This window comes from Cyrtonyx montezumae, unplaced genomic scaffold, assembly GCF_038088225.1.
Source record: "Cyrtonyx montezumae isolate F1298 unplaced genomic scaffold, pur_monq_1.0 scaffold_16, whole genome shotgun sequence".
Taxonomy (NCBI): Eukaryota; Metazoa; Chordata; class Aves; order Galliformes; family Odontophoridae; genus Cyrtonyx; species Cyrtonyx montezumae.
In genome coordinates this window covers 4,853,610-5,103,137 of record NW_027071892.1, presented here as the reverse complement: position 1 = coordinate 5,103,137, position 249,528 = coordinate 4,853,610, and the positions used below count along the sequence as shown (strand labels likewise).

General features: G+C 50.8%; 17 protein-coding genes across 30 annotated transcripts; 11 read left to right on the top strand and 6 right to left on the bottom strand.

The window, feature by feature from the left end:
* Positions 1-2,959: 2,959 nt before the first annotated feature.
* On the top strand, positions 2,960-19,210 carry TRAP1 (TNF receptor associated protein 1). The gene is made up of 18 exons (XM_065732467.1): positions 2,960-3,032; positions 4,485-4,652; positions 5,032-5,114; positions 5,509-5,649; positions 10,588-10,659; positions 11,241-11,401; positions 12,486-12,595; positions 12,786-12,859; positions 14,852-15,007; positions 15,335-15,455; positions 15,585-15,654; positions 15,999-16,146; positions 16,669-16,854; positions 17,070-17,208; positions 17,562-17,647; positions 18,182-18,327; positions 18,699-18,771; positions 19,033-19,210. Exons 1-18 carry the CDS (start codon positions 2,960-2,962, stop codon positions 19,132-19,134), a joined length of 2,109 nt encoding a protein of 702 aa, XP_065588539.1. The 3' UTR covers positions 19,135-19,210.
* A 10,021-nt stretch (positions 19,211-29,231) lies between these two features.
* On the top strand, positions 29,232-52,971 carry SLX4 (SLX4 structure-specific endonuclease subunit). The gene is made up of 15 exons (XM_065732429.1): positions 29,232-29,299; positions 30,906-31,647; positions 32,818-32,979; positions 33,656-33,830; positions 35,489-35,704; positions 36,609-36,823; positions 37,920-38,233; positions 39,662-39,947; positions 40,908-40,996; positions 43,985-44,131; positions 45,860-46,029; positions 46,835-49,260; positions 50,657-50,759; positions 50,963-51,442; positions 52,067-52,971. Exons 2-15 carry the CDS (start codon positions 31,278-31,280, stop codon positions 52,401-52,403), a joined length of 5,490 nt encoding a protein of 1,829 aa, XP_065588501.1. The 5' UTR covers positions 29,232-29,299; positions 30,906-31,277; the 3' UTR covers positions 52,404-52,971.
* Positions 52,972-57,586: 4,615 nt separating this feature from the next.
* LOC136046427 (zinc finger protein 436-like) lies at positions 57,587-61,294 on the top strand. Its single transcript, XM_065733011.1, has 2 exons — positions 57,587-57,646; positions 60,078-61,294. Exon 2 carries the CDS (start codon positions 60,263-60,265, stop codon positions 61,292-61,294), a length of 1,032 nt encoding a protein of 343 aa, XP_065589083.1. The 5' UTR covers positions 57,587-57,646; positions 60,078-60,262.
* Positions 61,295-62,761: 1,467 nt separating this feature from the next.
* HMOX2 (heme oxygenase 2) lies at positions 62,762-69,302 on the top strand. 3 transcript variants are annotated; one of them, XM_065732428.1, is made up of 6 exons: positions 62,762-62,865; positions 64,786-64,896; positions 66,204-66,321; positions 67,097-67,588; positions 68,289-68,409; positions 68,490-69,302. In XM_065732428.1, the coding sequence occupies exons 2-6, from the start codon at positions 64,826-64,828 to the stop codon at positions 68,615-68,617; spliced, it is 930 nt and encodes a 309-aa protein (XP_065588500.1). In that variant the 5' UTR covers positions 62,762-62,865; positions 64,786-64,825; the 3' UTR covers positions 68,618-69,302. The 3 variants fall into 3 exon arrangements, with proteins under 3 accessions (XP_065588500.1, XP_065588498.1, XP_065588497.1); XM_065732426.1 differs by lacking the exons at positions 62,762-62,865; positions 64,786-64,896 and adding an exon at positions 65,098-65,891 and having other exon boundaries at positions 68,493-69,302; XM_065732425.1 differs by lacking the exons at positions 62,762-62,865; positions 64,786-64,896 and adding an exon at positions 65,098-65,891.
* Positions 69,303-70,781: 1,479 nt separating this feature from the next.
* On the bottom strand, positions 70,782-72,526 carry CDIP1 (cell death inducing p53 target 1). 2 transcript variants are annotated; one of them, XM_065732423.1, is made up of 4 exons: positions 72,433-72,526; positions 72,029-72,172; positions 71,576-71,843; positions 70,782-71,165 (listed from the first exon to the last, which is right to left on the bottom strand). In XM_065732423.1, the coding sequence occupies exons 1-4, from the start codon at positions 72,515-72,517 to the stop codon at positions 71,054-71,056; spliced, it is 609 nt and encodes a 202-aa protein (XP_065588495.1). In that variant the 5' UTR covers positions 72,518-72,526; the 3' UTR covers positions 70,782-71,053. The 2 variants fall into 2 exon arrangements, with proteins under 2 accessions (XP_065588495.1, XP_065588496.1); XM_065732424.1 differs by having other exon boundaries at positions 71,576-71,840.
* Positions 72,527-83,203: 10,677 nt separating this feature from the next.
* Positions 83,204-88,494, bottom strand: UBALD1 (UBA like domain containing 1). Its single transcript, XM_065732498.1, has 3 exons — positions 88,259-88,494; positions 85,013-85,072; positions 83,204-84,033 (listed from the first exon to the last, which is right to left on the bottom strand). The coding sequence occupies exons 1-3, from the start codon at positions 88,364-88,366 to the stop codon at positions 83,713-83,715; spliced, it is 489 nt and encodes a 162-aa protein (XP_065588570.1). The 5' UTR covers positions 88,367-88,494; the 3' UTR covers positions 83,204-83,712.
* Positions 88,495-90,394: 1,900 nt separating this feature from the next.
* MGRN1 (mahogunin ring finger 1) lies at positions 90,395-137,950 on the top strand. Of its 4 annotated transcripts, XM_065732410.1 has the most exons (18): positions 90,395-90,551; positions 94,657-94,775; positions 96,644-96,732; positions 102,175-102,321; positions 112,192-112,309; positions 116,181-116,247; positions 119,181-119,233; positions 122,021-122,068; positions 128,072-128,140; positions 129,906-130,065; positions 131,147-131,256; positions 132,058-132,123; positions 134,138-134,361; positions 135,598-135,721; positions 136,200-136,245; positions 136,671-136,778; positions 137,430-137,474; positions 137,791-137,879. In XM_065732410.1, exons 1-17 carry the CDS (start codon positions 90,464-90,466, stop codon positions 137,468-137,470), a joined length of 1,677 nt encoding a protein of 558 aa, XP_065588482.1. In that variant the 5' UTR covers positions 90,395-90,463; the 3' UTR covers positions 137,471-137,474; positions 137,791-137,879. The 4 variants fall into 4 exon arrangements, with proteins under 4 accessions (XP_065588482.1, XP_065588479.1, XP_065588483.1 ...); XM_065732407.1 differs by lacking the exon at positions 137,430-137,474 and having other exon boundaries at positions 137,791-137,950; XM_065732411.1 differs by lacking the exon at positions 132,058-132,123.
* Positions 137,951-138,558: 608 nt separating this feature from the next.
* NUDT16L1 (nudix hydrolase 16 like 1) lies at positions 138,559-140,603 on the top strand. 2 transcript variants are annotated; one of them, XM_065732404.1, is made up of 3 exons: positions 138,559-138,831; positions 138,979-139,239; positions 139,958-140,603. In XM_065732404.1, exons 1-3 carry the CDS (start codon positions 138,595-138,597, stop codon positions 140,420-140,422), a joined length of 963 nt encoding a protein of 320 aa, XP_065588476.1. In that variant the 5' UTR covers positions 138,559-138,594; the 3' UTR covers positions 140,423-140,603. The 2 variants fall into 2 exon arrangements, with proteins under 2 accessions (XP_065588476.1, XP_065588477.1); XM_065732405.1 differs by lacking the exon at positions 138,979-139,239 and having other exon boundaries at positions 138,560-138,831.
* Positions 140,604-143,610: 3,007 nt separating this feature from the next.
* On the bottom strand, positions 143,611-157,480 carry NAA60 (N-alpha-acetyltransferase 60, NatF catalytic subunit). Of its 2 annotated transcripts, none has more exons than XM_065732402.1 (7): positions 157,328-157,480; positions 149,268-149,380; positions 148,414-148,543; positions 147,150-147,246; positions 144,946-145,180; positions 144,081-144,263; positions 143,611-143,685 (listed from the first exon to the last, which is right to left on the bottom strand). In XM_065732402.1, the coding sequence occupies exons 2-6, from the start codon at positions 149,372-149,374 to the stop codon at positions 144,107-144,109; spliced, it is 726 nt and encodes a 241-aa protein (XP_065588474.1). In that variant the 5' UTR covers positions 149,375-149,380; positions 157,328-157,480; the 3' UTR covers positions 143,611-143,685; positions 144,081-144,106. The 2 variants fall into 2 exon arrangements, with proteins under 2 accessions (XP_065588474.1, XP_065588475.1); XM_065732403.1 differs by lacking the exon at positions 157,328-157,480 and adding an exon at positions 153,804-154,045.
* A 538-nt stretch (positions 157,481-158,018) lies between these two features.
* Positions 158,019-163,761, bottom strand: INTS15 (integrator complex subunit 15). The gene is made up of 6 exons (XM_065733022.1): positions 163,569-163,761; positions 163,196-163,417; positions 162,549-162,714; positions 160,792-161,319; positions 159,068-159,107; positions 158,019-158,397 (listed from the first exon to the last, which is right to left on the bottom strand). The coding sequence occupies exons 1-6, from the start codon at positions 163,758-163,760 to the stop codon at positions 158,199-158,201; spliced, it is 1,347 nt and encodes a 448-aa protein (XP_065589094.1). The 5' UTR covers position 163,761; the 3' UTR covers positions 158,019-158,198.
* A 1,803-nt stretch (positions 163,762-165,564) lies between these two features.
* Positions 165,565-174,213, top strand: LOC136046086 (deoxyribonuclease-1). Of its 3 annotated transcripts, none has more exons than XM_065732417.1 (8): positions 165,565-165,711; positions 166,216-166,304; positions 166,435-166,518; positions 166,610-166,725; positions 167,072-167,184; positions 167,585-167,739; positions 167,823-167,919; positions 168,182-168,251. In XM_065732417.1, the coding sequence occupies exons 1-8, from the start codon at positions 165,565-165,567 to the stop codon at positions 168,233-168,235; spliced, it is 855 nt and encodes a 284-aa protein (XP_065588489.1). In that variant the 3' UTR covers positions 168,236-168,251. The 3 variants fall into 3 exon arrangements, with proteins under 3 accessions (XP_065588489.1, XP_065588491.1, XP_065588492.1); XM_065732419.1 differs by lacking the exons at positions 165,565-165,711; positions 166,216-166,304; positions 166,435-166,518; ... (3 more) ...; positions 167,823-167,919; positions 168,182-168,251 and adding exons at positions 170,871-171,050; positions 171,378-171,466; positions 172,404-172,487; ... (3 more) ...; positions 173,359-173,455; positions 173,894-174,213; XM_065732420.1 differs by lacking the exons at positions 165,565-165,711; positions 166,216-166,304; positions 166,435-166,518; ... (3 more) ...; positions 167,823-167,919; positions 168,182-168,251 and adding exons at positions 170,871-171,050; positions 171,378-171,466; positions 172,404-172,487; ... (3 more) ...; positions 173,359-173,455; positions 173,894-174,213.
* A 210-nt stretch (positions 174,214-174,423) lies between these two features.
* On the bottom strand, positions 174,424-178,471 carry ECI1 (enoyl-CoA delta isomerase 1). The gene is made up of 7 exons (XM_065732422.1): positions 178,368-178,471; positions 177,880-178,008; positions 177,458-177,585; positions 177,234-177,380; positions 176,282-176,403; positions 175,760-175,938; positions 174,424-174,698 (listed from the first exon to the last, which is right to left on the bottom strand). Exons 1-7 carry the CDS (start codon positions 178,417-178,419, stop codon positions 174,532-174,534), a joined length of 924 nt encoding a protein of 307 aa, XP_065588494.1. The 5' UTR covers positions 178,420-178,471; the 3' UTR covers positions 174,424-174,531.
* Positions 178,472-181,650: 3,179 nt separating this feature from the next.
* On the top strand, positions 181,651-190,661 carry PTX4 (pentraxin 4). The gene is given in 5 exon segments (XM_065733009.1): positions 181,651-181,779; positions 181,859-182,050; positions 189,805-189,838; positions 190,044-190,321; positions 190,323-190,661. Coding segments are annotated over 5 exon segments (972 nt in total).
* A 619-nt stretch (positions 190,662-191,280) lies between these two features.
* On the top strand, positions 191,281-208,323 carry LOC136046082 (H(+)/Cl(-) exchange transporter 7). Its single transcript, XM_065732406.1, has 25 exons — positions 191,281-191,440; positions 195,793-195,864; positions 196,728-196,799; positions 196,964-197,029; positions 197,545-197,677; positions 197,967-198,076; positions 198,790-198,870; positions 199,059-199,121; positions 199,696-199,779; positions 200,074-200,167; positions 200,720-200,784; positions 201,255-201,371; positions 201,649-201,703; positions 202,109-202,169; positions 202,770-202,908; positions 203,284-203,377; positions 204,511-204,680; positions 205,013-205,064; positions 205,545-205,672; positions 205,890-205,975; positions 206,176-206,308; positions 206,432-206,491; positions 206,670-206,846; positions 206,956-207,036; positions 207,119-208,323. The coding sequence occupies exons 1-25, from the start codon at positions 191,312-191,314 to the stop codon at positions 207,203-207,205; spliced, it is 2,409 nt and encodes an 802-aa protein (XP_065588478.1). The 5' UTR covers positions 191,281-191,311; the 3' UTR covers positions 207,206-208,323.
* A 713-nt stretch (positions 208,324-209,036) lies between these two features.
* On the bottom strand, positions 209,037-210,714 carry PERCC1 (proline and glutamate rich with coiled coil 1). Its single transcript, XM_065733021.1, has 2 exons — positions 210,676-210,714; positions 209,037-209,906 (listed from the first exon to the last, which is right to left on the bottom strand). The coding sequence occupies exons 1-2, from the start codon at positions 210,699-210,701 to the stop codon at positions 209,129-209,131; spliced, it is 804 nt and encodes a 267-aa protein (XP_065589093.1). The 5' UTR covers positions 210,702-210,714; the 3' UTR covers positions 209,037-209,128.
* A 2,199-nt stretch (positions 210,715-212,913) lies between these two features.
* On the top strand, positions 212,914-229,222 carry LUC7L (LUC7 like). Of its 3 annotated transcripts, none has more exons than XM_065732415.1 (11): positions 212,914-213,062; positions 214,679-214,773; positions 219,015-219,113; positions 219,790-219,900; positions 220,554-220,697; positions 221,119-221,295; positions 222,085-222,173; positions 225,346-225,375; positions 226,259-226,423; positions 227,418-227,479; positions 228,860-228,946. In XM_065732415.1, the coding sequence occupies exons 1-10, from the start codon at positions 213,002-213,004 to the stop codon at positions 227,443-227,445; spliced, it is 999 nt and encodes a 332-aa protein (XP_065588487.1). In that variant the 5' UTR covers positions 212,914-213,001; the 3' UTR covers positions 227,446-227,479; positions 228,860-228,946. The 3 variants fall into 3 exon arrangements, with proteins under 3 accessions (XP_065588487.1, XP_065588486.1, XP_065588488.1); XM_065732416.1 differs by lacking the exon at positions 227,418-227,479 and adding an exon at positions 213,444-213,514 and having other exon boundaries at positions 212,917-213,062; positions 228,860-229,222; XM_065732414.1 differs by lacking the exon at positions 227,418-227,479 and having other exon boundaries at positions 212,915-213,062; positions 228,860-229,222.
* A 3,534-nt stretch (positions 229,223-232,756) lies between these two features.
* Positions 232,757-247,294, top strand: FAM234A (family with sequence similarity 234 member A). 2 transcript variants are annotated; one of them, XM_065732401.1, is made up of 12 exons: positions 232,757-232,868; positions 235,267-235,575; positions 236,647-236,763; positions 237,083-237,265; positions 240,907-241,037; positions 243,177-243,306; positions 243,766-243,904; positions 244,310-244,450; positions 244,674-244,752; positions 245,183-245,335; positions 246,184-246,286; positions 246,423-247,294. In XM_065732401.1, the coding sequence occupies exons 2-12, from the start codon at positions 235,311-235,313 to the stop codon at positions 246,632-246,634; spliced, it is 1,653 nt and encodes a 550-aa protein (XP_065588473.1). In that variant the 5' UTR covers positions 232,757-232,868; positions 235,267-235,310; the 3' UTR covers positions 246,635-247,294. The 2 variants fall into 2 exon arrangements, with proteins under 2 accessions (XP_065588473.1, XP_065588471.1); XM_065732399.1 differs by lacking the exon at positions 232,757-232,868 and adding an exon at positions 234,035-234,140.
* The last annotated feature ends 2,234 nt before the right edge of the window (positions 247,295-249,528 follow it).

The window sequence follows — 249,528 nt, the reverse complement described above, 5'->3', positions numbered from 1 at the left end:
CGGCTCACGCCTTTTTTTTAAACAGAGGGACTGGGGGAGGGGGGGGAGGGGATGGAAAGATGGGGGCGGGGGGGGGGGGGACGGGGGAAAAGCCGAGTTCATTATATTCATATTTTTTATTTGTATTTCCAAGACGTCGCGTCTCAAAGAAGAGAAAAAAAACCTAATAATAATATTGAGAAACTGTTCGGCGAGGTGACGGCCCGGCCCCGCGCTGCACGGGGTTCCCGCCGGGACTGGGAGCGGACTCCTGCGCACACAGCACAGCCGGGCGGCGCGGCAGCCCCGCTCCTGCCGGTGTGGGAACGGCTGCTTTGTTTCTCGGACAGAACTGGTGCTGAGGGGGGGATGACCGCTCTGAGCCCGCGCCCGTGGGAATAGAGGAGAAGCATTCTTTTCTTTCTTTCTTCTACGTGAAACTTGAAATGAGGAAAAGCAATTCTAGTGTAAATCACACCGAGCGCTATAATTACTATAAATAAGAAGATCTGAGGAGATTCAGTCACTGTATAGAATGGTAAAAAAAAAAATACAAAAAAATACAAAAAAACCCCACAAAAAATACAAAAAAAACCAACTCATTTCTTACTTATAATATCATATTGTTAAATAAACTGTGTGCAACAGCAAAACAAAAAGGGTGGTCCTTCTTGAATCCATGTACATGGTATTAACACTTAGTGTTTGGGTTTTTTTGTTATGAAAATGCTGTTTTCAACATTGTATTTGGACTATGCATGTCTTTTTTTTCCATTGTATATAAAGTATTGCTTAAAATTGATATAAATTACTGAAGTTTTTAACATGTATTCTGTTCTTTAAAAAAAAAAAAAGAAAAAAAAAAAAAAAGAAAGATCCATGTAATGAATGTTGGAAGGGTTTGGTTTTATTTATTTATCTATTTTTGGATCGTGCCCTCCGTGGCCGTGGAGCTGCCCCCAGAGGGCCCCGGCCGGGGGGGGTGCTGCCCTTCCTCCCCGTTCCCGTTGGCGGTGTCCGTCCGCGAGGGTCAACTGGAATAAGTTATTTCTCTTCACAGCCATTGCTTTGTAGGAGCTGCGCTGAAGGAGGGCGAGGAGGATCACCGGCAAAAGGAGAGAAGAGAGAGTGTGGAGTTCATTGTAGGCTCGTTTCTTCAGCCTGCGGTAAAAGATGAACCTATTGACTTTAACACTATTTTTCTGCTGTTAACTCTGAGTCTAGATTTGAGGGTTTTCTGTGGAATAAAGAATAACAAATCACGTACCTATGTTCCCTTTACTATCCTGTCACCTGGGCCGCTGTCCCTTCTCCTCCCGATGAACGACGTCCCCGCGCTGCCCCCCTCCCGGGGCTGTAGGTGTGAGCAGAGCCCACCGCCGCACCCGGCTCGCACCGCAGCAGTGCCGGGCGAGGACGGGGGGAGCGGAGCTGCTTTCTCTCCTGGAAGTTTCCTTGTCCTCGTACCTCTCTGCAGAAGTCTTCCTCGCAAACCTTGAGCTGTCGCACCTCCTCCGCCGCCCTCGGATCCGTCTGCCCACAGCCGCCGTCGGCGATTCGCGGCGTCGGAATTTGAGGTTGAGCTCAGTGAAGCCGAAGCTCGACCAGAAAATAAAGACGGTGAGCTCCGACGCTGGGAGCTTGAAAAAAGAGGAGAAAACGCACTATTTGTGATCAAAAAGAGGAACCTTGCGGCGTGCTGGTGTGTGTAATAAAAGCTGGTAAAGCTGCTTGGGCTGAAGGCTGCTTCCCCGCGGCAGAGCCTCACCCAACCCGGCGTCCCCGAGCAGCGGTTTCGGATCGGAGTTTATTTTAGCAGTGGGAAGAGAGGCACAAAGCTGAAGCGAAACGCTGCAGATGCAGAGCTGGGAGCGCAGCCCGGAGGGACGCTTCGCTGTGTCCTTTGAGGTTTGCTTTGCTCGGGTCCTCGCTGGGGTAGCGGTGCTGATAAGGAACGGCGCTGCGGGAACGCGAGCATCTGCGGTGCGAGGGTGCGCTGCGTTTGGTGCGGGATCTCCGTCGCTGGAGGCGGGGGCTGAGGCCTCCTGCCTTACCAACCGAGTGCTGAGCTCTGCGGGGAAAACGAGCCGCTTGAATCCGAGCGCTGAGCCGCAGCTCCTCGTTTCCACGTCTCCCACGTGCTCCGCTTTCCGCTGCCGGCCAGCCCAGCCTGCCGCTGCGACAGCAAGGGCGGCGAGCGTGTTTCTCGGGGCAGATAACGGCAGCTGAGGTTCGTCTCCGTGCTCTTCGCTGCCTCTTCCCCTGCATCCTTCAGAGCAGAGGGTTGAGGTCCTGCAGGCGGCAGCGGGCTGAGGAAGAAGAGCCGGGGCACGCAGCGCGTAGCAGAACGGTTGGGGATAGGAGCCCCATCTGCCGCCTCGCTGCAGCCACAAAGTGGCACAGGTCTGCAGCAGCTTAACCGCCCTTAAATCAGCGCACCGGGAACAGAAACGAGCCCGAGCGGAGCGGATCCCCACCGGATCCCCCGCGGCCCGCGGGCTTCCTGCAGGAGGGCAGCTCCGAGGCAGGAGGGCAGGCTGCAGCTGTTTCATCTGATACGAGAGCTCTGGGGCGGCACAGCGATGCTCAGGAGCGCGCTGAAATCAGACGGAGGCGGCCATGAGCACTGCTCTGTGCGGGCTCAGAAATCATTTGGGTTTCGGCAGCAGCGCAGGGAATGGAGGAGGGGCGCGGGTTTGCGGCGCCTGGAAGCGCAGCGCAGCACGAGGAGCCGGCAGCGCTGCGGGGCGCGCTGGGGTGGGTGCAGCAGATCCGTAACACCGCAGCGCGGTGCGGGATCGTGGAGGCCGGGGGGGAAACGAAGCAGCGCAGCGGGGCCGAGCAGCACCGCAACCCCGCGGGGCGCGGGGACGCGCCGTCCCGGAGCGGCGGCGGCAGCGGGCGGGGACGTACACGCGCGCCACGTGCTGCCCCGTGACGTCATCACTACGCGCCGGGGGAAGCGGCGCCGGAGCGCGGCATGGCGGCGGTGCGGGCGGGGCGGTGCCTGGCGGCTCTGCTGCGCGCCGGGACCGGGCCGGGAGCGGCCGGAGGTGAGCGGGGCCGAGCACCGTCCCGCTCTGAACTTCGCGGCGCCGCCGTTGGGCGCTCCCCGCGGTGCCTCTCCCGGGAGGGGCTGGCTCCCGGGGGTGCGGCTGAGCTCGGGGCCCGCTGGCCGAGGGTGGGCCCGTCACGGTGCACGTGGGGGGGTTTGGGAGCGCGGTGACGCTCAGCGTTGGGTGAGCGGTGTGTCGAGGTCGGAGCTGCCCCGGTACGCCGGTGCTCGGCCGCGGTGAGAGCCGCTCCTTCCGCCCCTCGGGCCTCGCTCCGCGTGTTGCCGTGCCTTGTCGGTTCAGGACGCTTTCTCGTGAGGTTTCGTCAGCTGTTAATGGTGAATTTGTCTCCGGAAGCGCCTGGGGCCTTTTCCCCGCTGCCCGGCGGCGGAGAGACGGCTGGAAAGCGTTGCAGCTCGCGCTTAGTGAGCCTCGGCTGCCTGGTACGGGACGGGCTGTTCGCCAAGGGTGATGACCAAAACGCTGCCCGGATCCCACAGTAACTCCTAAACGGATTAGCGGTGGTTTGTTTATTGTGCTTTGTAGGTAGGGAGGAAGGAAAAAAAGCCGTAAATACCCCAGAAGTTATAGGCAGCTGTTGTTCCTGGAGACAGCCGGTGACTGCGGGCTGGGGGTGCACTGCTCGGCCGTGGGGCTTTGCTGCCCTGGGTCTGAAGGGGCAGTGCCCTGAGGTTGGTGTGCGGCTGCTCGTGCTTTGCTGCTCCTCCCGGTGCCAGAGGGAGTGATGTTCCCTTCCCTGCGTTATCTTCTCCCCAAGGAGCTTGTCTCACACGTGTGTGTGTGTGCAACTGCTGTGTTTGCTGAGCATTCTACAGCATCTGGCGTGGGCATCAAATCTGTGAGCACTGGGCTGCCCTTCCCCCTGCAGCACAGCCACAGCTCTGTGTGTCCCGTGGCTTTGGCTGCACTCTGTGCTCTGCATGGGCCCAGTGAAGGCAGCTGGGGATGGGTGAGGAGTGAATCCTGCAGCACCATGACAGATCTGCGTGTGCAGGAGCTGCTCGGATGCATTAAGAACTACTGCAGAGCTCTTTTCTTGTGCTCCTGGCAAAGCCCAGCTCCTCTGTGCTCTTGGTTCAGCTGGGGAAGGCCCACACCCACTCCTGCCCTGGGTCCAGTGCAGCTGAACACTCTAGCTGTCACCTGGGCACGGGCTGTTCTTGTTCTGTAGCAACAACACCAGGTACTTGGCTTTGGGCAGCTCTGTAGTGCTGTGAATGGTTTTGTGTCCCCATCTGGCTCTGGCTCCATCTCCCAGCACAACAGCTGGGCACCATAGAGTGAGGGCTGGAATTAGGAGGAAAGGGAATCCCGCTTCTTAGTGAGACCTGTGCTGTTTCCTGACTTCCTTGTCTTCTGTGTGCTGCTTATCCCAGAGCTGGCTCAGCTGGAAGATACAATCTCTGTGTTCAACCTTTGATTGTGTTCTAGTGAGAGGGCCAGCGTGCCTCCGGAGAGAAGTACTGTGTTCTTGGAGGCTCCCACACAACGTTCCTGCTGCCTGCATTTCTGCTTGCCGGACGTACAGCACACAGACAGCAGAGAGCAAGGAGGAAGAGCCCCTGCACACCATCATCAGCAGCACGGAGAATGTGAAAGGTGAGCACGAATGCTGGCGTCTTGTGGGAGCTGCAGGCAGACCTGGGAGTTGCAAGGAGAACACCCTAAGGGCAAGGGGAATCCAGGTCATCTTTCACTTCAACTGTACTGACTGCAGTCTGGAGTTGTCGACCAGTATGCAGAGAGTGTTGAGATCTGCCTGGAAGGAGCTGAGGTGCGGAGGCCAAGTGTGTGCTTGGCAAAGCGTGCTGCCTCGTGAGGGGTGTGTAAACAGCAGCTTTGGTGTCACCCCTTTGGGGGCCACAGCTGCCTGCGTTCAGTTGGGAAGCTGAAGCACATGGTGAGAGGGCAATTTTGCCTTTCTTCCACAAGGACCGTGGTGAGGTACCTGATGTGTGTGCTTGTGATTTTATTCTAGGTGCAGCCTCCAGGCATGAGTTTCAGGCTGAAACAAAGAAGCTGCTGGATATTGTTGCCCGTTCCTTGTACTCGGAGAAGGAGGTAGGACACCTGCTACCTGCCCCAGAGAAGACCTGTCTCTTTTAGGGGTTATATCCCCCAGACTTGAGCTGGGAGAGTACCCGCTCCGTTTCCCAGCAAATCCTGTGCTATTCACATCCCGCGCTTTCTTGAATGTAGTTTTTTTGAGACACCTTCAAAATGTGTTTTGAAAACGAGCTCTCAAGTATGGCCATGGTGCCTCTGTGGTCCTCAGAACCTCAGCGCTTCACTCGTGGGCTCGGATGAGCCGTTCTCCTGGCAGATAATGGGGAAAGGCCGTTACTTTTCATCAGGCTGGGAATTAATCTGTGGGAGGGCGTTGGGTCCCTCAGCTGCTGGGAGCCCCCTGCAGTGAACAGGAGCACGCTGTGGCATCAGGGTGTGTCCTCCTCAGGTGTTTGTCCGGGAGCTGATCTCCAACGGCAGCGATGCGCTGGAGAAGCTGCGACATCGGCTGACGGCAGAAGGGAAGGCCTTGCCAGAGATGGAGATTCACCTGCAGACAGACAGTGGGAAGGGAACCATCACTATCCAGGTACCTCCTTTGGTAACAGGAGGGTGCTGCTCTTATCTCTAGCTTTGGTGGGGGGCTGGTGGAAGTTGAGTGGCAGTGCAGTCCCTTGGATTCTCAGCTCTGCCTGGAGAAGAGTTGTGTCCTCAGTTGGACTCTGCTTTGTGAGGCTGTAATCTCTGGGGCTGATGAGAAACTGCCAATATATCTGTTCTTCCCTTGTCCCCATAGAAAAATGTTTCCCCTTCCTTCCTTTCCGTTTATGAACTCTCAGTAGTGTTTCTCCCTGTATCTTTTCTGTTGTATTTCCTGGGTTGTATTTGCACTTCTTACCAGTAGAGAAGATGGGAGCCTGGTTTCATCGTGAACTTTGGATAGGAATTCTCTCCTCAGGGCTGAGATGTTGCATGGCAGCTCACAGACCTTCCCTCCCACCTGGGTCACTGGGAGGTGCTGGGATGGGAGTCAGAACTTCCACTGCTCGTCACCTCTGCATGTTCCTGCTTCAGGTGGTTTTGTGTCTGGTCTTTCTGTGGCAAAGATGTTAATGCAAAGAAGGCGAGCTGTTTACTTTCCTCGTGGACAGTGCCAGCTGTGAGACTGCAGCTTTGTTCTATTCTCAGGAGAGCAGAGAATGAGGCAGACAGCAGTGAGGGCTTACTGGAGCAGTCCAGAAGAGATGTGGCACAGACAAAGCACACCATGGTGTGACAAAAGCAGTAGCTGTTAGAGGCTGCTCACTTATTTTATACTTCTGTTCCCCTGCTGAACAGGCAGCTGTGGTTGCCATGGGGAAGTTGGTGATTGTTAGTGGGCAACATGGTTGTCAACCCAAAGATTCTCAAATTGCGATGCAGGAGCTGTGCTTTCCCTCACACCTGGCTCTTGCATTCCTCTGGCTGCTGTGTAAGGCTGATTTGTTCCTGAGCTGTCACTTAGGGATGATTCCCTGCTTGGGGCTGTCTTGCTCTTGCCTTTATCTTCTGTGTTTGTAGTGCACACGTAGCTTCTGACCCCATCCAGATGTGCTTAGAGCTCCTGGCTGTGGAAGCTGTCCTCTATGTTAGCTGAGACCTGTTTGCCCACCTTGCAGACTGGATGTGTTTGACATCATTCCCAATTAGAGCTGCTAGGGATTTGTCTTTTTATAACTCCCTCTCTGGCTGCCTGCGCATCTCTAATGCGACTAAATGAGTCTTAACTAGCAAGCTTTTGACTGCAGAAATACTGTGCTGAGAGAACAGCACTGCTCCAATCTCGTTTAATAGATTTGCCTTCTCAGTGGTGCCTAAAGCTCCTTATCTCCAGCAAGGGGTCTATTTATAACCTCTTGAAGAAATGTACAGAATATAAAGATTGCTTTGACCAAGCCTTGCTCAGAACGGTTCCCTACTTTCCAGGGATGTGAAGGTGCAAAAGAATTTGCCTGCAGTGATTGAGGCTGAGAGTTTAGTTTGCTGTACACATTTGGACTCACTAGAGCAAAAGCAGAAGGTCCATTGCATGTCACCTCTGGCAGTGTCACCCTGTTTTTCTCTGGGAAGGCTCCTGTTGTCTCACACCAACCTCTCAGTCCTTGTTCTCAGATCTTTATGCTGCTCTGTGCCCTTGGATTTGGTAAATCTTTCCTCCTCTCCCCTTCCAAGCCACGTGGCATGTCTGTGTCACTCCATGAGGTGGCCTCTGTGACAGAGCCATCCCTGGGGGGTGACAGTCTGGCTCCAGTGATGGACAGCGTTGATCTCTGCAGTTCTGCTTGCTTCTCCACCAGCACCTCAGTAATAAGCATTGCAGGACTCAGAGATTTAAATTCATGTCCTCAATGAGGGATATCCTACTTAAGAATTGTGTCCCCTAAGAGGGAAAGAGGGTGTGTGTGTCTTCAGCAGTTCAGTGCAGGGGGGTACCCATGCATTCACACAGCACGGTGTGGGTGGAAGCTGGGTCATGCCGTGCTGCCAGGCTGCAGCAGGGAGCCCTGCATCCTCAGCTGTGTGCAGCATCCATCTGCCACTGGGCGTGGGGGAGCAGGGTGGGCAAAACTGCAGTAGGGATGGAGGGCTGAAGCTCTCTGCTTAGCTGAGCCTCAGCTGGGATGAAGCTCAGAGATGCATGCCTCCGATTGCAGGGCTGGGTTAGAGCTTCCAGGTGTTGTGCCATCTTCAGCCAAAAAAACAGGGATCCACACACACACGTGTCTCAGATAACTCATGGCTAAAGAAGTGCAGAACCTTTAGTTTTCTTCCTCTTTGTGCCAGAATAAGAGCACGTCACGTTTAAATATGGGAAATACAGAGTGGATGAAGGGAAGTGCTTTACTGAGCAGCAGGCATTCAGATGTGGATGGGTGGAAGCTGAGCGTGCAGCAGTGCTCAGCATTGCTGTGGATGATGTTGCAGTGTTAATGCGTGGCAATGGAAAAGAAGCAAAACCTCAGGCTCTTGGTTTAGGCAGCTGTAATGGGGCTCAGAGATACCTTAGGTTGGTCTTAGGTAATGAGCAAAGATAATGATACCTAACCCAAGTTTATCTAGCAGCTACACTGAGCAGTTTGTTAATTTAAACTCAGTTTGTCGCTGTGATTGTGTACGGTTTGTTTCTAATTCACCAAAAATCATGATACAAAAGCAAGAGCTGTGAAGTGATTTGATGAGACAGGTACAGGGGCCAAGGATGTTCTTCGGAGGAAGATGGGAGTCCTCGAGGCTGGGGAGCAAACAGCACTCAGTGCTGAGTGAACACAGCCAGAGCCACGCAGAATGGTCTCTGCAAACTTCCAGCGCCCACAGCAGGAAGGTTGGAACGAAGCACAGGGAGAGCACAAAGGTGCAGTGCAGGGACAGTGCTGTAGGGTGGCTCTGGGGCTGGCTGTGTGCTCGGTGACCTGAGAAGTCCCAGGATGGCAGTTCAACCAGGTGGGTAGGTCGCAGAGCAGCAGGCGGGCTTTTGTAATTAGCCTCCAGCTAATGAAGTGTCCGTGCCTTGAATCCTGTGCTGTGCTTGTTCTCTGCTGCAAAGCTGTGTGCTAGCACTGCACGCTTTGAACTCTGAACATACCCCTCACGTCTTGTGATTGCAGAGGCCCACAGCCACTTGGCTCTGTGGCTGTATGACCAGCTCTGCTGCTGTTCTTAGGAAGGTGAAACTTTCTTAGAGGCTGAAGGGAGGGCTTGAAGCCATCTGTGGGGGAGTGCAGCTGTGTAATGGTGGTGGCAGAGCAGCAGCCGCACAGTTCTGCTGCCTGATCACAGCTTGAAGGTATTTACAGAGCTCCATACAGCCGGGAGCAGCTCCATCTGCTGAAGGCAGGAAGCACAAATGCTGCAGGAGCAGTTTGAATCTCGAAGGGGTTCCCCTCTGGATCCACTCAGGTGTTCTCCTGCACTAGGAACTGCCAGCATCCCTGCTTGGCACTGCAGTGCACGTTTCCTTCTTCCCCTGTGAGCAGCCCTGCTGCTGGAGGAGCAGTCTTTGTTCATTGCATTCACCCATCAGACCTGGGAGTCGTCCTTAAGCATTTTGCAATAAGTTTGGCTGGGAATTAAATAACCCAAATATATTCGTGGGGTAGGGATGTATTTTTTTTAACGTACTGGAATTTGGGAATGACATGCTGTGCTATAAATAGGAGTGGATCAGAGGAGCTGAGTGTTCTGCTCAGGGTCTGGCACAAACCAAACCTGAACCAGATGCTGAAAACATTTTTTTTTTCTGCACTTTTTTTTTTTTTTCCCCTGGGGAAGGGGACAGTGTCAGATTCCTGAGGTTTTGCCATGCTGTCTTTGTTTTTCCTGGCTTTTCATTGAGATGTTACCTGGCATCATTCATCTCAGCCAGGACAAGTGGGACTGCCCTCAGTGTATGTAACCCTGCAGGAGGCACTGCTATGCTGCAGTCTGGAAGGATGCAGAGCAATGTGTGCTCACACAGCACCTCACTTGGTAACCTCCCAAGTTGAAAACCAGATTACAAATATATATATATTAGTATTAATGATGCCATCTTACTTGTAAATAGGCCCACTGCATGTCACACGGGGATGGTAGAGGGTTGGTGTGCATGAGGTCAACCTGGTATCCCACCCCAAGCCATCTCACAGCAGCTGGTTCCACACAGACTCGCTTTGGTGACTCCAGCACGCTGAATTGCCACCCCTGCATCAGTGAGATGTGAGTGTGTGAGCACGCTTTGGGACGTGCAGGGTGCTGCCAGCTTTTACAACTGCACACGGGTATGTGAGGGGAGCTGAGCTATTCACCTGGCAAAAATGACCTCTTGCTCAGCCAGTTGTGCTGCTGCCATCTTCCTGTGCTCAGAGTATGAGGCATGGAGCACCCTGAGGTGTGGTGCTTCCAGCTGGGATGCAGCACTCGGGCTTGGGGACCTGAATGCTGACAGGTTCATTCTTGTGTTTTTTGGAGCACAGGGAGAAGGGGAGTGGGGGCAGGAAAAGGCAGGCAGTGTATGAAGATGAATGAATATTGCCCTTGTAGCCAGGAGCCTACGTTACCTGAGATCTGAGGGGTTTGCTGCCCTGCTGCTGCTGGTGAGAAATAAGCTGCATCTCGTTGCTCCTCACATCTCCTGTGTATTGGTGCAGGAATGGGACTGAGTGCATCACAGCTCCTTGTGCAGGGAGGCTGAGACCTGGGCTGGCATCACTTTCCAGCAGTGGCACACCGTGTTGTTAGTGGTGCAGAAACTGAAACCAGCCTTGTCTCCATATAATACTTGAGTTTCTAAAGGTCTTGGTGGTTTATAGATGCAAAACAGCTGTGGCCCCTTGGAGCTCTGAGCCTTTTGAGTCTGCTGTCCTGGTGCAGTCACAGTTGTAAGCTGCTGTTGCATTTACTGTTTGACTGGCTGGAAGAGGCTGTTGGTCAGAAGGAGAAGCTGCTTGGGTTCTGTCTGTTACAGCAATTCTTTACTGATATTTCAGATGCTATTGCTGTTTCTTTTCAGGACACAGGCATTGGGATGACCCAGGAAGAGCTTGTTTCCAACCTTGGTACCATTGCTCGATCAGGCTCAAAGGTAACTTGGGATGAGGTGCCCCTTTTCCCCCTTAGAAAAGCTTTCTCCAGTTACAGCCACGTTTGTTCTCCCAGTAATTTCTCATTCTGTCTCTTCCCTTGGCCCCCAGCCCAGCTGGGAAACTACAACCCTTCGGGAAGGTGAAACCTTCCCATGGAGTCTTCTAGCCCATAATGGTCTCTGTGTTGTGCTGGAGGGTCCTGTGGTGCCAAAGCTGCACTAATGGGCCCTGAGTGTGATGCTGCTGCACCTGGCTGCCCTTGCTCCCAGTGGTAATGGAGTTACCAGGCAGTATTTGTGCAGGGAGACAGGCTTATTTGGCATCCTATTGCATCCACGAGGGCACCAGCTGTGTCCTTGTGCTGGCAAATTGTCATATATATTTACTTGATTCTTTTTTTTTTCCCATCTCTGGAGTCACCCACTCTGAGGTTTCTTACTCCTAATTGACCAAGCCCTTGCTCGTTTTCCTTTCTTGCTAGCTGTAGCGCACATTGTCCTAGGCAGTGCTCCCCCTTTCCAGAGATGCAGTCCCTGAAGTCATTGCATGGTGGTTTAAGTCTCCTCCTTTGTTCCTTCAGGCGTTTCTGGATGCTCTGCAGAGCCAAGCTGAAGCCAGCAGTAAAATCATTGGCCAGTTTGGAGTAGGATTCTACTCAGCCTTCATGGTGGCTGATAAAGTGGAGGTGTTCTCACAGTCTGCGGAGCCAGGGAGCTTGGGCTACCACTGGTCTTCAGATGGGTAAGGCTGTGGGATGGGATGGAAGCATGCAAGGGCTGTGTCTGGATCAGGCATGAGCTGCAAGTTGTGCAAAGCAAGATGAGGCTTGTGTGCTCTTCCACTGCTGGGTTTGCTGCCTTAGATCCTGCTCAGGTTATACATAGCAAGAAAGTGTGACCAAATGTGCCAGGGTGAGCAACCACAGGGACAAACTTGCTTTGTTACAGGAGGTGTGTTGTGGACAAAGTACCTGCCTCTCCTGTTCCTTCCCTTCTGGCAGGCAGGTGGCTTTGCAGTGCTCCAGACCGGAGAACATCATACTGTCTTTGGTCTGGCTGGTCCCTGCTTTCTTGCCTGAGGGCACCCACAGCAGGCAGGGCTCATGCAGTGCAGTGACTGCAGGCACGTGTCTGCTGCAGGTTGGGTTCATGTGCTCAGCCTTTGCTTCTTGCTCACAAGTTGCAAATGTTTGTGACAGCAAAGCTGTGGTGTGCTGGACCAAGTTGAATTTGGGGCTCCTAGGAATGAGGAGCTCTGTATCCCTTAACCATCTCCTGGAAATATTACTTAGTTGTTTAAGTTATTGAAAAAATCTTTTGTAACTGATACATCAGACAGCTGTGGGGTGAGAGCTAGCTGATATACGCTGCAGTCTGTATTTCTGTACAGTTTGAAGGCTTGTCTCTAGTTACTGCTGCACGGCATTCACTTGGCACTGTGGTAGGAGCAGTCACCCAGAAGAAGCTGCCTTTACCAGAGCACAGCTGCTTTTCATTGCAACAAGCTATGGTTGAAGGTTAGGCCTGTGCAAGCTGAAGTTTGCTTGAAGTTTGTTTCCTTTCCAGTAGAGGTTACTGGTGTCTGCAGAGAGCTGTGTCCTGGGACCCAGAGTATCCATAGAGATAGATACAGCCACACACTCTGGGGGGTTTTCTGATGGGCACAGAGAACATTCAGACATCCAGGTTTTTGGTTTTTTTTTTTTAATTTTCTTTGCCTTTTCCTCCTGGTGCTGAAGTATTGTGCGAGCTGTCAACTTAATTACACATCCCATAGTAGATGTGGCTGAGGCACAAGCTGACATCGGTTCTGTTTCTAATTCTAGTTCAGGAATGTTTGAGATTGCAGAAGCATCTGGTGTCAGAACTGGGACTAAGATTATTCTACATCTCAAAGAAGACTGCAAGGAATTTGCAAATGAAGACCGAGTCAAGGGTGAGCAGAGGAGGGAAGTGCTGCTGTGTGCTGTGGGGTTGTGTGGAATCTGTTGGTTCTCCATGAGTGGGAGGTGAATTTACAGTGTTCTTCCTCTCCTGCAGCACCATTCGTGTGCTGTTAACTGAAGAAATCCTTACTCTGTTGTTTTCACAAACGTGACTCTTGGATGTATTTTCTTCCATTCCAGAGGTGGTGACAAAATACAGCAACTTCATCAGCTTCCCACTGTATCTCAACGGGAGGCGAATAAACACGTTGCAGGTGAGAGGGATGGTCACCTGGAGGGAGGGTTGCTCATGGAGTCCATTGCAATCCATTGCCATCCTCCACTGGAGACAGGGAACACAATACCACTACTGCTGTTGTCCCTGGCAGTCAGGGGAGGACTGTCCAGGCATCACAGACCCCGCAGTGACAAGTTAGTTAAAACAAGAGGAGACAATCTGATGCAAGTCGTGTCTGATACTGCGATTTTATATTTGTTTGAGAGGACACTTGCAGATTGGCAAAGCAGTTTTTATTTACAGGTGTCTTCCAGATTCTTTCCCAATCCGAATGATTATCTCAGTGCTTTATAAAACTTCTTTTAACTGTTTAAGCCAGGCAATTAGTGTGTGCTGACACCTCTTGCTGCTGCTCTTTCTGCCCTTCTTGGGTTAGCCAGCTCCAGTGAGTGGTTGTTTTTTAGCTCACCACCTGATTTTCTGCTTAGATTATTAGCTGACCACAGAGTGATACAGCCAGGCTCACGTTAGTCTGGAGTTCTTGGCCAAATTGCAGCAATCTGCTAGTTGTGAAACTAGTTATCTTTAAAGTGAAAAAACAAAACACCATTTATGAATTATTTTCTTCCAGCATCTTTTTCTGGTTGGTTAAATCTTCCTCACATAAGAGAGTGGGTGGAGAGCACATATTTGTTTGCCTCTTTTTAAGACGTGACACTGACAAGTTTCTAAGATGTACTGACACATTTTATGGTGTTAATTTATTTAATGTTCTGTAATTGGTGTTATTAGCGTCTGGTATTTATTTGGGTTCCTGCAATTATGATGTTTCTGTTTTGAAGGCTCTCTAGCTGTTTCCCTTAAATTGCAGAAGTAGAAATAGATGTAGACAGGTGCTTGGTCTTCCTGCCTGGCAGTCAGTAGAACACACTCCCTAGAGAAGAGTAGTACTGGAGCAAGGGGTGAAATTGCTTAATGGAGTACTTGTATGTTCTTATCAGAAAGTGTGTTTTCCATTGGGATAAAGCAGCAGCTTTATTCTCATCACGCTCCTATTTCAGACCTCTTTTTCCAGGATCTTTTTTTTTCTTTTTTTTTTTTTCCTGTTTTTCCACACATCAACATCAGTTCACTGTAAACAGAGCAATAGATCCCTGGTGTGGGTTTTCCTATATAAGATTTTGAATGCCTGCCATGTAGCTGACAGTGTAGAGTTATAGGCTTTTATGGTCTTAACTGTGATAACTGTAGCTACAAGACTCTGGGAAAGCAGGACTTAACAGCTGCCATGAAGCACCTTAGTATCTGCTTGAGTCTGTAGTCCTACCTGTGACCCTGCAAGCCCTCCAGGGCATTTGGATGCTGGAAGTATTAGGAAGGTACTTGTGTAAGGAGGCAAAATCAGCTTTAAGGAATATGGAAGCGTGGTAGGATTGCCATGAGTTGAATCCTTCGAACTGTCCTGCTGGGTGTTTGTACTGTCACCTGTGATTACTCCTGCCTCATTAGGGCTCCAGTGGTGAAGAGTTGCACTAAGTGTGGTGGGCTCATCTGTCGGGAAACAAAGAGTTTCTTAATTGGTGCCCATGTTTGTTAAATAGACAGAACCTCCCCCCGCTGAACTTTAACTTTTCTTTTCCTTGTTGTTCTGAGCCTAAGATGCTTGACCAGCAGTGCTAGTCAGCTGAGCTGTGCTAACTGTTCAAGATGCTTTTGGCTAGTGTGAGGTGATGGAAGATAGCCAGTTAGCCAAATCCCTTTTGTTTTGGGCTAGACAAATCTGCCATACGTGTGCTGCAGGGCTGGAGTACCTGCTTGGAAGGTGATCAGAGATCAGCACTAATTTGTCAGTGCATGAACCGTGCTACATCCCACTGCCTTCACGCTGTGACTGATTGAAAGATGACATTTCTTCACTCTATTGCCCTGAGTGAAAACATAACTCCTCTTCTTCTGAAAGAGGAGCCCTGTGCTGAGAAGCCACGTGGGATGAGAGCTGATGGGAACTCATCTTCCTGCTCCTCCACAGGCACTCTGGATGCTGGACCCCAAGGATGTCGGCGAGTGGCAGCATGAGGAGTTCTACCGCTTCATAGCACAGGCTTACGACAAGCCCCGCTATGTCCTGCACTACAGGGCCGACGCACCCCTCAACATCCGCAGCATCTTCTATGTGCCTGAGCAGGTAGGTGTCCAGGGAACTGTGGGGTATCTGTCCAGCTCCTCAGGAGAGGAGGTAGCCGAGGCTGGAGAATTGCAAGGAGGAATATCCAGCTTGGCATCTTTGTGGTGTGCTGGAAAATAGTACTGAGCCGTGGCAGGAGCTGAAGGTGACTCAGATCCATAGAGAAGACAGCTAAGGTTCTGTTGGATTCAGTACTTGGGGGGGGAAGACCACGTTATGTCCTGGTCAGCTGGTGCAGCTGCACAGATTGCTGCAGCGTGGTGTGCAGTTAATGGCTGGGCACTCTGCACAGTGCTGGTGTTACTTTTCTGTCTCTTTTTCTTTCAGAAACCATCCATGTTTGACATCAGCAGGGAGCTGGGTTCCAGCGTTGCCCTCTACAGCCGCAAAGTTCTCATTCAGACCAAAGCTGCAGACATCCTGCCTAAATGGCTGCGCTTCCTTAGAGGTGTGTGCTGGGAGCAGGAATAGCAGCCTGGGGAGCAGGGCTTCCACTGGGGGTCAGGTGGGGGCTGCTTCCTTCCTGAGCCTGGTGCTCATGTGTGCCTCACTGCTCAACGGTTGCTCTGTGTTCCAGGTGTTGTGGACAGTGAGGATATACCCCTGAACCTCAGCAGGGAGCTGCTGCAGGAAAGTGCTCTCATCAGGTAAGCAAGTAGATCCTGTGGACTGGTGAGGCTATTCTGGGTCTCTTGCTGGATAGCTGTGAGAGTGTGTCCTGTGTGTGCCTGGTTATGTACGTATTGAAAATGTGAACTTCAGCAGTGTGTTTGTGCCACAGCCCTAGCTATCTCCAGCTCAAGAGCTACTCTTGACTGAAATACAAAACAGATCTAGAACCACGAGGGAAAGAGACAGTGGCCCTAGAGTTCCTTCTTTGTCCTCGTGTTTCCAAATGCATCCCTGAAACACAGCGGAGAGATAGAGATGTTCACTGAAAGTCTCACCCTGGTCTAGCAGCCATCTTCAGAAAGGCTTGTTCCCACTGCAGGAAGCTCCGAGATGTTTTGCAGAAGAGGGTGATAAAATTCTTCGTTGACCAGAGCAAGAAAGACCCTGAGAAATATGCAAAATTCTTTGAGGACTATGGAGTATTCATGAGAGAGGGAATTGTCACAGTAGCGGAGCAGGATGTCAAGGTACCAGCTGCCCTTATGCACTGAAGCTGATGGGAAAGAGCATTTGCTGCTGCTACAATGAGGGGGATGGCTATTTCTCTGTGAATCTTACGTGCCTCTGTTGTTCTTGGGTCTGGTATGACCTAAGGGTTCCCTGCTGCACCTCGCTTTAACTGACTTTTTCTGACTGGCTGCTGCTTCCCACTTGTGTTGAGACATTGTGGAATCTCTGTACCCTCACATTGTCAGCCCTCGTTGATGTAATTTGAACTACAGCCTGCCATAAAGTAGAGCTTCCCCCTATTGCTGTCTTCAGCCTGGATTCCCATTTCCAGGAGAGCTCAGCTTACATCATGTCTAGGTCACTTTCCTGCCTCCATAATATCTGGACCAGGAAGGGGGAAACTATGAATCCCCTGAGCCTTTTTGCAGCAGTACTTGCTGCAAACAGACCTGCCCACTGCAAAGAGATGCCCTGGGACTGGGAATGGTCAGCAGAGCTTTGTGACCTGCTGTCAGCTCACAAGAGCACGTTTCTTCCAGGAGGACATAGCAAAGCTGCTGCGTTACGAATCGTCGGCCCTGCCTGCAGGCCAGCTGACCAGCCTGACCGAGTATGGCTCCCGCATGAAGGCGGGGAGCAGAAACATCTATTACCTGTGTGCACCCAACCGACACCTGGCCGAGCACTCACCCTACTTTGAGGCCATGAAGAAAAAGGACATGGAGGTAGGTGAGAAGTTTGCTGTGGCCGGGGAGGATTGACTCAGCTGCTACATGGTAACAGAGCCTCTCAAGGGTTTGCTTTTGTTTGAAGCCCTGAGTGGAAGTTGAACCTGCTGGTTTCCTTTGTGATGTTCTTGCTGTTTAGTGCAGAGTTGCCTCTGGAAGAGGGAAGTGCCGTTAGGTCTCAAACTAAACGCTACTGTCTTTTTTTGGCACAGGTCCTGTTCTGCTATGAGCAGTTTGATGAGCTGACGCTCTTGCACCTTAGGGAATTTGATAAGAAGAAGCTCATCTCGGTGGAGACAGACATTGTTGTTGATCACTATAAGGAAGAGAAGTTTGAGGACAGCCACCCAGGTATCGTGGGGTTCCCCTGTCCCATCCCACTGCATGCAGTCCTGCTGTCTGGTGTCAGGCAGTGAGGGTGCACCTCTCCTCACGCTTGCAATTCCTGACTTACATGAGCATGCACACTCCTCATACCTTGACAAAGGGAGGAAAAGAGGCATAGGTAGGAAAAGAGCTTGCCTTTTATGGCACAGTTAGGGACAAGGAGATGAGGCAGGTGTGTGCTGAGTGGTGCTCCATTTCCATTTCTACAAGAGAGCATGTAAACAGGAGTGTGAAATTGGCTGAGATCAGGAGTAAATCTTGGTGCCTGATGTTGCACAGAAGGTGCATGTGCAAGTGTGCCCTCTTTCCTCTGCCAGCTGCAGAACGTCTGACGGATTTAGAGGCTGAGGACCTGATGGCCTGGATGAGAAATGCCTTAGGCTCTCGAGTCACTGGTGTTAAGGTACGTATTCTTCACCTGGGTAGTGAGTACAGAAGATCTACAGAGAGCACATTCTGGGAAGAAGAGGCAGAGGTTGACTGGGGATCTGCTGCTACAGATTTATTATTTATTTATTCGGACCCTGAGAGAAATAATTCTTTTCTATGCCTGCTTTCTATAAGTGACATGGGATTTGTCATTTGGGTGGCCCTTGTGGCAATGGGAAGCATGACTTTGTCACGTGTAATGTGCAGAGGCCATTTTAGTCACTCATACCTAAGTTAGCAGAACATGCTGTTGACTGATCCTGTGGACTAGAAAGGCTCCTTAGCAAGGAATGTTTTGGATCCAGCTGTGAGCTACTGCTTGTGGACTAGTGGAGCTACTTGGGATGCCAGCTGCCCTGCCTGTTTAGATTGCTCCTGTGGGATGGGGACAAACTGTGTGAGGTCTCGGTGTGGGTCTGTGCTGAGAAGACCCTCAGTCTCTCAACTTGTCGTACTTCCAACTCACATAAGTTTTCCTTCTCAACTCGGACTGCTGTTTTTGCCACAGGTGACCACACGGCTGGATACCCACCCTGCCATGATCACTGTGCTCGAGATGGGAGCTGCCCGCCACTTTCTTCGTATGCAGCAGCTTGCCAAGACCCAAGAGGAGCGTGCTCAGCTCCTTCAGCCCACTCTGGAGATTAACACAGGGTAAGGGGTTGAAATAGCAGTGTTAAGGACTGTCTTTCTGCTGGATTGGAGGTAGAGAAGAGGGCAACGTAAAGCCCCCGGGTAGCAGAACTCTCCCCATTAAGCGCAGGGTGTGTAACAGCTCCTTAGTGTGTGAGGCTGCATGCCTCACCCACCCTTACTGCATTCAGCCTCCAAGGACTGTCAGGGTTATAGTGCCAGGAGAGAAGAGAGAAAGCCCTGGAACAGGAGCAAGGGAGGTGGAGCTGTTTTTCCTTTTGGTAGAATGTTTTCTGTCCCACTTTGGCTTAGGTGCTCACTCTGAAAAGAAGTTTCTCACATGTCCAAAAAATGCTGAGCCTTAATGTTGATTGTCTCTCTTATTCTTACAGACACACTCTGATTAAGAAGCTTAATGAGCTCAAGGACAGTCAGCCTGATCTGGCCCAGATGTTACTTGATCAGGTGAGAGCCAGACCTTCTCAGAGCCACCTTGCAGTCTGTGGCAGGGAGCAGGGTGGAGCCCTTGTAGCAAGCAGGATTCTCACTCTCCGTGGTCCCCACTCTGGGTTTTTCTGCTGCTTGTGCTCCATGTGTTTTCCTAACAGGCTGCCTAGAAAACATTCTTGGTCTCAACGTGCAAGGCCTGGAGTGTGACATTGACTTCTTCCTCAGCAGTCACTCACCTTGTTCTTCCTGCTTATTTAATACTTTTCTCCCTCTCAGATTTACGAGAACGCCATGATAGCAGCAGGACTGAATGAAGATCCCAGACCAATGGTGAGCCGGCTGAATGAGCTCCTCACCAAAATCCTGGAGAAAAACTGAGCTCTGGAAGACTTAAGGATGAACTCTGTGCTGATACCTCTTTCCTCAAGTACAGTCACTGTGTCAGCTATTGCAGCATCTGCTTGCATGCACTGTACAGTGAGGTGTTCACCTGGCAGGTAGCCATGGAGAGTGCAGGGGACCTCCAACCACCGCTGCACAGGTAGGAGCCCGTTCTAATTACTGGGCAGTGTCATCAGCCTGCTCAAAGTGCACTGTTCTTAGTGAGAGCAAAATCCAGAGATGACAGCTAAAACAATATGCATAAAATTCTGACACAACCCTTGAGAGCCTCCTTTCATACTGTTTCTAGAAATGGCCTTTCCCAAAACAAGTGTTGGTAGCAAGAGTCCCAGTTAAGTCCATGATATATACCCTCTGTCCACTGAAGGAATGAATTTCTGTGCACCACTGTGTTCTGCACTAGCACTGACAGAATCCATTAATTTGTCAAGAAGCTTCCACCTCTAACCAGGCACAGTGATCGTTCACTGCCTTTAGCAGACAGATACTGCTGGTGGAACATGTTGGTACAGTCCCATGGCAGAAAAGATGAGCAGGCTGCTGGATAGTTGAGTTCATCCTTGTCTTGCTGCAGAGAAAGGGAAGTAACTGGGGAACAGCTTTCCAGTGTACATCTTTCTGGAGACTCTCCAGGGCTTTTAATCTCTTCTGTGGGATAAATTACATGTCTGGCTGACCTGTATGATAAATAAATGCTTCTTTTCCAAAGCTCCGCACTCTTCTGGTTTTCCCCTTACTCTGTTGGTCTTTGTGTCTTCCAGCTGGTGATTTCACAGTTCTCTCTTCTGATGCTACTTGGTCCTGCAGAGCACTGGGTGCTACAGTGGTGGGAAGAAAGTGCTATGAAAATAGCTCAGCAGAAGAGGTGTTTGTAAATATTACACGAGATTTCCCTCTATGCATCTGGTTTATACTGCACAAATTGATTTACAAGAATTCTTTCTCCCTTTTCACCAGGGCCTGGGAGGCAGCTGTGATATTTGTTTAGCTTATCCTTAAATTGCCAGATTATGGTTCTGAAACTGAATTTGGCTAAGTGTTGAGACTCTGTAGTGAAAGCCAGCAGCTAAGCTGGCACAGGTAAACACGTGTAGGGTTTTGCTCCTGAAAGCAGACAACGTATGTAGAGTACAGGTATAAACTTCAGAGATGGGGCAGCATTCTTTCTTCTCAAGTAGATGTAAGATCCTTTGCTGTGAAAATTGATGTCAATACACAGAAAAAAATACTGGTTGTAGATTCACATCAGAGCTCTGTATGGCACGTGAAAGAAGCTATTTGGTGTTGCTACACGGCTAGACCTTTGTACTGCAGTGTGTCTCTTGAACACAGACTGAAGAAATGAAAACCCTTGGCTAAAAATGCCACAGGTGAGTGCCTCAGCCTGCAGGCTGCTCACCTGCTGCTTACTGATAGAGCAGCTAAAAATAACATCCGCTGGTATAGTGCTTGAGCTGAAGCTGGGTGCTTGTTCATAAAATACAATGCAGACAGCAGCAGAGCATGCTTACTCCAAAGACAGTTATGAACCATTTGACTTGTGTTTAACCTCTCAAGTCCTGGAAGTACTCAGGGAATCCCAGCAGCTCTTGAGGTGCTAATACTTTTCCCTCAGAGATTTGAGACTAAAATATTGAAGAACGTCTGTTACTGCAGTGTAAACCAACCCTTTGTGACAGTCCCTATCAGAGTGAGAGGCAGTGATAGTCCTGGGACTCAGTATGCAGCAAGGAGTGGTAGCAGCAGGGTCAGGACAGTTCTTTGACCCAAATCTCACATACTTGGTCATGTAGCTGTTTCTAATGCTTTGTCTAAGCTTTACAGTTCAGTGCACCAGCAGTCTCTCAGAAGCTGCCAGCATGGGCTGGTTGTGTCCTTTGCTTCTGTGTTTGCTCTACCAGGTTTCCCCATGGGAAGAATCTCGTGGAGCTTGTTTGGGTTTCTGGCTGTAAACATTGCTGAGCCTTGCTGCATCCAGAATATTAATCTTTTAGCTTTGATTTTTACTGGGCCTTTGTTAAACTGCTGCCTGTTGGTTGTTTGTTTCGTTTTCCAGAAGTGTGGGTTGGGTTCTTTTTGCAGAAATACTTTTTTATGAGTTTTGTGTGCTGACAAACCTCCAGTGATAAACAGCGTGGCCTTTTCTTCTGCTCTACCCTGGCTCATCAGCCATGTCAAACCTATATTCTCCAGGGCAGAAGATGGAAAATATTTATAGGCAGTGAAATCCAGTTTGAAAGGACATTCCTGAGACCTTGTGTTTTCAAACTTGGATAGGATCCCTCTCACGTCTGGCTCAGGACCTTGAAACTGGACCAGCCCATAAAGTAGTACACACAGGGCCAGATTGAGAACAGAGTTTTCTCTCGTCCAGACTTCCTGCTGAGACTATCGAGAGAGTCTTGGGCAGGCTCCAAATCCGTGATTTATGGACAGACCACAAGCCAGGAATCTGCAATCTAAGCTCCTGGAGCAGCAACTGTTTAAAACATTGTGAGAAGAAATGGCCACTGTTTCCAAAAGAAGGAAACGTGGGAGCCATTAATAATGTTTAGCACTACTGTAGTGCTTTACAGTTGTGAATTAATCTTCTCGCTGTCCTCGTGAAATAATTCAGAAATATTGTGCAGATAAGATCTGCATAGAGTTCAAATAAATTTCCCTAAGACCATAGTCAGCCTGAGATAGGGACTTAAGAATCTCAGCCCGAAGTGAAACAAACCTCCAGAATCCAAAGACTTAAAGACAAGTACCTGCTGGGTTTGGATGAGACGGTCAATACAGATGAATGAGAGCTTTGAGAGCGTTCCTAACCAATGCACTGTTCAATTGAAAATTCTTCCCAGTGCAGTCGTGAGTCTGCCCAAACCTTAGTAGTGAGATCATACTCTTTCTCAGTAACCCCTGGGTTCAGAATTCCTGGGATTTCAGAGAAGACCTGGAAGCCTGGCTGCTACTGGAATTGCCCTGTACAAAGTCATTGCCAGCTGGTTGTCACTTCTGTTTCTCAGGAAGAAGAGATGGCATGCAGACTTTGCTGTTCTGTCTTGCTTTTTTCCCCCAAAACATCTTGCCTCCTTAGCTGTCTTGGGGCAGGCTGAGCACAGGTTTTGTTTTTCTTTCATCTACAGGAAAGTCTCCAGACAGTCATTAGTTCTCCTTTTGCTGTCAGAATGATTTTGTTTCTCCTTTACCTCCTGTTTTACGCTTCTACTCCATCTTCGCTAGAGCACTTAGTTTGCAACACAGTCCAAGCCAGGAGGGCAGTTTTTCTGCCACATGGGCTATGTCACTTCTCCATCCTCATCCATGACTGAAGTATGTTCCTTGGTGCTGTCTCCCACGGTCAGAACTGGAGCCCCTTCTAGCAGGAAATTTATCTCAAATCACATGTTCATTTGCGTTTGCTGCTCCTGGAAACAGTCTGGATTGTGAACAGGTGGGAATGGGTAAGAAAAAAAAAAATGATTCCATCAGTCCTGGTCCAAATTGAATGGTTGGCAGCAGTGCAAGGACCACAGGCTTCTGGAAGTACTTAAGCTTGTAAGGACTCCTGATTGTCTCTTTGCCATTAATGTATTTACATGCAGCACAAGGATGACAAATTGGTAAAAGAAGCACTTTCCTTCTCTTTTTGAATCCATCCTGCAAAAGGTATCATAATGAATTGCTTGCTAAACATATCCATACAATATTACTGCAAATGTTAGGACATTATCTGCAAGGGATTTGGGTAATAGCAGTTAACAAAGAAGCAGTCTACGAAGCCAAGCAAAACTTGGTTCTCTTTTTGCAGCCCAAGTAAATGAGGGGTAATTGGGGTTAAAAGCCTGCTCTGGAAATAAATCAGGAAGTAAAGCTGTAGTGGAACCATCCCACATTAAACTCTTAGAAACTTGGGAAGTCACAGCTGTGACTGGAGGCTGAGGGAGGTTCAGCTCAAGTTTTGTTTCACTCATGTATCTCCATCACTGGACTTGTTCTTTCTAAAGTGGTTTAGCAGATTTGTTAAGGAAACGAGCATTCTGCGTTGTCATGCAACATGTGTGAAGGAATCAAAACATAAGGGATTTTTTTTTCTTGTTTCTTTTTTAGTTTGACGTTGTGTTTTCATGTTTTTAGGGATCCTTAGCATACGCTTAGTGCTCAGTCCCCTTACCAGATGAGAAATTCTTCTTGGAAGTTGTATTTGATTTTACCTCTCAGGAGAGCAAGACCCATTTTGGTTAATAACAAATCAGTTTGAAATACACGCTCTTACCTTGTGCTGTATGACTTACTGAATGGAAACATGCATATTTTTTGGCAGGCTTGAAAGTGGAGATGGGGATGGAGCATGCCATCATATCCAAACTCGCCTTTAATAATTAAAAAATATAATTCATCTGGAGGTAAATGCTGCTGTGCTGACTGCTTTGCCCTTTCAGGACACTCAGTGCACTGCATACATGCTGAGCTCCATCAGCCAGCATGACCAAAGTCCATCAGATTCCATGAAGGGCAGATTAATGTAATAAATTAATGCAAAAACTAAATTGCACTCAGTCCTCCCTCTTCTGCTGTGGGAATCGGCCCTCTTGGCTGCTTCTCTGATCACTGTTGACCTAGGTTGAATCAATTTGTATTGAAAGCTTTAAAAAGTTAATTTGCAGCTGCTAAAGAGCTACCAGGGATACAGCTGTTACGTGGATCAGTGTGTTTGCACTAAGACTCTGCAGAGATAACAATGAGACACGTTTCTGAGAAATGCTGAATGCAGCATACTGGGGGATAAGTGTGTGTATTCATTCAAATGTGTGTATGCACAGATATCATAGATACAGATGCACGTATTTACTGTAATCAGTATTGCATGGTGACTTCAAGGACCGTTGTTTTTTAGAGTATTTTATAGTACAGTGCCCTCAAATTTCATAGTAGTAGTTTTCTACAAAGAAAACTCCACGCTGGAGTGCAATAGTAACCACAACATGTATCATAAGTCTTGTTACTTCAGGAATCTGTCTGCATGGTTGCAATTCATAGAGTACCACCACCTCCTTATTCAATGAATCTAAGGTTTTCATACTGGAGTTTAAAGCACTGAGGCCCTATGCTCATACTTCAGATCAGACGTGTCTGTCAAAGCAGTTTTACTTCTGCCAGCCCATGCTCTCCATCATGCTCTTGATGTCTCTTAGATCTTTTTTGAGTGATGTTTGGTACAAGTAGCAGACAGGGTTTGTGGCAGAAACCGTGTCCCTGTTGCCCTGAGGAATGGTGAGGGGCTTGGAAATGTCTTATAAATAGATACCAGTTTAGTAGCTGGCGCATACTGGTAAATGTTTTCGCTCCTTGTCAAGCCTGTATTAGAAATAAGCTTGGAAGGTTTCAGATATTGGAAAAACAGATGCTTGCATGTGTTACATGTTTCATGCTTCTGGGAAGCCCTATTCGTCAGTGTCTCATCACTTCTGGAATAGAAAACTGCATTTTTCTGAAACGTAGCAGAAAAGAGGAGGCTGCAGCACTGCAGCAAGGTCTGCTGTGGCTGAAGCTGTGTGTTCCCCCATCCGTGTGACAGGGAATGCAGCCCACACAGCTTCTCCCACCAGTCTTCCTACCTCCCTGCTACCTTCCAGGCAGCACGTGGCCACTTAGTTCCCGTGCCAGCAGTGCTGTGCTGTAGCTGCGGGGACAGGAACGTGTACCGAGGGTTACAGGACGCTGAAGCTTACAAGGGCTGCTCAGCAAGTTCATCCAACCCACCTGGTCCCTGCTTTGCATCACATCTGTGGAAACACCATGCAAAGCTTGGGTTGCTTGGAATAACTGAGCTCTCTTGCCTAAATTAAGTTTTCTGCTTCTCTGATGTTATTATTTTTAATAGTTGGTGTTTTTACACTTATGGCATTGTGCAATGAATGTCACCACGGCTCAGCTTGGTGGTTCTTGTGCCTCAGTGCAGTACTCTTCAGTGTTAGTGTGATGTTTTGCTTGCAGGCTCTCGCAGGATTCTCTTAAGCGTGCTTCTAATTTCCACACGGCACAGTAACTTGAGAAAGGACCTGAAGAAACCAGAAGTGTCGAAAGACGCAAAACAAAGGATTTCTAAATATCATTTCTGAGTTCTCCTCCTGTCGCGGGCACACGGCAGCTCCTGAGGAGAGGCACTGATGGCTATTTCCACTGATCCCACACACGGGAGGAAATTGCCTACGCAATAAGAAACCAGTGGCGGGAAGGCAGCGCGCATGCTCACAAGGAGCGCGGGCGGCACCGCTCGCGCATGCGCGGCACCGCAGCGTCATCCTGACATGCGCCGCGTTCATGCGCACCGCGCCCGGCGCGAAGGGCGACGGTTGGCGCCCTGCGCATGCGCTGCGGCTGGGCGGCAGTGCTGCCCGCCGTGGCGGTGAGGCGCGAGGAGCGGCGGGAGCTCGCTGTGCCGCGCCGAGGAGGTCAGCGACGGGCCGGGCCGGGCCGGGGCGGCGGGCCGTGAGGGCAGGGCCGAGCGAACCGCTCCCCAGCGGTGGCGGCGGGCGGACGGCGCGGCGTCATGACGTCATTGCGGCGCCACCGTCGGCGCAGCTCCACCTGGCGGCGGGGAGGGGGCGGCCGCGGCCTTTGGGGCGGCTTCCGTGCGGGCCGTGCGCAGCGGGGTGTATGCGCTCCTTGAGCTATATAGGTGCACTTGCACTTGGAAACTCATTAGGAAACTCATTAGCAGTCTTTGTTAATCTGCTCCCGTAGAAGCTCTCTTTCGTATCTCCGTTGGAAAGCAGGGTGTTTACCTCCCGAGCTGTAAGTCCCAGTTAGCAGTGTGGAGCACTGCGACTTCTGCTTGCAAAGGGTCCTGTCCTGCCAACACAGATACCCTTTTTTATTTTCTTCCCTTTAATAGGCAACAGAGATTCATTTTGAAAGCCCTTTTATGAACAGAATGTTAGTTTCACGTAATTTTTATCTCTAATTTTAACGCAATTCCTTGTTTACATTCAGTGTTACCCAGTTCTCCTAATGTTATTTTTCCTGTTGCTCTGGTTACTTCTCTCACTCTCTAAAAAGCAAATTCTGCTAAATAAGTATTGCTTTCTTTACCTGAACCTCCAGTCACATACTGATATTGAGTCCTTCGTTCTTGTTTCTTTTTACATTAATCATTTCCCTGTTGTTTTCAGTCATACTGAGTAACCATTTTTGGAGCCCCAGCTGCTCATGCTTCTGTGTTTGCATACAAGTGATGGGCATTTGCACCTGAGCAACCGTTACCCTTTGTTTTTACATTACTTCCCCTTTATCCTTCCTTACAAGTTGTAAAAATAAAAACCTGCTCTTTTGGCGAAGTGCTTTATAAAATCAGGTCGGTTTCTGCGGCGTCACAAAATGTAGAGAGGCATTCTGTCATGTAAGTAGTGACTTAAAATTAATGTCGAGCACGTGATAAAGTTTTTACTGGGTATAGAATACTTTACCATATGAACCAGGTAGTAGCTGGGGGCTAGTGACCTGAGAAGTGTGATCACGGTACTCTGATGGGGTATAAAGTAATGTAAGGGATAACATCAGGCAGATGTGGACACTGGCCAGTGCTGAGATTGCTTGCTACGATCTGTTGATGATGCTCCTAGCTATGTTTTTCTTGCGTATATAGGCTTGCAATGATTTGTCATTTCCCATGTTTCCACATCTGTTTTTCTTACCCTTTTCTGGCTCAAGAAAGCTGACGGGCCAGGGCCAGGGCTGGGGCTTGGTACCTGACTTTGAATGCCTGTTCTGCACTCACTTGTTTTTTCCTCCCTGCTGTCCTCAGTTATAATGGAGTTACGCTTCCACAGACAAATAGAACCTGCCCCGTGCAGCTTTGGCATTGTGTCTTTGTGCAGCAACGTGTGTGTTGAAGGTGCAGGCTACCAGAGTCCAGTGAAGAGTCTTTAAAGAAATTTATGGAGATTTCAGAAGTCGTGCTGTGGAAATGCATGACTTCTCTCCATCAGGAACGGGAGGCATTGGGAACCTGCAGGAAGACTTTTTGTTAGAGGATTTGGTCTGGAAAAATCCCTCGGGGCCATCTTGTGGTGTGGTTTCCAGAGCAAACACTACAGAAATTCTTTCCCTTTGCAGTGTTTGGACTGGCACAACCCAGAGGTTTTCTACCAACCTCCACATCTTCAGCTTTCAAAAAAAAGGAGACAGGGAAGGGGGCAGTGAAACTTTTAGTGCCAACTCAGCAGCGCACATCCCAGCATCTTGCCAGCACTGGAATTAGCAGCCTAGATCCACACACACCACAGCAATTAACTTGCTTCTGAAGAGTGAGGAGATAGGTACCAATCGCACCGGTCCTGTTCTTTGGCTTCCCCTTAAATCAAGGCCTGCCTTACAGGACCAGGACCACTCCTATGTTGATCTTGCTGCTGGAGGAAGTGGGAGCAGGTGCTCCTGCTGAGACAGGTGCCGCCCATCCTGCAGCAGCCTGTGCTACCTGGTATGCACCCTTTTCCTGCCAAGGGGGTCCCATGCTGCAGACAAGAATATTGAGCCTGGCAGGCTGCTTTCCTCATGGTGGCAGGGGAGAGGAACTGCTGCAGAATACTGCGATTTGTGCTGTCACAAAAAATGAAAATCATTTGGATTGGTTTTTGCCTTACTTCCTAGAGTTCAGTCATCCCAGTTGCCCTAGTATTTGTTAGGAAGCACAAGAAATTGCTCCCAATGCAGCATGGCACTTTCCTTTTAGTGTATTGTGGGGCGTTCTGTTAGAAAATTCTGTTAATTTTAAGGTCGGCCCTTGGGGAGGATGTATAGCACTGTGGGTTTAGGAATGGAGAAGGGACAACCTGGTGTTGCTCCACTCCTAGCCATAACAATGACATATTCTTGGGAGACCAAAAAGGCAGGAGAACTGTTCCTGGAACGAGTGGGCAGTGGAAAAGAAAGAAGTCAACACACCCAAGTGTTGTAGATCAGAGTCAGGAGAGGTGGTGTCAGGTGCTTGAGTTGCTGATAGAATTGCTTTCAGTTGTTGAAAGAGAAGCTGCTCTGGAAGGTGGGAGAGAACAGATATTTTGCCTTTATTCTTTATTTTTTTCCTAGAAGGATTCTGAGACTGAACTGAGTAATTTCAATCATGTAAGTGTTTAATGTCTCCTTCCTGAAGTGGTTGAAATGATCATAGAGTTCTTTATAGGTGTCCATTGTTGTATATTTTTAACTCGGTGTGGTGGTTTGAATTTGTCAGCAAACCTGTGTAAAGGTTCAGGGAATAATGATGGAGGTGAGGATGGACCAGGAGGAATTCTTCTGGGTAAAGAGACAACAGAAGGACTCTTATTTTAGAGATAGACACTGGAAGATGTGATACATATTATTTAATAAAGTATTAAGTGTTCTAAAGAGAACAGATTTGGATCTTCTGTTCTCCTTGTCTCATTGAAAGACAGCCAGTGCAGTAGGAAGGGAATGAGACCTGATGTAAGAGTGTTACTTTTTTCAGGAGCTCAGTTCAGTAGATAGATGCCTGTGGCCATAACAACTGCAGGGTCAGGAAGGTTGAGCATGCAGTGTGAATGGAGGATGATGATAGTAAACATCAGTGGATTTTTGTTAAGAATGAAATGTTGCAGTTCTCGTTTCAAGAGAGTTGCTAGGAAACAAAATGAGTCCCAAATGGGAAAGGCAATGACTGTCTGTTTGAAGGATCATAGGCTAACTCGGGCTGAAGGTCATTGTAAGAGGGCTTTGGTCCAAGCTTCTTGAGCATGGTTGGCTGTGGGGTCAGAGCAGTTGCTCAGGGCTCTCTCCATCCTGTCTGACCCATTCTGCCTCCTGTGTTCTTCCTGCTGCAACGTGCAGTGCTGAGGCTGCTGTGGCAAGATGAGCAGACGCTGAACAATGTGTGCAGGTCACCTCCTTACTTACACAGATCAGTGCAAGTGGCAAAACTTAGCGCCGTTGGAATGTGTGTCATTTCCCTCTCCTTCCCTCCACACCCTGAAGCTGTGATCAAGAAGAGCGATCTGTGCAACATACACTAAGTCTCACCTTTTCGTTTTCCAGGTTCCACCTTTCATTCTTACTGATCTTGCTTTGTGCTGTTTTCATGATCCTCATTTACGTGATAGGCACAGTTGGGCTATAGATTTAGCATCTAAGTGGATAGGTAAGTGCCAGCATTTATTTTATTTAACCAGCTTCTGTGATTTGTAGAGTCCTAAATCCTTCCAAAATGAATTGAACACTATGATGAAAGCAATTATTTTCAAAGCCATTACTTTTCCAGCTCTACAAACTGGTGCCAAAACTGGCTGTTAGGTACACCAACAGCAGCAGCATTGGAAACACTGAGATGCTGAACAGAGCAGGAGCCTGTGCATACAAAGTCTGGAAAGGGGAGAGTGAGACATAAATTCTTCATGAGTTTTGCATTGTTTGTATGTCTGGCTTGGTCTCTGTGGGGCACTGAACACTGATTGCAAATGCAAAAGTGCAGATCCGTTTCAAAATTTAATATCAGGAACTGACCATAAATAAGCTGACAGTACAAGTGTGTCTGTGAGAAGTATTTAAGACCGTGGAGGATGTGAGATTCTATTTTTCTGCACACACTGTCTCCTACTTAGAAGAAAATTGTAAATTTACAGCGATAACTACACCAAGATTCTGTCCAGGAAAATGAAATTTATGAACTGGCTACATAAAACTTCAGTTTCTCTCTGACAGGAAATGACTCCAAGATTCACAGCAAAATCCTCTGCTCGTTTGGGAGGCTATGTTTAAAATAAATAAATCCATTAACATCTGTAATTGCTTATAGGAAAGGCTGACCCATGAAAGCATGTAACCAGCATTCCTCAGCCTAGCCTGTCTGCAGCCAAACCATTTGAGAAAACAATCTCGCATGTGTTTTTCCTGATCTTGAATCTTTCAGTGCCCAGAGCTTTGCTGGAGAAACTGAACCTCAGTTGCTGCTATTCCAAGTGAAACACTCTGTTTGAAAGAATTAGGTTTAGGGAGCAGTATAAAGCCTCTGGTAAAATAGCCAGAACTGTAGGACTAGGAAGAAGAGGAAGAATCAAAATGTCTAAGAATAGCGATCTAGTTTTAATGTTGCCTGGGAATTGATGACATTTCCATCTGGATACTGTAGCTAGTGCTCTTCCAAGTAATTCATAGCTAGTATAGCTGTTTTACTGGAGCTGAAAAATGGTGGAGAAACCCTGAAATATCATTTGTTTGGCCTGTTTACCTTGTGTATTGATAGCAGTTTGTGTAACATGGTTAGTGTCATGGTTTACTGAGTACTCATAGGAGGAGTTCAGTGTTTGCAGGAGAGCTAATGCTGAACGTGAGCAGGTCATGGAGGCCAGAAAAGATGAACACGCTTGATGGAGTTTTTCTAAAACTATCCCAGAAACCCTCTTGAAACACAAGAGCTTCATTTTCTTTACTTCTCAAAATGAAGTCAGGCTCTCCTTGTTAAAGGGGCTTTGTCACAAGTGTAAGTATGAATTTATTTTAAAAAAAGAACAGTCTCAATCCTGAGGCCCTGGGCAAAAGCCTACCCTGTATCAGGTATCTGCAAAACTTTTCTCTCCTAGTGTGGCTTGTGCTTGACTGTAGTACAATTGTGGTTGTGGTTTGAGTCGGTAGATGCTTTTTCTGTTATTTATACAAATTTTATTCTCCTTCAGGGCTATACTCCAGCTCTTTCCCCTCCTACATGTGCATATATCACCCTACATAATCACCTTTTTTATTTGTTTCAGGACTTTGATAGGTGTCTTTTCGAAACCCTGTAGCATATCAAGAAGATTCTGTGCATGCTCTGCACAAACTGCAGTGTTTACCTTGTGGTCTAGAGACATCTGAAGAGCCAGCTTGTCAGTGCACTGTATGTGAAGACGAGTAAGGTTCTTGATGAGACAGTATGGCTGCGAATTAGGTGTGGAAGAAGGAGCCATTGGAACAGTGAAGAAGTGCCCACTCTTTTGACCTCAGTGAACTCTGGATACAGGGGCTCCCTGAGGTGATGGAGAAGATCATGTAGGGTGCACACCTGAACTGATTCTGTTATCTTCCACTATCGTCCAGTCCTCACAGTGTCGTCAGGCAGCTGTGTTACTGGAACCTGCAGGCCAATGGATGAACAGGACAGTGATTTTAAAGAGTTGTGGGCAAATCTTTTGGGTGGAGCAAAGAAAAAATCTGGGGATGCTGAGGCAGCAAAGAGAGCTCAGAAAAGATCAAAGAATACTGCAGCAAAAAGCAAGTTAAGAAGAGGCAAAACTGCTGCTAAGAGCCAAAACCATCACCTCTTTCCAGCAGCAAAGCAAAAAAGCTTGCTTCAGGATTTGAGCCTTAAGGTACAAACATTGGGGCACAAAGAAGACAGTGACACTGCAGCCTGCAGCAGTGGTGAGACTTCAGAAGGGGATGGAAGCAGAAGCCCTTTCCCTGCCAGCCAGCTGAGTAACACGGCCAGTGACTGTAGCCAGGGGACTCTGACAGGTGAGTGAACCAAAACAGAAAACACACTAATTCTGAAAAGTATGCAGTTCATTTGAGCTCTTCACTTGGAGAAGACACATAGCAGCACTGCTTGAAGGAGTTTACATCTTGTGTTTCTATCTACACTTAGCTACTTCAGCTTAGCTAGGCATTTATCCTAGCAGTGTGCTCTGTACAGATGATATGAAGTGCTTCATCTTCACTTAAGATGAAATGTTTGCACAAAGGAATCTATTAGGAAGTCATTATTCAGTGATTTTTACAATATCAGAACTTAGAAAAACACCTTCAAATCATCCAGAAGCAAACTTACATGTATCAAGGTGACTTTTCACCCCGTGCGTTGCTACACTGAGAAATGAATTGCTGCTGGATGTTGTCAAGGTCAAAAATATAAATGAGTTAAGAAAGGTGTTGAATTAGTTCATAGAAGGTTAGTCCTTCAGCAGTTATTAAACATGATGGCCAGAACGTGGTCACCAGTGCAGGAAGTTCTTAAATTGATAAATAAGGCCAACAAAGAAGAATTGCTTTGTGCCTGTCCTGTTCTGAATGTCTGTTGCTGACTGCACTGAGAGAGAAGGTAACAGGGTCACAAGGGTATCTGCATCAATCTTACACACTGCCTATACCCACATGGCACCTCAGAGCAGAGCAGGGGCATGTGGAGGTGGTAGTGTGGCATTACCTCAGCCTGTTGGTTGTTTACCTTGGGTAACTTCAGAGCAGCAGGAACCCCAGGACATCGTGTATTGGGAAGAGCAGGGCTTTAGGGCTGTGTTACTTGTTCCCCTCATTAACAACCTTCAGGCAAGGTCTTCCTTAGTATTCCTCTCTGAAGGGGGTGGAGAGGTATTTAAACTGCACTGTAGCACAGAAGTTTGATACTGTTACTCTGAGCATCACTCACAAAAGTCACATATTAACTAAACACTGTGCAGCTCTCTGTATAAGCCTTCCAAATCTGAGCCTGGCTTGGGCTGCTGTTGGGCAAGGCTTCTCAGCAGCAACCTAGGCAGCTCAGTGTTGTGTTTAAGACTGGTAAAACTCTGGTGTCTTCTTCTCTTCTAGTAAATACTCGGAGTGGTTGTTCCCAGACAACGTTCTCTCTCCATCCTGCTACACAGCCAGGGACCTGTTCTTCACCCACCTCAAAGATATCTCTCACAGGCCCGAAGGTGCGGGTGGCAGAGCTGGTAGTGGAGAGAATGCAGCAGTTCAAGAGAGTGGCACCTGATCAGCTAAAACACAGCACAAATTATAACTTGCCAAAGTCCTTAGCCAGCGAAGATCTTGCTGGTGAAAGCCAGGAGCAGAACTCACTGGAGAATGGTAAGTTTGTCCTCTTTGCAGAAAGAGTGCTGTGAGTTGGTTAAAATGGTTGCTTGAGAAGGAGCCCAGATTCCTGGGCTTTGTTCCCAGCTAGCCCAGTGGCTCGTAGCACATGCAGCACTCCAGATCACTTAGAAAACTCACTTTCTCAGTTGTTAAAGGACTATCCATTCCTTTCTCCCAGCTCTCTCCTGGGGCTGGGAGTGAATGGGACTCACAGAATGACCCCATCATTGGTAAACCACCAAGAACTCTACAAAGGTAGTATGTTCTGTGCAGGTGAACTGAATTCGCAGAAATTTTACTCTGCTTTCACTTTTTTATTTTTATGTTTTTAAGACAAGGCATCAACACAAAATCTTCTGCATAGTTATGTATAAGATTCCACATTCATCTTAGCAGCTTTAGCTGAGGCTTACCTGCCTTGACTCTGAGATGTGGTGTGCTAAGAATGAATCGCCACCTATTGCTCCCGGGGTAGTACAGTTCTGTGTTTTTTAAAAAGCACATTTTGCACATTACCTTGTGAGAGAAAAGATGTGAAGCTACAAGAGAAAGATTGTACAACTGACTTTTGTGCGTCTAATTTAGTAATTGCAAGTGTAAGAGCTCCATGCCTTCCACACAGGATTCTTAGTTCTCTGTCTTAGCTTTTTATCTTTCCTTTCTTTGCCAGATCTCCGTGATCTTCCATCCGTGCAGCATGATGGTGCTCTGGCTTTGGCCCTTCAGCAGGAAACACAAAAGGAATCCCTGGAAAGCCTGGAGGATGCAGGCTTGTTCTTCTGTCAGATCTGCCAGAAGGATCTCTCAGCTATGAACTCAATGCGACGGCAGCAGCATGTTAACAGGTGAGGGACCAGCAGGATGAGTCCTTTCTGCATCTTTTCCCATTCAGCCGTTATAGAGTGTGGTAATAGTAGTCTGTGAGGTGACCTTTATGGCTTGGATTAAAAAGTTTATTTGATCTCAAAGCAGAGACAGATTGACTTGCACTGCAGGGCTTCTGCAGAAACACATTAAGGCAAATGCTGCTTTTATCAGTAGTACCTTAAAGGGGCTGTGATTGTAAAGTGGCTAGCAGGATTAATGAGGAGCTGTTATTGCAGGTCTGTCAATTCCAACCATGAAGTGATATTTTGTTCTGTTTTGCTAAAAATTGCTTTTGTAAGGTCATTTAACATGTTAATGCATACCTGAGTTGTTTGCTGAGGGAAAACTGTTCAGAAAGATGACAAAGTTACGGTACAGCGTTTGACAGTGAGAGTGGAGAGAAGGCCTTATCAGAATGGTGAGCAATTAAGCTGAAGTTAGTGCCCTTAATTAAACAGTTTCCTTACTTGTAAATGTCGAATACTGTCAATACATTATGTACAGATGGCTTTTTACAGATTTACAGTCTGTGAGGAGGTATCAGAAACAGCACCTTTGAACAACGGTGTTTTCTTAGTGTCAGCACTTTAAGAGGCTGAAGAGTGATTTGATGTGCCCAGTACTACAACTTGTTATCAAGCAGCTCACATTCACTTGCACTGTCTACAGCTGCGTTTTTGGAGGTGCTGCTGTTGTTTCTGTCTTCAGATACTTACTACTCATGGAGAGTACAGACACTGTAAAACAGTGACAGTGTCAGAAACAGTTTGGAAATTGTCTGCTTTCAGAGCTGTTAAACGTGTCATCGTGTGATGAGATTGTGAGGTTATTGGCAGCGGATTTTTTTATAGCAGTCTTCATCATAAGCTGTAAAGCTGCAGGTGGATAGATGTGCTGGCACACTGGTAATCACCAATCCTAGTACATCAGATGAATGGTCTCTTATCCAGCCCTTTGTCTGCAGGTTCTGTGAACTATTTCCTAATCGGGGAGCAAGTTTTATAACATGCTTTGTAACGAAAACAGGTACTGCATATCTCTTTGGAGAGGATGGAAAAAGAACCTGTAACATTTTTTACATGATCTGGGCATACCAGAAATTATTAGCAGTTAGTTTTCCAGTACTATAGAGTGCAGTACTCATTTCAAATGCTCTGTGATTAAAAAATGCTGTTGTTGTCAAGTGAGATTTCTGCTTTGAAGATGGCTCGCTTTCTCAGCACTGTACTAGGTCATACCTGCAGAAGTGGGCAGTGACAAGAAATAACCACACTTTTGGTGAGGAAGACTTACTGCTCCTCTGGTAGGGTGATTCCATTTTTAATGGAGGATTATAAATTAGTTGGAATGTTAGAATGGATGCAGAAAGAAGGATTAGGTGATGGACACACAGTACAGTTAAAGAAGTTTATGGCTTGCACCTGCTTTTGAGCAGCATATTGTTAATATGTCTCTGAGGCTGTATTGTTCAGCTGCCTGTTCTGTCACAGCTATCACAGCAGTGGGCACATAACTCGTATTTCGTTAGGGGCTGTTTCCTTGGCTGTTAAAGATGTGAGATGATTGTATTTCCTTTTCTTCAATAGGGCTTAAATCTTAGCATGGATAGTTCTAAAGCTTTGCCATTGTCTCACAGGTGCCTCGATGAGATGGAGGAAGCACAGATGTCATCCTCCAGCAAACCAGCAGTCCCTGAATGTCCCATCTGCGGGAAGCAATTCCAAACCCCCCAAAGCCGAGTCAGCCACCTGAAACGCTGTGCTGTCGAGATGGATGTTCCTCCTAAGATGCTTCTTCAGGCAGTGCAGCTGCAGGTGTCTGCACTTGGTGAGGCACCTCTTCAGCTTCCCAGGTAGGTGGTGAAAATAGAGATGCCAGTGAGTTCCTTTGTCTTGAGAGACTGACCTTGCAGTCTTTGGAAAGAACTGTAGAAGAAAGGCAGGCTCAGGTGGACCCATGTCCAAAGAAGGTCAGGCAGAGCCACGATCCGGTACCACAAGAGGAGGATGTGGTGGTTATCTGGAGAAGTCATGTTTTCCTTCAGAAATGATCAGGTGGTGGATGACTTTAAAAGTGAGCAGTCAGGAGCAAAATGGGAGTATATTATCTTACACTGTTTTATCAGAAATATTTTCACTCTGTGAGGCAGTCATACAATAAAGCTGAATGGTGTGTTTGAGCTTATTAAGCACAACACGTGTTAGTGTACAGTCTGTCCTTAGCATCTGTCTTGCCAATGCCTCAGCTATTCAGCTGGTGGCTCTACTGGATGTAAGCACTTCACACCTCAAGCCAGGGAGGAAGCAGATGTGATGTTTTGAAATGTGCTTGGTGTAGAGCAACATCTGCTGTCTTGGATTTGAGCTGAATCTTCTCAGTACAGGAAGTGGTGCTGCACAGCAGACTGGGAGAGCTCTTTTTTGTGTGTGTGTGTTTGTTTTCATTCAGTTTCAGTTTTGTTTAATTTTTGCTCTTTCTTACACAATAAAAAACACACAAAACTTAAGTCACTGTTGTGGTCCTGTGGTCTTGGTCTTTTCAAAATAAGTTTTTCTCAAAATTGCTCTGAAATTCCATAGGTAATAAGAAATCATTCAGTCTCTGATGGGAAAGAAGGCACTGTAAATAGCTTCTTGCTATCCCAGATATGGGAATATCTCAGATGAAGGAGAGCAGCTTATCAGAAGTGCTTAGCATTTCTTGTTTCTGATTCAGTCACATTAAATTGGGCTTCCTGCTGCATTCTTACATTTCAGCAATCAGCCAAGCAGGTCAAAGCGAAAAGTTTCCTCCAAAGAGGACTCAAAGAGCAAGCAGAAGAGGGCAAAAATGGAGACTAAGGATGAAGATTTGCTGGTTGCTATGGCAATGTCACGCTCTCTGTTGGAGCAAGAAAAGCAGCAACAAGCAAAATCAGTTACAAATGTGAAACCAGTGGCTGCTTTGCCAATCAAATGGAAGCCTGGATCAGGTATGTGTTAAAGTGAGTTAATGTCAAAGACTGTGTTATTGGAGAAGTGACGTAACCCAGCCTGTTTCTCACTTAAACTTCCCTGTTGGGTACAGGAGGGATGACAGCCCTGTTTATGTGTTATTTAAGCTGTCAGAGCTTCAGCAGTGTGTAGAATCTACATACAGTCAAGAGAGACTGCATCATATCCATGGATATTAGTGAAATCCCTTATAAATCTCATACTGTTTTTTTCACTGAGTGTTTTGAGCCTGTAAAATATTCTTAAGATGAACTGTTGTTTTTTTTAAGCTGTGAAAGTAAAAAAGAAATAATGCAAAAATAGTATTATTTCTTTTGCAGTAGATATTTTTCTTATTTATTCTACTGCAGCCTGGATTGATGCCGCTTCTCTCTCTGTTTTCTTCCTAGAGCAGACATTATGTATCTTACATGCTGTTGAGCATGTGCTTTGCTCTTTCAGTGTACAACAAGGGTTTAGAAAGGAAGACAGCTCACCAGTGGAGAGTCCTGAGTGCTGTGTAGAGGAAGATCTTCACTCTTAGTGACCTTCTCAGATCTCCTGCCAATACGTACTGGCAGTTTGATTAGGGGCTGGGCATCTGTAAGACAAAGGTAGTAAAACACAGGACTGACAAATAATGGCTGTGGTTTGGTTGTGTGGGCTGTGATTTGATGCTGTCAGTGGCACACATACATGTACAAAAAGAGTCCTTCATAGATTTGTTTGGTTGTTTTCTTTCCCTCCCTTTTTAGTGCAGCTCTGGAATCTAGTTGAAATCTCTATATAGGCACCGTTCTGTGGGTCGTGGAGGTGCACTGCATGGATATCAACTGTTTCTATAACGGTCTGATTTTGTAGAGATGTGACATCTTTCAGCATGCAGCAGAGCTGTGCAAGCATGAATCCATCTTTTCTCCAGTAGGGGTGATGTGAAGCTTCAGAATCCTGCAGACATTCTAAAGACTGTGTTCAACTTGCAGCCACATTTTGATTGTCACTGACTACAACACTTGAAGAAGCTAGTGTGTTGAGTTCCTCTGCCGTGTGTGTTCAGCTGTTTGCTTATTTGGGCTCTTCTTCCTTTTCTTAAAGAAAAAAAGCGGCGTAAAAGAGGCCCAGCTGCCCCTCCACCTTTACTACTTCAGGATCCAGAGAAGGTGCGCAGAAGGATAGAAGAGCGGGTGGCGATGCTGCTTACAGAAGAGGTGGAATTCCCTCCCACTCCTCAGCTTCCTACCAGCAGGATTTTGGAGGCTGAATGTGGGAGAGCAGCTTGGCTCTTACCATTGCCCACAAACAAAGACTGCTTTTTGTGGAATTTCAGTGCTCTGACAGGACCCTGTGACCCTGAATCGTTCTATGCTGCTGGGTTAACCCCTCCAATTGTACCTTGGAAGCCTGTGCAGGTGGGATGCTCTTTTGTCCTTACTGTGATATGTATGTGTCCTAAATCCCTTGCTCAGCAAATTCTTTCTGTTGCATCACTTGATATTTAAATGTGACCCCCTGCCTTTGCATACTCACTTCTCCTTTACCGTTATCACCTGGTCATACAGTTAGATTTTGTGATTTTGAACTTTCATTTCTTTTGGAGAGAAGACCAAGGCTTGTATTACCCCACTTTTTGACCTAAACTGCTGAAGCTCAGGGAGCATTCGAACACCTCTCCCAGACCTAGGATTTGGATTTGGGCGGTCCTGTGTAGAGCCAGGGGTTGGACTTGGTGATCCTTGTGGGTCCCCTCCAACTTGGGATATGATTCCGCATTGTGCTCAGGCAGCAAAGACTTAGGTGAAAAGTTTAAACTGATATTTCTGCCTTTCACAGAGGAGAAGGTGAGAGTGCCCAGAATTGTAAAGTGTAGCATTGCAGCTTCAGGCCTTCCCTATGCACCCCGCTGACTCTTGGCACACAAGCTTTGATCCTGTTTTTCATTCACATCTCCTGCCTCTTTCAATGCTCTGTGGTTTTTGTAAAAAGTGCCTACAGAAGGGACAGAAGTCTTTTAATCTCTTATCTTACTACATACGTACTCACCAAGAAGAAATGTATTACTTCTCTTCCTTCCCTCGTGCCTTCCTTAAAGGACTGATAAACTGTTGTGTGTATATGGGTGCTTTATTTAATAACTTTCTTCCCTGTCAAATTCCAGTGTTTTTCATTGCCTTATCCCTGCCTACGGCTGTAATAGAGGGACTCTGTTCTGTGAGGATTTTTGACCTCTCACTCAAACAGAAGCACCAAAGAGGTTTAAAAAGTAGGGAGACCTTTAAAATCGGGACCACGTTTGCCCATCTCATTCCTTCCAATCTCAGAAGTGGCTAAGTTGTTTCTATTTAGAAATAAACAAAAATATTTTCAGTGGGAAACAGAATTCAAATCTGGAAAATATCAGTGCAGAGGTGAAAGTTTGCCTTGGTTACATGCGACTGCAAAAATATTTTAGATCTCAGAACAGAAGCACCTGGGCAGCTTCAGCTACAGCTTTTGCCAAACGCTTCAGCAGTAGTGAGATATTTAGATATTGAATTGGGAACATTTCCACTATCCTTTCTCCCTACTTGCCAGTTGCCTGCACAGACATGCACCTTGTGAAACCACTTTTTCTGTATTTTCTGTTGTAGTTCTTTTTTTCCTTTTTCTCTTTACAGCTATATATTTTTTCTCTCAAGCGTTCTTCATAAAATTAGAGTTTTTGCCTTGGAAGCCCAAGGTATGCTCTGTAATTCTTTACTAGATGTTCTGAAACTATGAACAGGAGACTGCACTCTGGGCATTGAAAATACACACAAGACCTAACTTATTGGTGTCTTTTCCACCCCTCTTTTGAACAGAATCATAAACTAGAGGATGTTCTGCCATCAGCAGGATCTGATCATCAACCAAAAGTATCCCAGCAAATTCAGCCTGAGCTTGGTTCTCATGAGTCCACTTGTGGAGAGGTTAGAGACCAAACTTCTGATCAGTTCAAGTCAGGCCCTGAAGGAGATGGGCAGATTTTATCTCACAGCCAAAAGGATATTCAGAACCTGCAGAATCTAGTTGAATTGGCCAAGGAAGGACTTACCCTTACTCAGTGGAACCTTGACGTTGGCCATACTCACGCAGCAGAGCAGTCAGGTAAGTTCTGGCAGTTTTGTGAGCCCTGTACCTAATCCTTCACCTACACAGAGTTGAAAAGTTTATCTGAAGTTTATCTGTACCTACACAGACTTGAAAAAATGCAACATCTACTCTAACTCCCCCCAGTCCTAGCTGCATGTGATGCACAACTGCATGTTTTAATGTCAACGCTACCTCTTAAAATGGCCTGGGCATTTAGCAGAATGTACTGGATGTCTGCTGGTCACTTGTGAAACAGAACATGGTTGATGAGATCACCTGTCTGTGTTTTCACCTGGGTATAATATTCCTCACTTCTTCAACTGTGCTGCAACAAGTAATTGCTGGACCTGTAAAACTGCTGCTGGGTTTCAATGAAGATACAGGTTCCTGGCAAGGGAAATCATTTCTGCACATAAATGTAAATTGTGTATAAGTGGAGTGCAGACAGTAATGCAACTGAACTCATTTCTGAAGACATTAATTCCTTCTGTTGCTCCTCATCCTATTCTGTGCACTGTACAGCCTACCACAGGGATCAGGCTGTGCAAAACTCTGGTTTCACTGGCTGCCTCTGAGCAACGGGGCCCGCTTTTGTCTAGGTTGAAATGCAGATCCAAGATGCATTCTGCCTGTCTGCCAGGGTGTGTCCCATCCTACTCTGTGCCCTAGTTTTTTTCCCACTGGATGGAAACAGAGGTGTGAAATGGAAAAGCGTGCTGTGCTCAGCAGTTCCTCCATCTGGGTGAAAGCATCACATGCAGATCTGAAGCAGATTGGTGCTGCTTGTGGCTGAATGGTACTCACAAACCCACAGCCTATCACAGCCCAGAGCCATACCCCTCTGAAAAAGGCCTAATGGGCTGTCAACCCAGGTTCATTGGAGCTGCTGTGGCAGGGATTCTCTTAGGAATTCTTACATCACTGTGTCTCATTAGGAAGTTGTACATGATTTATGATCTACTTTTATTCTTTGAGGAAAAGAACCAACTTCCAGTGATCCTCCATATACTGGTTTTGTCCCTTCACTCAAAGAGAAGAGATTCCTGACTCACAGCTGTAAGAAAGTAAGGAAAAACCTTTTCCCACTCTTATTCTGTTTGCTGACTACTGTAAAAAGGAAGCTGTAGAATTTGTGCCATTTGTAGAAATATGGAATGTTTCCCATTCCTTCCTATAGAAACAAAGGTACTTTAAGGTTCAGTTGCTCAGGAATGATCATGGCACAGGTGAGATCAACACATATGGTATTTCTTTGATGCTTGCAGTCATGGCTGTGAATTTTTCTTGTCCCACCTAACAAGAAAGATGCTTTTAAAATGACAGGTAGCATAAAGTTAATCTGTGCGTTGTTTATATGAAGAGCAGCAGATTAAACCATTATGTTATAGCAAGAGAAGAGTTTGGGCTAGGAACCAGGGCTGTAGCTACAGTGCTATAGGTGGTACACTGCTTTAATTCCCAAGCTTTCTCAGAGCATGTTAGCTGGAGCCTGAGAGAGAGAGGGTTGCCTGGTGCTTCATCCAGGCTCACATACCCAGTGACTTTGTGGGGTTCTGAATGAAGTGGTTCCTCTTCTGTTGCCTTCTTTCTCCACATTACACTTAGCAACAGAAGAGAGAATCATTGCAAGGGCTGACTGACTTAAAGTATTAGACATAAAAGCCTGATGGATGAGATTCTCTGCTGTCCATGGACGGTGAGCACTTCTTAGATGCTCACGTTAGCAGCAAAAGAGAATCCTCAGTTGTGAGAACGTATGTCAAAGAAACTAGGTTAGCAATCACAGTGCTCTTTGTAGTGCCTAGGTAAAGGCCACGGGCTAGAAAGTCACCATTTTTTATGAAGACAGTAGCATTCTGTAGATCACATCTTACCCTGGATGTACCTCTTCTTTCTCCTGTAGATGTACAATCAGTTTTCTTCAATTAATGCCCTAACTCATCTCCAGGGTCATCTCATGAAACTTACCATCTTTGGTTTAATAATAACTAATTGTGCCATGAACGGGAATAGAAATTGATGCCAGGTAAATTTTGGTGCCTTGAGAAGACATTTTTGTGTTGTGCTTATAGAATTAAGAAATTTCTAAAAGAAGACAAATCTTTGAAATGGGAATAAGTACTAAACGTGAACTTCCCAGCTACTTGTTACAGAAAGTCTGGATGTTTTCTGAAGGTATTAAAAATCCATAGCAAATAAAACATGTTGTTGCATAAGCCTTTGTGTGCATTAAAACAAATGCCTTTAGCAGTACTGCAGTGTTCTGATACTGTCACTGAAATCCAGTTACCAGCACTAATGCTATGATTCATTGTTCAGATTTAGTTTAATTCCATGATTCCTGAGCAAGTGAAGAACTCATTTGACAGTGGGAGAGATTTGTGCTTTATATGAACACAACAGTGGTAACTGTGTAGATCACATAGATCCACTGAATTAGTAACTCATCTCCCCAACCCGTGCCTAAAGCCCTTCTGACATCTGTAGAGTCCATGCTAGTTGGTCTCAGTAGGAGAGAGTGTTTTGGTGTGAGCACATACCTGCTGGAGTACACCAAGCTGTCTACTTTGCATAGAGAATGGTGCAGCCAGGAGGCTTTTCGTCTTAATTAATTAAAATTTCTCCATTCCTGATTTGTGATTTTAATATCAGCAGGAAAGCTGTCCTGGGCTGGTTGCCTGGAGCACCAGCATCAGGATCTGTGTTTGCTGGCTTCTTGTGGGACTGTTTTGCAGGTATCTACCTGCCAAGAATAAGAAAGTGAGAAACATGAGATTAATTTCCAGACTGAGCTTCCAATCTTCCTCTTGGAGATCAGTCCACACCACTCCCATAACGTGCAGACTTCTCTAGCCCACCTACGAAGCCCTGGAAGAAGTGTTCTGCTGTGTGCCACTGTTTTGCTGCTGGGTATTACTGGCTGCCTGCAAACACATGCTGGAGCAAGTAGAAAGGTTGGGTTTCCACAGTCCACTAAGGTAATGTGGAAACCTGCTAATGAAATAAAGAGCTGTGCTGTTCCAAGTGCAACTGCATCTCATGCAGATGTTCTCTAGAGTAAAACTTGCATTTCTTGACTCTACAATGGGCTTAGAAAGCTCGAGGTCGATGACTCGTGTGTTGTGTATGAATTGGTTTTCTCTTGCTTGTTCTCTTAACTGTGAGCTGAGAGTATTTCCCACTTTCTCTGAAGCACTGGCCACCTCCAGAAGCACAGCATTTACCTAGAGGGATCTGAGTTTTCAGAGTTGTCTGGGATGAGTTTGCTCTGGGAGCAGCTCCAGAGCAGACACGGTGTATATCAACCAAGTATATTGTTTCTGCCTTTGGCAGCATGCCCCAGGCCATCTCCATTCACAGTCACAGGTAGCTCAGGCAACAAGCCCTCCTCAAACTTCCAGCAAGGTGTTCTGGAGCTGTAATAAAAACTGGGTGTTTTGTTGTTATTATCTGGGGACTTTTTTGAGTTGAATTTTCAACAGGAGTTTCTGTAACAAGCATGTAAATTCCTTTGAGCAAGATAACTACATTAGTTTTATTGTATGTGAAGCCCTTGCTTCAGAGCTGCTCTTCTTAGCTGTCACTGCAAGCCAATGAGAAAGATTCATCCCCCCACCACTGAGTCATCCTTGAGTCCATCAAAGTGAAAACTACAATTTCCTAAAATGTGGTGGAAGGCAGCAGATCAAGGGGCCAACAGGAGGCAGTGGCTAGACCGCATCAGGAAATGGTTTGGCAAAAATCTGATGGTGATCATGTGCTGTAATGCAAGGCAGAACCGGTAGAATACAGCACAACTGCCTTTTCTTCACGATCACCAGAATGTGAAGTAGAAAATAGGAGGAGGAAAACAAATCCAAGAATGTCTTACAGAGTTATCTGCTTGTTTTACTTAAGTTGATAGTGCTGCTGATTATCTGCAGAGGGCAATGACAGCCTGTCCAGAGTGGAGCCTGCAGTACAGCAATACTGACAGATGGGGTATTTCATTTGTCAGGGAAGTGTGTGCCAGCTATGATATGACTTGTCTTTGTGTTCATTCTGTGTTCTAGTCCCCCCTGAGGTCACTGGCTGAAGATTTCAGTGCAATGGTCAACAACCCCCACTTAAGTGATGTCCAGTTCCAGGTGGACTCTGGGGAAATCCTTTATGCCCACATGTTTGTGTTGTATGCGCGGTGTCCACAGGCCATTCAGGCTGTAAGTACTGCTGATACACTTTCCTCTTCTGCTTCAGTAAAGCCCAGACTGCTCACACCTACCATCAGAGCTGCAGGTTTTAATGGCAGGTGCCTGAGGACACGCAGGCAGATTCACTCAGGAAGGCAGAATCCTGACAAAGTGATGGAAAATGTAGTACATTATCTAGAGGAATTACAGGGAGGCAAGGATCCTTACATTCTGCCCAGGAGCAATGCAGAAAACTTCCTAGGTGCTCTGTGCCCTTGGATGTTATATTAATACCAGTGTAGAATGTCTTCTCCATCTCAGTATCTCCTGCCTTTCACCCAGGCTGGGAAGGTTGAGTGTGGGTTGGAGACATTCTGGGCAGTTCTTGAAAATAACCTACACAGAGGTTCTGTCATTTTCCCAGTTGCTTTGAAAGTAGCTGCACCGCACTGTGCTTTTTACAAGGGTAGTGCATAGCTCCTGTGTCCTCAGAAACATTTTGGGTTGATTAGTTCCCTGCCTGCTCCTATGCAGCCTCCCATAGGGATGGTGAAAGACAGTGAACCTAAGATCTGGACTCTGCTCTTGCACAGGGCTGCCATCGGTCTGTGCAGTTGGCTACCCAATAAAAATCACTTTTGTAAAAGCTGCCCTTCTGGAAACAGTGGGATTAGTTCTTTCACCGTGTATGCTGGCAGTAGCTCCCACACAGGCTGCCTGAGGCCATGTCTAAAGGGTCTGTGAGAGCTAGGGAAAAAAGTATGCAGGTTCAAGTATGCCATATCTCAGTCTTAATGTGAAATTTATCAGGGGATCTTCACAGCACTGTCAAAAATGCCTGTGTCCAAAAATCAAAAGACTGACCAAAAGACAAAAACCTGGTGCATTAGCCAGACTTCCTTATTATTTCTCTGCAGCTCTGCTTGGCTTCACCGGCTTCATCAGTTGTTTTCATGGGCAGGAATCATTTGCATGAGTACAGTGGTGAGGCTGACCCACGCTGTGTATATTTTATTCCTGCAGAGGGTTGTTTTCCAGCAGGTCCCCATCTGCAGAGCAGCGTTTCACATTTATTTTCTGTTTAGATGGCTCTTATTTGTTGAAGCTTTTGGGTAACAATGAGGAAGTAATCAGAGTTGACTTTGGAGCTCACGTTTTCTGTTGCATGGTGCCCTCGACTTTGAAGAGAGTTTCAGGTACAACATTACATGGTTGGACTACAAAGGAAGTGAAACCTTAATAAACTGGAGAAACATTCTCAGCAAAACCTGAAATCAAATAGGGTCCACACAGAGAGTGGTCTAGTTCAGTGACACGGGATTTATTTGGTGTCTCTTTTCCTGTGAGGCACCAGGAGAGCTAGAATTTTGGCAGTGTATCAGGAGTAGGTAAGTTCAAAACAGTTAAAACAGATCAGGGGAAGCTTTAAGGGAGGTGTAGATAATCCTGGAAGTCATACTCTGGGCAGAAACTGGATTCCAAGGCAGACTGGAAGGCTCAAGACCATAATTTGCATGTTTGGCTACAACAGTGAGTAGTCAAACTTTATCCAGTCTAGAGTCAGGAAGGAAACAGCTTGTTCCACATGAAGCTCTTCATAACTGGTCATTTCAGGATCAGGTCCTGGTCCTAGGCCAAGCCTTCGGTCAATGAAGGGAATGAGCTGATACAAATAAAAATATTCCTTTACCAGCAAGTGGGCTTTTCTTGTTTTCCTCTTACCTTAGCAGGGCTTTTCTTGTTTTTCTCTTACCTCAGGTTCACAGTGAGGGGTTCTTAGTGGAGGAGGATGGGAACATGCAGATACACCGTGTGCTGCTGAGTGATGTGACAGGAGAGGCAGCCCGTGCATTCCTGCGGTACCTTTATGCTGCTGATGCTGACATCCCTGCTGAGGTGGTGCCCCAGGTGGGGGCTCTGGCTGCCAGGTTTGTGTCATGAGTTTGTTTTGGATCCCTTCTTGCTTTCAGCAATGCAGACCCCACAACCTGGAGCATTCTGTTGTAGATTAAGTGCCGCAGTTCTCTGCTTTATAACATCACTGCTCTCATCTTTTCCATGAGTCTCCAGATTGTATCTTTGTGAGACTTCCTTTTTTTCAGTATATATCTAGCACACCTTTGCCAGGAGTTTTGTCTCAGGATCTGTATTGACAGCTGATGTCAGTGATGATAGCATGTGTGACTCTTAAAACATTGTACTCTATACGTGTGTAAACTGAACAGCATTTCAGAGTGTATTGGGTGCATAGAACACTAATGGGTTTTGTCAGCTATGATCTCAGTTATGAACCTAGATGTGCATTAAGTAAAGGGTCTGAAATAGGAACAGCCGAGGCCGTGATGGGTGAGTCTTGCCAGTGTGCACACACAGGGGTGCCTTGTCACTCCAAAAAGCCATGGAGCTTGCACATGACAGATATTGTCCAGTCCCTGCCATGCCATAGGGATTTCACCAGTGCAATTGTCAGAGGGGTTTTAGTGTAGTGGTGTAGCTGTTCAGTGTCATACTTTGAAAAGTAATTTAAAAAAAAAAAAAAAGCAAGAGTGAACTCGATGCCTTAATGTGAGTGACAGCTGGAAAAAGGAATTCTGAATGTCAGGAGTATGCTGAAGCTTATGTATGTTAGGAGACCAGCATCCTCACACAGATCCATCACAAGGCTCACAATTGTGACCGGGTAGAGAAATACTGAAGGAGGAAAGTATTAACATTACTGTTATATCCTTGCAGGTTTGGTGTGAGGGAGCTGATGGCAAAGTGTGAAAATAACACTGGAGAGAGTCAGGAGTCTTCTGGAATGGATTCAGAATGTGATCTGATCTCTGTGACAGATGACAAGGATTGCGAGGACAGAGCAGAGAACTTGCAAGACCTCTTGAATTCTGTGTGGGTGGGTGAAGATGAGGAAGAAGTAGCTGACCTCAACCAGGAATGCCAGAAGGAAGATGACAATGTGATGGGTGAGCGGGATCTGGAAGAAATCTATGAGTTTGCTGCAACTCAGAGAAGGATGGTTCAGGGTAAAACAACACTGAGTGAAGGAACTGACTGCAGCATGTGCAGTGATACTGAGGCAGCTCAAGATGTGAATCAGCAAACTGAGGAGGAAGAGGTAAAGAGATCTGTATCTTCTTCAGTAAGCAGTAACTTCAAAGATTTGGGGGATAACGATGTGGAAATATCTGAATGTGACTTACCTGCAGAAAAAGAGGGAATGCAGAATATAAATAGATGCAGAAGCACGAATGCTACGCAGATCACTTTTATGCCTGGTCACAGAGAACCTCAAAAGAGGGATTTAGCATCTCATGGTGCCACCACTGATGAAGGAGAGACTACAAGGAGATATGAAGGTGGAAAGGACTCCAGGTTATCTCAGGTCTCACATGATGTAAGAGGGGAAGATCACTGTAAGAAAGAGTTTCCTAGCTTCCCCAACAATGCTAATATAAATGACAGTTATGAACACTTATTTTCTGCAACTCAGGGAGATTACTGTGAGCCTTCCCCAACCAGAGAAGTTAGTAAAGTGTCAGAAAAGGCTCTTGGTGAAAAACATGTTGGTGTTAATGATTTTCATCTGTGCAGTGAAATACAGAAAGAATTTTCTCCATGTAAAAAAGGTTCTTATGGGAGCCCTCCTTCCAAAGCTTTTGGACCTCTTTTTCCTGCTGTTGGATCTTCCCCAGTGTCTCCAAGATCAGACAAAAAGGTTGTGAGAGAGCATGTGTCAACACCAAAACAAAAGAAAAAGTCATTTCCACCTGATGAAATTCTTTTTCAGAAGGCCAGTGAGCTGGATGCTGCATCTCCACCAGAGCTTCCCAACACTGATTTAAACAAGCATGTCCCAGTCCCGTCATCGCCGGGTGTCAGAACTCAAGATCCTGCAGTTCAGGGGAGCGAGAGGGGTGATGTTATTGTTTTATCTTCTGATGATGAAATGGAGTTAGAAGACAAAAAGTCACTTGAGTCAGGCTCTGTTCTGAAGGAAGTGGAAATCCATGGGCAACTGAAATGTACAAATACAGAATATAGTCCTGAGATACCAAAACCTGAACATAACACATCAGTTGCTAAAACAGAGCAGAGATCACTGCAGGTCTCATGTGCTGTTTCAGATAAGGTGTATGTAAGTAATCATGTAAAGATATCCACTGAATTACCTCACAGTAGCCAAGTAGATACTTGTACAGAGGGTGAGCAGAGCCCAAACATGAGCCCTGAAAAAATGTTCAGTCATGAAGTGTCTTCAAGTACAGACAGGTCCTGGCTAGTGCCAGACACACCAGTTCTGACCAAAAGCAGAAGTTCCTCAACACAGACACATGTCACAAGTATTGACTCTTTCAAGAAGAGTCCAGAATCTAAAGTCAGCACAAAAAGCCTAGCAGCTGGTAGTAGTCACCTTGAAACAGATGGAAATGTTGTAGAAGTTCATAAAGCAGCACTGTCAGATGAACATTTGCCTGTGGAGAACTTTATCAGTGAAAGAAATCCTTCCATCAGCCCAGAAGCAGGATCATATTCCAAGAAATCCACACTGGTTTCTTCAGTGGATCCAGTTCTCCTCCTTGACCACACCAACTTGAAAAGCAAATGTGCTAATACCTCATTTTTATCCAAACCTGTGCCTCTTTGCCCCGGGAAGTCATTGGAAGATAAATCAAACATCAGTGTGGTTGAGATACAGGACAGCGAGGGAGAGAAGGAAATAAGTACAGCGTCTTTGAGTAGTAGTGTCTTGCTTGCTGACGAGCCTGCAATTCCTGCTGATGACAGCTGGCACGTTAAGTATCTGTCACCAGTCAGAGGTAACAGCCAGGACTCCAGACAGGTTGGCCATGCATACACCAGAGCTGCCAGCAGCCCCAAAACTGACGTTGTGCATGACCATTGGGAGAGCCCAGACAAAGTGTGGGAAATTAAGGGCAGTACCCCTCTTCAAGGAACTCCTGCTGGCAGAAGAACAGCTTTGCTCTGTCTTGAAAAGAGTCCCATTGAGGCATGTACATCCATGGGTAGCAGACCAAGTTACCTGAACTCCAAACTCTGGGATGACTGGAATGGAGAAGAGGATGATGAATTTCCAGAGGTGCTTCCTCTGTCACAGAGGGTATCAGCTGCAGTAGGTGCAGATCCTGTAAAGACTCCTGGTGAGAGCTTGCATTGATACTAGTTCACTGCAGTACCTTAAATTGTTCTCATTTTAAGTCATTCCACCTGTTCTTCACTTGATATGCTGGAAGGGATTTTGGCTGTGTGATAACAGTTGCCAGGGCCAAACACAGAGAACGTACAGTCATATTCTGATGTAGGGGAGCACATATCTAAATGTGAGCTTACTGGAGCACACCCACTCGTGTTTCATTCTTGTTGGTTCTTTGATAATGTCAGTAGTCATTGCAGAAACTATGGGTACCTGGAGGAAAAAAGAAAGGAGAACAACCAACCATAACCAAAACAAACAAGCCTTCAGGTTGCATGCTGATGGATGTTTATTCCCTGTAGTAGGTGTTCTGTATGGTCTTCTGCTTTTCGTGCATTCAAGTGATGCTTGTGCTTACATGAGGACATCTGGTAAGCAGCAAGGTGCAGCTCACTAGCACAGGTGCAGAGGCTTTCCTTGTACTGAGTCTAGCTGGGCTGAGTGCTGATCCCTGCCCACGGATTAGCTTCCTGCATGCTTTTCTGCAAAACTCAGCTGATGCATGATTGTCTTGACATTGGTTGCCTTCTGCTTGCTGTTTCTGGGGCCTTGCAATAGATTTCTGAGTGCTGACATACAATTCTGAGTGCATGGCACAGCAAGAGGCCAGCATGGCATGCATAAGATTGAGGGCCACAATACTATTTCCATCTTTGCAACCACTTTGCCCTGGGATCCACAGGAATTTGGCCTTCTTGAAAGCTTGACAGTGCACAGAATGCTAATATAACCTTTCTGTCTCAAGAACTTAAAAATATTAATATTTTACACGTGTTGCAATTGCATGGTTCCTTCCATCTGAGGCTCATAGTATCTAATTAAAATATTGTGCTGTACTGAGTGAGTAATTTAACCAGTGCTGAGAGCATGACCTGTGAAAATGGCTTCTTCACAATGTCAGCGAATCTACTGATTCATCAAATCAGTATCTAACTCAGGACCCAGAAGCTTGACTTGCTCAGTTTCTTCTTCATCAGGTCTCCCATGGGTCTTCATGGGAAAAGAACCACTTGGTGCAATTCAGTAAATGTATTTTTTCAATACCTTGCAAGAGCTGCCTGTTCTAACAAAGCCCTGAATGGCCTTTGTAGTCAGACCTGACTTACCTCTTGATGTAAACCATCTTCCATTTTAAATTCAACAAAAAGCAAGTGTCCCAGTGTAGAAAGAAAAAGACGTGTCAGCTGTTCCATCCAGTATGAAGGTGAGTAGTAAGTAAAAGAGCCTGTAGAGCTGCTTAATTATTATACATTAGAATTTTCTGCCACTAAGAATTGAAAATATTGGCTACTGTAAGTGCCTTCTGTGCTAAGTCTGATCATGGTGATTTCATTGTGCTGCAGAGACTTCCTCTCAGGTGAACAACAATTCTCCCAGGACTCCAGTGACACCAATGCCAGCTTACTCCATGATGGAGACACCGCATCTGAAGGAGGAGCTGAGAAGGTTAGCATTACCTGCACGAGTACATCTCTTTGAGCATAAACTTCTGAGCAAGTAGTGTGAAAGAAAGCACCTGGGATGAAAGGGAAACCTTGGAGAAGCTCTTCCAGCCCACTGCTGGAGTACCTGGCGTGAGCACCTTCCTGGGCTATGCCAGTGGGAGGTTCAGCATTATCTTAGCCTAAGCTCTCACCTTTTTCTTTCAGATTTGGAGTTCGTGCTCTCCCAAAACGCCAGATGGTGTTGAAACTGAAAGAGATATTCCAGTATACTCACCGGGACATGGACTCTGACTTTGAGGATGAAGTCCCATCCTCCCAGCCTCCACAGAAGTCCCCTGCCAAACGGTGTAGGCAGTCAAAGGCAGCCCGGACTACAGGTGGAAAGTGTCCCAAAGCCTCAAAGGCTGTGAGCAAAAGGAAGAAGGCTGCGACAGCTTCTTCAGAACTCCCTGCAGGGAGGAGCGAGGATGACCTTGTTGGACCCTCTAAAAAAGGCTGTGTAGCACCCAAGAAGAGAAACAAAATGACACGTCATCCAGAAGGAGACAAAGAGCAGAAAAGGTCAGCTGTGCCTCCAGAGGGATGGTCTCTGGCAGCTGATGGTGAGGAACCAATGCTCTCCACATCTCAGGAGTCTGCAGCTACTTCAGGGGATGGAAGTGACATCTCTTTTGGTTCACAGAGGTAAGGGAATAAAATACTGATCAAAAAAAAGGTGCAAGACAGTGATGAGCTAGGAATGTGGCTAAGAGGTGAATGTCTGCATGGCCTACAGAATCCTTGCTGCCTCCTTGGTTTTTTTATCTGAAGGTCAACAGCATCCTATAAAAGAAACGAACTCGGGCTGTTTGATCTAAATCCCAGTGAGTTATTCTTAGAGCACAAAAGCTTGTGGCTGAGGCTGCAGGTAGGCAAGGCTCACATTTGGCATGCCCAGTCTCTACTCATCAGAACAACCAGGAGCACTCACAGCATTGACTGAGAGCTGCATCTGTCATAGAGAAAGGAGAGCACAGCAGTATTTGACAGAGAATGCCATGGTGTCGCAGCAGTAGGTGCTGTGGGTCAGAAGCAAGGAATGCCATCCAGTGCCAGGCCTGAATGAGCAGGACTGGAGCTGTCAAGGCTGGAATGGGAAAGTTTGTAGAACGTGTGCCTTGTTCTTCTTCACTCAGCATGTGTGCTGGCATCTGTGATCCTACTAAAGGTAGTCACAAGGGCTGGCCACCAGGTACTTCAGGAGCTCTGGTTCTGTCCCTCATGGCTTGTTCTTTCTTTGATTTCGGGTCTACTTGGCCCTCTTTTTAGTTCTTTTGTGAAAGAATTGGAGTCCTGTGCATTTGCATCTGAAGAGGAGGAAGAAGAACTTCCAGCATCCCAGGCAGCAGCTCGGGAAGAAGAAAAACTGGAGGCAGTGAGGTGCTACATCCGCTCAAACCCAGCCTTGTACGACAGGATTCTTTTCTATGAGCCTATTGAGCTGGCTGACCTGCATGCAGAGTTGAAACTGAATGGCATTAAGATTTCCAAGGCAAAGCTGCTTGACTTCTTAGATGCTCAGTGCATCACCTTTACCACAGCTGGAGCCCGGAAAGATAAGGAACAGAAGAGAAAGGGGAGCAAAAAGAAGAGGAAACGATACTGAATGGATCCCACTCCTCTATCCTGAAAATCTCCTTCATGGAGGCCTTCCTCCTAAGGTGGAAACCGTATTCCAGGCTGGTGCTGGCAGAGGTGGTGTGTTCGGTGGGTGCACTGCTCCTCCTTGTGGCCTGCTGTCCATATGACGTGCTGGAGAACGGATCTGAACTGAGCTCATGTTCCAGCCCTCCTCTGCGTTGCACAGACTCCTCTTTCAGGAGCCTTTTTTATGTTTCCTGTTTTTCCTCTCATGCGTTCTCTTGTCTTTCCATTTTCCTAGTAGGTTTTAGATCCCCAGCTTCTCTTCTTGCTGTTTCTGAGATGGGTGCTTCCTCCAGTGGCACTTGCTGAGGTCTTTGCCCTGGCCTTGGGCTGTGACTTACTTCACCCTTCATGTTCCAGTGCTGAGTGGAATAACCCATGTGTGGTTCTTAAGTGGCTGCAGAACAGTGCAGGTGTTTTTCTGGTCTGTTTGTGGTGGTCCACAACGTGCTCTGTGACATTGGATGTCATGTAGCAGCCATTAAGGTTTGGACATTCAGTCGTGTATGTTCACTTGCATGCTGAGATTGGTGCTAAAGATATTATCAGCTCTTTTCTGAGTGCTGTTTTACCTTGTCACTGTAGCTTGACTATGTCCCCAGCAGTGATGTGTTTAAAATGACAGTGTTATAGTGACCAATGGATCTCTCAAGCAGTTCTCATAACCTGATCTAAACCCACTTTGTGGATTTGTCTCATTTCCAGACTGGACTGATCTTTGCTAGGAAACTGTCTGAGACTTTTGGGGAAGTCTTGGACGCTGAACAGCCATCTTATTTATTAACTTTTACAACACCTGGATTTTTCTTTGTTCTGGCAGTTCTGAGACTGCAGAGTCTCACTCAGCTAAATAGATGCAATAATTTAAAAAAAAGAAAGAGCTTGATTTCTGAATGTATTTGGAACATACCTTTTTATTCTATTATTTGATACGGCACTGACTTGGTTTTATTTGATTTATATACAATAAACAATTTGGAAGGAAATAATGCTAAGCTCTGAGTAATGTCTCCTGAGGGACTTTTAGGGATGGCTCCAAGCAGAAGTGTTGGGTCTGGTTGAGAGCAGGAGGAGCTCTGCAGTCTGTGCCTGCACTGATCAAAACCTGAGCAAAAAACTGGAGGAGGTGCCCTGCAGCACAGAGAGCAGGACTGGGAGAGAACACCCTGCACTGGCTGATGAATGGTGGATGATGACCTGGAGAGAGACAAGCTGCTCAGTACATCAGGAACGTGCAGCCCAAAGGTAAGAGAGACTGCAGGGAGGGCAGGGGGAAGTGTGGGAATCTGCTAAGAGGGGATGTGGGAATGGGTTGGGACTTGGAGGAAGGGCTGAAGGGGAAGGGGACATGGGTAACCACAAGAGGGGCTGTGGCCTTCCTCCTCTGTGAGGTGTTGCTGCAGCGTGTGTAATGGCATGGGAACTTTCAAGCAATACTTTCTGCCTTGTCTTGTGAATTTTCAGGAATTTGGGGTAGTTTTCTTCCTTGGCAATCACATCACCTTTCCTCCAACATCTTCTTGTGCAAGAGCTGCTATGAGGTGACTTTATTAGATAGAAATACGAAGGCTTGCCTTTTAGAGGCAATCTAGGAAATGTTCCCCTCAGTGTACCATGGGTTTCTCCCAGGCAGGTGCTTCGTACTCAGAAAAAGCTTCAGTGATACTTGTTGGTGTTAATGCAGGAAAATAAATATGATTCCTTCCCAGCTTTGTTTTTTTTTTTTTTTTTGCTCTGTTTTTAAGTAGGACTTAGATTTATGATTGGAGATCCTGCCATCAGTTTTTGTTACCTCTTGTCATATAGTGAATGCAGTGTCACATTTCAGTACACATAATTTATGTGTTCTAATGTAAGAAGGGGCACTGCGTCATAAATTATTGAGCATGCTATGAAAAAAAAAGTCTGAATTTTGCTCACTGGCAGTGTCTCCAGCCTCCTGTCTTCGGCATCTGTAAACTTTGCAGCTGGACAGTTCTGTCTAATGTAAAAAGATGATTTTAAATATTGCATCTGTATTGCTGGGGTTTGGAGTCAAGCATTCCGGAGGAGCTTGCACGATGCTTTCTTGTTTCTGATGCTGATAAAACGTTTGTTACAGCTCTAGAATTTTTCCCAGATGACAGATAAAGGATTTGAAGTCTTTTACAGCCTTCAAGATTACAAGGACATATCTGACATGCACTGCAAATTCTCTGAAAGCCGTTATTCATTCGCCTGCTCCGTTAATCTGTGTCCCTCCCCGAGTTAACACCAGTGTTACCACTGCCAGTGTTACTTATGTTAAAAGCCAAGCAGACATTACTGGCATTACTCAAACCTGTCTTAGCGAGATGTACTGCCTGAGAATTGAATGAGCTTTGGAAAACACTGCTTCTAAATTCCCTGTGGCACCCAAATGGTGTGTGTGATTGATTTCTGGATGGTCTTTTGCAGCTACCATGTTGTTTTCTGTATTGCCACATTTCCTGACAGAAATTAAAAAAAAAAAAAGGTTTTCTTCTGCAAAGCTGTGCTGCAGATGTTTATGTAATAATCTTGTGTATGACAAGAGCACTGTTTCCTTATAGAGACACAGCTGTTACTCCTAAGTCACCTTGTTTCCTAATGGCATTTCTTCTACAGCTCTAATCCATCACTGTGGCCAAGAGGCTAACTTAAATAAAAAACATGGGAATAAAATAAAGCAGAGAGGGGGACTGCTGTGCTTTCCCTTTGTACCAGGCCAGCAGACTTCAAATATTATGTTTGCAGTGCCAATGTTTAGATTTCACAGGGATCATTATGAGAGCAATCCTTTCTGCAGTTCTTTAAGGGGACTAGAGCCGTTCTGGAAATATATTGCCAGTGTACTTGTTTGCATTTTGGTGATAGTTTAAATTATTCCTGCACAACATATTGTTGAGAAGCATTGCTGTTTAATAAAACAACAGTGTCTGGGAGAGATGACGCAGCCTTCAGCAAAGCTGTCCCTGTGATTCAGCTGCTCTCCATCTAGAGCAGGGTTTCAGAGGTACCTGCAGTTATTCCTTTGCCCAGGTGCCTTGCATCTTGCTGCCGAGCTGCTCTTGTGCCCAGGCACTCATCTTGTAAAGCTTAAACACATTCGTCTCATAATGGGACGTTCACACAGTCTTTGCCTGAGTTCAGCACAAGCCCACACAAGTTCTTTCTGTACTATACAGTGCTGAAGGCCATGTCTCTGCTCTGGGGTCCAGCAATCTGATGCAGCATACCCAGTTGGTCCTTATCTGTCAGCAGGACACTGAGCCCAGGTACAGATTTCTAAAGCTCTGCTTTGGTGCCTTTGGATGCTTTCTTCTTGGAAGGAGTTGACTGTTATCGTGCCTTCGAGTTTGTTCTGTTCATTGAACTTCTGCAATGAAGTGTCTGTTGTGCCACCTGGGGTGGGTGTTTGCTGTTCACCTAAGAGAAACCTTCCTTAGAAATGTTCTTCCTTTGTGCTATTTCACCTTAAATTTTTGGACCATCTTCAATAATTTGCACAGTTATTAGCATGAGTTTGTGTTAAAAGATTTCTTAACCACAGAATGGTTTAGAGGTGTCACTTAGATTTGGGCACATGAAAAATAAACCCAATCCCCTTTGCTGTAATGCCTTTGTAATGGGGCTAGCACTGTTTGCCACAAATGTTTTTCCCCCTGTGCTCACACAAACACCCAGATCCCTTCAGTTTTTTCTTCTTACCAGATCTCTAGGAAGTTGATCTCCCTTTTATTTCAGGCAAGAAGAGCCCTAAGCATTAAAATGCTAATATGAAACACAGCAGACCCGAAAGAAACCTCTGTTCCTTCTGCACCAGCACAACTGATGCATCTGTATTTTCCTCCCCAGTAGCTGTGTCACATCAGGGACCTCCAAAGCCAGCTGCCTGCTGCACCCAGGGTGAGGCACAAACAGAATCTGAATCCTTTGTTTGTACCCAACTACAGCATACAGGAACCCTTCACCTCCTTGGGGTTGCCCTCTTCTCACCCCATGTGGCCCATAAGACCAGTAAGCACAAGATCCAGGGAGGTGGCAGAGGCATATGAACAACATTACCTCAAACAGCTTTTGCTGTAGCTAACATCACCTGCTGGGAGTGATTTTTCCCTGCATACGCACCACTGCAGTGATGCTGGAGCCAGGAGGAGGTGAGCTATAAATCCAAAGGGGCTGACTGAGCATGGGGGGGAGCTTTGAAACAGAGGCCATCTGTGAGGCTGTGGATCCTGTGCCGGCAGCTTGACTTACACACCTTCTGCCATTGAAAGAGATTGTCCCTGGCTGGAGAAATACAGAACAGCTTTGTTCTGGGAGGATGCGTGAGCTGGCTGTCCTGGGAGAGCCTCACTGGGCTCTGGCTCTCTTCATACTGGTAGGTGAGGAAAGCTGGAAACCAGATGCATCTCAGCTGTGCTGGAGTGATCGCTATTGGATGTGTGAAGAATTGCCATCACACCCAGCAGGCGTTTTGGTGTTAGCTACCTGTGCAGGGGTAAGCTCCTCGATCGCCAGAGCCCAGCACTGTGCTGTGCTGTAGTGCCTGCGCCCATTTTCTAGCAAACTCTCAACTACAGGAGTCGGGGGGCTGACCGAAGCCAAGCTGCTGCCCTGTGCCTGGTGCATCCCCCACGGCGTGTCATTTCCTACAGACAGTTCCCAACAGACGGGTGACTTCCCAGGCAGGGATTGCCCTTGCAAACGCATGGCTGTGCTTAGTGTTATGGGGATGATTTTAGAGCATATTGCTACTGACTTATTTCTCCTCTCCTGTTTCAGGATGCCTACTCCCAAGCCAGGTATCGTTTCCTGCTTGGAACAAGAGGAGGAGCAGCTGGCGGCCACTCTGGTAATGCTTCACAGCGCTGAACTCGGTCAGACTTTGAGGAACAGAGCTCTCGTGTTTGTGGCAGGAGCTGTCCCGGCTGTGGGGAGTGTCTGCCCAGAGACTGCGGACACCGGGCAGCGCCCGCCGCCATTTCCCGCCGCCCTCGGAGGCGAAGGCTCCGCCCGCCATTGGTCGCCGCCGTCACGTGACACCCGCGCACCGGCTCTGAGGGGTCGGAGCGGGCCGCGCGCGGTGCGGGTGCGTGGGCTCGGACCGGGACATGATCTCCCACGCGGAGCCGAAGGCGGAGCGGTGGTTCTCCCACGTGCGCGCCTGCAAAGGGCGGACGCGTCTGCGCAGCACCTGCCCAGGTAAGGCAGGAGGAATAACCGCGTGCAGCGGTGCGGGATGGGGGATGGGCTGCTGGAGAGGAACATGGGTGTCCTGGTGGATGACAGGTTAGCCGAGAGCAGTGTGGCCTGGCGGCCAAGAAGAACGATGGCATCCTGGGGTGCATTAAGAAGAGCGTAGCCAGCAGGTCGAGGGAGGTGATCCTTCCCATCTACTCTGCACAGGTGAGGCCTCGCTTGAAGTAGTGTGTCCAGTTCTGGGCTCCCTGATACGAAACAGACAGGGATCTCCTGGGATGAGTCCAGCAGAGGGCTACAAAGATGATAGAGGGAGTGAAACACCTCCCTTGTGAGCGAGGGCTGAGAGAGCTGGATCTGCTCAGCCTTGAGAAAAGAAGACTCAGAGGGGATCTGATCCACATCTGTAGATATCTGAGGAGCGGGAGGCAAAAGGACAAGGCCAGACTCTTCTCAGCAGTGTGTGGTGAGAGGACAAGGGGAAATGGCCACGAACTGAAGCATAGGAATTTCTGCACAATGTGCATGGGAACTTCTTCACCATTAGTTAGTGGTCATCTGCCACTAACTCTCATTCCAGTTGTTCATTTGCTTGGAATGTCTGCTGGGCTTCCCAGCCCCTGGATCTTGCCTCAGGCCCTTTTTCTGGCATCACAATGACAATGGGGTACAACAGTCAAGATTCTGGCTGTGCTGTGAAGTTGTATGTGCAGCCCTGCTTAGAGGGCTGTTTTAGAGATTCCAGGTCTGCCCAGTAATGGATGCTGCCAGAGAAGGAAGTAAATAAACAGTGACACCTCCTCAGTGTGCTTTACCATTCTTCCACATAAAATCCTTTCAGGGAGTTCCACTCATCAGATGTCGATTAAATAGAATCAACTTGTGGGTGGGGTGCTAGTGAAGATGCTGGATAGGTCAGGCATTGAACAAAAATGCCTGTAGAAGTTTCATGGTTGAGAGCTGGAGCCATACCAGTAGCTTAAAACTTCTGATCTTCCCCCAAATAAATCTGACTGTAGAGGTCAATAGCTTCAAGTTGCCAAAAATGTCATCCTTTTAACCTGTCTTTGGATTTCAGTGTTTGCTTTTCTTCCAGGCCTGGATGGGTGTAACTGTGATCAAATGGAAGCAGCATTCCGATTTCTGTTTCTCTCAGGGGATTTCACTAATGAAAACTATGAAGGAACCGCACCAAATTGCTATGAAAAAACACAGAGGAGTTCTGTGTGAAATCATATTGTGATGTTTTCTTATGTTGACTAGAAAGTGAAAGATTAAATATGTACATATATTCGTTTGGTTAAAAATTGTCCGCTCTCCTTCCTTTATTGCCTGCTTACAACTCAATACTGACTGTCCTCTTCCAAGGCACACAGTTCCTTATTGCAACTCTGCCAGACCAGAGGAAGCATCTGTGGTTTGTGCATCAATCCTACAGGACCAATATGTTACCAGTTTATTTCACAAGAGTTTTCAGAGTACCAGGAAATAGCGCTCAGATCTGTTCCACTTTAGAAAAAAATAAATAAAAAATCTGGTGGTCTCTGTTTCTATGGCTTTAGTTCTCAGCCCGTTCTGTGTTTTGGGTTTAGGTATAGCCAACAGCAAGTTGGCCCTGAAAGTCCATGTGAAGAGATTGCATGGAAATCTATTGGCCTGATTGACCTATGTGATGATAACATCCATCCCTGGAGGCATTCAAGGCCGGGATGGGTGGGATCCTGGGCAGCTTGATCTAGTGGTTGGCACCCAGCCCACAGCAGGGGCTGGAAGTGGATGATCTTTAAGTCCCCTCCAGACTGAGCCATTTTATGGCTCTGTGATAGTCCACGTTGCCATTTCTGCCTAAGGGTTCACACCTCCCATCTTGCCAATTTAATCTATAAGGCTGCAAGGCCCACAGCATCGTTAGCTTTTGAACCTTTTAGGATGCTCATCAAACCATGCTTTGGCAGTGGGCTGGAAAGAGTCACTGCTCTGCATAAATACCCTATAAATCCATGCAAGAGCCTTGCCCTGGGGGGGCTTTCAAGTGACCTTGAGTCTGTGTGACTTAGATTTCTATCAGTGGTGTTTCTCCAAGACTTTGTGAGTAAGAGGGCAGGTATCCTGTGCCTGCTGCACGAGGTAGTTCCTTATGGCCTGTTCAATTTCTAATGTTTTTTGATATAATATCCCAGAATAGCAGCTATCTTTTCCATCTGAGCTAAGCTTTTACCTGTGATGTGCTATTAAGCCCTGGATAATTTCCAGAGCTTGTTCCTGATGCTGTGAACACTGCAGAATCCCCTGAGTAGGCAGGAGGGAGTTATCAGAACGTTTTAACCTTAAATTCAAGCTGCTGAATTCTTAGAATTTGGCCGTTTTTGACTTCCTTTGCCCAAGGCTTTCCTTCTTGCACGTGACATCTCTCTGGATTCTCATTTTGTTACAGCTGAGGATGGGGCTGAGAGCAAGAAAGAGAATCCCCACTGGGGCATTCCTGGACCAGCAAAGCCCGAGGGTTTACTGTCAGCACTACCCAAGAAGAGCTCCCAGAGTCCCGAACAGCACCAGGTTCACCTACGCAGGTCAGAAAGGGTTCCGAGCCCTCCCCTGGGGAAGAGGCAAAGCCGAGTGATGTTACACGGAAAGAGCTTCAGGAGACTGCCAGATATCATCCAGCAGAGAAATGCTGCTGTGGCGAGACTGACAATATGCGGGGACTGCGGGAAGAGCTTCCGAGTGAGCTCCAACCTCATCCAGCATCGCAGAATCCACACCGGAGAGAAACCCTTCACCTGCACCGACTGCGGGGAGAGCTTCCGGCAGCGGTCACACCTCCTGCAGCACCAGAGAGCCCACACCGGGGAGCGGCCCTACACGTGTGCCGAGTGTGGGAAGAGCTTCAGCACGAGCTCCAAGCTGATCCGCCACCAGATCACCCACACCGGGGAGAAGCCCTACAAGTGTGTGGAGTGTGGGAAGAGCTTCTCCGGGAACTCCCAGCTCGTCCAGCACCAACGAGTGCACACCGGGGAGAAACCCTACGAGTGTGGTGACTGCGGGAAGAGCTTCAGCGTGAGCTCCGCGCTCACGCGGCACCAGCGGGTCCACACCGGGGAGAAACCCTACGAGTGCGTGGAGTGCGGGAAGAGCTTCAGCCAGAGCTCCGAGCTCATGAAGCACCGGCGGGTCCACACCGGGGAGAGACCCTACAAGTGCTCCGAGTGCGGGAAGAGCTTCGCGGTGAGTTCCGCCCTTATCCAGCACCGGCGGTTCCACCTGGGCGAGCGCCCGTACGGCTGCACCGAGTGCGGGAAGAGCTTCACGGTGAGCTCTCACCTCATCCAGCACCGCCGCTTCCACACCGGGGAGCGGCCCTTCGGGTGTGCTGAGTGCGGGAAGAGCTTCCTGTGGAGGTCAGCACTGCTCCGGCACCGCAGGGTCCACACCGGGGAGCGGCCCTACGCCTGCGCCGACTGCGGGGACAGCTTTCGGCAGAGCGCCCACCTCACCCAGCACCGCCGCACCCACACCGGGGAGCGGCCCTACGCCTGCGCCGACTGCGGGAAGGGCTTCACCGCGAGCTCCGCGCTGCTCCGGCATCAGCACATCCACCGGGGAGGGGAGCCCTCCGAGGGCCCATCGGTCCGGTGTGACGCTCGGTGACGGTCCCGGGAGCAAAGCCTTCTCCCTTCACTATCGAGTGCGCTGCTTGAGGGGTTAGAGCAGTTTCTTTTTGTGAGAACCGAGTCCTGAAAGGTAGAGGAGGAGGAAGGTTGCGAAGAGCTGAACTGCGGGTTGGGGGAAGGAGGGGGGATAGCTCTTGGGAGAGAAGGAAGTCACCTGAGGAGGGCAGAATATCCTCAGCAGTGATTTTAGAGAAAGTGCCTCTCCTCTGCGCGGAGGGTTTGGAGAACGGACAGCGGGAGATATCAGAGCCTGCACTGCTCTGACTGGGGTAAGCCAAAGCTTGCTTCGGTGCCTCTCATTTACCCCCTGCAGGCTGAGGGCTGCGCCCATAGCACAAAGCCCCGTGCTGCTGCCACCCGTGGCTGTGTCCGTCCGTCCGTGGGTGCGTGGGGCTCTGCGTGGGGCTGTCCCCCCCCAGAGCAGCCTCACAGCATTCTGAGCATGTCCCGGACTTACAGCTTTGAAGATGCCAGAATGGAACGCCCTTCCTGAACGTGAATAAGCATTAAATGGTACGCTAACGAGGCTTAATTATTTCTACAACTTGCAAATAAACCCTTCATTAAAAAGGGCTTCCCCCCCCCGCGCTGCCCGGCCGTTCCGTGCCGTCCGCGCGGGTCGGAGGGCGCGCCGCCCTCTGCGCGTGCGCGATGCCAAGCCGGGGGCGGGGCTTGTCGTGACGCCCGAGGCCGCCATTGGCTGTCGGCGAGGCGGAGCGGAGCGGAGACGCGAGTCCCCGCTGTGACGTAAAGCCGTCTCCTCCAATCGCAGCCCGCGTCAGCCCGGTGATTGCGGGGCGGCCGCGCCGGCTCTTTGTTTCGCGCCGCGGGGCAGAGCGCGAGCGGTCGGCGGCGGGTGAGTGTGCGGCGCGGCCCCATGGCAACGCGGCCGGGCCGGGCTGAGCTTGCGGCCGGGGCTGAGGCCTCGGGGCTCGGCCGGGTGCCCGCCGGTGACTGCCTGCCCCTTCCCGGGCGCTGTTTGTGCGCGTACCGGGCCCGCAGGCTGGGCTGCGCGCGGCCTGGCAGCCGCTCCGTTCTCCTGAGCGCGAGGAGCCGCCTCGAGGGAGCGGTCCCTGCACGGTCCCTGCACGGTCCCTTCACCGCTGCTGGGAGCCCGCGGGCTGAGCGGACGCTCGCCTGTCGCTGCCCGGCCTGCTCCGGCGCTGCCCTTCCAGCACACAGTGGAACTTAACCGCTGCGGAGCTGCCCGGTGTGAGGGCTGTTTGCTGAAGGGCAGGGCTGGGCGAGTGACCTGTGATCTCGGTGTGTGCCTCTTTCCTCAATCAATGCGCTGATGTGATGGACTGTAGCTCTGGGAGGCAGAAGGAGTGTTTGCTTGGGCCCTGCTAGAAGCACCTTTGGCTGGCTCCAGGTGGAGCCTTAAGCCCAGGTAGGATCTGGCAACGCAGCCGTTTGTTCCGTGGGTCTCCGTTTCCAGCAGCTGAGTGCCTCCCCAGCAGGAGGAGGAGAGTGAAGTTGCCCCAGGTTCCTTGGTGATGTCCTCCAGCATGGAGTTCTGGGGTCTGCTGCCCCTTCAGAGACACTTAGGTAGGTGCAGCCATGCTCTGCTGCTTCGAAGCAAGGATCTCAGCTGTGTGTGCTTGGGGAAGCGTATTGGAATCGAGTGCTGGTTGAATAGCAGAGGTGAACTTTGTATTGAGTCAGTTACTGAATGTCTGAGAGTGCCTGAGGAGAGCCAGGACTTCCAGTCTTGCTTCCCTACTGCAGCAGTGCCTCTCGGCTTCCTTTAGAACACACAGAATTATTCACGTTGAGTGTCTGCTTGTACTGAGAACAGCAGCTGTGCATGTTGAGTGTGAAGCTTGCTGTGCAATTGTTTGCAGGGGAAAACAAGCTGCTGGCTGGATGGGTTGGGTATCTTTTATAGACGAGATTGAATGCTATTATTGGAAAAGGAATATTTGGAGTGCTGAGCTGTTCTGTACCAGATCTTCTCCAGCCCTGCTCTCTTGGCTCCTGTGGCTGCTGGATGTCTCCCAGGCAGGGTGCTGGGCACTGTGTTTACTCTGAACATCAGCCAGGGGCCTCATAGCAAACGAAGCAGTGCTCCAGCCCCTGAAGCACAAGGAGGCAGCTGCTGGGAGCTCCCTCTGCTCTCCTCTTTCAGAGGAGTGAAGAATTGTTGCTTTGACCAGTGATGGTGTTGTGGGATTTCAGTTGTTGGTGGTTTGTGGTGATAGGAGAGTTAAAATATGTTCATTTTCCATTCCTCTGAGTTCTCTTACAGTGTCCTAATATGACACAGGATGCGGATTTGAATGGTGCTGACTTGTCTCGAGCTCTTGGCTCATCAGGGAGGTGTCTGTACTAGGGACTGTTATCAGGAAAAATTAAACTTCTTTTGCTGCTCATGTATTGTCTTCAAAGCATGCTAAGGGGACTGGCTTAATTGCTGCTCTGCTTTTTGTTATGGAGATGAGTGTGTCAAGCTGAGCTTTCCCCAAAAAGACATGGGATGTGCAAGTCTGAGAGCACTTGGTCCTTAAATGAATTCTTACATGCTAGCTCCTTCTAAGGAGAGGACTTTTCCTGCTGCATGGGGCTAGCTCCTGTCACAGAGCAGTGCATTCTGGTCCTGTAAGGTCCTGATCTGTGCTGTCACCTGAGCTAGGCTGTGCCTAGGTAAGCAGGAGGACTGTCTGAGTGCAGGTGGAGATTTCACCCTGGTAATGTGCCCGTTTGAGTACTGTGGTACACCACACCTGAGGGTATATCATCAGCCCCGGCTGCTTTGTGGGACAGTGCTCTGCTGGATGTCCAGGACATCTGAGTGGGTTAGAAAACCATAAGGAATTGGAGGACAGTTAATTTATAACTAGCCTGGTTTGTGTTTGCATCTCGTGAGCGTGGAGCCACCGACTGATCTGCCAGCTTGGGCTCTGTGTGAGCTTTCTTGGCCTGCTCTCAGCTGCTTATCTGGTCTGCTCTCCTCCTGTCTCCCACCCATGGGCCTGTGGATGCAGCCCACGTGGGAGGCCTGAACCCAGGAGCATTGGGAGGAGAGCCAACTTACAGCCATGGTTTGCTGGAAGGCCAGCGAGAAGCTTAGCTCCTTGCTCATCTGGCAAGGCTGCCTGTAATTTGGAGGAGCAATCAGCACAGAGCTGATTACTGTTCCATTTTATAAATGGGATGCCTGGATCTGTGGCCAAGCCAGAGTGTTCAGCAGGTGTAAGCCTGGTGTCTTGCTCCTGGCTCCGAGTACTTCTTGTGCATGCTGCTACATCTGAGGAGGCTTCTTATGTGGAAGAAAATCTACCTCTGCATTGGAAATTAATCCCCTCTGTTCCAGGGAAGGCTCTTGTGAAAGTGTTTGGTGGCTGCCCCTCACCTCCCTGTGTGGTGGTGCAGCTGCGAGGCTCCCTGCTGGACTGCTCAGTGTTTCCTCCCCATCACTTTTGTTAAGGCAGCTTCCCCCTAAAATCGCTCTCCAATTTTGCCTTTCAGTGTCTCTGATCTCCAGAACAGAGCCACAGTGCCATCAGTTATGGAGAGCTCAGAAGGAGGAGATGAAGGGGAAAGCTTGCACTATGAGGAAATGGAAGATAACAGTGTCAGGTGAGTGCTGCTGGCATTGTCTGGCAATGTAGCACAGACGTGGGTTTGGGCAGGGTGGGACATATCAAACTCAAGTTCAATGATCTCCTTGCTCATTTGTGGTCTTTTCCAGCTGAAAACCAGTCCAGCCAGGACTGAGGCCCCCCTGCAGTTGGGGGTATGCATACTTGCATTTGTTCCTACAGAGTAGGAGTAAGGTAAAGGCTGCTCCTGTCAGGCGATGTTCTGCAGAACTTGTTCTGTGTACTTTGTCAAAGGTGCAGGGAACTGTTTGGTTATCCCTCCAAACAAGCAATAGCTGCATGCTAGTATGCGCAGTGCAGCTGCACTCAATGGATTGTGCTTTAAAAGGAAAATCTTCAGATAAGAAAATGAGAAGGGTGGTTCCAGAATACTGAAGTGAGCTGATTGATTGCTCTTTGACTTGACAGGCTCAGCATCATGGGAAGTTAATGCTCCCTGGCTCTCCTGTTGTGTTCAGGCCTTGTCTGGCCTGTTAGATGCATGAGTGTGGATTGTTCAAAATATCTCTTTTACAGCTAACATAAACATGCTGTCTGTAGCAAACCAGCCATAAAAACAGGGTAAGGTGCACTGTGGCATCATTTTGTGGGTGTAGGCATTGGTAACTGTACTGTGTTCCACGTATGTGCAATGGCTGTGATCCAAGATCATAAATTTTTAGGAGAAGAGCTTGTGGGAACATGCAAAAACAGCATAATTCAGGATGAATAAATTTTTTTAGCTTTAAGACTTTTCCTGCCCTGTTTTGTTACTGGGCTCTCATCTTTGCTCCAGTGATTGATGCAGTACCTTTGGTGCCCCAACAGTAAAGTTAAGTTCTGCCTCTGTGTGTCCATCCACTCCTACCCATGGCTTTCTCCTTCTGCAGAGAGAACCAAGGAGGATACTAGCAAGGCTGTGGCACTCTTTATCCTGATTAAGTTGCTCTTGATGTCTTCAGGGTCTCCTTTAATATTGCTGGGGCTCTCAGGGTGAGAAGCAAAAGCACCAGTGCAAGGATCTGAGCATCCTGGGTCTGTACCCCTGCTATGCACCAGGGCTCCTGGGTGAAGTCTGGCTGCAGGTGGGAGCCCTCGCTGCTGCCACTGTCACCCCATCACCCCACTCCTGGGCTGATGCTGGTTCCAGCTAGTGGGGCTGGGCCAAGGGCTCCCTGGGACTGCTGGCCTGAACCCAGCTCTGCTCTGGGCTGGGATGGCAGGGCTGGAGGGTCCCTGCGAACACAGAAAGGGTGAACTCGTCTGTATGTGGGGGTGAAAGGAGCTCTCCCTGCTTGCCTGCAGCCCCACTGACCTTTCAGAGCTGCTGAAGGAGGGGACTAAGGAATCCCATGACCGTGCAGAGAATACTCAGTTTGTCAAAGACTTCCTGAAAGGACGGATCAAGAAGGAGCTCTTCAAGGTGAGTGTGGCTCTGCTGCCTTTGGCAGAGCAGCTCTTTGTTTTACCTGATGACTGCAGCTGGGGACTTCCTGAGGCAGAACATCACAGGCCTGTGTGCAGGGGCTAAACTGGGGGGTGTGAGGTGAGGAGGAGCTGGTTTCTAGATGGCGTGGCTAAATAGTCACGACTACTGGAGGGCCCTGTCCTGCTCAGTGTGTCTTACAGTTGGAATTCAGGATGGTGAAAAGCATACTGGCCCAGAACAACTTCACTTAGGTGGAGGTGCTGGGCTTCTGTCTGCTCAGGGCAGCTGCAGCACATGTACTGGTGGCAAAAAGTGTGTGCTTATGGAGCAAAATCCGTGTGGGCTTACAGAGCTCGTTCCAGCCTCTGGTTGTTGTTCTCTGTAGAAAACACTCTGACCTGAAGTCTCTTCTGAGCAGAAGAGATGAGATGTGGGATGCTGTCTTGGTATAGTCAGTAGTCTTTGGCTGTTGGTGTGAATTGCACCCTTGGCATAAAGGTGCATTGCCATCAAGGCAACAGAAGGCCCAGAGCATGCAGCTGGTGACACTGTGAGCTCCTAGCTCGTACTCTGTAGGCAATGCCCTTAGGCACGGGTAGAGAAGAGTCTGAGTGCCCAAGTGCTGAGTGCCTGGTACAGGCCCTCCAGGCTGGTTGTGTGTCAAGCCTGGGCTCTCCTCGTGTAGCCCAGTTCCACAGAGGGGTGTGGAGTCACAAGGCGTGGACTGCAGTAAGGCAGACAACTCATGGTCACTGTGCTTTGTCCATAGCTGGCTACCACAGCTCTTTACTTCACGTACTCTGCTCTGGAAGAGGAAATGGATCGCAATAAGGACAACCCAGTGTTTGCTCCTCTGTATTTCCCTCTAGAGCTTCACCGGAAAGAAGCATTGATCAAAGACATGAAGTATTTCTATGGAGAAGACTGGAAAGAGAAGATACAGTGTTCAGAGGCCACTCAGCAATACGTGGACAGAATCCATCACGTGGGACAGCATGAGCCTGAGTTGCTAGTGGCTCATGCTTACACACGCTACATGGGGGACCTCTCAGGTGGCCAAGTGCTGAAGAAAGTAGCCCAGAGGGCCCTCAAGTTGCCCAGTACTGAGGAAGGGATCCAGTTCTACACATTTGAAAACATTTCCAATGCACAGAAGTTCAAGCAGCTGTACAGAGCAAGGCTGAACGCTCTGGACTTGGGCAAGGACTGCAAGGAACGGATCGTGGAAGAGGCCAACAGAGCCTTCAGATTTAACATGGAGGTACCAAACCCTTTGAGCCCCTGTACGTAGTGGTTTGGATGTGATCCTGGATGGAAGGGAACTCTGCCTTTGCTGTTTGGGATCCTAGTTTAAAATAGCTCTTTTGCTAGTTTGTGGAGATAAAGTTGGTCTTGGGCAGGGCTGAGCTGAGCTCTCTGCATGATTCCTCTGAGCTGTGTGGCTTTGAAGTAGAGGTGGGACTGCCCAAAGTGTTTGGCAGTCATAAAACATGACTGAGCTGCACTGGGAGGTGGAACATAGACTTAGCTACCGGATGTGAGCTTTAATCTCTGCCTAGAGCGTGTCACTGTGATCTGAGCTGCTCAGGAGCATGGTGGGGATGTGGTAAGCTCCTTCACCTAGATCCTTATGGAAGCCCTCCAGCAGAGCTAGAAGGGACTGCACAGCCAGGAGCAGCAATCCCAGAGAGGGCCTGGCAGCAGGGAGGGGAGGGCTCTTCGCCCCCTGTCCCCACATGCAGCAGGCAACCTGATGTTTTTGGCATTAGCTGTGGCGTGTGTCAGATGAGATGTAACCACACATCTGCCTGCGAGGCACTCTGAAATGAGCATCAAATGCTGTATTTGGATCTGGGTGGAGGCAGGCAGAAGCAGCTGTTGCCTGTACTGTGCATGTCTCTGTGGGTCTGTATGGCAGCTGCCTGGCAGTGCTCACTTCTGCACTCCGTGCCTGCTTGCAGGTATTTGATGAACTGGACAAGATCGGCAGGTCCCTGACGGAAGAAGCCCAGGATGGGGGTGTTCCAGTCCACGATGGGAAAGGAGACCTCCGCAAATGCCCTTACTATGCAGACAAGCTCGGTAGGCTTGGGGTGATGTGAGGGCTGCCGTGTGAACGCCGCAGAAGACTTGCAGCCTTAGTAATGTTCTCTTTCTTCCAGCAGGCACTGCAGCAGCTGGCTGTCCCTATCACGCTGCTGTGGCCTTGGCCCAGCAGCCCATCGTGCAGCTGATCCTGGCGGTTTGTGTTGCTGTGGCAGCAGGAGCTGCAGCGTGGTATGTGATGTGATGCCAAGCCTGGCACCCGGCCCCAGGTGGGGGCGAGGGGAGGGGTGCACCCTGTCCTTGTTGGAACTACTCCACTGCCAGTGGTGGAGTTGACTGCAGGGGAATCAAGGGGGGAGAGGTTAAAATCCAGGGGCACTATCCAAGCTATCCAAGACTTCTTGCACACCAATAATGCAAGCACTGTAATGCAATGTCTTTAGCTAACTAGTGTACAGAACTGATCTGGTGAGAGGATGTGAGGATTCCAGTTCAGCACTGCTCTACGCTGGCTGGAGCAGCTTTTAAAGCTAGAGATGTCTTGTCCTGTAGTGGCAAAGTCTTCACATGCTTGGCTTTTCATCTCTTTGGCTGGAGCAGTATCTGGAGGGAGTTTCCTGCCCTGGGCTGCAACCCAAGAACGTTGTCAGTCTTTGAGAAGAGTACTCAAGTTTCCTACCCTGAGAAACAAACACGTCGTGCTCTGGAGACAATGCTGAGTCTGTTAGCTCAAAGGAGTGACCCAGGGACCAAGCATAACTTGTGTTGGATGGAGCTCCCTGGATAAGGGGACAGGACCAAATGTGTGGGTTGCTGGTGTGAAGGTGTCAAATGTGTATTGTGCACCATTGATCTATCTTTGCTGAAGCCTTGATTGGAATAAAAAGCTGCTGTGCTGTAGCTGGGGAAAGCCAGAGGGCCCTCTGTAAGAGTGTAGGCCCACATGGGGGATGTGGAAGGCTGGGGAGGAGGTTGGTGAGGAGAAGCAGGGTGGGTGAAGACTCACCTTAGTTTTCTGACTCATGCACATCCAGAGGTCTTCCCGTCCTTACATACAGTCCACCTCTCACTGGTGCCTCTGTGGTTTTTCAGTCCCTGGGAGGAGGTGACTTGGTAGCACAGAAACCCCTCTGCCTTCTTCCAGCACTGTCTGTGGTGGGGAGTTGGGTGGGAGAAGGGGTATGTGAGAGGTGGAGCTGGGGAAGCCTGGAGTGCAGCCCAGGGCTGTGCAAAGGAAGGTCCCCTATCTGCTCGGGGGACTGCTGCTCTTCCTCAAGTGATTGATGCCCCCACTCATGCAAACCCCCCCCCCCCCCATAAGTAAACTTGAGGTTGATCTGTATATTTGCTTGCAGGGGGATAAGAAAACATGTACACTGAGCTCAGGGTCTTATGTTTATTTACATACAAACACTGGGACTAGCGTCACAGTTCTGCCTCCGAGCAAACAGCAGCTGCCTGTGCAGGTCAGGCTGCTTGCAGACATGCTCCCTGAGAAGCCCCTCTGCTCAGCTCTGGGGGCTGCACACCTCAGCCGCTCTGACTGCAGGAGGTGAGAGCAGGGGGAGCAGCATGAGGTGCAGCCACAGAGCCTGAGGACGGCCCTCAGGTCCTCCTGCCCTCATCTGTCACAGTGCTGCTGGCAGCTTGTCACTGCGTGCCCCCATCCTTCTGCCCCATGTGAAGTGAGCTAAAAATAAACCCCCACACCCACATGCAATGAGGAGCCCCACAGGGCACACCTGTGGTGTCAGCAGGGTGGGTGCTGCTGCTCACAGACCCTGCTGGGCTTGGGGTGGGTAGGGATCTGCTCCAGAGCTGGGAGCCAGCTGCTGTCAGGTAACAAAGTCCCCTATTCTACAGGGGCAGGTAGCAACATGCTGGATGTATTTCTGCTGATAGCTTACCAGGTGGGTGAGAAACAGCCAGGGGCTCTCCTTCCCTAAAACATCTGCAGCAGGGCTGGGAGGAGGTGCATGCAGCGGCCGTGGCCACCAGGCACTGGGGCTTCCAATCCAGGACGGATGGGCTGACTGAGGAGGGTGCTGTGCTGCAGCCCTTTCCCTTGAAGGCAGCTCCGTGTGCCTCTGCCTGGGACACACTGCATGTAGGTTCTGTGCTGACGTGGCTGGAGAGGGCCCTGAGCTGGGTGCAGCCTGGCACCGACTGCTCTGTCTCCTCAACCCCAAACCCCCGCCAGGCCCCTTCCTGAAAGGACTGCAGTTGAGTGCTGTGCTGCCTCTGCAGTGTGCTCTGCTGGATGCTCAGGCTTCCCCTGTCCCCTCAGCACAGCGAGTGGGGCAGCGTATCCAGCCCCCACATCCAGTGGGCTGCACTGGGGGGTGGGCACCTCCAGCAGCTGCTGCTTGCTCCAGGCAAGAGGAGCTGTACTGATGCCCTGGAGCAATGGGGGCTGCTAGAGAAAAGCCCTGCACGCCACATCTGGGGCTCAGCCCCCCATCTCCTGTGCACCCACACCAGCGTCCCCAGTCTGACTATTCGCAGTCAGAGGAGCGGAGCTCAGGGAGGGCAGGGCGGTCGAAGCCTGGAGCAGGAGGGAGGTGGGGACACACACATACACCACCAAGGGTAAGCAAAGGAATGCTGCACACGTGTAAGTTAGGACGGCAGTGGGGGAGGGGCCGGTGTCATTCCAGTGGCTCAGGCTCCCGGGGTGCTGTTAGCACATGCGCTTGTACGTGTAGATGTAGGCCTTGCAGTTGGGACACGTGTGTGTCACATCCTTGAAGTCATCGAACAGGCAGGGGATGAGGCAGCAGCAGAGGTCACACCTGGAGCACGGGAAGATGCGGTGTGCTGTGAGCTCAGGCTCCCAGCTGTGAGTGTGGGAGGGAAAGCAGGCAAGGGGCCGTGTGTGGAGTTCACTCTGGGGTCTGGAGAAGGCCATAATAGTTCCCCCACACACACACACCCAACCAAGCCCTGCTGCTGCCAACCTGCAGCACCACAAGGCCTGGACGCAGGGCTTGGTGGCCACACAGCCTCTTTGATGCTGGTGGCTCTTTGGGGAAGGCAGCTTCCCCCAGCTGGAGGGAGCTCCCACCCCACAAACCTGTGCGCTGCCCCGGTAAGGCTGTGGTGCTGAGGCCCCACCACATCTCAGCCACAGCCATTGGTGCTGGGGCCACCGGGAGCAGGACAGAGTAAGCACTGCTGTGATGGGGCTGCAGGCAGCACTTACCCCACAAAGCAGCAGAAGAAGCCCAGCAGGAAGCTCATGAGCCCAATCTCATAGGTGATCTTGGTGGTGATGGCTTGCTGGCAGTGGGGGCACACTGTCTGCACCGGGGCGCCCTGGAAGATCTCACCCTGCAGCACTGTCACTGTGGTGGCGGTCCCTGATGGGACCAGCACGGTCGCCGTGTGGCCGCTGGGTGGTGGGTAATGGCCCGGGGCAGGGTAGTACCCCATGGGAGGGTGGGGGGGGCCCGGGGGTGGGTAATAACCTGCTGGGAAACAGAAACAGGCACAGATGTGTCTCTGCAGGAGGCAGGAGAGGCCGTGTGCCCAATGACCGCAGTTACCTGTGCAGGCTGCTCACTGCGGGCACTGTCCCCACCTCCTCCCCCGCCCCGTTCCTGGCTTTCCCTCACCCAGCACCACCCCACTGCCCACAGCTCCTCCCCGCACTCACCAGGCTGCATGTAGGGCCCAGAGCTGTCTGTGGGCATGTGTGGGGGCACGAACCCCGGCTGCGGAGGCTCATAGGGTGGGGGCCCAAATTCAGGAGGAGGGATGGGAACCCCCTGGGGCTGCACCATGGCTGGGGAGACGCCATCTGAAAGGAAACACAGAGTGAGCAGCCAGGGCAGGAGGCAGCAGGAGGTGGTGGCTTGGCTGAGTGATTCAGGGCCCCTACAAGGAAAGGGGACACAGCACTGGGACTGAGGGGGTGGGGAATAAACCACACGAGGAGGGTCTGTGACAACTGTGGTTGCAGGACAGAGCTCACAGGGAAATACGTGCCCAGAACTTCATCCCCTGGGCTGTGAGAAGAGCCCTAATTCACTTGCAGCAGCAGGCAGAGCTCCCACTCACCTGTGGCAGGGGGTGGGCCGTGCTTCTCCTCTATGGGCGGTGCCGAAGGACCTCCCGGGTACGGCGGCGGGGGGTCGCTGGACATGGCTCAGGGCTGCCCTGCAACGAAGTGCTGCTGTTGGACCGCCCGCCTCGGCAGCCCTGAGCTGGGTGACAAACCTGACGGCTCCACATGGCGCGCTGGGGTGGGACAGGCTCCGTGGCTCAGAACTTACCCGCTCTTCCTCACTGCAAGGAGCTCAGCGGTTTTGCCACAGGTATGAACACCAGTTCTCAGCAGTGCTCCCTGGAAACTGTCCTACCCCACCAAATCTGCGCAAAAGGAGAAAGCAAACAGCTTACAGCACTGCAGAGCTGCCTTGGCCGCACAGCCCCACCTGCTCTCCCAGCACCGAGAGCGACTGTGGGCACGTCGGTGCCCCATTGGTGTTGGGCACGGCCGCTCTGCCCTCAGCCCCACCTGCACACCTGGGGGTGGGACACAGCCTGGGGTGGTTCTCATCCCCTGGGCTGGGGAGGGCCCCGCAGACCCTGCACCACCTGGCACGCGTGGCACGTGCCTCAGTCCCGTGCTGCTGCTGCTGCCATCACGTTCCCACTGCGCGGGGAACCCAGCAGGGATGGGAGCCAGAGGCGGGCCTGGCACTCTGAGGAAGTGCAATGACATCAAGCAACCCGATTTTCCTGTTTACTTGGCTCAGTTACAGCTGGTAGGACGTGACTAAATTGGGAAGCATACCAAGAGGCTGTTTGCTCTGTGCTCGGGAGGGCTGTCATCAACATGCACGGGGCAGGGGACACGGTGACATTGCTGTCAGTGCCCGGGAGGCAGCGCTCGGAGCTCCTCGGGGTGAGCACAGCATCTGAACCCCCCAGGCCTGGTCCCTGGCAGGCTGGGACACGTGGGACTGCTGCTGTAGTGCTCCTGGGGCTGCTGCTGCCCCGAGGAACAGCTCAGTGCACTGAGAAGGAGCCGAGCAGAACCCAAGCAGCCACTGCATCTCTCCAGGATGTGGTATTTACTGAGGAATACTTCTACCCAGCATTATTAATATGGACACACAGCTTGAAATACCGGGGCAGCTGGGGGGACATCTTCCTCTCCGTTTTCTTCCTTAGGAGTACACACACAGCCCGCATGAGGCTCACACAATGCTCTCAGGCAGAGCAAAGCAGCCATCCCCAGCACACTGAGAGCTGCAGAGCTCTCCTTCTGTGACCTACAAAGCCACAAACTGGGCCGTGCTCCTTTTAGCTTCGCCGGGGATATAAAGAAGAAGGTTTGTTCTTCCGAAGGCAGCCAGCCCAGCCGCCCTGCGAGGGGCTCCTGCAGGAGCACAGCCCTCTGGGGCAGCACAGAGCTCCCTCTGTCCCACACAGAAAGATCCCATCGCCGTCAGCTCTGCCTTCCCAGAACATGGCATCCCACAGCACGTCCCCAGTGCGGGGCGATGAGCCCCAGGGGCAGCCCTGTGCTGCAGCAGTGTTCTGACTCCTGCTCAGAGCACAGACCGGTGTTGCAGTCGGAGGGAGAGAGGATGTTCATGGGCTGCAGAGCTGCTCTGCTCGTGCTCAGCCGCTCCTAACACAATATCCTGCTTACTAAAAGCAATCCATAAAGCGTGAGATGTTGCGTGCGTGCCATTCCCTGCAGGAAAGGAAAGCCTGCTGCTGCTGCTGAGCCTCTCAGAAGCCATTCCTCCCATACTTGCTTTACAAAGCCCATTGCTGCCCATTGCCACTCATGAGCTCCACGAGGAGTGCAGCATTCCCCAGCAGTCGGCCGATGCCGCACGGAGCCCACCCTGCACATCGCTCCCAGCACGGCTCCAGGTGAGCGCCCGGAGGGAGGGAAGTTGTACAGACAACTTGGGCTCAAGGTCTGATGGAATCACACGGATGCTCAGTACACGTCCTCTGGCAGCAAGGACCTGGCTCAAGGTCACGAGACCGAGCTCCAGTAAAAGGATGGAGATGGACAGAGCAGCCAAAAATGCCGAGTGACTCCAAACTGAAGGAACAACACAACGAGATGACCCCGAATACACGGGTGGTGATTCCAGGCCCACTTTCCTTCCAAAACACGTCTGAGCACTGGTGTTTCCTTAGCCACAGCCCGCTGCAGGACCAGCATCTCTGCACCCCCACCAGCACTGCCTGGCAGCAGCAGAGCTGCTGACGCTCTGATTCAGCAGCACGGTGTCACCTTGTTTTTTTCTGGAGGACTCATGAGACATACTCAGTGTCATCCACTTTCTTTTAAGGCCACAAGCAAAGAAGCGTGGTTTGGGGGTCGAGCAGCAGCATGTGTAGGATCTGAGCCCTCCCCAGCTCCTTCATAACCCCTCGGCCCAAACCTGCCGTCCAGCAGCAGCATGCAGAGAAATGCCACACACACATCGCTCTGCTCAGATGCAGAGCTGCCCTCTCTTTTGCTGCTGCTGAGTGCAGCGATCCTACAGGACGTTCAGAGAGCTGCAGCACAACACCTGGAGCAGATGTGACATAACTAAACCACCACGCTCAGCGAGCACACGGTGAGCACACAGCACCATGCTCCCCAGGAAAACAAGGGGGAAAGAAGAGATGATGGCCTGCAACCTCCCCAGGACAGCTCCAGGCAGCATCCCTGTGGCAGGGGATGTGAGCCACACTGACCCCTCAAAGCAGGCACAGGGCTGCTCCAGCTGCAGTGCTGTCCTGGTCACAGCAGCTGCCATGCCCTCAGGAAGGCAGATTTGTGACCTCAGCCTGTTCTCAGGGCCTCCTCACACAGAAACGTTATCTTGGTTGGCTTAACAACAAAACAGTGTATCCAGAATCGTGGGGGGATGCTAAAGAAGAACACTGCCTCTGTGTGGCACAAGTTACAGCAATATAGTTAAGCTTGCCAGCATTCCTTGATGGATACCCCTGCCCTGCCATGCCTCCAAACCAAGGAGTTAAAGAAGTCCTGCTGAGTCTTTGCACCAAGGAAATAGGAGGTCCTGCTTGGAGTCGCTCTGGGGAACTTCTACATACGTAACACGAGCAATGCATACAAACTGAAGATCTTTTGTGTAAGCCATGCATGACAGGAGGATTACCTCAGGCACCCAGTGCTGATGCTGGAGAACATCTGCTTTCTAACACTCCAATGTGAGTCTTAGAGAGTTTCCTGAGCAACTGTCTTAGGGTATCACGTGCTTTGTGTTCTCTAGTGGTTTTGTCTGAGACATCAGAGTAGAAGTGCTAAGTCATGGCCTGAAGCAGTGATGGAGCACCTGGTGGGAAGGCAGGGCCAGCCCAGGGGAGCTCAGGGGCATGCAATGAACCTGAGTGACCAGAAGGGCTGGAGCCAGGATCCACCCCTTCCCAGCCCTCATTTAAGGGCTGGCAGTGGAGGTGAGGGGACCTGGCCGGAGATCCCTGTATACCTGAGGCATTCTGAAGGTAAGCAGCTTCTTTCCCTCATTTCTGTGGCTGCTGCATTTGAGCATATCCTCACTTGCTCTGTAGTTGCTGTGCTTTCCGTTGTGTTACAGACGTTTGTTTGGGAAAGCACAGAGGGCCTCTGTTGCTTCTAAAGCTAACTGTATTTTCAAGGCAAAACAGGCAGCAGCTCCATCTGCTTCCCCCTCGTGTTGAAGTCTCAACAGAAAGAGCACTGCTCTTCATAAAACCAAAATGGTTAAGCAAAGATTACTTAATAAGGGACACCATATCAGCTGCTTAGGATGACACAGTAGTTCAGGAACAAGGAAAAGATCAGAGAAAAGCATGGCATGATGACAGCTGAGAGGAGAAAGCAGCAGAGCAACGCAAAGGTCTCCTCGCTCCTACCAGCCAGGAGCTACTGGCCCAATGACAGCCCCTTCAGAAACCAGGGAACACAGAGCTGTGGGAAGGGCTGAGTCACAGCCACGTGGGGAAAAAGAAAACAAAAGGAGACAGAACATGGACAGCAGCTGTTCTGAGCCTTGGTCCCTGGTGCTCCCATCCAGCCCTGAAAGCTCAGGCTATCGTTAAGTTTTCCTGACATCTTTCCACGTGATGATCTTTGTTCTGTGACCTAAATGAAATCAATTGTACAATAACTCTCCTGGGTACAGCGATCTTTGCCTGTAATCTCAAAGATTACACCTCCTCTCCAGCTGTGGGGCTTTGGGACAATGCACTAGGGATGGCTGAGCACTAAGGGCTTATCTTTTAATGCAATTGCTCAGCTGCTCCTCCCGACAACTGAGGGGGCCGTATCCTTCCAATCAGCTGCTTCAGAGTGGTTAGAAGGGAAGGCTTTGGCTCTCCCTTGCCCTCCAAGGCCTGTCGGATCAGTGCTGCAGAGGTAGGCTTCTGTGTTAACTGTGTTCCCTATGATGACACAAGGGGACACACACAGTGCAGCGCATGCGGATCTGATGCTGCCTGAGGGACCTGTGCTGCTGCTCTCGAGTTGTGGGGCTGATACTGGGAACAACAGGAAGACAGCAGTCAGGAACAACAGGAAAACAGCAATGGGGACATCACGTCCCAAGCAGAAGTTACAGGCCATGTGTTTTTTGGCACTCTCCCTCACCTCACTCTGAAATCCCTGGGAGAGCAGATCTCACCTTCAGACCACGCTTCTTTGTTTCCACAACAGCTGCAACACCAGACCCCAGAAGCAAAGAAACAAACCCAAACTCCATGAAGATCAGCGAAGCAACTGCAGTTCCCATGACACACTGCTGCCCTCGCTGCAGCTGGGCAGAAGGAAGAGCACTGTGTGATGAACCATTCCCCTTTTAGAACAACAGACCGTGATGTTATCAGCACCTACGCGGTGTTCTCCAGTTCCCTGCCCTCCCTGCTCTCAGCAGCTTTGCATGGACGGCTCTGGGAGAGCAGCTCCTTGTTGCTGTGCCCTTTCAGGTTTCACTTAGAAGCTGGCAAACCTGCCTCCTGGATTCCACGAGCCTGGAATTAAACTCAGCCCCACTGCCTTTGTTATTCTGATCTTTATATTGCTTAAATACTATTTGCTCCTGCTCTCAGCTGGGAGCCTTATCACAGAGTGAAGTAAACATGCCTGCATGTAGACAAACCTTCTCAGCACTATCAGACATCTGGTACATGCACACCCCATGGCAATGCCAACAGGAGCAATGCACAGCCCAGCTGCAGCCCCTACAGAAATGATGCCAAAATAATGTTAGAAACATAGCTTTTCCCAGGCTAAGATATTATGCTCTGATTAAAGCAACTATGAGAAAATAAATGTAGAGCTTTATAAATGCACCACAGATGTAGAAGACTTAATTACCTTCTTTTCCTTACCTATAGCAAAAAAAAAGACCTTGGATCTGAGCAGCTACAGAAGGCTGCCTGTCTGCTGAGACCACTCCAGCTGGAAGAACTCTGCACCAACCATGTACTTCAAGTATCTATCTGTTTAGTTCTAAATTGAAGGGGCAGGGAGGGGCTGCAGCCCTCCTCTTGTTATGCAGGTAAGACTGGCACTGGGAATGCTTGTTTGAGGACACAGAGCCCCCAGAACACAGCATTGGTGCTGTGGACACACCTCAGCCCCTGCTGAAACACCTTTAGCTGCAGGAGAGCACCAGCTGCACTCCCAGAGAGCATCCACCAGCTGTGCTCTGTCCAGGAGGAGAGCAGTCACCGTGCTTTGCATCACTGCATGACTCCACGCACACAAAGTGTGGTAGGTTTGAAGGTGAGTTCCAAAAACATACTCTCAAACTGAAATGTGGCACAGATGGAGATGCTCTCCCTCCTGAAGAGCAGCTGAGATGGGCTCCAGTTGGAGCAGGTGCCTGAGGAGCAGAACTCCAAGAGGACTGAGGCTGAGGTTGTGTAGGACCTGTTGAGGAGACACAGCAAGAACTCTGCACGGTTCTCTGTCTTGGGAAGGGCTGAGGCTTCAAAAGAGTTTCCCTCTCTGCTGCCTGCCCCAGTTGCAGCAGTAGGTACTCAGCACCTCCCTGACCCAGCTCTGCATGGACATGGCCACCAGAGCCCGGCAGCAGTGGGGAGCACTGAGCTGCCAGCTCAGAGACACACCTGGGAGAGCTGCTCCACCACTCTACCATCACTGCAGCCCATACCACACTACTGCACAGCCTTGCAGGTGTTCATAAGGTTGTTTTCTTTCCATCTTCCTTGCAGAGTACCCAGAGGCAATAGAGCAGATGCACTGCTAGATGCTTCAGAGATCTCCTCTGCAAGTGGACGTGGCGCACCATTCAGACGGGGAAACCTCTGGGGAAGTTTTCAGCCCATACTTTCTGCACTGACCTGAGACTGTTCAGTTCCTAAGTATGAACGAGCGGTGTGTTACGGTCACACAGTACTCGTGCACCCAGCGCTGCAGAGACCCAGGGAGGTTTCAGCCGGAGCGTGGCTGTGGGCACAAGGGGCCCATCCCAGCTCCCAGCACGCCGTGCCAGCCATCCAGCAGCCCAATGCGTCCGGGACAGCCCTGGCAGCACTACTCCTCCGGTCCCCTTGAGAGGCAGAACCAAGGCCTGGGTGCTCCCATGGCTAAAGCCTCCCGCTCTAGTATTTCCTAACCGGAATGCGCTGTTGCACAACAGCATCCATTAACCGAGAGGGCTCTTGTCTCTTCGCAGGGAGCTGCCAACGCGCTGACGGACAGCACCATCCCCATGAGCCGCAGCGTTTCTCTCCCCGTGCCAGGCAGCCGGGCCCGGTCGCCGTCTCACGGGCGTCGCGGCCCCGCTCCCTTCTCCGCGTGCCGGACCCGTTCCCCAGCCCAGGCCGACGCTTTCCACGCGGTGACCCTCCCGTCCCCGCGGTCCGACGGCTCAGCGCGAAGCGGCGGCTGCGGGCGCGCTGCCGGGCCTCCCCCCTCCCCGGCTTCGCCTCCCGGGGCCGCCTTGTCGCACCGTCCCGCAGCGCGGAGCGTTCCGCCTTTCCCTCCCGCAGCCCGCCTGCCGGCTCCCCGACCCCGCACGGGCACTTACCGCGGCGTGCCGGCGGCTCCGGGCGCTGCGTGCCGGCACCTGCCGGGCTGCGGGGCGGGGCGCTGCGGGGCGGGCCCGGCCGAGGCCTGCGGATCCGCGGCCTTGCGTAGCGGGGCGGGCCGGGCGCCCCCTCCCCCCCGGCGGCCGTTAGAGCGGCCGAGGAGCGCGGCCTCTGAGCCCCGAGCGGTGGAACCCACGGCTGTCGCCGGGTAACGGGACTGTGAGCTCAGCCCGCCGGCGCGGCCCGGGCGCCGGAGGCAGCGTGAGCGTGGCCGTCGCGCTGGCGGAGCTGGCGGATGCGGCTTTCTGCACGCCCCGTGGTGGCTGCGGTGTCAGCGCTGGCGCCCTGAGACTCCTGCGTGGGATCCTGGAGCGGCTGCGGGATGCCGCCACGCAGGTCTCCGAGGATGAGAGGGGTCTCCTGCAGCCCGAGGTCGGCGTGAGGACGCGTGTACACGTCCATCTGGGACAGCCCGGTGGCCCCAGGGTGCGACGGAGCTGCTGAGCCATGAACAGGGCCCCGGTGTGCCGGCTGCTGACTCAGAGAAATGGTGCAGCTGAGGAAGAGGATGGAGGTGGTTGAGGAGGGGATGGTGAAGGTGAGGAGCCGTCCTCGGTATCCTGCTGATGCCGAGAAATCCGACATAGTAACTTGACACAATGAAAGGTGTCAAGCAGATATTCCCTTTTCTTACAGCGCTGGGTGCATGGGGGATCTCTCCACCAAACATGCACACCAAAGAGAGAAACGGATACACATTTAAAGGCATAATGCGTTAATATTCATCACATTCCAAAGATAGACAGAAATTCCAAAGTGAGTGACATCTCCGGTGGTCAGAGGAGTAAAGCTAAAAGTAAATGTCCAGATGTTAAGGGGATTACGTTATATCGCCAGCAAATCTGCCTCCTTATCTTCACAGACTTCCCCACTGAGTTGCAAACAACAATTCCCCCTCTCTTCTCTGGACCATCCATTGTGTTGTAAACAACCGCCCTACACACCATTGTGTTGTCCTTATCTTCACCGGACCACCCTTGCATTGAGTTGCAAACAGCCGCGCTCTTCAGCAATACCTGTATTTCTATGGTCCCTGAGTTTCTTCCTAAAGTTTCCGGTTTGCTCAGGCAGTGATGCCTAGTTTAGATACAATCCCATTCAGTTCCTTGATTCACTGCCCTGCGCAGTGATGTGGCCGTGTTGTGTCATGTCTGTGTCCTTAGCCATGTCTCCTGAGGCAGGACTCAAGAACCTGGCAGAGCACAGAGCCCTGTTTCTAGTTCAGGTGACCGTAGCGTCGCTATGGGGTTTCGTTAGGCTGCAGTACGTTAACACTGCTGCTGGCCATAGGTGATTTTAGCTATTTCTCATTCTCCCCCGGGGCCCCAGCAGTGTAAACTCTGAGATTTAGATTTGGTGGGTCCCTCCTACCCTTCCAAAAGTCCCCAAAGCTGTGCCTGGGGGCTGCAGTGTCCATGTGCTGGCAGGGGCCACATCCCATCACCTGTGTGCCCCTCAACGCAGAAGGGAGGCAACAGATGACAGCAAGCTGTCCCCACACCGAGGCAAAGTCCTTATGGGAGACAAGGCCGTGGCACAGGTTCTGTTTATTTGGCTGTTAAAGTTCAAGCCCTGTCCTGGAAACACAACATTGTGACGAAGGCAGCTCTTATGTCACACGAGGCACACGCTGCAGTGCAAGGATGAGCTGCGGTGGCTTTGTGTCTGCTGAGCACTTCAGGTTGCCCAGAGAAGCCGTGGGTGCCCCGTTCCTGAAGGCTGAGCTGGATGGGATCCTGGAGGCTCCTCTGGTCCCAGGTCTGTGCTGTGTGCCGCTCAGAGGCACTGGCTGAGTACTGTTCCTCAGGTCATGGACATGCTGCAGGAGGTGCTCACCAACACCTGCTCCCTGGAAACCACCATCCAGGCCTTCCAGAAGGAGCTGCAGCTCTGAAAGACAGTTTCCAGAAGGTATGTGAGTGGAACTGGGCACTTGGTGGGCAGCTCTCAGCAGAGGAGTCGGGCTCCTCCTCCCGCCTATGACAAAGGGGCACAGGGTTACAGGGGTAAGTGGAGCTGGGATCTGCCCAGGAATTTTGGAGAAATGCTGCCCACAGCCACAGAGCCCAACCACGCCTGTGCTGGACACTGCCAACACTGATATTCACCAGTCTCAGTCCCTGCTGGTGCTGAGCCCCTCGATGTCCCTGTTTATCAGACTGACCTGGAGGAGCTGTGGGAGTTGGTGGTACAGCAGGACGAGCTCAGCCACCTCCTGCAGAGCATCTTGGGCCAAATGGTGAGCCTGGTAGAGCGGCTGGAAGCAAGTACACAACCCCTGCCACAGACCTGCAGGGTTGGGGACGGGGCGGTGCCATGTGTGCTGGAAACCAGCTGGGCCCAGCTGGTGTGGGCTGCAGGGACTTGGGCACTTCAATGGCAGTGGCTGCTCTTCCCTGTAGGATCAAGTGGATACTTTGGGCAGTGATGGAGTCATCTACAAGGGCAGGCTGAGCTCGCAGGCCACCAAGGGGACCACCACTCAGGGCAGGGACTTCCCAGGTAGGGGAGCAGCCCTGGGGCACCGTGTTAGCTCCATCCTGAGCTAGCAGTGCTTGAGGTGGCTCACGTGCCATCTTGCCCAATGGCCCAGCCTTGTGCCCTGCTGCTAACAGTGCTTCTGCTTTTTGCCCCAAAGGCACAAAATCCCCCCAGCCCTCTGCCCAGCGTGCCAAGAAGGTTCACCACAACCCCAAGTATGGCAGCCAGTATGTGTCCTTGTACTAATGCGAGTGCCCGTGCCAGGCATCTTGCACAGCTAGCCCTGCTGTGCACGCTCACCCCACCGTGTTCTGCCAGGGCTGTGCCTCACACGGTGCTGTTTGTCCTTCTGTGCTGCAGGCACTGCCATGAGGACGACGACCATCTCCTGGGCGAGTGGATGGCAGGCCTCCACGGGTGGCAGCAGGCTCCAGGTGTCTGAGCTGGCTGCACATGGTGTGACTGTACAGCAAGGGGCTTCGGGGATTGCAGGGGTGGGGGCCATGCTGCCCTGGCCTCTCCTTCCCCCTCACAGCCTCTCGTCACAGCAGGGTAACACCATATGCCATCAAGACATCTCTCTCATCTGCTGCCTGGGCTGTAGGCTCTGTGTGGTCCCTGAGCATATAGGACATCCTGGGGGAGCCCCCAGGATTGGGCAGTGTGGGTGGTTTGTGCCCCACTGCAGCCCCGGCTGGCTGTGTGCCTCTCTCCCCACAGCCCTTTGAGGTGTTTCCCCATGGGGATGCTTCTGGACTGTGCTGAGTGACTGTGAGCTCCCTGACCAGTCCACGTCCCTGGGCTGGAGCATGCCTCCTACAAAGACAGGCTGAGGAAGCTGGGCTTCTTTATCCTGGGGAAGAAAGGCTCTGGAGAGACCTCACTGCAGCATTTCAGTATATAAAGGAAGCTTAAAAGAATGATGGATTTTTATGAGGCTCCACAGTGACAAGGAGCAGCTATTTTAAAGTAAAAGGGAAAATTCTGATGGGATATAGGGAAGAAATTGGTCACTCAAGAGTGCAGTGATGCCCTGTCCAGAGTTGAGTGCAAACGAAGCAAAGACACTGAGTTCAAAGCAGAGCGTGTATTGCAAGCAGCTGCAGCACGTCCAGAGAGACTTGCAGCTGCCAGGAGAAGAAAAGAACAGAGGGGTTAAAAATGATCCCAGTCTGTAGGGTTACACTTTGTCATGCAAACAGCCCCAGGGCAAACCCCATCCCAGGAGGGTGAGGGGATGGTGTGTGGCTCACCCAGGGCCCGTCTGCCTCAGCCCTGCTCACCCCCAGCACAGCACACGCAGGGTGCAGGAGCAGCCCTTGCTCTCCTCCTCCTCAAGAAAAACAAATGTGGGGTGTCCACCTCCCCCCCCCCCCACCCTGCCATGTGAGACCAAAGGAAGGGGGCACTTGGGCAAGGTCTGGCACAGGGACCATGAAGAAGGGACCTCCTCCTCCTCGGGAAGTGTCACTCGCATGCAAATTCCAGTGTCCCAAGAGGAGGGGGCTGTGCCCTCCCCGAGTCCAGGCAGAAGCCTGCAGCAGTCTGTCCCACGCAGCCTTCCGCTGTCCCTGGGGAGCTCTGTTCAGCTCTAGGACAAGTAAAACTACTTCAAACCAAACCCATGCAAGGCAGCTATTTGCTCGTGCGTCTCTGTGGCTGCCTGACCCCCTTGGCAGCAGAGTTTTTTTCCACTTTGGGGAGGGAGGGGGGGAAAAAAAAAATATATAAATTTATATGTAGGGGTCCCCGCTGCAATTGCTCTCCACTGCAGCCTCATCTCTCTGCCTCCATGGTCACGTTGGCCTTCTGTTCTGCTGTGGCCTGCTGGGAGACGGTGGCGGGCCAGCCCGCGGGCTGCGCTGGGGGGGTTGGAGTCCACATGCTCTGCTGCTGGCTGGGGGGCGAGGCCGTGGGCCAGGCGGGGTTGAAGGCCCCGTGCTGGGGCAGCGGTGGGGCCGGGGGTGGTGGGGATGTCGCCATGGAGGCCACGGGGCTGCTGCTGTTGAAGCTCTCGGAGGCCTTGAGGCGGGAGAACATGGTGAGGGCGTCGGGGAAGTTGGGCGGCGTGGCTGGTGTGTTGGCAGGAGTGCACATCTGCGGGAAGGAAAGAGGAGGTCAAGGGGGACGGGGATCGTCCCCAGCTCATGGTCTGCATCTTCTGCGTCCCACCGAGGCCTGAGGCAGTGCCCCTCAGCACTGCTGCACACAGAGCTGCTTGGACCCGGCCCACAGCAGAGCCCCAGCACTGATCCACAGGACAGTTGCCAGCACAACCCAGCCCCTGGCCTGGGGCGACGTGGAAGTAAGAAGTGGCACGGAGGCAGAGAGGGACCAGAGCACGTTGCCTGGTCCCGTCCCACACACAGCAGCTGCCAGCAGCCTTGGGACAGCGCTGCCTTGGTCTCTGCTGCAGTCCTCTCACCTTGCTTTGCAGTTTCACTAATGACGCTCCTTGTGGGCTGCGGATGTTTAAGGCTCTGATTCTGCATCAAGAGCTCCTGGATGGGAGCACTGCTGTGCATGCTCCTGTACCCAGCCACACTGGAGGTTCCCTCCATACCACCCCGGCCCTGCAGCCATGTGCCTCTGCTGGGCATTTGCTCTGCAAGCTTACTGCATGCTCCAAATCCCCCACTGTCTGCAGAGTCAAATGAGGCCATGGCAGCCAGCAAATCCCTAAGACACATCTGCCCAGGCAGATTACAGGTTGCTGAGGCACGAGAGTTAAAGGGGCAGAATCTGAAGCTGCTTGGGCAGGCAGCACCCACGTGCATACATGGCTCTGTGTGTGCTCATGTGTTTTGTGTGCCCTGCAGGGACACAGGGGTTTGCACACTCAGGCGCTCCAGTGAGAGCACACGTGTTTACACAGCCTATGTGGTGTGGTGCTCCAGAGCCCCCCAGCCTCCCTCTGCTGTGCTGGGGCTGCAGGCCGTGTCTGAAGCATCCTCTGTCAGAACACTCTTAGGGTTCCTAGCACTCTGGGAGCTGAGAAGCAGTGAGCTGGGCTAAGTGCTGGCCCCACGTGCCTGCTGGCTGGTGCTGTGCACTGGAAAGATGGGAGAGCACTTACCATCTGATGGTGGTGGCTGTAGGGGATGTTTGTTTCTTGGAAAAACGCACTGAGCGCAGTCTGAAAAAAAAGAAAAAAAAAAAGGAAGGAGATGTTAGCAGCAGCACGCAAACAAAGCACCTACATCCCTGCACGCACAGCTTCCAGCTTGGGGCTCACACCACGTGAGAGCCAGACTGCTCTAACACAAGCTTGGCCACCCAGCCCAGTGCTGTGCATCTGTTTCAGCCACCTCCCAGCAGAGCCAGGACAGTGTCCAAGCCTGGCACCAGGCTGTGCTCCACAGGCACTGCCACCTGCCTGTGGGACCAGCAGAACAGCCCTGGTGCCCCAAGCAATGCTGTGCTCACGTCAGCCTGCAGCAAGGCAGGTGGCAATCACAGTGTTAGGACCGTGGCCGTGCCTGGAGCAGGCACCAGCCGGCGTCTCACAGCTCCCAGTGATGCTGCAGAGAGGAGGGAAACCGAACCCAAACCCAGCAAGGAGCAGCACAACATGAGCTGCTGAGATGTGCAGCCTTGATGGGACAGACCGTGGGCACTGCCTTTGTGCTGGAGCTCCCCAGGGCTGTGAGTGGGACTCTGCCCACCACGTGCACCGGGGCACACTGAATTCAGTGCCAGGCAGAACAGTACAACCGATGTTGTTTTGGTTCGTTTCCAGTTCAGACCAGTAGTAATCTGGTAAACGTGTCACATGCCCATAGCATGTGACAGGCCGAGGGCCGCAGGGTGGGGACGTGGGGCACAGAGGGGTGAGGAGGGCAGGCACCAGTAGCAGGGCTGGGAAGAGGCAGCGGGGCTGGATGGATGCAGGACCAACAACAGTGAGGTTGCCCCACATCCTGCACCGGGTGCTAACCGAACTGGGGCCAAGAAACACAAATCAGTTCAGCTCATTGATCCAAGCCCTGGAACGGTGGAGCTGAGCCTGCAGCACAGCAAAGCTGGAGACCTGTTGTTGGCTGTTCACAGCAGGATTTATGGCTTCCTGGGTAACCTATCAGCACCACGTGGCAGCCAGGGGTTATTCATTATTTTGTTCATGGTTGCTACGTCCCATGAACAAAACACACGAATCCAGAGCTGGGTGGGGGCAGTGACTGCTGCTCTGAAGCCTGTCAGCTCCAACCTGCAGAGGGGACACATAGCAGAGGGGCCGTTCCCACTGTGCTCCTCTGCCCAGGCTCAACAACAGCTCAGGGAGTGCCCAGTGCCCTGCGTGGCACTGCAGAACTCAGCAATGACCCTGCAGGTCAGCCCCTAGCAGGCTGATGGAGCCACGTCTCTGCCACCACGCTACCTTCATCCTGGGTGAGCTCCAACATCACTGCCCTACAGTGCAGACAGAAAGGAACGTGATATGAAAGGGAGAAAATGGTGAATGGGCAGCAAGTATAGAGGTGTGGGCCAAAGACTGTATGCCGAGTAAATGTGCTCTGTGCTCCTGTTCTCCATGTGGACTTGTGTCACCAGCAGATGGGGCACAGAAGGTCCCTGCTGTCCTCCAAAACCCCCATCCCTCGCTGGAAGCTGTCACCTGGGTGGGGGAAGCACAGCACAAACAGCCCCGGTACGCAACACTGCATCTCTGCCTCCATCTCCACATTCCCAGCACTCCAGGCCTCCTATTTCCAGCTCCAAGAGCTGCTGCCCCCAGGGGCCCAGCACCTGCACGTCCACCAGGTGCCAGGACCACATGTGCCCAGAACTGCCGGTGCCACCTGGTCTCCAGCCAGTGTCACAAGTGCCAAAAGCAACTGGTGCAATGGCAAAGGCAATTAATGTTCTTGATTGAGCCACTACAGGGGATCTGTTGTGGGGATGTGAGCAGAAGTGGTCCAGGGGGCTTCAGCCACGAAGGAAAGGGGAAGGAGCTGGATAAGGAGAGGAAGTGGAAATCCAACCACAGCCACAGCAGAGCCCAACACCTGCTCCTCCTCTCACTCCCCTCACGCAACCTCGCTCCCCTGAACTCACACTCCACTCAGCAGCAGCAGCAGCACCGAGCTATTTTTTAAAGCTGACGTCTTCTCATTCCTCCCAAGCAGCCCCAGGAGCAATCAGCACATAACAAAGCCAATTAATACTCTTCTCTACCTGAGCGAGGAGCCTGAGCCCAACATCCTGCAGATGCCTCGACAGCTTCCCCACGAGATGGGAGCAAAGGGACGGCGAATGGGAGAGGCGACCCACGCATCACCTGCCAGCAGCAGTGGGCTGCCTGGCCTGCAGGAGCACTGTGCCACCACGGACAGCACGAGTGGAGGCAGTGGGAGCCAGCACACTCCGGCAATTTATTCTCTTGGCCAGACAGCAAAAAGGGGCACCGCTCAGAACAAAAGCCTGAGCGCACGGCAGCGGGAGGGGAGGCAGCACCTCCCCGGCGGGGCTCCTCGAGCCAGCCGTGCCCAGCGGCCATTTTGCAGAGGGAACGGATCTGACCGTTGCACCAAAAGTGAGTGGGAACACGGTAATGGCTCCTCGCCTGCGTTTGTTTACAGCCGCGCTTCCTCTGAGTCATGTGAGCGGCGGGAGAGCCTGCGAGCACTCGTGCGACGCGCCCGACGGTGGCAAAGTTCTGCCACGAGCCGGTTCAAACAGAAGCGGCTTCCGTCAGCCGTCCATCGGCCTGCGCAGGGCGGGGGGGGGACCCCACGAGCGCTGGGGGGGCCGCTGCTGTCACGCTGTGTTGGTAAACAAAGCCTGCGACCGCGATACGGAGCAGCAAAGCACGCGGGACGCGGCGGGGCTCACTCGGCCCTTTAGGGGCCGCGCACAGCCAGGCTTCGGATGCCGACGTTTGGGAGCGCCGTGCTCGCAGGGAACGGGGCCCGGCCCCGCGTCCCGATCCGCATCCCGCCTCGGAGCGGCACGAAACGGACGCTTCCATTGGAGAGATGCGTCGCGTCCGTCAGCTGCAGAGCAGCGAGCTGCCGGCGCTGCACGGGAAGACACAAAACGCCATTTAGAAGCGGAGCCGCGTGCCATAGCCGCGCCGCCCCACGCCTTCACCGCGGCGCCCACCCGAGACCCCGCAGCGGGTGGGGGCGGGGGGAGGGGCACGCAGAGCCTTCCGCGCTCAGCTGGGGCCGCCTCCCACCCCCGGGGCTCGGCCCCGCGCCGCGAGACGCCCCGCTAACCCACGCCCCGTGCAGTAGCGCGGCCCCGCGAGCACAGCACGCCCCACCCGGGCCCACGCGCGGGGGCACCCGCGGGGTCCCCGAGCTCCCGGGGGCGGCCTCACCTCGAACTGCCAGTGTGCCGCCTGCAGCAGCTGCTTGGCCTGGTCGGCGGCGCAGCCGGCCGCCAGCACGAACTGGTTGATCATCACCTGGTGCTTGAGCTCGTCCATGGCCCCGGCCCGCCGCCGCCGCCGCCGCCGCCGCCCCTCCCCCGCCCTCACGGCGCCGCCACCATCGCGGAGCCGGCGCGGCTCACGCCAATGTTTACTGGGCACTGACTCACGGCGCCCGGCCAGCCCCGCCGGCGGCCGCGCGGGGCGGGGCGGGAGGGGCGGCCGCGCAGGGGGTGCTGGGAAATGGAGTCCCCGCCCCACCTCTGGCGCTGCGCGCCCCCGCCGCGGGGACTCCATCTCCCGGCATGCCCCGCTTTGTTTGCACAGCGGCGGCGGGCGTCGACGCGAGCTTGACTGACGCTTCCGGACGGCCAACCGCCGCCCGCGGTGTGGTAGTATCTGACCATATATGGTCAACAACGCCGTCGCCTCCAATCAACAGGCGGCGGGGGCGGGTCCGGCTGGGGCGGGGCGGGTCACGTGGGCGGGCGAGCGGCGTTGGTCGGGGGGGGTTCGGCGCGGCGCGGGGCGTGCGGTGTTTACAGTCGGCCGCGTGCGGTTTCCTGTTGACGTGCGGGGAGCGGCCGCGGGGCACCGGGAACGGCCCTGTGCCTCGGCCCCGTGGCTCCGAGGCCCGGCACGGCGTAGGCGGTGCGGGGCTCCCCGGCCATCCCGCTCCCTGCTCTGCCTCTCCCATCCATGGGGTGTGTACCCCGCTGCCTCTCCTCACCCCCGCCCTGCACCTGGGGAACGTTCTGGAAGCCCTGTCCGGCGTGAAATTGTACTTTGAGCAGTGTATGGCCACGATGGGGGACGCAGGTGGCACTGCCCGGGGACAGAGGTGCTGCTGAGTACCGGGGGCACGTGGATCGGGGGAAAAGCGGCCGCTCCTTAGGACCGAGGAGGGCTGAGGGTCTCCGGTGAACCATTCCGGGCTCCTTCGTGCAGCTCGCGTTGCCGCGTTGGGCTTTGCCTCCCTGGGTTGTCCACGAGCCAGCCCTGTGCTCTGTGTATGGAACCAGAGCGGGCTGGAGCCTCCAGGCCTCGGGCGCCCGTTTTCTCAGTGTTGCCCAAAGCAGTGCCAGGCCCTGTGCATCGTCCTCCTACTGCCACTGCCCCAACATCAGCAAGGAACCATCAGTTTGGACAGGAATGTGTCAGGGAGTGATGCTGAGGGGAAAGAAGCAGGAGGGGTCTGCAGGCAGCAGGACATTTCTCCTGCAGGATTACTTTAGCTAGAACACACCAGGCGCTTGCGGAGATCTTGCAGCTCGGTTTGTGAAGGGGGAAGGGCTGGCCTGGGCCCAGCAGGGTGCTCGGGGAGGGTTGTGAGCTCTGTGCAGTGTTAAGGGAGGCAAAGTTCACAGGCGTGCCACTCCCTTCTGGCCAGGAATAGCTACAAGCACGGTCTCCAGGGCTCTGTTTTACAAGCAACTGAAAAACACAGAAGCGGGGAGGGGGCAGAAGGCAAAGCAGTTTGCACCATTAAGCCACAGACTCCATGCAGCTGGACTTTGGCTGAGCAGTAAGCAGCAGGCTGCAAGCAAACAGGCTCCTTGGATACAGGAGTGCTTGTGACTCCCGGGATGCACCGTGAAAGGCAGGAGCAATGCTGAGGGAGATAGGTGCTTCCTAGCAGGGCCATCACCCCCCGGGGGTGACGCTCCGATGCCTGAGGTCCAACCTCACAACCTGTATGTCGAGGGAGGAGATGGTGCATGGGTGCAGGTGCTCTGTATGCTATGGCAATGAGCTGACGACAGAGCTCCCAGTTGAAGGATCTCTCCTGGACGCTGCTCCTTTTCAAGCACGCCGCTGAATGGCACTCTCCTCATCTTTGGTGTGCGAGCCTTGCTCAGAACCAAGCACAGTCCTCTGCTCGCAGACAGTGCGGGCGACGGGGACAGGAGCGCTCCGACGCACTCAGAGCGCACATCTGCGCATGCGCGGCAAGCAGCGCCCCCTGCCGGCGCAGCGCTGCATGCTGGGGAGGCTCCGCCGCGGGGCCTGACGGGAGTTGTAGTCGCGGCCCCGGAGGACTCTCTCTCCCAGCGTGCCCCGCGCCGCCGCCGCCGCTGCCGCTGCCGCCGCCGTGAGTGCGGGTGCGGGCCGCTCGCCGCCGCGTTGCCGTGCCGCCCCCGGGCCGCTGCCGCCATGGGCTCTCTGCTCAGCCGGCGCATCGCAGGCGTGGAGGACATCGACATCCAGGCCAACTCGGCTTACCGCTACCCGCCCAAGTCCGGTGAGGGTCGCGGCTCCGGGCGGGGGGCGGCCGGGCTTCCCGCGGGGCCTGGCGCTGCTCGCGGCCACGCGTGGGCCTCCCCCGGGAGCGGTGCGTGGTGTGCGGCCCCGCGTCGTCCCGCTGCTCCCGCTCCGCGTGTGGGGCACGAATGGGGCCGCTCCCCCCGCTCTGGAGCCGCCGGCGGTGGTTGTGGGGCATCGGAGGGGGGCGGCGGGGGGAGGGGGAGTGGGAGTGTCAGGGGGAACTTGGAGTGCGGATCAGAGATGGGGAACGTGGCGTGGGGGAGGTCCCGCGGACCACCGCCGGCTCCTTACGGCGGTAGCAGCGGTCAGCGGGAGCCGCTGGACTGTCACGGCCGGAGCTTGGCTGCGAAGGGGGCAGTTAGGGATGTCGGGGCTCAGCGCGAGTTCAGCGAGGGGTTGGCTTCTGCGGACGGCCCGGTTAAGCTTGCGTAGAGAGACGTATTTGTTCTTTACACGAGAGCAGGCCTCGGGGTTCTGATGTCTCTGGCCCCTACAGTATCCACACATGATAATTCCCGTGTCCACGTCCTGCTGGGCAGGCTGAGCACCTCGCAGGCAGCAGCCCGGGGCTCCCCTCGCTCAGGACAGGTGCAGTGCTGGGGCTCTGCGTGCACTCAGTGCAGTGCAGGCTGCAGTGGAGCTGGGGTTCCCTTTTGGTTTGATGGGGTGGTAGACTTGAAGCACTGGCCTGCCTTGTTGCTGGTTTGCCTTCAGTAAAGATAGGGGTAGAAGGGGTGGAATTTTCCTGGAAGAATTCTTGTTAGCTGCCAGCTCTCCTATGAAATCTGGCTTGCTGTTTTGTGAGGTAGGCTTGTGTTCTGGTCCGCTGGGAAGGACAGGTGGCAGTGCTGGTGCCCAGCAGCAGCGTTGCAGTTGGGTTCAATGTTCCCCGGGCCCTTTCCTGGTTCAGCTGCTCAGGAGCTGCCAGGCCTGCATGGCACTCACACTAATGCCGGAGCTGGCACCTGACTAATGCTGACACCCGGACAGGATTTTAGATACCAGTTGGATTATTACTACTCTGAACCTCAAACTGCTTCTTTGAAATCATCACCATCCTGTTTTCTTACTGTTGTAGTTAGTTGGATCAGGATTTAAGGTGTGTTGGGTTTCAGCCTATGTACTCATAGACACAAGTCGGGACATCAGCGCTGCGCTCCCAAGGTCTGCTCAGCACTCACTGCCCTGGGAGCAATGTCGTCCCTGATGCTGTCACAGAGCCTACCAGTAAACTGAACAGCTCATGCCTTCCAGAAGTTGATTAAAAAATATATATGTATTTCCTTTAACAGCTTTGGATGCAATTAGGTGCTTGTTCACTGTGGCCGAGCTTTCCGTTGTGCTTGCTTGTGCTCTTCTGGAAAGCATGCTGGCTGTGGGCCTTTCTCCTCACCTTGTTGAGGCTTATCCTGTGTTGGCATCAGGGAGAAGAACTGCTGGAACTCACACTGCTTTGTGCAGAACGGATCTGAGCACTTCTAAGCAGGAGGGTCAGAGGGTTACTGAGAGGAGTGTGGAAGGAGTTCTGCCATTGCCACAGCCTGTCTCATTTTAAGTTGGTGTGTTCAGATGGACACTGTCCTCTGATCCTGCAGTCCTTGGGCTGTCTGACTTGGGGCTGGCAGGGCTGCTGTCACTAGTACAAAAGCCCACAGCCTGAAGTGTGTGTGTGTGATTGTGCCTGATTCGATGATGCTCACTGGAAATGGTGCTAAAAGTTTTTGGGCTAAATGGTTGCTAATTATTCCCAACTTGACAGTATCAGAGCAAGCCCTGTACTGCTTTACTTGGAAGAAGGCAGATTTTCCATCTGATGTGTTGCATGCTTGAATGTGTGCCCTGCAGTACTAGCCTGACACCCTGGCAGGCTCCTGGCTGCCCATGGGCTAACTATGAAATGTAGAAGCATGGGCAGAGAGTGCACCCTGAGCTGACTCTACTGCTGGGGCCCTGCATGGCACTGGGGGTTCTCTGCTGCTTTCTGAGTCCCATCCTCTGGGTTCAAGCAGGTCCTGACTCACGGTGGGTGTCTGGGCAAGCTGCTGTGGCTCTGACTGCTGCTGGCTGGGGTTGCTTTGAGGAAGCAACCTGCTATGAAGGCTGTATTATGCAAGGAGAAAGCCACCAAGTGTGGGCATCCTGATGGTGATGGAAGCAGCACGTCAGCTTCCCCTTGGAAGGGAGCAGGGCTGCTTTACCAGGCGGTGCTGAGTGTTGGCATTTTGTTGAGTCAGGGCTGGGTGCAAATGCTGTGATGAATATACACTTTTCCTCTGTTGGCTTTTGGTGAGCTCAGTGCTGGGTCAGCCGTGGATGCAGCTGGCTGTTAGGGAATGCACCTTGGTGCAGACAAATCAAAGTCACCAAGGGGGGCTGGCAGATTGTGAAGCAGGGTAATTAAGAATCCTTCTCTGAAAGTTCCTTGTCCTTGGTCTTGGAGGTTCTTGCTATGGGTTGCCTGCATTTTCCTTCCTGCATCCAGCCAAGTGCTGTAAAGTAACTCCTCATTTCCTTACATCCCTCTTCACTGGTACCTTTTAACTTCCCTTGCTTTATGGAGCCTGCCAGCATTGCTGATGCCTGCTTGGATGGATGGCAGTTGGAGGAGGGTGCAGTCCGTAGAGAAGAATTAGTGCCTCTGTGCAATGGGCTAAAAGTGGGTAATCACAAGGAGCAGCTCCTGATCATCGCTGTTCGTCTGTGCTTGGAACAGTAAAATGATCCGTGTCACTGCGTGCAGCCTCGCTGCACGATGCCCCTGTCACTTTAGCAACCAGAGAGTGATGCACCAGTGTTTCTGCAGCTCATTCGTCAGCTCGTTGCTCGTTCCAGCGAGCTCATCCGCAGTGTGCAGCGGGCAGGGTGCACGTGCCCTTGGGACAGCTTTCCTCTGGAGTAGGCACTTGCAAGAAAATTGCAGACTCTGGCTTTTTCGGGAGCAAAAAGGAGAGAAATTATGCCTCAGTGATGCTGAGCTTACGTCCTCTGGGGTGGGATGCTAATCACAGAGCAGTGAATGACAAGATGTGAGGGGCCCAGAAATACAGGCTGGGCTGAGCTGAGCCCCAAGTCAGTGTGATCCCGGATAATCAGCTGCTGCAATTCTGAAACATCCTGCACAAGCATTTTCTTCTCAGTTAATCAGATGAAATGCTCCAAAACACAATCCTGCTTGACCCACATAAAATGTGAAATTAATTCCTATCATGCTCATGCTTTTCTGAACCTCTGTGTAAGCATGACCGTGGTGTATCTCAGCTGGAGGGACTGCATCAAGCTGGCTGTGCTTGGACTTCGTGTGCAGATCAGCATTTTGATTTCTTACCTCTGAAAGGGCTGGGAAAAGGTGGAGTGCCATTTGGAGAGCCTGTGTCTCAGTCTGTGGATTCTGAGTAGATTTTGTGCTGAGGTTGGTTGTTGGATCTGGAGGGACAGATGTGTTTAATATAAACATCTGGATGCTTGTAGGCTGAGCTCACCAACAGAGAGCACTCATTATTAGAGCACTGCCAGCTGTGTAGAGAAAGAGACGCTTTTCTCAAAGCATAAAGGAGGAAAGCTTTAATGGAAAAAGCAGAATCATTCATGAAAGCCCTTCCATTTCAGAGTAAATCATGCTTGCTCCTAGCTAGAGGGGCTGGAAATCCTTCCATAGTGCCCCCATAGCCATTCACATGATTACTTACTGCTTCTGCAACTCGTTTTAGAACAAATTTTAGACTGCCTGTGTGCCTGGGGATGTGAATGTGTGTATGGCTCCAAACATAAAAAAAACATTCTGAAACTTAAAGGCAAATAAAGGCCTTTTAATGCTCTCCTGATTCTTACTCCTCAGAAACTGTCACTTGGCAGTGACCTTGTGTAGTACAAGATGAGTGTGATCAAGCAAGTATCTTCTGTGTCTTGTGCTCTTAGGCTTGTGAATTGAGAAATGCCAGGACCAGCTGTTCTCTAGGAAGTACGGATTTAAATTTCTTCTTAGAGTATCCTGAGCTGGAAGGGATCCATGAGGATCATTGAGTCCAACTCCTTTTGTTTCCTTTTTCTTTTTCTTTTTTTTTTTTTGTTTTTTTTTTCCCTAGGAAACTACTTTGCAAGCCACTTCTTTATGGGAGGTGAGAAGTTTGACACCCCTCACCCTGAGGGCTACCTTTTTGGCGAGAACATGGATCTAAACTTCCTTGGGAATAGACCTGTCCAGGCAAGTTCCTATTATCCTGTCTATTTTGCACTTTTGTTTTCTGCTTAGAAAGCCTCTTCATCAGTTTTCCCAATTGGAAGATGGAACTATTTTGAGGCTCACAGGCAGGAGACTCTGGAAAGCTGCTTGCTCCGGTGCAGGGAGCCTTTGTTTGAGTAGAAAGTGCAGGTGAAGAGCAGAATTAGGTAGGTGGGGCTTTGAATGGTAATTCATAATGGGCAGGCAGCAGGAGGCCCCCCAAATACCCTGTGCCATGTCTGCGTATAGGGCAGTGATGAAGAGCTGACTGCTGCTGCTTTGCTCTGTGACCAGCAGCTGCACAGCTCTCCAAGGAAAACAGAAGATGCAGCTGTCAGCTAAGTACCTGACGTGTTTCTGGCTGTAGGGACTTGTCTTGCAGTCTCAGAGTTGTGTTATCTGCATGTCTACCCAGGGTTCCCTGCCACTGAATTTCATTTCTTCAGAGGGGAGTGGGTGAGAACACTATTAACACAGTGGGACATTTGCCAAATGGGTTTAAGAGTGGGAGGCTGTCGTGGTCTGCAGTTTGCCAATGTAAGGTAATGCCCTTTGGCAGCTTTGATTAATCTAGAAGAAAAAAAAACACTTGAACATGCAGCAGCAACACGGCTTCGTGGAAATGGGCCAGTTTCTCCTGTTGGAATAACTGAGGACTCAGTTGCTGTGCATGCAGCACTGCTACTGACCGCAGTGCTGAGCAGTTGGGTCACAAAGAAAGCAGTTGCTGCCCCCACGGTGAGGTCTCTGCTGCCTGTGTCTGTGGATTCTTATGTTGGTCAGAAATGGCATGTTTTCTTTCAGCTTCTGGCTCTTGCCACACCAGTATGTTTCTGTGGCCTGTGGGAACTACAGGGCTGTGTGCTGGAGCTTGGCAGAAGCAGCAGTGGGCTGCCTGCTTAGCACATTCCTCATTTCTATTGAGACATGCATATTGCTGGTCTCTGATACTCCTCCACGTTTGGTACTCTCTGGTAGCTCAGCATCACTGCACTTCTGGTAGCTGTAAGTTTGTAGGGCCACAACTCAGATGTGGCTGTGAAGTGACACTGTTGCTGGTTACGTTCCCCACAGCTGTCAGCCCATGAGCTTGTCTGGTAGCTCTGCATCTCTGTGTCCCAGTGTTGCTCTGATGTGGTGTGATTGCATTCCCAGTCTGAGCACCTACAGACTGGCAGACATTTCAGCCTGACTGCTCTGAGCAGACAGGAGATGCAGCAGGGGGATCTGCAACTGCAAGGGCTGTGAGCCCCACACTAAGCATTTCTCTCTGCATTTTGCTGTGGAGGTTCTTGGACCAGTGAGGAACACTGGTCTGAAGCACCATCCTCCTGCATTTAAAGGACAGTCTGTGACAGTAGATCTCTTGACTGTGGAATAGAATGAAGACCCCTATTCCCATCTTTCTTTTTTTTCTTTTTTTCTTTCCCTTCCCCCAAACAGTTGCCTCACTGTTTCAGAATAAAAGAATTTCCCTGAGTAATCCAGAGCTTCTGTGTGCTGATTATCAGTCAGTCACTGTTTGTGCTCTGTAACACATGTGAAAGAGCTGCATATCTTCTGCTGGAGCTGGAGGTAATATCTCTACTGAAAATAAAAGCTCATCAGAGCCAGACTTTCTAGACTGCAAATTCAGAGTGCAGAAAAAGAGTGCCCTTGTTTAAGTACATACCCCTGGTATGCTTGTCCAGAGCAGAATTTTCACTCTGAAACATGCTTGAGTTATCTATAAATATAATTCTTGGTTACTGTTCTTTACAGTTGGATGAATGTTTCTTGATTTGGTGTCAGGTAACACGCTGCTACCTTATATAATAATATGATGGCAATTATTTGCATTTGTATTTCAGTTTCCCTATGTAACTCCAGCTCCCCATGAGCCTGTGAAGACACTGAGAAGCTTGGTGAATATCCGCAAGGACTCTCTCCGGCTTGTGAGGTACTGCCTGAACTCCTCATTTCATTCAGCCCAGGCATCTGGTGTCTGGAGCCAAACTGGCAGTTCTGTATGGTTTGGAGGAGCAGCTAAATCCCAGATCTTGGTTGGTAGATGTGTCCAGAAGGTGCTGTGTACCACTGATCAGAGCTTTCAGGCAGTTCAGGTGCAGCTTTATCCCTGGACTTGAGCGGTCTGTATTTTCAGAGAGGACCAGTACGTGTCTTTATAAAGAGACTAGAGTGGTAAACAAAACCTTGGATTTTGCCTGCTACTGCTAGCACAAGTGGAACATATTAGTCAGGTCAATAAACCCTTAGACAGATTCCATTCTGCGTTCTTGTGTAAGAAGCCAGAAAGTAGTTGCTTCTGGTGCAAGTCACTGACAGGGGGAACTGATTGGTCTCGAGTGAGACTTCCTCAGCTTCCTCAGGCTGCCAAGATGAAGTTTGGTTCTGGGGTTATGTACTCGTTTGAATGGCTTCTGTCCCACAAGTAGGGGAAGGAGTTCTGGATAGTCCTGGAGATCTGTTGCCTTTCAGTGCTTTACACTGAGATGTAAGGCAGTGCTAGCAAAAATGTGACTTCTGGAATACATGCAATGGTTAATGCTTCAACTTGAAGCTGCCCTCTTCCACACAGATGGCTGAAGAGCAGGGAACCAGCACAGTGCTTTGTTTTGGTCTGAGCACCTGGGCAGATGTCCAGGCAGAGCATTTCCCAAAGATCCTTGAGTCTCTGAATTCTGTGAGGGATGCAGGGTTGGAGTGCTGGAGTGGGGCCAGCTTCAGCTCTCAGCCAAGGTGATTCTGAGAGCGTGGTGTAATGTGAGTCATTTGAGTCATACCGTGCAAATCCTCCTGTTTGTTTTTGTCTGAAACCTGACATTTTTGTTTGCTTGTTTTGAAATGAGCGATACCTGTTGTTTCAAAACCAATTGAACAGGAAAAGAGAGAACTTCTTCAGAAGTAACCATTGGCAAACTGTTCTGAAGGCTGTCCAGCTTTCTCAGCTAAGTGAAGAACTTCTCTAGAACAAAGTCTCGCCTTCTTCCCAGATTTGCTGTGGAAAGGGCATTTCATTCTCCTTTCAAACATCCATCATACAACAGAGGAGTTGCTGGTGGCATTCAGTTCATATAGTCCTGTCGTTCTGTTTTCTGTGATTTCATGCCCTGTCAAGCAGAACTGCAGCTCTGGACTATTTGTGATGTAGTGTCTATGTACCTTGGCATTATCTTAGGTTTGTGTCCCTGTACTTTCAGTTCTTTGCCTCCTGAGCTCTCACAGGCTCTTGTACTGCTGTGTTAGTGCTGATGGCAGCACTACCAGTACTATTTCATTTTATACCAATGTAGACCCAAAATGGGATTTTAATTGCTAGTCCCCAGGGCGTGTTCTGTCATGTGCTTTTCAACTGCTCTGCACTAGAGGCTTTTCATTTCTCCCTCTGTATGCATAAAGACACTTGGTGCCCCCTCCAGCTTAATTTATTGGCAGTTGATGGTTAAGGCTTGGAGATTCTTCCCAGAAGTACAGTTTTCACCTCCTTTCACCAAATAAGGTACTACTGAACTGAGTGTCTAGGTATAAGGTAGGCTCTGATGGTAAATATCCTCATAATCTGTTTATTTTTGCTTGTGTTTAACCGAAAATCCATTGTTCACCCCAAAGAGATTATGGATTCATAATTTGGGTTGTAGAACTTTATGGAAGAATGTGAAGAAATGTTTGCCCTGGGTTTCCTGTCCTGCTGTCACCAGCAAAACCCTGACTATTTCCAGCAGCTTTGGAGAGAAGCTAAAGTCCTCTGGTTGTTGATGTTGGAGTTGTGAGTCTTTGTCTGTGTGAGTGCTTAATTTCTAACAGGATGAGGCTCTGCAGACCTCAGAGGTGGGCAGTGTGAGTTTTGCTATTAACCACTGACAGAAAAAGGCAGTTTTGTGTCTGTCTTGTTGCTTCTCTTGGCCCTGGCTTGAGAGCTGTCTTTCAGAGCTGAAGCATCTGGTGGGCAGGAACAGGCTGCTTGCTCTTACCATGAGAGCACTTCTTGCTGGAGGAGGAGGATCAACTCAGGAGGCAGTGTTTTACAGAGCAGGAACCCTCTGGCTCTGCCACTCTTTGGACTTTGAGTAGAGTATCGTGGAGCAGAAATGTGAATGCTGACAGAGATGTCAGCCTGTTCTTCCTTCATTTAGCAACTGCCTCAACACTGACATAATACGTTTATGAGTGTGTATCATGCTACAAAGTCACACAGTACTTAAAATTTATACTGCATGTCGATTGAGTTGTTAAAAAATTGTAGTCTTCTCAAAGGGTGAAATCAGATTCATCTTGACCCATTTCTATAACATTGTTGTGGCTGCTGTTAATTATATTTTTACCTTTTAATTCTTTAACAGACAGACAAAAAGTCCCAGCACTTCTACTGTTTATCCAGAGGGGTTGTCAGACCAAGTGGCCTCAGCTCCCTTGGTCAGCCTGCTTTGTCTTTTACATCATAACATCGGATCAGCTCTTTGTTCTCAAGGTGGTCAGTCTGTTCTGCTCTGTACATGTGATTGTTAAGGCTATGTAATTAACTTGTGGGCTTGACCAGAAGGCATGCTAGCAAAGTCACAAAGTTTCTCTAAATTAGCACACGCATCTGTAGCCACCTCACATCAGCTCTGTCTGTAGGACTTGACTGAAATGTACACTGTAAACTTCAAGTACAGATAGAGACAGAAGAGCTCTTGAACCTCCTGAACCACCTCCTCGTGTGCCACATTTGTTGCAAAGATGGAAGGATTACAAAATGTGTGGCTTTGTCTTGCTCATCCCCTGAAGTTTACATCCTGCTCCTTAAGGTGGAATGTGAAATGTCTCTGCCTCTGCACTGTGGTAGTCCTTGCTTGTTCCCTGGTTGAGCTGCTGGCAGGCAGCTCCTAAGCAGCTTTTTTTTTCATGTGAACTCCTTGTTATGTGGCTGATTAATAATTCATTCATCTGATAATTCATTAATCTCCAGTACCAGCATGTTACAATGAGAGATGTGCAGGCAGCCTGACTGTGGCTGCTGCTGTTCAGTATGTGTGCTTTGCCCCATGTTCCAGTGGTGCTACTGCAGGCAGAAAGGGCTCTCATTCAGCTGCTGTGCAGCAGTGCCCTCTCCAGAAGCCTTCCCACCAGGCACTAGATTGTAGTGACCACTCAGGGATGTCCAGAGTGTCAGATCTATTCTAGTCTACGTTTCACTCTTTTCCCCTTTAAGTGTGGGAACGCTTTCAGAATGCTGGTAGGAGCTGCAGGGGTGTACCTGGGAGCAGCAAGGTGATATGGGAACTTGTATGCTCATATTATTTCTCTGAGAAGACAAAACAGAGAATGGTTTTACTGTCGGTGTGGTGCTTTTGTGGGATCCACCCTCCTGCAGGTCTCCCACTTTGTTACTTGGGCTATTCTGGGTATCTAGGCTTGTGTTGTTGATCTGCAGCTCATGCCTGCCAAGCTGTGTGTGTCATGAAAATAGGTCTGTGAACTAGCTAACCATCCTCAGTGCCTGCATGCAGCAATTGCTAGCTTTCCCCTACCCTGCTGCTTTTGGAGGGCTGGCAGGTGCATGTTAACCTGGACATCCTCTCGACCTTTGCTGCCTATTTTGGATCAGCAAAAGACCACAGAGCAAGAGCGAATTTGCAGCTCATGTTGCTGCTTTCTCTGGACATGCACAACACTTGTGAGTGGATTACTGGATTGTTGCCTTCAGTCTTCTCCTGTTGGTCCAGCACAAAATATTGAAGCTATGCTCATATTTTCTAGAGTCTGTCTAGAATGCTTCTTGTGTGCAGCCTTGAAGTGCTGAGATTTTATTCTTTGAATGTTGCTTGCTTGTGTGAAAATCCCATCTCATTCTATAACTGGTTATTGTCTCCTGGCTGCTGCAGACGTTCGGACTGCCCGTTCCTGGGTTTTGTTTTTCTTATACTAGCATATTGGACATATTCTAACTCGATTTCCTCCTCTGACCTAGGTGAACCTCTGGCACAATCTTGCTTTGAATCTTTCAGGCAGGAATGCATGCGTATGCAGTAGTTATCACAGAACTGTAGGAGTTGGAAGGGACTTCTGGAGATCTAGTCCACTCCCCCTGCTAAAGCAGGTTCCCAAGAGGTTTAATGAGGTCACATTAGTACAAGTGTGCATGTTAGGTATTTGATTGTACTGCTCTTAAATTTTGTTTCATGTCTTCTGTATTAATTTGCTGAAGCAGAACATTTCATTATTGTTCAGTGTGTTAAGTAAAATTTATACTGGAGTTCTTAATTAGGCAGCAGTTATTACATCTCAGTGAACATGATAAATATGAATTCCCTTGACAGTTTTTAGATTGAATGGTGGAGGTATGCCTAGCCCATTTCTGAGTATTTTCAGCAGTGCAGCATATTTGTGGAGGCTGTTTAATGAGGGGAGAGGCCAATTAATACTGTGAACTTAGAGATGATGCCAAGCTTTTCCTGAATAGTTTAGCTACCTGGCTGTGACCCAGGCATCCTGGCAATTAAGCTAATGCTGAGAGACAGTGAGACTGAGACTGGGCAGCAGTATTGTGGTACACTTCTCAAAGCCAACCTGCTGTCTTCACCCTTACTACATAATACATGAGCTAACTGTTGGACCTCAAGTTGTAGAATTACAGTGGAGTTTGAATTAACATATGAGAATCTGCTTCGGCTCTGCCAGTGAATCATATCCTTTCTGTCATTTAGCACTTAAGGACAAGGGAAGCCTTTCTCATGGTGTGTTGTATTTGCTGTTTGTTCCAGAGTCTGCTGGTTTTCCTGTCTGTTAGCACACTTCAGCTCACTGCCTGTCTGCGTCCATACCTTGCTGCTCTGCAGCCTGCCTGCTTCATACCACCTTTTTCACTGGATTTATTGCCTCTGTTTTTAGCAACAGAGAGGAGTAATATTCTGTGGTGGTGATCAGCCATCGCACAGTGAGATCCAGCTATCCAGTAGCCCAAATCAAAGTTATTAATCCACTTCACTGAATTACCTTAAGCTCATTCTTGAATAGGTTATTGTGTATCTGATGCAACTGAATGTTAATTTTTGCTGGTAGAATAAATGTATGTATGTATCAGTCAGGAACAAAGTTTCTTCTCCCAAAGCTTGATGTTCAGTAGTTGAGCTTGACTCTTTCCATGGCTGTAAGACTGGATGAGATCTCTCAATACCACTGTTATGTAGTTCACTTCAGAAAAAAATCACCTTCAGAAAAATCTTGGAAGAACCTTCCTCAGAGGAATGAACGGAAATCTCCAGTTCATTATGGAAGCCCATGGTGACTTTTCTGTCCAGAACACTTACATTGGACTACGTTTTGCCTGATTTTTCAGAGTAAACTTGATGGGTATTTAATATCTCATAAATATCTTCTAATTCTCTGGCATTTTTTGCAGGTATAAAGACGATGTGGACAGTCCTACTGAGGAGAATGGGAAGCAGAAAGTCCTGTACAGCCTGGAGTTCACTTTTGATGCAGATGCTCGTGTTGCTATCACAATCTACTGCCAGGCTACAGAGGAGTTTGTTGGTGGCATGGCTGTGTAAGTCTTGGGCTTGTGGGCACTTTCAGGGGTGCAGAACCTCTCAGGTGATGAGCCTGTCAGACGTCTTTCTTTTCTCACCAATGCAGCAGTGCTGCCACAGATGATGGAAAGTGAATTCTCTTTCTGTTTTATATATTCTGATAGCTTTGAATATTGCCTTCACTTCCTTCCCCCACAAAGCCAATTTCCTCTCTTGTTCCCATTTTGGTTTGTCTTTTGGATGTGAGAAAACCATTTTGTGTGCAACAAAGGAGAGGAACTCACAGCTGTATGCTTTTTCAGCAAGATGATTTATGAAATTACAGAAGCAGATACCTTCCTTTGCAAATACTGCCTGTTTTTCCAGATCACACCACTGACTGGATTTTTGTGTTCCCTGTGATGGGAGCATTTGGGCCACCAAATAGAAGTTCAATTTAACGTGTATGTATGAGTCTGTGAGGAATGGAGGCCCATCCAAAGTCCTGTTTGGGGGTAAATGACCACCTCAAAACAAGGTATTGTAAAACGCCTGTCAGGAAGATTTACTGCCCAGAAACCCTGCCTGTGTGTTTCCTGCCAGGTGACAGACTAACCTTTGGCTAGCTGTAAAAAAGAATGGTCTGGGTGTGATCTGTGGAATCTTGCTCACATATTTCATTGGAGTAATATGTCTCTACAGATTTCAAAGCCTTTTTATCGAAATGAGCACATTTAAACCATTCCAATCAACACCGTGTCTGTCCTCTAAGATTACAAAAAGTTTCTTCACTGAGGGCCATGGTGGCTGAAACTTGCTCTTCCTCGTGTGCACTGGGCACACCTGAGCTGCTGGTACATGACTGCAGACTTCAGTAACCATGGAACAAAAAAATTCTTCTTGTTCTATGGGTAAAGGTTGCAAAAGCTCTTGGCTTCTTCTGGTAGAGGCTTTTGGCTGATCAGCAGCTCTGTGCACGTAGTGCTGATAGCTTCTGCAGTTGTGCTCTTGATTTGGGGGTAAAGTCATGGCTTAAGTGATTTGCAGAGATTTCAGCAAGGAGAAATACATACGACAAACAATAAAATGACTCATGTGCTTTATACAGAGTATAAACATCTCACTAATGATCAGAATAAGGTTGCTTTAGAAATGAGACAAGTTCAGTGCTCCCATCCAGATGTGCATTCTTCCAAACTGGAGATTGTCATTGTCTAGAATTTTTTTAGGCCCCACTCTTCTGTTGAAGCTTGTGTCTGCTTTTATTTGAGGAAGTTAATTAATTAGCTCCTTTTAAGTGATTGAAAAATCTCTCATGACAGACTCAGAAAACCCTTTCAGCTGTAAAAAACTGAATGTAAATAGAATGCAGCAGGTGCCTTAGAAATCCTGATGAAGTTTCCATGTTCTGTCTCTTAGGTCCTTAGGTTTCCTGTGAATTTAGTGCTAGTGAAGTGCTGGAATGGCAACCTTGGAGATTGAAGTCCTCTTTCCTTAACACAGGTACAGCATGGACAGGCAGCTAGTTTCCCTTGTGCTGCCTTGCAGAGAATTCCTTGGTTTTCATCCCAAGAAGAAAACTGTTACGGGTTAACGGGGAGAACTGAAGGCCTCCGTGGTCAGGGTGGATACGTTATCATAGCTTTTGTAGAGAACTTACTGTTTCTGGACTCTGTTCGCTTCTGTAACTAGGAACTCTGTCCTCTCAAAACTCAGTCCATTGATTGGAGGTGGAAAACACAATTTCTGGTTCACTTAAAAGGATGCTGTTTTACTGAAATTTCATACCATGCATTAAGCCAGTGGCTTCCTCTGTTGTCTGTTCTTAAAGCCCGTGCAACAAACATGAATTACCTAATTGCTTTTTTAAATTGAATTCCTAGGTACAGCTTCTGAAAGCTAACATAACTGTCAACTTCAGAGCAAAATGCATTCTTTTTAAATACAAAGTTTTTAATCCACCCTGTCCATGGTTCACCAAAATATGGATCTCTGCTCAGGTGATGAAGGAGAACCTTACCTGCCTCTGCATGAAACCAGAGTCTGTGGTCAGTGCTCATTTCTTTGCCACATGTGGCTGGTGCTACTGAGCTGCCCTGTTGGGATGGTAGCAGTTCCCAGGGCACTAACCCTTTATGCTCAAAGTCAAAGCACTTGGATTCAGCTCTTGCTTCCACTGCTCTCCTTTTATTTAATAAATCATAGTCTGATTTTCTCATGGTCTAAAATTGATGAACTGTCTATTTCTGCTCTGGAGTTCTTGCATAATAAATGTTATAGAAAAATGGGGTGTGGGGTGCTGTACCAGAAGCCAGTAAACACTTTGGAAGGCATGATCCTGATTTCATGCAGATGTGTAGGTAATAGGGGCTGGGGGAAGTGAGGTACAAATATAGACTTTATAAGCTGCTTTAATTCAACCCAGGCTATTTTTCCATGTGGAAGTGGCTCAGAAGCACATCTTGAGGCTAGTGCAGCTGCCCAAATTAGGCATCTCTGCTTCTCTGGATTTGCTGGCTGCTAGTAAAAACCTTTTGAAGCTCTGATTTAAGCTTTGCAAAGCAGTTCTGAAAGGACAGTGCTGTAATTGCTTTGATTTATTATTTTCAAGATCTAGTAGGGAAAAAAAATCAAACTGCATTTTTAGAGCTGTAAGTATAGAGAGTGCCCTTTCAGTGTGCTAGCAGGAGTGCAGCTTCCCTCTGTGACGTGGTACTTTCCTCTTTTTCTCAATTTCTCTCGATGCTAACACCTACATTTAAGTAACAAGTGTGTGCAAGAGTTGCACTGCACTGTGTGTAAATCCAGATCTGTATCTCCTGCTGTCCAGCACTTGATTGGCAAAAAGACTGCTTTGTTTTAAAGGCACTTTTTTTTTTCCACTTTCCTAAATTGATGCTAATTCTTAAATTGGGAAAAACTTTCTGGACCATTTTCTAAAGAAGAAATTTCCTCCTAATCCCTGGCCCGCAGCATGGCTCCTCAAAAGTGCTAGACAAGTTATTCTTGCTTTATTGCTGGAAGACATGCTGAACCCAACAGCATCCAAACCTGATAGCATCAATGCTTCTGCTCCCGTGCTGCTGGGAACATCATTACGTTCATGCAATTTGGAGTGTGAGGATGGAGGGGATGTGGCTCTCAGTGAGGTGAGACATTGCTTGTTGTCAAGCTTCTGCTCACCTTGGAGTGACAGCATTCCCTTTGCCTGTGGTCTGTGAGCCTGTCTTTATGAGTAGCCAGTCTCCATGACCAGAGGGAAGTGTTTCTGCAACCCAGGAAGCTTCCTCCTAGAACTGCTTGGGCTCCGCCTAAAAGCTGCTGGCTTTATCAGCGTGGGCCTGTGCTGCCTGTACTGACCTGCCCTAGCGAGTGTTCAGCACGCTCCCAGGTACTGACGTTGGGAGATGTGTTCAGCTGTACTGTGTCTCCCAACCACTATCTGCCTCTTGTCCTGAGCTACTGAACTCTGAATTTCAAAGCGAGCTGTGTTGTTACCATTATGGGGTTGTAGTTGACCATTAAGTTGTGAAGACAGCATATATACGTGTCTGGGAAAAGTTATCCAGTACTTCCTGGTGCTAGTGCACTTACAGTAGCAATATGGGTATTAGTTCAGATCTGGAGGGGACCACTGCTCTGACTATCTGGATATATCTTGTTCAGGTAGAGCGAGCTTAAAGAATCTGTAGACAAAAACATGTTAGTTCTCTGAGGAGGAGCTGTGATTGACCCAGAGGATAACAGAGACCAGGTCTGTCTATGTCTGGAGCCTTTTTAATGACATGGAATTAATGGCAACCTGCTTTTGAACAGCTCAATATCCCCGTTATTCTCAAGGTTATTTACTTTTGTGGTTGTGTCCATTTTCTTTGGTTTTGGGAAGTTGGCCTGACAGGATGTTTGGTGGGAGGGAGAACCTGGGGTGTTGGGTCAGGAGGATGTTTTAGAGATGGGAGATCAGTGAGTGCTTGGGTTTGTTCTGCTTGGCAAATTGTGAAGCACAGAGATTAATGGCAGGCCAGAGAGGAGGTGCACAAGGGGTAGAGTGGGGTGGGACCTGGCTGAAAGGTCTGAGAATCCCTGCCTTAGCATAGGGAGGCATGAGCACACAAATGTGTGAGCTGTACATCAGTTCCTTGCAAGTGATCACCTGTAAGTCTGTGCTATCCCTCAGAACAATCGGATAGTCTGTATTGCTTTTACTTGTAGTGCTAACAGTTCCTAGGGAACAGTTGAAGGACTGTTTATAGCCTGCCTTTTCCTGCAGTGAATGATTTGTGTGTTTGTACCCTCAGATTTGTTGTAAGAGACAAGTAAGCTTTTGGGAACAGATACAGAGATGCTCGTATTCTCTTTCTGTGTGTGCTCAGTGAATGTATCCCTTCCATCTTCTGGCGCAGCCTTGATGTGCACACATGCTATTAGGTTCCTGGGAGGGCCCCCAGGACTTTCCAGCTGTGAGTATCCTGCTGAGTAGCAGGAAGGGTTGTGTAGTTATAACATGGCAGCAGCGGGTGTTTCCTCAGGGGAAGGAGTCACACCAGCTGGAAGCACTTACAGCAGCCAGCTCCGAGGGCAGGAGCTGCTGAGAAGTATGACGTGAGAGATGTGAGTTTTGAAGTCCTTCCTCATGACAAAGACCTTCCTCTTTGGACAAAAAAGGTACTCTTTCTTGTCCTAGTAATGCTGCCAATGCTATGTTTCTTTATTATAAGGAGAAAGCAATGAAAACGTGCTAGTTTAGCTCTGCTAGTCTTCGCCCATTTCCAGGATTATGCTGTTGGTGTTGCTGGGGCACAAATGGGTGTGCTGGAGTTTTTTTCATCTCATTTCCATGTTTGTTTTGCAATGCCTGCTACACATGACAAACATCACACCACTGTCTTCCAGACTGACAGCGGATGTGACACTGCAATACATGATGTATTTTATCTGCATGTGGAGATTTGAATAGTTCACAAAATGAAATCTGACTGAAATGTGCAGCTCAGTGCATGGCCATTTTCACTAAAGCTTGTGTAGGAGAGGCAGCAGCGCTCGTATTCCTTTGTTTAATTAATAGCCTCTGTCTGTCTATTCAGAGCCTTTGAAAGGTGCTCATGCTGCTTTTGGCTGTGGACTGTGGGGATTAATATGAATTCTTTGCAAAGAGAGATTTCTTCAATGTGAAGAAATCAGAGGCAGAGATTTTTTCTGCTAGGCGCAAGCCTTACAGCCAAAGCCTACTTTGATCTATGCAGGAACCAGTCCCCAAGGGACTGTAGCATACAAAGTTCACATGCTGGAAAGCTAAATTGTGTAGATTTCATTGAACAGACAAGCCCTCTGTCTTTAATAAGAGTTCTGGCCTTTGTGCCTCTCTCTGTTGCTGTTCTCTAAGTTGCCATCTTTGAAGCCTGGCTTGAGTCAGGAGTGCAGCTCTCCCTGCAGTGAGCTCAAGCGAGATGGCTGCAGGTGCTGGGACAGGATCAGGATGGCAGGGTTTCATTGCATGATGAGATGTTTGTTTCCTCCTGGCCTCGCTTGGAAGCCAAATCCTGTGAGGAGGCAGGGGAGGAGGAGGAGTGTGCATGGCAGTGACTGAAGTACACCAAATGAGCACCCACAACTTCTGAACTCTGTGTAGGAGCTTCTTGGGGCTGGATCTTGCCTAACTCTGGCTGAGAAACGGGGACTGTAGCCTTCTTACATTTTGTTAGTGTTTCTTTTATCAATAAAAATCACTTTGAGGTACTGGGGGCACTTGTTCAACTTCTCTTTTCCCCAGAAACTGACTTGTTCAGATCCTGTCCAAAGATGAAAGGGAAATGTGCAGATGGAAGAGAGAGGGATGGATGTACTTGCTCCACATCTACTCCTGGCCCCTTTGAACATCAGCAGAGTGTGACTGGCTCCCTCTTTGCTGCTTGTAAGAGGATATGGAGCCTACCAGGCAGCTGCAGGCTGCAGCAGTGGGAGAGCTGGTTCCTAAGTATCCTCTAGAGCTGGGACTGGTGCCCTGCTGTAAACTTCCCCAGGCACTGACCAAGGAAGAAGTGAGGGGGAAAATCCCCTGCATGTTCTTGCATCTCTATTGAGTATGTAGCAACAGGAGCTTCATTCAACTTAGCCAGAGGTTCCCAAACACCAGCTTGCCTCTGGTGGTTTGGGAGCTAATTAAAGTCTACACATGCCCAGTAGCAAATCTAGTCTGCTTGAGCTGTGGACTGAGCTCCTGCATGCAGGTAGGGAATGCTGCTCAGCTGAGGGCAGAGGAGTGAGACTTGGGGAATGATTTCAGTTTGTTTCCTGTTCTCATGAAATCACTGTGATGTAGCCTCTCATCTGCTGGTTCTGTGTTACACAGTGAGGGTCTGAAATGGAGGAGGAAGCAGTCAGTATGGGGTGTCAGCTTTGCTTTGTGGGAGTAAGGATGTATCAGAGCTTACAGGAGGAGATAAGCTGAGTGAATCCTGAGGACAAAGCTGGGGGCTGCAGTTGTAGGTCAGTCGTGTGGTTCCTTACATTGTGGTTCTCAAGGCTGTCAGGGGCATATTCTCTTTCTTTAACATCCCCTTGGCCCTATGGAGTTCCTCTGCTATTGCTTGCTGTGAGCACTCAGCAGCAATAGAGGGGATGGAAGACTTGAGAGTATGCTGCTGGCTGCCCACTGCAGTTCTCCAGGCACTCAGTCTGGGTGTTCAGATGGCATGCTTTTTGGCAGGGTGGACTAGGCAGTCAAAAATCCAAGGCGAGAAGCCCACTTTCTTCACTTGGGGAAGCTCTTCCTTGACATCTTTGTAGTACTCTTCTGCTTAGGGAATCCATGTTACGTTGTTTATGTCCTTTCTCAGGAATTGGGAGCGGTGGATTCCTTATAATCTTCAACAAGCATACTGTCTATGTCAAGCATCCAGGCCATCTCTGACCTCCGCTCTCTCCTCTGCACTTTAGTTGCAGTACACTCCTCTCTTCTTGTCACCTTAGATAAGTTACCCTCTTCCTTCCCATCTGCACAGGGAGAATTGTGCCTCTGCAGAGCTGGAAAGCTTTAAGAGAGCCACAAAAGGAGCTAGATACAGGCATTCTCTATTCATTGTGCCCGACAACTCAGTAAATAAAACTTCACTCAATTGCTCGCTCTGTAATTCACATACAAAAGATCTGTCATCCTGATCTCTCCCACACCGTGCTTTAAATGCAGAGGATGGAGTGAGACCTTCCAGTAAAGCAGCACGTCAGAAAAGTCTTTGAGGGTAACGTATTGTCAGTGCATCTGCCTTGGCAAGAAGAGCAGAGAGCACATGATGGTCCTGATGATCTTCACTGTGACCATTCAGAATTTAACACTGATCTTGTGACAAGCCCTGAAGACCATCTCCTCCTAGATCCTCAGAGGTTGCTAGAACTACTCCAGCTTTCCAGGGAAAGGCAGAGGGCAGTTCATGCCAATGGAGAACCTGTTTTTTCCTCTTGGTTTGAGAGGAGTTAAGCATTCGTCATCATCTGGTATCCAGGTTCTTCGTGCTTTAGCTGCAAAATGCATCCTAGTGACTGTGCTCTAAATCTCTGTGTTGGACAATGAGCCCTGGAGGGCAGGCAGCAATCCCTGTGAGTTCTGTGCACTGACGTCGGGTTGGGAGGCCTAGAACTGGCAGTGTGGGTACTGGGAGCCTGGCTCAGCCCAGCCCCCTGCACAAGCAGGGTTCTTTAGGGCTCTGCATCAGCTGGGGCTGGGAATGTGCCCTACCTTTCCCTTCTGCTTGAAGAGGGGGATGGAGTGGTAGGGTTGCTAAAAGCGTGTTTTAAATAAAAAGTCACCAAGTACGCCTTGCCACAGATGTGTTGCTAAGGAGATCTGAGGAAGGTTAAGCTCTGAAAGCAAAATAGAAAATATGTGTTAAATAGTTATGGTAAGTAAAGCAGGAGCTGCATCGGCTTCTGGTCGGAAGCAGAGCAGCCACTGCTGCACCTTGTCCTCCAGCCAGTGCTGAATGTGATGTTTTATCCATTGCAAAGTCTCTGCACACACACTGATCTCATTTCATCTTTTACCCAAGATGTGCTGTCTTAGGTGTGATGCTCAGTTCTGCAGCTCTTGGCTGACTGCAACTTGTGCTTTTCCCACAAATTTGCTTCACAACCTCTGGGAGTGACCTGTCCAGCCCTCCTGCTCCCAGCTTAGAGAGAAGTTGGAAGGCCTCATGTAGAAGAGCTTTGCACTGGTGTCCTTTTCTGATGTGCTGTGCTTCTCCACAAAGTGTAGTTAGGCTGATGCTAATGGGAGCTTTCCAACTTCTGCTTACGCAGCTGGTGGCTTGTGAACTGTGTCTGCGTTCTGGAACAGCTCAACCTCCTCAAGAGTACAGAACTGTATTACAAGCAAGGATTCTCTTTTCTGTGCTTTGTTAACTGTTTTACCTGACAGCGCTCCATACTGATTTGGCCCACAGCAAAGCAATGCCTTGGTCTCTTCTGGTGTTGCCCTCTTGACAAGGCTGGCACCAGCACTGTCCACCTTATTGTTTGAGAGCTGTTGTTAGCAAAATCTGCCGAGCTGATTGGCAGGAAATACCTTGTGATTTCCCAGCTTGAATTAAGGAAAAACTCAACCCAGAGGTCCTGTTCTAATGTGACATCTGTCCTTGGAGCCTGTTCCTGGGCTGTCTGGTCAATCATGGCCAGTGGCAGTTAAGTTTGAGGAATCACTGGAGCTTCTGACTGCTCAGGGCTGGAGGCCTCTGAAAGTCTTAATTTATGAAGCTCTGCCCTGGAAGTTGGGATTAGTGTAGGAGAGACAACATCCTATTATTGTGACAGGTTGTTAACATCTTCCCTGTGGAACTGGAGATAGGCCTGCCTGTCACTGGGCGTGTGGAGGTCTGTTGTTTCTGCAGTGTAGGCCTGTTGGGCAAGGGGTCTTTCCCTCTGTTTTGTCAACATACTCTGAACAGAGTGTTGGTAGCTTAACAGCACAAAGGCTATGTTAGTAAAACCAGCTTTGGATACTCCCACCCTGCTTTGTAGTCCATTACCTCCTCCACTGTGCCCGAACTGGCATGGTGAGACACTGCACGCCTTCAGTTCAGAGATCACCTGACAGAAAGGGGCAAAAAATCCTGTTTTGCCACTGCAGCCCCTCGTGAGTTGTGCTTTATGAAGTGAAATGTATCCTTTGGGGCAGACAGTGCTGGAGGTTCTGGATGCAGGAGATGCTGGATGTTAGCTCTGATTCCCTTCCCAGAGGCGTATTGCCCAGCCTGGCAGTGCTGGGACTTGGCTGCACTTCATTGCTGGCCCTTGGGTCAGTGGGAGAGCTGTGACTTCTCTAGGTGGTGATGCAGAGGACTGGCTGGTGGCCCTCCAGTGCTGTTGGTGCCATGCACCCGTGGGGAAGCATGTGAGGAGTAGAGAGCTGGGGAGTTGATGTGAATGGATCTTGCTTGCCAGAATGGTCTTATACCAAGTAGTGTTTCTCACTGCAGACCTGTCCTGCAGAGGCAAAGGGCAGCTCTTAGTGCCTTGTTGTGTGATGCTGTTAGATCACTTTTTGTTCTTCCTGGGTTTTCTGCAGAAGATAATTGTATGATGGTGGGAAGTCAGTGTTGCCTTGGCTCTGGACTTAGTGAGCTAGCTTTTGTTAGGCTGCTGGACCCCAAGACTTCTCTGACATGCAGTGTTTCCAGGCAGGTCAGTATGGATCCAATCAGACCTTGCCTGTCTGCGCTGCTTTCCCTCCCTGTGCTCACCTTCTTCCTTTTCCCTCCCCTTTTTGTACCGCCGGTGAATGGCTGCCAGCCCCTGCCAGCTCTGCCTCTTAGAGCTTCTACTTGTGATTCCTGGAAGGCAGACAGGCGTGACTGAATGAAAGCCTAGCAGAAAGCAATCACTTGTTACAGAAAATCTTCTTTTACCCCTTTCTTCAGATACAGCACAAAGAATCCCTCTCTGCAGTCTGAGACGGTTCATTACAAGAGAGGGGTAAGCCAGCAATTCTCCCTGCCTTCCTTCAAGATTGATTTCTCAGACTGGAAGGATGACGAGGTAAGTTTTTACTTGGTGTCTCCTCCTTTCCACAACTCTGTTGCCCCAGAAACACTGGCCGCCATTTAGTGTCACTGAGATACTGCTGGAAGATTTGCACTCGCAGCTGCCACGGCATCTTTTGTGGGTGTGAGACAAACAGGGCCCTGGGAGGAGCAGATATGAGCACTGCATGGGAACTTGGCAAAAAGATGAGGCGAACAGGGAAGAAAAGAAACTGAAAGAAGCAGTTTCTGATAACACTGATCAGCTGGCATCCCAACAGCTGGTGGAGGAGAGAGATGTCATAGATTGGCACAAGAGCTGTTCCTGGAGGAGCCTATGCTCTTCAGCCTTGTTCTCTGTGCCAGCCAGAGAACTTGTGGGAACAAATGTGCCTCCCATCACTTGCTAAGTCTTTCCCAGTTACCTTGGGACAGAGTTGGTAAAGATTCTGGAAAGGTCTGTTTTTATCTCTCTCATTCTTTGTTGTGGTTTTTTGGCTTGTCATATGGACTGGGCTCCAGTGGTCTCCGAAATGGGATAGATGCAAGATAGTTCATTGGAGTGTGAGATGAACTTCAGCAGTAAATGTTCACAATCTATAAATGTGTGAATATATATATATACATATATATATATATATAAGGAGTATATGACCAAAAGTTTTATACTGATGGGAGTGAAAAATCAAAATAGTTTGGAAACCACTGTTCCAAAAAAAGTCCTATTCTATTTAAGGCTGTATCCTGCATTATTAGCTTAAGCAGTACCATGCAGTGAGGGGATACTTTCCCTCCTGGTGCATTAATGCCGATGCCTTCCTCCTTTTATTTTACTTTAACCCATAACTGCAAACAGATGAAGGTTTGGTTTTAATTAAGCTCTGTGGTTTTTACTACATAGCAAGGTCTGTGGAGTCCTATTAATTTTTTTTATCTCTGCAGAATTCCAATCCAGGCAGTAACTCTGCGTCTGAGTCTCTAAATGTTGGCCCAAGGGGTTCCCTGCATGTTACACAAGGCAGGAAAGCCTTGGAGCTTGCCCTCCTCTGAGCAGAGTTGGCCTAAGACATTCCTCATACAGAGGAGCTGGCCTGTAGCTACTGCTTTTGCACTTGTTCCTGCAGACCCTTCTCCCAGGTCATAATACGTAATACAATGCTCATTTCTTCTCTCAGGGTTGTATAAGAGTATTCTTTATGTGAACCCTAATAGGAAACACTACCCATTTAAAATTAAGATTAAAAAATTTTAAAAAAAAGGAAAAGTCATCTTTCATGTATTTTGAAGAGATTGAATAGCTATTGTCTTGAAGTTACAGCTTTAACTAGAATCAGTCCTGTGCTTTAACAGTGCTGTGGCAGTTACCAGGAGCCTGCAGAGTCTGGTCTGCTGATGTCCTGGTTTCTCTGCCAATATATGATTTCACAAGTTCAGCCTACAAAAGCCTGGAAGAGCTGCTTTTCAACCCCTTCTGTCATCTGAGGAAACTGGAAAGCAGGAACTCAGATCCCTTTCTTAAGGAACTGGGAAGCTTAATTTTCACTTTTGTTCCTGCCAGCAAGGTTTTAATTTGAGTACTGAAGTCATGTCCCCTTGACAGCTTAAACGGAAAGGGAGATGCTGTGGAAAAGTAAGCTTCTAGCTCCCTTTGCTCCATCCTGCTGCATCCTCTGGTCTTTTTCATTGCTTTTACGGGCGCTGTGCTTGTGGAGATGATGTGGGACAAGCATTGTGATTCAGAAGTTTCTTTTCCCTCTTTGTGTGTATATGTTGTTTTTTCTCTCAAGTCCAGTAAAACGTTAAATCTTCTTAACTGTCCACTGAAAGGCAGTGCTTTTATCTGACAGCTGGCTGACTTATCATTCAGCTGTGTGCAGTTACGTGTTCAGATTGCCTTCCAACTTCATTGTTAGGGGAAAAAAAAAAGATTTCTTTCATGTTTTTGCTCCGTGTAGTACTCAGAGATGATGTTCTTGGCTGGTCAGCAGAATGGAAAATAGTGTTATGTTGAGTTGTTATGTGGAAAAACCTTATAAAAACACATTTTTTACCTGGTTTTCTTAATACATTGGTTTGCTTGCAACCTATAGTGTAAAGTTTGAGTTGGCAGTTATGTTCAGGGCCCTAAAAATGATTGGGAAATGGACCATCAAAGAGTCCTTTTGTTTGAGAATGCACAATTTTATATGGTAAAGCAACCATAGTTGGTTGCTTTTCTGTGATGTGACTTTCCTTTCACAGGGACGAAAAGTAGCTGTTGTGTTACAGTAATAAATCAGAGCAGGAAGCAAAGCAAAACCATAAGCTTCTTTCAGCAATCTTAATCAACTGTCTTCAATGGGTTATTATTTTTTTTCCTTCTCTGGCATGCTCTAATAGTTCAAAAATGCAGAATAGAAAATAGCGACCCTCTGAATTTCATCTAACAAATACTGAGATGCTAAATGATGTCTTTATGTTCTCTGTGTTACTCTGCTCTTCTGGGAACAGATTATGTTTTTTTGAAGGAGGAATAAAATGTAAAATCATTGTACAGAGAATGAAAATCAGTATAGCTCAGGTTTGAAGACTATCTGGGACAGCAGGGGTCAACCCATAAGGCCTTCCTGCACATGCTTCCTGGTTGGAGGTGGATGTGCATATTTCAGCAGCTGTGTGCATAATGCAGCTAGGAGTTGTTTCTAGGAAACGTTCAGGTCGTGTGCCTTTGGGCCACTCCTAACAGAAGAGTGGTAGGGTTGGGATTGCCTCTGCTCCCACACAGCTCGTTGGAAGGCTGTGAGTTGTAGATGAAAGCACATGCATGCAGCCAGTAGCAGAAGTGCAGCCACTTGGACAATGGGCTGTGCCCTCGTGGTGGATGGATGCCGAGGTACTTCGTATCCATATACAGTTATCAACATTTAGATGTGGTTCATCAAGGCTGGAACCGTTTCCAGCTATATCAGGGCTTGTTGTGTGGGTTGCCTTGCATCCAGTCTGGTGTTTTTGGTTGCTGTTTGTGCCAGCCTCCTGCTGTATCTTAGGAGAGACTGGAGGAAATCACAGCACCAGTGGTGCAGAGGGTGAGGAAAGAACAGGAGGCCCTGATGCACCACCTGAATGACCCCACAGTGCTTTGAAGTGAGTCTCAGCTTTCACTGGGAAACTGGAAATAGACTGCCTAGAGCACCGTGGTGAGAGGATCTTTTTTCTCTCTTGGCGAGAAATAAGACAAGAAAACCAAATCAGTAATTAACAAAAACACCAGAAATCCAGTCTCTGAGCCACTTCCGTTCCTGGCATAGTACTGTGTTTGTAAGGTTGTATTTTTCTTGCATATGTAAGATCACACGTAGCTTTTGAAGTGCTTTAATGAAGTGTGGGGCAGAAGAAGAAATTGAGTCTATTTTCCTTGCACTCAAGGGAACTCTCAACTTTTAAGATTTCACTCTCATCCATTAAAAGGTCAGGGACCTGAACATTGTAACATGCCAAGAGATGGAAATCAGTCTGGTGTTCTTCAAAGTGCTGTATGAGCTTGAAGTTCTGCAGATTTCTTTCTATATCTTCAAGAACTTTGTACAATAATTAGGGTTTCTTTTGTGGTGTAGGGAGCATAACGCATGCTGCTGTTCTACTGTCATAGAATGGCTTGGGTTGGAAGGGACCTTACAGCCTCCCCAGCCCCTCAGAAAGGGCTAAATCATCGACAAATAACGCGGAGAATTCTGCTCTGCAGTGCTTCCTGAAGTCTCATAATCTCTGAGGCCCGTGGGCACGGCCTGCTGCTCTTGCAGGTGAAAACTTGGTATCTTCTAACTTCACTCTTCTGTTGCTAATGTATTTCAAGTCTCCAGCCAGGCCTGGTGTGAATTCTCTAACTTGATCTTGTTTCTTTCCCTCAGCTGAACTTTGACTTGGACCGTGGTGTGTTTCCAGTGGTCATCCGAGCAGTGGTGGATGAAGGGGATGGTAAGCTTGGCATGTGCTCACTCGGTCAGGCTGGATATTAAGGGACACTTCAGGGGAGGCTTTGTTCTGCAAAAGCAAAAACATTTTACATGCAGCAAAGGTGTGGGGAGCCTTTCCAGAATAAAATCATTTCAGGAATTCACCATCACATTCTTTTGTTAAAGGAGTCAAGCTAATCACAGACTCTTACATAATGGTATGCTTTTAAAGATAACCTTGATTTTTTTACAGGAAAGTCAGCCAGGTAGTTAGTGTTGGAGTGGGGTTTAGAAGAGCTAGGGTTAGGTCTTGGCTCTGCCACCAGTGTCAGGCCCAAACTGGTACAAATGACTCTCTCTCTCTTTGAGTTTTTTGTTGCAGTCCTGTAATGCAAGGATGGATTTTATATCTTCTTTGAGGTTTAAATAATCTTTGTCAAAGCTAGAGCTACCCGTAGGGCTGAGGAACGATCAGAGGAAAAGAAAGGCCTTTTAAATCCTCAGGCCATATACAGATTAATTCAACCACGTTCGGATTAATTCAGCACTTTAAAATTGTCTTCTCTTTCCCAGAGGAAGTTGATGATTTTATTAAAAGAGACTAACTTCTGATGGTAAATAATATTGCTGGTTATTTTTAAAGCACACTGCCCTTTTAGAGAAGAATGGGCAGTAAATGTTTGGATGGTTAATCACCTTGTGCAGCGTTTTCCTTGGGGTGTGTGTGCTTTTGGGCTCTGGGTGTTTGCACTCATTCTGAGCGCTGGTGATGAAAGGGGCACAAGAAAGTCATGTGTTCTCTACAGCTGATGGCTGTTGTGCTCCATATGACTAGTGTTCCCCTTCTGCTTTTTACAACTCTTGGTATAAAACTGAAGGAAAATAAGAAAAGAAAAAAATCCCTTTTTGATTTTATTGTGTGCTCTGCTTCCTGTGTGAAAGTGCACAGGAATTCATTGTGTTATTTTACAGTCCTCCAAGCAAACAGAGTGGGATGAACCAATTTAAAGTGTGACTAACGAAGCAATATAAAAGAAATTGCTTTTAAAATGCATCTGTTTTTACTGATTTCAGGTGCTGTTAGTAATATTGACATATATATGTTGACCACGGATTAAAAAAAAAAACCACCTTCCACTATTTGTTGAGCTTTTGCCAATGTATTTCTACTTTCTGATGTTAGACATATCGAGAAAGACCAAAAATAGAACAGGAGGCAGCATGGGAAGCATACTTATATGCACATACCATGTCAGCTCTTAGCCAACAGTGAGCTGTCATCTATATTAATAACCTGGAAAGGCAATTTATTTTCAATCTTCTCCTGGAAAGAATATCAGCACAAAAAAATGTGGCACTTGAACAAGATTGGGAGAAGTTGTTTATTCTGGTTCTTTTTACTGATGAGGTGGGCAGGAGCTAGCCTCATGTGTTTGGAGTCCCTGGAAAATTACAGCTAGCTTGTAACTACTTGCAATAAAGAAAATTGAATGGTAAATTAAAATTGCAGTCAGCAAAATGTCATTTTGGACTGATTTCTGCCAAAGAGATGTTTGTGTTCCTTGAAGAATGTGAGTTTGCAATGCTAGCACTCTTCATTCCTGTCTGTGGAATTGCTCTCAGTAAAGGTACATAAATCCTTAAGGCCTGGAAGGTGCTGTGCTGCTCCAGCCATACGTGCTGCTTGAATGAGCAGGATATGAAGGAAAGCAATGTCTGTTATCTCTTCCTTGGCTGTTCAGACTGCAGTGAGAGACCTGAATTTCATTTACTGAGTGATCTGGAACAGGCTTTCTCTTGTCAGGGTGGGAGCGTTCAGATGAAATCCCAGTTTTAGCCCTCAGTTCTGGATACCACTGTGTTTCTGATCATACCCTAATTGCTGTGACTAATCTTGGTTCTCCAGCAAATCTGCAGTCCTGGACTCTTAATCCACATCCTTTTCTGCATGTGCTGAGCACAGCACAGGTAGCCCAGGTAGGGCTGGGTGGTGACATAGCTTTCCTTCCTTCAGAGGTTCCTCTGAGACCTCCCATTTCCACGGAGTGATCACAGATAGACAAAATGCAGGCAACTGGAGCTGAACAGAACTGCGGAGTCTTGAGACAGAGAGGCCAGGATTGTGCCTTGGTTTCCTCTATTTGGCACCTGTGTTTCCCTGTGGTTTTTTTTTTTTTTTTTCTGACAGAGCCATCAGTGCAGTACAGAAACCTCTGACAGCCCCTTCTGAATGCTGATGGATTAAGAGGGGGCCTCAGATTAGGAAGAGGAGGTTGGGGTATTTATCACTGGGGAAGGAAATCGGATAACTAATAACAGAGATGTTTTGCTGTCCAAAAATATGAGAAATAAAGGTTTTACAAGCATGTAGGATTAGACTGTAATTAAATGGTAAGTACTAGGACTGGAAGGAGTAGCAGCTGCTGCTAAACCAGATGGGTGTTCATCTGTGGTAAATTCAGGTAACTAAACCCAAGAATGTGGTGAGTGAGCAGAATTACACAGAACTCTTTGTTTTAGGTTTCTTTTATCCATCCTATGTTTTAGCAGCTTCCCTATGAGGATCTTATAAGAGACAGAGTCCAGTGCCTTACCGAAGTCCTGGAGGACAGCATGCACTGTTCTCTCATCCATCAGGCCGATCCTTTTGTTATAGAAGCTTATCCAGTTGGTCAGTCCTGGTGATTGGCGAATCTGTGCTGACTACTCCAGATGATTTCCTTTTCCTTCATGTGCCAGGAAATGGTTTCCTGGATGAGCTGTTTCATCACATTCCCAGGACTGAGGTGAAGCTGACCAGTGTGTGGGTCCCCAGGTCCTCTTTCTTTTAAACTGCAGAAGGAGGTGAAGGTGATAATGGTTTAAAAAGTGCAAGTGGTCTAAAATTCAGCTGATGGTGATATCGTGCTTGTGCTGCTTTCAAAGTTTAACCAGGATTGTTCTCTCTTTCTGCAGTGGTGGTTGAGGTGACAGGCCATGCCCATGTTCTCCTGGCTGCATTTGAAAAGGTAAATGACTTCTCTTTTCCCTCTGTCCTTATCACTGTATATATAAATATTTCCACGGGTCATTAGGTTGTGTTTATATATCACTGAGCACAATGGGGTCCTGGCATGAGACTAGAGTTTCAGAGTGGTACTGCAGGACAAGTAATTGCTTGCAGCAACTGTAGTGCAGTCTGTAATCATCATTTGTACCTGAGCTGGTCAGTCAGTTAATTGTAGCCGGTGTTTCCTGTGTGTGGGGAGAGGGTGTGCCGTAGTGTCTGTGATGTTTGAGAGTTGATGTTGACCAGAGCTGCTAGTGTGCAGCTTTGCAGGGCTCTGTGCTCCGTTTGCAAAACCGGATTTGCTGTGTCCAGAGCCTGCTGCACCTTTGTTTGACCTTACACTTAGGACCAAGCCCTTTTAGGGCTCAGGATACATCCCGCATGAGGTCTCCACTTTTGTGAATTGTGGCTGATGTGAGCACTGCCTATGTGGGGAGGCTAAGCACAAGCCTTGATAAGAGTCACGTGATTACTGTACCTTGAAAACATTTATGAGATTCCTAACTAAATATGTTGCATGTGGTGGTGGTAATACTATGGACATAGATCCTGGGCAAGTGATGTGGAGTGACATCCTAAGATGAGGCCAGTTATGCTGAAGCAGAGTTGAGCACGTAGAGGAGAGCAGCATCAGTGCTGTGCTGTTAGAAGTTCCCTGCTTCCAGGCTGGTGTGTGGGTTAACTTCTCCTCAGTCAGCTTGGTCCCTGCCATGTCCAGAAGTAAGTAGGAGTAAGTTGCCAGGACTTATCCTAGGTGGATAGTGTTGATGGTGACAAGCTGAGTCAGAGGGCCTGGGCAGCACAGTCAGTCCTCAGGAAGCCCTGTGGTTGGAAGATGCTCCAAAGTATTCCAGGCTGTGTTTTATTTATGGGCTTGGTATGTGTTGGACTTATCTGGACAATTAGAAATCTTTGAGAAATGAGAAGGGCAGCTGCGGCACTCCTGGGACTAGGGCAGGGATGCTGTTCTTGTAATTGCCTTGTCCAGATGAGCTGGAAAAATCAGGAAGCCTCTGGAATCCCTCAAGTCATTGCTCAGCAGCACCTGGGGCAGGACAGTGTGGGCAGTTGGTCCTAGGGAAAGGCTGTAGAATTTGGAGTCATCTTGGTGAGACTGCACTGTAGAATCCCAGGGCCAGCACTTGATAACTGTGCCTTGTTGAAATATACTTCCCTGAGATACCTTCCTATGGAGCAAGCGTAGTGCCCATAGCTGTGAGAAATGGCACCTAGGCTGTGGCTGATACCGTAAGGTGCCACATCCCAGTGCATGTTAAATATGCTGGAGATTGTTAGAGCTGTTGTGGTGTTTTCTGGGTCAGTGGTGTTTTCAGTCCCAGATAGCTGCAAGCCCTGAGAACACAAGGGTCTGGGGGAGGAAGGCAGCACCAAGCCCTGCAGAGTGCTCTGGTGTGTATTGGGAATGTATTAATACAAGGGCAAAAGTGAAGTGTAGGAAACTTCCGGCTCATAAGGAAAGCAGCTTAACCACTCTGGCTTTGGAAGTAGGCTTTCAAGACTTACAGATGATTTCTCTGTGCTGTGCAGAGCTTCTGAGCTGTCTGGATATGTAAAGGTGATGGCAAATGTCCCCTCAGTGCTCAGCAAGCTGAACAACAGAACTGGGAACTGACCAAAGCTGCTTTGGCTATTTCATCAGTGCTGGCTTATGTCCTGTGTCCAGCTCAAAGACTAAATCTGCTTCCCTTCTTTTCCCAGTCTGTGTGCTGTGAGAGGGAGGTGCTGTCCATTGGGCCTCTCCTTACTTCTGATCTTGCAGCTGAATGCATTTAACAAGATGCAAATCTCTTTTTTTAAAAAGGGCAGAGGGCAGAGTGCTTACAGAGTTCTTTCTCCGATCCTTAGAATAACTGCAGCTTTTGAACTGTGGGTACATCAATCTACAGGAGGTTTTTGCTAATAAGCACTGCTGCTGATCAGCAAAGCATGCTCAGAGGACAGTCAGGTCAGCAGCCTGAGCAGCTCGCTGTCTGTGTGTCTCTAACAGCAGAGCAATAACCTTGACACCATGCAGTGTCTGACCTTGTGGCTTTTCCAAAGGCAGAAACTTGTCACTTTGTGTTTGCCTGGAAAACAGCACTGTTTTGTCTTTTGGTGTAACTCTTTTGTACCTTCCTTCTGAAACTCCTCCAGCAAACAGATACATGCCTGCAGCTGCTTGCAGCAGCAGACCTTGCAGGAGTTTCTCCTCAAACTCCTTCCATGCTCTGAAGTTGGCACTTGTGGATGATGGAGTAAATAGAAGTAGCATGCTATTCCTGACACTAATTCTGACACCAGGACACACACAGTTGTTACAGTTGTGCCTGCTGTAGCTGAGCCAGTGAAATGCTAGGGGTGCTGAGACAGGGCACGTGTCTCTGACTGCATCCAGTGGCCAAGCCTTGCTCTCAGCCTCGTGCCTCTCCCTGCTCTCCTGGGGCTCCAGCCTTGGGAATGGCTCTGACTCTGGATGTTACCTAGGGAGTTAACAAATACCTTCTGCCAAGTATTGCTGCGCTTGTTGAAGATGTGTTTGCACCCAGCGGGACTGCCTGCACCCTGAAAGCATGTAGTGTGCCAGTGGGTTTCTGTGTATGCTCTGGCCCACTTGAGCCAAGTCCACCTGCCTCGTTAGCCACATTTGTCACCTTTCTCTTAGCTAAGAAATGACAACTGATCATTAATCTGTTTTAATTTTTGTACACTGGCTGTTTAATACATTTCTTCTTTTTTTCACTTCTAGCATGTTGATGGCAGTTACTCCGTGAAGCCATTAAAACAGAAGCAGATTGTAAGTACTTGTTTGTTGCTGATTAAAGACATACTTGTGTGGCACAGACACCCAGCAGTAACAATGGGAAGCTCTGATATTAGTTCACCAAGAGCTTGACATCTTGGCTACATAGCTCATAAGTTCATAAGTTCATAAGGTTGGAAAGGACCTATAAGATCATCTAGTCCAACCATCCTCCTATCACTATCAGATAACACCAACAAAGTCTGCTGCTTGGTGTTGGGCTGGATGTTGCACAGCCATGTGTGTTGGGGGAACAGATACAGCAGTGCAGTCTGTTTGTTCTTCTCTTCAAGTCAGGAGCTGTATATAAATCCAGTTGGCTTTATATATTGATGCCTTGCAGACATTTGGTGTTTTTATAAAACTGGTAGAACTGCTACACATACCACAGTACTGATGTTTCGATCTCTGTATAGGTGTGTGTAAATTTGGTTTGTGTAAATGAGCTAAAGCACTGACAGTGTTGAGTAACATGAAGCACATCTGTGTATCCACACTGCCTGCTTGCTTCAGGTTCTGCATTTTGTGCTGTGGAAGGATATCTTTGCCAACTCTCTGCGTCCTATTTAGAGCCTGATTACTGTTAGATTTCCACATATGTATATGTGAAAACAATAAGGGATCTTATGCATATCTTCTCCCTGCATAAGGTTCCTTTTTGTGGCCATAGCATCTTTGGAGAAGTCCCATGGATTGAAACCTTTTGGCCCAACTTGCCCATCCCATGTGAGTATCCTGGGACTTGAGCAGGCACAGGCACTGTTGTTCTTTAACTCTAGCTTATGCAGACTGAACACATGAGAAGGGCAATGGAGGAAGGGAAAATGGCAAACAGGACATTAGGGATCTGTAGCTCTCTTTTAGCTTAGCCCAGTGTGGTGTGATGCACAGAAACTGTGCAGAGCCTTATCCAGACTGAAATTGTACCTGGTCCTGCACGGAGAGAAATACATAAGCAAATGCAAACCTCTAAGATTGCCAAGAGTTTATGCTTCTGAAAGGAAATGGGGTAGCAATCTTGCTGCAAGGATCAGATTGAAATGTCTTGTTGAAAGAGAAGAGGTAAGCTTGAACATATAAGTAAGTGGTTAAATGGTTCTGGGAGATGCTCTGCTTCCTGAGAAACTGTCTTAAATAAGCCTGGCAGCTTCAGTATGCGTCTTGCGTTTGTGTGAAGGTTAATGCTCTTCAGGTTAGCTCAATCCAAGCTGATATTGTTCTGGTGCATGGTCTTAAGAGAGACAAATTAAGAGACAGGAACTCAGCAGATTGTGTGGTGGTACTGAGAGCAATGATTCAGTCATGGTATCTTGGAGTCCTCACAGAGCAATGATTTATGTAAAACTTGGCTGAAGTCAGGGGACTTTCAGTACCTGACTAGCTTCCTCCTACCATTTCTGCATCTGCTGTAGTCTTGTCATCCTTTTCATTGCTGGAGCTCTCATCAAGTCTGAGCATTACTCACTAGATCTGTCTGGATTCTTCCCACATCTTGAAATTACTTCCTTGTTGCTTGGAAACTCAACCCTTCCCGTCCTTGTTGCCCTAACCTCCATCCTCACTGCAGTACACACAGCATTCAGTGTTCATTTCCTTGTTGTTCTTGAACATACAATGTTTGTATGATAATCATGGATAAGTTTAGCTTTGTGCTTCATGCTGCAGAAATACGTTTTTGCATTGTCTGTTTTTCCTCCACATTTCACAGTGATGCTCTTCATACTCTCCTCTTACCCATGCGTGGTTCTTTTCTGCAGCTTTACCTCCTCCATGGCTGATTCAGTCCCTGCTCCTCATCAGGCACTTCTGCAGCACGTTGTTGGGACTGTCCTGTTTTCAAGATCAGTATGGATGAACTGACAGACATACTCCTTCCTATTGTTTTTGAAAATAATTTTGCACTATGATTTTTGTTTTTTTGTTTTGTTTTGTTTGTTCCAGGGTGTTGTCTTGTCCCATGACTATGTTAGGATAAGCAGTCCATTTCCTGATGTTGATACAAACTAGCTGTCTCAAAGCAAAAGCTGTGAATAGCTTTCTGTCTGCAGAACCTGGCCTGAAGATTTCTTTCAGATAAGTTTTCTAAGCTGTCTGCTGATACAGGTGGTTATGAGGTTAGTGTTTGAAGCAGACTGGGTAGAAGGTGCAGACTTCTTGCCCTTGAGAGTTCTGATTCGTTTGGAATAAACTATGCCCAGCAGAAAGCCACGTGGTTCACTCCCTGAACTGGTCAGAACTGCACCAGTCAGGGTCCTGCACACCAGTGCTGTGCTGCAGCTGCAGTGTGAACTCCTCCGCTTGCCTGGTGCAGAGTGCAAGCCCTGGAGGTGTGTGGGGCAAAAGGCAGATGGGAGGAAACGTGAGCTGTTTCAGAGTATGAGCTGTGGTGAGCAAAGTTCCACAGATGTGGAAGACAAAAGCTGAAAGAAGAGGGAGTTTTTTGATTTTCCTTTGCTGAGTCTATTCCTAAAACATACTTCAGGCCTCCTGTTCTGAAATTTCTATACAGAAGGCGTATAAATGGATCAGCCTGCCATGGGCCTCTGGGAGGAAGAATCACTGATGTTCATCAGAGCATGTTTTTCATTATTGACATGTGGAGCTGGAAGTCAGGGATCGTTTGGGCCATCTGCAGGGTCTCCTCTGTGCTGCTGCTGTTTCACCCAGCTCTTGGACTGTGCCCTGGGAGTTATATTGCACTGAGGCATCTGTCCCAGGAAGGTGCCTGGTGATTGTGATTCCAACCCCTCTGCTTAGCTGCAGGGTGTGCTTCATTGGTTGGACCCTTCACCAGCAGATGTGTGCTGTGATTCTGTTCTGTGTTTGACTTCAGCTGCTAGTGATTGATGGTGAGCACTTTTCTCATCTGCATTACACAGCCTCCAATACCAAGATGGTCATTAAATGCCTTGATAGTTCACTTTTTGATAAACTTGGGGATGAGTCGTTTGTTCTGACACATTTCTTCCAGTCCCCAGGTCAGAAGGAGCCACCGAATGGTATCAGTTAGTCATGTGTGTCAAAACCATGTTCAGTAACTCACTCCCTGCCTCACCAGTGCTGTGCACATGACCTTCAGGCTTGGTCCTGCCCAGCAGAAGCAGCCTTAGCCCTCCCTGTCAGGGCTTCATTGCAGTGCTGGAGGTGAATTACCAGCCTGACACCTGCTCTGAGCCCTGCACTCCTCCTTCCTCAGTGCTTGGTTCTATTGCAGCATCGTTCCTGATGTTGTTTAGCATCCAGCCAGAGATGGTTCCAGAAAGCACTCTGCAGAGTGAAGGGCAGGACCATGGTGGGAACATTGAGAAGAGTACATTCTGCAGGGAGAGCTGTGTGCTGTGCTGGAAAAGGCTGCTGAGCTCCAAGGGAGCAGAGCAGTGTGATGCCAGCTGCACCTTGTTCTCACATTTTCTTCTGCTCAGAGAGGAGCACTGCATTGGTGAGCTGACTGAAAGCAGCTTGTTCAGCATGCCTTTTTATTTAACCACGGTGCATACACGGCTGTGAGCACTCTGAATTGGTGTTGGATTGCTGTGCACACCAATGCACTGTGGGCTCCATTCTCCATTTAGAGCTCTGGGCTTTCCAAATGGAGGACTGTATTGCTAGAAGTGCTCTCTGAGGAAGTTCCTTCCCTACCACAGCATGGTTAGCTGACTCCTGCAGTGAAACAGCATGTGCTTGTCTGTCTGTACTGGCACAGCATGTGTCCTGCCCACTAAGTGTTTGGTTGTCGGTGCTTTTTTTCTTGTCAGTTTGTAAAACTTAATGCTTCTATGTTCTCTCCCATGGGTTTTAAAATAGAAGTAAACTCTTGCTAGAAGAACACACAGTACCACTGAAACTGGTGTAGCATCTGCACCCATAGGAGCATAGAGCAGAATTATGGAGAGTATGCTGGGAGTAATCCATCTGTATAATGCTGTAAATGCATCCCCATTGCAGCCTTGCTTTTGTCTGCTCCTCATTGCCATTGCCAGGATTCCTGGGTGCCTTGTGTGTGCGTGTGCATGGATCTCTAAAGCTCTTTGAGAGCAGGAAGCAGCAGATAATGAGCTAGACTGCTTTGTTCTCTCAGCTAAGATCAGTTATGGTGTAGGTACCAACCTGTTCTTAAATAAATAAAAACAAAAACATGGTTGAATGTGAACAGATGGGATAGAGAAAAATCATGACCTGGAGTTGGCCAGTGGCTCTCATAGGCATCAACTATGTCTGAATTTAGCAACAGAAGCCTTGGGAAGGATGACGTGCTGTGGGAGAAATGTGAAGGTGAGGGACTGCACTGTGTCATATCGCCTACTTTTTATTTGCCCCTCTGTTTTTGAACCCAGAGATCTTGTAGTAAGAGCCATGTTGTGCTGCTCACCCTTTTCTTACTAGGCCTCCATGAGCTTCTGGTGAGATTTTTTGAAGCAAGCAGTAAAATGAATGCAGAATCCTGTAGAGACTTGGGTCTCTCCCTTCCTGATGTATTTTGCTCTTTGAGCTGGCCGTTGTGCGCTCACTATCACTCATCATGATCCTCAGAGGAGTCAGGATGCCGTAAAAAGACTCTCTTTGAAATGTGGAGTTATAAAAGGATAGCTCCAACATAATAGTTCACAAACTTCCTGGGTGGATTGTGAGACACTGCAGAGGATTTTGCTTGACAGTCCAACTGCTGACCTCATTGCCTTGAAATGCAGGCCTAGAACAGATTGTGAGCTGCATGCTGAGTTAAATGGGGAAGACTCTGGAATTGGTTTGTTCAAGCTGCTGCTGCATCCCAGCTCAGAGCATTTCTAAACTGGTAGGCAGGCTGGATATAACTAGCTTCTGAACCATCTTGGCATGAGATGTGTTCTGCAGCACTGAAATCCTGCGGCACAGCCATTGCTTTTCTGAACACCTGACTTGACAGAACAGGGAGAACAAGGCTGATTACACACAAAAATGCCAAAAGCCCTGGAAGAACACCGAGCCACTGTAGCATTGCATTCCCAGTGGCTTGGCTTCAGTGCATGGCGTCAACCAAACAGTTGCTGGAGCTAACAGGAAAGTGTTTCCTTCTCTTCCTCAGGGTGTCAGTTTGATAACTTGCAGCTGCTTCACTGTTGCTGGGCTTTGTGAAGAGGAGCACATGATGCTCTGGGATAGCTCTGCACATCTCTGTAATGCTCCTTATGGCTATAAGAGTCTTGTGCTGTGCTTGCTGGCTGAGCTGTGGAGCCATGGAAAGCAGCACACAGGAGTTGATTCTCTGGGACCTGAACTGTTGGCCTTTCTTGTGCTGCTTTAATTCAGCTGCTCGGGGTAATCTGTGGGCAGCTGCTAGCATTTGCATTAAGGCATGGCCCAGAGGACCTTGTCCTGTGCTGGGGGTTGTGTTCCTGGCAGAGCTTTCTGCCACCACACACTTCAACTGAAAGATACCACCAAGGGTCAAGATGGTCATAAATGGCACTGCACTAGGAGAGGTAGTTTGTCTGCGTTCAATTGCTTGCCCTTACACTCCCAGGCGATGAAGAGGGAAGTATAGTGCAGCCATGGATGTGCTGGTAGTGAGGCACTGGCATAGCACCAGGATGGGGACCATCCCTCTCCTTCCCTGAGGTTATGAAGATGGGTGGAAATCCATCTTGGCTAGGAGGTCAGTGCTTCACAGAGGGAAGGGACTTTGGAGGGCTGATTGCCTCTGGCTTATTTGAACTTTGGGCACATGTTCCTTTTGTGATAAGCAGAGTAGGTGTTTTTGAGATGATCTTAGTAGTGACTAAGTGGCTGGTTGGGCTCCCAGCTTACTGGGTGGGGTAGGCACCACTTTGGAGCAAGGACACATTCATTCTGCCAGCTGTCTTTTGTGCTACTTGTTTCTGTGAACGCTTTCCTGTAGCTCTAGGAGAGTCAGCTGCTGTGGGTACTCCATGAACACTTTGACACAGGGAAGGAGAGAAGATAATCTCAAAACAGCAGTGGCATAGCAGCCGGTCCTCCAACTGTTATCTTCTTCCCTAGGTTGACCGGGTGAGCTACCTGCTTCAGGAGATCTATGGTATTGAGAACAAAAACAACCAAGAGACCAAGGTAAGAGTGCTCAGAAGGCTCCTGCTCCCTGGGCTGTGGGTTTCCAGTTCGCATCTTCCACTTTCAGGTTTACGTACAAGTTTTGTCAGCTTAATGTAAAGATGCCTCCCAGTATGGCCACGAAGTCTGTGCCATCACTGCAGGCACTGAAGAAGCCCAGGGATGATAAGCCTTCACTGTAAAACTCAAACAGTATAATTGTGCTGAGATAATTTTCAGATAGCCTGAGGCTCATGAGGATATTTCCTGTAGCAGGGAATGCTGGGGGAGGAGGGCATCTGTTCCCCTTTGTATTTCAGAGCCAGGGAGACGGTGTGGACTGCTGCTCTTGATGCCCTGAGGTTATTGGCCAGTCTGGGTGCTTCCCAGTGTGTACAGCAAGGGGTTCTTTTTTTCTCATTGACTGTAAATGAGTGTTGCCCCTCCACAGTCAAGGTACTTGTTTCTGATGTCCATGCTTTTCTGCTGTGGCTCTTAAAACTTCTCATTTTGTTTTTTTATGGGAGGACTGCATGTTCCTGTAGCATTGCATGGCACTGAGCTATCTAGAACTTGCTAGATCAAACTGGATTTGCACAGAGGAAGGAGCACAGCATCAGTAACAGCAGGGGATTTATCTGCAAGTGCCTTAGCCAGAAGCACTGCCTATCTTCAGGCAGGAGCTTCTCCTGAATCCTGGTTTGCTGCACAGCCCCAGCCACTTTGTGTGACTGCTTTGTGCTTGCTGTAGCCCGATGTAGAGCTGCCCTTTGCTGCCATCTGGGCTGCAGAGCACATGAAGTGCTGGTCTCAGACTGCTATTCTAAGTATTAGCATGTGATCTGCAAACAATGGAGTAGCCACGGTGCGAGACAAGCTGGATTTCCTCTCCAAGCAATGCTGTGTTCTACCCGAAGCATGATGTTATCTCTGCCTGCCTGTGTCAACAGGTAGCACCTGAAAAGGGAGGAGAGAGATTTATTTTGCACCACATCTTTTTAAGAGCTTTTTTAAAGACCTTTTTAAGAAGCTTTTGTTTGCTTTGTCTGGTGTCATGAGTCTCCTGACCCAACCATCACGCTTGTGGCTTGTCAGACAAGTGTCCTGGGACGATTTCTGTTCTTCCTGGTGTGCTTGGTGAACATATGAATAGGCAAACAAAAAGCCTCCCCTCCCCAAATAGATAAGGAGTGCGTCTGATGGAAAATGAACTCACAGCACTGTATTGTTCCCTGGCCCTCAGTGAGCTTGGAGCAGAGCCCCAAGAAGGGGCAGTGTCTGTCACACAGCTGTGTGTGCTGGCAGTTGCTCTCCTTGAGAAACCCCACCTGAGAACTACAGGAGGAGGATGTCAGCTTTGTCTCAGAGTTTGGGGTGGGAAATTTCCCCAGGTTCCCCAGGCCATTGGCAGTTCACAGAATTGCAGAGTGGTAGGGGCACTGTAGAGACCATTGTGTCCAGCCCCCCTGCCAAAGCAGCTCCCAGCCCAGGTTGCACAGGTAGGTGTCCAGGCAGGTCTTGAATGTCTCCAGAGAAGGAGACTCCACCACCTCTGTGTGCAGCCTGTGCCAGTGCTCCGTCACTGCACTGTGAAGAAGTTCCCACACGCACTTGTGCAGAACTTTGTATGCATCAGCTTGTGGCCATTTCTGCTCACCACACACTGCAGAGAAGAGTCCAGCCTTGGCCCTTTGCCTCCTGCTCCTTAGGTATTTATAGATGTGGATCAGATCAGTTCGACGTGACTCTTTCTATTCTCATGCCCAATTTTTGCCTCTTGTTTCAGCCTTCAGATGACGAGAACAGCGACAACAGCAACGAGTGTGTGGTTTGCCTGTCTGACCTCCGGGACACTCTCATTCTGCCCTGCAGACACCTCTGCCTGTGCAATTCCTGTGCTGACACCCTGCGCTACCAGGCCAACAACTGCCCCATCTGCAGGCTGCGTGAGTATGTGCCCAGGAAACAAGGGCACCTTTCTTCCTTCTGGTGCTTCTTTTAGAAAACGATAAAGAGCCTAAGACAGACGTTTGGCCTGAGAAATTAAGTCCCCAAAAGTTCAGACTTGGCAAAGATACAGTAACTGAAAGCAAGATCTTATCAGAGGAAGTGCCCGACAGCCTTGGCTATAAGTAGCACAACTGAAGATGTGGAACATCATTATCTCATCTGTATTCTGCAATGGAGTAGGTTGTTTATGTTTGGAAGGTGACCACGTGCTGGGAATCTGTATCTGAGGAGCACACGGGCAGTGGGGATAGATTTGCACCTCAGTCCTCTGGCTTTAGACTTATCTTGCAAGTGGTTGGATGCAGTAAGAAGCAGGGAAATGCCTGGGCTTTTCCTGGTGTGCAGGTTCTTAGAGCTGCATCAGAACAGATGTCTAGCTCGTTTATATATGCCTGTGGCACTGAGAAACTAAAACAGTATGTAAGATCTGCAGATAGAAAATGGGACGGTGGGCATGAAGAGCAGATCAAAACTGTTGTGATGGGAAGGCTGAGGGCTCACTGTGCTGGGTGCAGGAGTTTAGACACAAGCCCTCTGGCTGGGCTCAGAGCTGCTACGGTGCTTCTCACTAGCACAGCACTGGCCAGTGAGCAGCCCAGGGTTCTGAAGGCTGAGACTTGTAGGATCTGAATGAACCTAAAGTGCTTTTACACAGGCCTCCACCAGACCTGTAGCTTTCAGAGTGCTGCTTGAGGCCAAGCTTGAGTCTTTCCTACTGTGCTGTGTAGCACCAGGTGTGAAGCACTCCCTTTGTCACTACACTGGAGTGGGCAGTGCCTGTTCCCTCTGAAAACCTCATGGATTCAGATTTTTTTCTGCCAGATTGGCTACACCAGTGATGTAGAGGCCGGACCATAGTGCTTGACTTTGCTGTGGTCCATGGCCCCGCTCTCCATGCACACACCATTGCTATAGGGAGCTGCCCTGCTGACAGTGTGTCTGTGAAAGCTGGGGGGCTCCAGCACTGCTCCACATCTGCTATGGCTGCGTGTTCACCTGTGTGCTCTTCTCTCCCAGCCTTCCGTGCCCTGCTGCAGATCCGAGCTGTGAGGAAAAAGCCAGGGGCTCTGTCACCAGTCTCATTCAGCCCTGTCCTGGCACAGAGCGTTGACCACGATGAGCACTCCGTAAGTAACTCACTGTAACCCTCTACACAAAACCTGGATGCTGGTCTCACCCTGGGCAGGCAGCTCGTGTATGCACAAGTTGCTTGGCCTGTGTCCCTGGGACCTCAAGAGGTGTGCTCAGGCCTTGGAGCGAAGCCTTCCTGCATTATGGTTTTCCTCAACTCTTCCACAGAGCTGGGGCTTTTGCTTTCACATGTTAGTAATAGTAAAGGTACAGAAATGTGGCAGACACTGGGACAACAGTCTGAGCAAACAGGGTTACAGTTCAGCTCACACGTGTCTGCGTGGCAGCATGTTGTGATGAAACCCCTCGCCTCTGGGATACTCAGCACAGTAGGAGAAAGACCTCTTTGTGCCAGCTTCCCTGAGTGATTAGGGTCTGGCAGGCTGCTGAGTGAGTGCAGGATGGACAATGCAGTGCTGTTGGCCTGGAGGCCAAATCGCATGCCTCTGGTGTGCTGAGGGTAGAAGCTCATTGCCTGAGCAGTGCTATTGCACAGCTGCTGTGGCAAGACATGAGGTCAGAGTGAGGAGAGGGAGTTCTGCCTCTAAATGACCTTACAGGCCTTCATGAGAACAGAAACGGCTTGTTACAGGAACAGCTTGGTTTTATCTGTGTGTCTTCAGCACTGTAGCCCTGCTTCCTACAGTTGGGGCAGGGGAAGAAAATGCAGGGCAGTGCATAATGTAGGGGAGAGCAGGTGCTGTCACCTGGAGCGAGGTGAGGAGATGCTGGCTGTCTCTTTGTTGCTAACCTCCAGAAAAAAAAAGCTACTTTAAAACATGGTTTTGTCTTGACAGTGTCCCTTTAAAGCCCCTAAAGTGAACACTGTCACCCTGCCCAGCAGGAAACCCAAAAGGAAAACAGTAAGTGGACTTAATTGCCATGGGATGCAAAGACAGAGCAGTGTCACCAGCACGTGGAAGTGTTACAGACACGAGGGCTTGCTAAAATCCTGGACTTGACTTGTGCACCTGCACAGCCTACAACACATGAGTTGTGGTGAGATGCTCACAGCCTGCACACACGATCACTAACCTGTCTGGCTTGCGTGTGGAGGAATAAACTGCAGGTACCTGATGGGTGACTGCCTCTGGGTCCTTGCAAGCTGCTGTCCCCCCGGCTCACCCAAAAGCTTCCTCTCACTCGTCTCATCCTATTGGCAGTTTGGTGTGGGCACTTCTCACTGTGGTTCCCACGCGGGTGCTGACACATGGAGGGAGGCACAGCTGGACTTGGTCTTGCATTAGGACTCCTGGCTGCAATGGGCTGCTTTGCTTTTACAGAAACAGGAAGGATTCAGCTTGTTTTGTTGAGGAGTGTCCAAGATGGTGTGGGAGTGTGTAACTAGAACATCATGCTGGGGACGGCATGAAAGGCAGTTGTGTGGGATCAGGAGCCAAGAAGGGGAAAGGTGAGGGAGACCTTTACCCTAGGAAGGGGCCCTCTTTTTGTGATCCTATGCAGCTGTAGTTGTCAACAGTATTAAGGAGGCTGCAGTTTTCCTCATGCTGGTCTAGACGCTCAGGCTGAGGAGGAATGTGGCTTATCAGATGTAGAGAAAACTTAAGGTTGGGTTCAGCGATGGGGCTGTTTGGTGTGACCCTGGCTCTGTGCAAGCCTCAGACATCAACTAGTAGATCTGCTGGAGCTCTGGGAGTGTGTAATAGAGAGTGGCCCAGGAGAGGGCAGTGTCTCTCCATGCGGAAAGCTCAGAAGCTTTTCAGCCAGGATATTGTAGGTGGTAGCTGAGATCCTCCTCCAGGCTCTGAGCTGTGCAGTACCACCTGAGCGTTCACCAGCTGAAACAAGATGAGCAGCCTTTAGGCCCTCATGCCTTGCTCTTCACGGGCGGGAGAAAATATCCACCCAGACTTGAGCCAGTGGCTTTTGCTTTCCTGACCTTTCTGTTTATAAAATAGCACTGCTGAGTTTGGAAATCGAGTGCTGCCATGCGTGTGGCTCTTGAACCTCTGTTGTGCATCAACTGTGAACGATCCTTGGTGATTTGAGTATCTCACAATCTCCATCTGTGGTCTTGGGCACAGCACAAGGTCATTAAGGCTGGTGGTTTTTTTTTTTTTAAGAGGATATAAGTTGACCCCAGCTTCTACTTGTTCTTTCCTCCTCCATCAGATCTAGCTTCTTCTGTGACCACAGGTGAGTCAGTTCAGCTCTCAACCCTCAGTTTAGTGGCTGTAATGGATCAGGTTCCTGAGGTCTGCAGCTGCATGACTGGGACAGGAGGTCCAGCACAGAAGCTACAGAGATCATGGGCAGGCTCAGCAGCAACACACTATATTTTGTACAGCATACACCAACCTCCCTGAGGATGCAAGGCTGGAACAGATTGAATTAATCTAAGCTTGGACTGCTGTGGTCTTGCCTCTTGATTTGCAGTGGGCTGGGTTACAGCATAAACTGCATAAAATCCTCTTGAGTCTGCAGGGCTTTATTGATCAAGATTTTTGGAGTTAAACCATTGCTGGTTCTGTAGCTTCGGTAAGTTCCCTTTGGCTGGCAGCTAAAGTGAGTTATACAGGGAATGGAAACATGCAGTTTTGCTTCCTGCCTATGGGGTCCGTGGTTCTGTGATCCCTTTCAATATTTTAGCAAAGGTGACTGTGTAGGGCCTGTGTTAGCAGCCAAGGGGACACAGTCAATGGAAAAAGTGCAAGTGCTGTAGTTTTGCAGGACCAGCTCTCAGCTAGAGCATCACTCCTTTGACTCTCAGTGTCTCTGGTAGTGCTGTGAGACAGCTGCATGTACACGGTTGGAAGCAGTGCTGGGATTCTTCCTGGGTTGCAGCTGAGCCTCCCATAAGGTATGTCTCTATCCTGATGAGGGTTTCTTAACATGCCCCTCTCTTCTTACCCACAGAGCTCTGACAACATCCCTCCAGGCTATGAGCCTGTTTCCTTGCTGGAAGCTCTGAATGGCCTTCGCTCTGTGTCCCCCTCCATCCCGTCAGCTCCTCTGTATGATGAAATAAACTACTCTGGCATGGTGGATGGGATGCCCCCTGCAAACCGACCGCTTGTTGGGATGGACAGAGCCGTGGAGAGCAGCCACCAGAAGGGCAAGCGGAGCAAGTCTCCAGATAGGTCAGCATGGGCACAGAGGGTCTGCTCCTTTGTAAGCCCTGAGGGCTTGTGGCCATGTGTGCTGGGTGCTGAGATGGAGCTGTGTCTCTGGCTGATGCCATCGCTGTTGGCACTGCTACCTCATACTGCTGGGAGGCCAGTGGGTACTCAGACTGTGAGAGAACTGGGACACCACCTCTGTGTTCAGCCTGAAGTGACCAGCTTGTCTCCTGGGAGTTAGCTTTGTCAGCCAAAGGAGGATTTTTAGTAAGGAGATTTCATCCAGACTTTGGATGGAAATGTCTTCATTTCCAATGCAGCTAGTGCCTCCACTTGCATGTGACATCCAGATCTTGCTAGATTTCAGCTTTCCATGGAGTTCCCTGGGAACAAACAAATGGAAAAGAGAGGTGTCCTGAATTTCAGATGACCAAATGCTGAGATCCTTTAGTTATTTTCCGAGGCTTCCTCTGATGACCTTGGGTTGATGTAGGTGTGGATGCTGTGTGGAGTGTCCCTCGCTGGGCGATACAGAAAGCTGAGTCACACGGGGTTGGGCTGCATTTGTTTGGGCACTGCTTGCTGTGTTCCAGCTGCTCGTTAGGTTTTTGCCACCTCATCAACAGTAGCAAGTCATTGTGTGCCAGGCAGAGCCCACCTCAGGGCTTGGCACAACCCTGAGCAGAAGGGGCGAGGGCTGGGATCACCTGTTCTGTGCCCTTCCATCGTGTCCCACATGCTCTGCATCCCCAGACCCAACTGCCCTCTCCATTCCTGTTCTGGTTTGGCTGATGGGTGTTTGAGGAATGAGGTGGAGGCCAGGAGGCACAGGATTAATGGCTTCTTCCTGCACACAACTTCTTGTTGCTTACTAGCTCTGAACCCTCTTAGCCAACCACATCAAAAATCTGGCAGAGGAGAAAGATCCTCAAACTGTCAGGAGGAAGAGAAGGAAAAGGAGATGAAAGAAAAGGACTGAAACAGAATAGGTGTCACTTTGGTAGGATGTGGAATCCGAACTGTGCTAGAAGTACACTGAACATCCTGGCAGCCAGCAGGGACTTGTGGCTGTGTCACAGACCTGCTGCTGCTCTCTGTACAGCTGATCTTTAGAGCTGTGCTGAATCTGGCTCAATAGTTTGATCTCCTGCTCTGAGTTGTCTTATCCTGGTGGTGGAAGGTGGGCTGGGCGGGGGGATGGGGCAGGGCAGTGATACCTGGAACTGCCACCACCAAACACAATTTCTCTTGCTGCAGCACACTACGGTCTCCCTCATCCCCAATCCACGAAGAGGATGAAGAGAAGCTCTCCGAGGACTCAGACTCACAACCAGCACTCGGCGGGGGTGAGCTGGTCCTGAGGGAGACCAGCTCCCCAGAAGTAAGTCTGTGTCTGAGCCAGAGCTGTCCTGTGGGGCTTCTGGGGTATAAGCTGCCTCCTGAGGGGTCACTGCTTCCTCAGTGTAACAGGGCTGAGAGCCCAGAGTCAGCAGTCCCATCTGCCTCCACTCACCCACCAGGCTCCATGCCTCAGGACGCAGCCTGTGCACCTAAGTTGACTTTGGGAACTGGGAGGTGGCAGAGCTGCAGTCGGTGCACATCAGGGCTGACATTCGCCCTGCTTGTTGCTGGAGGAGCCGAGCAGTTTGGGCTGGAAGCTGAACTTTGTACATCCAGCATCCACAGAGCACTTCTGCTGCCATTGGCTGTAAAACACCCTGTGGTGCCACAGCACCAGCGTTGGCCCCTTGCTCCCTCCCTGAAGTGAGTCCCTGCTGCAGCCATCACTCTGGAGGGAAGCTAGAGGAGGAGAGAAGTGCAGGAAGGTCTGAAGTAACTGGTGCTGTTTCTCCTTGCAGAGCGTGGCAGGGGAAGAGATGGAGGACACCTCGTCCCTGCAGCAGGGTGAGTGTGTACCCAGCCTTGGGGGCTGTCACACCTGGGTTGTGTTGCAACCTCCGCCACAGACACTGGACGTACAAGTTCAGAACTGTCCAGACCCTGAAATCCATTGCTCTGAGATGCTCTGCTTCACCAGAGGAAGCTGCCAGCATTTCTCCTCAGAAGTGGGAGGAGCAAATCCAACAAATCTCCCCAGTGTATCTGCCAGGCATCTCTCCTTGCCTGAAGTTCTGTGTTCCAGACAGCTGAGCTGGGCTCCTTCCCTCCACACCGTCTGTACCCATGCTCAGGCCTTTGCCAGGGATGGCTGAGAGCGCCTCTGGGGGCAGATAGGCAAAACTGCAGATCCTGAAGCCTGGGTGAGGGTTCAGCTCATCTGCAGAGCACTCATGGCTGGCACTGACTGCAGCACTCCTGGCTGCTTCTAGGTGTCTGCCTTCCCTCTGTCGAAGATGTCCTGCAGGATGGTGGCTGCGGCGAGCACAGGGGCCTGACACAGTTGGACACTGACCCTCAGGTCGATGTCTACCTGCCAGGTAATGGCTGCACTGCTGGGGCTGGAGGCATGTGCTGTGCTGTGCTGGGAGGTGGCCATGGGGGGGAGGCTGTTGGCTCCATACCTGACTGCTGGCTTCCCAGAGTGCTGCAGCCCTACCTCCTCCAGGGCCTGGATGTCGCCCCAGGGGCCAGGATCTGCCCAGAGCACGGGTTCTGCATCCCCCCAGAGCACAGAGCTGTCTGCGGGGGGCTAACAGGGAACATACCCCTTTCTCTCTCCTCCCTCACCCTTCTGTCTCTGTCCTTCCCCCCTTTCTCCTCTCTGGGCCAAGCCCCTGGTACAGCACCCAGAGCTGTACACACGTGGCCTCCTGTGGCTGCCAGGCAGGATGCTGCCCATGTGGGCCAGGATGAGCAAGGGGTGGGGTGAGAGCTGAGTCCTGACCTCTGCTCCTGCTTCCCAGCACCAAAATGCCCGTTTGGCCCTCCGAGAGGAATGAGCTCAGCCCCAGCCTGGGGAGGGCCGTGCCTCGTGGCAGCAGGGCTGTGCTGTGCAGTGCTGGGCCTCGGCCCCACCGTTCTCTTTGCAGCCTGTTTTCTTCCATAGCGTCGCAGGCTGTGCTGAGCAGAGCACCTCTCTAATGTCTCCTTCCCTCTCTGTCTGCCTTCCTCCCTCCTGTCTTGGGCAGCACTGGGTCCCGATTCCTGCTCTATTGGTATAGAGGAGTAAGCTGGTATGTCTTCCGTTCTTCTTACGCATCTGTGCCGGGGCAGCAGCAACCCCGGGGCCGCCGCGGGGCACAGCGGCCGGGGCCGATCCTGGCCCTGGGGGCCGCCACCCCCTCTGTCCCGGCGCTGCCCTTCACCTCCGCCCTGCCCGGCCCCGGGCCCTGCCGCTGGAGGAGCACCGGGCGGGGCTGCGGCTGTCTCCGCTGCCTCACCCCCCCCCCTCCCCGCCCGTTCCCGCAGGGTGCAGCCCCGCTCCCCTCCCCGCTGCAGCCGAGGGGCTGCGCGACCCTACGGCCGACCTTGCTCCCCCTCCTCCCGCAGGTTCGTCCGAGTTCACGCAGACGCTGCCCGGCCGCGGCTCCGCCAGCCCCACGCAGCCCCTTCTGTTCGAGCAGACGCGCCTGCACCTGGAGAACGAGCACCGCCTCTCGTGAGCGGCCCCGTGCCCGCACCGTGCCCGCGGGGTCCCCGGGACGGGGCCGCGCCCAAAGGGCGGTGGGGTGGGGGGGGAGGACGGTCACCGCCGCTGTGCGCCCCGGGACGGCCCCGGGAGCGCCGCGCGCGGAGCGGAGGCCGCAGCCCGTCCTGCCGTTTCCCGGCCGCGCGGAGCGGGCGGGGCCGCCGTGTGCCTTCGTTCCGCTTCGTGCCCGGGCGGCGCCGCGCGTTTCTACGTTCGTAGGAATAAAGCCCGCGCTGTGCTCCGCCTCCGGCCTCCATGCTGCGGGACGGGGCGGGGCGGGGCGGGGGGAAGGGGGCGGGGCCGCGGGGGAGCACGTGCCCGCCTCGTTCCCGGCGCGCAGTTCGGCGGCGCCGCGCGGGGGGCGCTGGGTCGGGCGCGCGCCCTCCCCCGCTTTGATCTCATTGGGCGCGGCGCCGCGAGCCTCGCGCGGCCGCTACCAAGTATGGCGCGCGGCGCGGCCGGGGGCGCGCGTCTCCATTGGCCGCCAGTCACGGGAGCGCGGGGCGCCGCCGCTATTGGCCGCCCCTACCGAGGGCGGCCGCGGGGATTGGCGGGCGGAGCCGCGCGACGGGCCGTCATTGGCTGTCTACGGCGCTCGGTCCCGCCCCCCGACGTCGCGGCGTCCGCGCGTGCGCAGAGCGGGCCGGCGGGCGGGCGGCGAGGCGATGGCGGCCATGGGAGCCATGGGAGTGATGGCGGCCGTAGGAGCGCTGCCGGCGGGCGCGGGGTCCCTCCCGCCGCTGCCGACGCTGGGGGTGCCCGGCGTGCCCGAGCTGAAGCCGCTGACGCGGTACGAGGCCATGCGGCTGGGCCCGGGCTGGAGCCACTCGTGCCACGCCATGCTGTACGCGCCCAACCCGGGCATGCTGTTCGGCCGCATCCCGCTGCGCTACGCCGTGCTGGTGAGCGGCGAAGGACGGGCGGGGCCGGGGCACGGGGATGGGGAACGGGCGAAGGGGACGCGGGCCGGGGCCGGGGCCTAGTTGGGGCGCGGGGCTCAGCGCGGCGCGGTTCGGGCCGGGCCCGTTAATCCCCGCCCCCTATTGCAGATGCAGATGCGCTTTGACGGCCTCCTGGGCTTCCCCGGGGGGTTCGTGGACCGCCGGTACTGGTCCCTGGAGGACGGTCTGAACCGGGTGCTGGGCCTGGGCCTGGGCTGCGTGCGCCTGACGGAGGCCGACTACCTGTGCTCGCACCTGACGGACGGGCCGCATCGCGTGGTGGCACACTTATACGCCCGGCAGCTGACCCTGGAGGAGCTGCACACCATCGAGATCAGCGCGGTGCACTCCCGAGACCACGGGCTGGAGGTGGGGAGGGGCCGCGCGCAGATGCGGGGCACACAAAGCTTCCCCTTCCCGCCCCGCGCCGTACGGCTGCCGGGCCGCCCCGCCCCGCCCCGCCCCGCCCCGCCCGGAGCTGCGCTGCCCGGGCTGTGCCGCGGGGCCCTGGGGTGCACTGAGCCCCAGCCCCTCGCTGCCCCAGTAGGGAAGAGCCCCGCTTATCCACTCCGCATCGGGACGTGGGTGCGGACCGACTCGCACGTGGAGCAGAACCTCGGCGCGGCTCCACGCGCTCCGCGGGTCGTGTAAAGCACAGAGCCTGGGCAGCTCAGCCGCCCGAGGGCAGAGCGAGGAGTGGGGGCCCCCTGGTGCCCACTGAGGATGCAGCGAGTGCCAGTGGGAGCGGAGGTGACAGACCCTGGGGGGGAGGGGAAGGGGAGGAAGGTGGAGGGGTGCACTGTGGCGTCCCCAGGCAGGGCTGGGTGCAGAGGGAAGAGCAGAGATGCCCAGAGCAGCCCGGGCAGCAGGACTCACCAGGGAACGGGGCTGGGGCTGGGAGAGCAGGGCACTGGGGGAGTGGGGAGAGGCAGCGCAGGGGCTTCAGTGGGGCTGGAGGCAAGTGAGAGCAGGCGGGGGCAGGGGGGGGAACCCAAGCACCGGGGCTGTGGGCTGGGGGTCCTGGGGTGAGGGTGCGGGGCTGGGGGTGCCGTGGTCTCGCGCTGAGTTGTGCTCCGTGCCGTTGCAGGTGATGGGCATGGTCCGTGTCCCCCTCTACACCCAGAAAGATCGCATGGGTGGGCTGCCAAACTTCCTGGCCAACTCCTTTGTTGGAACTGCCAAATTCCAGCTGCTCTTTGCCCTGAAGATCTTGAACATGGTGCCGGAGGAGAAGCTGGCCGAGGCAGTGGCCGCCACGCAGAAGCCCAAGAAGCCGGCGATCGACCACGCGGCGGTGGCGGCAGCGAAGCAGGCAAACGAGCTGGCAGCAGCTGCTAGAGCAGGCAATGAATACGCAGATAGCGGAGAGAACCAGGCAGCTGCACATGCCACAGCCGAGCTGGCAGAGCAGCAGGCGGCCGGGCTGGAGAGCCAGGCTGTGCTGGAGCATCTGGCGGCCGTGCCAGGGGCTGAGGCCGTGGTGGCGGAGCTGCAGGGGCAGCCCGGGGCAGACACTGTGCTGGAGCAGCCGGTGGCTGAGGCCATGGAGTGATGCTGCCGTGTTTGTAATTGATTAAAAGTGGGTGAGGAGACTAGAGACTTTCTTCTAACTTTCCAACCAGTTACTGGCTGCGAGATTCCACTGTCTAGCCAGGAGGGTTTGGAATTGTCTGAAGCAGGGGAAAGCTATGTATTTTTATGGCCATTAAACTCTAGCGAGCTTCCCAGATCAATCTGCGCAGCCCCCCCTGCAGAGAGTTCATGTGCTTATGTGAAGGTGCTGAAGCCTTAGAGTTACGCTTTGATTTCAGGGACACACTGCTGCTTTCGGGTCCCGGTTTCATTCTTAAGGAACAAAACTTAAGTTGAGATGCCCTGTGTGGAGTCGGACGCAGCCGTGTTTTGCAGCGGGCCCGGCTGAGGAGCAAGGCTGAAGGGGCGGGCAGGAGGGCTCTGCTCTGCTGGCAGCACTGAGGCCGGGCTCCCATTGGAATGCCGGTGCCCGCGGTGACTTGCACTGAATTCCCTGTGGGGCACGGGGACGTACTCGTGTGGGTTTCTATCTATCTGGAGATCTGTGGGAGCAGGAGAGTGGAATAAATGGCTTTGCTGAACGCTTTGCAGTCGGGAGCTTTCTTGACTGCCAGCGCACAGCACTGGGGGGTTCCAGAAGGCTGCAGAGCTGCTGTCCCCACAGGGGCCCTGCTGCCTGGAGAGGAGCAGGCAAAGCACCTCTGGCTGTGGGCCTCCGGCATCCGCCAGGGCAGAGGGTGCAGCAGGACTTGTAGTGCTACACCTCTGCAAACTTCTTACGCCTTTGCTGCTGGGTTACCCCAGAACAGCTCTTGCAGATGTGTGCAGTGGGCGTTCAGTGCTCTGTAACAGCCGCAGGAGGGCCCCGAGCACACAGTCCCAATGAGTATAAAACCTCCACCTCCCCCCCCCCCCCCGCAGCCCAGCCCCATGGCAGCCTGGCTTCCCCTTCCCATCCCCAGCCAGGGTCTGACCTGCAGTCGCTGCAGCACAGCTGCTGATTCAGCTCCCCCGGGTGCAGGCAGAGCTGCTGCTCCCCCCACCCGCTGCCCGTGTCCGCCCCGCCCCGCACGCAGCACCCACGGTGGGCACGGGGCTGCTGCACTCCTTGCAGTGCAGCACGGGGCTGGGGAGGCCCTGAGCAGTGAGTGGAGGCGGGTGTGTGTGTGCACAGCGATGAACGACCCACTCGCAAAAGAGGTCTGCTTTAATTGGAGACGTTCAGGGAGAGGCTGAGTGCGGTGCTCTGCAATAAATAACGCTGTGAGGGGCGGGTGTGACACTGCAGGGGATGCGGTGATGGAGGACAGCACACGGAGGGGTCGGTCCCATGGGGATGCACCTAAGGGCGGCACTGAGGAGTTGGGGTGTGCGGGGGGAGGGGGTGGGGACGTCAATGCCAGGAACGAGGAGATTCACTGCGGTCCGGAGGACGTAAGTGCCAAAGGAAAGGAGGCCCTTCGGTTGCTAAATAACCCCATACACCCCAAATGTCCAGGGAGGAGGTGGCAGCGCCGAAGGGAAAAGCGCGCGCAGCTTCAATGCCGTAATGTGGGGGGGGGCTCAGGGAGCACGGGGCCCTTGGCTCTTAGCACTGCCCCCCCCCCACGAGCTGTGGCAGTGGGTGCCTGGTGCAGGACTCCCTACGTGCACGGCGGGGCTGAGTGCACACAGGGAACCCCCCCATGCCGCTGTTTGGCCTCGAGTCGTGCTGCTCCACTCTGTTCTGCGTGCAGCTGCACCGTGCTGTGCTCACTGCTGGGCTGTGTGTGCAGGGCTCCCTGCAGGGAGCGGCTGTGCAGCCTCCTGAGCTGTGTGCCAGCCCTGGCTCCCCCTGCAGCTCCCTGTGCTGCACTCTGGCAGGCAGAAACTCTTTTCTTTCTTTCCCCTGTCAGCCACGCGGGGAGCCAGCCCTGCTCTCATTGCACAAAAGAGCAGGAGCTTGAACCACCTCTGCTTCCCCCAAATAAAGTAGCTGCCAGACTGAAACACGTCCTGCAGTCAGGGGAAACACTGCAGCCTCAGTGCCCGCAGCCCTGAGCCTCTGTTCACACGAAGCGGCGCTGCACCGCGCACTGAGTTCTCCTCCACACACTTTCATTGTTTCATTCTCACCTCAGGGGCTTACAAACGCTGAAATGACTTCGTGTGCTATCAGGGCTGCAAGCTCCTACCGTGTTTGTTCCGTCAGGTCTAAACCTGACCCAGCCTACAGCTCACCCCCACTCCCTGCCCACCCCTGCCCCCACAGCTGGCCCTGCACACGCACACCTGCGCACAATGGACATGAGAGAGTGGGAGGAGGAGCAGAGTGAGGAGTGCAGGAAGCCTTCATCAGGGCGGAGGATGCAGTGGGAACACGGAGGGGAGCGGTGCTCCCTGCACCACCGGTGCAGCTGCAGACTCCAGCATAGGAGTGAAGCACTCGCCCCCAGGGGCAGGGAGCACAGAGCAGCTGCAGCACACAGCAGCCTCAGGGCTCGCCCTGCCCGGTGCTGGGAGCACAGCCCCTGAGCCAGGCCCAGTGCTGACAGCGTGGCCTGGAGTCAGCAAGCAGCTGGGGGCTTCTCTGCAACAAAGAGCTGCAGTGATCTGTGTGCAGTGCTCTTCCCGAAAGATCCTGCAAGCGTGCAGCCCCAGTGCCAAGGGAGAATGCGTGCAGGAGAGGGGGAGGGCTCTGCCTACCACAGTGGTCCCACAGCCCCATGCCCTCCCCTGCTCTGTTCCAGCTTGGACAGAGGCAAGAAGATCTATGCGGTATAATATATATTTCACTATGAAATAGCAATTTAATTCCCTGCCTCCTAATTGCTGCATCCTGGATTAGGGACCTCTTTTTGCATCCCCAGGGCGGGCGCCCTACCTGCACTCGGAGCGGGGCAGGACGCGGCCATCCAGCTCCCCCCTTCCCAGGGTACCACTCAGTGCACGTTCACTGAGCTCACACTGCTTTCAGCAGCTGTGGCGTGGAAGCAGCAACTGAACCCCTCCACACCACGGACAAGCAAACCATCCGCAGGCGAGGGAAGTGGCAGGGACAGTGTGACATGCTCACAGACCGGTGACACGAAGCCCTGAGCCAGCTGCCCCGGGGCAGCCCGGCCCCCCAGGAGTGCTCCAGCACACGCAGTGAGGGCTGCAGCGCGTCCAGGGTGAAGTGAAATCTTGGTCGATCTGTGGAACAAGGAGTCCTTCCCAAGGGGTGGGTCACCGACCAAGAGCCATCATCACTGGAATCAGTGCAGAGCCAGATGGTTCAGGAGATGAAAGGAAGAACGATCCCTAAGGAAAGATGCAGAGGGCAGCTGTCTTAGGGACAACACTTGTTAACGGGTCTCCAAGCGTACCGAGATCACTGCTCCGTAGAATGGAGTCGGGTCACTGCACGCTGGCTCTCAGTTCCTGCACTCGGACCGCTGGGAAAATGGAGGCTCAGATACTCCATCCCCCAGAGCTGGTCTAACAGCCAGGAAAAAGGCCATGGGCAGCAGGGACAAGCTGAATCTGCTCTAAAGCTCCGAGCCCACATCAACAAGACTGGTGTTCAAACTCCCTTCGCATGAAAGCTGGAGTTTGGCAGCTGGAGCACAGCCATGCTTCACACACCTCACGCAGGAGGGAGCTCCTGCATGCTCCTGGCTGCCCAGACAGATCCGGGCCCACCCTCGGGCACATACCTCTGTGCTGCGTGCAGCTGATGGGGTCACATCGTCCGGCTGTACTCGATGCCACTCTTGGCAGAAATACCAGACCATGGCAGAAGGCTGCAGAGAAGGCTCTGGGCTTGTCGGTATATCCTCTGGGGAATGGAACACGGGCTTAGGCTGGCTAGCGTCGATCCAATGTGCTGCAGGTAGTCAGTGGCCATCTGTTAAGGACAGTGACAATTTAACTTAAGAAATAACCTGAAATGCCCAGTGGAATTGCTACAGAGACCTTCTGACACAGTGAGGGTTGCTCTGCTCAGCTCCTCGCATTACGTGACTGCTCCTTCCTGCCACAAGCAGGTAGAACCTGCTCCACAAAAGAAGACAATCTGGGAACAGAGCTGCAGCATCAGTGAGGTTGGAAAAGGCCCCTAAGATCATCTATACCGTTACAACTTCAGCTTGGCTACAACCTGATTGGAAAACACTCCACCTAAGCAGCTGCGAGCTTCCTTGTCACTCCACAGCAATTTACTGCAGGGGCAGCAATCCACCCACCTGCCTGGGGAGATCAGCTACACCTGAGACTACCAGGACCCAGCGACCTGACACAAACTCCCAGTAATTCAGTGTGAGAGCAGCCTGCTGAGACCCAGGCCAGGCCAGGCTCACTGTGGCTTTTCTGGCACACTGCTGGCCAAAGGCTGCACCACGCAAGGCAAAGCTGTGGTTTCTGCTGCAGGGAAACCAGTCCAATTAAGCTCACATCCGAGCAGGCATCAGACTCCAGACACAGCCAGGCCACACTTGGCTGCATTGCTATTTTTAGCTCCAAACATGGTCTGGTGTCTGCTTAGCATGCACTGCAGGAAATGAGGCTGAACTTAAAGGATATAAGATCGTCCAGGGTGGGTGTCCACCGTTGATGTACAGAACGTAGGTAAAGCCATCTTTGAGGACCCCTCTTATGGAATAGTAATAGGGAAGATAGTGGTGCTGTTTAAAGTCTCTGTTTTCATAGAAGTTTATTGCTGTGTTGTTAGTGGTGAGGACGTGCAGGTAGATGGCTTTGCAGTGATCCTGGGCAGTCGTTGATATATGGTCTTTTAAACTTTCCAGCAGGAGCGAACCTGTTGAAGGAAGACAGAGCAGAATCAGGCAGTGCATCTGCATCCCTTAGGGCCAGCACTGCCCTGCAGGGCACCCAGCAGCTATGCAGCAACTGCTGCACGCGTGTAAGAGCTCAAATCTCACTCCCCAAAGTGGCATGAGGACGTCCAACAGAGCAGCACTTAAAGGTTTTAATGGCAACCTCGTCTCACCTCTGAGTGTGGTTTCACAGAACAGACTGATAAAGACAAACCCTCCTGATTCAGTAACCAGGAAGGCAGGGCTGCCAGCAGCACCCATCCCCACCACGCAGCACCCAGCTTTGCATAAGGCCACTGAGTCATTTCCAGCAGTATCAGTTCCATCAGTTTGTTTATTTTATAGGATTTAAAGCAGCAGCCAGCAGGACCTGACACGCAGATTACTGCGTTGAGTGCGTGGAACTGAGAGAAAAGAACTGGTAGGATTTAAGCTCTCTTCTCAGAAGAAGGGAGAGCCGTAGTCTCACTCAGCCACAAGGAAATGGGAGCAGAGGGAAACCAGAGAAGGGCACAGAGGACACTGCAGCCCCGGCAGATGGGAGCTGGAGGTTCATCCAAGCCACCTCACCACGGAAGGAGCCAGCAGAACCTGCACGACTAACTCCTTCCAGTGGTTGCACTAACAGCAGACTAAAGAAATAGTTTAGCTAATCCAAACCCAGGGATGAAACGTGCTCTTGCACAATCCCCAGGGCACAGCTGAGTTTCAGCAGGGCCTGCAGGGTTTCAGAGCAGAAGTCATCAGCACTGACTCCTCAGTTACTTGAGACTTACTAAGAATATGTATTAGCCAAGCACAAAAAGACACAGAGACCTCAACGGGAGAGCAGTTTAATTTTGTTATCAGATATGCCACTCACAGCTCACAGTAAGCCAACTGCATTCCAGTTTAAGAAGAGCAGAGAACCAGAAACCAAAAGCCTCTAATGTCTGTCAGAGAAAATCAGAGCTTTAGTGCTTTAAAAACGTACCAGAGGTGAAAAACCTCCTGCATGAAAAACTGAAGCTTCGAACACGAGCAGAAAAACTTTTGGAAAGGGAAAGGTCTCAGCAAAAGCAGCAGCAGCTCCTTAAGGCTTTTTCCTACAGATACAAGTGCAAAGGTTTGGATGTGGTGTCTGGATTTAACGGATACAGGACATACTGATACTGTAAGGAGAAAAATCCAGCAACGCAGAGCTGAAAGGAATGGAGATTTGGAAACTGAAAGGGCACTCAAACAGCCCCAGTTTTACAGAACACCCCTTTACCATCTTATCTGAGCATCGTTCTGTGTAAGCATTTTCCTCTTTGTACAGAAAATCTATCTGAAGTAGCATTTCAATGTAAGTTTTAAATACAGCCCTCCTACTGAGGTCTTTATGCATCATATCATTTTTTGCCTTTCTAAAGGAGAGGAGAAGGGAGACACAGTCAATAGCTGTATCCACTGAAGAGACTCTAGATGTGCAACAGTGAGTCATGCTGCCAAGCCCACCTCCTTTGGCAGATCAAAGATGCAGATCAAAGATGCAGACCATGCTTGAAATTGCACCAGAAGGGCACGTATTGATGACAAACTACATCCTGCTCTGAATGGAGATGAGCCCTTCTGACTCCAAACATTTCCAAATGGCTGCAAAACTGCTGTGTGCTGCAGCAGGGACTCAGAGTTTACAGGTACGTGTCAGGTTAAGTCAGGTCTGAGTTATACTCCTCTTCCAGCTTCCTTCAGCTTTCTCTAAACACTTCTTCTCTTGGTCTGAGTTGTAAGTTTAAAAGCCAGGTGAGCAACACAAAGCGGATTGTGAGAGCACCACTTCGACTGCTGGGATAAATCCCAGAGAAGGTTTTATCCCAGAGAAGGTTTTCTTGAAAGGAGTGAAGTGGTGCAGCTTTACCACCCATGCCCACCAGCCACACGTAGCAAGCAAGACAGCAACAGAATTATCACTTAGCAGCAACTTACCAATTCCGTGCTTCCTGAACTCCTTCACCACTCCAAGACTTAGGATGTAAGCAACTTGAGTGTCCAAAGGAAAATTGGAGGCTAGGATGTCTCCATCCTGAGTAGAGATAGGACAAGTTATTTAGTAAGGTACCTGGGAAGGCAGAGGAGAAAGCAAGAATCCTGTACACCTGAAAAAAAAAGCAGGAATCTTCACTGAACAGTGGGAAAACATGAAAGGAACACGGTCCCCTAGAGGGAACTCCTAGTTTTCTGTCACCTTTCCAGTCACAAAACACAAATCACAACATTTCACCACGAAGGACTCACGCTGCCAATTCTGCAGGTACACATCAGAGCCTGGATCAGACAGCCCCCTGTAGTTGAGCAGCAATAGCCTTTATTGCCTGCATGCTCAGTCAGGGCTGCGTATCAGCTGGAGAGCTCTGCACTGCTGATGAGGACAAGGACACACTCTACAGGCCCAGCTGTCTGGAACGGCATCTAAAGAAGTCCTGGCTTTCTGTTTGGTTAGAACAAGAGCCTTCTGTCAGTCGCTGAAGACACAATTTGACTTTGACTAACTCTGGGCTGAATTCAGCTAGAGTGAAGAGACCAAGGCCCCTCAGTGCTCTTGGCTCCTCCAAGTGTTACTAACTGTCCCACGCTATCACAATGCTGATGGCCTCTCAGGAGTTACGCCCTCTGCGTTTCCTTCACTTTGTTTTTAATATGTTTACCTATGTTGCTCTCCCTACACTAGCCTGGGGATCTCTTACCTCACTCTTCTTCCCCCTCTGATCACACTGCACTGCCTCTCCAGGCCTCCAAGCTCAGCCACCCTGAGGCCCGAGCTTCCTGCAGGTCAGCCACCTCTGCTTTGTGCTTGAGAAGTGACTGGGAAATGAAGGATGCTGTAGCTGCTGCAGGAAGCTCTCAGGAGTGACTCACTCAGCACAGCTCAGGAAGTTCACTCTTTATGTAAGAGAGGAGCAGTTCCACTATCCCTTGGCTGCACAAACTTCATCCGCCAGCAGTGGCTTGGCACACTGAGATGAAAGGTTTTTAGACCACAGCAACATTATCTGGTTTTTCTTCACAGCACATCAGGCAGCAAACTTGCTACCAGTAGTTAGTCTGATAGCAGATAGTCTGTTCAAACCCCTCAGGTTTCGTTAGCTGGAAATCAGCACAGGTGGAGTTGGGAAAAATCCCCCGAACAGCTCCATCCCAGTGAGTCACAGCAAGAAGCAGAGTATCTCACACTGAAGCTCAGATTTCCTACCTCTTTATGCACCTTTGTTCTGCTCTTGATCTCTGCCACTATCATTCCCACGATGGAGCCTCTGTATGTGGCTGCGAGGGAAAAGAACTTCTTGTTGGAAGTGATATCTCGGTACCATGAGTCAGGGTACCTGGAGGGAAGAAAAAAGATATTCTTTTGTACCAATATGCACCAAAATAATACCACTTCAGCAGCCCCCAGCTGCCCTCCTGCTCCATGCCACCACAGGGAAACCTGCATACACTCATTTAGGCCCAGGAGAATTCAGCATGCCTCCCACTTGAAGTGAAGGTCCAAATTCTAAACTCCATGAGCATTTTTGCTGGTTTGCTGTCTGTGCCCTTGATTAGAGCTTACTCAAATCCTCTATAGACCTTCTCAAAAGGAAAAAAAAAAAAAGAAAATCTTTAAAGCCTAAAGCTGTAGTTTGAGTCAGAAAGTTGTCCCCCAGAAAACTTAGCCCTGTGCTTGTGCAGACACAGCATTTACTGTGTGGGGAAGTGACCCAGTGCTCAAAGCACAGGACAGCCTTCCAACAGACCTACAGGAGACACTAACACAAGGTCGCTCATGCTAACAGAGAGCAGAGAAGCAAGAATATTTTTAACAAAACAAACACAACAAAAAGGTGAGGCCTCAGACGTGAGTTCTGCACAAGTTTACTCTCCCCAGAGGTCTGCCTTCAACAAAGGAAAGCCAAGAGGGTGTCCATCGCCCTCTGCCGCCTCCTACTGCCTTCTGCACGAGCACCACTGATGGCAAAGCACTCGTGGCAGCAGTACAGTGCACAGGAGCTCAGTGCCAGCCCTCAGAACGCAGACTCCTGCCGGTCCCAGGCTCCTGCAGCCACGTACTCTATGGGGAACCAGTCGCCGCAGAGCTGCTTCACCGCGTCTATGTCATCGTGGCACAGCAGACGCAGGCTGACGTCGGTGAGTGCGGGGGGCACCTCCTCTGTCATTCACACCTGCAAGGAAAGAAAGCACGTGAGGAACGGTGGAGCTCAGGGAGGTGTCTGCAGATGACATCAAGTCTGGGGAGTCACAGGTTGGAAATGGCCTTCAAGATCATCGAGTCCAACAGCAACCTGACCGTACTGCCCTACCTCTAACAACCCGCTGCTAAATCACAACACGAGCACCACATCCAGATGGTTTTCAGACACATCCAGGGATGATGACTCAAGCACCTCCCATTCCAGTGCTTAAAGACCATTTCTGCAGAGAGGCGTTTCCTGATATCCAACCTAAACCTCCCCTGGCACAACCTGAGGCCATGTCCCCTCATCCTGTCACTGTCACCCGCTCACTGCAATCACCTTTCAGGTATTGGAAGAGAGCAGTAAGGTGTCTCCTCAGCCTCCTCTTCCCCAGACCAAACAGCCCCAGTTTCCTCAGTCACTCCTCACAGGGCACATTCTCCAGACCCTTCCCCAGCCTTGCTGCCCTTCTCTGGACCTGCTCCAACACCTCACCTGTACCAAGGTGCCCAATACTGAACACAGTACTCAGGTGAGACCTCACCGATCCAGGTTTCATCTGCTTTGACAGCACACAGCACCACGTGCCTATTGTTCTCTTAAGGATTTGGAAACGCCTTTCTCTGCTATTCCTCCAGCCCAAGCAGGTCCAGCCCCAGCTCCACACTCCCAGGCTGGTGTGGCAGCTTTCTTGGATCACCTGTTCCTCTCTGATGAAGATCCTAGGAAGAACTGCAGCTCTTTCACAGTGGCAATCATATTCTCCAGGCCAGGCAAGCACTATGCATAATCCAGTAGGTCTATCTCTATCAAATCAGGGAGAACAGAGGGCAACTGCAATTCGTGGCAGCACTGGATCAAAAATGCTTCTGCCTTCCCCACACGTGTGGGGAGAAGTGAAGAGAAAGTTGCAAGATAAACCGTGCTCAAATGGTAGTGACATGGGAGGGGCACCACTTACACTAATGACAGAGGAACTCCAAATCCTCATGCATGAGCTGATTATCAGCTGTGGCAGTGTTTTGTAATTATTTTCTGTTGCCTCATTGCTTGCTGAAGCACTAACTGGCTGCAATTGCTGCTCCCTCCTCATCCCATGGCCTCTCTGGGCTGCAGGCTGGCTGCAAGCCGGGGGCCTTGGCAACATGTGATGCAAGGTCTGGCTTGCACACAGCCCTCAAGAAGCTGGAAAAGGTTGCAGCAGGTACCTGCAGGGAAGAAGAGCACCTGCTTTGCAATTAAGAATTGAATATTCATCAACCACTGCCAAGAGGGGAAAAATACACAAGCCAAGTCACACAAAGAAACAGCTAATAAGAAGGACATGCCCAGAAACTGGTTTCTGAGGAAGTAACAACCTGTGCCAAAACCCTCAACCTGCCTTCACCAGACATGAGAGCACTCCTGTACGTGCAGGACAGGGCCAGGCACCAGCACAGGACACTAATGCTGTGCAAAATCTGCTGGGCACCAAAGCAGTGGTCCTCCCACACCCCTGCTGTGCCAGCCTTTGGAGACAGCTGGGCTCAAACACCTTCAGCAACAGCTCCTTGATAACTTCACTTTGCCAGAAATGAACCAAGGGAACATCAGGAGACAAGCGTGCACGTACCCAGCCTGAGGAAGTTACTCCTCAGGCAGCAATAACCCAGCCTCTTCAGCAGGGCAAACTAAATTCCACTTCAGTCTTCCTCAGCTTGCTAAAGACCTTCCCAAAAGCTCAACCCCACTATGCCTGGGAGGGGATGGTTAACGTGGAAAACAGACACGAGGCTGGAGCTGCACGTGATGGAGCTGGAAGGAGTACAATAGCTGAATATGGAGCAGATGAGACTGAAACATCCAAGCAATTTGCCAGCACATCCAAAAGCTAACAGCCCAGAGAGAAGACTCATGCTTTCCCAACACACAGAAAAGTGAGGTTCTAATCAAGCACCTGACAGTAATATAAGGCAGAAATTAATTCACAGTGTGTAACAATGTACATCTGCAGTGCAGCCATCATAGCTCCTACCAGTATTGAATTGTAAGCCTTTTCCTTTCCCCATTAGGGAGAGCTTGAGATCACAGCAGCACAATTAGAGCAGCAAAACACTTCAGAGAAAATAACATCTCATCTGCATTTGCTGGCCAAGTTCTGATGTAAGAGCTGACAGGATGTGACTGTGCCAAGGGAAGCTCCGTTTTATGCATCACTTTCAGAGTCAGCTCGGTTGGCTGTTGTTTTCAGAACAAAAGATCAGAAGTACAAAGGGAAAAAAGCCAGCTTCAATTCCACTTTCCACCAAAAAACTGCAGATCTTAACATAAAAATGAATCTCAAGAAAACAACATGAAAGAATAAAGGCTCTGAGCATTCACATACCTCACTTCACTGAAATAAATTCAGCAAAACATCACATGAAAGACCCTGATGGAAGAAAGCAGTTTCATGTATGGGGGGACTGCAGAGGAACCTGCCATGCAATGATCAATCACATTTGGCAGTAATGGCAACGGGATGAGTGGAAATAGCAAGAGCGTTCAGTAAATAAGCTGACCAAACAGCCTGTTTAAAATTGAAGCACAGTGTAAGTTCCACACTTGCTATTTAAAAACAATGCCATAAATATTTGGCATCAGCGAGCTTTAACGAACTGAAGAACAGCATATCACAGCCCTGCCTGAAAAGCAGAGGGGCCTTTCACTTCCAACATCAGCCCAAGAGATACCTGGGACTCTGAATTACCACTGCTCACCCAATGAACCCCCTGTGTGCACTGGTGTACTGCTGCCACCAGTGCCTCCAGCTCCTGCTGTGCACATCTCACTCGGAGCTTAGTTGAGCTAGCAGCTCAAGGGACACATTCGTTCCTTGAACGAGACGATTCACAGCAAAGAAATCTCAGCTCAGACTTTTCTCCAGAGCAGGAAATTCTCCTTCCTTTCTAGAACCCTTGGATATAAGAAATAAAGTGAGAAACTCTACATAACATCATATTTCGAGAGAAATGTAACCACCCTGAATCAGCACTCTATTTCTAAGATGTTCAAATGCAAGGCAAAGCTTGACACTACAAGTCAGTGAGAAATTACATAGGTGCTTTTGAAAATCCCTCAAGTAATTTCACGCCTTCCACAGCCTGGTGAAGCAACCCAATGAGGTCTCCCTTTTTTAGGGCTATCAGACATGTTCTAACAACACTTCTGCTTTGTGCATCCAGCAAACATCAGTTGGATGTGAGCACTGAACAGCCTTACAGTGCCACTTCTACCAATTCTTGTTTGGATTTCCACTGCCATTCAGAGAAGCTCATCAAAATCCAAAATATAAACATTACTGTCCAGAAACAAAACCACCTAGTTCCTTGGCAGAATAAACTGAAGATAAATTAAGACTGAAGTTACAGAAATGCTAACTGGAACCACACATACGTATTCTTCCAGGCCACAGCCTTCAGAAATCAATCCTCACGCTGGAGCTGCCTCACTTCCAGGAGTGGACGGTCTGCTCAGCACAAGCAGGACAGCTGGCAGCCTGGAGGACACGCAGGCACAGCACTGCACAGCTGGGTTCCTCTCCTTGGATCCCTCCCCTGTAGGGCTGCTTCCAACACAGCAGCAAATCCTCGCACGGCTGTGGGGACAGTCTGCAGAGCCCCACAAGACAAGATTTCCAGGGGAGAAAGAAAAGTTTTTAATCACATCTGGCACTTTCTCCCACTTGCAAACAAATTGGATGAGACAAAGCCTAGAGGGAATGTGAAGTGCTGCTCTAAGGTGGGGCAGGAGCATGGCAGCAGCCCCAGGCTCTGCTGCTGGCTGTGAGCACTGTGGGATGCGTGCCTCTGTGCCTCCACCTCGCACCATCCTGTACCGGGGGTTGGATTTACATGAAACCATTTGATGTGAAACAACCAAAGGCCTAATTCCAAGCAAGCCAAAAAGAGTTCCTTTCTGCATTTCACTTCAAGCCTGCTGCATTTTTAGGTTACTGGTCTCGTAGGGAATGCCCCACACAGATACGCCTGTCATCGAGCTCCTTTTATTCAATGCAGTGAAACCAAGACTGGATTTGAAACACGCTGAGCTCCCGACTTCCCACATACCCTCAGTGAAGGTCAGCCCCCTCCTCCAGGCTTGCCCCGTGCCACTCAGCCAGGTCTGCCTCAGCACACACATTCTGCTGATGGCACTGTAGGAAACGCCCTGGCACTCTGTCCCTGGCTCTGCACTCTGCTTTCGCTGTGCCCAGACTGCAGTTCACTCGCCAGGAGACTGAAGTCCAAAAGCCAAACTCCCAGAATTGCAGTGTTTTTTTCCAGGGAGGACCACAGTGTGAAACAGACCCCAAAAGGACACTCAGCACGGGGACAAAATCAACTCTGCCTGCAGAGCAAGCAGCAGTTATATCTGAAATCATTATACTTACTGTCAGAGCAATCCGTCTACGTGTGTATCCCCCCTCCTCTGCTCACTCACGTTTTGAGCTAACCTGGCAACCACAAGTGGCTCTCGGGGCTGTCCTCTCACCCTGCAGCTCTGGATACATCACTGGAGCTGTGATTTCATGCAGGCTGTTACCACACGGAGTATCCCCAGAGCACACTGCAGAATGCACAGCTTCCTCCTGCCCCAGATAGAGCCATTCCTCTGGGAAACGACGAATAAGAACTGCTAGGAGGGTTATGCTGTTAAAGCTTCTCTCGTTGAGACACAGAAGAGAAAATCTGCTTTGTGACAGCAGCACTGCGGGAGCTGAAAGCAGAGGGTCCCAGCAGGGGCACGTTCACCAGCAGAGAGTGACAGGAGGAGAACCAGCACTGTGTGAGCACTGAGCTGGGCATCCAGCACAGCTGCTCCTCCCAGAAGCAGGAACCCCAGCCAGCTCATCTGCATGCAGGCCTGCTGCCACCCCAGAATTAGAACAAACAGCCGCACACAGGATGCACGTAGTGATGCAAAGAGCCAGAATCCAGCACAGAGCACAATGCAGGACAGGGAATTCCAAGCCTGCATCCATTATGAGACATTGTCCTTGTTACTGAGCTGTTGTCCAACTGAGGCACTGCACGTGTCCCCTCACAGCCAACTTCCAGAGGCTACTGAAAGCAACTGAAAATATACTCCTTCCCCAGCTGGTGGACAAGCTCCCAGACTCACTGCTCTCCGAGATACGTACTTACAACATGCACCAACACAGCTGCTTTCCTCTTCCTTTCTTAGTGATGTTTTCCAGCATGAGACACCCACGCTCAGCTCAGTGCACCACTGTCTCTTCTGCATGGTTGTGGCATGAGCCCACAGCAAGAAGTTTAAACCAAGAAATCCCAAACAGGCTTACAAACTAATGCTGGAAAACCAAGCAGCTGCAGCTCCTGCCCTCCTGCTAAGAGGAGCAGGAAGCAAGGCATAAAGCTCTGAGTCTTATTGCAGCACCCCACGCTGAAGACGTGAGTGTTTAAAGTTTGTAGAGGAGTGCCCAGAGGAGGCAGAGCTCTTGCTGAACAGCTTGTCACCTACCACCAGGGGAACAAAGCAGGAATGTGGCCACACTGCCTGCCACAGCTGAGTCAGCCCCTGGTGGGTAAGGGGCACCTCCAGCGTCAGCATCAGCTTGTGACAGAGCCATGAGCTTTGGCTTTTTTGGTTTGTTTTCGTCTTTTAAATAAAGACCATCACTTTTAAGAAATCTATTACAGCTTACTCATACGTTCAGGTGAGTTACTTAAAAAAAATATAAAAAAGACACAACCTGGCAGTTCCAAAATGCAACAGAGGCATCCCCCCATCAAGGCTTTTAAAGAGGAAAAGAGTTGCAGAGGTGAAAGGGAGCGTCCCTGGCAGACTAACCAAACTAAATGGGCGGAAATGAATCCAGCACGAGTTCTTAAGGGAAAGACACTCCCAGGTGTAATCTGTTCAGCAGATCCATGACAATGGGAGGGAAGAACAGATGGACAGATAGGCACCAAAGTTTGCCAATAGTACTTTGGGATAAGGTACAGATTTTCAGGATAGTAAAATCCAAAGCTGTTATGGTCAAAGAATACATCCATAGCCAAAAGACCAATGCATCAGCAGCCAATGTCAGCGTGTTGGTAGATAAACAAGGAATGCTAGCTAGAAACAGGCAAACATTTCCAATTTGCATCAACCATGCTGGCTCAGAGTTCCCTGAGAACATCAGTTGGCTGCTCAGCAGCAAACCAGGATTCTGACAGTTATCAGGATAAGCACAGACGAACAAGATAAGCACAGCATGCATCTTGTCAGAGCCAGCAAGTCCTCCACATGCTACAAACTTTTAACACATCTGTCAATGAAGGTCATGCACTGAGGCACATTCCTTCAGTTCTCAGCAGCTCGCTGAGGTGCTGAGCTGCCCAGCATGGAAGGTGCTGCAGCACAGAACAAAGCAAAACACAACAGAGCAGACTAACCAGGCTCCAGCTCAGCAGCTGAACAAACCATTTTAAACAGATGGTAATCACAATCATTTGTGGTCCCAGACATGCTTTGATTCACAGCTGGACACAGCAAACCCCATGCTAAGACCACATCCATATCATGACTTCACACACACTTGAATTTAACTTATATTCCCCAGAGACACCTTACTATCAGAGGGCCCAGGAGGTATCTGTGCAGCCAGCAGTTGGACAAGCAAGTTCACCGACAGTGTCACCAACAGTGTGTCACCAACAGTGCTGGTCACAGCAGCCCTGAGAGCATGCAGAGAGGAGCAGTGCCTTCAACAATTGGGCCTGGCAGGCAGAAATGGACAACCTATTCCTGCCACAAGGACAGCACAGGTACCAGGCCCCACTGTGAAGGGCAGGCTGCACCCCAAAGAACCAGGCAGCTGAGTACTTCTCCCAGAATCAACTGCATCTGCACCACTGCCAGGGGCAGGAAATGCTGCTGACATCTTTGGAACAACGCCTAAAGATCAGCTTAATCAGCTGCAACTAGAAACCTCACCACACATCCTGCAAATCCATGCAACTGCCTCTCTATGTACATGGTAAATCAAGACATAGCTTGCTTTGTGCTGAAAGCATAGGCACATTCAGACAGGTACAATGCTTGCATAGGGCAGGGCACAGAGGCTGAGCTGTCTCAGTGCAACCTGTTAAATGGCAGTGGGGCAATGCGTGAGCAGCAGAAGAGCAGTACACAGTGCTGCTGGGACACCCTCCCAGGCAAAGCCCCGCTGTGGAGGATGGAGCAGCTATGCTGGCTTCGCTGCAGAGCTGCCATGCTACTGGTTGAGCTCTCTAAGGCAAGCCTAGAGCCAGCCCAGCAAGGGAGCAGGATGTAGGCAGAGCCGCAGCACTGCCTGACCTCAGCTGAACCAGGAAATGCCTTTCTTGAGTGGCGTTGCCATGCCCAGCTACAGGGCACAGCCAGCAGTTACTTCGGGCAGAGTTCACTTATTCCCTTTAAAAGCTCAAACAACATGAGCCCACAAGCATAAGCACAGCAGTTCAGAGAACTGTTGGGTCGGGAAGGACCTTACAGCCCCCAGCTCCAGCTCTGCCATGGGCTGGCTGCCCCCTCAGCTCAGGCTGCCCAGGGCCCCTCTCCACATCCTCGGGCACTTCCAGGGACAGGGCACCCACAGCCCTCTGGGCAGCGGTGCCAGCGCCTCACCATCCTCTGGGTGAAGGATTTCCTCCTCAAACCTCACCTAAATCTCCCCTCTTTTAGTTTAAAGCCTTTCCTTTGCCTTATCGCTATCTGCCCGTGTAAAGCCGCGCTCTCTCCCATTTCTAAGCTCCCTTTAGGCACCGGGAGGCCACGCGAAGGACCCACCACAGCCTTCTCCAGGTGAACTCCCGAGCCGCCTGCAGCCCGCCGGCGGCGGAGCCCCTCAGGTCCCGGGTGGCAGAGAGCTCCGGCCCGGTCCTGCCGCCGGAACGGGCCCGCAGCAGCAAAACCCCCACAGCTCACCTGGGAGGGGCGGCGGTGCCGGGCAGTGCCGGCGGCCGCCGGGCGAGCAGCGGACGGGGCGGGCGGTGCGGGCGCTCAACGCATGCCGTAACGGCGGGGCCGGGCGAAGAACCGGAGCCGCGGCGGACACCGGCGGGCGAGCCCTTCCTTCCTTCCTTGGGCACCGCGCAACAACGCGCCTGCCCATTGGCTGCCGGTGTCACGCGATCGGCTAAAGTAGCGCATGCGCACATGGCCGCAGCCGCTCCCCCTCCCAGCGGGGCGCACCCGATCGCCGCTGAAAGATAAGAGGCGTGAAATAGTTTTGTGGCTTTAAGCGGTTTCCCTTAAGATCTTTTTCTTTAAGCGCTGTTTTATTCTACCTTGTGCTCCTGAAGCAAACATTTGTGTTCCAAAAATATACAGTGTACACATTCTGCAGCTATAGATACAACCATTTACAGAGCTGGGCAGGCAGGAGCGGACTCTTACACAAATTGTATGGCTTTCCATCTGGCCCCACTGCCCAGAGCACGACTGTGCTGCCCTCAGTGCGCCACACATACAGGGGCTACTGAAAAACACCCTACTGAGAGACGTACTGAGCGCAGTGGTTTGAGAGATACTGCGGATAAAAAAGATCACCACGTGCTCCAGAGGCTTTGAGTTGGTTGCCTTTTTCCACACTCCTTCCCTTTCATCCGCAGCCCTCGTTCAGAGTAACTGCTGTCCTCCCTGTGCAGACTCCTCTGCCCCCGGAGGCGGAGCCCTCCTGCACGCACTGCCCAGCTTCCCAACAAAGAGGAAAACACGGCTCTGGAGACTGTCACTTTTCTCTGCAGGGCTTCCTCAGCCCAAGGGGAGCCCCGTGACCCTCTGCAGCCCGAGCACGTTAGCGGATAGGTCTGTATGGGAACGTCATGCCCGGTATGAACGTCTGTACGGGGTGAGCCGGGTGCGCCGGGAGTGCGGGGTGAGCGGCGTGAGCAGGGTAGGCCAGAGGGGGAGTGTGGATGTGGGGATAGAATCCTGGAGGCAGAGCGCTGTGGGCCGGCTGCTGTACGGGACCTGAGATGACCAGCTGCAAGAGGCTGCAGAGAGAAGTTCAGAAAGCTGCATTACTTTGAGAAGGCAAACTAGCTGAAAGCAAGCTCATTTTTACTGTGACTGAATGCGGACATCACTTTCTGCTGAAAAGGGGTTTGATTAAAAAACACTGCTGCAAGCAGAAATGACACCTGTCATTTTCTCTAAAGGCAACAACACTGTTTTTGAGTACTTCTATTCCCTGCAATCCTCATAGGTTAACAAGACAGGAAACACCAGGTTGGGTGCAGCTTCCCACAGCGTGGCCACCATCAGGCCTTTGCCAGAAGTTCTACCTCTGAGCACGTTCAGCTACTAATAAGAAAAGATCAGAAGTTTGCTAAGGGTAAGAGGTGAGAAACACTTAAGCACCAGTTTGGGTGAAATAATGGGGGAGTTGAGAATGGGATAACTTTGGGGCAGGTTCCACACTGTAATTTTGTTTTCCCTTCTGTTCATTTGGTTTAATGCAGGTTGAGTAAAAACATTTATATAGTAGGAGTCCAGAACTCTCCTCAAGTCAGCCTGCAAGGAGAAAACAACCATCATCCCTATCCTGACACTAAGCTATGCCTGAATGAAGGCCAGCTTCCAGAGTGCAAGTACAAATTTTTAAAGGAGGTTTTGTCTCTACAGCTCTCAAGTATGTGTCTCAGGTACAGGAAGGTCTCTTACTTGTTGTGTGGTAGCCTGGAGCACACGGTTCTCAAGTCATCTGAAAGAGAACAGAGTACATAACAATAAGGGTCAAGCAGAAATGAGAGCAGCTTTCCTTTCTAAGGAGGTCAGGTTACTGGAAAAGCTCCAGAGCCCCACAGATCCTGAATTTTATTCTCAATACAATAACATTCGTAAGAGAGAAAAAAAGTTTCTCTCTTTCTTGGGTTATTACCTCATCTTTCTGTGCTTCACATTTCATTCTATGTTCTCCTCTGAACCTATGCTACCACACAGGAAACAACTTCACCTGAAGGCAGCCCAAGCCTTAGCACAGCACACACAGCAGGCCTGACACAGCTCTGTCCAGCTGTGACCACACAGTCCAGCTGCAGCTCCTGCCACCAGCAACACTATGCTGTGGCCAAGGGAGATGGCAGGTCCCAACTCACCACACTTACAGCCACTATGCCTCTGCCATTCAGAATATGAGATGCTGCAGACCTTCCAGGATAACAGAGGAGCTCAAGCATTTGAAAACAGTTTGGGCAAGAAGATATTTGGATAGACAGTGCCAAGAACTGGGATTCAGCTGGCTTCCAGGAGCACATCTATCAATAAGTAACTAAGACAGCTAATACAAGGTGTGACTCCTCAGTGAGTACTATGCTTATGATGTCAAAGGCATTGAGTCAAAGGCCAGGAAAAGAACTGGCTTTGGAAACAGGAAAGGCAGACAAAAGCCACAACAACAGGCTTCTTTAATAACTTCAACTTAAAATTAATAGACCATAATACAGTCTCATTGAAGAACTGAAGGCCCAGAAGTTCCAGATGAAACAGTTTTAGCTTGCTTTTCTCATCCCTTGTTCAACACATGAACCTCATGGCAGTCTACTTCACAGACTCTCCTCCAGCAGGTAAACTAGGAGAAGACAAACTGAAAAACAATTAAGCAGTTCTTTTTAACTAGCTACAAGTGATCCCTGACCCCAGACTGCATGGGGAAGTACACAGCTTTCCTGGAAAGCTATTACACAGACAGGATTAAGCTCTGCCCACGCTCTCAGCTAAAGCAAGCTGCACATTCACAGATGCAGAGCCAATACTGTGCCTCGTCCCCCTGGTGAAGGAGCAACCTTTGACTGACATTCAGCTGCATGTCTGTCAGCACTGCAGTTTCCCATCAGTTTAGGATTTCAGATCAGGCTTATGCTGTTCTTCAAAACCCCTTTATTTAAACTGCAGAAGTTTTAGTGAGCTATAAGATTTCCACCATACGAAACCATTTCAATACTTTCTTCCTACTGTCAACACCATGATGTACTCTTGACTCCATGAGACAGTTTGAAGGCAGCCCAGACTGTTCTCATCAGAAACACAAGAAGAGCCACAGGCTGGAGTCTCTGCTAGAGACCTTGGCCATGCACAACTCTGGGCTCTTTCGGGCTCCTGGGCATCATTTTTTGCCTTTCACGGCAAGTTTGCAAAGCTGGTGGAAAAATAAATTAAGCTTTTAGTGTGCACTGGGACAAATACTGTGGTTTCATGTGACACATCTGTCTTCTGCTCTCCCATGGCTGGGCCCAGAACTGTTTTTCAAAGCAGTGAGAGTTCAGAGGGGGATCAAGACCCTAACAAAGAGCCTCAGCAAGATAAGGCCATGTCTCTCTCATGACATCCACATTCTGGAGGAACAGAATCCAGCACCAGGCTCTTTGGCAACGCCACCAACCACTTACCTCGGGTACACAGGAGTGCTCCTGATGCCATGGCCACTTGCAAAGCCTGAGCCAGCCTGTCCAGAGCCAGTTCAATCTCTTCGGATGCATTGAGAGGATTGAGTTCATCAGACAGTCTGTTAATTTCCTCCACAAGTGGAACCACGTGATCAAAGGGTATTAGCCCCAGGCGCCCATAAAGGTTCTTCTCTGTTAAGTGTCCCTGAAGCATCATAAGAACCTGCAGAACGCTGAGATGCAGTTTTGAATACAGTTGATGGCAATCTCCATCATCTCCTTCAGTCGAGTCCTTGGCAACCTTGCTGGGGGGGTGTCCATTTGAGAGAGAGGCTTTCTTCTTCCTTTTGTAAGCCAAGGGGGCCTTCACACACCAACGGATCAGCCCCGTCAGCGGCGTGAGCTCTAAAAACCCTATTGGCAGGTTGGCTGCAATAGGAGTGTTCAGAAAGGTGATGAGGATCAAGCGGGGGTCTTCAAAGATCCAGGAAACAATCAACTCGAGCAGATCTGAAGGAGGGATGAGGTCATCTGAAGACAGGGAAGACATTGCACAGTAAGGAGGATGGGACAGCAACACACATACACACTCCCTGCACTGTCACAATTGCCATTTCAGAACCTCCCAAAGTCTGCTGTTTTTTCAAGAAACAATTTTGCCCCTGTGTGACACAACCATACTGCTGTTAACTTCAGTTTCTGTTCTGAAGACGCCTCCAAACATCAACATTTAACCCTTGCCAGAGCAAAGCTTTTTTTTTTTGTTACTTTCCAGGCACACTGCTGTTCAAGTAATCAAATCTTGCTCTCAGAACACGATGGAGACTGCCCAGACACACAGCACTCTTTGAAAAACAAGCTTTCCTTCCTTATAGCATCAGCAACATTTCAAACAAATCAAGGAATTAAATAACAATAACAGTAAAGAGGTACTTCCTACAACTCATGCCATTTTCTTTCTGATGTGTTTTAAAGTCGGATGAGATTTCTCATGGTTCCACAAAATACATACACAATACTGAAGGAAAAATACACTACGAGCTCTACCAAATACTTTTAACAGCCTGTATCTCTCATCAACATCAAGCTACTGAGAAGAATGTACAAAACACTCTCTTTATCCATAATAGCATTTACTTTTTTTTGAATGTCATGCAGTGTTGGCATTTAGTGTATGGTTGTTTGTTAGCCTAACACAAATTGTCTCACTGAGTAAAAATAAATCCATCTTATTTTAGACACATACATGTCTCTAGTCTCTGAGCAACATCAACATGAGCCAGGACATATTGATATAAGGCACACGAAGGAAGTACACTGTTCACTGTATTTTATACCACTACTCAATGAAATTCAGCTCTAGCTTGTAAACATTGTGAATGTGAAGTTTCTTCTTTTTCAGAAGGAATTTAACTGACAAACAGATCTGAGTCTATCTGCTGGCTAGAAGACACAATAAGGAAGAAAAATTGCCCAGTCCAAGTAGATATACCCCCATTCCTAATGCTGCTCAATCACTGAGGGCCTTCTCTGCCCACTATCAGGTGTTACCCAGCTGCTTCTCTATTACAGACTCTCCCTTCAGTCACTCCTCGCTTTTTTCCTCACCCAGAGACAGATGAGGTCACAGCCCTGAGCTGCTTCTGGCAATAGTGCTATAGTAACAAGCATCTTTAGAACTTCTGCAGTTAACGCTTGCAAGAGTTAAATTTTGTTGCATTATACCATACCTCTTACATTGCAAGCCTGGAAACATTTACCTGAGGAGAGGTCATAGAGAGCTGTGACTGCAGTAATGAACTGGCAGCAGAAGCGAGGACTGGCACTGAATATCTGTTTCAGAGTTTGGATGGACCCTGGCACCAGGTTGCAATAGTCATCAACCAAGGCTCGGGCTAATCTCACGCAGTACACCGCAGGAGTTCGCTGCAGGGATGGAAGGCAGCACACCATGAGAAGCAGTTTAAAACAACAGTTTTATAGAGCTGGCTTTCAGCTCACTTTGCCCAGAATCAAAGCACACACTCTCTCTGTGCATAAAAGACCCACTCAGAGAGAGGAGTAAAAATTTAAACATGGATATGTTCTGTGCAACCCTCACGTCAGAACAAAAAAAACGACAAAAACAACCAACAGGTTTTTCTGGTGCCTGGGATATATTCCCTCCTCTACCAAAGCTCATTGTACATAGACTAGTAAAAGCTTTGCCCTGTGTTGGGGCAAAAGATGGATGCGAACACAGAGCTGTGTGATGGAAGCTGCAGCAGCCAGCTGCTGGTTAAAACAGCCATGGAAGAGGAGCTGGCTGCAAGCAGCTGCCACCGACCGTTAGGGGTCACCCAGCTCAGCCACTGCAGCACAGCCACCTGCTCCTCCCCGCACTGATTTGTTCACCCAGAAGTCACACCTGCAGCCAGAAGGCCGCACACTCCAGAACAGGGACTCTGCACACGGCCACCGCCATGGAAACCAGCTTTCCCAGTAAAGCCATCCTGTTGTCATCCGCTTTGTTCCCCTGAGGGCTGAAGAGCGCCGAGAAAATGATCTGCCGAACCGAATCCTTGGTCTGCTCTTGGAAATAATTGCACATGATCTCAAGGAGCTGAAGTTCCTGAAGCGAATTCAACCTCTGCAACGAAACGGAAGCAAAGCTGCGAAACGCAACGGGGATTTGCAAGAACCGACGGCTGCCTCGATGCCCCACACCGCTCCCTGAAGGACCGCCATGCCCACAGGGCCTCACCCCGCCGCACCGCCCCACAGCGCGGCCCTCACTGCACCTTGGGGGGCGCGCCGCGCTCCTTGGGGACCTGGAAGAGGAACTCCTCGAGCAGCTCGGCCGGGCCCTTATCGACCAAGGGCAGCGGAGCGCTCTGCAGCTGGCTGCTGAAGTAGATGTCGAGGTGATAGAGCACCTCCTTGGCGGCGCTCAGCGCGTCCCGCCGGAGCAACGAGTGCCGGATGTCGCTCATGGTTCCCAGCGCGGCTCGCCTAGCCGCGAACGCGCATGCGCATGCGCACAAACAGCGTTTCGCTACGGGTGCTCGCAGCGCCCAAAAGACGGAGAAGGCGTGCTGCCCTGCTCCGCAGCGCCCTCTGTTGGCGGGGTGGGGGCGTTGCAGCGTCCTGCCGTGGGGGGTTGCGAGTGTCACCTGCAGGGATGTGTTGGCCACGGGGCCCTGTCCACGGGGACCCCATCGCGGCCCACGTGGGCCGCGATGGGGTCCCCGTGGACAGGGCCCCGTGGCAGAAGCCTGAGTGCATGCCCCATCCCACAGCAAGTGGTCTTTTCCCCACCTGGGGTGCATCACAACTTGGGGACGTCTATCAGTGTTCATCGACTCTCTGCTGGCATCGATTGAAAGAGCTATTTATTTATTAAAAAAAACACAAAAACCAAAACAAAAAAAAACACTGAACAGACCTTTGTTTCCACGGAAAAAAAAAAAAAAGCCACATGGAGCCCGAGGTCTCGCACGCTTGTTGGCTGGGCTGTTGGCAAAGCGAGCGTGGCCCTCCCCATAAATGCAGGTGTCGCTCCTCCTTCCCCTTCCAGTGACCAAGGGACAGCTCCACAGGTACGTCACGCTCCTGAGGATCTCCTCTCTGCAAAGCCACTTTCTGCAGCTCGGGTGAGTTTGGCTCTGTGCAGAGGCTGCAGCTTGGTTGCAGCTCATGGGCAGCCCCTGAGCATCTGCATGCATGCATATATCCATGGGTACCTCAGGGAGGAGGAGTTGGGGCATTCCCATATGGTAGAGTTACCAGGAATTGCAGCATTACAAATTGAAGCATTTGCCAGTTGTTGCAAGGAGGGAAAAAAGGAGAGTTTCTATCAGACCAGCTGCCCCTACCATAAAAACAGGCCTGGGGGGGGCTCAAGTCTGGGGTTACTTCCCAGTCCTACCAGCAGATTCTGGACTGAGGGTGTTGCTGCTCCCAGCTGCACTGAATACCCAGGGCACACAGGTTTGGCCACAATTCAGATCTGATCGTGTTGGAAGGATGTGGTGAAACATTACCCTAAACACCTTAACTGTGGATGGGGGGCACTGCGTGACCTTGGAGCAGGGTCCTGTAGTACTCTCCTGGGTGCAGACAGGGCAGGGGCAGTGGGGGTGACACGGTGGCCCCAGATGAAGAGAGGTGTCAGGGTGCACGCAGGGGGCCCTCGCCCACCCCAGGGAAGGACGCTGCTGGCATGCAGGAGTACTGAGAGTGTGCATCCCTCACTCTGCCCCAGCACAGCTGCTGTAGGGTCTTTTGGATACCTGGTGCAGACCTGAGGAGCAAATGGGAGAGGCACAAACCAAGATGTCCCTCCTCAGAAAGGGCATGGAGAGCATGGGAAGCCCATGATCACACCATGTGTCCATACACAGTTCAGTGACCTAAAGATCTGCAGCACAGCGTGGGGAAGCAGCTCTACAGGAGGTCTCTCCAGCACAGAAAATGCCCAGAAAAGTGCTGTCAGCACCTGGGCTCAAGGCTGGGGTGGGCTCCAGCTGGGCCAGCAGCTCTTGTTCCCACAGCACTTGTCACCAGGCCCAGAGAGGTGTCCTGGCTGAGCACCATGAGTGAAGGAGCAGCTGCTCTGAATCACCTGGAATGGCATTTGCTCCTGTGCCAGAGTTATCAGCTCAAGCTCTGTGGGAGGTCTGGGCTGCCTGCAGCGCACTGGGCAGCACTGGGAGAGCAGGATGGGGCCCCATATGAGGCAGGGACAAGGACTCGGCCCCCTGGCCTGCAGACCATCCCTGCCCTTCTGCATGCAGGATGGCAGCCCCAAAGATGGTGCTGGCACTGCTGGCTGCAGCACTACTGCTGCATGTGGCCACCACGCTGAGGATCAGTGCCTTCAATATCAGGACATTTGGAGACAGCAAGATGGCCAACCAGACCATCGCAGATTTCATCGTCTCTGTAAGTGCTGGGGGAGAGGAGCAGCACTGGCTGTGCCTCGTCCCTGGGATGTAGCTGGCTTGGGGCAGCCAGGCATTGGCTTTCTGGAGATAGTGGTCCATCCCCGTGTCCGTGCGTACATTCATGCTTGCATCCATGCCTCCATCCATCCGTGCCTCCATCCATCCATGCCTCCATTTTCCATGTCTTCACCTACCCTCCCACCTGCTGTTCCCCAGTCCACATCTCCAGCCTGGGCTGTCTCTGTTCTCACTGGCCTCTGTCTAAGGACAGGAACTGCTCAATGCCACCCAGGCTCCTCAGAGCAGCTTATACTCTGGGACGATAGATGCTGGAGAGATGGTGTTGGAGGCCCCTGTGTCCCTCTACGGGCCTCCAAGCCAGAGAGGTCCTTCCCAGGGCTCTGTGTTCCCCACTGGCACCTAGGAGCCAGGCCAGGTACTACAGGTGACCCCATGAGCAGCTCCCAGCCATGGGCAAGCAGCTCTCAGCTTGTCCCTGCAGATCCTGCTGGAGTATGACATCACCTTGGTGCAGGAGGTGCGGGATGCTGACCTGAGCGCGGTGAAGAAGCTGATGTCCCAGCTCAACAGGTGACCCTGATGGCACTGGGTGCCAGTCAATGGGTGCTGAGGCAGAGCCTGGACGGCATCCTGCTGGGCCACAACATCTCTGGTTTGGCCAGAGAGATCCTTCCTCAGTGTCCCCACATCTTCCTCCCAGAGCATCATCGTACCCCTACAGCTTTTTGAGCAGCATCCCCCTGGGTCGGAACAGCTACAAGGAGCAGTATGTCTTTATCTATAGGTAGGGTCCAGCAGGAGAAGGGATGCCACCAGTGACTCCCTGCCTACTGCTGTCCCCTCCTGGAGGAGCTGCACCTTCCCACTCCCCTCAGGTCTGACATCGTCTCTGTGCTGGAAAGCTACTATTACGATGACGGCTGTGAGTCCTGTGGGACAGACATCTTCAGCAGGGAGCCCTTCATCGTGAAGTTCTCCTCTCCCACTACGCGTGAGCAGAGCCGCTGCACGGTGGCTGTGTCACAGCTCCCACAGACACTGCTGCTCCTGGCCCCATCAGCCCCACTGCCTCCCTGTGGGGCTGCCTGAACCCATCATAGTGTCCCCACTGTGGTCACTCATTGCTGCAAGGGCTTCTTCAGCCTGCAGGTTTCCTCACCATGTCCCATTTCCCATCACCTCCCAGCTCCCATCATGGTGCACACTCGCACACTCCCATCTCTCCTCCACCTCCTGCCTCCTTCCCAAAACCACAAGAGCTTGGGAAAAGGGAGAGAAACAGAGCCCTGAGGCTGCCCTGGCTCTAAGCCCGGGGCTGATGGCTGTGTTCTTGGCAGAGTTGGATGAGTTTGTCATCGTGCCCCTGCACGCAGAGCCCAGCAACGCTCCGGCCGAGATCAATGCACTCGCCGACGTCTACACAGATGTCATCAACAAGTGGGCGACCAACGTGAGTGGCACTGAGACGTCCCCACTCCCTCCCTGGGGCGGGGGAGGGGGGGGCTGGGACACAGCTCTTGGTCTGTGGCGCATCCCAGCAGCCATCCACAGATAGATGCATCCAGTGGGACCTCATGCACCTGTCAGAGCAGGTGCCACCACCTGTGTGGGCATGGAGATGGCATGGAGCTGCTGGCTGGCTCCAATGCCCCCTGTGCCACGGAGAGCTGGATGGGTTCTGCTGCCCTGTACGAGTTTGGGGAGCCATTGCTGCCCTGTCATGTCTGTTCCTAGCCTATAGGCATGGCTAAAAGGCTCTGGAGGGCTCAGCCGTGGGCACTGGACCCATGTGCAGCCCTGCAGAGGGCACCAGAGCCGTGAGCCGGGCTCAGCGCAGTGCTGCCCCGCAGAACATGTTCTTCATGGGCGACTTCAACGCCGACTGCTCCTACGTGACCGCGGAGCAGTGGCCCTCCATCCGCCTGCGCTCCCTGAGCTCCTGCGAGTGGCTCATCCCCGACAGCGCCGACACCACCGTCACCAGCACCGACTGCGCCTACGACCGGTGGGTGGCACTACAGCGGGCGCGGGACCTGCCGCGGGGGACCAGCAGACACTGACCCCCCTCCCCCACCATTGCCCTGGCAGCATCGTTGCTTGCGGCTCTGCACTGCGCCAAGCGGTTGAGTATGGCTCTGCTGCGGTTAACAATTTCCAGGAGACTTTGCACATCCAGAACAAGGACGTGAGTGAGGGGCGTGGGCTGGGTGGTGGCGGGGTCCTCCTGCAGGGCTGGGGGTTTCACCCAGTGCTGTGTTAATCCAATCCACAAAGTGAGTGCAGGCACCCGTGAGCAACCCTGCCGCTACCCATGCACAGTTGCAAAACAGTATTTGGGGTCTGGTCTCCATTTGGGGCTGAAGCAGAACCTTTGGGCCCCAGCTAGACACAGTGAGGACACCAGCTCTGGGCAAGCAAAGCCGACTCTGTGCTTTCTCTTCTCTCAGGCTTTGGCCATCAGTGACCATTTCCCAGTGGAGGTGACGCTGAAGGCTCGCTGAGAGCTGTGCCAACAGCCGTGCACCACAGCTCCAAGAACTGCTCCATTTGCTGCATGCTGCCTCTGCAAGGAGCCAGCCCTCAGGGGTCCTGCCATTGCAGGATGTCCTCAGCTTGCATTAAAATGATGCCATGTTCAGCCCTGGTGCTCTGGAGATGGATTCAGGCTCATCTGGCAGCAGGGCGCTGCTCCCATGCAAGTGCCATCAGTGAGCTCACATCCCCATGGTCACACAGCCCATAATCACCATCCTGTATGCGTGCTGTGCACCCCCACCTGCCCACTGATGCACACACTTGTGCATACACACTCCTCCATGTTCACACCATCCCATGCACTCCAGTTCCCTGTATGCCGTTCTGAATGTGCACACCTGCACGGCTCCAAGCTGGATGCATGCACACACATCCCCCAAGGGCCTTTGCACACATACACACTCCCTTGCACACATCCTGCCCTGTAATCCCCGCTGTCTCCTGTGTGACCCAGAGCTGCCCCATGCATGAGCCATTGTTTCCATCCTATCGGACTCATTTCCACTTTTTCATGCCACATTTTGGGAGCACACTCAGTAAAGGAACCCCCATAGAGCACAACCTTTCAGCCAGTAGGGTGCTCAGTGTGCTAAGCCATTCATCTCCATCCCTCCAGCCCCCATCCAATGCTCAGCATCCCCCTGCCATGGGGCATCCTCAGCATGGAGCCATGAGGAGAGCACCAGGCCCTGTGGGTGGGAAGAGCAGCTCCAATCTGAGCAAGCAAGAAAGCAGGATGCTGGGAAAGGCCTGGGAAGGTTCAGGCAGGAACTGTCACTCTCACTGAGTCCCAGGATGCAGGCAGTTCTTCCTACATCTCATGGGGCCACATCCTGCTGGAGCCCGCCTGGCTGCAGGGTGTCTGATGGGTGCTGGTGATGACAGTGGCGGGTGGTGGAGGATGTGAGTCAGCTCCCACATGGTTGTGCGGTGCCTTCCCAGGGTTTCGGTGCCTTCCTGAGTGTTCTGGTGCCTTCCTGGGGTTTCGGTGCCTGTGGGTGTAGGGTCCTACCTGGATGTTTCACACCCTGTGGGACCCCATATGCCAAGCAGCCCTGCTGCAAGGGAGGGCCATGCCTTGGGGCACCAGTCCCAGAGGAGAAAGAGGAAATGCTTCTCCCAAAGGAACTGGGCCACACGCTGCCCGCAGGGATGGTGCAAAGCCTGAGCTTAGCAATCCCACAGGAATGCAAAGATGCATCTGAGGACACAGGTCTCACCCCGTGACTGATGGTGAGGATGCCATGCCAGTGGGGTGTGCAACAGCCTGACAAGCCCCAGCACGAAGAATGGCCGCTTCCCTGGGATGTGATGTGTGCATGGGGACACCAGGGCATGGTCCCAGCCGTGCTGCAGCCTCACCAGCAGGACTGTGTCAGCACCGTGGCCTGGGCTGCTTTGAGTCATGAGCAGGGATGCTTTGTGTGACCAATGGAACTGCGTTGGGTGGCCAATGGAGCTGCTTGAGGCCACCAGCAGGATTGCTTTGGGTGACCAGTGGGGTCATTCTGGCTGACCACTGCGGCTGCTCCAGACATTTGTGGCTCGCCCCTTGCACAGAGGCTCGCCGTGCCACTGAGGATCCAACCAGCTTGACCCGACTGCCCTGCTATTTCTTTCTGTCCCTTCTAATTACATTTCTGAATCATCTGCATTAAGGCCATCCCCTCCAGACACATCCCCACTGCTTGGCACAGTGCAGAGCTGGGGGCACTGCCTGCTGCCCACCCTATCTGCACACCAAAAACCCCCCACACTTCCAGCCCCAGGGGCTGCCCCACCGCCTCCGATCCTCTCCAGCCCCATCATGGCACTGAGCACAGAGATGCTGACGCCAGCCGCACCCTGCCCCTGTGCAGGTTTTGGTTTCCCAATGTAGGAAGGAGCCCAAACCTGTGCCAAAACACCCACGGGGGTGTCCGACTCATCCTGCTTTTCCAGCGTCTCAGCTGGGAATAAAACAGCCCTCCTGCTGCTGGTAGGGCAGAGGTGCTGCGTGCTCACATGGTAAGGATGGGGCTGGGGCTCGGTGCTTTTCAGGGCTGTGATGGGCTGGGAGCCAGGGTACCCACAGTGTGGGCACTCACTGCGGTTCATCCATGGAACTGGAGGAACCAGGACCTGCTGGAGTTAGGAGAAGCTTATGCACCTTCCAAGCCTGATGAGTGGTGCAATCCCAGCACAGAAGGCAATCAGCTTCAGGGAGCAGCAAGGAAAAGATGGTGAAAAGGGTCTGTGGCTGTGTTTTTAGGATGCAGGATAACAGGGCAGGGTCATGAGAGGACTGGGTGCAAACAAAAGGACGCAAAACATTCTGGGGCACAGGCAGAGAGGGGTGGAACCTGAAGTGGGACCAGGACAGCCTCATGGGGACTGGGGCTGGGAGCTCCCAGAACTCACATGTGATGGGTAGACGTGCACCCAGGCTGATTCATCGTGGCAAAATGAGCTTCATCTTCATCTGGAATTGGTGGCAGCCCACCTGCTGGCTTGGTGCCCACCAGGGCACAGCAATTGAGAAGGACCTAAGTGGATTTTTTCACTCTATCCCCATATGCAAAGCCCATTTCCAAGCCCAGAATAAAGCCTGGCTCCTGTCGTTGTGTCCTGTGGCTCAGAATCCCTCCTGGCAGAATGAGGACCGCGGTGCTGGCACTATCTCTGCTGACTACGGCTCTCCTGTGCCCAGCCACCGCCATGCTGCGCATCGGTGCCTTCAACATCCAGGCATTTGGGGACAGCAAGATGTCTGATGAGAGCGTGGCAGGTGTCATCATCCATGTGAGTACAGCCAGTACTGCATGGAGCATGTGGGGATGGGCTGTGTGCAGGGACAGAGCTTAAAAAGAACCCCTGCACTGCAGCTGCTTGGGGACATGGCTGTGGTTGGGACATTTTCCCAGTGCCAGGGATGTCCCCAGCTTGGTTGGAGGGCCACGGGGTGAGTCTCTATGGGGACATCTGTCTGGGCATCAAGTGACTTGTATACCACCATGGGGTGAGCCAGTGCTGGGACACATGCGGGTGGCCCCATCCCTGCTCACCACCCCAGCACCCAGCACAGTGCCAGGCTTCCTCTGGCCATCACCATGGCTCTTGTCACTGCAGATCCTGAGCCGCTATGACATTGTGCTGGTGCAGGAGGTGCGTGACTCTGATCTCAGCGCGGTCACCGAGCTCCTGGAGCAGCTCAACAGGTATGAGTGGGGCTGAGGCTGAAGCCACAGGGGTTAAAATGCTGGCACTAGGCAGCGAAAATGAAGCTGCTTGAGCAATAAAAGGCAAACAAAGGAAATCTTGTTGGAAGGGAATTTGTTTTCTGGAAGGGGAATAAGAGAAAACTGTTGTAGCTTTGTAGAAGGAAATGGGAAGGAGCAGCCGAGGTGCCCGTGGGCAGCCTAGATCCTGCTGGTGCCATGCAAACAACCCTGGCAGGCACAGGGCTGCCAATGGGGCAAAACCTTTGTGAAGGCTAAGGTCACACCTAAACACAGAAGGCTGAAAGGAACTACAACTCTGGCACATTGAATCCAGAAAATGCAATGGGACAGGGGGAAGCTGAGGCTGGGGATGAAGGGTGAGCGGTGACAGCGCACGAATGGGGCTTAGTCCGACAAAATGTGACAAATCAGCCCCGAAGTAGATGTGCACGGATGGAAGCAGCTGTGCTGTGGGGTGCAGACCTCTGGGCAGCCAAGGGTACCTCTGGGATGGGGTTCTCTGCCGGTGGGAGTCAGTTCTGAGTGAGGTTGTGGCAGAGATGAATGCTCCCAAGCAGGTATGCCCGGCCCACATCCTCACCTCTTTGGTCCCCTCCAGCATCATCACAAAGCAAGCGTGGCAGCAAAGGTGACGCCAGACCCCGCGGGCCCCAGGCTGACAATTAACCTCATTTAGCTTAGATGCAAATAAAGATGGAGAGCATCCCTGTGGAGAAATGGTTGGCAGGGATCAGACTCACATCCTGCTGGTGCATAGGGAACACAGAGCCCATGGCTGGGGACAGCTTGTGGTGGCAGGGATGGCAGATGGCTCAGTGCTGCGGTGCCCACATGAATGGCAGAGTTAGGGCCATCCCAAGCTGTGCCAGCACCATGCCAGCTCTGCCACTGTCCTGCCTTTGCATCCCTGCAGCGTGTCCTCATCCCCATATGACTACGAGATCAGTGGGTCCCTGGGAAGGGACAACTACAAGGAGATGTACCTCTTCATCTACAGGTAACGGGGTGGGCGTGCCGCTGTCCCCCCTTGGGGTGCAACAGAGTGGTCCCATGTCATTGTCTGGAGTTTAGGACACCTAAGCCACCATGGCAGGGCTGAGTAAGGGGCCATGCTGGTGGCTGGTGGCCACACTGAGACCACCATCATTGTCCCCTCGTCCTGTAGGACGGATGTCGTGTCAGTGGTGGACACCTATCAGTATGAGGACCCGCAGGACATCTTCAGCCGGGAGCCGTTCATCCTCAGAGTGTCAGCACCCCACAGCAGTGAGCAGCACAGGGCGGGGGACAGCCCCTCGGTCTGGCTGAGGATGGGTGGCCCCAGGTGACGGCAGGAGGTGGCCGTGGGGCTGTGACCACACGGGCTCACGCTTCTCTCCCCACAGAGGTGGGGGAGTTCGTGATGGTGCCGCTGCACTCAGCCCCGCACGATGCAGCTGCTGAGATCGACGCGCTCTACGATGTCTACCTGGCCATCGTCAACAAGTGGGGGACGGATGTGAGTGCCCCGGCAGCACCAACCCCACACAGCCCACACTGCTCCTCAGCCACGAGGAGGTGTGAGGGCGGTGGGCAGGTGGGCAGGGTCAGGCTCTGGGGGTCGTCCCATCAGCCCCCCCCCCCCCCCCATGGCTCTTTCCACAGAACATTGTGTTCCTCGGGGACTTCAACGCTGACTGCAGCTACGTGAAGCCGAGCGATTGGGCGTCCATCCGCCTGCGCACCAGCGACGTCTTCAAGTGGCTGATCCCCGACAGCGCCGACACCACCGTGGGGAGGTCGGACTGTGCCTACGACAGGTGGGTGCCACCGTGGTGGTGCCAGCAGTGAGGTGGGAGTGGTGCCCACCGCACGCTGTTCCCTCGCAGGATCGTGGTGTGTGGAGCCAAGCTGAAGCGGAGCATCGTGCCGAACTCAGCCACCGTGTACAATTTCCAGCGTGCTTTGCAGATGGAGCAGGAGGAGGTGAGCAGGAATCATCAGCCGGGGCTCAGGGTGTCTGCTGGACACCGGGACAGCAAAGCTGAACTGCAATGACACGCTGGCACCACAGGGCTGCCGATTTGTCATGGATTAGGCAGCCTGGGCCCAGCCATGGGGCTGCTGCACTTCTGAGCCAGCTCAGCCTCTGGATGAAGCAGCCTCAGCAGCAGACAGAGATGCTCTGGCCACAGCTGCAGGGACACCAGCGAAACCTGAGGCACACGGCTGCCCCCAGCAGCCAGCCAACACGGGGCTGAGTGTGCCAGGGGATCCACGGATGGACACAAGGGGGGATTTGGTGTAACTGCCCATCCCTGTGGGAAGAGAGATGTATGGGATGTTTCAGTGGCTCTCATGGGCAGGAACGGCCATGGCAGGGGCAGAACTCCATGACCACCCTGCCTCCTCTCCTTCCTGCAGGCCCTGGCAGTCAGCGACCATTACCCCGTTGAAGTGAAGCTGATGGCTTGAGTTCCTCCTGCAGCCACAAACCACAACTCAGCTCCAGCTCCGCCCACCCTCACGAAGACAAACTGCAGCCCCATCCATGAGCCCTGTGTGTGGGCTGCTCCTGAGCCTGCCCTGGACAAGAGCTGCAGCCAGGCACTGTACATGCTCAGGCCCCCATCTCTGTGGCTTGTGGCAGAGCCTTCCCAGTCCACCCAGTCCTGGAGCCAGGAAGCGTGTAGTGACTGCAGGCAATGGACAACAAGTCTCCCACCTCATCAAAAGCTTTACTGACAAATATTTTCACAATCAGTTATTGGACAGGAGGGAGCATACCCAAGGACATGCAGGCTCGAGCCATAGTGCTGTCAAGGCTCTCTCTCTGTTTGTTCCCCAGGTGAGCTGAGCCAACAGCTCTCCTCACCCTCAGGAAGGCAGCAGTGGTGACAGGAGGCACTCTATGGGCACTAACAGGAGGGGGTGGTTGTGGTGGCCACGCAGCTCACAGCATCAGTGATGCTGCAGATAGCTTCACTGTGAAAATCTACAGATACTGCAGCATTTCAGAGGGTCATGTGAGCCCCTGGACCAGATCTCCACAGGCTGGCTGCTCAGCTCTTCTTCTTCTTCAGCATCTCCATGTATACTGAAAGCGACTTCTGGATGGAATCTTTTGATGTGAACTTGACAAAGTTCTGAATGTCTTCCTCCCGGCGAGCTAGCAAGTGGTCCAGCACTGCCTTCCTCATCATGGACTTGGAGAGCTGACGGGCATGGTCTGTGGGGAGGAGAGAGAGGATGGGGAGCGTGCATGGTCCCCACTGGTCATAGCCAGCTCTTGGTCACCATCATCATGTGCCACTACCTCCAAAGCAGAGGTAGCACACGCTGAAGGGCTCTTTAAAACAGCAGGAAAAGGCATAGGAAAACAAAATTGCCTGGAAGCTGACCTGGATACATTCTCATGCAATAAATGCTGATCTCTACCCACTGGGGCAATGACTGATCTACTGGGACAAATTACAATGAATTATGCACCTTCTCCCTCCCTACGCCCTCTAGAGCCCTACCCCTACCCCATTAAACACATCTGGCTCAGAACAGCAGTGACTGAACAAAATCACCTGTTGTTATCTTCTCTGATTCAGAGTGTTTCCAACTCCTTCAACCTCTGGCAAAATATTCTGCACATGACAAACATGCCATACAAAAGAGCAGCAGCACTGTTCCCAAGGGTTCATCCCTGCTGCAGTCTCTGGGCTCTGCCTGCCATCCCAGTCATAGCCTGCATAGCTCAGCATTGACACGGGGATGCTGCTGGAGCTGGCTGGGGCCCTGAGCATACATCTGGTCACACACAGCACACACAGCCATGCAGTGTAGTTCTGCTGCATGATGTCACATGTGTCAGTGAAATGAGAGTGAAAATCCCACATACTGAGGACCCAGAATTGCTTAAGCACCTGCATGCTATGGACATCTTCAATGGGAAAATACCCTGCTGTCTCTGAGTTAGGGTCATGAACTGCCAAAGTGTGACAGTTTAGTTGGACATAACTGCAGGTGGCATGGGATGAGATAACAGATTCCAGCCATGACCAATTGCAGAGCACCTGATGTACGCATTCAATGGAGGCATCACCAAGCACATCCCTGCTGGCACAGAGATGGCTCTGCTTTGCAGTTTTCCTGTCTCTCTGTCATATATACCTTCACTTCAAATGGGAGCCCCTAGGGTACCAACCTCAGCTCCTGTCCTCCCCACACACACCCCCACTCCCACATCCCAGTGCCGTGCTGGGGGCAGCAGCAGCCTGCAGCAGCAGGTGCCTCCCTTACCAGGCAGAGCCAGCCACTGTGTCACAACAGCTGCAGCCTTCTCCTGCAGCTTCTCCTCTGGCACCACCTCGTCCACAAGGCCGATCTGGTGGGCCTCGGTCACTGAGTGCAGCAAGCCCAGCTGGAGGGAGCGTTCAGCAACACGGTGTCCCACAGTGTTCACCAATGTGTCCTTGAACCTAGGAGAGATAGCAGGAAAAGCTTTTGCAGGTGCACAGCACACACCCACAGGAAAGCATGCTCACAGCACTCGTGTCAGTATAGACTGCAGAGTCAGAACTGAGGTCCAGGCAGTGCAGGATGCAAATAGGATGTCAGAACGTTCTGCAGCACAAACACATATCAGATACATACAGGACAGGACAGAGAACTGAGGCACTGCACCCTCCAGCTGCAGTTACCATGAACTCTATTGGGAAGGATAAAACTACATCTCTGTGGCCAATTAAAGTTTATTAATATCTCTGTGATTACTTTTTAGGGGCCTCTCTGTGACATTAGACACGAAAGACACAGGCCTACCAGAAGGGAGCCACAATGCCCAGCTGGGTTTCGTTCAGTCCAATGCGGTATTTGGGGTTCTCTGCCATGATTCTGTAGTCACATGTCAAGGCAATGAGACATCCTCCAGCTGGGCTGGACCCCTGGCAAGGAGATGGAAGCTATGAGTCTAGGTCAGCCACAATTCAGTGCCTGCTTAGCCCTGCACAGGACATCTGCAGGAAGCTGGTCAGAGACACAGACACCTTCAAAGACAGCCTACAGAAAGACAGAGCCATGAGCTGCCAAAGCAGCACTGCACAGAAAAATGAAAACAAGATGCTGAGTGGGTAACATATTTAGGGACACTGCAGTTCAAAGTGCTCTTCCCCATTGGCCCATAATCCTGGTGGGAGGATGACAGAACAGTGAAAAAGGCATAAGATATGAATGTGCTTCACCGCCCAGCTGCACTGCTATCCAAAGGGGTAAGGCCAATTATTTACAGAGCTGCACAGCTCCCTCCCAGTCTCCTCCCCTCAAGCTATAAACACAGCACAACAGCCAAACAAACAAGCTCAGACAACTTGCACAAGTCTCACTTGTGAAAAAACAAGTGCACGTGACAGGCACCCTTCAGACTTCCAAGCGACTTGCTGGGCTGGGACTGGCTCTTGCTGCATAGAGCTGTGTCTGTGACATTTAGGTCTGAACCCCCCCCCACTGGCCTGACACGAGTGCTGTGTGAGCTCCCACCACCCAAGAGCTGCTGCACGTCAGCAGCACGTGCAGCTTTACCTGGAGACTGTAATGTCCCCCACTTTCAAGCATTCCCACAGCCCAGTGCAGCAGACCCACATATCCCAATGCTGTATTTGACTCAGTAGTGGCAATTCTGGTCTGGGGGGCTGCTCCTGCACATGCACTGAAAACGTTAACACAGCAAGCAGCAGAGCAGACAGAGTAAGCAGGAAAGTTGATGTAAAGGACTTGCATTGATTGCAGCGACTGTCGCCATGCTGGAGCCATACATCCGGAGCCACATCTCCTGCACAGCTCTCCAGAACTCAGCGTAGTGCTCCGTGCTCTTCCCGCACATCTCAGTGATGTCCAGCCCGGCTGAGAAGATTCTGGGAACGGCCTGGAATCAACAGAATATAAATATGACCAAGAAGCAAACCGCCCCGCAGCACGCTGCGATCCCAGGGCAACACGTACGGAGGTGATGATCAGGCCCCGGCAGGCCCGCTCATTCTCCAGCTTCTCCAGGCTTATGCAGAACTCGGTGAGGAAGTCCAGGCTGAGGCTGTTGACTGGAGGGCTCTTGAACTTCATCGTGGCTATGCCTGAGCCATAGTAAGCACAGAGGCATCAGAAACCCCACACCACAGCACAGCAATCCCCAACAGCTGTTCCCTGCCGGACAGCCTGCCACTCTGATGGGTTCACAAAGCAGGGACCCCATGGAAGCCTGGATCTGACGCAGCACCCAGCCACCCCAAGCACCCGCTGACATCCCTGTCCCCACACTCTTCTCTCTGCTGGCCCCACACGGATGAAGGCAGAACAGACGGGGCTCTGAGGGCTCTCCGTGCCCAGGGCAGTGCAGAGGGGCTCTGTAGGGGGAGGTGACACTGTACCTGAACTTGCATCCAGCTCCACCAGGATCTTGTTGTTGCTGAAGGCACGGCGTTGGGTAGGCAGGATGCTGGGGGGCTGCCGGGCAGCTTGGCCCCACACCTGAGGCCGGCTGCAGGGAAACAGCACACCTGGGGGAGAGGAGCACAGGGACACCCTGACCCACTGTCGGGGGACACGGGGACGCTGCAGTGCATACAGTGGGAGCACGGGAGGAATAAGGACACGGCAACCCCTGATGCAGCAACATGGAGACAGCGTGACATGTGGTGGGGGGAAATCGGGACACCCTGGCCCCTGTAAGGAGGCATGTGACAACCCTGACACACTTACAGCTGCCATGCGGGGACATGGAGGATCCCGACCCAGGGGGAGGGTACACGAGGGGGAGAACCCGAGGGGATGCCCCCGGCAGCAAGGGGACACGGGGAAACGAGATCGCAGTCGTGCAGGAGGACATACAGAGATAGCTCAGCCGTGGGGGGCGAACCTGATCGAGAAATCCGACGGGCAAAGGTCAACGCTGCCGCCGACGCCGCCATGTTCCCCCAAACGGTCAATGGGGGGCGGATCGGCCTCAAAACGTCACCGCCCCGCCCCCAGTGCTAAAGCCCCGCCCCCGTAGCGCTTAAGCCCCGCCCCTAGCTGCTGAAGCCCCGCCTCCAGTCGGCCTCGTGGTGCACACGTGCTGCCGCCCCGTGGTCGCGCGCCGATAGCGGAGCGCACTGTGATGCTCTGTCTTGCCGTGCACCCCCCCACCTGTGCCGTCCTGCACTGCTTCGTGCTGTTCCGTACTGCCCTGGACCGCAGCGGCCTGCACTAACCTGCACTGTGTTGTCCCGCAGTGTCCTGTTCTGCCCTCACCATCCTGCTCTGCCCTGCCTCTTCTAGTGCTGCCTTCTCGTGCTCTGCCTGCTTGCCCCATCTGCTCTGTAGGCCTGAAACCTCCCCACCGTGCTGCCCTCTGGGTTCTGCCCTGAACGCCTGGGCCCGCTGGGGCCGTGTCCCCAGGCAGCGTCCCCGTGGCTGACCCTGCAGGCATAGCTCAGTCCCTGGGCAGCAGGGCTCTGGCAGCTCCAGGGCTGCAGGAACAGCCAGGTTGGGGCAGGATGGCCTGGGGCAGCACCTGGTCTCAGACAATGTTACAATATATTCCTCAAGGTATGGAATCAGTTGCACTGGAGTTCAACATCAACACTGAGAAAGAACTAAGCCTTCTATATAGAAACACACTAGCTAACTAAGCTAATTCAATATACTACTTTCACATAATTTTTAAGTTTTCAGAATTTTAATGCTCTGGGATTTGTGGCTTCTCTTTTGGCCACGATGGTTTAGCCCTAGAATGACATACTCCTGCTAATGTACAGATTATTGTATTAAAATCCTACAGCACTCTGCAGATAACTCATCACAAAACTACAGGGAATCACACAGACAGGAGGTGATATGCCCTAATGTAATAGATTTTCATCGCAAGCAGCTACATCCAAGCCACACTGCACTGAAGATTTGGGATACCCTGAATAATTCCTAAGTATGACCACAGAAATAAGATAACTCTAATTCAAAAATTAAAAAATGAATTAATTTTCCTTCAGCTTCATTGCAAAAGATATTTCTTTATCCAGTGGCCAACACTGAAGTCAAGAAATGTTGGGATGAAAACTGAGAAATCCCTCTGGGACAGCAATCTGTCTATTTCAAAAGGGCCAGCATGATATAACATCACAAGTCTACCTATTTCAGCCACTGCTTTAATACAACCACAAGGAAGATATGAAAGGGAAAGGGAAACAAAAAGGTGTGTAGCTTTTTGTTCATCTCCCCCATTATACAGAAAGAACAGAGAAACAAGATCCATGAGTTTAAAATGTCAGTGTGGTCAAGCAGTGCGGACAGCAAGACATTTTCCCAAAGGAATTTTAATCAGATATAGTTTTTGTTTGGAAAAATCTTATTTATTTTTCAGTAATTCTAGCTGATTAGCCATAAATATGGTTTTCAAGTCAGTAAAAGAGAAGTCCAGAAGAGAAGTTTTCAGAAGGATGCAGACTGTACAGAAAATTGATTTTATTGTCCAAATTGTTCAGCTTTTGGGCAAAATTGTCATGACTGAACTGGAAACTTCTGCCTCAGAATCAATGACAGAAAAATATGAAGAAAAATTTTAAGCCCTCGTTAGCAGAAGTATAATAGAGTAAAAAAACGATGCTGTATTTATTTCCTTCTGTAATGTGCTGGGGTTTTGTTGCCTCCAAATTTGTCTTAAATAAATTTCTCCTTACATTAATTAGAACATAAATTACCTTTGAAAAGGAGCAATTACTTTACATCAATGCCTCTTAATTTAATTGGGAGACAATTATTTTTTCAAGGGAATATTCGTCTACATTTTTTTACCACCTTTTCCTTACTTTCTTACTACTACTTTTTCAGGCTTGCTGGCTCCAATGTCTTCCAAGAGAAGCAACTCATAATTTTGAGAAAAGCATCATGTCACAAAGTCTGTTCCTAATTTTGCTATACAAATAGCAGCCATGTAACAACACCTGTACTCTCTGGCCAAGGACAGACAGTCACTATGTGCATACCTAATGAAAATCTGCCCTTGCCCCGTAAGATTTCCAGTCAGTGGCATTCAGCACAACTGATGGGACAAGCTTCAGTGATGAGCTCATCCAGATCACATAACTTTGTGAGTACGTTCAGATATTTTGGAGACACAAGCATACAATATCTTGAGTTGGAAGGGAGCCATGAGGATCATTGAGTCCAGCTCCTGGCTCCACACAGGGCTACCCACAAATCAGACCATATATCTGAGAGTATTGTCCAAATACTCCTTGAACTCCAGCAGCTAAGGGCTGTGACAGCTGCCCTGGGCAGCCAGATCCATGTCCAGCTCCCTCTGATGAAGAACCCTTCCGTAACCCCCTGACACAGCTTCATGCCATTCCTTCGGGCTCTGTCACTGTCACACAGAGGAGAACTCAATGCTGACCCTCCGTTCCCTGTGAGAGTTGCAGCCACCATGAGTGTTATGGACATGATGGAGCCATGAGACAGTGAGGTACTGTGGTTGCCTCCGAGCTCAGACAGCAGCTAGGAGTTTCAAAAGCACTGAAAAATTCCATAGAGGCAACAACTAGACAGGTTTCCAGAAAGAAGTACGTTGGCATCATTATGTACCATATCACTGAAGCTGGCTGTTGCAAAAATTGCCAAAACCATATTGGGATCTAAAAACAAACGTACAGCCAACAAGACACCTCTTGTAATCCTCTATTTGCAATTTCCATTCAGAAGGCCTCCAGCTGGAATTCTGAGTGTAGCTTTGGGTACTAGGTCTCAAGAAAGTCTGAATCAAATTAATGGAATGAATGGGGATTCACCAAACCTGAAAGATGTGAAAAAGAGATCACCTAAAGAGAAGACATAGGGGGCTGCAGCAGACAGGTGGAAGAAAGGCAGCCTTCTTCATGAGGAATTAAGAATTTCATTTTCTGGGCGCTTACTAGACAGGACTAGAAGCAATAGACTTACAAGGATAAAAATGTGTAAAAATATAGGATTTATATATCAAGGTTGGACTAGATGATCTCTAGAGGTCCCTTCCAACCCCTTCAATTTTGTGATTTTGTGATTTGTGATTTTTGTGACTGTGAGGCTGAGCCAGCACTGCCTGCAAACCTCATCGTGGCACAGGCCGTCCCAGGGAGCAGCACAGGGGCTGGAACCAGAGCTGTGGGCAGACAGCATTCAGCAGCAGCATGGTGGGGTCAGTGCTGCCCCTCTGCCTGCTGCTCACTGCCACCCTGAAGGGCAGCTTGCCCGATTCCCCAGGGCTCGAGGCCCACACTCGCCCTGTGCTGTGACAGCTGCAGCAGCTGGAGGAGCAGGTGGGTGCTGGGCAGCCCCGGGAGGGTGCAGCACAGCAGGGATCATGCTTGTAGCATCCTTCACACCATTCCATTGCAGTTTTGCTGGTTCCAGGAGGTGACACTGAGCTCTCTCCAGAGCATCACCAGGAACTACATCTCCTACAACATCGACAGCCGCTTTCAGTCGCTGGCAGAGCAGATGGAGGTGGCCGATGCAGCCCAGGCTGCCCTGGGCAAGGAGCTTCAGGGCTCAGTGCTCCTCAGCACTCTCAACTCTCAGTCCCTCAAGGTGAGGCATCAGCAGCGACAGCAGGAGGAAAGGCAGTGGGTGCTGGTGGAGACTGGTCTCCTTAGAGTGGCCTAGGAATTTTCAAGATGACTTCATCATTATCATGATGGAAGATCAGAGAGACAGAATAGTTAGGGAGAGGACTCTGAAATCTACAGTCCCTGTTCCAGCCCTGAGTTCCAGTACAGCCTGCAGCCTGTATCAAGACATTTCCTTCTTTGTGCCTTTGTCTCCTCATTTGTAAGAAACTAACTTTGGTGATACAGAGACAAAGCATGACTGCATTTGCTGGTACTTCTGGGCCTTCAACTATGGCACATGCCATAATAAATGTCAGAACAGTGAACAAAATGCTGGTTTATCTGTTTGGCCCATCAGAACCAGATAACACTATCCCATGCCAGAGGAATGCATGTTGACTGCACTGCTGTGTAAATTCAGGTAGGTCAGCAGCCAGGGGATAAAATTGTCTCAACTGCATTTACAGAGTAGACAAACTGTTATGCACTCTCTGCACAAAGTTGCACTTCCTCTCCAATCCTTCTCTGTCCTTGCCAAAACAGAGTCTTTGATCATGTCTTCCCACAGAAAGAACAGTCTGGAATACCATTTCACTGCAGAAATAAATTAACAAATCCTCAGGACTCACAGCAATTTCCTACTTTATCAATTACGAATCCAGCCAGAATAACCACTACTGCTCGTTTAGGAACTACCACTACTTGTTTAGGAAAAAACAAGAGCAGGAACACAGATGTTTTGCTGCTAGGAAGCACATAGCAAAATACCCTAACCCTCAAAGTGAGAGACAAGTGACATATCCAAGCATAGATTGCATACAGCAAATTGTATTCTGCAGGCATGATTCCCAAGCTTTCAGCACAGTCCAGCATGCTGCTGTGCTCAGTGAAGTTATGATGGGTTCCACTGGGACACGTCAAGGTCTGCAAAACAGGTCAAAAAATCTCTTTGCACAGTGGCCATGGACAAAACCCCAAATATTCCTTTAAAAATGAAGATAATCACTTGCCTACTAGATCTTTCTGTCTCCCACTCAGTTCCCACTTTCGTGACAAGGAATTAGTGTCCAGTCAGGAGACTGCTGTGTGAGATCCAACTGTTTCTTGGCTATAGATGAGCTTGATCTGACTCTTCATGACATACTGTAAAGTCTCAAGCGGAGTGTAAATGGGAAACTTAGCAACAGACCATTTTCATTCACACCTCTGAGGTATTTGCCCAGCAGATAACTCTAATATGACTTCAGAACGTCACTTCTGCTACTGTGTAGCATGGTCAGGAAAAAACAAACCATGTCTTCTGTCTAATGTCAAGGACTGTTACCAGCAGTAGCTGAGTATTTCCGTATGAAGTCATTATGGTTTGACAATCTCTGTGCTTGAGATCTCTTTTACGGCCAATAGATGGGGCCACTTCCACGCCTACTTCCTTCAGACCACCGAAACAAGTTCCCCAGTGCTCTCAGAGGAGTCTGGTGGCTGTGGTTATGGAAAGCTGTCATGAGGGAATATTTTGTTTGGGGGTGCCTTCATCCCTTAGCAAAAGACCAAAACACCTGCAGGAGCAAGTATCCTGGTACTACACTGTTTTTCCATAATAAACACCTGTTGAGTTTCCCTCAAAAAACCTACAGCAATTACCTGAGGGCAGCACTGGCTCTTCAGAGGGGACCCGAGGCTTTTCTAATCTACTAAAGCAAGGAACCCCAGAAACAAACAGCCCTGAGCTTTGCCAGCACTTTTCACACCCACCAGTGCCAAAGGTGATCCATCCGCAGTTTCCCTGAACTCTCCACCTTCAGTGATACTGGTCTGAGAAAATGAAGCTATTAGTAATGCGGTGACTTGAGGTGCTCTGAAGAGGTCATCAGCTGCTCTTTCTCTGTGCACCAACAACTCACAGGACCCCCAGACTGGCATTTGGCAGCAGCAGCTGATCCATCTGTTAAAATTACAGCCCTCTTATAGAAAGGGGGCATAGGTTGCTTTACACAAAAAGGTGCTGAGGCAGAGATAAGCACATGATAAGACAAATACTTTCCTTGAAAGCAGAAACTGGAGTGTTCTGACTAATCCAAGATGAGGCAAATATGCAGGGTAGGCCTAGTACAGGCCAGAGTGATCCTAATACCCATAATCTCTAGAACCTTACAAAATATTGCCCTCCTTCCTCATAAAGAAATACGAGATTAAAAGGTAACTGTTAGGTAACAGACATAATATAGATATATTCCTTAGTAACTGCATTGAGAAGATTGTGAGCCTGGGATGTGCAACCATTGAGTAACTCAGAGAGATGATACCATGTGTCTGGAGGAAGGGCACATAACGGTGTGCATTTCGCCAACAGAGAGTGTTGCCATTGTGAATACAATACACTGCTTCACTCAGATCCTTGCTGGAATCAAACTGATTGGCTGAGAGCATTTCTTACACTAGGAATGTCCTCCCATCCCGTTTCTTGTGCATGATTTCTGATTTCACACACTAACATTGCCTCGGTCAGGATCTCTCGCTGCACTTTTTCTCACAGTTTCTGTCTCCCATGACCTGTGCCATACTTGGAACTTCAACACATTCATAATGATGGATGTGACTCTAAGACTCCATTCATTTTGCAATGAGATAAGGGGTGAGTGCATCAGGTGTTCCTTTTATCAATGGTTTAAACACAGCAGAATCTACAGGTGCTGAAACGGATATTTATGGGATGACACCATTGCATGGCCTACGTGCAGGCAGCTTCATTAGCATCCATAGAGATGTAATTTAGAGATCTGAGAGGCATTCACATAGACTGTCCTCTTTCTAGGACATCAATGCCACCAGCCCAATATGCCACTATGCTTGCTACTGAGAGGGGGTCAACTGGGGGCTGGGGACTGGCCTTTAAAAGGGCATCAGGACCCCAAAAGCGATCGGCTCCATCTGCAGCAATGTTCTGTCTCCCCTGGCCAAAAACACTCCCCAAAGATAATAACTTCTAGCTTCTCCAGGGCTTATGGTGGTATAAATTTGCCTCAGGGACTGCATCAAATAGAGTTGTTTATTAAAGCAATTCTGTGCACCACCCCAAGGACCTGTGGTTTCAATAACCGGTCTGACGACAAGTCAGGGGGGAGGGGTTATCTTTGTCAAAGAGACAATTATCTGGATCACCCAAAATATTACCATCCCCTACTTTAGGAGATACAATTAATTTTCTAATTTGAGTTATGTCAGGCAGACTTGGGAGACTGCATCAGTGCTATTTCAGTACTTGATACCAGTTTTTGGTATCCTCAGATTCTTGCTCTTGTTTCCAGACCCATCTCCCTAACCCTTTTCTCTTTCCCAGGGCATGTGTCCATGGCTTCCCCTGCCCCATTAGTCACAGAACTGGGCCAAACAGACTCGTAAACTGTTGACACCTCCACAGTAGGATCTATCATGCAGAGCTGGGCAGGATCATACCAACACTGGCAGGGCCCTTTCTTGCAACACTCCTTCTGATATATAGAATTAAAACCATAGAGAAATTAAAACAGAAGTTCTCTGTGAAAACTACATGTGATATTGTTCCTCCTACAGGTAAACAAGCCCAAGACATGGTAGTAAAAATTCCTGCATCAAAAAGAAACAAAGATGGCAAGGCAGGGCAGAAATACATTCTGCGCATGTTTAAAGGCATTTTAGAACCCAATTGTTCTTGCTATGGTACACCTGACTCGTGATAAAAGATGAACAGTCAAGAACACCTGTTTCCCTCAGCTGCCTTCATCCAAAACAGCCAGACTTCTCAGGTCACCTGGACCAAACATTCTTCTTGATCAACACGTCATTCCTGCAAGAGTGATGTGAGCATGGCACTCACATCATTTTACAGACACCCCATCCTAGCAGCAAGGGATCGAAGTGTTGGGACAGCTGAAACAAAAGTGTTGCGTGAGTTTCCTCTTACCACAGATCTGCCAATGAGCAACACACTGAGCCCACACTCACCTCGGCAGACATCCGTTACATCACACATTGTCACACATTGCTGCTGCTTACCGAGTTTCTATTGGAATCGGTGTAACCAACCGTGCACCCGTGGCCAGATAGATTCCACAGAAGCAGCCCTCCGTGAAAGTGGCTGCTTTGGGCAGCAGGTTGACCTCCTCAAAAGCAAACCATGCCTGGCCAGTCTGGCAGCCTTCTGCAGTCAGCGCGGGAAGACAAATCAGTGCCATCCACGTGCAATTCTGCATAGCCTTTGCTGTGGTCCCACAGCACATCCTTATCTCTGGATTGGAGAGAGCTGTGTGTGAAGGGTGGGCTGTGTGGTGGTTGGGAAGAGGCTGGGTGGCCCAGCTGGGGGCTGTGCTCAGGGTCTGTGCGCAGGTGGAGGCCAGGGAGGCATGCTGTCCTCCAGAGGTCTGCCTTGGGATCAGTGCTCTCTCACATCTCCATCAATGACAGAGAGTGGGACTGAGGGCTCTCCTTTGGGTAGAACCTGTCCAGCCAAACTGAGTGCACGCATCTGCTGCAGCTCCTGTGGGAACTCGTGAGATCCCTTCCCTTTCAGTAACGTAATGAGGCAGATGACCAGATCTGACCAAAGAGATGTTCCAGACCAGAGAGCATCGTGCTGAGCAGGTGAACAGGGAGAGGGGGTTTAGTGCCGAGCCAGTTTTCACCTGTGGGCTGGGTGGGCTCCTGTCTCCTGGTGGCTGGTGGTGAATGACTGCCTTTGCATCACTGGTTTTGTTTTCTCCTTCTCTTGGGTATCACTTTGGTATGTGACAGCTGCGTGACTGGATTGGCTCTGGATTGGGCCTTGATCAGCCTAGAGAAGGGAGGGCCTCCTAGGGACCAAGGGACAGCCTTGCACTGCCTGCTGTGAGGTTTTGAAGAAGGTGGGGTCCTGCTCAGCACTGTGATGCTGGGGGGTGTTTCAAGGGGCAATGGGCAGAGAGAAGAGGTGCTCATAACAGCTGCAAGAAGCCATCTTTGTGATGTGTTCCTCTTGTTTTGTAGTCTCCTTTGATTGTCTTTAGACAGCTGCTGTGGTACTTGCTACTGTGGTCAACAGTGTCATTAATGAAAGAGCAAGTGTCAGGATTCCTGGTGTTGGCAGTTCTCCATGTTCCTGCCTTGTTAGAGGCACTGCACCTCAGCACGAGCCATCTGCACACGCACACCTGGTCAGCAGGCAGAAGCGAGCTCCAGAGCAGACGGACGTGATGCACGTGGCACTTTGTCCAACATCTTGCGGGGTTCCAAGAAGGGCCCAGGTCTGTGCTGGGGGCAGAACAACCCCATGTGCCCTGGGCAACACAGCAGCTTCTATGTGAGCCACTGAATCTCCTCATTCTGGACAAGGGGCAGGATCTCTAGAGATTCCAGACGAGAGCTGTGAACATGGGGTTGGAGACCTAAAGGCAGCCTCTCTCCATAGATGGGAAAGCTGAGGGAGCTAAATCTCTGGCATCTGTTGTAAAAGATTACTATTTTTTATACCATTGCCTCGAAGTTTGCTGATGAACATGTCTAAGCAAGTCCTGGGCAAGGGTTGTAAAATCCTCTGTCTAAGGGACAAGCAGATGGGCATGTCCTGGGGCAATGAAAGAGAGATAAGTTGCAGCTCAGTGGCTGGAGAACACTCTTTTGTGTGGTACTCATCTCCGGGGGGAAGATAGCCATCTCAGGAGATGCTTGCCTGGCATCCTAGCACAGTATTTGTCATGTAGGCAGGAAAAATGGAGGATAAAAGAGAGATTGACCACCATGAGGATAGGTGTTCTACCATCTGAACCCTCACGAGCTGATCACTGTTTGCTGCTTCCCGGAGAGGCCTTCTCTGAAATGAGGAATGAGGATTCTGTTTTCAGATTTCAGATTTCAGGTTTCAAGTGCAAGCTGAGCACAAAACTGATGGTGTGAGAAGGGATGCAGCATGCTATGCCTGTCAGTTCCTCTTCAAGAGCTGGCATCAACAGGAGGAAGCAACAAGGAAGCTAGTTTCTGCAGGACATTTAATTCACGTACTCATCTCCTTTTTCACCAGTGATTCTTCATATTGCTTTGTTGTTTGGGGGGGTGACACTTTTCTATAAAACCCTGAGGACACCCTGTGGCAGATCTTCACAATCACCAGCATCAGAGGACGTTAAGAGACACTACGTAACTGAAATGTGAAATAAATAATCTTTTCTGCTACAGACAGATCATCTCTCTGCACAAAGGAGGGACAGAAGCTCAAGCTTCCTGAAGACATGGGCCGTAAGGAGATTCACTAAGAAATATATAATGAAGATTCTGCTTCTCACAATAATTTAAACCTGTGGTTTAGATCAGGCCATATACAAGACCCCTTTCTCTGAGACCAGCACACAAACGGCCACAGAACCTGCAGTATCCTGCTAGCCAAAATACAGAACAAACACGTTAGATTCTTTTTGTTTCACTGTGACGTTTTGATTCACTCCATGGGAGAACATGTGCATTAAGCACTCATTACCTGTGGCTGCAGATGTTTAAATATCAGAGGAAAGCTGTGGCCAAAGCTGTTACACTAATAATACAGTGTTAGAGGCGTCAGTGAAGAGAACACTGCACAACCATACTAATGACAGAAAGCAGTAGGGAAGATTGGAAAATAATGTTCCTTCTACTGATGACTTCATTGTCTTTTTCAGCTACTTCTCTGGACCAAACAGGCAGTCCTAGAAGACCAAAAGCCAAAAGCCAAAGAAACTAACCTCCCCTGAGTATCCACTGCATTCCAAATTGCATCTCAAACCACTGAGTGAAGAAGTTGAGGACACTTCCAAGATGGGAGAAAGACAGGGTCAGTCCAAACGCCAGTGCCAGCTCCTTCCCCTTGAGCCAGAGGGCTGTGATATGCTTCTGAACAACACAGAAGAACACATTGTTTTCTTGAAGAGAGCTGGCCAAGAGCATTGCACAGAAGCACTGAAGCATCTCAAGTTAAAGTGGTGGAGCTATGGTAAGGGATCTCTTAGCATCCCAAGTGGAGGTAGTTCTCGTCAAGTTCAAAGTCTATTTTGAAGTGTACTAAATCACGCTGGGAAATGGAAGTTGAATTTACCCCTCAATTAAGACAAGTAAAACCAACCCCAAATGCCTAAAAGTCATGTGGCACTCCTCACCCCTGGTAGAAAGACAGATTTGTTAGGAGGAAACTCTTTTGAGCATTTCAGCACATACAAAATCCAGCCAACCTTTCAAGAGTTATGTGTGTTAGCAGCATAAGTTTCTAGTTCAGAGCTGGAGTAGCTGACTGGTAGGGTTAGGATCTAGGAAGCAAAATAAAAATATATCATGACACTCTGGTAAGTCTTAATTAAGAACATGAAATCCTTACTAGTAAATGATCCATTCCCAGAGCCTGTTTAGCATCATTGGTAGGAGATATGGTGATCCCTTGAAATCAGAGCCCACGGTGAAAACTGACTATCCCAGCACAGTCAGGAGAGAGAAAACAAAGACACCAACTAGGGAGAAATGGGAGAAAGAAAACCAAAAACCCCAACAGACGTGCTGACATCAGTACAAAAACATTATTTGACAAAAAACAATTGAGCAGTCTTGAAACAGGCCAATAAAATGTGGGCTTTCATCAGTTATAGCCTCATCATAATTTTGTACAGAGAGACTGGAACCAGTAGAATGCCTGGGGAGGATGCCAAGCCCCTTGGTGATACCTAAGCTGTCTCAGCAGCACTGCCTGCTTCAGCCACTGGCCCACAGGACCAGCTCCCAGGCCTCCAACAGCTGGAGACAGGTGGGTGCAGGCCCCCTACCTGACTAGTGGAATGGGGAGGGTCACATCCTGGTGCCAGCAGGTGTCAGAGCTTTAGGGTCCATTTTAAAATATGGGATTTCACTCAAGTCCTGCAGTGGGGCTTGCAGGGACGGCACAGCCCACTCTGAAGCCCTAGGGACATTTGTCCTTGTAGCCATGATTGAATGCTTCTTTCCCTCTCCAGTGTGCAGTGTGGGCTCCGTGCTGTTGTTCTCCAACACCTCAGCCAGCAATGGTGCTGTGCTCCAGACGATGCTGAATTTGGGGCTGTGGGAGCTGTCACTCTGCACCTGGCTGCTCACCCCGGCCCCTCACCTTGGCACCATCCTGTCCTACACCAGTGAGGCTGAGGGCCGCAAGCTGGCCCTGCATGGGGACCACCCTGGGTTTGTGTGTTTTGTCATCGGGGACACAGTATTTTGGCAGCTCCTGCTGACACCACTTCTGGATGGCAAGTGGCACCAACCTCTGCTTCACCTGGTCATCCAGCCATGGCCAGTACCATTTCTACGTGGACAGGAGGCTGCTGGCTGCCAGCTCTGGCTTCCAGCAGGGCTATGAGATTCCTGCTGGAGGCTCACTGATGCTGGGCCAGCAGCAGTCCCACAGTGGGGGCTTTGTGCCCTTTGTGGGCCAATTGGCTGGCCTGGTCTTCTGGAGCCGGGCTCTGCTGCCTGAGGAGGTGGCCAGCATGGCAACTGGCCAAGGACTGCCCCGTGGGCCCCTCCTGACACTGGCTAATGCCACCCTGCACGGTGAGGTGCGCAGGGAGAAGTGTGTCTGCCTCCAGCACTGCCCGTGATGGCAGCAGGAACGGTTCTGGCTCCCAGTGGCTCACTGCCTGGTGGCCAGGTGCCACTGAAGGGCGGCTGTGTCCCTGGGGGGCTGTGGGCAGGCCGTGGGAGGCACCAAGCACCGGTCTGCTTACCCCATCTCCACCTCCTGCCCCCAGGAGCACGTAGAGCCCCATTGTTCCTATTGAAGTGCTTCGAACAGAGGGGAAACGGCATTTATTTCCGGTCTCGCTTTTCACTGCAGCGCTCGGTGCAGCTCACGGCCCTGCATGTCACGCCCGGAGCTGTTTGCAAGCGGCCTGCTTCTGTACTCGCATGGGTCCCAGGTGCGTGGCTGCGCTGCCGGGTGACAGATGCCCCTGCCACCGGCATCCTCCACCGAGTCACCCCCGGGGAGGTTGGGGCACGGAAACGCCCGCGCCCCGCGATGAGCCAGAGATGCCCGCTGTGCCCTCCAGCCACACGGCCCCGCGGGCACTGCCGAGCCGCGGGCGAAACCCGGCCCTGCAGGGAGCGGCGCGCTGGGACTACGACTCCCATGGTGCTCCGGGGCGCGACACCGCGCCGGCCGCCGTAGTGCTCACGTGATGCCGGCGCGCGTCACATGACCGGCTATTGAGGCAGGGGGTACCGGAGCTGCGCGCCGCGGCCGCCCCGCATGGCCAACGTCGCCAAGAAGGTGTCGTGGTCCGGCCACGACCCCCGCGACGACGAGGACGAGCTTGCGGGGGAGACCACCCCGCTGCTCAACGGTACCGGGCCCGGCGCGGCGGGCGGTGCCCGGCAGGTGAGGCGGCGTGGGCCCGGGGCGGCGGGGGCCTTCCTCTCAGGCACGGGGTGCGTGGCTCCGTGCTGCTGGGAACGCCCTTTTAATTCCTGCTTCAAACGTTCTGGTCCTTGGCACGGTCCTTTGCAGGCTGCTGCTGCCGTGTAGGTCCGACTTAAACAAGGTATGTGATGGTGGACGTATGGAGCTTCGTGGCAAAGAGCAAGTCCAGGGTGGGCAGTTTTGAACACAGATAGGTCCGTTCCGTGCTGCAAATCGATTTGGAGCAGTTAATCTCGTCCTGAAATAAGCTTCTCTGCGATGATCAGAGGGTTGAGGCTGTGATTTGGGTCGGGCTGAGACCTGTGGAGAGCTGTTGTGTGAGTGCTGGGTGGGAGAGGGGCTCCCTGAGCACAGTGCTGGTGGATTTCCTGCAGAAAGCTTGCAGGGACCCTTCAGTGTAGGTGAGAAGGCTTTCTCAGCCATTAACCTGGCTGTCTTGTCTGGCATAGTTCTATGCTGCTGTGCTCCTGGGCAAGTCAGAACAGCGAGCTTGTTAGATTAATTAGAGGAAGATTCAGGCTTTGTTAGGCTGCTGGTTCCCAGTGTGGCTCAGCAGGATGGGGGCACGGTTGCCTGGCTGGGGACAGCTGTGCTCCTGCTACTGTTCTACTTTCAGGTCAGAAATAAGGTCAGTACAGCAGCACCAGGTTTATTTACAGCATACTGCTTTTACAAATCACATGGTGAAAACTGCAGGACTAAAGCGTGGTAGGGTAAGGATTAACTGGATCTCTTGGCTGTTGGTCAATGAGCAGAAGGGTTTCTGTGAATGGCTTTGAAGAAACAGTAGGGACAGTGGGTGGGATGAGTGAGACCTGGTCCTGCTGCTCTGTGTTTATTGCCACGGTGTCCCCTGGTGGTTTCCAGCTGGCAACAGAGCACTGTGTGCCATTTCCCTTAGCAGAGCACAAGAGCAAGTGCTGTACTGTAGCTCTCAGCTCGGGGTGGGGATGAGGGGTGGTAGGATGGTCACTGACCTGGTAGCACAGCTGTCCCTCTGGCACCAGGATCACCCTTTAGCATGGCACAGCTGTTTCTCTCCATGTATGGTCCTGTGACCTTAATGCCATACAGCTCAACAGGGCCCTTTGTGTCTCTGTGCTGCTATAAACACAGTCCTCTGGGTTATGTGAGGGGGAGAGCAGGGCTCTGGCAATGTCCTTGTATTCCCATAGCTGTCTCTGGTCAGATTACGTTATTAGGAACAAGCTGGGCATGATTACAGCATGGTACCAGGCAGGGGGTTCTGAGAAGTGGGGGACAGGAGGGCTTTGGCAGAGGATGGAGCTGTTTTCCTCATGGGAGACGTTATCTGGGTTCATCATGCTACAACAGAAATGGCACCTAACTGGGGCTTCTTCCCCTTCTTGCGTGTTCTTTTAATGGAAATGAAAGTGACTTTAAAATGACAAAAGGAAATACGGCTCTGTAGTTCCCCAGCTAACTGCTGCAAGCAATTGAGAGCTGATGAGTGGGAGGTGAGAGGGCTGCTGGCCTCTGGTGGCAGAGGCATGCTGCAGGGCTCTGCTGGGGTCCTCTGTCTTGGAGCTTGCTGTCTGGGTCAGCCTTCATCCTCCCATCAGGACATGGCTCTGTTGTGATGCCAGGTGCTGTCTGCACATCTGGATGTCACACGTACCCCAGCGTGTGGGTTGCTCTCCTCCCAAGTTCTCAAGTTGGATGTAACGTGTAAATTCTCAAACTGAAAAGTGGGTGGACGATTTCAATAAAAGCAGTCAATTCCCATCGTTAGCTTAAAGTATTTTTTTAAAACTAATTTTTTTTTTGCTTCCCCTTGAGAATGCTTTCTGTATGCGTGCTGCGGTGCTTTGGCTTTGAGACCTGTGCAGTGCTTATGCTTCTGAGGGTGCTGGGGGAGGGGGAGATGGGCAGGGGGTTGTCAAGCTATGGGACTGCTCATCTTCTCCCACGTACTGCAGTGAGCTGTCTGGTGACGTGGCATGGAGGGCAGGAGTCACCTTTTCCCACCCCTGAGCAGGGCCAAAAGGGCCCTGGGGGCTTGAAACCTTTCTTCCTTCCTTCTTGTTGCTTATGCAGCCTGTGCTCCTGGTGAGGTTTGTGCACAGTGCTTTATCTCATTGATAACAGAGCCACGGGCATTCAGAGCTTGTTAGTGAGGAGAGGGGTATGATAGAAAACTGCTTAGAGGAGGGCAGTGTGTCCTGGGGGGTGGTCGTGGGTGCGGGGCTGGCTTTGCTGGCTGCTCTGGAGGTGGGCTGCAGAACAAATGCTCCATTTGTGATTCTTCATAGTCCAGTTAGCGAGGCACTAAAAGGCCGCTGCGTACACAGGCAGCGTTTGCTCTGTGGCTGTTCTAGATAGCCTTGTTTGAAGTTGTTCCTCTATTCCGAAACCAGTGTTGTGCTGTGACTGCTCTGCTCTGGGGCTGTGCGATGGGCTTTCCCTAAGCAGCCATTCCCCTGCTGCAACTTTGCTGTTTCCTGACCCATGGATATAGGGCTTTGAGGAATGTGTAGCCTTATCATCTCAGTATCCCCTCATCAGGTTACTGGGGCAGCATGAAGATCTCCCTGAGCTAGTGGGAGTGCTGAGGGTTGGGTGGGTGACATCGCCCATTCCCTGCTGGTGGGAAGGCCCCAGGTGTCCCCATGTGGGGTCGGACAGGAGAGCTGTTGGTCTGTCTCCATCCTCTGGGTTCTGACAACAATGTGCCCTGTTGTAGGGAGATAAATGTACTACAGTCACACCGACATCATATGTGCCTGGGAACAGCAGGCTGTGCTTGGAAAGCACCCAGACTGGGGTCATGCTGCCTGAGCTGAGTGCATCTCGGAGCCGTGCACAGATAACCCTCTGTCTGTGACTGAGTTGTCCCATTTCCCCTTTTTCTCCTATGGAAGATGAGCACTGATGGAAAAAGCCTTTTCCTGTTCTCCCAGCATGTGATCCCCGTGCTGATGGGATTGTGCTGGCTCTGCTCTAAGTGTGCTCAGCTCGTCTGAGTGCTGCCTGCTGCCAGAGCTCGGGACGAGCTGGGCAGGGACTTTATGTTACAGAAGCAAGATGTTTTCAAATGTAACACAGAACTCAGCTTCAGGTCCAACTACAATTCCTTTTCCTTTCCCGTTTGTGTTCCAGAGCTCTGTCGTCCCTTAGGGAGCTGGCAGGTGCCTGTAAAAGCTCCCCCTGCCCCATTGTGTCCCTGCACAGTGACAGCATTGGGTCTGCCTGCCTCACAGGAGCTGTAGTGGTGCTGAGTGGGTGCTGGAGGGTTTGGGATGTGGAGGCAAAGCCCGACCATAGGTCGGGGAGTAAATGAGAGTGTGGAGCAGATGGGGAAATGGGAAAATAGGTCAAGCTGCAAATACAAAGGGGTATTCTTCATTGCAGTGATGTGTGTGGCTCCTGCTGCTCTGGCTTGCGCATTCCAGGCAGGATCTGTTGGGATTAAAGCAGAAGTGGCTTGATCTGGGAACTGCAGCTTGCTGGTCACTGCCCTGCTGGGACCCCCCTGATGCTCTCCAGTGCTCCTTTATGCTCTGATCCTTCAGCTGTTTGGGAGTAGGGCAGTCAGAGGGGTGAGGCTGCAGAGGGGAAGATGTGGATGTTGAGAAATGGTGTTTAGGCTGTTCTTAGCAGCAGCACTGCTCTCACGCCCTGTGTGTCCCTGCATTTCACAACAGCAGTGGGTGAGGGCAGCTCATTTTGGGGCTCTATGTGCGCTGCCTGGCTGGCTCAGCCTGAGTCTGTCTTGGCCCAGAATAATCCCCAGACTCCTGTGTTGTGCAATTGTGCTGCTCATAACAAGCCTGAGAGCTCAGCAGAGAAAGGGGAACCTTCCTGGCACTGTCTTGGGCGCTGCTGAGCAGTGCTGGTGTCCCCACTGCACACACTGCTGGCAGGCAGCTCTGGCACTGCACTGCCCTTGAAGCACTGAGGGTTTTGAGGGAAGTGGACATGCTGATGTGAAGTGTTCATCTCCCAGCCTGGGAACCCTCCTGAGGAGCAGATGGAGGAAGAAAAATTGCCGTCGGCTATCCCTTATTGCTGCCTGGCTGAGGAGTAGCCCTAACTTATTTTGGTGGGGGTTGCGTCCTCCTCCAACTCTTTGCACAGCTCCTGGCCAGAGCTGGAGTTTGTCTGCCCACCCTTTGTGCCTCCCTGCCAAGCTCCAGCTCTGGCCATGCCTGGGGACTCCATACATGGAAGCACTTTGTGGAGCAGGACCCAGCCTGGGCCTGCAGAAGTACTGTGTGCAGGTGACACCAGCTGGGCCATCTGCAGGTGGTGCATTCAGGAACTGACTTTGTTCTCCCTACTCTTTGTAGTTCACTCCCTCCTCCTTCCTTCGCACTGGGCAGCTGAGCAATGTGGATCTCAATGAGGACATCCGTGAGCTGGTGAGTGGTGCAGAGAGGGGCCTGTGACTGAGTTTCCCTGCTGTGAGGCAACCTGTGGGGGTGCTCCCAGTGCAGCAGGGTTAGCCATTTCTCCCCCGTCCTGCTTGCCATGTGAGGGCTCCTGCGTGGCTGTCCTTGCCTCTTGAGTGTTGTGATTGAGAGACATTTCTGTTGCTGGCTCGAGTTGGAACACTTGTGACTGGATGGTTATAGTGTGTCTTATTGCAGGACTTTGGAGGAAAAGCTAGTCCAGTTCTGGATGTAGCTGTAATGCAGGACTGGGAGAAAGGTGTGTGATGCCAGTGGGGCCCCTCCTCAGCCTCAGTAAATGCCCCAAATCAGAGCTGGGAGAAGCTTGCATGAACAAAGGCATTTGTAAAACAGAACTTAGTTTCTACTCAAAAGCACGGATCTGCTTGAAATAGCTCTTTGCTTTAGGCCAAAGGAATTTCCTGTTGAGGTGAAATGTTGCCCTCCACTGGGAGCATGGAGCTGCTCTGATTTATTAAAATGGCAATTTGGTGCTGGCTGTGCCAAACCCCTGCCTGCCTGGTCTCTGCTCTGCTGTACTCGTGGCTGCCCGTGGGACATGTCCTGCTGGGACACAGTACAGGAGGGCCAGGGGTGCACACACAGAGGGCTATTTGAACCAACTTAAATCTGCACACGCTGACCAGTGGAAGACTGCCCTGGTACCTGGGCACTATGGCTGCTCTCTGCAGTCTTCCTTGTGCTTCTTGGGTGTTTGTGGAGTAAAACCATCACCAAGCTAGCATTATGGCATGAGTGCTTCTGTGTCAGTTGCTGGTTGCCCTCAGGGAGACAAGTAGTGACCCTGCCAACCTGTGTGTCATATCCCACAGGAGACAGAGCTCCCCCGGGCATATCCCAATGAGATCCCCCACAATGAGAAGCTCCTGTCGCTCAAGTATGAGGTATGTGTGTTCCTGCTTCTTCCTCAGCTCTGCTGCTGCCAGCTTCCCTCTGTGAGGCACTGGTGAGGAAGAGCTCTTGAGTGAGGGTCTCAGATTGGCCCTCCCCTGGCATAGGGGTCTTCCCCAGCATTAGGCACTAACAACATCTCCCCTACCTGAGCTAGAGCCTGGACTATGACAACAGTGAAAACCAGCTGTTTCTGGAAGAGGAAAGGAGGATAAACCATGCGGTGAGTCCTGCCATGACCTGGTTATCTGTTGTCCCTGCACACTGACACCATTAAGCAGCTGCGTGAGCTGTGTGGTTTGATGGGCATCACCAGTTTGCAGTGGGCAATAAAACCTCGGGGCAGGGTGGCCAGCTCTGCAGGAGCCCAGAGTGGCACAACGGAGGGGTGAAGAGCTCACCTGGGTGCCATGGTGGTATTACTGGGCTGGGTGGAGATGCATGGAACACCTGCAGTGGGGAAGGCCCTACCCTGGGGGCGTTGGGAGCTGGTACTGCAGCAGGAGGGTGTGCTGAGGGACTTGATGGAGACAGGCGAGCTGGGAAAACTTGTCTTCTAGCCAGAGATCCCTTGGAGGGACAAGGGCACTGGGGCTGCCTTGAAATAGGTCAGGCTTTACAATCCTGTGCCCAGCAGAGGAAAAAGAAGTCTGGGACTTGATTCAGGGAAGGTGGCTAGGTGGGGCTGAGGGTGCAGGGTTGGGCAGTGGTGGGTTCTGATGGCTGTCTGATTGTCAGGCCTTCCGGACAGTGGAGATCAAGCGCTGGGTCATCTGTGCCATGATTGGCATCCTCACCGGCCTTGTCGCCTGCTTCATCGACATTGTGGTGGAGAACCTGGCTGGGCTGAAGTACCGTGTGGTGAAGGACAGTATCCTTGCATGGAGTTGAGGCCAACAGCCAAGCAGGAGGATGGCACAGTCTGTGTTCTCTGCTCCTGGTGACAATGAGAGAGATGTTCAGGGAGAGAGCAGCTTCCTCCTGGGCTTAGTGGCACAGGTCCTGCTGCTCCCAGCACTTCTCTGAGGTGCTGCCTGCATCCAAGTGCCCATCAGTGCACGCTGCACACCACAGCCCCAAGAGCTCCGTGGTGATGCTTTGTGATGGTGGGAAGGATATTCCTGATCTGATACCAGCCTTTCCTTGATCCTCCTCAACAGACATCGACAAGTTCACAGAGAAAGGGGGCCTGTCTTTCTCTCTGTTACTCTGGGCCACTCTGAATGCCAGTGTGGTGATGGTGGGCTCTGTTATCGTTGCTTTTATAGAGGTGAGGCTTTGGAGGCTGCCTGTGTGGGGGTACTCCTGTAACGTCCATCCAATGCATTCCTGCTGAATTAGCCCTCTGGAGTCCAGTGCCTTGGTGTTGGCTGGAAATGTCTGTGCTGTAAGGTTTTCTCCTCAAGTGTCAGGCTGTCAGGATGTGCTGCCCTTCATTTGCAGCCCCAGCAGCCTGGGGCAAGGGAGGTGGCAGAAGGGTGCGCTTCAGCCTTGGATGCAGGCGCAGCTCTTGCGAACTATGTCAGTTCATGCAAGCTTTGGACTGGGCTCAGCCTCTTTGCTTTGCATGTACATGAGCATCTGTGGTGAGCAGGCTGGTCAGGTGCTCTGAGACACCCTCGAGAAAAGCCAGAAACTGGCAGCTGACTGGTGATGTCTGGGGCAGGTTGTGGCTGAGAGGGGGGCAGTGGGTCCCTGCAAGTCAGCAGCAGCGTCCTTGTTGCTGTCAAAAGTCCCTGGCTACCAAGTGTGAGCCTTCTGCAGGGAGCACCCTTGTGTTTGCTGACTGCATCTATTTGCCCTCTGGGGCAGTGTGTCTGTGGGAACACAGCAGGTTCCTCTCCAGAGCTCATAGATAAGCTTTGAGCATGCCCAAGGATGTGCTTGGCATGGTCTGCAATCAGAGACAGAGTAAGGCGGTCAACGTGTCCCCAGTCTCCATCCTGTATGTGATAGCTACTAAAGCCTTCCTGTTCCTCACAGCCTGTTGCAGCTGGCAGTGGCATTCCCCAGATCAAATGCTACCTCAATGGTGTGAAGATCCCACATGTTGTCCGCCTCAAGGTAAGAAGTGGGAGCTCGTGGGATGAGCGCCTACTGCATGGGCTGGGCTGGAACAAACACGCTTCATTCTTGTGCCATGGGGCATTCCCTGTGTGTGCTGTGGCAGAGATGAAGCTGGGCTGCCTGCAGCAGCACGGGGTGCTCCTGTCACCCTCGTGATGTGCTGTGCTTCTTGCTCTGTCTTGCAGACCCTGGTGATCAAAGTCTGCGGGGTCATCCTCTCGGTGGTCGGCGGCCTGGCTGTTGGGAAGGTGATGTGTACAGTGCTCTCTGACATGCTCCTGCCATGTTGTTATGCGTGCCTCAGCCTAGTGCCAGCCCTGCACTGGGGGTGGAGGACTGATGGCCTTGGGGTGCCTTCTCAGTTTTACTCCCTGCCAGTCCTAAGGCACGTGGTGCTGCTGAGCTATTTGGTGTGTGGCTTGCTTGAGGGCAGGAGAGCAGCAGAGCAGCAATCTGTGTCTGCCTGCATTTGTCACTGTGAATGTCAGATGGGGGAGCACAGGTGCTGCACTGGGACCTGGTTGACCTACTGGGGCTGAAGGCAAGGAAGGCAGGCTTTACAAGCCCCTGTCCACTCTGCTGGAGGGAGTGCTGCTGGGAACAGTTGCCATTTGCTAGAATGAGGATCTGGGGGGGAAGTAATTGCACGGTCAGTATTGACCAAAATCCTTTATCAGTAGACCTGAAGAGATAGAGCTGGTACAGGTATAGCAATCAGCCTCTTTAGGGCCATTACTGTTGGACACTGATCCCCCTTCCCCAGCTTTCCTTGGCTCTAGCGTTTCTTCCTTCTCTGGTCTGACTGCAGTCTTCTTCCCACAGGAAGGACCCATGATTCATTCTGGAGCTGTGATTGCTGCTGGCATCTCCCAGGGAAGATCCACATCTTTGAAGCGAGACTTCAAGGTTGGTGCTCAAGGCAAAGGGTTCTGCTGCAGTCTGAGCACAGTGCACGCTGCCTGGCTGCCCTCCCTGGTGTCAGAGCCCAGCCAAACTCTGGTGGAGCTCTGAACTCCTCTGGGGAAGGTGGCCAGTGAGAGGGAGGGAGCTGTAAAATCTATCTGGTGCCACCTGAATCCCCTCCTGTGCTGTCCAAAACAGCTCCCTGGGGTTCTGCTGGTGGCAAGGGATTGTATCTGTGTCTCTTCTGATCTCGTGCCTTTGGCCACCCCTGAACCTACCTTCACTTTGATATTTCAGATCTTTGAGTACTTCCGCAGAGACACAGAAAAAAGGGACTTTGTCTCAGCTGGAGCTGCTGCTGGTGTCTCTGCAGCATTTGGTGCCCCTGTGGGTATGTGTCTTGGCTCTGATGCTGAGCAGGGCTACGCACTTCTTCAGGGGGCTGCTCTTGCCTACAGGGATCTGCCTGGGCCACTGCAGGAGCCTGGATCGGGGGAGCCCTGCATTTACTTCCAGGCTGATATGCTTGCTTGGAAGCCTGGAGGTTGGTTGTTGTGTGGTGGGAATCTGTAAGCGACCCAGTCTGGTGTGCCAACATCTGACAGTTCCAGGATTGAGAAGGGAAATTGGTTATTCTGTGGTTGTCCCGTGAGCCTTCCTGAAAAGTGCCTGCCACTCCTCCAAGCTGCCCTGCCAAGGAAGGTCTTGGGAAGAAAGGAGGTTGTTACCTGCCTCTGATCCTAAACGTTGCTTCCCTGGGATGGAGGGGAGGCAGTGATGGGTCTTTGAGCCTGATGTCCTGCTTGCAGCATTGGGCTTGGCTGGTCCCTTTGGATCCTGGGAGCTGTGGGACGCATGAGCTGGTATGGGTTTGGCTGGTGCTGAGAGGTGAGAATCTGTGGCATGTGCCTGCTGTGAAGATGTTCATGTCTTGTGCTTGCAGGGGGTGTCCTTTTCAGCTTAGAGGAAGGAGCTTCCTTCTGGAACCAGTTCCTGACATGGAGAATTGTAAGTGCTGCAAAGCAGAAACAGTAAACTAAAGCAGGCCTTATTCCAGTTAACTCAGGGTGTGCTGGCTCTGAGGCATCATCTTTTCCCATGTGCCACAACTGTGTGCCTTCTTTCATCCTTGCCCTCTGCAGCCATGTAGTGCATCACAGGGATCAGGGCATCCTAAATGCCCTCTTATCCCCCAGGCGCAAAGTCTGGGTCTGGCTGAGTGACATCTCATTTCCTGAAGCTGCCAACCCCTTTTCCAAGGGACCTGCCACAGGGCAGTGGAGAGGTGAGAGGAGGAGAGCACCCATGCTTGGTGTATGCTTCCCTGAGTGCTGCTATGGGGAAGATGGCCACTTGTCCTCAGCACATCCTGGGTAGCGAGTCCTAGCCAAGGACCTTGGGGGGGATATTTTGGGGTAGTGTGGAAGGAGCTGGGCTGGATCTGTTCAGCAATAACTCTGTGCTGCATCTCTTTCTAGTTCTTTGCCTCCATGATCTCCACGTTCACTCTGAACTCTGTCCTGAGTGTTTACCATGGCAATGCTTGGGATCTGTCCAGCCCTGGGCTCATCAATTTTGGCAGGTTTGATAGCGAGGTATGCTACGGATTCTTCTGCTGGGGGAGGTAGAAGCAAGCAGCTCAGGGGTTTTGGGATGTCTGTCTCTCTTAAAATGTGGGACAGGCTCTAGGATATAGCTGGATCCCAGTGCCACCTACGTGAGCAGAAGGTGTACATGCAGCCACTGCTGGGTCTGGGTGCTAAGGAGCATTCAGGGCATGTCCTGGGGCTGCTCCAGGCTCATGCTTCCTCAGACAGAGAGTGACTGGCAGCCAAAGGTCCAGAAGATCTGAAACCCATCTCTTGTTTGCAGAAAATGGGATACACGATCCAGGAAATTCCTATCTTCATCTTTATGGGCGTGGTTGGTAAGGGAGTTCTGCTCTTTCGATCCAATTAGTATAAATGATTTTCTCTGTTCTGTCTGGGCCTAGAGAGCTTCAGGATCCCCTTTCTTGGGGGGAGTGGAAAATCCATTAAGCTCAGAAGCAGAGGCTGTTTGTGGAGTTTACGGGGGTAAGAGCAGGATCCTGGGCCAGCCCTCACCCTTGTAGCAGGAGAGACACCGTGTAATCTGTATCCTGTGAAGTCCCCTGTGGGGTCAGTGTGTTGCAGTCATGGGCAGCCCCGTGCTGCCACGTGTCCTGGGGCAGCCAGTCATGCTGGGTGTGTCATTGATGTCTTTCTGAGCTTCCCCTTTTCTCTTGCATCTTGGGTGGCTGTAGGAGAGTCTGAGATTTGTATGCTGACTCTTTGCTCCTTTCTACTTGCAGGTGGGATCCTGGGGGCTCTGTTCAATGCCCTGAATTACTGGTTAACGATGTTCCGGATCAGGTAAGAGCTTGCAGGTGGCTAAGATGACTGAAGTGGGTTAGTTGACATTGTACTCACTGGTGGTGATGTTCCTGGACAGATCCAGGCTATAACCTCATGCATAGTGACAGCAGCCCCTGGAAGCTGACAGACAAAGATGCCATGTGCCTTTTGCTGCCTGCACACAAGCCTTTGTCCAACAGCATCTCACCTTTGCTGTGACTGTGCTAAGTATTTATCCTTAGTGACCTGTCTGCTCAAACCAAGTGCAAGTACCATGCAGATATGGTTGCTACCTGAGAGCCAAGAGAGCTGTTGAACCCATCAGAGCCTGCTCTGGCACAGCCATACTTGCCACCTGCATTTCAAACACCAGAACCAGCCTTGAGGTGTCAGAGAGGAGTGACCTGTGGCAGCAGCAGAATTGGTGATGGGCCTATAGCATTTCCCAGGTCATTGCTCCTTCTGGGGTGCAGCTTACTGGGTTTGACTCTCTGCTGCCTTCCTTCTCCTGGCACAGCTTTCCATTCTGGGCAGCCTGTAAGGCTTGCTGCATCTCACCACTGGCACCCTTGGGTGCTGCTGGGGCAAAGCTGGGCTCACTGCTCTGCTCCCTTTCAGGTACATCCACCGGCCTTGCCTCCAGGTGATTGAGGCCATGCTGGTTGCGGCAGTGACAGCAGCTGTGGGCTTTGTCATGATTTACTGCTCCCGAGACTGCCAGCCCATCCAGGGGAGCTCAGTGGCCTATCCTCTGCAGGTAGGAGATGCTGGTGAGCTACACTTGGGGTGAGGCTGAGCAGGGGAACGAGACCCTGCTGGAATTTGTGGCCCTGGGACTTGCTGGTTCCCCTGCAGCCACTGTCTTCTGCTCTGGGTGGAACTGGAGACCTTAAGTTTGTGCTGGGCTTCTCCTTGCTATAATGCCCATCTCAGAGATGTGAGCACCACCTGGGCTGTAGCGTTGCTTTGCACAGGTCTCTCTTGTCAGCAGCACGATAGCTGGATGGAAGTGCTGTGGCGTTGGTGTGCTTGTTGTGTGCGGTCCCCCCACCTCTGCGACCAACCGGAGCACAGCAGCCTGCAGGGCAGCCCACAGCTGCCACTTCTCACTCTTTCTTTCCTTCTTCTGCAGCTTTTTTGCGCTGATGGAGAGTACAATTCCATGGCCACTGCCTTCTTCAACACACCTGAGAAGAGTGTTGTCAATCTCTTCCATGATCCTCCAGGTCTGTGTGCCAAGTGAATGCTTCCTTGAAGAGCAAAGCAGGGCAGGATGTGTGCATGGTGGCTGACCTGCTTCCTCATTGCTTGTGGGATAATAGTAGTGTGGCTTGAAGAGGGCATAGTGGAGTCCAGCAAAGCACTGTGTGGAGCAGTATGCAGTGACTGTTGTGGATAACAGCTCCTGAGCGCTCATGCAGTGCTACAAACAGGAGGTGCTGGTGTTCCTTTGTGGCCACATACCCATCAGTGCCACTGGGGCAGATCTGCTTTGAGCCTTGTGGTGGCTGCAAGGCACGGTGCTGTGATGCAGTGGTCTGTGCTTTGTACCAGCAAACAAACTGATTTTAACAGCGAAGCTGATCCTTTCCCTGCCACCTAAGGAGATGTCAGCTCCTTTGCTGCAGCAGAGGAAGGAAGGATAGGTGCTGTGTTTGAGGGTACCATGAGCTCAGTCAAAAGGCTCTGCCCTCAGGGCTGCCTGCAAACAAGGAATCAGTTCTGTCTGTGCATGTTTGCAAGCTGTCATTCTAATCTGTGTGGGTGTATGTCTGACCCTTGCTTGCTCTCTGGAGTCCGTCCTGGAAATATCTCTGGCTGGTTCCTTATTTGCCAGGGCCCCTTGCACTGAATGACTTTACCTTCTGGGTGGGTTGTGGAGGTGGATTTTGAAGTCTGGATTTGTGTTAGAAATGAGATCTAGCTTTCACACTCCAGCTCCCATTTCCATTGGACCCCATGTAATGATAAAGCACACTCTGCCCCCCTGGGGCTGCTGCCCTGCCGTGATCCCAGTGCTGTTCTGGGACCAGTTCACCAGTGCCTCTGCCCACCAGACCTCTTCCTCCCAACACTAGTGGTCCCTCAGGACTTTGCAGAGTTCATCATGTTGCCCTGCAGGAGGGCCTGCTGTTTGTTTTCCCATGGCTGCAGTGCCCTTTGGGCTGTGGGACTGGCACTGACTTCCTGTTCTCATCCCACCCCAGGTTCCTACAACCCCATGAGACAGGTATACCTGGAACTATCGATGATCCACGGAGCTGGAGCATTAACTCTTTAACTCTAAATGCACTACATGATGTTATGATGTGGAATACCAGTACCAAAATCATAAAACCATGACATCATCCCACCCCAGGTTCCTACAACCCCATGACGCTGGGCATGTTCACCCTGATGTATTTCTTCCTGGCCTGCTGGACATATGGCCTCACGGTATCTGCAGGGGTCTTCATCCCTTCCCTGCTGATCGGCGCTGCCTGGGGACGGCTGTTTGGGATCTCCCTGTCCTACCTGACCAAGGGCTCGGTGAGTGCTTGATGAGAAGGGGCAGTGCAGCTCCTCTCTCTCCTTCTTTGCTGCTGACCTGCCTGAACATGGAGGCAGTGGGAATGGAGCTGGCTGAGAGCCTGGCACAGCAGCGTGGAGAAGTGTGGGGTGGGTTGACTCCTCACTTGATGCTCTCCTGAGCTGCATCTGGGCTTTTCCTGGCTCTGACAGGGCCCTGTTGACACATGGGCTCTGGTGGCTTCTATCATGCTCTTCTTCAGAGGTTGGGTTTGGGGCTGGGGCACTGCTCATTATCTCTGGGTACCCTGGAGCCAGCAGCTCACTTTGTCCCTTCTCTCTCCTGTTCTCAGATCTGGGCTGACCCTGGGAAGTATGCTCTGATGGGAGCTGCTGCACAGCTGGGTGAGTTGCTGAGTTGTGCCACTTTGGGAGTCATGGGCACATCCAACTTGTGTTACAGTGAAGGTTGCATGGGGAAATAATGCTCTCTGCTTCTCTGATGTAGTTCTTCCCCTAGTTGAAGTGCAGCCTGTACTGTCAGGTAAAAGCCCAGCCTGGCTGTGAGCTTCCTCACAGTGCTGGCAGCACCATGGCAAAAACAGGGGCTGGGCTTGTCCAGGGCAGCTTCTGGGGCTGGAGGTGTTGTGAGGCTGTAGTCTAGTTTGGGTCTAGGAACTCTGACTTCCCCTAACCCGCCCTGGACCCCTGTCACTGTGTGGGTCACTGCACTCAATGACTGGCTGCAGCCTGCAAAGCCAGCAGGGGGGGGAGCAGTGTCCCTGGGGACTTTGGATGTTTGAGAGCCCTGCATTGCTGTGCATAAACTGCGGGGTCTTGGGAGCTCTCCCCTGAGCTCCTGGTCCCCTTGGGTGCTTCTCACAGGTGGGATAGTGAGGATGACGCTGAGTCTCACTGTCATCATGATGGAGGCAACAGGAAATGTCACCTATGGATTCCCCATCATGCTGGTGCTGATGACAGCAAAGATCGTGGGAGATTACTTTGTGGAGGTGAGGACTGGATGTGGTCACGGTGAGCCTTGGACAGGATGGGAGGCAGTGGGGGGTGAGGATTTGGAGTACTGCAGAACCAAGGGAAGCTGTAGTAGGTAAGGACAGGCTGCTGCAGAGCTTTGGGAGGAGACCATGGGGCTCTGATGCAGAGAGGAGCTGCTGCCTGTCTGTACCCACCTTGGCATGTCTCCTGATGGTTTGACTGTCCTTGCAGGGACTCTACGACATGCACATCCAACTGCAGAGTGTGCCCTTCCTGCACTGGGAGGCCCCAGTGACATCCCACTCTCTCACAGCCAGGTAGGTGGACTGAGGGTCTGGCACCTCTGGGGGCAGCCCTGAGTGCTGCTGCCAGCCCAGCCCTTCCCCAGCAGAGTGTTGTTCGTTCCCTTGTCCCCCACACTGGGGACAGAAGGTGTCAGGACAGAGCTGAGCACGCTGGGGCTGTGGATTTGGGGTGTGCTGCCACCTAGTTGTCTCACACGGACCCTTCTCTGCAGGGAAGTGATGAGCACACCTGTCACCTGCCTGCGGAGGATCGAGCGGGTGGGCACCGTGGTGGACATCCTCAGCGACACCTCCTCCAACCACAACGGCTTCCCAGTGGTGGAGAGCAACCCCAACACCACACAGGTGGGCTGGGGGCTGCCGGGGGGCTGTGCCTGAGGGTTGCCTGTGTGAGGGCTGGCTGTGGCCTGGGACCGTGGCCGTTGCTGCCCCAACCAGCCCTGCCTCCTGTGGGGTGCTCTGTTGCAGGTGGCTGGGCTGCGGGGTTTGATCCTGCGCTCTCAGCTCATCGTCCTGCTGAAGCACAAGGTGAGTGCACAGAAACCACCCCAGCCATCAGGAAGCTGTGTGCTCCTCTGCAGGAGCTCTGCCTACTCCATGTTTCTGGCCTCGTCCCTCCCTCCCTTGCTTGAGTGACCTGGGGCTGTGGCTGAGTGCCTCAGTGAGCATGGTGGGGTGGTCCCTGAGGATCTTTGTTCCTCCTCAGGTTTTTGTGGAGAGGGCCAACCTGAGCCTGGTGCAGCGGCGGCTGAAGCTGAAGGATTTCCGGGACGCCTACCCCCGCTTCCCCCCCATCCAGTCGATCCACGTCTCCCAGGATGAGCGCGAGTGCATGATTGATCTGAGCGAGTTCATGAACCCCTCGCCCTACACTGTGCCACAGGTAACAGCTGCGGGCTCCTCTGCTCCCCTCCCCCATGGAGCCCACCACCCTGGGTCCTTAGTGGCGGCTGGGCACACTGTGGCTCCCACGGCCCTGCTCTGCCTTGCAGGAGGCGTCTCTGCCACGGGTGTTCAAGCTTTTCCGAGCCCTGGGCCTGCGGCACTTGGTGGTTGTGAATAATCACAATGAGGTGAGGCCCTGGAGCAGCTCATGGGGATGCTGCCACTGTCCCCACATTAGTGTGGGACTTAACTCTGTCCCTTCCCTGGCAGGTGGTGGGCATGGTCACCCGCAAAGATCTTGCCAGGTACCGCCTGGGGAAGGAGGGACTGGAGGAGCTGTCGCTGGCACAGACGTGACGTGGGACAGCACTTCCCAGCACAGTTGTGTGCTGGTCCCTGGCCCCTCTGAGCCCAGGACCCTGCTTTGGTGGAGGCAGGGAGAGGACAGGGCTGGCTTGTGGAGGCATTGTGGTGCCTGGAGCACTGGCCCAGCCATACTGCCCTGGCTCTCTGTGTGTTGCTGCCTTCTCAAGTCTGCTGGCTCCTCTTCTCCTCCTCCCCCTCGCTCCTTCCTCTGCTTCCCTGAGGGATCAAAATAAATGGTTGGCTCTGTTAGCCCCTTGCGTAGGCTCACCACGGGTTGGGTGAAGGCAGGAGTGTGCCCAGGGGAACTGATGTGCCCTGCTGAGCTTGGCCCAGTCTCTCTGCCACAGTCCCTACCCTCTGTCTCTGCTGCCACCCTGGGCTGTCTGGGCCTGACTCTGCCTGGGCAACCCCTATGGGGCTGGGTCAGGCTGTGTGGGATGCAGAGTGTTGGGGCTCCTCCTGCTCTAAAGGCCCTGTCCCTTCTCTCCATGCTGCTGCCAACTGCTGGGATGAGCCCTGTGCCACACTCCTGCACTCTACTTCTCTGGTTGGAGAGGGTCCCCTGCTCCACTGTGCAATAAAAGGGCTCCCATGTTTCAGCAGCTGCTGCCTCTATCTCTTTCTTCCCTCCCTCAGCTGCTTTGCCCCCAAGAGCAGGAACTGAGGGATAGAGTGGCTATGCCTGGGCTCTGGGTGGGGAGGTGGAGGGGAGAACCCTCTTTTCCTTGGGGATGGTGGTCCTCGACTGTGGTCCCCTCTGACCACAAGTCCCAGAAGTGCTACTCCGGTGATGGGGGGTCCAAAGTGCCCTCAGCTGTATTTCTGTACCTGCTGCAGTTTGGTCTGGACTGGTGCAGTAGCCTGACTCCTGCTGGGCCAGGGGGAGACAGGTCTACCTCTTCCTGGGTGAGGAGGAGGGTTCCCAGCCCTCACATCCCCTTGGTATAACTCCCTGTCTTCATTTGCCACCATCACCGCAGGTGCTGGCCCTATCCCTGCTCCATGCCCTGTGGTGGCAGCACCCTGTGCTGTGCTCTGGGCTGGAGCCCTGGTGCCTGTGGGCTTCCTACCACTTTCTGTGCTGAAATAAACCCTGTTTGTTATTTTTACTCTGACAGTGCCTGTCTCGTGCTTCTCTCCGTCTCCTGGTGCTGCTGCAGAGCTCAGTGCTGTGCTCCCAGGAGCTGAGCCCTAACCCCAGGGTTGCTGCTGAGTTATGGGAGCAGTGCTCTGCCTAGGGCTGCCGTGGGTTTGGGTTGCTGTGGGGGGGAGTGCTGTGGGTCACAGCACCCTTGGAGGAATGGGTTACCCAGAGCATCTTCCTGGGTGCTTTTTCCCTTTCAAGGCCAACAAAAGAGCCATGAACTAAAGGGGGGGGAATACCTTGGCTGGACCCTGGTAACTGGGCTGTGTTCCAGTAGCAGCTAGGAGGCTGTGGAGAAGGGAAGGGCTGCAGTGCAGCCTTGTCCTCCAGCCTGGCAGCACAGCAGCCCTGGGTCCCTATGGTGCTGCTGAGTTCCCCCCCTGCTTGGGCTGCAGCGTGGCCCTGGCTGGCAGCCGGGTGCTTTGTGAGGCCCCATGTTGCCCTTTGCCCCTGCACAGCTGAGATAAGGGGATGGGATCCTCCACATTGGGCCTGCTGAGCAAACACAGACTATGCTCCTCCAGCCACTGCGTGTCCCTCCTCCTCCTCCTCCTCCTCCTGGAGCCAGTGGCAGCGCTGAGGGGTGCTGTGCTGCAGCCCTTTGTCACCCCGGGCCAGGGATACGGCGGTGAGCAGCGAAGGACACTGCATGCACTCATGCCTGCGGGAGTCATTTATTCTCTCATCCCATTGCTGGCTCCAGGTGTCCTGCTGCCCGTGGGTCGCTCATTAACTGGGCGGCGCGTGGCAGCCCCGGGCTGCGGTGTGGGTCACAGCCCACTGTAGGGCTCGGCCTCCATCCCCGCGTGGCCCTGTGCAGGCGGCAGCTCCCGCCCGCTGCCCGGCAGCTCTGGCCCCGGCTCTGCTGTCCAGTGGGCCAGCAGGTCGCTGAAGTCGGGGGTGCCGGCGTGCAGGAGGCTGGCAGGGCCGGGAGCCGGCTCCCTCCAGAAGGAGGGCGGTAGCTTCCTTCTGTGCATGGGGGTGATGTGGCCATATTTCCTCTCCAGCCGCTGTGTCTTGCCGCCGGCCGCTCGTGGTGCCAGGCACCGGTGCACGCCGTACTCGAAGAGCTCGGCCAGCGGCCCCAGCCTGTGTGCGGCCCCATGGAGCACCACCTCTGGCTGGGCCTGGCCAGCCCGTGCTGTGTGCCCTAGGTCGGTGTCACGGGGAGAGCTGCGGGGCGAGCTGCAGTCCTCGGGCACGCAGTGGCCACCGGCAGCCTCCTCCCGGCCCCGCTGCCCGAAGTACCGCTGGATGTCACAGCTGATGAGCTCCGAGAAGCGCAGGAGCCGCAGCGTGGTCTCCGCGGCACTGGGGCTGGCCAGCTCTGGCTCGCTGCAGCTGGTGCTCTCCTCTGCTGCTTCCATTTCATCCTCTTCCTCCTCTTCTTCATCATCCTCCTCAGAGAGGTCGGGAAAGTCAGGCTCGGGGCGCCCAGGCAGGAGCAGGCTGTGCGGGAAGGGTGAGGGCAGCCGCAGCTCGGCCAGTGGCTGGATGACGCCGGCAGCCATATCGGTGCAAAGGGACACCCCGGGGCCTGGGCTCACCCTGCGGGCAGGGACATGGTGTGATGGTGGCACATGGCCCCGTCCTCACAGCCTGTCCTGCTGCCCCGCTGAGGTGCTCCACCCCGAGGCATTGAGGGGCTGCATCACACTGTGCCATAGCCAGCGTGGGGCTGCAGGGATGTACCTGGGATGAGGGCAACAGGGACGTCTCCCTGAGCCATGGGACGCAGGGCAGCAGGGATGTCCCCGCTGAGCCATGGGACACAGGGCAGCAGGGTTGTCCCCAGTGAGGTATGAGGCAGCAGGGGTGTCCCTTCCAAGTCACAGGATTTGGAGCAGCAAAGTCATCCCCTGAGCTACAGAGCAGGATTTGTGTTCCCCTGGAGGTTCCCTGCTACCCCAGGGCTCTGCATGGTGGTGAATGGGGCTGAGCACCTCCCACCCTGGGCTCAGCACTGCAGCCCATGGGCTGCACAGCCAGGATGCTGAGCGTCGTGCCCTGCCCACACAAGGACCCCCAAAATTTCCCTCCTAAAGGATGAACCTTTCCCCTCCCCAGCATTATTGTGTGGGCTCTGGACACAGCTGAGTCCTGCCGAGCTGGGTGAGGCCCCTCTATGCTCACTGCAGGACATTCTCAGCTGTGTGCCCTCCATGGGCGAGTGATGGCCTCAGTTCCCAGGACTCTGTGCACCCCAGCACAGATGCTCACCTCCAGGCAGCAGGGAAAGGGGCAGGGGCTGGAGGGCATTGCTCAGAGCCGCATCTCCTGCAGTGACCCGCTGCAGCCCGGCTCGGTCAGCACTCACCTTGGCGCCGCTGCCCGGACATGCATAGGATCCTGCGCCGTTCCCCCTCGCTGTCCCTCCACCTGGGCCTGAAGTATTTATAGCGGAGCAGCGAGCTGACGGCTGGCAAATATTTGGTAGCCGTATTGTAATAGTAGACTCGGTAAACAGAGCCAGGGTTTGCTTTAGCACCCAGCAACGGGAGAGCGGCGCGGGGAGGGACGCGGGGACGGAAGGCAGGGCTCACCTTAATGGCTCACTCGCCAGGGGATTTTCAAGTGTTGTTCCTGTAGATTCACCTATTAAATCGGCAGCCCCAGCTGCCAAACTGCCCGCACACTTGTACCGAGGGCTCTTATCTCCCCGCTGATTGGAGGTAAAATCAAGCTTTGTCAAATAGGCGTAAAATTAAATTTCATGCTATTTTGACTCCTGGAGTAGGGATCTTCTGAAGAACACAGTGCTTATCGAGCGGTGCCTGTGCAAACAGAGCTGTGGCTGCAGTGGGTGAACCCTCCGGGCTGCAGCCTCCGAGGGGTCCCACGGTGCTGCTCACCCCCCCATGCAGCTCCAGGTCCCCAGCTGCAGCCCCGTGCTCCCTGCAGACCCCAAGAAGGGTGTGGGTTGGACATCTTGGGGTGTCGGGACGCTTTGGGTGCTGGGGCTGGCATCTCTGTTGGGCAGTGCTGGATGCAGAGAGGGGGACACTGCTGTGAGGAGCGCTGGGCCAGTACCAGGGCAGGGGCAGCACCCAGGTGGTAGCACTGTCACTGAAGACAGGGAGCTGGGCTGCCCCATGTCCCCTCCACGGCCTGGGGCTGTGTTGGTCCAAGCAGGGATGGAGAAGCAGAAGTGACAACAGAGCAGCTTGTGTCTGGAGAAGGCTGCAGTCCTGCTGTGCCATTTCTGTTCCAGCACTGGAACATGATGGTGTGGCCATCCAGGGGGCAGAGTGCACAGGCAGTGACTCGGGATACCTGGGGGACACAGGGTAAACCACATGGGAAACCACATTGGACATGGGAAAACCCACAAGTGACAGACAGAGGACACTCATGGAATGGCTGCCACCCAAACACGGTCCCGTCCCCCTGCTGCAGCCTTTCCTGGGGCTCTCAGGTGGGACACCACGCATTGGGCTTGGGGATGGGCAGACCCTGCTCCAGAGCTATCCTGCTTCTGCCCTGGGGGCTGATGTCAGCTCCTGGTCTGGCCCTGTACCCTGGGGTGAGCTAACCCCTGGCACTGCTGAGGACAGTGCCATCCTGGGCATGGCCGTCACCCCACCCTACCATGCATGTGGGGACCAAGCTGGGGTCTCAGCCCCACCCATGCCCCACTGTGCTGCTGTCCCTCCCCACACACTCCCGGGGGGGCAGCAGGTCCCGCCCAGGCACTGCTGGGCAAACACGGCCAGCGGGAGCTGATAAGCCACGGGCAGCCTTCGATCTGCCACCTGATGTCACCCGCTGCCACTGCTGCCTGTGAGGTACAGCCTGGCACGGCTTGGCACAGCATGGCATGGTTTGGTAGGGCCTGGTGCAGCCTGCCACAGCCCAGTATGGCCTGGTAGAGCCTGGCACAGATTGATGCAGCTCAGCAGGGCCTGACATGGCTCAGCACAGCCTGGCACAGGTTGGTATGGCATGAGCTGGCAGTGCTCAGTACTGGCTGGCCTGGACTGGCACAGCCTGGCTGGACTTGCTCCAACACAGCCTGGTTGGGCTCGGTGTGGCATGGGGGGGCCTGGCATAGGTTGGTGCAGCTTGAAAGGGTCTGACACAGCTCAGCACGGCCTGGCACAGGTTGGTGCAGCTCAGCAGGGTCTGACATGGCTCAGCACAGCCTGGTACGGGTTGGTGCAGCTCAGCAGGGTCTGACATGGCTCAGCACACCCTGGCACAGGTTGGTATGGCATGAGCTGGCAGTGCTCAGTACTGTCTGGCCGGGACTGGCACAGCCCGGCCCGGTACAGCTCAGCACAGCCTGGCATGGCCTGGTAGAGCCCAGCACAGCACGGCACAGTACAGCTCAGCGAAGCCTGGCGCAGCTTGGCGCAGCTCCAAAGGGCCCGACAGGGCTCAGCACGGCCTGCTCCAAGTTCAGTTTGGCAGCGTACGACCCGGCAGCGCTCAGTACACCCCGGCAGGGCTTGTCCCGGCCCGGCCCACTCTGGCACGGCGCGCAGGACTACAGGTCCCGGCATGCCGCGCGCCGCCGGGAGGGGCCGCTTCCGCCCAGCGCCCGCCGCGCGTCGCCGCCGCCGAGGTGGGAGCCGCAGCCGAGGCCGCCGCCGCCGCCTCTCCCTTAATCCCACCGCGCTCCGCGGCCCGGCCCCGCGCCCGCCATGTCGGCCCAGGCGCAGATGCGGGCCCTGCTGGACCAGCTGATGGGCACGGCCCGGGACGGTGAGTAGGGGCGGGCGGGGCCTGCAAGGAGCCGCGGCCTGGCGGCCGCGCGGGGCCCGCTCCGCCCGCGGCCCTCGGGCTGGGGCTGGGGGCCGCGGGGTGGGGGGGGCCGCCTCGCCCTGCCCCGCTGTGCCCGTGCGCGTCGGACCGTAGGTAGGTGCGGCGCCGGGAGCCCCGCGGCGGTGCGCGGTGCGATCCGTATCGCTAAAAGCCGTCCGGCGCCTTGTAGCGGGGCTGCTCAGGTCCTTTGCACTTTGTTTCGTAAGTGAATGAGCGCCTTTCTCTCTCTCTTTCGTGTGTTGAAGTTGCTGTTGAATTGCTTCCCATATTTTTATTTCATACAAACTGAACAATTGTGGCCCCTCTATTTTATTTATAAAGGTTCAGTGTATCTTTGCCTGCCTACATCAATCTGCAAGGGAGTTGCAGAAAAGCCTCATGTTCATCGAGCCGTGAGTCACAACCAATTTTTAAAGCTGTTATAACAAAAAAAAAAAAAAAGAAAAAAAAAGAAAAAAAAAAGAAAAACCGAAAAAAAGTGTTTACTTTTTTTTTTTTTTCCCACCAGTAACTTTACAACCGTAGCTTAGAAAGAAAGAAAGAGAAAATGAAACCCATTTTCAGTAGACACGACGTAATTCCTGGGTGCTTGCAAACCCTGTTCATACTGAGTGTTACACGTGCCTGTGTCATATACACAGCTTGGCTTTAACCATTACCACTTTGCCTTTACTTTTATGTATCATTCCCCTGACTTCCTTACTGCAGGTGTGGGCAAGAAAGCTTTTCCTTTAAAACTTTTCAACAGTGGGCATAAAATTCTGCAGCTGAGGTCTTGAAGAATGCAGATGGGTATAGTATATGTTGGAGCTCGCAGTGTGTATTGACTAACTTTGTTTCTTTTCTTTTCTTGATTTAATTTTAATTATTATTATTTTTTTTTTCTTTTCTGATATTGTCTTGTTTAAGTGGCTCCTGAGTGTCTCCTGAGGGCGGGAGGAGGGTGGGAAGTGCTCTTCATGGTCTGGGCTGACACCTATGAGATGCAGCATTTCACGGCCTTGGAAAACACACTGCAGACTTGATGTTGAGACCGAATGGACTGATGTCTTAATCATCAGATTAGCAAATAGCAGTTGCCTATAAAAGGAATTAAAAAGAAACCAAACCTAACCCAGCCATCCAGCACAGCCTTGCTTTGTGATTCATGGCCCTCTGCTAGCTTGGGTTTCAGTATCTCCTGCCCCTTCGTTACAGCAAAATAAAAGGGGGATAAAAACAACCGAAAGCGTTGGCTCTGAGCCAGACTGTCTGTCTCCTTTTGCTCTTTGGGCTGTGTGTTCTCTTGATGTGGATGACAGGCTGTGGACGTTACTTGGCTTGCCAACGCTGTGTTTAACACGGTGTGTGATGAGTAAATGCTGAAATGGTGTTTGTGGCCGATTACAAGTTTTCCAGAATGCCCTGTTACCCTCTAAGCTTTTCCAAGTAATTCTGGGGAGCAGGGACACCAAGTATTTTAATCTGCATATTGAGGCCAGGTGATCGTACTGACATGCTTGTTCTCCTATCAATGTTCTAATGTCTCCTTATTTAAAACCACAAATGAATTTCAGGAGATGAAACCAGACAAAGGGTGAAGTTTACAGATGATCGTGTCTGCAAGAGCCACCTCCTGGATTGCTGTCCTCACGATATCCTGGCAGGAACAGTAAGTATTCCTCTGGAATAAGGAATTCTGGTAAGGCAGAAGTTGGCACAGCTCTTCAGGGCTCCTCTTTATCACCCAAAGTAACTTCTAGGAGATGCAGCCTGAAAAACCACACTTCCCTTGCCATAGGAGCAGGCAGCAAATTTCAGTTTCCATGCTGCCTTTGGAACCACCACAGTCAGGTGTGCTCAGAATACATCTACACTGCTTTTTCTGTCACAGTTGATGTGAAGTTGCAAGATCATTTCTTTTTTAACAGCTTGTGACAGTTAGAGCATGAAGCTTGGCCTGCGGGGGATCGATGACTCCTAGCCTAGAGGAGCCAACCTGCTGTCCAGGGTGCTGTAGTTCACCTCTGCATCTTCAGCTCAGCAGACCTCACGAGCTGCAGTCATCCTCAGCCCTCAGAGCTTTTCAGTCTCCTTTTTTAAACCAGGTGTTATTCTTCTGGTGGAATTTCAGCTTTTTCATCATGAAGGGTTGGCATGCTAATGGCAGGTTACAGCTCAGGCTGGCTTTGTCTTTACTTTGTTGTTGTGAGCAGTATGTCACTCTGCCTGACTGGTTTAAAACAGTTGGGACAGCTTCTTTCACTGGTGCCCTCTGGGTATACAGCTGGCTAAATTTCAGAGGTTTGGCTCAGATGTTCTCTGCGAGAGCAGAAGGTGATGTAACAATGAGATGTTGTGGAGTAAGATTCAGTCCCCGGATGAAAGATGCAGTCCAGCTTTCATAAGATACCAAAGGCATACACTGTTTATTACTGTATTACTTAATTGCAAGATGGAAATGAATAACGTTGTTTGTCACCAAATGCTGTGACATTTCATGTTGTCCATCCATTTAAGAGGGTTTTTTTAAACTGTAGTCATTGCTTATGGCCCTTTACTTTGTTATTTCACGAGCTGGGGTTTGACACATGGGTTCCCAGCAGAGAGGAGAGCTGACATTACACTGCTGTGATGGCCAAGCAGCATGGCAGAGCTAGCTTTACCAAGCACTGCCTTGGCTCTGAGCAGGCAGACTTCAGCTTCTGAATGGCTGTTGCTGCAGAGTAGATCTGGAAGAATGAAGTACAGATCTCTGTGTTTCTGAAGTGTCCAAAGGGATGCAGGGCCATGTTTGGAAGCTCAAATGTATTTTCCATCACTGCGTCAGCCTCCGTGTCACCTTCTGTTTAAGGACTTTAAAGCTTCTGAAATCACTTCTGCACACTCCCATTCTTTGTGTGAGCCAAGGTGGGCTAGGGTGTATTTTTTGAATGTAGGACTTGTTTTGGGAGCCTGGATGTGGTTTGAAGACGTGTGGTGCCTTCCACCTCTTCTGGCATTTCTCCAGCAGAAAGCTGATGGTAGTTTGAAGGGGTTGGATGAAGCAGTGTGTGTAACTGTTGCAGCTGGTGACAAGACAGAGGAAGCCTGGGGTGCTAAGTGCATTCTAAATGTGCTGGGTTGGAGGAGCACCCAGGAGCAAGGAAAACTGCTGCTGCACAGGTGATCTCGTGGTGGCCTCTGCACTGCTATCAGTAGATTCTTGGGGGTAAGAAAATGCATCGGTGCCACAGGTCTGTTTGGAGAGAGCATGCCAGGTCTGGAACAGGATCAGCAGTTCAGCAGTCAGCACTGCCAGCACAGAACGAATCACGGCAGGCTTTCGTTGTGCATCCAGACAGTTTTATTGGCATCTTATGGTGCTGTATTAATGAAGCAGCTGCATGGGTGAATCTGCCTTAACTGGATGGGATAACATCCATCTCTGGATGTGTGTTATTGCAGAAATCAGGATATTGGACCTTGGCAACTACCAACAGGTGTTCCAAGCTTTCTGGTAATGATTGTGATGCATCCTTCCCCTGGAAGGCAGTGTTACTGCTGCATCCTTTGTGTATGCAGCTGATTTTTAGTGGGAGGCTGGTTGGAGGAGAGCATGGAACTGGATCTGGTCAGTAGCAGTGCTCAGTGAAATGTGATCACATCTCTCTTGCTGACCTTCAGGTGCAGGGTAAAAGAAGCCCAGATTTTGAAGAACTTTCTGGAATGTTCCTGACAGCTGCAGAAGACACCTTTGCTTTGTTTAGGTGGTCCAGTGTGCCTGGGTGTAAGGGCTCTATTGTTGAGAGCTGAAATCTGTAGGTTGGAGGATTGCTTCGTGGGTGTCTGTGCTCCTGTTTTTTTGGGTTTGGCAAATCATTAGAGCCATGATTACATCTGAAGAATGTTCCTCATGTAAGGAGACTTGGTGAATTAGTAGTTCAGCAGAGGTGCTTAGAGAGAGACCTCAGGAAGTGGATTGTGCAGCAGTCATGAGAGGGATTAATTACCACTGGCATCTAAACATGTTCAGTCTGTTTCTGAGTGGGGAGTCAGACTTAGGCTCTACCATCTTCAGTACTTGTGTCACTGACCAGCCGTGGGTATTGACTGGAGCAAGACATGATCCCTGCTGGAAAGTATGAGTATTTGGTGCCAGGCCTCCCTGATGACATAGGAGTGGTCTTTGAAACTGAAAGGTTAGTGATCTTACCTGAGGAGAATAATAGATGAAGAAATCTCCACACATAGAGGTCGCAGTGAAGGATCTGAAGGAAGACCTGAGGTTTGCATGCCAACAAAACCTGGATGTTCTCCCTTGGCAGAAGAGATAAGAGACTTTCTGCCTTTTAATAAAAAGTGAGAAGAACGCAGAGTGTGGTGGCTCTTCTGAAGCCTTCTGCTGGACCCCCTTCTCTAAAGTGGAGCGAGTGGCTCAGCTTGCCAGAAGAGTTCAGACGAGATAACCTATGATCTTTAACAGTCTTGTGGAGTATTGCTCTTTTTCCCTATACTGCAAAGAGATTGCAGTAGAATAACTATAAGAGTAAAAAATAGAGGTCATATAATGCTCTAATGTACTAAGCACTGTTCCTGGTTGCAGTATCAGTGCCTGCTGTTGGGCTCCCATTTCTGGTAAATGTGAGCCAAGTGGATGAGACTAAATAGTGACAAGTCATCTTGAATTATGAGGATAGTTAACGCAGGGAACTGCTGGGACCCAGGCATTACATGCTGGAGGTTTCTTTGATGGCTTTGCTTCATTCATAGCACTTCCACTGCTGCTGTTGGAACACATTGCTTCGTAATGTGTCCTTGGCAACCCCCAGCTTTACTTCGGGGTGACGTGCAGGGACTCTGCATTGGTCTCAGTGGGGCTGTTTAGCTTTTCCTGCAGTGAGCTGACACCTGTGGTTGTGTAGGTTTTTTTAACTTGATGTTGATGGCCAGAAGAGGAGTGCTGCTGGGGTGTTCCTTGTGAGCCAGCGTGTATCCTGCTGCTTGTGCTGCTCCTTGTGGCCCAAGCTCAGGCCTTTTGTTGTTTTGACTTTCAAAAATGGCATGTTCTTTTTCTGTTTTAAGAACAGAGAAATATTCTCTGTTGCCTATTGATAACGCAAATGCAATTTCCATGTTTTGAGAGCATAATTCAGTTATTTGGCCATTAGCTATTAGGCTTGGGGAAAACCAGCAGATTTAAAGAGCATTATCTGCAGTGGAAGTGAATAGCAGCATGCAAGTCAGGGTTTTCCAGGAAAGGAGATGTTCTCATAGAGACACCAAAATGACCTTATGCACAGGAATTAGCTTTGAAATGATGGGTTTACAGTCCCAGCAGCAGCTGAAAGCAGGAAGGGCTAGCTGCAGAGTTAGGATCTGCTGTAGCTGAGCATGGGGTTGTGTTTTCCTACTGGCCATACCCCTCCTTACTGTAAATCCCCTTGTCCTTGCTAGGAAGCATTCCATCTGTGGTTTGCCATCTTTTGGTGTGCTTTCAAGGCTCTTTCTGATACGGATACACTCTTTTTGTGTGAGGTTTAAACTTAGGGTACACAGCTATGGGCTGTGCTGTAGCTTCTAAACAGGAGGTGTTTGTAGTTGGTGTCTGTTGAAGGAGCTCCTACTGCAGCTTGCTGTGCCTTCCCAGCTCCCTCCCAGCAGTTTCCAAGGTTGTGCTGTGACCTAAAGCAGGAGTACTTCTGGACTTAAATTATTCGAGGTGCTTTGATACTGTCCCAAGGACTCCTAGAGAAGCAGTTCTGGCAAACATGTGGTTCTTCTGGCTAGTTCTGTTACTGACAGGTTGAGAGGAAGCTCTTCTTCCCAAAGAAGTTTTACTTTGATACGATAAGCTTTTCAGGAGTTAATTGTTTTCAGCTTCATACCTTAATGGAGTTTTCTTACATGTATTTTCCTTTTTCTTTTAAACAGAGAATGGACCTGGGAGAGTGTACAAAGATCCATGATTTGGCACTGAGAGCAGATTATGAGATTGCAAGTAAAGAGAGAGACCTGTTTTTTGAGCTGGATGTAAGTATGGGGATTGTTTTTGTTAGTTTTTGTGGAAACTGCCTCCTGAAGTTGGCTGAGTGATGGAACTTTGTGGCTGTTTCAGCTAACTGTGTTATTTGATCCATTGTCTGCCAGAAATGTGTTGGCCCTTCCCACATATCATCTCGATGCTGACTTGAAATTGTAAAATTAATTATGACTCTTGTAACCAAACTAGTGCAACTGGCTGGGGGGCTCTTTGGGCATTCCTTGCATCCCACAGCTGCTGCTCTGTAGCAGGTTATTGTAACCTTGTGGCCTGTCCCAGAAGGGGAAGGAATGTTACAAGCCTTTTGCTCGGTTTTGCTTTTGGCCTCATTTAGCTTTCTGTGGTGAAACAAGTCAAGTGGAAGAACATTTTTCCTTGTTTCGTGCAGTGCTCTTATGGTTACATCTGTTGCTCAAGCATCGAAAGTTGCAGTGCAAAGCTGTGGCTGTGTCAGCATCCTAATGCATGTTAAAGGATCCATGGCAGGTTCCACATAGGTGACAGACATAAGGGCAGGGAACAAATTTTACTTTTTCTGCTTGGTGTTGTATGTGTTTTCTCAAGGCCTCCATTTTTGAGGTTGGTTGTACAGTGTGTATGGATTGCACCCCCTAGCTGCTGGCTGTGGGTCTGACATGAAGGACATCTTGATTCACCATTCTTTAGGCTATGGATCACCTGGAATCCTTCATTGCTGAGTGTGACAGGAGGACAGAGCTGGCCAAGAAACGCCTGGCTGAGACACAGGAAGAGATCAGTGCTGAAGTGTCTGCAAAGGTATAGTCCTCTCATTTAAACTTTGTTCTGAAAGTCTGTGTGAGAGCACTGATGTTCTGTTGTCGCTTGACACTGGGAAGCTAGGTTCAGTGAAGGCTTTGTGGATACCAGCCAGCATTGTCAAATGCTACTCTGGTTGTCCTTGTAATAAACTTGGTTCAAAGGGCCATAGTAAGGTGAAATATCAACTCTAAATGTTGCTTAATCGTGGCTTTGAAGTAATACAGGTTTTCCCCTCCTGTAAATCCATCCCATAATCATTGTCTTTCCATGTAGCAAAGGCTCCTGTGGTTTCCTTTTTGGGAACTTCTTTCACTGGGGCAATACAAAACATTTCTGAAGCTGGATTTGTGGCATCTTTCGTGTCCTCTAAGCCAGGAATGTGCCACTGTTTGCAGCTGAGCTGATGATGTCCTGTCTGTGTGTATTTTCACCCTTCACTGTCTGTCTGTGCCTGCACTGCCCACAGTGGGCACACCAATCCTTTTTTTGTTGAGACTTCGGAAGTTTTACAGTCATCTTCCAATGACAGCTCATGCTACCAGTGCACATTTTTAGTTTTTTAAGAGAAAAAAGTAGTTGTCCTGCAATCTTTATTAAGATTTTTGTCTTATAAAGAAAAAAAGAATAATTAAAACAACTGTTTCCTTTAGGCAGAGAAGGTACATGAACTGAATGAAGACATTGGAAAGCTCCTAGCTAAAGCAGAACAGTTGGGAGCTGAAGGGAATGTTGATGAGTCTCAGAAGATCCTGATGGAAGTGGAAAAAGTCCGAGCAAAAAAGAAAGAGGCAGAGGTATGGCCTTGGTTGTCCTGTGACATGTGGTAGGTGATTGAATTGGGCTGAGTCTGTCACAAACACCTGGGTGCTTCCTGCCTCTTTTTCTATTTCTCCACCACCTCCTCTTTCAGTGTCAACAGTGTGAGCAGCTGGCACTGCAGTGTGATAAATGAAGAAAAGCTTTGTAGAAACTTTTACCTGGTGAAGAGAGATGACTGGGGGGAGGTGTCAGTTCTTCTGAAATGTTTGGTCAATGTTTAGTTACCTGCAGGGATGGAATGTGCCATTAGCTGTGCTCACAGTGTTTTGTATGGTACCTCCTTTATACTGAGGGTGCTTTTAATGATCCTGGATAGCATCAGGGCAGTACTTTGCAGGACTTTCCTTGGAGGGTCATAACTGATGTTTACCTGTATTTTTTTTGGTCTTCTTTCAGGAGGAATACCGAAATTCAATGCCTGCATCCAGCTTCCAACAGCAAAAGCTGCGTGTGTGTGAAGTCTGTTCAGCATATCTTGGTCTCCATGACAATGACCGGCGTCTTGCTGACCACTTTGGAGGCAAATTGCACTTGGGTTTCATTCAGATTCGTGAGAAGCTGGATCAGCTGAGGGTAATGTTGTCTGTTTAAAGCCTTCTCCTTCAGGTTCTAAAGGCGTTCGGTATGCACATTAAGTTCATACAGAATTCTTTGCAGAATGCTTATGTAAACCCAGAAATTTCTGATGTCAGAACCTCTGAAACTTCAAATTCAGGTTTGCTTAGCCCTGTCTTGGGTTCTGTTATGCAGTTTCTGTGTAACTAAAGTTGTTCTGTTAAGAGTTAGTCAGACCATTGCTGTAATTTCTTCTTTTAAATACATGTGACTGTACCAATGGTCTTTTCCACTGGTTTGGCTGAAATTTGTTACTCTTTTGTGTTATTTTTGACTATTGAAGGGTACTTTGGGTTCTTTCATTGAATGCTTTAACTGGAGTTTCATAATAGTGCTGTCAGTGACAAAGGTCTCCAGTAGCTGCAGTGTTGAAGTTTTCTGGAAGGGTTTGTCATGGAATTGCTTTATTGGCCGTGCTTGCAAACTGGAACCCTCACTCAGCTCAAGTAAGAGCTGTTGTTTCTGTGCTGTATTTGTTTTGAGGTCAGTACCTTCACTGTTCTATTGTGTTTGTGAGCGTGGCGAGACAGCCCCTTGCCTCACAGTGCACAGCTTTATTTCTTAGAGCACAGGCACTCAGAGCAGTGTATGGAGCAATGTTTCTTGTGCCAGTGGACGTTAGTGAAGTTGATAGTGAACCTTGATAAAGGTCTTGGCTAGCAGATAGAACGCAGTGAGCCTATCTTTGCCTTACTGCCTGAGCCAGCAGACCTTTCTGACGTGTTACTGTATTGAATGTTTTTCTAGAAAACAGTGGCAGAAAAGCAAGAGAAGAGAAACCAGGATCGTTTGAGGCGGAGGGAAGAGAGGGAACGAGAGGAGAGAATGGGCAGGCGGTAAGTGAAAGTTCCTAACTGTTTTGTGAAGTTGGTTTTGAAATAGTCTGATTTCTTAGTTCTGAGTACTGCAGGAAAGCAGCATCTGTTGGTGCACCAGCTGTTGGGCATGCTCTGGATGCTGTGTGAGCACCTTGGCGTTCAAATAAAAATGAAAACAAATGCACAGAATCCCCACATTAGAGTGACTGTAACCTCCACTGTCTGAAAGATAGAAGCTCAGAAGATAAGTAGTCTTCAGGCTTCTATTGGTCTAGTTCCTGTCTCTTGGAGTCTGGATGAAGTGACTTCACTGAGTGATCCAGATGGGAAGATTTAACATGATTGCTCAGATGGCTCTACTAGTACTAAAATTCCCTGCACGACCCTCCTTTCTTCAAGACTGGGAGGTGATAGCAGAGTGGAACCTAGTACTTGTGAGCCCACATAGCAAGCTGCCTCTTTTATTCAGAAAGTTTTCTACAGCAACAGCAAGGTACTTCTGGTGCAGTTTGGAGAATGCTTCCCAGGACATCCTCAGGCATCTCAAGGAGTGGCTGCTTCTGATGTTCATGGCTATATGTGCCACTTTCTGCTCATGTGTGTATAATCCTTGAGCTGTGGGAGTGGCTACATTGTTGGTATTCTTGTGACAAGCTTCTTGCCTGCTGAACTGGAAAAACTGATTCTTCCATGTGCGTAAATGACTCAGTTAAACAGCGTGGTGTGAAGAGGGTGGTGATTTGCAGTGGTCATATAAAGGAAGTGGCTGAATAGGAGTGCTGTTTTTGTTGTCAAAGCACTTCCCCAGTACCTTGGTATGTCTCACCTCACAATCTTGTACTTCATGAATCCAGAAAGGCATATTGCTGCCCATGGAGAGCTCTTTTTTGATGTCAGCTGAGGAGTGCTTCAGCCATCTGGCTGTGAGGTGTTTGAGATGCATGACCACGGTATGCCTGTGGATGTACATTTCTGGAAATGCTAGCAAACAGGTACCAGAACTGAGGCAGCTTTGTTTCCTGTGGTCTGTGGCTTGGTGGTTTTAGTGTTTTGTGAAGATTTATGTCCCAAATTACCGTGCATTCTCTGCTTAGGGTGTTTTATAAGGGTTCCCTCTTGGCGTGGATTGCCTGGTGTCAGAGCAAGTGCTAGTTCATGTTGCAGCTTTCTACTGAACTGGAGAGCTTTATGAAGAGCCTCTCTCAACTTTCTGGCCTCTGTGCAAGGTTGCCAGCAGTACAGTTGTGCTTGGGAGCTGCAGAATGAGGAACTGTCCCCAAATGAAGGGGTGAGACAAAAGGGACTGATTTATGTTGGTGTGGAGAAAGAGATGGAAATGGAACAAGAAGTATCCTCCCATGCAGCTGCTTTGTGACACACTCTTCTGATCTAGTGTTACTGTTTTGAGTTGGCTGACTTCTTGCTGGCTTGCTGTTGGATTGCTGTTGGATTTTGCACTACTCCACTCTGTGTGGAGATGTCTCTGTGCTCTTCTATTCAGATGCCAAAGGAAATGATGTTATAGTGGAGCCAGGAGTGATGTATAGAGGAAGTCAGATTGTTTTCCTCTCCAAAATGAGAACTTGACCCAAAGAAGGAAAAGTTTTCCCAGTGGGTACTGGGATGAGAGCTCAGATTTCTTGATTTCTAAGTACCCATTCCTCTGGATGGTGTGTGCTGCCATGCTTATAGGGGTGTTTCTCCATCAAAAACACATAAATGACTTCAACTGACTTACGAGACTGCTCAAGCAGAGCTTCATACTTAAGGAACCACTTAAAACTTGGTCCTTCATAACTCTTATGTCTTCTTGTACACTATCTCTGTAGTGTTGTCCAGTAAGAGGAACAATACCACTGGATTTTGAGAAGTCTTGGTGACTTACAGGCACTGTGAGATGTCATGGAAGCCTGTAGACGGGTTTGTAAAACTGTAACTCCTGTAGACTTAATTTGGTTGTCAAATAAACTGATTTCCATATAGGAATGAGTGAACTGTCTTGTCACCCGTAGTGGTAAATAAAGACAGTTCTGTGTTGTTTGGTGTTGCTGGTGACTCGGTGAGCTCTTCAGACTGAAATTCTCTGGGGTGCTGGCATTCTTGGAAGTGCAGACTTTGATGTTTGTTTGCTGAGTACATCAGCAAGCAAGAGTGCCTTGGAATTGCCAGTTGGATTTCCTTTGTAATAAGTTAGGCAAAACACAGATAATGAAACTCACCACATAGCCTCTGTAAGGCAGGGACAAAAAAATGATGGGCAGCCTGTAACTTGGCTGAACAGCAGTCTTCCACGGTTTCCTGTTGTAGTTGAAGTCAGGTTACTAAGGGAAGTCCCTGTTTCCTGAAGTCTAGCACTGCGGAGTGGTTGTCAGGGGTTTATGGTGCACAGTGTTGGGTTTTGAACTGCAGCCAGAGAATGAGGAAGGGCTGAACCTGTCAGGTGTGGGGCAGCTTGAGTGAGGTAGAGGAACGGTGCTTCAGGAGCTGTAAGAGTTCCACCTTTGTTATGTACAGATGTTAAAGCAGATGCTTACTGTTAAGTTGAGCCTGCCGTGGAGGTGCAGGAAAGAATGAGACCTGGATAATTCTGCTCAGTTTTGATTCATGTAATCTATGGTGAAGAATTTCCAGTGTATCTGTTGCTGTTCAGTAACAGTTTTTCACGTTTGCTTCCTCTTTTTTTCTTCCTACCACATCTTTCCTAAACAGGAAAAAAATAATTGATGGGAACTTCCACTGGAAATTTGTTAAATCCTTGTGATGAGAGAGAGAACACTGCATTTTTCCTTTATTAAAACTATTTCTTTTTTTCAATGTGCAACCACCTCTAAGGAACCAAAATGAGAACGCTGTTCAGTCCCTAGCTCACACTGACTGGAGAGTGGCAGTTTTTCATGAAAATATTCATCTAGTTGATGTTACACTGCAGAGGGTAAATTGAAAGCTGGAAAGGTGTGTTGTAATATTGTATTAACAGAGGATTGGTTGTTAGATCCTTCCTGCTTGGACAGAAAGCTCTTTGTGGAGTCAAGAAACTGTCCCAGCAAGCTCTGTGGGAACTGGTGCTTCTGTCTTACTGTGTAAATTTTGCTCCTGTTGAGAGCTGCAAGGGTGAATGGGTTGTTTGATGGGGAGAAAAAGAAACATTAAAAACTATGCTATACCTTCTCTCACTTAACTCTCCTTCTAGGTCTGGATCGAGAAATAGAGATCGTCGAAGGTGAGTGTGCAGTTCTCCCAAATGCCTGTTTGTGTTTTTATGTGGTTACCAAGGTCTCATAAATGGAGTTGATGCTGTGCCTCAGTCTTCTCATTGCAATCCCTGAAAGATATGGGAGCTACTGCTCGGGCACTTCTTCAGTACTGTACAACTGAATGTCACCAGCTGGGCTGGAAGTCAGCTGTGGGCAAGCCCAGCCAGAGAAAGGGAGCTGTGTGCTCTGTGCTTCCAGCCCAAGAATGCACTCAGTGTCTTTTCCAGTGATTGTCTCATATACTTTGATAGTTCTTATGTCTGAAATGTATCTGTTATGTATAGTACCTCCAATGTAAAAATACAGAGATTTGTTATTAAAGCCCCCATCTCTGTGAAGAGCTTGCCTTAATGGTATGACAGCATTCTATAAGTGATCATGTGCCTTGATCTTCTCTACTTTTCACGTATATGTTGGCACCTTTTATTTTGTTTTTAGAGCAGATGGAAACAAATCTGCTTTGAAAGTGTAGTGTTTTCACGGGGGGTGCTCTTTTCTGCAGGGGGGTGCTCTTTTCTGCAGACATGAAGGTTATGGCAGTTTCACATATGACTTCCTTCTTCAGCCAAAGTGAGGCCTGTGTCACAGTTGCTCTGCTCTAGGCATCAACACGTCAGCGGTGGGAGCAGTTGTTCATAAGCTTCCCAGCAACTGGAGTTTGCCCACTGGTATTTTGTCAGTAGCTCCCTTCACCCTGCGGGTGATTTGCTTTCTGTGTCGGCAGGGATGGGGTGAGGGCCGATGCTTTGGATCCCTGTTAGCCTGGAATGCCTGAGAGATGAGCACAGGTACACAGATGAGATGCGCTGGCCTATTTCTTGAACCTGAGGCAGTCTGTACCCTCCTCAGATCACGGTCTCGGGACAGGAGGCGAAGACGCTCGAGGTCAGCGTCCCGCGAGCGGCGGAAGTCTCGCTCCAGGTCTCGAGACCGACACAGACGTCACCGGAGCCGCTCCCGCAGCCACAGCAGAGGTCACCGACGGGGGTCCAGAGACAGGAGTTCGAAACACAAGTATGTATTCCTCTGCAAAGGGGAGTCCCTGACATCAGTGAGCCTCCTCTGATTCCTTAGAGTGGGCAGGAGTAGGAGCGCTTTGTCAAGCTGGGAGCTACAGTGTGCTGTATTGGTTCCTGAGCCAAAGCAGTATTTCCCAGTGGCAGTTTGTAGATGCTCTCACATGAGAGCAGTAACTGTAGAGCAAGGTCCCAGCTTAAGAGCACAGTCTAGGAGATAGGACTGTCATTCTCTGATCTGCAGTGCTGAACTTTGGGGAAGTGCTGATGCTCACGCAGCCTCCCTGGGTGTGTAAAAGCCAAGTAACAGGCAGTGTTTGGTATCAGATTTCTTTGGTTGTCTTCTGCTACCCAGCTTCTTGCCTTTAGAGGCATGGGGAAGAGAAGTATATGATTTGGGAACTAAGGGAAGTATTCTGTTAGCATTCAAGAATGCTGGTTGAGAGTTCTTAGAAATCTTTGTTGATGGAGGGAGAAAATACAGCTGGAAGGAGGAGTGTACCATTCTCCTGTCACCAAAGAGAAATCCTGTGCTCTTAAAAATGGCTTTAAGTCTCCTCTGAGACTCAGCAAAACACCCACTGTGTTGGAGGAAAGATGAAGCAAGCCTATATATGTAGTTGTAATAGCAAGACTGAAATGAAATGTTGCATTTCCCTGCAAGCTTTCTGAGCCTGGGAGCAAGTATATAACCAGGTTAGATCTAGCCTTTATTTTAGTGCTGTGTTAGTAGGGGGAGCACTTTAGCAGTGTCTTGTCTGATTAGGCACCACCACTAGAATACACTTCTAGAAACAAACCTGCTGTTGTGTTTTGTGTCATTTGAGTTAAACAGGTCTTAAAGACACCTGATGAATGGGAGGGGAATAATGGTCTGAAAAAGATATGTCTGTTAATAACTGAGGGGAGGGGGTGCTGTAAATACTGTTGATTCTCCAATGGCTGAGATACTAAAGTCCTTTTTTAAATCTGTCTTGAACATGAAAAAAAAGAAAAGAAGTTTGGACAATTAGGAAGTGAGGAAGACCCTGTAATAACTATTACTAAAGAGCAGGTAAGGGATTACTTTGAAAACCTTGAACGCATTCAGATCAGCCCATTGAGGCTGTAGGAGGATTGGCTAGCTGACATACTTCCACAAAATGACTGAGAACTGGGGAGAGGCAAGACAATTTAAGGAAACAAAAGGTGAACAAGAAGAGAAACCCTATTCCCTGAAACAGTGTTGCTTCTGTTTCTACTCTGAGAATTCATGAAATGTACATTCTGGTTCTGCTGGTCTGATGTCTTGCTTCTAGAAGGAAATAGCCCATCACAGGATCTGGAAGTCTTAAGGTAAAAGAGCTGTGGGCAACAGGCAATGTGGGGATGGGAAAAGAGTTGATCAGATCAGACAGACTTGTGTTGTCTCTGTCTTGTGGTGAAATGGCACAGTCTAAGGTAATGAAAATGAAATGGCTCGTGTGATACAGTGGTCTGAAAGGTTTTAATATAATAGTTGTGCAGTAGTTCCAAGCCTTAGAATCAATGTGAGTGAAAGCTGGAATCCGTAAGGTGCCTGCCAGGTCTTCTGCTTACGACTGCAAAGAGACCTTATGTACCAAGTTCTAGAACAGTGTGCTGTGCAGGGTCTCTGAAAGCCTCTGCCTACTTCTGAAGGAGTATGGGCTGCTTAGAGACAGCTAAGGGCCAGCACCTAGTTGATAAGCTGATTTATTTATTTTTTTACAGTTGGCATGAATCATACAGGATAAGAGCTTTCTAAAATTGAACCTAGTATGAAACCCTCTGCTTAATTCTGTGTGGGCTGACACAGCGATGCACTGCTGAAAATCTGTAGCTGTCATTTGGGCAGGCTGTGAAAAGATTTCTCCCTGTTGTGGTTTCTCAGTAAAAATCTGTGTCATCCTGACTTTGAACCCAGGATGCTAAAGACTGCACTTGTCAAGATGCAAAGTGAGGAAAGCTCTGAGCAAGCCTCTGAATCTGAAGAATGCAGTTGGCATTTAAAGCAGTTGAGCAGAAGGCCACTAGCTTAGAGCCTAAGCAAAGCACACTGTAAAAGACAAATAATAATGAGAAACAGATTGGAAGTGCTTTAGTACGGCTCAGTGAACTAAGAAGGGGTCCGGGAACACCATAAGTGTAGCCCTGTGGCTACAGCTATGAAAAGATTACTGCAAGGAGAGACTAACAGGCTGCACAGTGCAGTCAGCACTGCAGAGCTGTGTTCTCTTACATAAAAGCTTGAAGAGACACCAGAGTTTCCATCTTGGGAGACAGTACTCCTGACACTACAGTCCCCAGGCACATTTCTGTAAGAAACCTGTTAGTGCCACGGCCTCGTTAGCAAAGATTTAGCCATTTTTATGTGCATTTTATGTGAATCCTTTCAGTTGTGAAGCATATAGCAATGGTTTGCTTTGTACTTCAGATCTTCTAGGGATCGATCTTCAAGAGAGAAGTCACGAGACAGAGAGAGGAAAGAGAAGAGCTCTTCTGAGAGGCGGCACGAGAGCACAAATGGCAAATCTCGTTCCAAGAGATCAGAAGAGAGAGAAGCTGGCGAGATCTGAACTCAAACGATCTGTGTTGCACTGTAAATAGTCCGATAAACATTCTACACAAAGCCTAAATTTCCCATTTATATTTACTGAATACAACTCATCTTTTGTAGTTTTCAATTTTTATTGTTTGGCAGATAGCTGTGAGTTTGTAGAGACACCGAGTTCCGTACTGTTTAACAGGAGTTTGTTTTAGTAGGAATAAATAAACCTGACGGATCGTTTTCAATTCAGGTCGGCGGTTCCGCGCTGTTTGTCGTGCTGCAATGAACACGGCAGTAGAGGTAGTGCTGTGGTTGGAAACCTGAGCTGCTGTGCTGTTTGTTAACACTTAAGCCCTTTTCAAGAGACCTCCCTGACCCTTTTCACAGTTGGTATGTGAGAACATCAGTAGCACTGGTTCTGACTGGATTCATTTCTTTTTCTTTGCTTGTATGTGTGAAAAGAAATTGAAAAGCTTTTTTTTTTTCCCTCCCTTCTCCTTTTAGTGTTTAGCCAGCTCTTTTTTACATCTCCAGCAGTTGAGCGTTGCCTCGCTATCCCAGCTTAGTCAAGCAGGTGCTGTTTGGTCCCACTCTCAGCTGTTCAGCTTTGTGATGGGGACGGGACCAACTGGAGCACATCTCTAACATCTGTCCAAGGCCATTCCCTGTGTAATGGGTGTAAAAAAAATTGTGCTCGAAGGGAAAGTCTGGATTGATTTCTTGTTTGTAGAGGAGCGGAGCACCGGTTATTCTGCCCGTGTTCTGCGCGCTGCAGTCAGAAAGCAGCCGCCTCGGTGGGTTTTCTGACTTGCAAAGCGCTGGGGCACAGCCCGAGGCGGCTCCGGGAGGGGGCAGGAGCGGCGGCAGCCCCGGGCGCAGAGCGGGCGGGGCCGCGTGCTGTACTGTCATCCCTGTGCCTGTTTCGGAGGGAGGGCGGGCAGAGCTGCAGTGCCCGACCCCGCGGAACCCCGGGGCGGCGTGCGGGCTGGGCCGGCCGGGCTCGCCGTGCTCGGTGCCTCCCGCACCGCGCATCCCGCGGCAGTGCCGCAATGCGCTCGGGCCCTTCTTTCTCTATAACCGCTTCTCGCCTTCGGTTCGCCCCCCAGCCCACCCCACCCCACCCCGGTGTGATGTCCCCGTGCATGTCGCGCCGGGATCTGCTCTGTAGCGTGGCCGGGGCCGCGCTCGCGGTGCCTGTACTGACTGCGCTGTAGCCCCGCGCTGTGCTCGCATTAAAGACGTGTGTTCGTGGCTCTCGCACTCCGCCTCCTTCTTGCGCGTCCCCGCGCTCCGCATGGCGCCCGCGGGAGGGGCGGTGGCGCGCCCCGCGCTCTGACGTCACTTCCGGTCGACGCCGTGCGTGGAACGGAGGCGGAAGTGACGGCGACGGTGGCGGCGTGGTGAGTGCGGAGTGTGGTGGGCGCAGGGCCGGGCTGGGGGGGCCGTGCTGGGGAGCGCCGCTGCCCGCGGCCCCGCTCGGCGTTCTGGGGTGGTGTGGCGGAACCCGACCCCTGCGGGAGACGGCGTCCGGTGGGGCCGCTCCGGCCTGGAGGAGCGCGGCTTGGGAAGGGCCGGTGCCCGCCGCCGGTGCCGCGCTTGCGCTTTAAGGGAAGAAGTGGAGCTCGCGGTGAGCGCTGTCCCGGCGCCCGCTCTCGCTTATGGTCCTCCCCGAGCGGCTCTGGGAGCTGCCCGAGCCCGGATCCCGAAGCTGAAGTGAGGGCTCGCTGCCTTTTGCGCGCACCTCTGGCTCCGGTGCTGCGCTGCTCCCTGTGGCCGAGTTAGTTCGTGCACTGCGACTGGCGGGGGGTCGGGGAGGGGTCCGCACGGTGCCCGGAGCTGAGCTCCGAGTTCCTGGCAGGTAAAGCAGAAAGGAGCCGTCCTCCTCACACGGCTCAGCACAAGCTTTCCAGCGTTATATACGCGTTTCTCCTTTCCTGGGCAGGTCATGGGCTCGGGCTGCAGGCATGAAGTAGAGCGTTTCTTGTAGAAGAGAACATATTTCAGTGTGTGCAGCTGGACTCTTTATTTCCTGCCGTTTTTTCCTTATTTTGGAAAAATGAAAACTGTGTTGAGAGTCCCAGGCCCCAAGCAGAGGGCAGTGCAGTGCCCAGCCCTGGTCCTGGGCTGCAGGCTGTGTGCATCCACAGGACTGGGAGCCAGGTGTGTGGCTGGGATGGCCCAGGAGCCATGGGCTTACCTGCATGTGCTGTAAGACACGGGGCAAGAAAAATCGATTCAGTTCTGGGGGGAAAATCGGGTCTGTCCTGAAGATAGCTGATAATGACAGCAGCAGGTGGAAAAAGGCCATTACTTCATGCCACCACGTGCCTTGCTTATCAGTGGCACCAGAGAGCCAGTGGGCAGCAAGGAATCTGACCTGCGTGTTAAGCAGGGATCAGCAGAGTGAGCTCTCGACTTAAAAACTGTGCCTTCTTTTTAATAAACGTTTGTGAAATGACCACAGAGTGTTCTGAACAGCTTCCATGCCTGGCGATCTCCCCTAATCTGAGAAATCTCTGGCAGCTTGGGGACGTTTCTGAGGCTTTGACGCAGGCTGGAAAGCTTGTGGCTGCAGTGGGGTTGGGGCTGACACCACAGGCTCGCATGGCTCACAAGGGATCAGTGTGAGAGTGGGTGACCTTGATCCCAAGGTGCTGATAAACTGCTTGTGTTTCTGTTGCTTGGTTATTATCACTGACGTAATTTGCAATCGGTTCCATGTAGCTTTGCAGCGCTAGTGCTGCTTTTTGTCAAAGAGGGGAGATTTATGTTGGATATAAGGAAAAAATCTTCTACAGTGAGGTGGTGATGCGTGAGAACAGGTAGCCTAGTGATGAGGTTTATTCTCTGTCCCTGAAGGCTTTCAGGGTTAGGCTGGATCAGGTCCTGGGCAGCCTGATTTATCTGTGCTGTCCCTGTTCGTTGCGGGGGAGCTGGACTAGATGGACTTCAGAGGTCCCTTTCAACTCTGTGTTGCAAATCACATCCTTACGAAGGCCATAAGGATCCCAGGAGGTGCCCCAGAGCCAGAAGGGAATGGTCAGTTTGTGGCAGCTCTGCACATGCTGGGGCTGTGGCTTTGTCAAGGAAGAGTTATGGGTTACAGGTGACCCTGCAGGACTATAAGCTTCAGAGTGCAGTCTGAGTGTATTCAGTGAGGAAAAGTCTCAGTTGGGGAAAATCTTAAGTGTTATTTCCCTTTGGCTGGTTGCTAATGTAAGTAGGGCTGCACAAAAGGGACCCCAAGAGTGATGCGTTGACATTATGTCTCAGTGTAGCAGCAGGTGACTGCCCAGCGAGCTCACTGCAGTGCTGCTTCACGCCGCAGTCAGCTTGGAGGAGGCAGCCACAGTGGGGGTGTTGCAGCTTATGCAGGGCAGCGTTCGGGTGCTGTTTTGTCATCAGGGATTACAGGGTGGGGTTTCAGCTATTTCGACTGACACAAACTTGTGAGGTGTTTGAAACAGACAACCCCTACAACTAAATGCTGTATTTGTGTTTCTAAAAGGACCGGTCGTTATCTGACCTCCATCACTCTGGGAAAGATGTAAACATGTTGAACGTCAAACCTAGGTATGATATATTGCTAGAAAATTTCCAGGAAGAAGTGACATCTTGTGAGATTACTGTAATTATCAATGTGTTTGGGCATTTTATGGGTGGAAAATGAGTTAAACCTTCCATTGTACTGATGCACTTATATGGCTCCTGTCTCCGGTTGCTGTCTATCTGACCTTGTGTGTTTCTGTGTGCTGCCTGACTGGTTATGATAGTTTGTCCCTTTGGTTTAGCTGCAGCTTGGCACGAGCAGCTTGCTGCACAAGTTGCCCTGGTTTAAAGCAGATCGAATCTGCAAAGCTGTGCTGTAGAAGAGGAGAGTCAGTGCCCCGTGAAGGTGAGTTGCACTGGGGAACCGTGGTTGTCCTGGAAGGGGCATCGTTCTGTGGGACAGGAAAGGGGTTTGCTTCCTCTGCTTGGAGCTGGGACAGCTGCCCCGTGCTGTGCTGCAGGAGCAAGCAGCCTTCAGAGCTCAGAGAGTGCCTTGCTGGTGCAGCTTGTGATTATTTGTGATTATTTCCTTTCCTAGGAGGTCCTTTTCATGCAGTGTCTCAGGTGAAGCCTCCTGAGCAAGCCAGTGCTGCCCACCAGACCCAGCACGTGCAGCAGTGTTAATGCTGCAGCAGCACTGATCCTGTTGCTGTGTGTTTTGTTGCAAGGTGTCGGGGGGCATTCAAACCCCCAGAGAAGTATTCTGTGCCCTCTACCAATGAGAGACAAAATGTTGGCTTCTGGAGGACAGAAAAGTCATCTGGAACACACACACTATCGTTTTCTGCTTGTCTTCAATTAAACTGATTACCAGACTGCTTTGTTGTTCAGAGATCAGACTGTTTCATGTGCTGCCAGCATGTACTTCGGCACTGCGGGCAATGGGATTTCCTGCATTGTTTGAACCCTTGTGTCATTGTTCTGTCCCTCCATATGCTCTGGCAGGGAGCGAAGGGCAGTGTTCAGATCCTAAAAGAAGAGAGAAAGGAGCTGCTTTAAAGGCACGGAGAGCTCTTTGTAATCAGCAGCTCCTAGGGTCGCTGGGCTGGCAGTATAATTACTACTTTTTTTCTTGTTCTTATCCCAGTGTGGATGACAGTGGTGTGGTTTGTAACGCCTCGCAGAAGCGTGCCTTTGGTGCAGGGTTAAGATGGTGCCTGTTTGGGACTGGCAGAGAAGAAGCCCAGTTTCATTGCACGCTGTTGGCAGGAAGAGTCACGGGTGCTAGAAGCTCTCTGCTCTGCCCTACAAGTTTCCTGCCTTCCAGCCCCATGGGTGTTGTTCACAGGGGCTGGCAGTGGCGAGAGGGCTGCTGCTCCCAGCTCAGCATGGGGAACTCACCTCTCCAACTCCTGCCCTCTTCCCCCACACCACGATGGCAGAAGCTGCTGTTACTCCGCTCCAGTAAATCATTTGCTCAGCCCGTGGCTGTGGCCTCGTACCTTGACCCCACTCGCGGTCTGGCTCCCTGCGGTGCCAGCAAAGCAGCACTCTGCTCACTGCTGCCACGGCTGAACCTGCAGCTCTTTCTCTCCTTTCCCACTCGTCCCACCACTGCTGGGTGCCCACTGTGTGCTGCAGCAGGTTGGGAACTGATGGCCTCAAGGAGTCACCTCAGGTGCTGGGAAGGGGCGGATGAGGTCTTGGAGTGAGGGCTCTGGAGGAGGATACAGCTTCTACATTATTGATTTAATTGAATTTGCATGCTGTTGTGCAGCCTGGATTCAATTGCCTGGAGCAAGATCTTGTACTTGATGTGCTGTCGCAGAATAAATGCCAGTGTGCTTAGCTAGAAGTGCTTCATAGCTACAGCCCTGCCAGCCCTGTGCACGCTGTTGGATGGGGGTCTGACCACCGTCCCCTTTCCTGCTGTGCTCAGCCGTTTTCCCCACTCCTTTGCTCCTTCCCCATGCTCCATTGCCCTGGGCTCTCCGTCCTACCCCTGGATGCCTGTGTGGCTCTCTATGTGAGCTGCCCTGGTGAGGTGAGGAGTCTTCCTGGAGTCGCTCCTTGCTGCTGTGTTTCCTTCTGGGATCTCTGCAGCTGAGCTGGGTGCTGCACTGCCGCGGCCCTACAGTGACGAGACCCCTCGTTGTTGGGGCTGGAGGGCTCTGTGCTCACAGCAGTGCTGACCTGAGGTTCTTCTCTGCTGGGGAAGTGAGTTTTTCAGGTGACAGTCTGAGCATGTGGCTGTCGAGGTGCAGTCATGGAAAATTGGCTCGGTTGTCATGTTTATTTGCTCGGATAGAACTTCTTATGCTGTGGTCATGCAGCTTTTTCCAGGGCTGCTGGAATGTGTTGTTCTTTCTTTCTTCTGCTTTTTTTTTCTTATTTTTTTTTACAGAAGCACTGTCTGAGAGAGGCCTGAAAACTATATATAAAGTTGTTTGTTATTGTCGTGGGTAATGCTGCAGGCTTCTGTAATCAGTGAAGGGCTTTCCCTCTTTTCCCTTTTGGAAGATAAAAAGCACAGAACCCCTTTGTTGCTGTGACTACTGAGCTGGCAGAGCTGAACAGTTTGCCACTTCGAAGTCACTGATGGCAGTGTATGCACTATCACAAGGGCAAGGAGTTCTTCCTCTGCTTGCCCTCCCCAGACTTGTGTTTGCCATTTCCCATTTGCCACCATGACCTGCCAACTCCTGTGGGATGTCTCCAGACCGAATATCAGTTAGTGACAGAATACTCGGTCATTTCTTGCTACGTTCCAAAATCTGTTTTAACTCTTCTTCCCATTGTTGCAGGTGAAGGAGGAGAAGGGTGTCTGAATACCTATGAGTGAGCTGTGATGGATAACAAAGACTCGGAAGCTGAGATCCACCCTCTGAAGACAGAGGATGTGAAAGCTCAAGAGAACCACGAGAACTCTGTTGAGAGGAGAATTATTATCAAGCAGGTTTCACAGCTGTCCCGGCTGTCCCGCTGGCGCACTGCTGCCTTCTTCATCTCATTATTTTTATGTCTGATGATTGTGTTTGCTTTCTCATTTATCATTCCTTGCCCAGAGAGGCCTGTTTCAGAGAGAACATGGCTCCGAAACTATGACAATGCAGGTGAGTTTGCTGTAGCAGAATGAATAGCTACCTTGTGTCCCATCCCTTACGTGTTATGAATTTGTATTGCAGAACTCCACCTAAGCTCGACCCGAGCTGGGCCTGCAGGGGTGCTGCTCTTGGGTGTGAGGGCTGTGAATACCTGACCTGGATAAGCAATGGCCCGTCATAATTGGAGTGGCCTTCCAGGAGGTGTTTACAGGATCTAATAGAGAAATTAAATGCTGCTCTGGAGCACTAATGAGCTTGCAGACCCGTCTTACTTGGAAAAAAAAAATGAGGAAGAGTGCATAGGAGTAAATCTGTGCTGCAGTTTGTTCTGTGAAGTGCTCCTTTGAAGTTTGAGCTTAGGTTTGGGCACTATTAGGCATCCTTTCTCTCTCAGTGTGACGTTCCAGCCTTTTCTCTGTGGCTAACAGGAAAGGGAGAAGAGCAGTTGCATCTTGTTATTTTATTAGCTGCACAAAGTTATAGTTGCTTTAATCAGCTCTTTAACCTGGGAACTGCTCCTTGGTGACTCAGCATCCACTTCTGTCAGTGCTTTCCTTTCATCTCCTGTGTAGTGATTGTGTGCTGGTTAAGCTGTAACTGCAGAGATAGTGCTCCCCAGCAGGGACTGAACTTTATGCTTTAATGCCTAATTCCAAAGTTCTGCTTCTTTGATCTATATATGGCTGCTTTTAGCTGAAAGTGAGGAAGATTATATATTTGGGACTGTTTTTGTTTTTTTTCTCCCCATATTTCGGGAATAGCAACCCCACCCCATGGCTAGAGTTGTTCCTTGTTAAACATAGCTCAAATTCTGGATGCTCAGCTATAAAAAGAGACAAACCCTCCAGGGGATGACAAATGAAAACAAATAATCCTTTGGCACTAACTTCCAGTGCTTAGTACTCATGTAGATGCCCTTTTTTTTTTTTCTGTTAATACAAAAGCCAATTTGTCCTGATGTCACGCAGTCAGAGATGGAGGCAGTGAGTAGGTCTCTGGGAATGTGTCCTTTGCTGCAGCCAGCTGTGCTGTTGGCTGAGGCAGTCCTCACCAGTGCCTGCCTTCTGGTCTCTTTTACAGTGGCTTACCAGTTTCTTGCTATAGAAGATGTGAATGAGGACAAAGTGCAAGATGTCGTCTTCATTTTCAAAGCCACCAATGGCAGCAGCAGCTTCAACAACTCCTGTTTGGATGAAGGTAGCTGGTTCTGAAACAGAAGGCCTCGTAGTAAGGGCTGCTCCTCTTTTTAGTTATGAATAATGCGGGGTGCTGAGGCAGGTGTCCTGAGGTGGCTGTCAGTGCTGGAGCAGTGCCCAGTGTCCATTCTCCTCTGTGCTGTTAAGTTTGAAGCGCTGTGTGCTTCTGCCAGAGGAGAAATGAAGATAAGGGGAAAGACAGTGGTTGTGGGAGAGAAAACAGGGAGGGGAGAGGCGTGGGGCAAGGCACAGCACCCGGGTGGTGCAGTGTAGCAGGTGTGGGCTGGGGACACACTCCCTCTGATGCATCTTCCCCACAGGTCTGCCTTCTCCATGTGCCTTCATCACTGCCGTGTCCGGAACGAACGGCAGAGTGCTGTGGGAGAGACCTGCTGCCACCGAGGTGGGATGGATGCAGTGTGGCATCAAGCAGCTTGGGGGGGCCCCCGGCTGTCTGGTTGTGGGGCAGCCTGTGTCGCTGACTGCAGTTGACCAGCAGACAGGTGGGTGGCAGGTGGAAAAACAGGGAACAGCACTACTTTCATTCCTCGCCTGGTGGCTGTCAGACCTTGGGAACACTGATGTGACATCACAAGGTGATGTGGATGATGTACAAGGAGTATTTATCGTCTTGAAAACCTTACCAGAGCCATTGGCTGGGCCTTTGAGAGCTGCCTGTTCTGTTGGTGTGTCTGTTGCAAGGACTGGACCCTGTTGTGGTGTTTTGTGCCAGCTGCCATATTATGAGAACAACTTTTCAGCAACTTTAAGAACAGGAGAGGCAGCCAGCAGTTGTGAATGTTACCTGATGCTCTTGTGGGCTGGACACAAACCAGCAGTGTGTCTCAGTCTTTGTGGACAAGTGCTAGGAGTACCTGCAGTGGCAAGAAGTGTGGGAGATCCAAGAGTCATCAGGGAGACTGTGTAGGAGAAGTACTTGTTGGTCTGGAGCCAGGGATTTTGCCTCATTTCTCTGGGAAGCCTTCTCCATTTCTGCACCTCCAGATGAGGAGACTCTTCATCATCTTGCCTGAAGTGGGGGGGAGGATAAAGCGTACCTGTGCTTCTGTAGGAACAAGTCTGCTGTGCCTTAAGCCTTACTCCCTGAGGAGGACTGAGATACATTTCCATTTTGGGGGGATCACTAATTCAAAGGCTATAAACAGTGTATGTTCTCAGTTGTTAGCATGCCTAGGATCCTGTCCTCTGTATCTGATTCTGCACCCTTTTCTCCCAGTTTTCTAAATACTGGGAGAGGGAAATTGCAAGAAATAAAGCTCTAAGAGATCTGAGGAAAAGCTATTGAAGCTTTTAATTTCCAGAGTAGCTGAAACAGCACAGGCACATGCAGTCAGCTGGAAAGCTTCTGCAATAACTGAGATAATTAGCACCATTTTCCTCATCAACAGGCTTTAGTACAGGTTATTTATAGACATTAATGAAGTAGTTGCTTTTAGGTCAAAGCGTAGAAAGGTGGCTGCTGAGCCAGAGCCTTGCAACTGAAGTGAGCCATAAAGAAATAGCACATGTACATAGAGAAGCAGCAGGGCTAAGCCACAAGTCAGGAGCACCCTGGTAGGAAAACATTCTGTAGAGAAATGAAAAGCAAGGCACAAAAAATGGATAGAAAAATGAATCCTTCAACAGTTGACATATGTGGTAACTTTTTGCTGTGGCTTTAGGTAGGTCAGAAGCAGCTTCTTAGCACAGTTGGCTTTTGCTATGGGTTAGGAGGACAGGGTGGAATAAAATATCAGGTTAAGTGTGTTTCAGGTGAAGTTTGACTTTTCAACACGTTGTACTAAAAACCAGTAGCCACATCAGTCTTTGGCTGTTAATGATTCATCACTGTGACGGATTGGTGAGATTCCAGGGACCTCTGCAGTTTCTGCCTGTGGGAAGGTTGAAGGAGAGGCAGACACGTTATCTCAGTGTGTCTGATGTGGGTTTGATAAAGTTAGGGCCTTTCTGTCAATTCAAGTTGTATTAGATGTTGCTTTCTTGCCAGAATAAGTGACGTGAGCAAACAAGAAGGAAAGCATAGGTATTCTTCTGTTTGTGTGGGACACAACATTCCTGTGGGTGATGATAAAACATGCAATCTGGAACACAAGAGTTTAAGATTAGCTGCTTCATATCAAACCAAAGTCTTTGTAGTTGGGTGTTTTGCCACTGTCGTGGCTGGAAGCAGCACCCAGAGAAAGACCAGGGCTGGGTGTATGGTGACACCTTCTGCCTTCAACCAGATCCTCCAGCAGCCTGTGTGTGAGCCCTGGGAGTGGGTCTGGTCTTCACAAAGGGATGCAGGGATTTCTTCAGTGCAAGAAATCATGAAATAAATCAGGATTCTTCAGCCTGAAGAATGAGTGACAAGGAGACATAAGTCTGTGAAGTTATGAGTGATAAGTAGACCAACTAAGAATGGTTGTTTCCCATCGCAGTTCTTCGTTGCTCCATGGTTCTTTTATCTTTCTGCACATCTGCTGTGTGCAGAGGGCTGGAAATCAGAGGTGTTCAGTAAACAGGTGGGCAAGGACGTGGCCAAGGGGTCCAGCAGTGCTCAGTACCAGAGACCTGCCTTCGTCTCAGGAAGCGTACAAGCTGCAGGCCGCTGCACACTGGGAAAGCACAGTGTTGGGACGTGCGTTCGTCCAGAACGAAGCAAGCAGTCCTGCTCCTTTCCTTTGCAGTTCCTTGGAGTGAGAACTGAACTCAGCCACAGAAGTTTTGAAGTCCTGATTTCCTTATTCCTTCCAGACCAAAACAAAACCCTTAATTCAGGCTGGATTTACTGTCTGGGCACTTGTCTCACTGGCTTATGTTGCTGTGCTTTTGCTGCTATCCTGGACTCTGAAGGATTGTTGTAGTGCTCTGCCTGCCTGACAGAACAGTCAGATCTCATTAACAGAGCAGGGTGAGGTTGGATTCACAGTTCGTGCTCCCTGGGGGTTGTGTTAGACAGTGTAAGCTCCATAAGTCCTTTGTGTTGAAGCTGTCTCAGTTATTTGTATGAGTTGCTAAATCAGATTTTTTCAAGGGAATAACACACCTTGCTTTACAACTCTTTTCGCTGTCTATCCAGCAAAGAATAGGGAGTTATACATCAAAATACAAATTTCAGCAGCCTGATCTGCTGAGGGAGCTTTGGACTATACTGGAGCCAGGATGTTGTTATTTAAAACTTGCATGTTGTTTATTTTTTTTCAGTATTTCAGTAAAAGCTGTGGAAGAATCTCAGTGGCAGTGCAGCCTGCCTTAAATGACTGCAGCTGCAGGCAGCGTGGGGCAGTCATTCCTTGGCCCTCAGTGCAATTTCCTTCAAGACAAAGAACGTGATTAGTTTGCATTCCTGAACTGAGGATGGCCGTGTGGGATGCTGTTCACAGGGGCTGGTTAAGGATTTCCCTTCAGAGCACCTAGTTAGGAACCTACGTCTTCCTTAAAAAGAAAAAAAGGAAAAGCACAAAAGCACAGCAGTCTCCTCTCAGCAATTACTGCTGCAGATTCCCCATGTCAGTGTCTGGAGAGTCGCCAGCAGCCCTGGGCAGAGAGCTTCTGACTGAAGCCAGTGCTCTGCTACCTGCATTGACAAGTGGCTGATGGACAGAATCGTGTGAAGTGCTGTGCTCTTCCAAGCAGGGACAGAGGAGGGGTGCAAGCTGAGTTGAGACTGCTCCAGGAGCATCTTCAGGAGTCAGGTTGCAATAAAAACTGTGCTGTTGGGAGTAGCTGTAAATACTGTGATCAGAGTTCAGCTTCTTTATGGTCTCAGAATGCCTGCACAAATTTAACTACACAGAATCAAGTTTTTTTAGATTGCTGGAAAGGATTTTCCGTGTGTTGAACACAAAGGGAAATGTATTAACCTGGGGCACTGAAAGCAAGCTGCTCTTTGTGCCTGGCTGGCGGACTCGAGCCGTTATGCAGGGAGCTGGAATTGCTTTCCAGTAAGGGCAGGAATTGTGGATTCTGGGTCTCATTTGAAATGCAGAAATACCCCGTGATGAGCGTAATTGTGGCTGCCTCACCGGGCTGATGGGTTGACTGTGAGTGACTGCTGCAAAGTGCTTTGAGGAACAAGAGTGTTTTAAAGCCTTTCAACCTAAAGTGCTTTATAGTGAACATTTCCCAATAACTCTTCCAGGGGAAGTTCAGTGGAGACAGTCCGATGACTTTGGAGCTAATTATACTGTGCTGACTCCCTTGTCAGTGATTCCAGATGTGGATGGTGATGGAGCTCAGGACTTGATCATCTTTATTGCTACAGGAGATAAGGTATGTCATTGTGAAGCTGCAATGAGCCCTGTGACCAGACCACAGGGCATGGCAGCTGTGCTGTTTGTTTCAGCCCTGCAGCCTGCAGAGGAAGTGCCCAGAGGCCTCTGATGTCTGTGTTTGGGGAAGGTCCATTCCCACCCTGCAGAAATGTACTCCCAAGTCAGTGTGTTTTATGGCTTAAAAAAGAAAACCAGGCAGGAGCCAGTCTCCCTTTTCAGTCTGCATTCCTCACTGCACATTCCCAGGCTGTGTATGGAGAGCAGCTGGGCAAGATGAGCTTGCAGTTTTCTAGGACCGTGCTCAGAGAAGTGGAAGTGAACATCCCCTGACAGGTTTGGCTGCTGGATCAAAGCATGTCTGACAGCCAGTGCCTCTGCACAACCACTGATCTTCCTGATGCCTTCCACATCTGTGCTTTGCTCAGTTCTCTTCTTGGTGTCCCTGTGCTGGTTAGTTCTGACTTGGGTTCATTTTGTGTCATTGCTTTTATTTACCATTTCCCTTTTCCACTATTGCTTTTCCCACTTCTTAGAGGAGAAGAGTGATGTAGCAGAAAGTGTTTTCCTCACAGTGTGTCCACATCCATGACTGAGTGGTGTGCATTGCCTGCGTGTGCAGTCTGTCCTGTCTGAACCAGCAGAAGTGGTTATTTCCTGCACAGCTCGTGGGAGGAGTGGGGGCCTCGTGTCCCTGCACCAGAGCACTACAAGCAGATTGAGTTTTGCTGTCTGAGGCATTGTTGTTGCCAGAGTCATCAGAAATTCTATCCTCTCCAACTCCTACATTTCTCTTGTTTTCTTTTCTCGCTGCTTTTCCTCTCCCAGTTATCTCAAGAACTCTATTTTTCTAATCTTAGGCAGCTAAGACATGTTTGAAAGTAGTCTCTGTTCTGCAAAACTGCTGTATGATTTGTTTTGTGTTTAACCTCTCTGGCTGTTTTGGTATGAATTCTTCCCTCCCTCTCCTGGGACTTGGCATGCACTCTCTCAACTTCTGTGGAAGTACACTGTGCATTGAGAAATGGCACAAACTGGGGGGAGCTTGAGCCCAGCTCTGCAGCTGGGAAAGGCAGTTCCTTCACTTCAGAAGAGAGATTCAGTTCTTAAGAACAGTAACTTTGTTGGTGCCAAGGGCAGAAGGTGAGCACAGTGTAGTGCTGCTTATTCCTGAAATGGCAGAGCATTGAGCAGTGCGTGGGGTGCTTGGCTAGTAGGAGCTTTAGATGGCAGTTTCTGCTAACGGTCTCACTGACCCCTTCCTGCTGCAAGCTCCAGCACAAACACATCCTGGACAATAAGGTGTTTCTTCAGGATGCATTGCCTGCAGCACATCACAGAGGTATGAAGCAGTGTGCTAAGTGAGGTACTGTGTATTCTCCCTGGCTGTATGAGTACCATTGGCTGCTTCTGTCCTGGGGCAGCTGCTGCACCAGTGCTTTCCAGTAAAGGTGAAGCTGTTCAGCAAGTGCTGGTACGTGTCTCCTCCCACATGAGAGGCTGGGAACAGCTGGTGGATGTGCTGCTCTCCTCCCCAGCCACCTGTGACATTCTCTCCAGCAGACTCTATCCCTTATTCACTTAGTAGGCTCCCCAAACTCACCTGAAGAGGAGCAGATTTTCTTTTCCTGTCTGTCCTGCTCCAGGAGGAGGGAAGCTCTGCTCCTGCCTGACTCAGCACCCCTACAAGATGCTGTTTCTCAATCCTAGTGTGCTCTTCTTTCCCCAGATCACTCCTTGTGCCCACTCATTTGAATTTCATTGTGACTAGGGTTTTTTTTTTTTTCTCTTGGGTGAAGGCTTGTGTGGATTCTATTGCTCTTACCTGCACTAAGAGAATATGAAGAAACCTGGCAGCTTGTTGTTGTTATTGTTGTTATTTTTAGTCTCTGTGAACTTGCAACAGCTCTGGGAGGATGATATTAGGGCACTAAAAATAGTAGCAGAGCTACTCTGCCACTAGAACTTGGGTCCCCCTACTTTTGGCAGGCCTGCAAGGACAGAAACAGCTGTGCTGGCTGGTCTGCACAGCACTTCCTCCAGGCACTGAGAGAGGACACAGTGTGAGAACGCTCTGTTTGGAGTGATGCAACTTTAACCCTTGGTGTTTTCTTTTCTTTTAAATCCCATCTCTGTGTAGATTAAGACCTTCATCCATTCAGGAAAAAGTGGCAAACAGATCGGCTCCACAGGAAGCCTGAATGTGGATGGGGAAGCTCGTTATGTCATGCTGAGCCCTGGCTCCTCCCACTACTTCCTTTTCTATGCAGGTACAGTCCTGTGTAGGACTTCAGACTGAAAGAATGATTATAACTGTCAAGTATTAATTACTGAAGAGTTGCTGGAAATAGTGTTTTACATTCTTGAATCTATGTCATCTTTCATGTAGTGAAGGAGGTATTTGAGGTCAAGAGGAGGAGGGACTTGAGCTGAAACTGAAGTTTGTTAATACTGTACTAATTTCATTTGAAACATGTTCAGAGTGTAGGTTTTAGGCAGTCGTTTACAGAGCAATTCTTGTGGTCCTCTTGTGTTGTGAGATGCTAAAAGTGTTCAAAAGCAGGCTTCAGTCTGAAAATACTGCTGCAGCTCTATGATGTAAGCCCTGAAAATGCACTTCATTGTTCAACTGCCAGATCCACTTCAGACACGATCTGGAAATTGGTAGCATTCAGAGCAAGCACAGGATAACTTTCCTCCCTCACTTTTGCTTTTCTTTCTTTGCACAGCCAACTCTCTCTATGCATATTCCCTGAAAGATCTCTACAGTGCAGCAACTGGGATGGAAATTAAGCTTCCTGGCCTTGAGCAAGATCCTCAGTGGGAGAAGAACATCGACCACACCACGCACCGCCTGCCCACTCTCAGGTTTGCTATTGGGTCTTGGTTGCTGGTGGGTTGGAGGGTACTGGTGTTCCTGCCTTTGTTCCATCCTGGCTGCCCATACCTTGGGGAGGGGGCTGGTGTTGGTGGCTTTGTCAGGATTTCACAGTGAAGGAGGAGGGGGAGGCAGGTTGGGATTTTGTGTTTGATGCCAGTGGAGCATGTGTTGTACCTCAGACCACTAATCCAGTGCATGGCAACTGCAGTAGTTGGTGCTTCAGCTCCCAGCCCTACTTGTCTTACCTGCCTGTTAGGATGAGTCTCTGACTCTTACTGTGCAGGGGAAAGAAAACTTAAAAGGAATACCTCCCCCCACCCCCCCAAAAAAAGACCACCAAGAGCCAACATTCCCAACCTAGAAAGCATAATCAATTTTCTGTCCTTTTTCAGTGCTGGAGACATTCGTTACCTGGCAAAAATTCCTGGCAGATCGCGGGAGAACATCCTGGTGGTGAGCTCAGAGATGGCTACACTCATCAGTGCACAGAACCTTCAGGCATTGTGGACCCTCAATGTGTCCCATGTCATGAGGTAATATTACCTACGTGGATTCTGTGTGGCATTCCCAGGTTTCCAGCAGCAGTGATCCTGGCAGATGCTAATTTTTTATTATTTGGAATTTAAAAGCCTGTGACGTTGCAGTTGAGTCTTTTATTATGGGTTTTCTGGGAGGACAGAAGCTGCTCTGAAAGAACAGGGTGTGCACAAGCTGTTGGGTTGTGTCGTGATCTGCTGTTCTCCTCCTCTCTCTTAGTGAGCCACTGCTTGGTTACTACAAACCTGATGTTCTTGCTGTTGTCCTTGAGAGTGAGATCGGGCCCAACAGGAAAAAGGTTTGAAAGCTCTTCCTTTTAACTTCCTTTTTCTCTGTGTCTCAGCACAAGCAGACACTGAGTCGAGGGCAGCTGGTATGATGTGCTGCCTCCAGCTGATTTTAGAAGGCTTTTGGCTGGGAAAGGATCTCTTTTAAGAGGCTACTGAAGGCAGCCCAGACATTTTAATTCTCTGCAAGTGACTTCGACGACAGAGCTCTGAACCCCTTGAAATAACATGCAAGACTTGTGACTTCACTCTAATGTGGTCCACCCCAGGTCTCAGAGCTCTGTGATCAAGTAGAAGCTCAGCTCCAGGTGTTTCCTTGCCTTCCTGTGTGTCAGATACTTGCTCCTCTAGACAGTGTGGGATGGAGACAGCTGACTTGACCTCTTTCTCACTGCTCGCAGAGCTCTTTGATATGAGTTCTTGTTCTTTCTTCCCTGCTAGGTTATGATTGTTGAGGGTGGATCTGGAGCAGTCCAATGGGACCTGAAGCTGAACTCTAGAGCAGAGAGCCCCAGGCCAGCCATGCTTTCTACTGCTGATCACCGGTCCACCTTCCTCATCTGGGGTGAATACCAAGTAGCAGGAAATGAAACAGTGAGTAGTGCTGCTGAATGGTTGCTGTTTTCTGGTCTGAGAGTTAGATCTTTCTGGAGCCCACCCCCTTTTCCCAGTGTTTACTTTCATCTATGTGTGTTCCACTAACACTGCCTCATTCTGCGCAGGGCGTGGGGTATCCACATCTCTGATTAGTCTGGTCTGCATGCAGCAGGCAAGTGGCCTAGTCTGTACTAGCTCTTCATAAAGTCCATGGCAGTGTCCCTGCTAGCAGGTAGTGTGGCACCAGCATATCATTCATCATCCTCATCCTGGCTGTGCAGAGAAAATGGACTTACTGGCTGTGTGAGCAAAGGCACTGTGCTGCTGTCGTTGATTTGAGATGCTGCTGACTTTGTACCTCTGTCTGCTGCTGTTTGACCTGGAGCCTCTGCAGCAGCACTGCATGAGGTGATGCCTCACAGCCACGTGAATATCCTCTCTGTGCTCCAGGGCAGTCTCTGATGGCCCTGAGTGTTGCTCAGCTGAATGGCACAGCCCTGCTGGAGCAGTGCCTGACAGTGTTAGTGACAGTTTGTGTCCTGGATGATGCCTACACACCAGCTGAACTTTCTGTGCTTTTCTTGCTGAGTCTGTCAGCCCTGGGGCAAATCTGTCTCCTGCACACAAGCAGGCAGGCCTGTTGTTCTCAGGAAGGTTGGGCTGGGGAGTAAGGCACCAGCCAGTCAGCAAAATCCCAGCGCCAGTGCTGGTGGCATCAGAAGGGACAGGCTGGCCAGGCACAGGCAGAGATGAGAGGATGCACTCTGTTGAATATGAAGTAATGGCTGAGCCTGGCATTTGGGATTACATGTGTCTGTGTTCTGAGCATGTCCTGTTGGTTACAGATCTCAACAGCTCCTCTACAGAAGCTGTATCTTTTCCACCCTTCCTACACTAATGTCCTGCTGGAGCTCCGCAACAACACAGATCAGATAATTGCCTTCAATGGTAAGTTCTCCCCCTTTGCCCCTCTGGTGAGGAGGTGCAGGAGGACACCTGCTGCTGCCCCCAGGACTGCTGGGTGTGCAGTGCTGGGCTCCTGGCAGACATCTTATGCTGGGCTGTTCCTTCTGCTCTGTTCCAGCCACGCTGTTCGAGCGGAGCCGTCACGCCTGCTATGTGCTGTTGAGGGGTCCTCAGCCCGGCGAGGAGCCTGGGCTGGTGTCTCTGATGAAGCGTAAGCTGAAGGAGGATGTCTCTGAGAGCAAGGTGATCTGGCTGAGCCAGGTGGCTGTGGACAGTGAGCAGTACATCCGTGACCGCCTCTACAGGATGCGGTTTCACAGCAGAGTGTGAGCTTGCCAGGAGACCAGAAGAGTCTGCAGGCTGCCTCTCCTTTGCAGCAGTGCTCTTAGTAAACCCAGGTCGTGGATTCCAATGGGAAGCTGCCTTTCTTGATCCGCAAACCAAAGCGTGGCTGGCAGGGAAGCACCCCCAGTGCCTGGGAATGCCCAGGATGAGGGAGCAGCTGCCAGTGCATTGTCAGAGCTGATGGGACTTCAGTGCTTGGCCACCACTGAAGTGTCGTGAGCTCAGGGATGAGGGCTTTCCCCTTGGTCTTTCTGCAGAACTGTGCTGGCTCAGCCTGTAGATGGAGGAAAACGTGCTCACTGGGGATGCCTGCACTGATTGTTTCTTGGGTGCTTGCATGAGAAGTGGAGCTTCTGTGTGTGGTGTTAGGTTTCCTTTCTGAGTCAGCTCTCCTGGCTGCCAGAGAGGTGCTTGGCTGCAGGCTGATTTACAGTTACCCTCTCCTGAATTTGGGCCCCTGCTTCAATAGTGGGTACATGTAGTGCTGGATTCCAGCCTTGTGACTGGGCTAGGTCTTACCTGGAGCAGCAGAGTGCAGATGGAAGTATCATTCTACTTAGAAAATGACCTAACAACAGCCCCATGTGCCTCCCCCTGTGGTCACAAGCCTACCTGTGTTTTCTGTGCTACTTCCTTTCCAGCCAGGCTGTGCAGCACTGCACTGGTGACCAAAAGGGAGCTGGTCTCCTACCTGACTTATGCATCAACATTCCCCTCGCCCCACTGTCTTTATAGGGGATGTGAAAACCACCATGAGCCTAGTCTGGCTGGTCCCTGCAGGTACGGACTCCACCTCTCCTCTTGGTTTCCAGGTGCAAGGGGATCTAGGCCATTTTTTAAGAGTAGAATTGCACTTTAACCTTTCCTGGGAGCTTGGCTTGCTGATCCCGGGAGCCCTGTTGCCATGTGGCAATGGAAACTGTCCTGCAAATGCTCCTGCAGCCTTACAGCTGCTGTGGAGCCCATCTGAGTATGGTCCCCTCTGCCAGGAGGTGGGTGTGTTGCGAGACAGACACGAGCCACTTGGTGAAACTACTCAAGCCATTTTGGCAGCACTGCTTCATGGAGAGCTCTGTGCTGCCTCCTTGCCCTGAGTTGAAGCCATGCTGGGTGAGGAACTCCAGGTTGTTGGCTCTGAGGGGCCAGCCTGGTGCACCCAGAGAATGGGTTACTGTGTGCAGATGATGTCTCACTTGGAGGCTTCTTCATCGTGAGGTGTGTGCTCTGGTGGGCACCAGTGCAGGCTGCAGAGGCAATGTGCAAAGCCTGGAAGAGATTTTCAGTAGGCTGCCTGGTCCTGGAAGCTGCTGTCCCTGCCCCAGCTGCACTGAGACACAACCACTGTTCATACACTGGTGTCCATTTGATTACTGAGAAGAAGGTGGGCAGAAAACACACAGCTTAGCGTTATGGAGTTTGCACCCTGGAAGCCTCTCTGTTCTGTGGTGCTGAAGGGGGTTTAGCCAGCACCTTTCCTCCCTTGGATGGTCTGAGACTGCTGTGTGGGTGGGTGCAGGGTGAGCACCTTGTTGGCTGTGTAGGCTTCTGGCAGCTCTCCCAATCTGCAGCAAAGCAGCCCAGGGCTGAGTGCTGCAGCTTGTGTCCCACTGCAGTTCTGTGGCTGGGAGCAACGTACCTGGGCTGTATTCTCATCGTAATGATACTGTCCTTCATCCTCAGCTCCCAACTCAGACCTGACTTTTCCAGTAGGTAACACTGAACATCCCTTCAGGAGTGCTGGGTTTTCAGCTCCAGGGGGGCTTTCCTGGCTTTAAGTTGTCCATTCGTGTTTCCAAATTCTTTGGAGACCCAGAGTTCCCTGTGGCAGCTCGACTACATGCATCAGTGCCAAACCTTCTTAACAAGTCCTTTTTCCAGCTTCTTTCCCTGTGTAATTGTTTTTTGCAGTATTTAATGAATGACTTTGTGCCTTGATTCAATAACTCAGATGGGCGATGATGGCATTATATCACTGTGTTATGCATTAGTGTGTTTTTTAACACTAAGACTGTTTGGTTCTTTAACTTATTGCAAGTTGTGCTGTACAGGACTTGGTCTAACTGTAATGGTTTCAATAAATCCTCTTTTGCATTGTTTGTAAATGGAGCCCTGCTTCTGTTGTTGCTGCTAACAGCTGAAGTTATGCAAGAATGGAGGATTCTGGCAGCCCTTCCCAGAGGCAGAAAACCCCCTCTTCAGGAGGGATCCGGTGTCCTGGTGATGCTTCCCTGCTTGCAGCTTGTCTCTGCCCTGTGGAGGTGGGTGCCTTGCCTCTCCCCTTTGTTCTGGTGGTCACGCTCACCCCGAGCACAGCTTAGCCCTGGGAAGCAGCTGGGATGTGCCAGAGCGTGAGCTGATACTGAAGCGGTTGCTCCTCCCTTCTGGCAGAGAGGAGCTCTGTGCTGCTTGGGGAAAAAGGGCCACTTGGCCCCTTAGAGCTGCTTTGTAGAGGGGTCCTTGCAGATGTGCAGCTCCGGGGTGGCACTGCAGCCCTGTGGCTCTCCTACTGCAGCTGTGTTGGTGCTGGACCCTGCGAAAGCAGTTAGGTAATGGAGCTGGGCTGGCCCGTCCCTTCCCCCTGCCTGGGACTCTGTGACCTGCTTTTACACCCCAGATTCCTTCTGCAGTCCATCAGCATGAAAATCTCTCTAGGGCTTGGATTTGGATCAAGCCGGAGGGAGCCGCGTGGCACGCAGTGTCTCCTGGAGCGTGGCACCATCTGTCGCTGCCCCGTGGCTGCCAGCACTGAGGTCCCAGGCTCCATCCCATCACTGAGGCCCCTGCACCCCCACACCTCCCCCCAGGGCCTCGTGTGTGCCCCAGCTCCGAGCTGAGCCGTGAGCAGCCGCTCTGTGAGGGGGCTGCCAACCTCTGCAGCA

Excerpts from the sequence above, each read along its gene's own strand:
- TRAP1 (XM_065732467.1), top strand. The coding sequence starts at position 2,960 with ATGGCGGCGGTGCGGGCGGGGCGGTGCCTGGCGGCTCTGCTGCGCGCC. Across the intron at positions 3,033-4,484 it reads CGGGCCGGGAGCGGCCGGAG|TGAGAGGGCCAGCGTGCCTC; the intron begins GTGAGCGGGGCC and ends ATTGTGTTCTAG. Across the intron at positions 15,655-15,998 it reads CAGGAAAGTGCTCTCATCAG|GAAGCTCCGAGATGTTTTGC; the intron begins GTAAGCAAGTAG and ends TTCCCACTGCAG.
- SLX4 (XM_065732429.1), top strand. The coding sequence starts at position 31,278 with ATGGATGAACAGGACAGTGATTTTAAAGAGTTGTGGGCAAATCTTTTG. Across the intron at positions 33,831-35,488 it reads CGGCAGCAGCATGTTAACAG|GTGCCTCGATGAGATGGAGG; the intron begins GTGAGGGACCAG and ends ATTGTCTCACAG. Across the intron at positions 44,132-45,859 it reads GTCCACAGGCCATTCAGGCT|GTTCACAGTGAGGGGTTCTT; the intron begins GTAAGTACTGCT and ends CTCTTACCTCAG.
- LOC136046427 (XM_065733011.1), top strand. The coding sequence starts at position 60,263 with ATGTTACACGGAAAGAGCTTCAGGAGACTGCCAGATATCATCCAGCAG.
- HMOX2 (XM_065732425.1), top strand. The coding sequence starts at position 65,701 with ATGCAGTACCTTTGGTGCCCCAACAGTAAAGTTAAGTTCTGCCTCTGT. Across the intron at positions 65,892-66,203 it reads ATATTGCTGGGGCTCTCAGG|CCCCACTGACCTTTCAGAGC; the intron begins GTGAGAAGCAAA and ends GCTTGCCTGCAG. Across the intron at positions 67,589-68,288 it reads CCTTCAGATTTAACATGGAG|GTATTTGATGAACTGGACAA; the intron begins GTACCAAACCCT and ends GCCTGCTTGCAG.
- CDIP1 (XM_065732423.1), bottom strand. The coding sequence starts at position 72,517 with ATGTCCAGCGACCCCCCGCCGCCGTACCCGGGAGGTCCTTCGGCACCG. Across the intron at positions 72,173-72,432 it reads CGGCCCACCCCCTGCCACAG|ATGGCGTCTCCCCAGCCATG; the intron begins GTGAGTGGGAGC and ends GTTTCCTTTCAG. Across the intron at positions 71,844-72,028 it reads TGGGCCCTACATGCAGCCTG|CAGGTTATTACCCACCCCCG; the intron begins GTGAGTGCGGGG and ends TCTGTTTCCCAG.
- UBALD1 (XM_065732498.1), bottom strand. The coding sequence starts at position 88,366 with ATGGACGAGCTCAAGCACCAGGTGATGATCAACCAGTTCGTGCTGGCG. Across the intron at positions 85,073-88,258 it reads CGGCACACTGGCAGTTCGAG|ACTGCGCTCAGTGCGTTTTT; the intron begins GTGAGGCCGCCC and ends CTTTTTTTTCAG. Across the intron at positions 84,034-85,012 it reads ACAGCCACCACCATCAGATG|ATGTGCACTCCTGCCAACAC; the intron begins GTAAGTGCTCTC and ends TCCTTCCCGCAG.
- MGRN1 (XM_065732407.1), top strand. The coding sequence starts at position 90,464 with ATGGGCTCTCTGCTCAGCCGGCGCATCGCAGGCGTGGAGGACATCGAC. Across the intron at positions 94,776-96,643 it reads TTGGGAATAGACCTGTCCAG|TTTCCCTATGTAACTCCAGC; the intron begins GCAAGTTCCTAT and ends TTTGTATTTCAG. Across the intron at positions 96,733-102,174 it reads GACTCTCTCCGGCTTGTGAG|GTATAAAGACGATGTGGACA; the intron begins GTACTGCCTGAA and ends CATTTTTTGCAG.
- NUDT16L1 (XM_065732404.1), top strand. The coding sequence starts at position 138,595 with ATGGCGGCCATGGGAGCCATGGGAGTGATGGCGGCCGTAGGAGCGCTG. Across the intron at positions 138,832-138,978 it reads CGCTGCGCTACGCCGTGCTG|ATGCAGATGCGCTTTGACGG; the intron begins GTGAGCGGCGAA and ends CCCCTATTGCAG. Across the intron at positions 139,240-139,957 it reads CCCGAGACCACGGGCTGGAG|GTGATGGGCATGGTCCGTGT; the intron begins GTGGGGAGGGGC and ends GTGCCGTTGCAG.
- NAA60 (XM_065732402.1), bottom strand. The coding sequence starts at position 149,374 with ATGACAGAGGAGGTGCCCCCCGCACTCACCGACGTCAGCCTGCGTCTG. Across the intron at positions 145,181-147,149 it reads GTTCAGGAAGCACGGAATTG|GTTCGCTCCTGCTGGAAAGT; the intron begins GTAAGTTGCTGC and ends TTCCTTCAACAG. Across the intron at positions 144,264-144,945 it reads CACCCACCCTGGACGATCTT|TGACTACCTGCAGCACATTG; the intron begins ATATCCTTTAAG and ends ACAGATGGCCAC.
- INTS15 (XM_065733022.1), bottom strand. The coding sequence starts at position 163,760 with ATGAGCGACATCCGGCACTCGTTGCTCCGGCGGGACGCGCTGAGCGCC. Across the intron at positions 162,715-163,195 it reads GTGCGGCCTTCTGGCTGCAG|CGAACTCCTGCGGTGTACTG; the intron begins GTGTGACTTCTG and ends CCATCCCTGCAG. Across the intron at positions 158,398-159,067 it reads TCCAGGCTACCACACAACAA|CCTCTTGCAGCTGGTCATCT; the intron begins GTAAGAGACCTT and ends TTCTCTCTGCAG.
- LOC136046086 (XM_065732420.1), top strand. The coding sequence starts at position 170,904 with ATGAGGACCGCGGTGCTGGCACTATCTCTGCTGACTACGGCTCTCCTG. Across the intron at positions 172,781-172,824 it reads GCAGCACAGGGCGGGGGACA|GAGGTGGCCGTGGGGCTGTG; the intron begins GCCCCTCGGTCT and ends AGGTGACGGCAG. Across the intron at positions 173,456-173,893 it reads TGCAGATGGAGCAGGAGGAG|GCCCTGGCAGTCAGCGACCA; the intron begins GTGAGCAGGAAT and ends TCCTTCCTGCAG.
- ECI1 (XM_065732422.1), bottom strand. The coding sequence starts at position 178,419 with ATGGCGGCGTCGGCGGCAGCGTTGACCTTTGCCCGTCGGATTTCTCGA. Across the intron at positions 177,586-177,879 it reads GGAGCTGGATGCAAGTTCAG|GCATAGCCACGATGAAGTTC; the intron begins GTACAGTGTCAC and ends ACTATGGCTCAG. Across the intron at positions 174,699-175,759 it reads ACAGTGGCTGGCTCTGCCTG|ACCATGCCCGTCAGCTCTCC; the intron begins GTAAGGGAGGCA and ends TCCTCCCCACAG.
- LOC136046082 (XM_065732406.1), top strand. The coding sequence starts at position 191,312 with ATGGCCAACGTCGCCAAGAAGGTGTCGTGGTCCGGCCACGACCCCCGC. Across the intron at positions 198,077-198,789 it reads TTATCGTTGCTTTTATAGAG|CCTGTTGCAGCTGGCAGTGG; the intron begins GTGAGGCTTTGG and ends TGTTCCTCACAG. Across the intron at positions 205,673-205,889 it reads TGGGAGATTACTTTGTGGAG|GGACTCTACGACATGCACAT; the intron begins GTGAGGACTGGA and ends CTGTCCTTGCAG.
- PERCC1 (XM_065733021.1), bottom strand. The coding sequence starts at position 210,701 with ATGCATGTCCGGGCAGCGGCGCCAAG. Across the intron at positions 209,907-210,675 it reads GTCCGGGCAGCGGCGCCAAG|GGTGAGCCCAGGCCCCGGGG; the intron begins GTGAGTGCTGAC and ends CCCTGCCCGCAG.
- LUC7L (XM_065732414.1), top strand. The coding sequence starts at position 213,002 with ATGTCGGCCCAGGCGCAGATGCGGGCCCTGCTGGACCAGCTGATGGGC. Across the intron at positions 213,063-214,678 it reads GATGGGCACGGCCCGGGACG|GAGATGAAACCAGACAAAGG; the intron begins GTGAGTAGGGGC and ends AATGAATTTCAG. Across the intron at positions 220,698-221,118 it reads CAAAAAAGAAAGAGGCAGAG|GAGGAATACCGAAATTCAAT; the intron begins GTATGGCCTTGG and ends GTCTTCTTTCAG.
- FAM234A (XM_065732401.1), top strand. The coding sequence starts at position 235,311 with ATGGATAACAAAGACTCGGAAGCTGAGATCCACCCTCTGAAGACAGAG. Across the intron at positions 236,764-237,082 it reads CAACTCCTGTTTGGATGAAG|GTCTGCCTTCTCCATGTGCC; the intron begins GTAGCTGGTTCT and ends TCTTCCCCACAG. Across the intron at positions 244,451-244,673 it reads AATGTGTCCCATGTCATGAG|TGAGCCACTGCTTGGTTACT; the intron begins GTAATATTACCT and ends CCTCTCTCTTAG.